The 288,358-nt window shown below is 35.0% G+C and overlaps 4 protein-coding genes and 3 non-coding genes across 12 annotated transcripts; 5 read left to right on the forward strand and 2 right to left on the reverse strand.

Annotated features, from left to right (window-relative positions):
* Nucleotides 1–7,846: 7,846 nt before the first annotated feature.
* LOC149778783 (surfeit locus protein 4-like) lies at nt 7,847–17,336 on the reverse strand. The gene is made up of 4 exons (XM_089939543.1): nt 17,210–17,336; nt 15,239–15,502; nt 12,101–12,144; nt 7,847–10,041 (listed from the first exon to the last, which is right to left on the reverse strand). The coding sequence occupies exons 1-4, from the start codon at nt 17,258–17,260 to the stop codon at nt 9,588–9,590; spliced, it is 813 nt and encodes a 270-aa protein (XP_089795669.1). The 5' UTR covers nt 17,261–17,336; the 3' UTR covers nt 7,847–9,587.
* A 6,327-nt stretch (nt 17,337–23,663) lies between these two features.
* LOC149778784 (transcriptional adapter 1-like) lies at nt 23,664–82,181 on the forward strand. Of its 2 annotated transcripts, XM_089939546.1 has the most exons (11): nt 23,664–23,768; nt 33,307–33,343; nt 39,540–39,594; nt 42,935–43,000; nt 45,943–46,046; nt 52,634–52,709; nt 58,439–58,569; nt 65,596–65,744; nt 68,792–68,951; nt 72,423–72,623; nt 76,404–82,181. In XM_089939546.1, exons 1-10 carry the CDS (start codon nt 23,698–23,700, stop codon nt 72,588–72,590), a joined length of 1,017 nt encoding a protein of 338 aa, XP_089795672.1. In that variant the 5' UTR covers nt 23,664–23,697; the 3' UTR covers nt 72,591–72,623; nt 76,404–82,181. The 2 variants fall into 2 exon arrangements, with proteins under 2 accessions (XP_089795672.1, XP_089795671.1); XM_089939545.1 differs by having other exon boundaries at nt 72,423–82,181.
* On the reverse strand, nt 82,020–131,998 carry LOC149778785 (WD repeat-containing protein 5). The gene is made up of 14 exons (XM_089939544.1): nt 131,863–131,998; nt 129,812–129,947; nt 126,852–126,948; nt 115,971–116,044; nt 109,276–109,365; nt 103,441–103,530; nt 101,502–101,585; nt 98,473–98,528; nt 97,118–97,164; nt 94,112–94,187; nt 91,796–91,829; nt 90,242–90,316; nt 88,742–88,829; nt 82,020–85,539 (listed from the first exon to the last, which is right to left on the reverse strand). Exons 2-14 carry the CDS (start codon nt 129,944–129,946, stop codon nt 85,439–85,441), a joined length of 1,047 nt encoding a protein of 348 aa, XP_089795670.1. The 5' UTR covers nt 129,947; nt 131,863–131,998; the 3' UTR covers nt 82,020–85,438.
* Nucleotides 131,999–132,277: 279 nt separating this feature from the next.
* On the forward strand, nt 132,278–197,802 carry LOC149778786 (bromodomain-containing protein 2-like). 5 transcript variants are annotated; one of them, XM_089939548.1, is made up of 24 exons: nt 132,278–132,296; nt 141,656–141,786; nt 142,423–142,552; nt 142,822–143,034; nt 143,701–143,847; nt 144,474–144,542; nt 145,405–145,740; nt 146,259–146,501; nt 147,688–147,783; nt 148,617–148,718; nt 151,313–151,633; nt 154,648–155,035; nt 160,451–160,621; nt 161,259–161,363; nt 163,612–163,743; nt 170,305–170,366; nt 177,153–177,420; nt 178,517–178,612; nt 179,844–180,185; nt 181,137–181,267; nt 181,731–181,871; nt 184,752–184,843; nt 185,563–185,743; nt 187,599–197,802. In XM_089939548.1, the coding sequence occupies exons 2-24, from the start codon at nt 141,782–141,784 to the stop codon at nt 187,662–187,664; spliced, it is 3,837 nt and encodes a 1,278-aa protein (XP_089795674.1). In that variant the 5' UTR covers nt 132,278–132,296; nt 141,656–141,781; the 3' UTR covers nt 187,665–197,802. The 5 variants fall into 5 exon arrangements, with proteins under 5 accessions (XP_089795674.1, XP_089795673.1, XP_089795675.1 ...); XM_089939547.1 differs by lacking the exon at nt 132,278–132,296 and adding an exon at nt 132,414–132,601; XM_089939549.1 differs by lacking the exon at nt 132,278–132,296 and adding an exon at nt 132,414–132,601 and having other exon boundaries at nt 181,734–181,871.
* On the forward strand, nt 152,015–152,159 carry LOC149778787 (small nucleolar RNA SNORD10). The gene has a single exon (XR_016416004.1). It is a non-coding gene; the product is annotated as a small nucleolar RNA SNORD10 (small nucleolar RNA).
* Nucleotides 152,714–152,856, forward strand: LOC149778788 (small nucleolar RNA SNORD10). Its single transcript, XR_016416002.1, has one exon. It is a non-coding gene; the product is annotated as a small nucleolar RNA SNORD10 (small nucleolar RNA).
* Nucleotides 153,504–153,646, forward strand: LOC149778789 (small nucleolar RNA SNORD10). The gene has a single exon (XR_016416003.1). It is a non-coding gene; the product is annotated as a small nucleolar RNA SNORD10 (small nucleolar RNA).
* Nucleotides 197,803–288,358: the final 90,556 nt, after the last annotated feature.

Genomic DNA, 288,358 nt, shown 5'->3' on the forward strand with positions numbered 1-288,358 from the left:
AAGTACGGCACAAGGGAAACATCAGTTTTACTTGGCAATGGTGAGGTAACACAGGATGGTACAAGTCGGTGGGAGGAAAACTTTGCACTTGATCAAGCCTTCGTATTGTCGAATGTTGTGCAGGTCAGTGTGTTCCGTCAGCAATTGCGGGTGCCCAGTAGGAAAGCGACAATATTTGCACACGTAGGGATACAGTGAACACACGTCCAAGTATTTGATTTCTTCTCCTTACCCTTCGTCAGCGTGGTACAGCAAACAGATGGCATTTGTCGAACTATCCCTCGGTTTCAGTGGGTACATCAACTTGTAACTTTCCACAATGCGTTTAAATTCGAGATCGGTTTTCAAACGGTGATCGTACTCGTGTTCCCACATTTCCACAATTTGGTACCCTTGCTGTTCTAACTTAAGTGTCGCTGACATGTAGCCTGGTACAAGTCTTCCATGGTTCGTTGTAAAAACTTATTTTTAGTGCTACGTTGAGGGTAACAGACGGGACATCCGTGAAATAAGCAACCGTTAAACTCGCGCACGATCTTGGGGTTTTCTAAGTCCCAGCCATCCACTGAATACGTTCCGATAGTCTTTTCGCCTCCTCCGTTGCGGACATGTTGGATCCAATTGCCTTCCTTGTCACACAAATAATGTAGCCAGCGTAGGGCTTTTACCGAGTACTGACGTTTGTCAAAGTTGGTTGTTTGAGGGCTGGTGACAGCCAGGGTGTTTTCGGGCATGTATCGTTGACGGTACACTAAGGAACATGCTTTGGCAAGGTTGCAAGCTTCCTTCAAAGGATCGACCCCTCCGTGTTCCATGAACAGTTCTCGAAATTTTCCACAGCAAATCCTTAAAATGTCCACGTCGGAACGACAATACTTTAACATTTCTTCCTGATAGTCCAAGGGTTCCGAAGCGCGATCCTGGTACCAAGCGTAGAAAGCTTCTCGTTGTTCGGTACGCATGTTGTCGAGGTCGTAATCGTGAGCCTCAGGCAAATGGGGTAGAACGGCGTGTTGATTGGCTTCCGTATTGAAAAAATGCGGAAAGTAGCCTTTGACCATTTCTGTCATTCCAAACGTTTTAGGCATTCGACTCAAAGACATGGCCAAGTAGCTCATTGAATCTTTAAACTGTACTTGTCCCACTTGCATGGAAATGATTTTGGCTCAGTTCAAAGTAACTTTAGGACGTTGGGTGCCTTGTTCCATATAGTATCTGAGAAGAAACTGTCTATCGTATCCTGAGAAATTGTGAGCCATTACCGTGGCATGACGATGACAATCTCCGTAATGTTCGATGTCCTCTTGGCTCCACGTCTCGTCGATGAGGTCTAAGATCCACTGGGAGAAATCGGCCAGCGTTTTTGGTCCCCGAAAGACTTTTTCACGTCCTCCAGGAATCTTACTACAGTGAGGGCAATGACTAAAGATAGCTTCTTTGATGCACTTTTCGCACGCTCGATGAGCCACACAGAAATTAGGTTGTAATAAAGAAGTCTGATACATTTGTTTCAGACTTCTTAACTCTGCTAAAATGTCTAAAAGTACCGTGAAAGTTTGACTTTCACCATTCTCTCTTAGACCTTGTTTCTTCTCTGCTTCTTCTTCTTCCTGTCGTTTCCTTCTTGCCTCTTCTTCTTGCTTTGTTGTTGAAGAACAGCTTGCTTCATTTTGCTGCTGTAAAAATTTCTCCAATTCTTCTGTCTCTGTTTAAAATCCTCGACATGTGGTAAAGAAGGAGAAGGTGGCGAAGGTACTAATACCAGAACAAATTCTTGCAAAGAAGAAAGAAAATCCACTAAATCCCAATTAAAATCAACCTCTTCTGGAAGTAAAGATGTGTTAACTTTGGTAGCTGCTGCTGTACCATCGCTTCTCGTCTCCACAGCCTGTGCACCCCAATTCATCGTCTTCTTAGTTTCCGTCATGATTGAAAACTGTGTCACATGGATTGACTGCGCACAGATGCTAACGCAGCTATATAAGGAATGTGACGTCACAGACTGCTCTCTTCGGATTGGAAGACTGACTCCATGTTGTGACTGAATTTTCTAACGCATGTTTGGATTGGTGAATTAACTCAATCCGTTTGCATCCTCCCTTCTACAAATAATCGCAGTTCACTGCTCTCCCTTCACCTGTTCTCGTCACAATATGTGGACCAACGTAGAATCCTCTACTCTTGTATTGTCAATGCTGTTCCGTACGGACTTACCCATGTATGTGAAATCATCCTTTACAATTATTAGGATCATGGATACAAGCGTTTGAAAAAGAAGAATTTTTGTGGAGAGACAAGGCTGTTTGAAGAGAGTTCTGATTTATGGACCAGAAGTCAAAGTTTGAGGAAGAGAAGAAGACCTATAACATGTCCTCTATGTTAATGGAATAATGTTAACATAAACCCAAAGGACCTTTTCAGGGCCACTCATATGCCTCGAAAAGAATTGCTTTCTTGCCTCAAAAAATTGATTTTGTCTGTTACATGTTGTATGTGTTATATAAATCTAAGTCCCACTCCTTTGCTCAGTACTGTGACGTCAACTCCTCTGGTTGCAACATTGTTACCAATCTCCCCTACCGTGGCATCACAAACTCCACTTTCCCTTGTCCGTAAACAGACCCAATATTCCCCATGTTCAATTCCCCTTGAGGCTATAGTGCCGGGACCCGATTTTAACATAGAAGTCTACGTGAGGCTATAGTGTCCCACTTCACTGCTCATGATAATGGTATTGTGGAGCCGAAGCTTATAAAGTCAAACGGGAAACGTAATGTTAACTTGGTGATCATTGTTTGACGGCTTCCATGTTTAAAAAGAAAACTAAAGAGCTGTTCGGGAAATGTAATGTTAAAATTAGTTTGATTGCAGTCCAACACATCACATATACTCATGATACTGTCGATCAACAGCGTTTTGATTCCAATTCAACACACACCCCTACTATCCAGCAAATACTTTTTGATTTCTATCCAAACACACACCATATACCCTACAAAACTTGCAACCACTTTTTGCTTATTATCGAAATGCACACACAAATACACACATAAACACAAACATTCCAAAGAAAAGTGCAGGATTTTGTACACACACACACACACACACACACACACACTATATATATATATATATATATATATATATATATATATATATATATATATATATATATATATATATATATACACATACATACATACATATATACATATATATATATACACATACAAAAAAATATCCATTGAAAAAGGCAGCTGTGTTTATAAAAACGGTACACACACATACACACACACACACATACATACATATATGGATCAGCTGGAAATAGTTTGTTTATCAATAATCATATGTTATCCGAGGAAAGGGGTGAAAATGTTTATAGGCGAGCTATGTTTGCAAATATGCACACTTACCATCCAACGAAACGTTAACAATTAGTTAGTAATCAATGCACACTCTATTATCCAAGGAATATGGTAGGAGTGTTTATAGACCCATTCTACACTTACATGCATACAAACATACATAAGTGCACATGAAAAAACATTGATAGGAGTGGATATGCAAAAAACTAATAGATGAAAATTGGTTTGCGAAAATCCTAATTCGAGTAAGTACGTAATATATGAGAATTCTGGACCATTCATTCATTTATACATATGAATTTCTCATCGAGGCTATACATTTTGGTTTTGGGTCTCTGTGATGTATAAAATGCATGTAATGTTAAAAATGTCAATAGGTTTAACAGGATGGGTCTATGTCCTCTTATGTATAATGTAATTTTAAAAATGTCAATAGGTTTGACAGGATGGGTCTCTTTGTCCTCTTACATATAATGTAATTTTAAAAATGTCAATAGGTTTAACAGGATGGGTCTCTATGTCCTCTTACGTATAATGTAACGTTAAAAATGTCAATATAATGTAATTTTAAAAATGTCAGTAGGTTTAACAGGATGGGTCTCTTTGTCCTCTTACATATAATGTAATTTTAAAAATGTCAATAGGTTTAACAGGATGGGTCTCTATGTCCTCTTACGTATAATGTAATTTTAAAAATGTCAATAGGTTTAACAGGATGGGTCTCTATGTCCTCTTACGTATAATGTAATGTTAAAAATGTCAATAGGTTTAACAGGATGGGTCTCTATGTCCTCTTATGTATAATGTAATTTTTAAAATGTCAATAGGTTTAACAGGATGAGTCTCTATGTCCTCTTACGTATAATATAATGTTAAAAATGTCCAAAGGCTACACACTGTAGGTCTCTATGACCTTTTAATGGAAAATGAAATGTTAAAACTGCACTTACTAACTCATACGCATTGTCGAGTGATCATCAATCACTTATCTTCTCTTCAAAACCCAGGTATCTACTGACCAGTACCCATAATAAACCATCAAAACTTCAGTTGGAGTGACCATCATCCAGTTATCTACTTTACGAAGCCCGCACTATGCCACATGAACATGCCGTTTGGAGTGACCAACACCCAATTATTTACCATCAAGAAACCAGTGAACTGCTTTTGAACACTCGTACTATATCAGCAACAGGTTGCTGGAATGACCAACATTTCACACTTACTATCCAAAATGCTGTTAGAGGGACAAGCATCTGTTTATTTTAAAAAGACATAAAAACAAAAGGCTGAAGCATGAGGCATCTTGACAGGATTGGGATATGCAGGCAGACTTAAAAAGACAGCTTATGTTCCCATGATACATCTGTATCACCAACATTCAGACCTGATATTTTACTGTGGTCAGAAGGTTCTAAATCGACAATTTTGTTGCCATGGGAAGTCAGAAATGAAGAGACCCATGAGAGGAAACTGGCCAACTACATGTATAAACTCTCATCCATGAGTGCCAGCAGAGAAACTGCAAGGCCTGGAATCTACTTGTGGAAATAGGATGCTGTGGCTTTTCATCACAGACCTTTTGGAGTGCCAGGGAAGTCATTGGGACTACAGGATCTAGCCATTGGAAATTAGTTGCCAAGGCTGGCAAACAGGCAGAGAAAGCCTCACATATTTGGCAGAAGAGAGAACAGCAACGTAAAAGCTAATCAATACCAGGCTCATCAAGTCGGCATGCTTCTATGCTAGTGTTTTGGGTTCATGTCATCATTGAATCTTGGAAAGGGGATCCCCACTTGATGATGGAACCAATTGCAGTACAAGACGATATATATATTTCACTACAACTGGTTCCATCTAGTAGTAAGAACTGTATATTGAAATTTATTTGGAACAATGACATTCATTTAAATTCTCATATTATTAGCAGACGGAACAAATTCCTCTTTAAATGTGCCATTTAATTTCATTCTTAACTTGTACGTATGATATATATGGTATTTTATGTTGACAATGTTTTTACTTTATATCTATATTTTAATTTAGATGTATGGACTATGTAGTCAGAAATAAAGAATTCTCATCTTATCTTATCTTATACATATATACATGTTTCTATGGAAAGAAGTAATCAGATGATATTTGAAATAGGGAACCTAAAGTTTAAATGAGTCTGAAAATTGAAGTTTTTTCTGGAATAAAACTAATTTTAATTAAGTATTACTTACCTGCCCTTATTATTTGAGCTTTACCTCTCTGCAATTGAAATACCTCATCCATGCTGGTTGGACCAGCCTCCCTGTTTTAGGGAATTCTTTGAACACATGCATGGACTAAAGCTGAAAGACATTATCAGCCTTTTGCGCTATAGCGCTTCCTCTTTCTTTTTCAGGACGTTTGGCTAAAGGAGGACATTAGAACTTGGTGGCAAGATGGCATCCAAGTAGTGACAGTTAAGTTCTGCATGATTAAGATTAGTTTTAGTCCCATTTTAATGACACTAATAATCTGCCTGTCACTATTATGAAGCTGAATTTATAAGTAATGGCTGATGTAGGGGAAAGAAGTCTAATGTGGAAAAATTACTGCAGCCCAAAAAGACAACTGCTGTCTATGCAACAACAGCCTTGGTGGCTATGTGCAGTGACCATCCCACCCACAGAAAATATAGTTTGGCCCCGGTTTGCTAATGACCACAGGTAAAAAGAACGGGTTGTGTGCAATTGCCAAAACAGATATCATTAAATCGTCTAAAGATGAGTGATGCCCAGAAAGTAGTGACAACCCTGACTTAGTGTACTTTTATCCTCAAGAGCAATCAAATTCGTTCTGAGAGATTCATAAGATCTCTTGAGAGATATTGGCTGCTGAAACATTAGCTGAACCACTGAAGAGGAGAAAAGCCTTTCCCTACCCTTCCTTTTCCCTTTAATAGTTGTAAAATGGAATCAAAATGTCCTAACTGGTAAAGAAGACCATCTCCATCAGCTCAGTATAGAATGGTGAGTGCTTTAGACCACTTGTGGCCCTGAGTATTGATAAAGATTTTTAAACGACTGCTGTGGTAGCCAAATTGGACATCATAATAAGTCTTTAGGTGAAAACCACATGTTTAAAAGACCATTCAAGAGGAATAGATATAACAAGGTTTACAAGATGGTTACCACAGCAGTCATATTTGATGAAATTGGCATAATTTTTATTGAGGACCAAGTAGTGAAAACCCCATGTGGATATGAACATCCACTCAGGAGAATTAGATACAAGAGGTTCAAAAGATCTATAAAAAGCCTAGTTTTTCTGCCCTTTGTTGGAACCATAAATATCTGGGAATAGACTCGTGACTTGAATGTTCTGAACCCACTCTACTGCAACCTTCTGAAGAAGGTCATGCACTTCATCCTTTAAGTGAAATACATTCAATAGATGGAAGGTGGGTGTCCTTCAGAGAGGAGTTCTGTAAAGCATCAATATAAACTCATCTTCACTAGAGAAAGGACCCACCAATCTTCTGTGATGTTCTACCAGGCCTCTAAAATTAACACCCATCATTACTAAAGAGGTATGCACTGCTGTGGAGTGGAGGTGCTCCTGTGTATAATCTTCCCTTCCCGTAGACTATTTGGGAAAGCAGGAGACAAAAGTAGACTTCCTTTTCTTGATCTTGTCTTTCCACTCTTTCCATTTCATTCATGGAGTGCACTTATATAGGAATTGGCTACTACGATGTTATGGTTGTGTACATTTTCACTGGAAGAGTGACTGACTGGTGAGTCAATTTGGCTGTGAACGAGTATTGACTGGTTCGATAAGCCAGCTATCAACACAAAGGACCTACGTTGTTTGTCCCTAATATCCTAAAAAGCAACCGTGGGAATGAAACTTACAAATAATGTCTCAATATCCAATGGTTCAGCCATCATAAGTCTTAGCCAGATCCTGTAACAGTTGATTCTTCCTTCAGTAAACTGAAAAACAGGTCAGCATGTAAAGCTATGGTCACTACCGATCTGGCCTTAGCTTCTAAAGACTTAAAGAAGCTAGCTTACAGAACCCACTCAAATTCCCACTTGGGAAGATTCAGCATCTGGGATTGGGGTTGGGGGAGAGGAGGCACTAACCTGGTAGATGAATGAACCTCAATGTGGCAATGGTGCCCCCCCCCTTTGCTCAGGTTTCGTGCAACTTGTCCAATGATAGGACAGCAAGGAAGTAGCAAGGGATACATAGATGACATCCATAAATGGTATAGGTTGAAAATGGAAGCTTCACATACCAAAAGGATTACAAAGAACATCCACCTATGTGAATGATGTACAAATTTTGTGTGTCCCATGCCCATATTCACTAACCATTTAAGACATCTGTAAGTAAGAAACTTTAGCATCATTATAAAACTGAAATATCATAAAAACAATGGTTGTGTTATCCTCATGTTATTATTTACTCTTGATCTGTGTTGAAAAACAAGAATGTCAGAATTTTTATGTTTTATTATGTTTGCAAATTATAAACACAACAACTTCACTGTCGAGTTATAGTAAAAATTGTAAACATTACAGAATTGTTTCAGGTGCCAGAAATCTCTACTAAAACCAATTATAAGATCTCAAGTTGTCACCACACTATTGCATTAATAACAATAATCACATGAATATCGAGAACTCCATCAATTGTAAAACTGTTGTGTCAACTGTGAACGAGTCATTCATTGAGGGCCCATAAGACAGATTATATATTCCTACTGCAAAGCCCTGCACCTTTATGCAGAAGGATAGGTCGTTTATTATGCAAAAATACAGGACTTAACAAATTATCATTATCAAATAATCATTTTTTGATAGATAAGGACAGAGGATAATTTCACTTAAAATAATTATGGATCTCAAGCCCTGGTATTTATCAAAACTATCACTTGTAGATATTTTTTCCCCCTCTTCATAGTGATTCTCTCAATGTGCTGTCCAAAAAAGATAATAAGGATGTGCTGTAGTGCACAGGCTGATGGCATAGGTCAGACTGGGTCGATGCATGTGTTCAAAGTGATCTCTAGAACAGGGAATTGATGTATCTAGCATGGACAAGGTATTACACTGCAGAAGGCAAAGCTTAATAATAGTGACATGGCAAGTTATCAATGGCATTAAGATTATGAATTTCATTTGAACAACTAATGGAGATATTTCATAACTGATATACAAGTACATACTCAGGATTAAATGGCAAAAATTTATTTCCTTACCAAAAGTTGAAAAAAGAATAAATATGCAAAACGACAGAAAAAACTGAATACTTTTCTTTTTCAAAAAAGAAGTAAAAAAAAGGGATGGGCAAATGATGCCAAGGGAATATCTGTTTATTTAAGTAAGTCTATTTATCAAGCATGAAATGTAACATAAAGGTAAGTTCCAGTTTTGATTTCAATAATTCAAATTCACTCAATATGGTACCATTTCTCTGTGTCCTTTTAGAATACACGACCATTTAGAATTTTCAACAGTGGATCATACCATTATAAAAAGTATCCAGTTGAAGAATGTACACATATAAATATCCAAAACAACATTACATAAGTAACAAAAACAGCAAACATTATATTTAAGTACTAAGTCATACATAGAAAATACTTTGGACTCGAGCAAGTGACATGTTACAAAAAGTGACATTAAGATTTTATACAATATCAGGTTTGCGATACTTACAAAGATCAATATCAACAATGTTAATTGAATGCTTCCTTTCTTAGTAATCTCCTGATCAGTGAAAGCAAGTGTTTTCCTTTACATCAGCATAGCAGTGTTATTCTATTTTTCAACATTAGCTGCACTATTAACTCCTCCAACTAAACTGGTTGCACTACAAACTCCTGTTCAATATACAATTGCTTATAATGCATCTAAGACAGGATAATCTTTATAACTACGAGACTAACATTTTTGGGGGGTCTATATAAAGATAATATTTGACGATGCATTTTCCACCATTATGCAATTTCCACAATGAAACAGAAGACCTCTTTAGATGCATTTTTCTTTCCAAGCCTGGATATTAATGCTCTAAACAGATAAACCATTTAATCTAGGATTAATTTGAATTTCTTGGCAATTAATTTAACATATATATGAACACAAAGCAGACATGTCTTCCCAATCACCTAACAGTTCCATCTCTTTCTATACCCAGTGTAGAGATAATCAATGAAATGGACCATTTTATTCATCACCATTTCTTTTTGTGCTCATCCATGCTTACACCACCAGGACCGTACGCAACTACCAGAAGCAGACCTCCTATTACTGACAAGGTCTGAAAAAAGTCATACTTAAGGAAGTCTCGCATTGGTTTGTATGAGGGAAGATTCCACCATGCATTGAAATACAAGTTCAGAAATGTCAGCCAAAGCACCAGAACAAGGGCAGACAACTTGGTTTTGTAACCTACTGCCATGAGAATTATTAATGCTGTACCAACTAGGTTCTGGACAATTTGCAAAATGTCTACCTCGAATCTTAGCAAGGTGAGAAACATAAGAACCAGTAAAATGCGCCCACTAAGTTGAAGATATTGTTTGGGGTTGTTCTCTCCCATTGATGGTAGACCAGCAAACAAACTGCGACCTTCTGCCTTGGTTTCAGCTAACAGCAGCAAAACACCACCAGCAAGAGCCAGATTCCTATAATAAAACAATACTGTCATAACAATGTATTATATATTAAAATCAAAACTAAAAGAATTTCACTTGGGAATTCATGTAAAAATTCTAAATTTTACGAGTCAAGCTATCTATTTCTGGAGTAAAAGAATATTATCAAAATTTCAAAAGCTATATATAATTATGATGCTATATCTTTTCTTATAAATAAAAAAAATTGTTACAGAAAGACAATAATGGTATAATGAATTATTTTAATGTATGTCATACTTGCATCTATGTAAACCATCTGAGAGAAGGATTTCAGATTTAATAAACTTGAGCCCTCCACTATTTACCAAGCCAAATAGTATGTACTTTGTGTGTGAGAGAACAGTTAAAAGACAGTGCATCAATAATAAATGTGTCAATGTGTGTGTGTAAAGTGAATCAATTATAAATGTGTCAATATGTGTGTGTAAACAGTGAATCAACTATAAATGTGTCAATGTTTGTAAACAGTGAATCAACTATAAATGTGTCAACATGTGTGTGTAAACAGTGAATCAACTATATATGTGTCAGTATGTGTGTGTGTGTGTGTGTGTAAACAATGAACCAACTTTAGATGTGTCAATGTATGTGTGTGTGCATGTGTGAATCTGCACACCTATGTCAAAAATAGGGAGGAGCGATTGAAACTGATAATGTTCCAAAATCGACAAGATTGTAAACAATCTTCTGGCAAATGATGTCACAAGATAAATGTTCATTACAGAAACGGAAAGGAAGAGCCCACTGCCCCTACCAGTCAAAAAAAAAGAAATATTTAGAGTTGCAAATATACTTATATGTATCTCATTTATTAAACAGTCTTTGTGGAGTCTGATGACAGCACAGACTTTTTTGCAATTTCCTTTCTGCTAAAATAACCATGTCCACCATGAAGGACAAATTATTTTTAGAAAGCTATGATGCAGTGTCACTCAACAATAACCGATTCAAAGTATAAATTGCTGGAAAAGTGAATAATGCAAAAATTAACGAATTAAATACAGGAGTAGTCGTGTTCATTATCAGCCTCTCTTGTCACAGGGCTGCCACACAGGGATCTGAATTCCTCATGCTTGAATCAACATTCCCCATATGAGTTTATTTTTGGACATTCAAGTCTGTTTTTCCTTCATGTAAGCTTATCAGGAACTAATTGCATAAGTGGTACTTAAGATTTCATCTTCTATTCTTTACATTTGCCATCTATTGATAAGACATCTGTCAATCAATAAAGTGATGCCCTTGTGCTTTCTAGCAATGGGTAAACTTGAATCCAAACCATAGAATGCACTTGATTCAGTCAGTTTAGAATCAACCATAATGATATAATGTGCCACGGAGGAATGTTCTTGCACCAAAGACACAAAATAAGTGTCACTGGCTGTAAGGTGAAATATTTAATAAATTTTTCAAGTTATTCAGCCCATAATCCTCTAATGAGGTATGTCTGAAATGGTACTGAATTCCAGTTACATCCTGGTTACATCCACCTATAACTAAGCAGTAAATCTGTATAAAACAGTCAAAAACAATCTAACTGCCGGGGAACAAATTTCTGCATTATAATCATCTGACATGAAGTTATGCAAAATCTGAAGTTTAAAGCAACTATTTTGAAGATTACAAGTTCTGAATTTTCTACACATTCACCTCTTGCTATTTTCACCAGCTTTGCTAGAGAGGTCATTTTGTCCAGAAAGTTGTTGTTGTTGTTGTGGGGTTTAACGCCATTTTTCAGCATACGATAGGCTATAGATGGCGGCCAGTATTAATGGTGGATGAAGAACCCAGGAAAGAACCACCAACCCATGAGAAGCTACTGGCAAGCTTTCTCACATACCCACACTGGCTGAATCCGAGACTTGAACCCACACAGACAGAGGTGAGATGGCAGTGATCCACAAAGGGGAGCGCTTTAGACCACTTGGGGCTCCTCCAGAAAGTAATGTCCAGCATGGACTCTGCATGATGTTCAATTTAATACTTGTAAACTCCATTATTTTTTTGCTATAAGATTTATATACAACCTCAACATTCTTTTACTTACCTAAATAAAAACTTTATGTCCCAAAGAATGCTGTATGCAACAGTCTGAAAGTGAAAAATTAAAAAGTAAAAATTATAGTACTGTAGGAGCAAAAGGAAAATTATGGAGGGTCCTCTTAAAATTATTTTGAAATCTTCCATACCTGAAAAACTTATATTACAAATGTTTCTGACACTGTTTACAAATATCTGTAACAGAAAAGGACAGCAAGCAGTCTGTATGCTTGTTTAAATTGAAAGCTTATGTTTGTTTTGAAACACCAACATGCTGACAGTGTTGGGGACCCCCTAACAAAAATCATGTAAGAAAATTATAAATGATGAATGAAACAATTTTATGCCTTTTTTATATCCTTGATGCCTTTTGTTTTTTAAATGAATAGGGCATATAGCAAAAAAGTGTGTGGATACTCTAGGTTGCTTGTTGTTTGCTAAGGCCTTACTCATAGTAGCTATAATAAAGTTTTGCATTATTTTATGCATACATACTAATTGCTCTTAGACTCCTCCCCCCCCCCCATATGCACACATACACAAACTTCATCACCCCATGTTACCTGTGTGTGTACATACTAAATGGATGGCCACAAACTGAAAATACTGCAAAATCTATGGTCAACAACACATCAGAGAAAAAGAAAACAAATGACAGTTATTTTGAAAGAATTCCAATTATCTCTCCATACTGATTTGTATTTGTAGTCTTTATAACAATATCATGTCTTAATCTTAACACCTGTACTGTGCATTCAAACAGAGAGGCATGATCTTTGCATATTTTGTACCTTTTTTTAATAATCAACATTCAACAAATAAATACATCAGATCTCTATTTTGATAAAATTATTGACAATAACTTTGTGAAAATAAACTGCAGTTCTTTGAAATGATATATAGTGGACCCGGTCCTTTTAGATATAACCCCCGTTTCCTAATGTAACATTACTTCATGTTTTGCTGCTCATATTTTTCCATGATAAATCTATAAAGGAACGGTTTAATGCCAATATGTTTTTGCAGTACAAACTTCCTGTATTCTGTGAAAGTTGGTGACTTCTTTTTTTTCAATAGTCTTTTTCTTCTGGAATTTGAGATATCAGAGAAATCAGACAGTACAAACAGATTCAGGCTTTCCAGAAACCCTTTGTGAAAAAGTGGACATAAAGTAGGACTACTTTAAAAAAAAGTAGGGATAAAATGGGGCTACTTAAAATAAGATAAAAAGGTCTATCTAAAACAGTAAGCATAAAGTAGAGGAAATATGGGTACTTTATATTTTAAAATTGTAAGAAATATATGAAATTACTAAAAAGAAAATACATTTACTTGACTTTCCTTCATAACCTGAACAAAACATGGCTATTACTCACATGTCTCTTAAGTTCAGGATGCCTCTATTTCCTTAAATGCCCAGCTCTACATCCCAGAAACCGTATCTCAATTAACTTCCCTATATCTAACTCTTCATGTAGTGTGCTACTGGCTTTCAACATACAATTTTATAAAAGGGAGGTACTGTGGGGCCTTTTAGGAAAAATTTGGGAACAAATGGGAGTGCAAATAAAAAGAAGAAAAATAGTGGTAAAAACTAGGGCTGCTGTCAAGAATGCAGACTTCTAAGCCAGACAGTTTTTTTTCACAAAAAGGATAAAAACACAGATTTTTACAGATTTTCCTAATGAAGATATACTTACCTAATTAAGATTAATCTAACACTAAGCTTGAGACAAAGTAAAACTTTAAATATCATATTTATTACAATATCAATATTTAAAATAAAAAAATGTACACATGGATCATATGATTTCTTGTTTTACATCAGGCATGCAATCCATTCTCAAGCTGATTAACTGAAAATATCTAATCAAATACTATGAATGACATGCCATTAAACCCTGTAGTCAAATTTGCTTCAAGTTGACATAAATGGGAAACTTACGTAGCTGCTGGAACAATGACCTACTTTTAGTAAAGTGGTACATTACTCGCCAAGATGGACCCTCACCAAGAGTTGCCTCTGTGGCTAACAATACCTGAGACACTGACATAAATGCAAAACTTGACCAAAGTCATTGAGATGTGAAATACAGGTCACAGTGATCAACATTCCTGTAAAATTATATTGTACCCACCAAAATACACCTGCATATCAAGTTCAGAGCTTAACATTAATGGCTGCCTGGCTAGGGTCAGTGCAAGTGAAAGCTAACTTGTCTAACTGGACAAGTCATATCTGGGTGATACAGATTAAAATTTGATGCAATAATTTAAATTTTCATTCCAAACCATCTGGTCCTTGTAGTTTTTTTGAAATAAAAAATAATGACTTTATTGTAACTATTCCATTTATACAACACTGTACTCTTCAAACCTGGTGTTCCAATTAAGATCTGTAATCCTAAGTAGCAGACCACCATCAACCATACAATGTGAAAATAGCTAATTATTTCAACCTCAAAGCAAATAACTTTATGACACTGAGTATACTGAATGACTTTTTGCAAATGTCAAACACAAAAGTGAAATATCAAAAGTCATTTTCATATGGGTTCTAACTGTAGAAAGAAAATGAAGATTTGTTTGTTTAAAAAAAAAAAAGAAGGAAAAGGCATGACATGCTACAAATAGAGAATAGGAAAGAGGCAGAGAACAGAGCTAAAAAAGCCATCCAGAAAATTTGGTCAGAGTAGGTGAAAAACACCAATATATCAAACTAAAACCATTTTTCACTGTGACCTTGAATTTTGATTTTTTTTTAACCCCAAATTCAATGGGTGTCTTTCATTTCTCAAATGCAAGTCGTACACAAAATGTGGTCAAGGTTACTGATACATGAGTTATTGAATGGAAATAGTTTTCTTTCTTTCAGTCCATGACTTTGTTATCCAAATGAATGAATTTCTTTCATCACCCCATATGTCAGCTACTTACAAAGTCTTGTAATGCTAGATAACTCCAGATGTTGTGCAGAACTGAAAAAGGGAACATGGGAACAGATGGATGGACAGACAACATCATAATACAATTTACTCCGTATTATGGTGATCATATAAAAATTGACAATGGTGAGGTTGTGTTGGATAAATATGATCTCTGAAAAAAAAAATGAAATTATGGAAATAAACTCTATGATGTTTACCTGAAGAAGAATGATCCCAAAAAGTATCCCACATGCTATTGGGACCTTCTGACGACTAAGAACCATTGCACAACCTCCAAGCTGCCCAAACATATTGAAGATGACAAAACATGTTCCCAAAAAATAGCCACATCCCCAAGACATGTTCATGTAGTCTCTCTGTTCAGACCACTGTGTCCACATTCGAATGCCATCTTCCAAAAATGTGCTTATGAGACAAAACCTAGCTACATGTGGAAGAACATGTTTTGAATGCCGCAAAACCTGTGGATGAAAATTTTAAGATTTTGTTACAAACATACAATAGCTATGGTAACAGCTCTGCTGAAGCAAAATTCAAGTAATTTTTTTAATATATAATCATGGAAAATATTAATTTAAAAAATATCTTAAATGAAAACAAACTATCTATACCTTTCTTCGATATTAGTGTGTGTGTGTGTGTGTGTGATTTGGATTTTTAACGTAGCGTTTAAAAAAATTTAACTCATATTGCTACGATGTCTGCAGCACGGCAGTTTATAGTGATGTCAAGCACTAGGGCATCATGCCGCAGACATGTAGCAGTCACATTATCCTGACACCAGGTTGACTAGTCCTAACACTAACTTCTTAATGCTGAGCACCAAGTGAGGCAGCTGTTAGTACCATTTTTGTAAGTCTTTTGGTATGACTCAGTCTGGGATCGAACCCATGACCTCCCACATCTGAGCCAGACACTCTAACAACTATGCCACTAGAGCAGTACTCGATATTAGTATATTTTTTATTCATGTCATTAAATAAACAATCTTCAACCTAATCTGATTTCAGCATTCCCAACTTACACTGCATTCCAACTAGCTGAACAGAACATGAAAATGTGTCCATTTGCTACTGTCAGATTTTGATTCCATCAGGATAAAGACAGCAAAGAAAGTATCATCAATTACTGAATTAGATTTAAATTTGTAGTAGAGCATTGGGCTGCCAAGTGTAAAATTCCTACAATGCCAAGTGTAAGATTCCTACAAAATTTACTGCTCTTTCTCCTGTCAGTCAACTTTGGAACACACTGCATTATTTAGGAAGCAAGACGTAGCACCCAAAACATAAATATCAAGTGATACATCTTACATTGTAGGACAAGTGCCAGTTTTGAATGCTTTATAGTCTGACTATACATCCCAGTTTATTTGTACCACCCTACCAATTTCAATAATGGAAACCTTTAATGTGATAAAAAGTGTTATGAACTTGGTTAATTCATTCATTGATTTACAATTTCTAACCTGAGTAGAATGTCCCTAACACTGTCACCATCTGCGTGTTTCACATTTAACGCAAGTTTTCAATATAATAGACGGACATGCTCGAGATCCATTTCCAGTTCCTAGACAAGTCCATTTCCAGTAACGGGGCATGTTCACAATTACAGATGTATATACATATGTCGTCTGCTTCAGATATTTACAATGTTGAATCAAGCAATGGAAAAGAATGACAACAACAAATTTGCCTTTCACGTGGATTTAACAAGTGGTTTAATTTCAATGTTCGTGCGTGCAAAGGGATATAATTCCAAACTCTCAACGTAAAGGTACTTTACAGCATTATCCGGCAGTTACTGAATAAGATGAACTACGTCATGATGTTTCTGATGGAAATAAACTATCCCATAGTGTACGCAATATGGCGCTGTATTGGTATGTTAAGCCCGTTAAGCATGAAAGGTGCCTGTATTAGTGTCATTCTAGTCAGTCAGCTTAGAAAGTGTAAATCAATGATTCAATCAACTTAGTTTTGTGCACTGTTTTTATCACATTAAACGTTTTCGTTAGTGAAATCGGTAAGGGCGTACAAACAAACCGGAATGTATAGTCAGACTAAACGGGTAGAATGAAGTTACGCTGGGACTTATACATGTCAGTTGCAATCACAGTCCTTTAAATATGGCGTTACTCATACGAATCAACAGGCACTGATGTATACCTGATCTGCAAAGTCCTCTGCTTTATCCATCAGCTCTTTCTGCCGAGCCATTTCAGTTTTCTAATGCCTTTTCACCCCGGCAAAAGAGCCACGTAAAGCCTCTCAATTAACGGAACCGGAAATTGACGTGTAAAGTATCAGCTATTTGGTTTGTCTCTTAAGTACTTTCAAATAAACTTCATCAAACTTATAAAAAGTACAATAAATTATAGTGGGAAGGAACCATTTATATTTTAAAAATAATCTTTAATTTTATGAAGGTTTAATTTTACAACAAAATACATATCTGCTGGAAAAATTAGTTGCAATTTCATTTATCGGATGGTAACAAATAATAAATAGATCGTTGCCATGCTTAGACTGGTCGAGATTTGTTACAGAAACAAAAGGCCTTTATAGCTTTTATAATTTGTGTACCAGTTAATGTAAATTACAATTAGCACCAAAACCAAAGATATCCAACTAAATCCATTCATTTCGGTGATTTTATAAAGCTTCGTATAAAACATAGTTTGTTATGTTTTAAAGAAAACAAGAATTTCCAGGTTTCATCACTGGTTATACTGACTTTTAAAAAACTGTTATATTCTAAATATTAGGATATATTAAATAAACCTTTAATTCCTTTATATTGGTGTATGATTGATCATTGTAATTTTGGTTGTTGTTGTTGTGGGGTTTAACGCCATTTTTCAGCACACGATAGGCCATATATGGCGGCCAGTATTAATGGTGGAGGAAGAAACCGGGAAAACCCGGAAAGAACCACCGACCCACGAGAAGCTACTGGCATGCTTTCTCACATATCTACATTGGCTGAATCTGAGACTCGAACCGGCGCAGACAGAGGTGAGATGGCAGTGATCCGTAACGGCGAACGCTTTAGACCACTCGGCCACTCGGGGCCCCCATTGTAATTTTGGTTATGTAAAATAAACTGCTAGCTCCGTTTGATCATCCACTTCCTGGTTTTCATGGGTTAGAAAAAAAAGAAAAAAAAAAAAGAGAGCCCATATATTTTTTTTTAAATCGTATATATTTGGTAAATAATTCATTGTACTTTTAGAAGCTGGTATTGTCTTGTTTGGCAAAAATTAATTTTCCCTATTTTAATAGCTACTTAGCATAACGTATGCCAGATTAATTCACACTGTTTTTGTTTTTGTTTGTTTGTTTTTTGGTGGGTTTTTTTAGTACATGGGATCAGTCATTTTGATTAGCTGTGTGCTTAGATCATGTACAGTTTTCACAAGTACAATATCAAAAGAAATTTCAGCCATAGTATATCAACGTAACAGAGATATGACAATATTGTCTACACTGTGCATATTACAAATGCCAAAAACATCACCTTACGCGTGTCACTTACTCAGAAGTTTATCATTTCTGTAGGATGACCCCTTTGCGCTACACAGCAAAGGATTCCTACTAAAACAATGAAGGGTCGTTTTAAAAAATAATGCACAATATTGAATGTTAAAAATTATAAATGTTTTCTGAACACTTTATGGTCTTAAAATAAGTAACAGAAAGAAACAAAACTAACAGGTTTTGTAAAACTTAGCCAATAATTTAATTCTGTAAGTATTAAAATGAAAATTTTAAGATGAACATACAGTCCTGTGAATTAAATCTAAACTAATCCGAAAAAGTTATATCACAAGTCCAAAAGAATATACAGTTCCAAATCAATTCCAGGACTTGAATGTGGTGATTTATCAGTATCCTTGAAATAGCTGACGTGCCAACAGTATTGACGTATCACAACGGCTTTGTACAAAACTCCTTTGAATGATTTCACAATAATCTCGCAATGTTACTTTAATCCAGTTATATGAACACTTGGTTATCGTAGTGTAATTATACGAGTTTTACACCGCTTTTCCCATTTGGGTCCTGACCCCTGACCTAAAGATATTGCCTCTGTCCCCTAAACTATCTTCTGTAGCCATGGTTCCGATATGTTAACCCTATCTACACCTTTGCGGATCGAGCAGATATTTCTGTGTATCGGGCCTGTGAATTTCATTGGATGCGGCGGCAAGCTACCGCATCCAGACAGAATTAAGTTGTCCAAATCTGAGCACTGTTCCTACATGATCCAGACAAGGGGAGCACACATCTTGAATGGACACATAAATAAGTAATGTTCCACTGCCGGTCTGTGCTTGTACAATAACTTTCACTCGAATGGGTTCCCTCTGGTACATAGTCATACTTTCGATGTTAAACTTACAAAGTATCCTGTTGAAGTCAACGGCCTCCACCATTTTCAGATGATGTACAAAGCACCGCTGTTGCGCGCTACTGGTTAGTTGGCCTTACTTTCTAAGGCAACTCGTGAAATCCAATAGAAGTCGCTAGGACAAATCACTAAAATATCTGCACGATCAGCAATGGTGTAGATGGGATTAACATATCGGAACCTTGGCTAGCGAAGATGTCCCCTTGACGTGGAAAACAAGCTTCATACAGCGTGCAACCAGTGGATGATCATCATTAATGATCCACGAAAGTGAAAATTGTTTTACTCGACTTTTATTGTCTGTAAATCCGCAACCGCGCGGTTCCTTATCAGTGCTCGGAATTGTCGGTATTTTCCATTACCTCCAGCACTGTCCCAAATTCGGCCATACTAAATATTTTATCCTCTTCAATCGCTGAAAATAAGTTTGCTTCGTGTTGTGACTAGTTTGTGCCGCTGCGTGCAGTTCTAAAAAAACACGTACACATCAACGAAATCGTACTGAAATTAATTTGCTAGCACCATCAGAGACACCGTTTACAACCAATATATCCCCGACAATTATTCCGATTGGTGCACATACAATGGTTGCAGTGGTTGTGTTTCCAGCCACACCAAGATCAACAGTTGCCGCAAGACCTCATATAGCATATAGAACCAAACAAGCGCGTTTGTACTTTACGATCAACGCGGTTCCTTTGGTTATTTTATCTCGCAGTTGTTTTTCAGTTTCGATTATTTTTGTCACGTCGGTAAAATTGAGTACCCATCATATTTCTTCCATTAATAATACAATCGTGTAGTACAAATGCATGACTGGCAGACCCTTTCCTGACTCGTCACGTCCCGGTCCAATACACGCACACACATTGAGCCTATTAAAATTTTTTATACTAATACAACTGTATTACAATTACAGAAAATTCGACCATTTGTTATATTTTATTCGGTTGTTTGCTCTTCTTTCCTGGAGAACAGTTTTGGGTATGCTATATATGAACTTACTACACGTGGGGTGCGGACACTTTAGCAATTTGTTCATCTACGCATGTTTTTTTTTGTAGTATTAGTATCGTCAAAATACTCTTTGATACACGCAACATGAACACTCTAATTCCACCCTTTTAATTAATTTCAGACAGGTTTTTTGCAACAGAGTACTTTAACCTGAAAATAATACCTTGATTGCAGACGTTAGTCGTTTGCAGTTTACCAGTTCGATCTTGAAAAATCACAAGCTCAGCTGGGTTGACATCAACAACAATACGACTAGTAAATTCAGACAAATCCGCTTTGGTGGCAAATATGCTCAGATCCACACCAACACCGTGTCGTCGAGCTGAGTAGGGTCTATAAATTCTTATGTCATGCGTTGAATAAACAGTAACGCAATAAAGACTGAAAACAACAAGCTTAAAAAAACCCAGTAATTTATTTCCCTTGGAAAATTCGGTAAAATTGAAGATTTTTTTTTAACTTACGGTTTTATAGAATCAAATCCCAAATAATCCGAGAACAATCCAAGATTAAATTTTTTGAAGTCCTAATAACAAAGTGTTCAGCAGATTTCAACTTCGAATCCCTACAAAGAATCCAAGATGGAAGACGATGACATATGGTGAAATATGTAGTGTTGATTTCTACAGTTCCTTGTAGTAACAAGAATTATCACTCCGGGTTCTGATAGTCGAATACATTTTTATAACAAAACTGTCCTTGTTCAACAATTTTACATGAGCACACGTATTTTCCAGAAAAAATAACAGGATTAATCCTTTGAATCCAACTAATTTGAAAAAACGCCTAACAGCATAACATATAACTTTAACAGCCCAGCTTCTACTGATAATAAATCTCTAAAACATACGTTATATGTCTTCTAAACGTAAACAGGGGGTCATCATGTTCTGGAAACTTCTAGAAATTTAGTACTTGATAAAGGCCACGTACACCCAGTGCGACTCTGACGAAAAACAATCATTTTACTCTTAAGAAATAAAAAAAAATTGTTTACATCTTAAACACGAAGTCCCATCATGACCTCAGCAACAACTAATCATTTTTTTTAAATAAAGATAGAACTTGTTTACGTGGTTGATACAAATTCTGAAACAAGATCAGGATCTAGATCAACACCTGGTGTTTATAAAACAAACAGTCATGGTCAAACTATTTTCTGAAAAAAGTAACATCTCTAGAGAATACATTTACATTACAATAGCATGTAATATAAAATATTTATATATATAAATCTGAAACAATTAAATTGAATAAAATGTATATTAAATCAGATACAATTAAATCAAATATACTTAACAAAAATTTTAGACATTTTGTTTACTATTATAGTACTTTAATGTTAAATCAAAAAGAGCTTGCGGGATTGATGAACGCTCAAGTGTGTGCAGCTCTTCGACAAAAAGATGACTACATAGTGGTCAATCCGGCGTGCTTCAACTGATCCTGTCGAATAAAACAATTGTTGTCGTCCGCATAGGGTACCAGTGTCTTTCGTTAAATAATCAGCACTTTCAACTGTTGTGCAGGCCCGTACGGATCAAAACCAATTAGAGCTAGATCTTGTTGTCAAATCCAGATTGATAATGTTGCTCTCAAGTGTGCGTGACACCATCGATGGAAGTTCATTGCGCCTAAAGACACCACGAAATGCTTGACTGATTTTGCCATTGGGAGTAAATCAAGATTGTTCAAGGACCTGATCGTATGCGTGTTGTACCAGATAACTGAAGACCTCTGCCCGATGGTATTCGACGACTCGTTTCTGGTAATCGAAGACCTCTGCCCGATGGTATTCGACAACTCGTTCCTGGTAATCGAAGATATCTCCCTTGTTTTATACGACCACCCACCGCATATTTTCATCGCATTTCCTGACGCAGTTTCGACAGCCCCTACCACTGTAGCTTTTGCAACAGCTGGAGCCGCTGCTGCCAACAACGCTGGAATAGCTGCAAGGAATGGAAATATTAAGCTGGTCTTTTGCATTTCTATCATCTCTGACTTGGATAACTTCAATGTCAATGAGGTATTGTTTTGATTTTTTCAACCTAAATAAAGAATATATAAATATAAATATTAAGGTTCAATACTTATTCAAAATTCGACACTTTACAGATAGATTATGAATTCAGAAAAACATTAACAGACGTTGCTTAAAACAATTATAATTAAAATATAATTCGTCTTACGAGGTCCACAAAATTAGAAGTATATAAACGTATGATATTGACGTGTGATATTTTATCGAACTAAATCAAAACTTGTACAGCACCTCACTTTCTCCTTTAAGATATAAGTTTTATGTAGTACTATTAGTATACAGCAAAATAGTATGAATAAATTCTACATAAATCTAGCAAAGGCATAAACCTGCCCACACCTGTATGTGTGGACACAAATAATGTAAACTCAGATCATTATGTATGAATAAATGTTGCTGCATGGACACTGTTTTAGCGGTTTTTGTCCCCAACAATCTGCATACAATTTAATGATCGATTCCTTAAATGCAATTTAATGATCGATTCCTTAAATGCACATTTGAACTGCTCAACGTACCTGGGAAATAATGAGAAATATCGTGTCTTAAACAAATGTAAGTGTCACATTTAAATCTCAGACGAAACTTATTGATATTTCACATGGTCCGAATCAGCCAAAAATCTGGTCCGAATCAGCCCGTAATTTGGACCGAATAAGCCTGGTCCGAATCAACCATGGTCCGAATCAGCCTGTTACCGATAAAACGTGTCAGTAACATGAAATTTCTAACTGAGTAATGTTTAAGACCTATTTGTGAGCTTCTCTTTTCAAACACACACACACACACACACACACACACACTATATTTACAAAAACTTTCGGTGTCATTATCAAATTAGATCAAACATGTCACATGCAATGTTAAGAAGATTCCATACTTGAACCAAAACAATTTTGAACGTATAATACTAATTCATTACAATGTCGAGTGCACCTAGCGATAAAAAGAAAAAAAAAAAAACGAGCCGATACAAGCATTTGCAATTTTTATCAATTTAATTTGTCTCATGTTGTATCAACATTCAATATTTTACAGCATTGTCAGTTTAAAACTTCTTTGTACCGTCTTTGCCTTGTCCTTCCGGGTTTATTTTCCGCTTTGTCTTTCTCCGTCGTAGTGGTCTTCAGTGTAGCCCTGACGCAGTGTCTTCCCTTTAGCAATGTTGTCAAAGCGTTCAATATGGCAGCTTCCATTGATCTCAATATTGCCCGGACGAATTTATCAGAAGCGCTAGGAGATAATATGAAAGTGTAATATATATTTTCTGTATATTTTATTTAGTGACTTGTGTTCTTAAAGCAGCAAAACTGCGTACTTCTTTTTACAGCATCCGGTTATGACGGGGAATTAACAAAATAACCCATTTTATCGCGGACCTCCCTTGTAAAAGTTTTACGCATGCTGATATTTTCTATATTAATTATCAGTAGAAAATTAAAGATAATTTCTATTGAAAACATGCTGTAATTTTTTTTTTGTGTACACTTACGTGAGAACTTGCAGTCTTTAAAGTTATTATTTTTGTTTCCGACGACTTTGGGTTTGAAGTAAAAAATGTTAGGGATTTTTCCATCACCTCTGGTAAAGTTGTACTTAAACTACGTCACATCTGTGTTGAACAATAATTATTATTACATATCTATTATATAATTTATGTTTATGTCATAATATCGAGCATTTCATCGTCACAGGAGATCAAATTAATATTAAGACATGTATTCCGCGCCACACATACACACAAAGAACAATAAAAAATATTAAAAACCCCATCAGGACCATACCTAAATATTGTTTCCTCGCTGTTAGTGGTGCTGTCCTGATATATGATTCTCTGGTATAATGATGTGTTTTAACTGTCTATTTTGAAAATATCCATTTTTATACATGTATAGGAGAATTAATACTACAAATCTTTTGTAGGATATGCAATTCCAGCATTCACACTAATGTCTAAAATATTGCAATGAAATAATTGACAGAATATGTTAATTACATACATTATATTTGGAAGCCCTTTTAAAATTTAGTGATTATTTCCACTGAAATGTTAATTTGTAGAAAAGACATTACAGGTCCAGTCAGCTTTTCTTATCAGTTTATTCAGGATTTGTTCATAGGTTTTACCCAACTGCATTTCAGCCCACATCCAGTAACACACACTATATAATTATGCGTGTGTGTTTAGTTTGATGTACTAATTGTATTCCACTATATTCGAAGCATTGATAATTTTAGACACTGAATACTTTTCTACATTGAGTTTATCCAGTCTTGGCTAGTCTTTATGGGGTCTTCTTAAATAAACCAGGCTATTCAACTGGACTTGAATTCTGTGATGTATATTCTCTCTGCTGATGTGTTTCATTCTTACATTTTCCTGGTTAGCATCTAACATGTTTTGGAGCAATACAGGATTTTATGTTGTTAGGTTTGTAAAACAGATCTGCATGTGAAATTGGTTTCAAGGACATGTCAGAGGTGTAGCTATGATATTTTGCGCCCGGGGACGAACTATAAAATTGGCGCCCCAGCCCCCTCCCCGTTTAATCACATTTTTGAATATTACCCTTGTTTACTTATTATAATGTAACGTTGTAAGCCTCATTTTGGCGCCCCTGTACCTTGGCGCCCGGGGACATATGTACCCCCCTGCCCCCCACTAGCTACGCCTCTGGGACATGTAGAAATGAAAAACTGATGGACGATTGCAAGCTGCGCAGTAAAGAGCAGTTATATCCATATTCAGCAAAAATGTTTACATTGTCAGAATGCCAACAACTTCACAACCCCAAAGAACAGAAGATATGCAATTTGGTTTATCAAATTTTTTTATGATTTACTAGTTCAAAAAAATAATTTACTTTTCCTTACTAGTAAAGATGGCTGGGTATTGTAAATTTATTTAAACTTTTGCAGATAGAGTGCTTGTTTGCTTGTGTCTTTTGTGTGATGGTTTTGTTAAAAATAAAGTATGAGCTTCCTGCTGAAAGTTAATTATTTGTATTTCTTCATCCTTTTCTTCTTCTTACTATTATTCACGTAATTTCATATTCTTAACAAGCTCATCATCAGTGTTGCTATCACAGTTTTTCAGTATTGCTGTAGATGATGCCTAAATTAATAGTTCATTATTTTGGTGTTGGTACATGGTTAAAGTGTCTCAGAAATGTGTTGTGCTTTCGTCACAGTAGTAACATATGTCATCAGTGGATTTTACACACACCCCAAAAGAAAAAAGTAATGGTTTATTTTCAGTTTATTATTGTCAGTAGAAAATAAAGGACAACATTTAATTTGTCTACAGGAAATCTCATAATCACATTAGTCAAATTAGCTGCTGGCCTGTCAGAACGTAACTTGTGGGTTTTTAAACCATCCAGTTAATAGTGACCACTGCAGGTCAATGGGGCCAGTTACATTTTGCAGACTTGTCATTAAATTTGATTTGGAGGGCCAGTTGATTTTCCACAGGATCAGTTGATTTTAATGTGAGCCAGCCCTGCAGACTAATGGAAAAATCTTTGTTTTTAGTAAGTTGAACTCTGGCATCCATAAACCGATAAAAAAAAACTTTTCTATTTTTCAAAATGAGGCCTTTCATTTGCATCATGGAATTTGAAGCTAAGACAAGAATAATTGATTTACATGTCTCAGTGATCATTTTATTTCTATGTAAGATAAATGCTTTTGATGAAGATACCAACATTAAATTCAGAATAAATTCTAAAGCATGATCATCAGCTTTCACTTAGAGTGAGATGGAGTTGCCAAGTAAAACATTCGCAGAGAGGTGACAAGCCCTAATAATTACTATAGCACGAAGAAATCTAAATATTTAAAGCCTGATTAGGCAGTAAAAGAACGAAAAGTCTGTGTGTTTCAAGAATTACAGAGAATTTACATTACAAAGGAAATCACATTTACAGATGATATTAGCATGGTATTTTTCGCACCATAATTCAATTTAGAAATGAAAACAGGATATGATTTGAATTTCAGTATGCAGGAGGAAATTGGGCCAATTAGTTTCCATAGTCAGCGTTTCATCTTACCGACCATGGGTTAAATATTTCAGAGCTTGAAATTAAAATTTCTTTTACTAGCCGACAGGATAACCAGATTCAAATATCTTTTACTAATCTTTCAGAAATCAAACAGAAGCCAGATCAGTTTATAAATCAACATTTATTTTTCATTAACATCAGCATCATACAATAGCTACTGTACGTCACCAAAAAATCGTTGAAAGTTCATATTCATTTAATGTATCTGAATCATAATTAAGTCAAGATCAACAAGGCCAAGTCTTTGACATTCTGTTTCTTGGTCCTGCATAATGCCACAGCTTGATGTCTAGTGAATTAAAGAGCACCATCGTTATTGTGATTCCATTGACAATTTATGACAGATTTTGCACGCACAAGCAAAGTCACATTCATATTTCTCCAGGGTCATTCTTCAGCCTTTCATATGCTATTTCCCATCATGTCTACTACTTAATTACTCTCTTGATTATATGTATAAACTCGGTTTCTTTTGTTCTTATTTGATTGCTAACATTTTGGTGGTATCTGCGCATATAGCTTAATCTTTTTTATTGTCAATCTACATTGCATCCAGGGGTCATGCTATCAGGTGAAGTGGGCAACTAACTCGCCAAAAAAATGTAAACTTCGCCTTCTTCTGTTAGGTAAACAAAACGACTTTTCCCTATGATTATCTTTAGAGGTGCGCTGACTAATCATACCTTTTGAGATGCCCCCTCGCCTTATCCAGGTTAGTTCTAGTGTTGTAGCAAAAGGTATTCATCAAGTCAACAGTAGCTAGGCCTAGTTTTGATATCAAATACGCTGATAAACAAGCTCTTGCACATTGACAGGCATGTGATTTGATAGCTGATAGACCATTAACCATTTCCCAAGTATGTTAGCAACTATCACTACCCGATTTACATATGTTTTTCTTGGATGATAAAAACATATAAAGTTGTGTTTCGAAACTTTAACAATAGTATGTAAATAGCAATTTATGTTTTAGAATAGAATCTGTGATCTGGATATTTTAACTGCCTCTTGTTCACAATTTATCATAAAATTAGTTTGAAACTGAAAGTTTATCAGTGACTGAAATAATAGAAGACATCGCTATGTCTGGGAAGTACCAGTTTATTAGACTGTAATTTTTCATAAATCATCAGGCAAATATATTCGGAAAAATATACAATTCATAATAAGCAAAGCCTATGTATTATGTTATTTAAGATTTTGCTTTAAAATGCAATTACATTGGTCAGAAACTTACGGGACAATGCTATGTTGTGAAATTTGCAAGATGCATTGTAAGGTCAAAGTTGTTTTCTGACCTGACTCGTATTTGTGAAAATACGGAACAAAGCTGTGAAGCAGATAATATTTAATCAATGCCTAATATTAATACAAGTACGTAGACAAATAAATAAACCATAAATTTGCAATCCTATTATGGACTGCTGTAATGGAGCTATATAAAGTGAGAGTTTACATCATGAAAACCCCTCCTTCTAAAAATAGTAGCAATCTACTTTGTGTTTATTTGGTTGGAAAGAAAGGGTTTATTTCATATACCAACTATAAATTAGCCACGTGTGTAATTTTATGCATTTTAGTGTGGTATGTATAAATAGTTTTGGCAATGTTTTATCCACAACAAAGAAATGAGGACAAACAGTATGATCTGAAGAAACGTGTGCATTTGATCTCATGTACAGGGTTGCTTCAAACGTGTTTAGAAATCTTTGAAAGCACCCTTATTGTGAACTTTTAGAAAGTGTAAGAGATAAATAAATAAATACAAATATATATAAAAAAATTGAACAATGGTAGTTGATTAGTCATTTTTATTAACTTGCAATTACAAAATTGTAATCTAGTTACTCAGTTAAATTTTGTTAGACTGTTGTTTTTATTATTCTCTTTTAGAGTCATATGGCCAAAATAACTAAGAAAATTTTCTGCCTGAAAATAAAGTATTGTTTAAATCCAATACTGAATGCAGATATGAATACTGTGAAATAGTGGGCATAATTCAAATAAGAGAACACACATCATCATTGGCGACTCGGTCTCGAAAGACCATGCGAATAGCACCCTTGGGGTGTTGTCTGTCTCTGTTGGCATCATCTGCTGTGGCTGTGCAGGCCTATACACGAGTGACAGTCCCTACTGCAGTTGGTGCAGACATACTGGGAAGTCTGCGTTACTGTGGTTGCTGTTGCATTCTTCTTTCTCTTACGTTTCTCTGCCGCCAACTGGCCTCTCCTCGCATCAGCGACTGATATGCCATTGTTTACCATCAGTCTCCAGGTGCCTCGGTCCTCAGCCAGCTCTTCCCAGCCATCGGGTGAAATGTTGCATGCCTTCATGTCCCTCTTGCACACATCTTTGAAACGGAGTGAGGGGCGTCCGACTCTTCTCATGCCAGTGGCCAGCTGTCCATATAAGATGTCCTTGGGCAGCCTTCCATCCTCCATGCGTCGGACGTGACCCAGCCATCGAAGGCGGCATTTAATTAGCAGGGAGTACATGCTGGGAGTACTTGCACGCTGCAGGATCTTGCTGTGTGGAACACGGTCTTGCCAGCTGATTTTCAGGATGCATTTTAGGCACCGTATATGGAAGGAGTTGAGCCGGCGTTCTTGCCTCATGTAGGTACTCCAGGTCTCACTTCCATATAGAAGGGTGCTGAGAACGCAGGCCTGGTAGACTCAAACCTTGGTGTGCTCTGTTAGCGCGTTGTTTTCCCAAACCCTCTTTGTTAATCGAGCCATGATGGTGTTTGCCTTTCCAAGCCTTCTGTCCAGCTCCATATCAATCGAGAGAGTGTTGCTGATGGTTGACCCAAGGTAGGTAAAGTTGTTGACTGCTTCCAGGGTGACACCGTTGATTTTGATTGAAGGGGCAATGGTGGTATCTTGCACGCTGACATTTGTTTTTTCCAAGTTGATGGTGAGACCAAACTGCATGCAGGCAACAGCAAAACGGTCTCCCAGTCTCTGGAGGGCTTCCTCGGTGTGGGCCACAAGAGCTGCGTCATCTGCAAAAAGCATCTCCCTGATGAGCACAGCTCTCACTTTGGTCTTTGAGCGCAGTCGTGCCAGGTTGAACAGCCTCCTGTCGGACCTGGTGTGTAGATATATGCCATCCGTGGACGTGTCGAAGGCATAGGACAGGAGCAGGGAGAAGAAGATCCCAAAAAGTGTTGGTGCCAGCACGCAGCCCTACTTCACACCACTGTTAATTGGGAAGGAAGTTGAGGAGGATCCATCATACAGGACTGTTCCCTTCATATCTGCATGGAAAGAGATTATCATGCTGAGGAGTTTTGGGGGGCAACCGATCTTACTCAGAAGTTTGAAAAGGCCCTTCCTGCTGACCATGTCAAAGGCCTTGGTGAGGTCGATGAACATCATGTAGAGTGGTTGACCGTGCTCTCTGCTCTTCTCTTGGAGTTGTCGTAGGGAGAAGATCATGTCTGTCGTCGACCTGCCTGCTCTGAAGCCGCACTGTGATTCCGGGTACACACGGTCTGCCAGCAACTGCAGCCTGTTGAGTATGATGCGGGCGTACACTTTACCAACAATACTCAAGAGCGAGATCCCTCTGTAATTATTACAGTCACTGCGGTCGCCCTTGTTTTTGTAAAGGGTCACAATTGTGGCATCACGCATGTCTTGGGGGACTACTCCTTCCTCCCAGCAGCGGCAAAGTAGCTCGTGCAGTGGTTTAGTCAACACTGGTTTTCCACGTTTGATAGCTTCGGGCGGGATGCTGTCACTACCTGGTGCTTTGTCGTTTGGAAGGCAGTCGATTGCTTTGCTGAGCTCCTCCAAGGTTGGCACTTTGTCGAGCTCTTCCATGGTGGGCAGATTCTTTATGCTGCTGAGGGCTGCATCAATGACTGACGTTTCTCGGGAATATAGTTCTGAGTAGTGCTCCACCCATCTGGCCATCTGTTGCCCACGGTCTGTGATCTTCTCTCCCGTCAGGGATTTCAGGGGAGCGACCCCTTTCACTGTTGGGCCTAGAGCCTTCTTGATGCCACTGTACATACCTTGGATGTGTCCGGACTCGGCACTGTGCTGGATCCCTTCACACAGTTGTTGCCAGTACTCGTTCGCACACTGTCTAGCAATGCGTTGGGTGTTACTTCGGGCACTTCTGAGAGCAGCAAGCGTCCGTTCATTAGGGCATTTTTTGTAAGCTATGAAGGCTTTTCGTTTCTCCTCGATTTGTGGTTCCATCCTTGATAGGTGTGCATTGAACTAGTCCTGGCTGGGTCGTTCCTTCTTGCCAAATGTTGACATAGCTGTACTGTAGATGGCACCCTTCATGGCGTTCCACTTGGCTGTAGCGTCATACTCAGGCAGGTCCTGGAGAGCCTTGTTCAGGGCAGACACATACTCCTCCACCTTGGCAGGGACTGACATCTGCGCAGTGTTTATGCGAGGATGTCCTTTTGGTTTTGAGCGGTGTAGCGTGTGTGACGGTAGTCGCACTCTGCTGCTCACAAGGGCATGGTCGGAGTCACAGTCTGCACTGTGGTAGGTTCTGGTGGAGAGGACGCTGTTAAGGGCAGAGCGCCTGGTGATGACCAAGTCGAGTTGGTGCCAGTGATGAGATCTGGGGTGTTTCCATGACACTTTGTGTTGTGGCTTACACTTGAAGAAGGTGTTTGTGATGCACAGGCCATGGTAGGTGTATAGCTCCAGCAGTCTCTGGCCGTTTTCGTTGGTCTTTCCAGTGCCACGATATCCGAGGCAGGTAGGCCATGACTCGTGGTCCGCACCTACTCTGGCATTAAAGTCGCCGAGGAGGAATAGTGGTTCATTTTTGGGGCATCCTTTGATCTGTTCGTCCAGCTGCCCATAGAACTGATCCTTCACGTCTTCTGATGACGTGAGGGTTAGGGTATAGACACTGATGATGTTGACAGGACCTGAAGCAGTGGTGAGGCAGATGGACAAGAGACGCTCAGTGCCCCCTGTGGGAGGTTCAACCGAGGCCAGGAGATTGTTTTTGATGGCAAAGCCCACTCCGTGCTGACGGGGCTCCTCAGGTTCTCGACCCTTCCAGAAGAAGGTGTAGTTTTCCTCTCTGAGGTAGCCACTAGAGGCGAGCCTGGTTTCCTGGAGGGCAGCTATGCTGATATTTAGTCTGGTGAGTTCTCTATCGATGATGGCCGTCTTTCTGGTGTCGTCCACTTCTCTGAGGTCGTCGGAGATGCCTGTACACATGGTGCGCACATTCCAGCTTGCAAATTGAAGAGCTGGAATCTTCTTTATTTGTTTCTTGTTTCTTTTGTCTGGTGTGGAATTACCGTCTGCTTGTCATGCTGAACAACACACTGAGCTCCAGACACCCACTGGAGCAGGCAGACGATGGCGGGTCAACACCTTATTGACTGGGGGCTGCCCGGCTTGAGGCGGGGCGATAGTTGGCCAGTGGGACACGATGATCCCTCCCACCGTCAAAGCTGACCCGTGGTGGCCCTTCCCTACGCCAATCGGGTGGGACTTATAACCCATAAACTGTCAGCTTCCGTGTTGTTTCCTCACTCAGTAGCGAGACTGGAGTGTCCTCTCCAGGGCGCAAGCCTGGGCGTGGAGTATGGAGATCCTGGGCTGCCCAGACGTCAGGATCCCCCTCTTGTCCTTGCTGGTGGGGTCCAAAGGAATGCTGAGCATGACATTTGGCACCAGTTTGGATGCAGGAGCTGCCGGAAGGAGGTCGTAGTTGACCCCCAGCCGCCTTAGGGGCTCCACTCCTGATTTTCTGTCTGGGTTTACTCCCGTAGCCTTTCCTTCTCCCGAAGATATCCACAAGGCAGTGGAGCCACAATCCAATGGATGGGACTTGGTTGGTTTTGAATCAGAGTTTCCTTCTCCTAGATGAACTGCCTGACAAGGCTAACGAGCTTCATCTGCCTGGGTTTGGGGTCAGAGTTTCCCTTCTCTTAGACTGGTTGCCTGCCAAGGCTAATGAGCCCAGTCTGCCCACCCAGTTATACCGCCGGGTACTCGGTTGTGCCACACAGCAGGCTCTGTTAAAACGGGGCACCACGTGAAGGTGCTGCTGTGGGTACAATAGTATAGGAAAGGCCATATGCAAGTAACCTCCTGCCCTGCAGAGCGAGACAGTGGTCCTGCGGCAATCAGTACACCTGGGAAGGAGAGGCTATGAGAGACGCTTCACTTTCCTTTGGCAAGCGGGAAGTCAGGCCCAGGCCACGCACCCCCACATTATATATATATATATATATATATATATATATATATATAGAACATTTCTTGCTTTGCATCCACTTCTCTGTTGAGCTCTCACTTCTTCCTGTTCTGTCCAAAAGGAGAAGTCACTGGTCCCTAAAATTCAAGCCTAGCTTGACCCCTGGCATCCTGCCATTTATCAACAATAATATAAATATTGAAACATGGTATTTACTATATTTTTGCATTATGTCCTAAGCTGGCAAATAAAAATGTGTCCATTTCACCACTACGTGACTCATACTTGGAAGATTTTTTTTGTTACCGTTATCATTTGAATTAAAATGATTGTTTAGCTTCCATGTGTGCCAAGACTGCTTTGACTTATGTGAATTCACTCTTTGCTTGGAATAACAACTGTCAATTTCAACCACTGACATTAATTGAACCTCGTCAAGTGCAGGCTGTTAGTAGGTATGCAAATAACACAATAAACAGATCAGTGAACAATACATTTATTTTGTCAATGAAATCTTTTAATTTTTCAGATATCTTCACAATCTGAAGTCTTGGTTTCGACAGAAGGTGATGTATTAATGCCTTTATTATCATCCCTTAATACTCCTTGTCTTGCCTTGTGATAGCAGGTAGCAAGACATGGGTATCACTTTTCGTTTGGCAACAATGCTGGCATTGATGTTTGCTTTGGTGTTTATAGCACAATAATACAATTGAAATTTTTTCAGTGTTAAGGCAATTGGAGTAAAGTGTCTTTCCCAGACACACACCCATTGTAGCTGACCTGGTAAGGTCCAGTGATTTAGAATTTAAACCTGCACCTTTTCAATCCTGATTTTAACCACTGAGCCACCGTGGCTTCTGTCTCTGTTATTTACCTCTTATGACATTCTGTAGTGCATTCTATCCTACTGTAGTATTGGTATAAGGAAACGGTGCTAAGATTTGTATTTGGAAGTTATATAACAGTGCTGTATGCATTTGAGACAGTTGCCTTGGGAAGTCCTACGATATAACAGCAATGTTCACATTTGAGACAGTTGCCTTTGGAAGTCATATGATATAACAGTAATAATCACATTTGAGACATAGTTGCCTTGGGAAGTCACATGATATAACACTAATGTTCACATTTGAGACCGTTCAGTGGCCTAGTGGTTAGAGCATCCGTCTCAGATGCGGGAGGTCATGGGTTAGATCCCCAGCCGAGTCCTACCAAAGACTTTAAAAAATGGTACTGACAGCTGCCTCGCTTGGCGTTCAGGGTTAAGAGGTTAGTGTTAGGACTGGTCGGCCTGGTGCCAGGATAATGTAACTGGGTGGGACATCATGCTACATGCCTGCGGCATGATGCCCCAGTGTTAGACATCACTATAAACTGCCACATTGCAGACATCATAGCGATATGACTGAAAAATTGTTAAAGCTATGTTAAAATTCCAAACCACATCACATCACATTTGAGACATAGTTGCCTTTGGAAGTCGTATGATAGAACAGTACTGTTCACATTTGAGACATAGTTGCCTTTGGAAGTCATATGATATAGCAATATTTTTGCATTTGAGATGCAGTTATTTATATAAACCTTTTAAACAAATCTATGGGAGCTTTTTATCCTGCCTGTCAGTGATTTTTGTACTTGGGCAGCTCAAGTGGGGTAGTCAGAATTGCGAGGTCAAATCACAGACTTTAAACATTAGGATTGAAAAATAATATTTTCATAGATGTTAAAAGCTATACTGAACTGTCGATTCATATATGGGGATGGGGCAAAAGGTAAGACAATTTTTTGGTAAAGAGTTTTTAGATATTTCATTACTAATTAAGAAATATCAAAAAGTTGTCATCTATTGTCACACCATTGTAAGCCTGTATTGCTTCCTCAGCGATGATGACAACAGCAGAAACATTGTCAGTGATAATGCTTTTGTGTTGAAGTGTTATTAGGTCAGATATCTAGGACTAGAAGAGTGGATACATCAACACATGGATGTAGGTCAGACATTTAGTTCCATGGAGTATTTGCTATTACTTGGTATGTGGAGTTTAACAGACATATTGGTATATTGCAGCATGTTGCCTTTATAATGGGTAGTTTGGTATACTGTGGTATATTGTCATTAGAACTGGTATATTAGTATACTATGGTATGTTGCTTTTAAAACTGGTATATTGGTATAATGTGGTATGTTGCATTTAAGACTGGTATATTGGAATACTGTGGTATATAGCCTTTAAAACTGGTATATTGGTATACTGTGGTATATAGTCTTTAAAACTGGTATATTGGTATACTGTGGTATATAGTCTTTAAAACTGGTATATTGGTATACTGTGGTATATAGTCTTTAAAACTGGTATATTGGTATACTGTGGTACATTATATTTAAAACTGGCAGATTAGTATACTGTGATATATTGCCATTAAAACTGGTATATTGAAATACTGTGGTATATAGTCTTTAAAACTGGTATATTGGTACATGGGAATACTGTGATAAATAGCCTTTAAAACTGGTATAATGCTGTATGTGGTACATTACCTTTAAAACTGGCAGATTAGTATACTGTGATATATTGCCATTAAAACTGGCACATTGGTTTACTGTGGTATGTAGCCTTTAAAACTGTATATTGGTATGTTGCCTTCATATTTTGCTTTGACTAACCACCATAGCCTATTCAAGTGTCACAGCCAAATGAAAAAATGACAAGGCTTTGGCTTTTATATACTGTAACACTGTCTTAATTATTTTAGCAATCTTCCAGGTATTAAACAGTTTCATCATAGGATACACTACATCTTAATTTGTGTCCATATTGCAGTTACTCACATAAAGCTTTCATTGTGATGTTGTAGTTCTGGCCCATAACTGCTGTGTATAGCATGGTATAGCAAGAATGATCACCTAAAGCTGTCATTGTGATATAGTAGTTCTGGCCCATAACTGCTGTGTTATATGCTATAGCATGGTGTAGCAAGAATGATCAGCTAAAGCTGTCATTGTGATATATAGTAGTTCTGGACATAACTGCTGTGTTATATACTATACCATGGTATAGCAAGAATGATCACCTAAAGCTGTCATTGTGATATAGTAGTTCTGGCCCATAACTGCTGTGTTATATACTATACTATGGTATAGCAAGAATGATCACCTGAAGCTGTCATTGTGATATAGTAGTTCTGGCCCATAACTGCTGTGTTATATACTATACCATGGTATAGCAAGAATGATCACCTAAAGCTGTCATTGTGCTATAGTAGTTCTGGCCCATAACAGCTGTGTTATATACTATAGCATGGTGTAGCAAGAATGATCACTTAAAGCTGTCATTGTGATACAGTAGTTCTGGCCCATAACTGCTGTGTTATATACTATACCATGATATAGCAAGAATGATCACCTAAAGCTGTCATTGTGCTATAGTAGTTTTGGCCCATAACTGCTGTGTTATATACCATGCCATGGTATAGCAAGAATGATTACCTAAAGCTGTCATTGTGCTATAGTAGTTCTGGCCCATAACTGCTGTGTTATATACTATACCATGGTATAGCAAGAATGAACACCTAAAGCTGTCATTGTGATATAGTAGTTCTGGCCCATAACTGCTGTGTTATATACTATACCATGGTATAGCAAGAATGATAACATAGAGCTGTCATTGTGATACAGTAGTTCTGGCCCATAACTGCTGTGTTATATACTATACCATGATATAGCAAGAATGATCACCTAAAGTTGTCATTGTGCTACAGTAGTTCTGGCCCATAACAGCTGTGTTATATACTATAGCATGGTATAGCAAGAATGAACACCTAAAGCTGTCATTGTGCTATAGTAGTTCTGGCCCATAACTGCTGTGTTATATACTATACCATGGTATAGCAAGAATGAACACCTAAAGCTGTCATTGTGATATAGTAGTTCTGGCCCATAACTGCTGTGTTATATACTATACCATGGTATAGCAAGAATGATAACATAGAGCTGTCATTGTGATACAGTAGTTCTGGCCCATAACTGCTGTGTTATATACTATACCATGGTATAGCAAGAATGATCACCTAAAGCTGTCATTGTGCTATAGTAGTTCTGGCCCATAACAGCTGTGTTATATACTATAGCATGGTGTAGCAAGAATGATCACTTAAAGCTGTCATTGTGATACAGTAGTTCTGGCCCATAACTGCTGTGTTATATACTATACCATGATATAGCAAGAATGATCACCTAAAGCTGTCATTGTGCTATAGTAGTTTTGGCCCATAACTGCTGTGTTATATACCATGCCATGGTATAGCAAGAATGATTACCTAAAGCTGTCATTGTGCTATAGTAGTTCTGGCCCATAACTGCTGTGTTATATACTATACCATGGTATAGCAAGAATGATAACATAGAGCTGTCATTGTGATATAGTACTTGTAGGTCATTACTGCTGATTACATTATATACTGAACTGGGGTGTAGCCAATGTTCACATAGAGCAGTGGTTCCCAACCTTTTCAAGTATGAGGACCCCTACTTAACTTTCAAAACATTTGCATGGCCCCCCCCCCCACATGCTAATAGTTGTAATTTTAGCCTCCATTGGATTAACCTGCAGCACTCCCAGGGATTGAAATAATGGGAACAATGGACATAGAACTCATTTGATGCAGTAGTTGTAGTTCATAACTGCTAATTGCATTATATATTGAACCATGGTAAAGCCATATTGGGTTCTCACATAGAGCTCATATTGTGATGCAGTAGTTGTGGCCAGGGGTCATGCTGCCAGGTGAAGTGGGTGACAAAGTTGCCTAAAAATTAATTAAATAAATTAAAGTTTATAAGTCCTAGTAATGAAATGTTCTAATGAAATTTGAGTTCAAGTCCCGATGAAAAATCCAAAATGGAAGGCAATGACGTATACTGTAGTGAGTATTGTGCTGTTGTAGCATCTACAGTTCTTTTTAGTTCCACAGACAACAATATTCTGGTGTTTGAATTTCCGAACAAAATTTAAATAAATGTTTTTGTCCAAGAATTCTTTATGATTACTCAGATATTTCCAGGAAAAACAATTATCTTTTAGAATCCAAATAATATGAATAAAAATTGAAATATAACTCCAACTGGTCACAAACACACTTTCAGTGTAAAAGCCCAACTGAAAAAAAATCTCTAAAAACAATGGTTATACAGTAACTTGACACACAAAACAGATTCCTGGATGAGGGTCACGTGACCATTTTCTAGAATGATTTAGAAGGTATCTACAAGTCTAATGGCATGTAGCACAGTATAGCCTCGATTTCACCACCACCATTCACACACCAAAATGAATAAAAACAAGTTGTTTACTTGATTGTCAATCAAGGCCATAAACTAGGTCAAAAATAAAAAGTGTTTCTATTATTAGGTGTCCATGAAAAGAGCCAGGTCAAACTGAATTTTCTGGAAAATATCAAATTCCTAGTAAACAAAATTACATTACTTTGACAGGTAATTAAAATAAAAGATTTTAAAACTTACAAACAATTAAATTAAATCAAATATAAATTAAATATACATAACATTAGATTGTCTGTTTTCATATTTCATTGGGCAGATGTATTCATATTTATATACAATTCATAGAAAGCAAAGCCTAGGTATTATGTTATTTAAGATTTAACTTTAAAATGCAATTATATAGGTCAGAAACATATGAGACAATGCTATGTTGTGGAATTCGCAAGAAGCATTGTAAAGTCAAATTGTTTTCTGACCTGACCCCATATTTGCGAAAATATGGAGATTAAAACTGTGAAGCAGATATTATTTAATTAGTGCCTAATATTAATACAAGTACGTAGACAAATAAATAAACCATAAATTTGCAATCCTATTATGGACTGCTATAATGAAGCTATATAAAGTTAGTGATTACATTATGAAAACCCCTCCTTCTAAAAATAGATGCACTCATGTCTGTGTTGATTTAGTTGGAAAGAAGGGTTTAGTTCATATAATGACTATAATTGAGTCATGTCAGTAATTTTGTGCATTTTCTTGTGATATGTATGAATATTTATGGTAATGCTTTATCCGCAACAAAGAAATGAGGACACGTGTGCATTTGATTAAGCATTGTTACCAACTTGCAATTACAATAATGTAATCTAGTTACTCAGTTAAATTTTTTTACAATATAGTTTCTGATATTATCTTTTAGAGTCATAGGGACAGAATAACTAAGAAAATTTTCTACTAAAACATAAAGTATTGCTTAAATACAATGTTAAATGCAAATATGAATACTGGGAAATAGAGGGCATAATTCAAGTAGAAGAACACGCATTATATATATATATATATATATATATATATATATATATATATATATATATATATATATTGTGTTTCTTGCTTTGCATCCACTTCTCCCTGTTGAGCTCTCACTTCTCCCTGTTCTGTCCAAAAGGAGAAGTCACTTCTCCTTAAATTCCGAGTCTAGCATGACCCCTTGTGGCCCATAACTGCTGAATGCATTATATGCTGAACCATTGTGTAGTGAGAATTATAGAAAATTTTAAGAATGTGTGTGTGTGTGTTCAGTTTTTGAAGTTTGCTCACTATGCCAATAGTGGTATCGTGCTATGTCAAGAATCATGTTATAATGAAGTGCATTAAAACAAGGGAGAACTTTATAGAGAAAGATCAGAACTTACCAGTAGCTTTCATTTAAAAAAAACTGACATATATGAGATTGTCTGTTTCTTTTCCAGATCTCAAAGGAAGAGTTTGATTCTGATGCCAGAAAATTATTAAAGGCAGATTCAGGTGAGCTAACATTCATTTGAAAGTTTCGTTCCTTATGGGATCTACACTGAAACCTGTCAAAGTGGACATCTAAATCGAGAGGCCAGTTTTATTGGTCATAGACCAGAAGAACTTATATGATGGCTTGTTTTAAATGAAAATATTGCTGATCCAATATCCATTATAACTGCCATCTTGAAAATCTTGTTGTTGCTACCCTTTTAAAGGGGTGATCATATTAACTTGGGGTTTTACAAATAAATTCTGTTCTAGTTGTACTTAAATGAAAATGGTGCCTGTCTAAATCCAATATGTCTGCCACAGTTGACCTTTTCAAAATATTATTATCTCTACTCCTTCTGAATTTATTGTCATGTTGACATGCCAGAAGATCTTTATAGCTGGTCCTGAATGAAATAGTGCTGTTCTAATATGCATTATAACATTGGGACAACCATATTGAAAATATTGTTATCGCTACTCCTCCTAAACAGAAAGTCTTCTCGACATGAAGTTTTCACCAGAAGACTTCTTTTGAAATCTTGTTGGTCTTAAATGAAGATGCTGCTGATCTGATACCAATCTTGAAAATCCTGTTATCACTGCTTCTCCTGAATACATGGTAATATTGACATATTTAAAAAAAAAGAAAATACTATTGGTTCTGTATGAAAATGGTGCAGATCTTTCCTCTAATATGGTCATCTAAAAAAAAAAATCTTTTTATTGCTTCTTCAGTTGAATAGTTGGTCAAACTGACATGGGGTTTCACCCAAGTTTCAAACATTTTTCTTGTGAAAACTAGTTACATAGTTAAAGAAAACATTACTTGCTTCTTTGATACTGTATCAATAAGGCTCCAGTCTTGAAAATATAATCTGTCCTGGGGAGAGTGTAACTGTCAGACCAGATGAAGAATCAAAAACTTCTAACATTCTTTGGCTCATAACTTATTACAGTTCTAACCCATAAAGATATATAATATTTCATTAGAAAGCAAAATGTATTCACACTCAGATTTTTTCCTTGGTTACCAGAAAGTGTCAGTGTCAATGCAAATATTATTAATATATTGAGGGTTAGGTGTGAAACTGCATTTCTTCATCTAGAATATTAACCATTTATCTCATTACCTATTTATATAGGAAGCCATTTATTAGAAGGGTGATAAACCACCGTTTTCACTCAGAATAATACTTTTAGGATTGGGAATAATGTTCAGATTTGTGTACTTGTGAAAAGTAATTGCTTGATATTGGGTGCTAGATGTTAAGCAATATTAAAATGTGGTAATTGCAATGGGTTCAAATGCACACATATATTCTCAAGGTTTAGTATCGTTTTCCTTTATACAGTTATTTCTCAGGATGAGTTGGTGAGTGGTTTTCTTTAGTCCTGCATGGCAATAGCAATTGCTTCCTCAGGTTTCCTGCACCCCCATTCTATGACCTTTAGGACAACTTCTTATAGAGTGTGTGACGAATGAATTAAAGGTCAAGGTCACTGGATGTAAAAGTGCAAAACTATGTTAATTTTACATTTGCATTAGCTGTGGTCAGTGGTGAATGGGTGGGTGGGGAGAGAGATATGTCCAGCCATTCTTATTGATGGCAGTTATTGTGCCATGAGAGAAATAGCTCTGGCAAGTCAATCAGATGGGACAGTGAACTGTCTACCATCGTCTGTGATCATGGTTTGTGTCGTCATATTCTTTCAGAATCTTGTTTTAATTCAAGCTTGATGCTAGATTTTTCCTAGTAGCTGTTGAGTTTTGACCTGAACAATGATAACATGTTTGATTATCTTCTCTGCTGGAAAAAGCTCACTGAGGAATGTTCTGTCCCAATTTTAGTCACTACCAAGTTTGAACTACTGTATATATACTGGCCGAGTTCAGTTGCATACTGCACAGCGTGTGACAACTGGTTCAGTGTATTTGATGTCCTCAGTAGAATTGGAATCAGATCAATTTCTTTTCAATGAAGTTGGAACTTTCTGTCTGAAAAAATGAAACCTCTAAGTGTTTTCTACAGTAGTTAATAAATATTCTAATTCTTGATAATGGCAGGGGTACATATTATATAATATTATCATAACCATTAAGTACTGCAGAAATAGGTATAGGCAAAATAAAATGCACATTTTATACATCTGTTTATTATAACTCATATGTCAGATGTCAGATTTTTTTCATTGGTTTTTTTCTTTTACGCAATTTACAAATCTTCAGTTATCTACTATTTTATGAAAAAGTCTTATACTTGCCTGGTATTAATATTTTTCCTATATTTTTGCACTTAAATTGAGTATGATTCATGGAATTGCCATATGAACATTTTAATTGCCACTGGCAGTATTGGGGATTACTAGCACCAGTAATTTGATGTATTGACTACGAAATGTGTTTGTGAGAGTTGTTCTTTTATTTATAGAAATATAGTTGTTCTAACATGTCTTGATTACTCTGAATCGTAGAAACTGCAATACAACTGTTCCTTAACTACAGCCATGTACAGTGACATTTTGTAAGAATAAATCTCATAAAGGATCTAGTAATATAAAATTGATGAATCCTTTGGCCTGCGTTTTAATTTTATATTTAACCTCTGTACCAAGGATTACAATCCACCAAAGACAGAATTTGATACTATATATTGCTTATGAATCAGGGCCAACTGTAGACTGCACAGACCCAGATCTGCTCTCAAGTAATGTGCCAGTTATTTGTAAGAATTTGCACAAATTAGTTTAAAGTTTTGTATATGTAAATGTACTCTGTACAGTATACTATTGTATTCGACCCTTAAAGTCCTTATCACGACTTGAGCTGGTAGAGATGTTGTAATACTTGTCATAACAGTTATTTTTGTTGTTACTTGTTCAAACATTTGGGTTCTTTGGCTTGACATTAATGCCTGTTAAATTTGATTCAATGTACCCTTGAAGAAGCATTCTGTATACTTTGAACCTTGTATCAAGGAAGGTTTACAAATACACTTTACCTAGAAAACTCAAAATAGCTGATTCTCAGTGTGGCTGATAATTGTGATGGAAGGTAATTTGTTTTGAAGGTTACCAGGTATATCAAATTATTGGAGTTGGGAACATGTTAATGGGGATAACAGTGAGTGATTATAAACCCAAAAATGGATATTGTTTGCAGTTGGGCCTGATATATATGGTTATCCGTAGAGTTCATTTGTGCACATGTTTCGCAATGTGTGCATTGCCAATCTTGTGTCAAAGTTTAAAATTATCATAAAAGAGAACAATTTTATTTTTTTTAAGTTGTAGAATCTGATATGTGTTTATTATTGTTTTTGAAATAAGTCTTAAACATGTTAATTTTGTTTTATTTCAGTTCATCTTCACAATGAGTTCTTACTTGCCATCATATCCAAGTGTCAGAGCCTTGGGTCTTCACTAGGTAATCTTGGAGTGGTTAATTGATAATTAAAAGAGATTATATTAGAAGATTGATTGATAATTACAATTTATTATAATTAGGTGTTTGGTAGATGATTAAAATATATTGTAATTATATGTTTGGTGGATGATTAGAAGATATTATAATTAGATGTTTGATAATTAAAATATATTTTAATTAGATGTTTATTGGATGTGTAATAAATTAAATTTGCCATAATTACTGCTCTGATGGCCTAGTTGTTAGACTGTCCGCCTTGGATGCAGGAAGTCTTGGGTTCAAACCTCGGCCAAGTCATACCAAAGACATAAAAAAATGGTACTAACAGATGTCTCGCTAGGCACTCAGCATTAAGTGGTTAGTGTTAGGACTGGTCGGCCTGGTGTCAGGATAATGTGATTAGGTGTGGCATGATGCCCCAGTGTTAGACATCACTATAAACTGACACACTGCAGACATTGTAGCGATATGACTGAAAAATTGTTAAAGCTACATTAAAAATCCATATCACACACACACACTTGTGCTATTAGCAATCTGCAGTGAGGAGCATGCTGTTATTTAACAAGAGTTAAAAGCTTCAGGACTAATGAATGTGAATTTGAGATTCTTGTTAACAGATAGTACATATACCATTTATACCTGCCTGTAAGTCAAGTCCCGCTGCAAACACCTCAGACCTAGATCTGCTGTCACATAATGTACTGTCAGATCAGTGTGTATGTTGTTTGTTCAACTGATTGCTTCTAGACACATATCTGCCAGCACAGTACTACAATGGTAGATCTTGGTATATGCAGTGTGTAGTTAGTTAGACTCAACTTGTAAGGAAGTATATATGGTTGTTCTGTCAAAGATACAACATGAGTGAAATGATATTAACGTTAAATGATAATTAAATTCAAAAATAGATACACATAGATAATGTATAATAAGGTACATAATTACATTATTATACATTATCATGTATCTAATTACACATTAGTATGTATTTACACATTTTTGTGTATGTAGTTACACATTATTGTGTATGTAGTTACACATTTTTGTGTATGTAGTTACACATTATCATGTATCTAATTACACATTAGTATGTATTTACACATTTTTGTGTATGTAGTTACATATTATCATGTATCTAATTACACATTAGTATGTATTTACACATTATTTTGTATGTAGTTACACATTATCATGTATCTAATTACACAGTAGTATGTATTTACACATTATTGGGTATGTAGTTACACATTATTATGTATCTTAGTAGTAGTACATTGCAATTTCATATTATTTGGTGTTGTGAAGTCACTTTTGTGTGGGGTACCGAATTTTGTAGTTTTCCCAGTTATTCCAAACAGTGAATGCAGAAACCCATCAAATACTATATACTGATAAACCCATCAAATACTATATATTCTAAATAAAGAATGCAGAAACCCGTCAAATACTATATATTCCAAACAAAGAATGCAGAAACCCATCAAATACTATACATTATCACTTATAAGTCAACTCCAACTGCAAATTGATTAGACCCAGATCTGGCCTCAGTTAGTAGTAATCAGTGGAACAAACAGCATAGATCCTGATATGCCAGTGCAAAATGCAATGGTATATCAAGGTCTGTGTTGTTTGCAGTTGGACTTGTAAATGGCTATATACAGCAATGATCCTTTTGTGGAACAATAGGACTCCTTCTAGAATACACAAATTAAGTATTGGCTAAAGAATGTAATTTTTGCACAAAGCCACATAAAATTTTATACCCACAAAAATAAATGAATTCACCACATTAATAAAAAAATTATGAAAGTATGCAGTGTAAAACAAGTAAAGATTATAGATTAACAATCAATTATATATTTATATATATGGTGTCACCAGTGGAAGAGATATGCATATCATATATATTTTAGTTTTCATAATTCTGCAAGATAGAAAATTTCCGTTAATGGTGAAAGTTACATTTTTATGATCCAAGTTGTTGAGTTTTCACTCATGTTTATAACCCTAACTGGAAAAGAAAAATATTAGCTAATAATAATCTGTGATTCATAAATGCCTTGAGTTTAGTTACCTGTATGAAACATTCATATCTTGTTCACTGTTTCTGATGACTGAATCCATCTGGAGTTGTATCTGACCAAACAACATTGAACAGAGCCATTATCTTTTCTGAAAAAAGTTATTCTTGTGTATATTACAGGTATGCAACTGGACATGTCTATGGGAAGTCTTAATTATTTTTAGAACATAACTAATGAGAGTGGAAGTTTTCATTACAGAGCAGTTTCCAAAATTTTTTATTTCCAATACAAATTATTGCTACCACATTTTGTGTTTTCACAAGGTGATATTGCATTGAACCTACTATATTCTACATGGTACATGATTTTACTTTTAGAAGTGTACACTCTTCTAGGGAGTCCAGACTCAAGCCAAATATCCAGTGCAGAGTTAATTCCAGATTGCCTCATGGGAGAGAAGTGGCTGCTAAAGCCTGCCTCAAATATCATTATTTTCATGGAATTTATTATTATGCATGTCTGGCATCTGTGTTACCACTTAACTTTGTTGGTTAAATCTTTTGCAAAGTTAGATTGTAACATCACTTTCAGCTGCCATAATGGGAAAGGAAATTTACCTTTTCAGTGGAGAGCTTACAACATACAAAAGGAGGTAACTCTTCTAGAATGTAAATACATTTGAGAGGGACATTAGTTATGACTTCATTGGTGTGCATTTATTATGATGTTCTTTAATCTCACACAGTGTACCCGTGTACATGTTTCAAAGTGCATAGTGTAGTTATGTATTTTAAATATGGTCGTTCATTATTCTAGGCATATACTGTATTGACTTTGAAAACTCCTGTTTTAAAATTTATAATTTAACTTGTCTCAACATGTAAACCAAGCTTAATTTCCTTTTGTCCATAGTTCCCAGGGATCTGCCTAGTGTAACTTCCCCAACAGTGCCCAGCAAACCACTGAAGAAGGGGAAATTCAAGAAGAAACTACAGGGACTGAAGGGTAGTTTTCAGGTAATTAGAACAATTAAATTGAGCTATGAATTCTTTGCAGGTATTACTGAGATTACGGAAGGAACTCACATATTGCAGGCATGAATTATGTTAGAATTTGTATTTAATTTTTTTTAATTGACTACAGTTGAAATTGACTACAAGAAAACTTGTGTTTAATTAAATGCAATACTTAACCTAGCTAAACAATTATTTAATAACTCTGCAAAAGATAAGATGGAGAAGAATTGCTCACTAATTGATTTCTAATTTTGTATCATTTATAAACTATTGGTTGTAATGAAACTTTCCATTTCATGAATAAACATTTTAACAAAGCATCATTTATAAAGCATGAACATAAGGTGATAAGGTTAAATTTCTTCTTTGCAAAAAGTTCAGGAGACAATCAACAAATCTGATTATAAGCAAAAGTGAATTAGTAGGTAATGTTTTGTAAATATCATGTACTGTAACCATTGAAATTTTGTATTCTTGGTAACTCGAAATTGTTAAAAATGAATTGTTTTTATCTAACATTTATTCCTCATATCCTCATATCAAGCAAGTGTTCAAGAAAGCTTCGATTTTCTACATTTTTGCTCCGAATTTAACTTCATCACAGCATCTAGTTTTGTTGGGGAAAAGATTCCTAATAACATATATGCCCAACTGCAAGTAACATAGACCCAGATCTGCAACACACAATGCACTGGCAGATCAGGGTCCGCTTAAACCCATTTCTACAAGTGTTTTATATAGTGCAGACCTGTGTCCATGCAGTTTACAGTTGGACTTTTCTTATAACAGACATGATTTTTCTCCGTTTTAAAGCAGAATTCTGCTGTTCTCCTGACTTGATTCAGATTTTTTGTTATATAGTCCGTTTTTGATATCATCTCCGATCTGGGTTTTTTAAAATGGTCTGTTCAGTGCCGTTCCACAATGACCCTTGTAAATTATTCGTTCCATATGTTAGTTAGCACATGACTCTTGTAAAGATTATTCTGATTGGTTAGAGGTTTAAATTCATCCAGTGAATCTTCATATAATGGAAACTGATGGCAATTGAAAGAAGAAGCATGCTTGCAAAACATGGCATCCCGAATAGTTGAAAGAGAGCATGACACGAAAAGTTTAGGTAAAGGTTTAAAAGATGTATGGAAATGGGAATGGCAGGAGCAAAAAGTTGATGGAAATTTAGTTATGCAGTTTTTAAGAAAACTGATCGTTAGAGGACTGGCATTTTGCAACCTCTGCAAGAAAGATCTAAGATAATCATGGTTGGAGGAGTTTGGAACAGCACCTTAAAAAAGAAGCTGCACATGGAAAAATTGACGCCCAGAATGCATCTGGAGAAGTTCTGTTAATTACTATGAGAAGAAAGATTTCTCGCATGAGAGAACAGATGTAGCCCTCTGGCAGAATATGCTCACTGCATGTTGCCAATACAAGCACCATCCTGAAAGGAAAAAAGCTTTCATTGAGATGGAAAAGAAATGATTGTGCATTGAGCCAAAAATGTCAGTTATGACAAAAAAGAAGGCTAAAAGAAACCTTAGCCAAAGCCACAAAAAGAACATGACTGGCATATCAACAGGATGTGTCCATTGGAGAAAAAGACAAGTGAATGCAGTGTTTCCCTTTACGCACATTTGTGCGTCAGGGACGCACGCTGGAGAAAATTGACGCACACATTTTGTTGCCGTCCGTTTTTTTTTATGTAAAGGATTTTCATAATATGATCAAGATTTATTTAATACCCAGTGCATTGGACGATGGATGGCATCGTATGTACTTCGAGTATAGGCATTGACTGGTTCCCCGCTTTGTTTGCTCCCTGCCTCGCTCTCCTCTATTTGTATAGCAAAGTGCAACGCAGGGAACATATAAAACAATGAACCAGACTAGCATAGGCAATGTTATGACAGAGTAGCTTTCCCATATCTCGCGAGCTTCTCGCTATTTCCATCGAGCTCAGCAAGCTGTCATCTAGATGTTTAACCTCAAGGCTTGTTGCACTAGAAAATGATCTCCAGATTAAAACGTCATGCACTAAAAAGCATTAGTGAAGAAAGTGAAAGAAGCAGAACACAAAAGAGTAACTGTGGATCTAACTGTAATGAAAAATGGAGAAAATAATTTCCTTGACTGGAATACAGCACATTCATTATGATTAGCCTACCGGTGTGACGTCTGATCGCATGATTGCAAAGTCTGCAAAAGTGAATAATCCTTTCGTTACAGGATTTTAGAATTTTTAAAAATCTGCCCTCGTTCACCATAAGATATCTGGAGAACACATTATAACCTAAGACATTATTTCACAGCAAAGAAATCAGTAAACTTGCAGAGACAAATGCATTATTTGGATTACAAAGTCAGCAGGTCATTGCAGATTTTGTTGGTTTTTAACTTATGCTGCAATAAAAGAAAGATCTTAAAGTTCAAGTGTAACTTATTAGAAAGAAGATGAATCATTATCCTCCTTGATATTTGGATAAATGTGTTCTAGGACGAAGTTTAAATGAAACCTATGATAGTACACATTTTATGAAAGGCAGTAAATTAACTCCCAATTGGTTAAAAAGATTTATTTGGCTTTTTGTATTGGTTTATATGTAATGTGTTGGGCTATAATATTGCTTGAGGAGATTGTTAAAAGTACGACTTTAAAAGAATAATGAACTAATCAAATTATCCTTTGAATGCATTTATTTGTTAATTGTGCATGTTGGTGTATTTGTATGTTTAGAGAGAGAGAGAGAGAGAGAGAGTATGTTGTGCAAGTTGCAATATCCTATTTCAGGCTGGAAAATTTTTCAGTACATTTTTGACCCCCACATTTTTTATTCAACCCCCAGTTTTGACACCAAGGTTTTTTTTTTGTACCCTCAGTTTTACACCCCTAGGGGATACACTGAGTGAATATATGGGATTATTTGTATATAGCTGATGTACTTGGGTGTTTATTTTACAGATTTGTTATGAAAAGAGAGAACTATAATATATTTGCTGCAAAAATTGACAAATTATTGTGACCTAATTACAATGTGAACACTAACGTGCTCATGAAAAATAACTTATGCATCAATTGTATTGGAGAACAAATTCATATGATTATAAATAATGTGAAATTAATAAGTAAAGTTGAACATTTTTGGTAACTTTATTAGTTTTTCAGATGATTATTTTGGTTTATTTTATGATCATAAGTTGCACCAGGAGTAGTTTTTTATGAGTGTGAAATGCGTTTTTGGCCTAGGGCCTTTGGCCACCTCGACCCTCGGATCAGGAGCACTGCCCCTCAAGACCCCTTTGCGGGAGGACCCCCAAACCTCCCTTAAAAAATGTTCAACTTATTTTATGAAGACCAAAGTCCTGTCTGTTATAAGTGAGTATACATGGTATTTTCAAGTGTTTAGTCCAGTGAAAATTTCTTTTACTATTGAGTTTATTGAAAGATAGTCTTGCTGCTAGTCCAGAGTGCTTAGGATTTTTAAATATTTCTTTTAGCCTAAGAATTTGGCAAACTGATTAAGAATGTTTCCCATGTCTACTCACATATAAGTTGTATCCAGCTGCTAACTGCATAGACCCAGATCTTCTGTCACATAACAAGCTGGCATATCTGAGTCAATGCAGTTTTTTAGGCGTAATCAGAAGAAGAAATAAAATAGACCCTGATCTGCAAGTGCATTATGCAATGGCAGATTCAAATGTATGCAGTTTGCAGTTGGACACAAATTATGTGACTTTAAATAGTAATACATTTCACAGTGAATTTTCAGTATCCTCAAGAGATACAGTTTTATCATCAACAAACTGTTAGGTGTACCTTGTATTGTACTATAATTGTATCAGTTATATTCTGCCTGCTGAAATTGTATGCTCTTTATTTTTAGTTCATTTCTTATCATATTTTTCATCATTTCCACATAAAACAAAAAAAAAAATATGTCAGTATTAGGTCTCTTTTCCAGCAACTTCTACAAATGTTGAACAAGGCTGAACAAGAAATACTGTTCTGAATGACACAAAGCTTAGTTTCTTTATTAAGAATGACACAAGGCTTAAAATCCTTATTGAGAATTACACAAAACTTAATACCTTTATATAGAATGACACAAAGTTTAATATCCTTATTAAGAATGACACAAAATTTAATACCTTTACTAAGAATGACACAAAGCTTAATTTTCTTATTAAGAATGATGCAAAGCTTAGTTTTCTTTTAAGAATGACACAAAGCCTAGTTTCCTTATTAAGAATGACGCAAAGCTTAGTTTCTTTATTGAGAATGACACAAAACTTAATACCTTTATTAAGAATGACACAGAGCCTAATATCTTTATTTAGAATGAAACAAAATTTAATACCTTTATAAAGAATGACACAAAGCCTTATATCCTTATTAAGAATGAAACAAAGCTTAGTTTCCTTATTAAGAATGACACAAAGCTTGATATCCTTATTAGGAATGACACAGAACTTAATATCCTTATTAAGAATGACACAATACTTAATACCTTTATTAGGAATGACACAAAACTTAATATCCTTATTAAGAATGACACAAAGCTTAGTTTCCTTATTAAGAATGACACAATACTTAATACTTTTATTAAGAATGACATAAAAGTTTATATCCTTATTACGAATGACGTAAAACTTTATATCCTTATTAAAAATGACACTCAATTTAATACCTTTATTAGGAATGACACAAAACTTAATAACTTTATTAATAATGACACAAAACTTAATATCCTTATTAAGAATGGCACTAAGCTTAATATCCTTGTTAAGAATTACACAAAGCTTTGTTTCCTTATAAGAATGACACAAAGCCTTGTTTTCTTTTCAGAATGACACATAACTTAGTTTCCTTATTAAGAATGACACTAAGCTTAATATCCTTATTAAGAATGATACAGTACTTATTACCTTAACCGCTCCGGTGGCCTGGTGGTAAGAGCATCCACCTCATATGCGTGAGGTCATGGGTTCGATCACTGACTGAGTCATACCAAAGACTTACAAAAATGGTACTAAAAGCTGCCTCGCTTGGCGCTCAGCATTAAGAGGTTAGTGTTAGAACTGGTCAGCCTGGTGTCAGGATAATGTGACTGGGTGGGACATCATGCTACATGTCTGTGGCATGATGCCCCAGTGCTAGACAACACTATAAACTGCCACTCTGCAGCCATCGAAGCGATATGACTGAATTTTTTAAAAAGCTATGTTAAAAACCCAAATCACACACACACACAATAAATACCTTTGTTAAGAATAACACAAAGCTTAGTTTCCTTATTAAGAATGACACAGTACTTAATATCCTTATTAAGAATGACACAGTACTTAATATCCTTATTAAGAATGACAAAAACTTAATATCCTTAGTAAGAATGACACAATGCTTAATATCCTTATTAAGAATGACACAAAACTTAATATCCTTAGTAAGAATGACACAAAACTTAATATCCTTATTAAGAATGACACAGAACTTAATATCATTATTAAGAATGACTCAGAACTTAATATCCTTATTAAGAATGACACAGAACTTAATATCCTTATTGAGAATGACTCAGAACTTAATATCCTTATTAAGAATGACACAAAACTTAATATCCTTATTGAGAATGACTCAGAACTTAATATCCTTATTAAGAATGACACAGAACTTAATATCATTATTAAGAATGACATAAAACTTTATATCCTTATTAAGAATGACACAAAACCTAACATCCTTATTAAGAATGACACAAAACTTAATATCCTTAGTACAATGGCACTAAACTTAATATCCTTATTAAGAATACACCATTTAGTGGAAAGTTGGACACTGTTATCTATATTTTAAAGTTCAGAGAGTTTGGGTTATCTTAGCATTTAACTTGGTTTCTCCAGCACTACTGTCTGTAGTATGATCAGTCAAAACCAAGTTAATGTGACCTGTATTTAATGGTTCAGTGATTGATGCGTACATTGTGTCCAGCACAGTTTCTCTAGGTTAGGGTTAATGTTTATCTCAGTTTTTTTTAACTGTTGCATGCAGAGTCATTTAATTTTATATGTACATTTAGCTGCGTACAATATAGTTCTGTACCATTATGTAAACACTAGGTCACTGTGATCAGTATTTCCCAACACTGTAAACTGCATTAACTTTTATCATAGTTTCTCAGACACTTGTACTGCAGTCATGTAAATTGGTATGTAGATACAACATAAAGAGTTTCACACCCTCAAGTCAAAACTGGGTCACTGTGAAGTATATTTCAAACAACACAAAGCTTTATGAACCTTTGTGTATAGCTCAGTTTTTCAGACACTGACGTGTAGAGCCATGTATCATTGGGGTATATATGTCTAATGAAAAGTATCTAGCTCTTGAATCAGAATTTAAGTCAATGTGACCAATATTCCATGCTTCATTAGTTTGCATTCATTTTGTGTTTTGATCAGTTATTTAGACACAGTTATTGCAAAACTTGGTACAGTGGATGCATTATAGGAAGTACAACACCATTTAGAAAAGGCAGTGCTATGCAAAAGGCCATCTTGCCATTGGTGGTTTTGTTTTTTCTTCACAGCATCGATTTGTGCCAGTAAACCCTACTTCCGGTGCTTTACCAGTTATCTACAAGGGTGTTGAGGAGTCATCAACAGGTAATGTTTAAATGAGGGAATGGTTTTGTTTTCATTGATTAATAATTAATCTGTAAAAAAATTTGATGAAGTCAAATGCATTCGGACACATTGTGACACATTGATTCAGACCATCGGAGCAATTTTATGATGGTGTCTTAATAATCACTGAATAAACCACTTCATTAGCTCCTCTGGCCATACGTTCAGCTGTTATGTGTTGTCTGCCATGTATTCATTATTGGTTTCTGTTTTCACTTTCTTTACAAAAACCACTATACAAAATCTTGAGTGGAAATATCCTGGCATCAGTGCCTTTAACCCTTAAAGTGCTATATTGTTTTGCAGTACAAGATCCCTCAGTGCTGAATTGTTTGAGAGAAAAAAGAAGAAAACTGCATAGTTTTTACATTGCATGTATTTCAATAAATATACATGATATGTACCCAAATCCTATTTTAAAAATGATGGTGGATGTCTAAACTTTAAGATTAGCATCAAGGCACATGTGTAAGTTTAACATATTTGCATGTACAGGTGCAAATACAGGTAAAATGACAAGTTATGATTATATTTCATCTGTATTTTTTTTTTTAATGGAAAAATTCAAATATATTTAAAAAATATTATATTCTTTAGTAGTTCAACCAATGTACATGTAATGTCTTTCACAAAGTTATATCTAAATTGTAAAAATCACAGGTAAAGAAAAGGTAAAGGTTTCGTAAACATCCAATCCATGAATGTCATAGGTAAGTTTAGACCACCAGAGTCAGGAATAAATGTTCATGAAAAGTTTTCACTTTTTTAAAATTCTAATATCATCAAAACTAATGTTCATATCTGGTGAATAAACCTCAGCAAATGCTTCATGTTTTTTCAATCTATGGGCAGATCTTGTGTAAAGGGTTACCTTGATTGTTCTTGTCTGCCAGGTGTAAATTGCCTAGAATAGCTAGAAATCTATCTAATACTTACTTTTTTGCTGAAGTATGAGGTTGATATCACATCATCAGTAGCCCAGTAGGAATCAAGATCAGATTTATGTACCAAACCCATTGATATAATCAATGCAAAAAAGAGTTTTAGCTGCTTATGTGTGACATGCTGCCATTTCTTCATGCAACTGTTCTCCTTCAAGTCTGCCCATGAACTCTCTGATCTGCATAACAATTTGTTTGATCTACTGTCAGATGCCATAACTCATAATCAAAAAAGTCCTAAATAGTCCATAGGTTCAGTATTTGCCATCTCAACATTTAATTTTGAATTACCAGTGAATGGGGGGTTGACAGGCAATCCATCTTTTCTTGTCCAGCCAGCATGTACATCAGACTCCAGTTTCATGTCAATTCCTGGCTCAAAATCACTCATGGGTATTTCCATCAACACTTCACCAGCTCCAGTAATTTCATCCTCCTCAAATCATTCAAAATCATTATCATCATCACTATCAGAAGCCATATATGTTGCAAGAAATCACTATCGTATTCAGTGTCAGCCATTTTAATTTTTTCCAGGTACCACATGCTTAAAAGCGAGTATTTATAAAACTTCTTTACTAAATGCATAGTAAAGTACAATGGAATGCTTGTTCTGGGCCTGTATAAACCAATCAAATATAGTTTTACAAGCAGTCATGTCTAGTTGAAGAAATAGGATGCATACATTGTTGCTTTCCTGGAAAAGGACTTAAGTTGCGACAAGCACTACGAGGCATCGACTGACAGCGCAACTAATGTCGCGACTAGCACTTTAAGGGTTTAAGTTTGTACCAGCTTGTGTTGGGGTGTTAGAACGAGCCTGATGCTTCCACCAGGAAGACCTAAGAGGTGACTAATGAAAGCACCATTTTTGCCATGGGATGGATCCTCCAGCAAGTCCTAAGAGGTGACTAATGAAAGTACCATTTTTACCCTGGGATGGATCCTCCAGCAACACCTAAGAGGTGACTAATGAAAGCACCATTTTTGCCCTGGATAGATCCTCCAGCAACACCTAAGAGGTGACTAATGAAAGCACCATTTTTGCTCTGGATGGATCCTCCAGCAACACCTAAGAGGTGACTAATGAAGGCACCCTTTTTGCCTTAGGATGCAGCTTGAGACGGTACTTGGACTAATGACAGTTTGAACTTTTTTAAAGTGTGGTTATTTATTAGACCGACCTTGTATTTGAAGGATTTTGCCTTGTTTCTTTTAATTTTTGTTTTTAGTCCTTTTTGGGGTGACTTAGCATTATGATTATGGTCTAGTAACAGTGGTGTCTGCATGCAAAACAGATTCGTTGCCATGTTTGTAATAAACATGGACATAAAAAAAGTTGTGCACATACCAATAGGTAGAAGGCAATGATGTACAGACCTATGCAACACATATCCAGCAACAAAATGCATCAGAATATGTGTATACTTTTCAATATAATAATTATTATTCAGATTTCAGGCACTATCTGATTTGTGTACAAAGTGCAACTTGTTAAAATGTAAATAACTATGTGATACTGTTCAAGTTACTTCTCCCTCTGAGGCTCCCTAAGTGTCTAATATGTCAATGTCTTATACGTATGTAAATCAGTCTCATATTGAACACTCTCATGTATCCATGTCATGGTACAGCAGACGGTTCATGTATGTTACCTTCTTCTTGTGTTTATGAAAATAATCAAGGTGATGAAAAGAAATCTGTTAAGTCTAAAAACAATACATTGCATACTACCATGTCAGAAAATCAATCCTCTGATCAAAATTGTCATGTGTTTGGCCTCCTCAAAAAAGGTATGCAAGTAGTCAGCCTAAATATTCAACACATTCTCCCTAAACTGAATAAAATTAAATTATTGTTACAGCTAGCTAGATCAGTCAATATTCTGGGTCTATGTGTAACCTTTCTTTCTGATGATACTGATGATTTGAAAGAAAAGATAGGGAATTCATGGGGGGTGGGGGCATTTTTCTCTCTATAGACAGTTCCATTAGGTATAACAGACATGTTGATCTAGAGACTATTGGAGTGGAGAGTATCTGGACTGAAGTAACCCTTGCCCAATCAAACTCAATACTCTTACGTTCAGTTTACAGGCCATCTAGTTCCACGGCTGATTGGATTGATAGATTTGAGGTGCAAATTCAAAAAGCATTACTAAAGGAAGATTTAGAAACTATCATATTAGGTGATTTAACATTGACTACATAAAAAATCCACCTTTAACATGGATAAGTAACTACGAAACTTACAACTTTACTCAGTTAATTAACAACCCAACTTAAGTAACAGATAAAAGTGCTACTATCATTATCATGTTTGTACTATAAACCTGAAAAAAATGTAATGCACTAAGTGACCACTATTCAGTCTGTATAACTAGACATGTTCCCAGATCATCTTAAAATGGTTAACACACTAAAATACAATACAGGGACTTGAAACAGTTTGATGAGGAAAAGTTCTTAAATGATTTAGTTTGTAAACCCTTCCACTCAGTCTGCAATGTAGCTGAGACAAATGGTATTGGATGTTCAATGCAACCTTAGACAAGCATGCCCCAATTAAAGCAAAAAGAGTTAAACACCAAATTACACCCAAGTGGATTACCCCTGAAATCAATGAGGCTAGGCACCTAAGAGATAATTTCCACAAGAAAAAGGACATGAAAAACTATAGAAAGTGGAGGAATAAAACTAAGCACCTGATAGATAAGGCAAAAGAGAACTACTATAAACAGATTATTGATGAAAGCAAGAGTACCAAGACATTGTGGAAGCATCTAAAAGAGCTGAACCAACCCAAGAACAGTTGTTTACCACCTAGACTTAAGCAAATGATGATATAGCAACATCTGTACATGACATTGTGGAAAATGTTCAACAATTTCTTCACGAAGTATATCCTGTAACAGTATTCAGAACCACACTAAAATCCCAATTGAACTAGATGCTCATCTTTCATTTTTATCTATCATTCCTGATGGTAATTATTTTTCAGTAGCTAATGTTAGTGAAGCTGATGTTTTTGATTTGCTGATTAAGGTGAATATTAATATATCCTCTGGATTGGATGGTATTGGTCCACGAATTCTTAAAATTGCTGCACCCGTAATAACAAAGTCATTAATGCATATCATAAACTTAAGTATATTTTCCAGAAACATTGAAATGTGCCACAGTTACACCTATCTTTAAGAAAGGAGAAATGGAGGATCCAGGGAATTACAGACCAAAATCAATTCTACATGTATTGTCAAAATTATTTGAAAAGCAAGTAGCCGTTCAGGTCTATACATGTTTTGAAACTTACTCTCTATTTCATAAAGCACAACAGGACTTAGAAAGTACCACTCATGCCAAACAGAACTTAACCAAATTAATTGATGTTTGGCTGAAGGAAATGGATAATGGACATATGACTAGAATTGCTTTCCTTGACTTCAAGAAAGCCTTTGATTTTGTTGATCATGAAATTCTGCTGCAAAAGTTGAACTGTTACGGGTTCAGCAGTCCTGCTTTAAAACTGGTTTAGATCATACCTAAACCAAAGGTCTCAGCAAGTAAGCATCGTCAATATTAGCTCTAAGACTCAAACTATTCATTCAGGGGTCCCTCAAAGCTCAGTTTTAGGCCCTCTCCTCTTTCTTATTGATACCAATGATCTACCATTAAATAATGAATCCACAAATACAGATTTGTTTGTAGATGATGTATTCTAGTATTCAGTATTCACTAAAGTGAATACTGAATACTAGAATACATCTAGTTCTGATACTGTAATTATACAAAATAGATTAATCTCAGACCTTATTAAAGTCCAAAAATAGGATGGTAATTAATGAAGGTAAAACAAAATGTATGATTTTGGGGACATCGCAAAGGCTACAGTATTGGACAAATGATGGTGATTTGTCATCCAATATGGCTGGGGATACAAAAATAGAAAAACCTTGAAGCAGATTTTTCCATGATATTTACTATCAACAGCATTGGAAATAATGTCTATAGAAAGCATCCTATTGCTTATATTTCTTGAGAAATTGCTTCTGCATTTGTCAGTTAAGCAGATACCATCCCATTGAGTCATCCCAGGCTCTTGGGCCTCTTGTCTGTTAATATTTTGATTTAATGAAGAGGGATTCTGAATAAACAGTTTAGTCATTTTCGGATTGACAGAGGAGAGAAATGATGAAATAATCCCTGTGCGGATTAAAGTGAATACTGATAAATATGGCTTTGAGCTAGTGCATAACCAAAAATGGGGAGTAACAAGTTTTATTGTAGTAGCAAGCACTTCAACCCCTACAACTTGAATGGTTCTGTTCCAAACTCAGCATCCAACTACAGTAATGTAGGCTACATTTACAATACAGTGTCAGCTGGCCCATGTTCATTTGCTTGATATAAGGGTGGTGTCTGCAGTGCTGACAATACTTTAAGGAAATTAAGAAAGGGATTGTCAAATTTTAAGCATATTAGTAATTCTTAGTGACTTAAAAATCAAAAGTGAAAATATATAGGAATAAATTCTCTGCAGTATGATGATTTATGTTGAGAGATTGTATATAGGACTGACCAGCTAATTAAAATTAAGATTATGTTTTCATTTTATATTAAAATTATATTTTAAACAGTTTACTCTTATCCAAGTTTTAACAAATTTCCATGTATAAGCAGTTTCAAAACTTCACAATTACTAATTGTTTTGTTGCTTGACTGAATTATTAAATATCTTTCAGTGACGGATTTATCTTTTTCTTTCCAGTATTGTGTTCAAGAGAATTGGTTTTGCCTAATGCATCAATGGTCCATGGCAGAATGATAGTTTGTGCATGGGAGGCTGGTTTGAAGGATGTGGAAGAAAAGGCTGTTCAACTAGTCATGCAGGCTGTTGAGGTAATTAATTAAAACTTTATTTACCATATTTCTTTTGATAAATGCCCATTATCCTAATAAAAGCCACTTCCTCTTTTATCATGACATTTAGAACATCACGAAACGACATTCACATAAAATCCAAATGAAGACAACACTGTTTAGAAGTCTGAAATATTATGAAATGCTAGAATTACCAAGTTTGCATTAGTAATAGGGTATCCATGCCAAGTTATGAAATAACAATTCAGGTGATATTTACATCTATAAAAGTAATTTGCATCTTCTCAGTGGAAGGCTGCTGCCAAAAACATAGGTATTGAGAGGAATATACATGTGCCAAAAGGGATGAAGATTCTGGGCAGATGGAAGATTAAAATCAATATAAAAGCATGTTAAAAGAAAACTACAGTGGCTGTATCTTCATGTAAAGTCTGTTGCAGTTTGGAATTCCAAACATATGTCATTCTTTTTGAAAATCGCAATGTCGCTGAGTATAATTGAACATGAGTTGGCAGAGGTACAAAGCTTGGCCACTGTATGACCAGAATTCAGCAGTGGCATTACAGTCTTGTATTCAAGTTTTTGCAAGTGAGATATGTATGTATGTGTATATATATATATATAAGGGAATGCATTAATGCAGAAACACAGAGGTGGCAGCATGAACATTAAAATTTGTGTTATTTTGCAAGTTGTATATGAAGGAGATGCATTAATGAAAAGAAACAGAGATGGCCATATTAGCATTAAAGGTCTTTGCAAGTCACATGTAGTGGCATCTTTGCTAGCCATGATTCTGATAACTTGACCCTATCTACACGTTGTCGGATGAAACATATTTTGGTGGCGCTCACCAGTTATTATGTATTTTTGAGAGAGTGGTGTATGTAAGGTGAAGTTGTTTACATTTAAAATATGCACAATGGAGAGAATGTTGGTGGCAATTGACTTCGTAAGGATACTTTGTAAGTTTAACATTGAAAGTATGACTACATACCAGAGAGGGGGGCCCTGAGTGGCCAAGTGGTCTAAAGCGCTCTCCGTTACAGATCACTGCCATCTCACCTCTGTCCGTGTGGGTTCGAGTCCAGGATTCGGCCAATATGGGCTTCTCATGGGTCGGTGGTTCTTCCCGGGATTTTCCCAGGTTCTTCCTCCACCATTAATACTGGCTGCCATGCATAGCCTATCGTGTGCTGAAAAATGGCGTTAAACCCCACAACCACAACAACAACAACATACCAGAGAGAAGCTATTACAGGTGTATTTGAGTGAAATGTATTTGTACAAACATGGACCAGCAGTGGAAAATTGCTTATTTATAAGTCCATTCAAGTTATGCACTCCCTTGTCTCGATCATTTAGGACCATTGTTCAAATTTGAACAAATTAATTTTGACTGGATGTGGGGGCTTGCTGCCACATCCAGTGAAATTCACAGATCTGAAGGTCAGAAATATCTGCTCAATCTACCAGTGTGTAGATCGGGTTAATGTATCAGAACCTTGGGTAGCAAAGACTATATAGCGGAGACGCATTGCTTCACAGATACAATATAATGCTGGGTTCCATGGAATACTTATTTTTGCTCCTAATATATATATATATATATATATATATATATATATATATATATATATATATATATATATATATATATATATATATATATATATATATATATAAATAAAAAAGACAACACTAACATGTAGAATGTGTGACCGGTTTTGCTTTATTGCATCATCAGACTGAATGCAATATCATTGCTTATGTCATTAAATGTATTCTGTTTCTAAGTGATTAATGATATAAACAATATGAAATAAGCAAGATGACATCATGACTTATATTTTTAACCAAATTGTCTTATTCTCTAATGAGTAATTGACATGAAGATATGCATATACAGCACAGATTAATGATAATTTAATACAGAAAAATACATAAAACTGGATCTTAAAGATACATATATTTCTATTGATAATTATCTCTAAAATTTATGAATAAATAGAGATAAACAGTTTTATTAATATTTTTATTATGTATAATGCACATTTAAAAATGATTTTAAAAAAGTAATAAAAAATAATGATATATTATATCTTGATATATTATTGACCAATGTTCAATATTTTATCAGAACTCAGTTTACATAATAAAAATGATGGTGTGCATAATACTTATAATCAAGTATTTTATAAATAATTAATCATAATGTATTGAGAATTAATTTAAAAATGCACTTTCATTTTTAAAGATATAGTAACCTTATTTTTATGATATTAGTTTATACTTTCACTAGTAAGTTATTCTGTAAATTAGAATAATATAAAAATATTCTTAACTAATTGTAAACATGGGACATAATTTTAAAAAAATAATGAAAGTCATATAGTGTTTTTGGAATTTAAACCTTTTGGATATACCATATTAAGATGGTGAATTCAATAGTTTTCCTTTAGCAGACGTTCCATCTCAGAATGAGCTATAACAATAGGTTGAAAGGAGCAAAGTATGGGAACTCTTGTTAAAATGTGCAGTAACATGAGATGAAAATAATTGATCAATTTAATTTTTTATGTCTGATCTATGTTGGTTTATACGTTTATATATTTGCTGACTGGTTTGTCCAATACAGTAATACCTCGAACATTCGCGAGGTTAGGTTCCAGAACCAGTCGCGGATCAGGAGGAATCGTGAATGTTTGGTACAAGTCACTAAAAATGCTAATAAATGCTTATTTCTAGGGTTTAAACCCTAAATATGACCCAAATCATGTTCCCAAAGCACTTTAATTTCATTTAAAAGTTAGCTTAATACATTACCCTTAAAAAGAGAAATAAATGGTTGACGTAAAAATAGAGTACAGTATCACCTTATGGGTATTTGCCACACTAGCGCATTTACAGTACGGTACATGTATACTAATATTACCCCTATACTATATTCATTGGCTGCTGTTTTCTTTTGCACTCACAGTAAGGTAAAACCAAGTAACGAATGGGACTGTAAACTTAATGACTGACGTTTTCTTTGTCATTGTCAGGAAGGTAAACTAGGTAAACTTCATATGTCACAGAAGTCATATAATGAAGGTACAATTCAATAAAATAAAGAAAACATATACGTAGAGGGTACCCATGAAAATTTCGCGAATCCGTGAATTCGCGAATCCAGAAACGCGAATGCATGATGTATTACTGTATATTGGATGCCACATGTTTTGCATGTGAACAAATAAATAACATTTGATGTTGCACAGTTAGTATCGCAATGCATATTAAAAGCTTCTTTCGTATTATTACTATTGAAAGAAGTATTTTCATTAATAAAAGAACATTGCTAACATCTAGGTTTATTACATTTAGTTGATGATCCTTTTTTATATGATGTTTTTTCTAATTTAGAATTAAATTGGAAATCTTTAAGATTTTTAGTTCCTTTATAAGCGAGTGTGGGTTTGCTTTCGTGTAGCACTTGCTTTACATGATAATTTTAATAAATCCCAATATTTATTGATAATCTTACCTATATTAGGCAAACTTGGATTATATTCAATAAAAAAAGGAATGATATCTTCATTTCTGTTTTTGACTTTACATTGTAAAGATTCAAGTTGTGTAAGAGAAAATACTTTTTAGAAAGCAGTATTAATGATGTCAGAAGGGTAATTTCTATTTAAAAAATGCTGACCTAACTCTGTCAAAGATGATTTAAAAACAGCATCCTCTGAAATAATCCTATATCTTTTTGATTGACTATATCAAGTACATGGTATCCCGTTTTTACATGAAGAATATTCAACATATTGATGAATATTCGTGTTTTTAACATGAACCATGGTAGTGATGTCATTATTTTCATTTTTCACAACCTCTGCATCGAAAAATGATACTTTAGTTTTAGACACATTGAATGTAAATTTTATTGTTGGATGTAATTTGTTTAAACTGTCTGTAAAATAATAAAGGTCTTCTAATGAATAACTCCAAATCTTAAAGATATCGTATAAAAATCTTAACCAAACATCTGGTTTTAAGAGGTATTTATTTAGAAAATCATTTTTCAGCACACGATAGGCTATACATGGCGCCCAGTATTAATGGTGGAGGAAGAAACCGGGAAAACCCCGGGAAGAACCACCTACCCTCAAGAAGCTACTGGTAAGCTTTCTCACATACCCACATTGGCCAAATCCTAGACTCGAACCTATGCAGACAGAGGTGAGATGGCAGTGATCCGTAACGGAGGGCACTTTAGACCAGTCGGTCACTCGGGGCCCCATCAGTGGTTGTAAAATATGATCAATATATTGTGATATATTATTTGTAATTGAGTTACATGTAGAAATAATGGGTCTACCTGGATATCTTACAGGTAGTGACTTATCAACCGTTTTATATATTTTGGGTAAAATATAAAACTGAGGTGTCCATATTTTATTTGGCAAGATATCTAGTTCATCATATATGGAGCAATTGTGTATGGAGAATTAATTAGTACATTTACTTATTTTTTCTTTAATTTCTTCAGAAGGATTATAGGAAAGTTTTGTATAATATTCTTCATCATTTAATTGTCTTTCTACTTCTTTAATATTATCCTCCTTATTCATTATTACTATGGTGCTAGACTTATCAGCTTTTTTAATAATAATACTTTTGTCTGGTGATGAGGTATGTAAAGAATTAAGTTCTTCGTTAGATGTTTGTAAAATGTTTTCTTTTAAGACTGCTATTTAAAAAATTTTGCTTAGTAGCTTCAGTTTAAAAATGAAGATAAATATCTCATCCACTAGGTGTAAATGATTCTTTTTTATTAAAAAAGGGCTTATTTTGTAAATGAAAACTACTTTCATATTGTGAATATGTACATGATTGTGAGAACAATTCTTTTAATTTTAATGATCTTTTCTTTTTGAAAAATGCTTCTGCTAAATTAATATTATCATGCACTTTGGTTCTCGGACAATATGATAACCCCTTACCTAGAAGAATGTAATCACTATTAGTTAGAATTCACTTACTAAGGTTTAACACAGTTTCTTTTCCTTTTTCGATTTCCTGTTTTCTTTTCTTTTCTTTCCTCCATCTGTTCAGGGCCCCAAGTGGTCTAAAGTGCTCTCCATTACAGATCACTGCCATCTCACCTCTGTGTGCATAGGTTTGAGTCTTGGATTTGGCCAATGTGGGTATGTGAGAAAGCTTTCCAGTAGCTTCTCGTGGGTCGGTGGTTCTTCCCGGGGTTTTCCCGGGTTCTTCCTCCACCATTAATACTGGGCGCCATGCATAGCTTATCGTGTGCTGAAAAATGGCGTTAAACCTCACAACAACAACAACAAAAAATCCTCCATCTGTTCTTGTTTTGTATTCTAATAAATCTCCTATTCTTTCTTTTGTTTGTGTTGTCTCCTTGAGGCTTTCCATTAGTCTTTGTATTGTTGCTATTATGGTTATGTTGAATTCCTGTGTAATACTAGTGAAAGTATAAACTAATATCATAAAAATAAGTTTACTAATTCTTTAAAAATGAAAGTGGATTTTTTAATTAATTCTCAATACATTATGATTAATTATTTATAAAACACTTGATTATAAGTATTATGCACACCATAATTTTTTATTATATAAATTGAGTTTTGTTGACATATTGAACATTTGTCAATAATATATCAAGATATAATATATTATTTTTATTTTGATTTTTTTAAATATCTTTCTTAAATGTGCATTATATGTAATAAAAATGTTAATAAAACTATTTATCTCTCTCTCTCTCTCTCTCTCTCTCTCTCTCTCTCTATATATATATATATATATATATATATATATATATTAGTTTGCTTCACAGTTTGGTTGATCACAGATTTCATGCTCAAACTAATCCTCATTATATGATCTCCAAGCCAGTATACATTCCACTTCACCACAGATGTCACCAACCAGTCCTAGTAACTTTCTTTGAATTGTACTACCAATCTCAACAACACAGACAACTTTCTTTTAGTTGTACTGTCTTAGTAACCCATACAACTTTCTCTGAATTGTACATCCTGTCTTAATAACTCGAACAAGTTTTTTTAGTTTTACAGTCTTAATAACTCAGATAAGTTTCTTTGAATTGTACAACCAATCTTAACAACACAGACAACTTTCTCTCAAATGTACAATCTGTCTTAATAACTCAAACAAGTTTCTTTGAATTGTACAGTCTTAGCAACTCAGAAAACTTTCTCTGAATTGTACAACCTGTCTTAATAACTCAAACAAGTTTTTTGAGTTGTACAGTCTCAATAACTCACATAACTTTTTTGAATTTCACAACCTGTCTTAATAATTCAAACAAAACTTGAGTTGTACAACCAGTCTTAACAATTCAGACAACTTTCTTAGCAACTCAAACAATTTTATTTGGTCTGAGCAGTCAACAACTTCCATTAGCTTGCTCCTGACAATAGATCTTTACAATACATTGGTCCCTGGGGTAGAGGAAAGAAGAAGAATCATCAGCCTCTAATCATGGGCAAAAATTAAATATCATATTTAGTTATTTATTAGACTGAAGATGTAGTAATGCATTTAAAGCTAATTTGAGAAAATATACGTTTTGTCAACAAACATAAATTGTTTTCTTAAGCAGGCAGTATCTAATTAGATATTACCAGACTATTGGTCCTTGCATTAATTAGGGGTGGGGTGTCTTTCACAATAGGTAGTCTTCCAGAACAGTTACCATTTGAGTCAGGTTTTACTGTGAGCATAGATTTCTTGTCAAAATTAAGAGTAAGGTGGGTTTTTCTATTGTATGTTATTAATGAAGCTTTAATGTTTAAGTGATGATGATGATGATGATGATGATGATGATGGTGATGATGATAATGATAAAGAACAAGGACAATATTGGCAAAACTGATGGTTATGACCATTGAGGACAATGTAACATCAAGGATGACAGTTGGCAGTGATAAATGGATTAGTAATTATTTTAATGATGATGATTTTAATGATGATGATGATAATAACAATGAACCTGTTTATTTCTAGCACCAGCTGAAAAAAATAATCAGTCAGGTTTTGTCAAGAAGGAATGGGTACAAGTTACGAGAAAAGCGCTTTCAGTATGCATTGGGATGTAAGGTTCCCAATCCCTACTTACGTCACAGCATTTTAATTCAAGACTCAGCATTGGAGAGGTTGGTTTTAATTTTGCCTTAACTATGGCTCATGTTGTCTTGTAGATATTGAAAAATATTATGATATATGTATATTGATATATTGAAGTATCAGATCAAAGCTATTTTTAATTATTGGCTGATCTGTAGTTGTTTAGGTTTATTCTCCTTCATGTAGAAAACACTGGCATTAGTGCTTCTTTTCTGATAAAGGTGCTGTTTCCCAAATATCACATTTGTTTTTAGCATATATAACGAAAATAGTGTCTAAAATATCCTAAATAGTGTAAATATCCTAAATAGTGCCTGAATTCAGGAATAGTGTCTCAGGTATCCTAAAAAGTGTAAATATCCTAAATAGAATCTCAAGCAGCCTAAATAGTGTCTGAAGTATCCTAAATATTGTTTGGAGGCATCCCAACAGAGTCTGAAATATCGTAAATAGTGTCTCAAGTATCAAAAAAATTACAAATATCTTATATAGTGTTGAAAATATCCTAAACAGAGTCTAAAATGTCCTGAATACTGTCTGAAGTATCCTAAATAGTGTCTGAAATATCCTAAACAGTCTAAAATATCCTAAATAGTGTCTGAATTATCCTAAACAGTCTAAAATGTCCTGAATAGTGTGAAGTATCCTAAACAGAGTCTAAAATGTCCTGACTAGTGTCTGAAGCATCCTAAATAGTGTCTGAAATATCCTAAACAGTCTAAAATATCCTAAATAGTGTCTCAGGTATCCTAGAAAGTATAAATATCCTAAACAGTCTAAAATATCCTAAATAGTGTCTCAAGTATCCTAAATAGTGTCTCAGGTATCCTAAAAAGTATAAATATCCTAAACAGTCTCAAATAATAGTGTCAGAAGTATCCTAAATAGTGTTTTAAGTATTCCAAAAAGTATAAATATCCTAAACAGAGTCTAAAATATCCTAAATAGTGTCTCAAGTATCTAAATAAGATTGTGCAGAGTTAAGCATGGCATCTAGGTGGCAGATATTACTGGATACACATGAAGTCACAGACATACATATCTCTGCACTTTAGGCATGTTCTTCTGAAAATGTTTTTTTTTATATGGTGAACAGCATACATTTTCTCACTCTCAAGACCTTCATAACAATGAAAAAAAAAAAAAAAAATGGATCAATGTAACAAAATAAAATTTCTGCACCAACCACATATCTAGCTAACAAGGTTTCAGCGAATCATCTAGCCATTGATGGAGTGGAAGTAACTGTAAGCTGAGTTTTAAAAATACCTCCATTTCGGTCAATTTTCATAAAAACGTTTTTCAAAACAGGGCCAGAGGAAAAAGTATAACCTTATTGCATGGTCTTCACCAAAGCCATTTACAGTTTCATTAAAATCCCCCGAGTGATGATAAGCACAGATGGACAGGTAGCCTGATGCGTAGGGGTAATTATAATAATTCTCAGTACTTCTGCAAAGAGAGGGAATATTGTTATTACCCCCATGCATCAGTCTACCCATGACATAGCTTGCCTTCACTTCTTTTGTCACATCAAATGGAGGATTTTAATGAAACTGCAGGAGAGATAAGTAGTTGGTAGGTATGCACAGTAACTTAACTGTTTTCTTTGGCCCATTATTCTGGAAATATCTTGAAAAAATTATCAGAAAAGGAGTATTTTGGGAAGTCAGCCCTTCATTACATCTTCCACATTGGTTGAAAGATTGTGGTGAAATGTTTTATGCTAGATATATGGTTGATGTATATGCACAGAATGATTTTCATGTTTTTAAAAGCGTGTTTGTGGAATTTTGTTTAGCATTGCTTCTCATACACTGGTAGGCGATTTTATTGAAACTTCCACTGTCCCTATTTCTTTGTAACATTTCTTTAAAAAAGTATCAAAGGAAGAGGTATATCTGCCTAGAAGATATTACTAAAACCTTGTTACCTAGATATGTGGTTTTGGTTTTCCTCTCATCCATAACTGTGGAAATTTCTTGAAAAATTTATAAGAAAGGGGAATTTTGAGAATTGAACATGTCATTGCTTCTCAGAAGAAACTGTTTAAGAATTTTATTATTTCTGCATTTAGTAAAGAGTAGTCTCTCCATATGTTCATCCATTTACCCATCTGCCAGTCTCTCCATCCATGTCAAAGATTCTCATCACTAATCCTCACACACCATTTAGAGGATTGGAGAAATAAAATTAAAATTACTGGTAGAGAAAAACAAGACTAAAGTTGGTTCCAACACAGTTAAAAAAAAGTGCCTTTTTAACTAAGCAGTGGTTGAACAGCTGGTTAATTTGTATATAAGTAAATATTATTGTTAATGAGGAGAGAGCTTGAAATAAGCTTAGGTTTGTTGTTCAATCCTCTATATCTCTTGTTCAATTTATGTACTTTCTATGATGACTTCTTTCAATAAATACTATTTAAACCAATTGGCTACTTTTCACAAAACACCGTGGATAAATGAATTTAAACTTTTTAATCTGATTTCAGTGAAGTATTTTGTGAATACTTCAGAAATGATACTCTTTTTAATATTAAGATTTTCACAAGAGGATTGTGACATTTTTATTTCCATAAAGTAGTATAACTGTATGTTAGATGTTCATTAGCATATATTGTCATATGACAGTCAGAATACCATATTAATACCAGTTTGTCAAGTTTTATATAATCACAGACACACTGATTACTTGTCACAGTGGCCTGGTCTATGTTTATGCATGTAGGTGTCTTATAGATTCATCCATTTTCCAACACCTAGAGGACTTTCTTACATAATAATCCATTTTCCAGCCAATTTGGGTGAAATTTTCCTGCTATACTCAATGTTTATTGGCTAAATGAAAAAAGATTGTATATAACACACTGTTGTTGAAAGAGACTTATTTTAATTAACACATGTAATGCAAATTTTAATTTATCTATTTGTGGACCATGGAGTCAGGAATAAAAAAAAAATTCTTCTTATCATAATAAGTAGGGGATTTTGTATCTGCTCAGGTGACAGGTCACTTTACCAGTTTGGCTCATTCAAGTATGATTCTTATATTTTATCGATTATACCTTTTTCCTCAGTGAAGCAACAACAATAACAGACAGTGGCAACCATATACCCAGTATCAAACTTCCATACGACTTTGCTGAAAGTCATGCAGCTCAACAAATTTCCATGGCATCCACTTATGCTATCAACAGAGGACCAGTCACCTTATATGATCTGCTAGAAGCTTTGCAAGTAAGTTACAGAACCAGTTTATGTCATGTTCATTTCCAGGTTATTTTTTTTTACAGACAGCTATAGTGTGAGCTTCCTTTCACTACTGTGGACTCTATTTTTGCCTCAACTTTGAAGCATGAGACTTTTCTGAATGAGACTTTTCTGACACTGTCATTTTTATTTACATAGGCACCAACAACAAGATTTTGCATTTAGCTCTGTTTTCTGGCACTGTTACTTGTAATTAGAAACTTGTATTCCTCTAGTTTTCTTTTTCTTCAAATATGTTACCTTAGGGTAATTCCACTACCTAGCAAATTCAGCCCTTCGGACAAAAATATGTTAGTGATATTTTGGTGCTTATTTTTGCAACAGAAGTGCTTAAAATTTTTTGCTTGTCAAAAGTGGAAGTCTGAATCATTCTTCCCTTCAGCACAGGGATTGACACCAAATTCCTGTTTTTAGTTACTACTTCTGCATGCTTATGTGCATTTTCATTGGATGAGTGATTCTTTTAAGTTTACTCACTGGTGTGTACATGATATACCAGTTATGTCTAAAGTACCACCAAACACTCCCACTGCCTCCACCAAAAAAACCCCAACAAAATACTCCAATATTTTGCTGTATCTTCATCATGACTAGCTTCATCATTCAGTAATCTTATCCTATAGTAGATACAGCAGGATTCTAAAGTAACATAGCTGTGATTTTACTGTTTACATAACACAGACTCTTACAGACACTCCAACAAATATATTTCATTTAGGGTTGCTAGGAGACCATTTGTGCATGTGATGTCTACAGTGGATACTTGTTACTATGCCTTGGATGATCCTGCAGGGTCAGACAAGGAATGCCATATGATGAATTAGTGTTACAGTCATACTATTCAGCAGTTACTAAATCTTTTGTCCCTAGCTGTAACTAAATCTTTTTCTGTCTAGAATCCCTCTGATTCTTATACCACAGGCACAGGGCATCCATCAACTCCTTAGCTCTTTGTCAGGAATCACCTCTGTTGATACAGCTCCATAGCTGGGTTATGTGCCTATAGCTAGTTATGTAGCCATATGCTAAAGGTTTCAGGGACACATATTCAGGTACATCTTCTCAACATGTTTTGTTGATTTGTTTGTTCCTTGTGCAATGGTATGCAACATCTAACAGCCTTTTATCTAGCTGTATGTCAAAGGAGTGCAAAGTGCATAGGGATGCCTGTAAGTATATGCATATTCTGCTTGTATCTTCTTGGCTTGGTAAAATTTATTTGTGCTGTGGCTTGTAACATCTCACAGCTCCTCAGTTGCATAGTGTATGCGATCTTATTGACCTTCTTTGCTTAATACTTTACATAAATGGCTCATATATTCGGTTGGGTAGCTCAGCAGTCGTCCCAAATGCCATGGCTGTATCCATTAAGCTCAGCCTCAGAGGAAGAGATGCATTCATAGCCATGTTTGCCACCCTCATATTGAACCCTCTATCTTCCAGATTCTTATTTCACAGTGATATAGTGGTCAGAAAACATGCTGCTAGAATGCAGGCATAATGCTGGCCCAAAAATCCAGTATATGGGGAGAGGATGTCTGATTTCAGCTTAGCTTGTCAGAGCAACTTTCTAACAGGAAAAGATGGTTTGACAGTCTTGCCCTATTCTGAAATGGAACTGGAGGAAAATCAATCTTCCCCATGGAATGGGAGATGACCTATGGCACTCACTTGAATACACACTCTATCCGTGAAAAGATTGGACTCAAGTTCCTTAAGAACATAGGGGGTCCTGGGTGGCTGAGTGGTCCAAGACACTCGCCTTTATGTATCACTGACATCTCGACTCTGTCCATGTGGGTTCGAGTCTTGGCTTGGCTAATGAGGGTATGTGAAAAAGCTTGCAAGTGGCTTTCAATGGGTTTTTGGTTCTTCCTCCACCAAATGAACTCGCTTCAATGTATAGCCCATCATATGCTGAAAAATGTCATAAAACCCAAGCCAAACCAGTCCTTCACAACATAACTGCATCAGGATCTTACTTCAGGCCTTTTTATTATCATAGCTGTCCAGCCAACATCTTTGAGCAGAGTTCAACATTGCCAAAGATTGGCCTCCTAGTGCCATTCTGAATGAAAACCTTACTGGTCAAGGCAGAGTGTGGGCATCCCTCTGTAGCAAGCTGTGAAATCCTTTGCTGCACTCTTGCTTTGTTTCATATTCTTGTGAACAAGAACAAATTGTATCTCATTCAGTCCCAGCAATTCTTTTATCTGTGTATGGATCCAGAATCCATGTTGAGTTAAGCTAAGGTGTGGCTCTTTAAGTGATGTGGGTAACCACTGGTGTTATCACAAAGGTTCATTCTAGATAAACCCAGTGGTTCCCCACATAATAATAATGACAATACTACTACTACTACTACTAATAATAATAATAATAATGTATATGTTACATATTCTTTTTAAATGTTAGTCAAATTGCTGGCATGCTAAATATTATCCAAATATGAATTGAAAAAGTTTCCTTGGTAAAGAACTTCTGCTCATACTGCATTATTATGGTATGTTTATCATATACTATAAAAATGATAAAAATCTATAATCTGCTTATATGACATATTTATAACTTAGAGAATGACAGTTATGGTTTAGAGAATTATGTTACTGTAGTTTTGTATTCCTTTGGTTCTGGTTGTTTAATTGATAGGTATCTTGCACACTTGATATTTTTAATGAATGGAATAATTAAATAATTTTTGCAAGCAAAATTAGTAACTTTATTTTGGGAGATTTCAAAATAAAACTTCTGGGGCCACTAAGTGAAACTGAGCCACCAAATTAATGTAGTGTGTTTGTGTGTGAGTGTGATTTGGATTTTTAATATAGGTTTAACAAGTTTGTAGTCATGTTGCTACAATGTCTGCAGTGTGGCAGTTTATAGTGATGTCTAGCACTGCGACATCATGCTGCAGATTTTTAACATGATGTCCCACCCAATCACATTACTCTGACACCATTCCCACCAGTTCTAATGCTAACCTCTTTATGCTGAGTGCCAAGCAAGGCATCTTTTTGTACCATTTTTAGAAGTCTTTGGTGTGACTCGCCTGGGTTTCAATCTGCGACCTCATGCATCTGAGGTGGATGCTCTAACACTTAGGCCACTCGTTAGCCCAAAGTCACGTAGTAGAATCATCCATAACAGGTATCAGTGTAAACCAAATCACAGTCTTGTATGGTTCATTGTTTTTTATCTTTGCATTGAGCCCATTTCTTATTGATTATGGCTTGTTTTTAGGTCAGTTTTTCACATACTATTGCATGTAGAGTCATGTAAATTGGTACTTAGAGGTGTCAATCCAGAGGAACCAAAAAATCAATGATACCACATGAATAAAACTGAATTTACAGTATTTATGTTTTTTTGAGTGACTTGACACCATAGCACCAATAATTGGTAACATTTCGTGATCAGTTTTGTTAACATTTATTTCAGCTGTACAGAAATGCCATCCCATCTCATACAGTATATGCTACAGCTATAGAACGCATCATTCATAAAGTCTGGCACACAAGCAATGAAGAACTGGAGCAGGAAGTTACTCACAGACAGGAAGTCCTGGTTAAACAGCAGCTTGCAACACAACATGCTCCTGTTAGATAGTGATGATACAAGCTAGTGCAACTGTTCATTCATGTACATCATCCTATTCTTTTTTACCATTAATTTTTTTAATATATATTGTGAATAATTATACTTTAGCATATTTAAATTGTTGGCTGTTATTGAATGTAAAAATAAATGCATGCTATTTGTTTCATGAGATTTGTAATGAACAATTAATTTCAAATAATAATATTTCCTTGCTGAATTTACAAGAATTTTATTCTGGTAAAAATTTACTGTGTACAGTTTATCAATTTGTTATGTATTTATCAGTGCAGACATTAAATTATCATGGTTTTTAGCATAAAAGGGCAATAAAAATGGCTTATTCCTTGCATTGTAATGGTTAATATTATCTATTGTGATAACTAATGATTGATTCAGACAAGAGGTATATGATAGGTTTGTGTTAATTCCCTCACTCTATTGCCTGCAGAGGCATTAAAACCAGTCATCACCTGGTTCAAAGTGACTTATTTTACATTTTGAAGATAGTACAGTTAAACCTCTCAAAACCAAATTTTCTTTATACTGAAATCCCATCAGTTTTCCAAAAATGTTTGGGGCACCAAAGTTTTTCTGTTGTTGTTTTTATAAATATTATCATTTATTTTCCCTGTAAACCCATCTACTCAAATGTTTTTGTACCAAGTTTCAATTTGGCACTTCAAAAACTCCACAAAACCAAAAATGTGTGTTAATATTGATGGTCCAGAAATAGCCTGTGGTCATGATTAAGTAAAACACCTGACATATATTTGACTAGAAAAACTTACAATTAACAAGTACTGGAAACAAACTGTTCTTCAGAAAAGATGTACAGCTGCAACTGAAGATGTAATTTAGTCCCAAATCAAGGCCATTCTTTGACTGACTGTTGCAAACTAACTCAGCTTGTTCCAGCTTTAAAAAATCACCCCTTGTGAGGTGTTGAAAAGACATTCAAGCCTTTTCTTCTAATTTGCATATAACTTTTGTAAAATCCTAAGTAAGCAGGGTCTTGCTGAAGGAGGTGGAGGGAAGTGTTTGATTTTCTTGCAAATACCTCTCTGGTGTAAGTAATATGTTTGTACATCATTTACGTATACAAAGAATTTTTTCTTCACCACTTCCCTCAGTAAACTGAAAATCTCTCAAAACCAAAATGTAAATGTTTCTGGCTTGAGTGGTTTCACTGTATTTTTCTCAAGACTTGTACCTCGCATATGGTTGACAATAAAGTCAGCAGCAAACTTGTAAAGTTATACTATGCAATGAAACAAAATATAGGTCACTGTGTTCAGTATTTTATTATACATTGTTAGTGGAAGAATCCAACTCACCTTAGGCAGTCATTATCCTGGACGAGTATGAATATGAGATAATAAGCTTATTATTTACTATTATATGGCCTTTATTTCTGAATTCAATTTTTAATAAGACTTTGTAAATCAGCTTACACTGACAGTATTTCAAGATGGTTTATATATGGATTCTGTGAGTTCATTTATTCTTGTATTGTTTTGTTTTTAACAACTGATATTTTTATAGAGCCCATGATGGTTTTATCAAACCCTCATGTGCCCATCAGCTCTTGCTTGTGAACATTCTAGAAACTTTATTGTAAGTAGATTTCAGTCAGATTTGGTACGGAAACTTGTATCATCATGACCTTGGACAAGTTCTGTCATGAGGAGCCACCCTGCATATGATTTTCCTGAGAGTGTGAACTTTAAGAGGTCATATTTCTATTAAAGTTTCCAAGTAATATTTGATGGTGGGGTTCAGGACAGACCAAGGAATGCATGCTGGGTGCACTGATTAACTCCCCTTATAATGCCAAGTAGGTGTATGTACTATAATGGTGTAACTATGAACAGTTTCTAAGATGCAAATCAGGGCCAAATCCCCAGGGGTAAGGAGAAATCCAGTGGAGAATGCTGGCTGTGTAAATGACTTATCCTTTTCATGTTGGTGTCAGGGTCACATTTCACAGCAGTGCTTTAATAGTGGTCTTGACATCCAGGCCCAAGCCTTTTTGATATCAGTAGTTCACAAATGGGAAGAGGGTACTTGTCTTTACAGAAGGAATATTGTTTGTTTAGTCTTGAAAATCATGGTTTGTGGCAACTACAGAATCTGTTAAAATTACTATCCCAAGAACAGAAAAAAATTCACAGTATATGATTAGAACTGTGTTGACAAGGCTAAATAAAGATTCAAACTTAACAACACACATCAGGTAAGCAACATTGGATCCTTTAGGGCCTTTTGTGCCAGTAGATACATGATTAGCTGACTTGATGCAGAGTTTTGCTGTTTTTGACAGCTTCATCTCAGGGTCTTATTGTTCACCATATGAAATCACATTATGATTAGTTATTTGTTGTGATCCTATAATTTTATGATGCTTAATATTTATTATGATGAATGCTTATATCTCTCAGCATAAAGGTATCTGACAATTTATGGATAAAAAACTCAATACAGTTTTGTTATGTTAATCTAACTCATTACATTTTCATAAAATATATTAGATGAATATAATAGTCTGATTTACTTGTATGAATGGAACTTTTGAGTATTTTTTTCTCTCACTCCCAACAGTCATACCTCTCACAGGAGGTTACCTTCCTTGGGAAGGATAACACCACTGCCACAATGCGGTAAAATTAGTGTTAAATTGCAGCCTTGACAAAACCATACAAATTTATGATGACTGATACATAATTGAGATATTATGCAATCTTTTCTTTACAATGTCTTTTGTACATAATGTGAATAATTTTACTAATACACAAGAGGAAAAAGTGAGGAACTCTTTATTTGCCAAGATGAAAAACATGGTTGACGATATAACAAGGTAGCATGCAGTATGTCACAATATACCAAGACATAATGAAGTACAATTGAGCCACTTTACATAGTCTAGTTCAGTCCCACTGTTTTGAATTGGATTTCAGACTTTTTGTTAGAGAGGGTACATTAGATTCAGCCAATGTTTTAATATACAGAGATGATGGACTGAGATAACTGTGATCAATGGGTCAAAACAGCCATAAGCCACTGATATATTCTTAAAGAGTATGAGCTGTGAGGAGTATGCCAGACAATGTGTCATATTAAATTACTGAATAAACTTAGTGGTATTAACAAGGCTGATTGTATTTAATTAATTTGGACATTAATATTGAAAAATCTAAGTGCAGATTTTAAATGCAGTTTGCAAAAGTCATCATTTATGAATGTACTTCTAGTATCACATGTAAAGATTTTAAATGAAAAGGCAAAGCAATCCATCTGTCCATCCATGACATATCAACTTTTGGTTAAAGTTATTTCTAAAGGACAATATCTTTGCATTATTGGACCATTATCCAACTTTTCTGTGAAAGGGGACATTTGTTTATGTTGTAGAAGCGGGCTCAATCTTTGAAATTTTCATATCTGATTTTATACCCCCCTCCCCCCATAAAATGTATCTAGCATCCATGGAAAGGCATTACACTTTGCACTAGATTTACTAATGTATGTGGAACATCCTAGTTGATAAAGGCTCAGAAAGGTCAAGGTTATATCTTTAGCTAAATTGAAATTATTAAAGTTTATAGAAATTGCTATATTTTCCATTTCCCTACACTGCTTCTTTTATTTTGATCAGATGAATACTTTTCTTTTACATATAATTTATCAAGATTTGACATGTACATTTCATTTAAAAGAAATATATTGCAAGTTACATTGAGATTTATGGTTTTCCACATCTATAAACCTCTGTTACATGCTGAAGATACCAGGGCTCTGAATGACCAAGTGGTATTGCCTTTTCAGTTCACCTGTCTGTGTGGAATCCAGTCTCTGGCTTGGCCAGCATTGGTATGTAAGAAAGCTTGTTAGGAGTTACCTACAGATCAGTGGTTCTTCTCATAACTTTTCCCAGGTTCTTCCTCTACCAGATATATTGGCCACCATATAAAGCCTATCATGTGCTGAAAAAATGGCGTTAAAACCAAGAAGCTGAAGATGTGAAATTAGACATGGCTATTGTAAAACACATTATTGTATCTACTAACTATAATTTTCAGATACATGAATATGCATCATTATAAATCAATTTTTTTAAATACAGAGTAAATACTTGTATACTTTTAGGGTATCTTGTTTTTCTTTTGTACATCAGAAATCAGCATACTGGTATCTTAGGATGAATATCAAATGATCATTGTTTGCATCAGAGTTATTGTTAAATATAAATTGTTCAAATGTATTAATTCATTCATCAGCATCTCATGATGAATATCAAATTATCACATTTATTATGCAGTATAAACTGTAAAGGCAAGTGAAAATAAATTAAATTCATTCATTTGTATTTATTAACATACTATTCCCTTGTTAGTGCTGCACTGTATCACACCTATATATGTTACTGAAAGGTAACCATTTATCTAATTTGTCTCTAAATCTATAGATATCTCCATGAGTTAATAATGGCTGTTCCAGTAAAATATACTTTGTACCCAGGGAAGGCACTTTTAAGTGGGGTAGTCACCCACAGATGCAATTTAGGACTTTGTATTATTTTCATTTAAACTCTTCAAGTAACCATAGTACCCTGGCATATATTTTTTTTTAAAGCGCCTTCCCTGGGTGGCTTGTATGTTTAAATGGAACATCCCATACCATTTATAACTTAAAAGCAGCACAAATAACAAACAAGAGTTTCATGAAGAGACTGGGGCTCATTTGGCTGAAAAGAATAACCAGGAATCTGTGAGTCCATACTATTGTTTTTTCATTCTTTTGAACTGCAGAGTATTGAAACCATGTCACATATTGGGAAACTCCAAATTTGTAACATTAACATTTATGCAAGATACCTGGAGGTAAAGTACATAATTCTTTCTCATGACTTTTGATCTTGAATTTGATATTATGGATAAAAGATCATTTAACTTGTCTCAGACACTGCCAAGTTTGGTTCGATCGACCCACCCCCATCAAGCTATTGTAGTCATTATTCAATGTAATGTTCGGATTTATTCAAAACTGAGTTTCATAAAAATCCATTCATACTTGATTACATTAACATGCTCACAAGCCAGTATATCTATCCCCCCAATGTTTACTGAAATGCATCCTATTCAAAGTTTGGTAACATTTACATGAACCAGTCACTGTCTTATTAAGTTTAATGAATACAAAAATGCAAGCAATACATTTGACCAGTTAGGACTGGTTTTTAAACCCCTTCACAAATATAAAGTTGGTGGTGGGAATCTGCTTGATTTTCATTCAGAACCATTTATATATTGCAAGATGTGTTCTGGTAAAAAAAAACATGACAATGCCAGATTGCATTCAAAAATAGTGATATGATCATTTTAATGGCAAATTTGGTGTCGTATTTATGAGTACTATTTTAATTGAGAACTTGGTACATACTGCTGTTCTGTTCAGTGTCGGTACGACCGCATCTTCTGGAGAAGATTTGTTGGTTGAATCAGCACAATTTTAATATAGAAATAACTACATACTGCACTTAAGGAAAAAACAAACATGTTGGCACAACCATTGGTTCAGGATTAGTAGCTATATGTTTAGCAATAGCTGCTGTGGCAGCAATTGAGGGTAATCATCATTACTAGCTACTCGTAATGAGAAGCGTTTTAGTGAAAAGGCAAATTTCTTAGTAAATTCGGCTTCTCTGAGATTACCCAATCAGATCAATGTTGGGAATATGCTCTGCTACCTCTTGAATCCAGCAAGCACAGAACGACACAAAAATGTGCTTTTTGTGTCTGTATTCCAGAAACTCTTTCCCACCCTTCCCCTTACTGCTAGGTGGCTGTGGTTGTCTATCAGTTGTATGAGCAATATTTCACTGATAATTCTTAACTTTGATAAGGTGTGGGAGGCTTAATGGTAATGTGATTAGGCAAGTATTATTTGAGAAACAATTTTCCAGGAGAGGAAAATGCTATGCATCCTAGGTCTACTCTACCATGGTGCCAGGTGGTAATTAGATTTCTTCCCTGTAACCCGTAAACTGCACTCTTAATAAGAGAACAGCACCATTGACGGTCACCTATACTGTTGATGAAGTTGACCAGGAGAGGATGACAATGTAGATTATAATTTTGTATTTGACCAAGTGCATTTGTTGAGACCAAAGGAAAATGCATTAAACTAATATATGATTCCTTGGTAAGCAAACTAAAGGAATTTGTGTGAAGCTGGATTTATTGGGATGTGAAAATGTGTCAGTCAAATTGATACTGATTTCAAATTCATTGCTTTTATGGAAAGTCTAATTAAATGAGCTGATTCCATTATGAACTTTGGCACTGCAGTATATAGGTCCAGGTGATTGAGGTCAATAATCAGTCTGAGTTCTCCAATGGTCATTGATACAACAGAGGTCATGGAATAAATCCTGGAGAATTCCTTTTTCCAAATGGTTTCCACCATCTATCTGTCAAATAATGACCTGATCAATACAATTTTGATTGCCCATTTGTATAATAAAAGAGGCTGATCCAACATTGATGAAAATGGAGTCTGGTGCCAACTAGTTGGCTGTCAGTAGATGGTGGTGGGGACAATAGTGATTGTTTTGCTTGAGAAAGAGAAACCTTTCTTCTCATCCTTTTATCCAATTCCCTCCTATATTGAGGAGCTTGTCATCTCCTTAAGTTAGATTGTGGATGAAACCATTGTGTTCCTGAACAGTATTTGACCTCAATGTTTGCATAGAACATATATTCAGTGGGGTGGAGGCAGTTCTTTTGCTTCATGCCTACAAACTTCCTCTATCTTACGACTGAATAATAAAAGTGACCTACAAGGAAGGATTTGAGTGATGACAAGCAAAGATGGGCATCTCTTCTCACTAAATCTAAATTGGCAGAAGCTGTCCATGTCTGCTATTGAATGGTGGGCTGCTGCTATGTTGATAACCAGAGATGCTGCCAGGAATTAATCTAACATGGAAGCCCCCCAAAAAAACTTGTCACAAAAATAAGGTGGAAGGAGAAAACGGCCCTAGTTCAATATTAACACTTAAATATCCATTTCTCTTTAGTCCTGCTCCACCCCTTTGACAGTCTACTAAGTTGCATATACATAGCTTGTTTAGGCAGCTGGAACATGTATGGAAACATGGAAACTGTTCTTTATGGTTATGTACAATTTTATACACCTCACATGTACTGACATTTGGATACTTCTGCTCCAAAATAAGATTTTTCACTAACACAAAGTTTCACTTTCTTGAATTAGTGCTTTATGACTACCATGCCAGATTTGCTCTCTGTTCCATAATGCTGTATTAGGATTTTAGGACCATGTACAGACAGAGGTGTTTTGATCAATAAAAATATTATTTCTTTCTAAGCTGCATTTTTTTGGTTTATTAAATTTATTTTAACCAAAAAGGGCTATATAGATTGTAGCAAAAGATCCTTTAGGGATAAATTTTTTGAGACAAGAAAATGAAAATTGCACTCTACTTTTACATTGTCTTCATTTTAATTCAGTCTGTTATTCTGCCTTTTCTATATTTAATTTTGAAATACTGCTAAAATGGGGTTGACTGGCATGCAGTTTCTGTCCATCCAGCATGTACATTGGACTTGTATCCATTTTTGAGTTCATAATCACTCACTGTTATCTCCATTAACATGTTCCCAGCTACATACAGTTTCTGTTCATCAAGCATGTTCATTGGACTTGTATCCATTTTTGGGTTCATAATCACTCACTGTTATCTCCATTAACATGTTCCCAGCTCCAATAATTTGATATACCTGGTAACTTTGAAAATAAATTACCTTCCATCACAATTATCAGCCACACTGGGAATCAGCTATTTTGAGTTTTCTAGATAATGTGCATTTGTAAACCATCCTTGATACAAGGTTCAAAGTATGACAGAATGCTTCTTCCAGGGCCCATTGAATCAAATTTAACATGCATTAATGTCAAGCCAATGAACTCAAATGTTTAAACAAGTAATGGAGAAAAACCTGTTAAGACAAGTATTACATCTCTACCAGCTCAAGTCGTGATAAGGACTTTAAGGGTTGAATACAATAGTATACTGTACAGAGTACATTTACATATGCATGACTTGAAACTAATTTGTATGAATTCTTACAAATAACTGGTCTCAAAGTGTGCGAATTTGTACAAATTCTGTGATTCATACAATCGCACACACTGGCAGCATCTCTTGACAACTTTGGTGATCTTAACTGTTGAGTCCCAAGCATGGTTGATATCTGCTTTTTCAGCAAGTCAGAAACTGGCTAGCAATGCCAGCTCCAACAATGATGACGTTGTGACTAAACCTTGGTAAGAACCACTGGCCTTTGGGAAATTACTGGCAAGCTTTCTCAAATCCCTACATTAGCCAAGTCTGAGAATCGAACCAATGCAAACAGCAGTGAGACGGTAGTGATCAGTGACCACTTGGCCACCCAGGGACCCACCTGTGATATTCAGATTATTAAAAAACTGTATATATAAATATTGTGCAATGAATACCCTCATGAAACAGATAAACACAAGCATACCACATACACATTTGTGAATGGGAGTAATGGCATTTAAAACATTAACAGTATTTTTGTGCTCTGCAAATATCTAGTGCTGCTAACATAACCCTAAATTTATCCATTTTTTTTTGTAAATTTTAAAAAAACATCAATACCAAACTGAAGCCATTTAAATAAAATAACCATACTTGTTGCTTAACCAAGCAAAAAATACATACAGTGTGTGTAAATAAACAACCAAAAGTGAGCATGATATTGTCTTGGAATGCAAGGTCAATAAGACAATTGAGACCAAAACTATGAAAATTAACATGCATAATGATTACATGTAGTAAATGCCTTTATACTGTTCCAATTTTGTCAACGTATGGCTAGTTATCCACAGGACTAATGGAGATTCTGTGAGAGGTAATGAACAAGCTGTATTTTGTATAAACGAAAGCAAAAAGCTGGTTAACAACCATAGGCACCTTGTGGTGGTAAGGGGAAGTAAGGGGTGAAGTACAGATGGAAAGATGAATATATCTTTCTGTGATTGGTGGATTTGAGATATAGGATCTTCATAATGCTAATGTGATTGTATAATGTATTCAAAGGAGAATCCCATGTCAATAAGACTATCCCTTCAAATGGATTAGCAATTACAAGATTTTCAACATAGCTGTGCAATGTTCAAGTTCTCTGCTATGATTCCCCATTATTTCTCGCTTCTAGTATACTTTTGTTCAAAATACCTATATTCCTTGCAAGAGTCACAAAATTGTGCTATACCATTAAATATTTTTTTTGGTGTGCGAGTGAAACAGATGTCAGTAATCACAAGTGATAGTAGTGTCTGAACATTCACATCCAAGAAAAAAAAAAAGATTGAGAGAAAATGAACAATATGTTGTATTTAAAAGATTTTATTTATTTCAGATTTAATGACCATGTAAAAATGTGAAAATGTTAATGACCATGCCATGAACAAAACTGCAGCTGCCTTTATGATCTGTATCCTTGGTAACAATAAAATTATAAGATTTTTCATCCTGTCCAGACAATACTTAATTTTATCAAATAAAAACAAAACATTATTACAATCCTGTGGTTGTGTTCTTTGTCTTTCACCCTCAGGAAAGTTTAATTTATTCATACTTGGTGACATCATTCATGTAAAATATCATAATATGGGTTCCACTGAAAGCATGTTCTGCTATTACCACTTTTATTCTTATTATCTTGTTAATATTAACTGCCCATCAATGATAATATACTGAGGGCTGTTCCATTTAAACATACACGGTACCCAGGTAAGGCAGTTTTTAAAAAATATATGCCAGGGTACTCTGATTTTACAGAGTTCATATTAAAATAATAAGAAAAATCTAAATTGCATCTGTGGGTAAGTACCCCGCGTTAAAGGTGTCTTCTCTGGGCACCATATATGTTTTAATGGAACAGCCCTGATACTCATGGCGATTTGGAGCCTTTTATCTGATGTGCATCTAATACAAATCTTGAGAGTGGTGTGAGGTTGGGAAAGTCAAATGATCAAGTAGTGTTTAAGATTTTCCATAAAATATGTGAACAGCATCTTCCAGACATCCTTCCAACCTTTAGTACAACCCGAGTGCCAAAAATTGGAATAGGGCAGCTGTGTCAGTAATTTGTTTGATTCTCTAGGACACAAGCTACTCAACCTCTACAATGTGCATGTCAATGTTTTCAATTCTGCATAATTAAAATTGATTTTTTGATTGGTTGTGAGGGAACAGTCATTAACTTTCACAGCACACAAAAGACATGAAAATGATTTCTATCCTTGTTACGATAATTTTTATTGTGAATATAATAAAAACATCATCAGAAAAGAACTTAATATAGACTGCAGTATCACGTTGACAGCATCTGGAACCAATCAAAATGACCCATTCAGGCCCCACCAATCAAAATGACCCATTCAGGCCTCATCTGATCAGCACCATAATGCTGTCAACTTGATGTGATACTACTAGTTACTGTACTGATAATATATATTTATTGCAAAAACTCAGATGCAAAACTTAACATACAATCTTGAAGACACTGCTACATCACCACTGTCAGAAAGTGATATGCATGTCTCACCACCTGCTATATGCTTGATTGATGAAAACACAACATTAAAAAAAAACCAGGACCCAGGTGTGAATATGTACTGGCAGATAAAACTGTTGTGTAAGTTACAATATGCCGAACCTATAGAGTGAAACTGACTTGAGTGACCAATGAAAACTGTACTAATGTTTCCACACTGAACAAATTTAAAGTCATGTTACAAATTTAAAGTTTATTCTGATTTGCTTACACAAAATCTGAAGCTCAAAAGTTGTATGATTTCCATTCCAGCTTTTTTATTCACAGATTCATCAGTCATATAAGGTAGTGTGATAATCTCTTTTGAGAGACAACTGGCTTCAAGAGACCAACTTTGCTGGCAAACAGATGGTTTATCAACACATTGCAGATTTACTGCATTTAAATAAGAGATGCATGTATTCACAAATGGATCTTGCAGCATGCATTAAACTGGCACATTTGCAGCTGGCATAAAAATGTAACATAACTGCAAAGACTCTGATGTGTTGGTCCAAACACTAAATAAATTACATACATAAATGTACTTGCACAGTAACATCAAATAAATAACAAAATTTCATTGCATGAATATATCATCAAACAGTCCATATTGCTTCTTAGCAGTCTTCCAATATTAATAGGGATGAAAATCCAGTCAAAATATTTGTGTCTTTTTCAGAGTACTCTGAAAAAATTCAAAGAGAAGCAATCCTTCCCTAAGACTTATTCTATTAATTTTGTGATAATGAACTATCTGCAGAGAATTTTTTTAGAGTAGAATTATCTACAAAGGTGTAGATTTCCAAGCACTTTCTCTGAGCTGACTTAAGACAGATGTAAAAACATACTTTCCTCCATATGCTGAATAGTGAAAAACTAAAACTTTCATCCACTTTTTACACTGGCTCAGGTTACATGCACCTAACATTTATTTTTAAAAAAAGGCAAGAGGGTAAGAGACAGGGACCCAAGGCTGTCACAAAGCTTGAATAATGAGGTCAAGATGACCCATTTTTTAAAAAGGTGAGACAGCCAAAGTGTACAAGAGCAAAAAATGTTAACATTTTTTGTACTGTCAAAGGGGGCATGAAAAGTAGATCATAGTAACCTACACTAGTATATTTGTGAATATGTATGTGGATGAATGGCAATACTAATCATGTGATTGTTCAAGTGTTGACATATGAATCTAAATACAAACTCTTTAACTTTGTTAACATGATTTGAAAAGAAAATTGCATTATTTAGCCAAAGAGCTTTTCATGGCACAAAATGACTGGTTCCCTGTCATTCTGCCACAAACACCGTGAAAATAATCAGGTATTTTTTAAAAAAGATGTTAGTACAGGTCTGTGTTTTAACCCGATTTCTGACATCTCAAAATATCTTTAAAGTCTTCATCTTTTCTATAAGTGACAAACTGTCAAGACATAAAATCATTTAGGCACACAAATAACTTACCGTCAATTCACAATTATTTGTGGGCTGCCAATTTTCATGAGTTTCATGCCAGCTACAAACTTTAAATTTAAAGACATTAACAATGGTCAATCTGAACAACATTACTCCTACACATCAAGCAGATCCAGAAATGCAAGTACCACAAATATTTAGGTCTGTTCCATTTAAACATACAGGGTACCCTGGGAAGGCAGTTTTATAAAATATATGCCAGGGGGTACACTGATTTCACAGTGTACATATTAAAATGATAAGAAATTTTAAATTGCATCTATGGGTGGGTACCCCATTTTAAAAGTGCCTTCTCTGGGTCCCATGTATATTTTAATGGAACAGCCCTTTTTAAATTTACTTATGTTTTTTTCAAATAATGAACACTGATACCCACAATAATAAATGAAGCTATGAAAATTCCTTTTCAGCATCAGCAATACAGGCCTTTACTCTTGCTGAATCTGAATTGAATTCTGCAGATCACAAATCACTGGCTTAATTCGAGATAAAATGTATAGTCTGGTTATGCACCTTCTCCTCAGCCAATTCAGTTAGCATGAAGAATTTTAAGAAATGCATGAATGTGAATGATTCATCGACAGTTTTCAAGTTTTATGACATGATGTTATTACTGACTTATATCGCACTCATGTAATATCACCGAAGGCATTGTCATATTGACATATATACCAAAGCCACACTGGTACAAATGGTAACAGTAACACCTTGATATTCACAATGTCCAGTGATATTTTAGACATCACTTTTCCACAGTTTAATTGTCTTGTCATTTTCCAAAGCTGCAGAAGCTATGATGTTTTCTGTGGGATGGCAGGCACAGCAAAGAACAACATCTGGAAGCAAAGAAATAAAGACTTGTTATTCCGGCTAATTAAACACAGTTCATGATGTAACTGTATTATTCTATAGTACAAGTCACATGGGTCATGTAGGCATTCAACACCGACTATTTCAGTCAAGGGTGTAATTTTTTAGAATCTGAAAATTAGTGTTAAATTTTAAAAGAACAATTTATATTTATTTTCAAATGAGTAAATGTGCATACATGACCCATGTGACTTGTACTATAGTTTATGACATGATGTTATTGATATGACTGCAATATCACACACATGTAATATTACTACAAGGCACTGCACAAGATTATCGTATATAACCCGTGAGAGTTATCTGAAACCTGTAATGTCTGTATTTTTTGATCTTTTATTCTTGTTTGCCAAAATTCATACATTTAATAGAATTCGACAAATAAAGTTTTTCAAAACAACTTTTCACCGACAGATTTAGGCAGATCAGAGCTACTGAGGTAGGAACCAGAGTAGCTGGTGACTGTTTTAACATGAACTAGTTACTATCATATATATGCATCACAACCAAATCTATCTTGAAAAATGTAATTTTGTGAGGGAGAACTAATTTAATTATGTAATACATACCTACTACTACTACATTGCTACCCTCTTCCAGAATGTTAAGTCCTTTCTCCAAGCTAAAATACTCCTTCCTCCAATTATTATTTAATCTGTTCTTTCAATTTTGTTTAAAAGTGACTTTACCTGTTTACTCCCAAACTTGGTTGAGACATGGAAATACATAACCTGCATTTACAAGTTACACTATACCCGTAAGAGAGAGAGGTTTCATACAAATTGTAACGGTAATGTTATGGCAATGCCTACAATATAAAGAAAAGAATTCTGTTTGATGCTTGAGTTACTAAGGAAATTAATCATTTAACAAAACTCGGATAGGTGCTTTGTTTGCTTTATTGGATCTTTTCATTCCAATTGTTCTATACTTTATTTGAAACAAAGCTGAAACAGTATTTATTGTTATAGTAGTGCCAACAATTAAAATGAAGATCCTGTTTGATGCTCGACTATTTATTTTTATAGCAGTGCTGTCAATTTAAAATGATAATTCTCTTGGATGCTTGATGGAATGTATAGCAGTATAGATGGGATCAACCAGGTGTGTCAGTATATAATTTAATCTGTTTTACAGGTGGAGGTGTGAAGCTAGGATAAGGGAGTAATTCCAACTAACATTCAAAGTAGTCTGACACTGGTGATGCATAAATTTGCCATCTTCTGCTCTTTTTTTTCAGATAAGGTGTTGAGGGATTTGAAAATTGTTGTTTTATCGTTATCTTAAATATAAGAATTTTAGAAAAATTCAGTCAAACCGGTCTGATTTTCCCCCTGGCAATTTTCCCCCCATATATATATATATATATATATATATATATATATATATATATATATATATATATATATATTAATTAAATAATCACCTGCTTTAAGCAATCTTGGGTAAAGTGTTTCCCAAACAAATAATGGTCTCTTAGCAGCCATCGGAGGGCATCAAGCGTCACTGTTCTTTGCATGCAAATTAAACTTTGACGAGGAAGGCATTGTTAGTGTAAGAATTGATGTATAAACTCAGTCACACTGTCAATGCAACTCAAAAGCATAAACATGCTGAATTTGAAAGCATGTGTTTCTGTGATTTGGATTTTTAACATAGCTTTAACAATTTTTCAGTGATATCGCTATGATGTCTGCAGTTAGGCAGTTTACAGAGATGCCTAGCACTGAGGCATCATGCTAAAGGCATGTAGCATGATGTCCCACCCATTATCCTGACACCAGGCCAAACACTAACTTCTTAATGCTGAGCGCCAAGCAAGGCAGCTGCTAGTACCATTTTAAGTCTTTGTTATGACATGGCCATGGATAAATTCAAAAGCGAGGTGTTTTTGTCATTAGAGAGAGTGAGAGTTGAAGCAATCTGGTAGCTGGATGGTAGTAAAAGTAGTCATAAGGATGGTGGTAAAAGTTATACAGTAACAGCAGAAATGAGTTGCCTTTTGTTACATGTATTATTCTGGCATTTGAAAAAGTTAATCTATGAGGAGGTCCCTTTTTGTTAGGTTCGACTGTTATTCAATATTTGTACAACTTTTCTGTAAAGGCACACAGTTTCAGTTTTCTGTTAAAAACTGTAAATACATTATGGACTGACCATTTAATGATGGGGGGAGAGGCTGGAACTTTTTTGAAAAGAATTTTCAGCCATCACATAAAGTGGAAGAAATATATTCTTCCACGGTTTTATGGAAGAAGAAAAAACCTATTATAGACATTATATTTAGCTGAATTAATTACCTGAAGTTATAAAAAAAAACAACATCCCCAATTTCAGCTCCCTGCCTCCAATGGTCAGTTTCTTCAACTTTTCATTCCCTATTGCACAAAGGCTTTTCAAAAAGCAAATTCTTTGTTCTTAATCAGCTGTGCAACCAGTTAATCCAGACATTGTTTGAAGTGTGAACTCAAGTTCCTAGCCATATTATACAAGCTGGCCATTCCCAGAGTATGTCCCGTTTCAAAATCATTTGAGTTGTCAGTTAGTAGTAAAATTAAGTGTTTTGTCATGGTGCAGAATATGAAGACCAGTGATTTTTAAAAAATATATTGTTAGTGTCAATTATTTAATCTAAAGGATAGATTAAAGTGAGTAGAACTCAGTAATCTTGCATGAAACATAATTCTGGTAGAGTGCAACATATACATGTATTTTATGATTTTTTTAATAAAAAGTTTACTAAATAAAAGCGGTTGATAACAATAATAACAGCAACACTAATGGTACTCATATTGGTGCAAGATATTTACTCAAAAACGAAGTCTCAAAGGTGAACTTGCATACAAAGGTCAATTGTGTACAAATGCCAGGTTCGCTTTTCCCCATAGGAGGCTACTATTGACAGGTTCAATTATTGTTCAATGACAGGAGTATTATGCAACTGTCAAAATGTCATTACCAGCACACATGTCTGGCATATACAAGTATATTTTTACCTGGAAATATCTTCATGGAACACAAATGCCCTGAAACCGTGCCAGAGAAACTGACCTAAGTCCAAAATCTAACCAAACTGACAACTGCATGAAAGGATGGACAAGGCAAGGCACAAAAACAGTAAAAACATTTATGGTTAAAAGCATTATGAACTTCAGTTAACTTCCTTACCTGTATGACCTGGAAGTTTTTGCACGATTTCCTTGGTCTGAAGGTTCCATATAAACACCATATTATCCTCTGAACCTGACACAATCCACTGAAAAAAAGGCACGTCTTCCTATTGACATTCGTTTTGATAGTACTGACTTTACAGGTAAGGGAATTTATTGCTCACATAAAATTCCTGTCAGAACCCCTATATTCCATTGTAACAAATGTTGCTACATGTATTATTCTGGCATTTGAAAAAGTTAATCTATGAGGAGGTCCCTTTTTGAGAAACAGAGAAGAACCGTAACCTAGATTAAAACTGCTATCAAAGCAACTACGGCTAATCTGTGAGCCAATGTCAGAACTATTTTGCATCTCTCATCACAATTTCAGAGAGATTCCCAATTTACATCTTACATCATGCATTGGCAAGGTCCAAACAGCTTAGAAAACCAGACTCAGACTTACCAAACTTAAAAACCAAATAAAAAAGACCTCAGTAAAGCAGTCAATATTTTTCTTTAAGTTTTAGATATTTTTTTGTAACACATACATAAATATCGTACTGCTCTTGTTCACTTGGAAAGCAAGTATTTTAAAAGTTTGTTCTGATGCAGATAGGACATCATGCTCATCTAAAAAAGTTAGTATATTTTAGTACTGGAAAAACTTTGAGAGATTTAATGACTGTAGAGTGAGATTATGAAAATAAATACCTTACAAAAAAATGTATCTGCTTAAATAAATGCAGCTGACAAGTTCTTTCTCTCTTTAGTTTTGGTAATTTCTGATCTCGGCAATAATTATAAAATGTATCTGAAATCAATGTTTCACAGCTCAGATTGTTGGTACAGTGGAACCTTTCTTGAAAGACCACCCCTTCTTCCAAAACATAATGGTTTCTCATGACATGTCATAACACTATATACTCAATAAATCTGTGCATAGAGAACCTGGTCTCTCAAGACAGGTGGTCTCTCAAGACAGGTTTCACTGTATTGCAAAAATTAACAACTATTCATACTGTTAACAAACAATTGTAGGGACCATGGTAATTATCCACAACTATGTACAATTTTATGAACTTTCCACTCTAATGTTATCATTAACCAATTAAGCCCACAAATGAAGAACAGCAATTATTCTTATTTTTAATTACTACTATCAGGCAGGATAATGTGACATTATTATACTATTTATTTTTATCTCAGTGACATGTCAATTTAATGAGTAACAAAGTTGTCTGTTGTTTCTCTCAATTTTTTAACCCTCACTGGATAATTAATAACCTATTCTGATCTGTCTTCAACAATTGCTAGTTTAGTTCAAGATAATTCAACATGATCTAAATGCAGTTTCTGCTATAGGTAAAATTTATGCTGGTTGCCTTCTGCTTAAAAAAATTCTAAGATAAAAGTCTCTAAAATTAAATCATTCTCTTTGGAGAAAATCAATTTTCTGTCCACAAACATTGCCTGCTGTATGGTATATTATATTAAAAACTGTATGTACACGAACCTTTCCTCCTGTGACAGAAAAGTTGGCAAATATACAGTATTTTTCATTCTTGTGCCCAGTATATGTCTTCAGACACTGAAAATAAAATCACAATGATGATGACATTAACAGTACTGATTATAATAGCATCAATACTAGGGCTGTCTCCATCTTCATTTTCATTACCATAAACAACCCAATACTGAACAGGCCATTGTTTCATGAAACAGGTTATGTCAAGAGATTTAGCAAATTTTGTCCATGATCTTTGCAAGTGTTATATATTTTTGTTTTTTGCATCAAATTTGGTAAAATTCTCTGGAGCACTTTTGGAGAAGTTCTTTAAAGGTTTTTCTACTTTTAGTAATGGTGGCCATATTTGGTAACAGATCAGCAACAATTATAAAATTGTAAAAGTCCTTTATGCCTGGATGATTGTCAATTCAGTTCAATTACACTGAGTGTTTTTGGGAAGATATTGTAAGTTAGTGTGTTTGAAATCAATTATTAGTAACAGTAATCATATCTAACAAACTTTAAAGCTCTTTAAGCCTGTATGCTTCATGTCACATTTAGTAGAATTCTGGACAGCAGTTTTTGAAAAGTTCAAAAAAGCAAATTTTCATGGACAACACAAGTTGGATACAGAGCAATACCATAAATGCAACTACCCATATGGCCAGGTAAACCATAAATTACAATGTAAGATCCAGTAAAATTTCACCTTTTTAGCTCAAAATCAAAAGAGAACTGCCCATGACCAAATATATTCTAGCTACGAAGTTTGATGAAAATTTGGAAACTTGTCATGTATAAAGGACAATCACATTTTCATTACCACTATCTTCAACCTTTGACCAAGCAGCCTCCAAATTTGTAGGCTTTTTGCCTACATGCATTGGAAGACAAATGAGATTTGATTTGAAGAATAAACAACAAAAGACCACACCAGACAAAAGTTATGTCGTTGTAATCATCTCGTCTATGGATGGACTGTTGGATATTGCTGCTGTTGTATCCTCCCACACCTTTGGTCACATGCTTGTGTGGGTGGGTAGGTGGGGATTAGAAAACAGAAAGAGAAAGGTCTTTGTTGTTTATTATAATTTTCATCAAGTTTCAACTCTCCTTCCAAAAATTTAACTCCAAATAAGCAGTAACAGACCGACACTATCAAGCATAGAAATCCTACAAGCAATAATATTTTGAGACTTTTTTCTTCTTCATATTTCACTTTTGGAAATTATTACTACTTTAAAGAATTGAAGTTTGACTTAAGGCACATTTTCTGTTAGACTGTCCTGTTCAATATTTATATGATTTAACCTTTGCATGATTCAGAAAGCATTGCTGACAAGAAAATAAAATGTGGTGGTGGAGGTTGGGAATCATATAAAAAACATTTAAGTTCATAACCAGCTAGAGCAAAATCAAAAAATTGAAACAACAAAATTTAATAAGATAACGAAAAAAGTATTAATGCTTCCTTTTGAATATTGTTAAAGAAACTGCACAAAGACAATGTAACCATTTGTGGGTGTATCATGTTGTGTTTGTGAGAGAAAGAACATTTACCTTTCCTTTACTGTAATCCCATAATTTTAATGTACTGTAAAGAAAAAGATGTAAAACTGGCATATTATTCAATGAAACATTTTCTTTTTCAAGATTTGTATCTTTTGTAAAACGTACACAAAATATCCTGCATTTACCATTCATGTTATGAATGTGGAGATCAAATTTTTCAACCAACAGCTGATTGTTTATTAGTCTTTCATTATTCTAGTGGTATGGTCACTACCTTATTGATAGCTCTACTGGTAAATTCACTTCCCTATTGATAGCCCCACTGGTATATTCATTTCCTTAGTGACAGCCCTACTGGTATATTCATTTCCCTAGTGACAGCCCTACTGGTATATTCATTTTCCTATTGATAGCCCTACTGGTATCTTCATTTTTCTACTGATAGTGCTACTGGTATATTCATTTCCCTATTGATAGCCCTACTGGTATATTCATTTCCCTATTGACAGCCCCTACTGGTATATTCATTTCCCTATTGATAGCCCTACTGGTATATTTATTTCCTTATTGATAGCCCTACTGGTATATTCATTTCCCTAGTGACAGCCCTACTGGTATATTCATTTCCCTAGTGACTGCCTTACTGGTATATTCATTATCTAGTGACCTCAACTGTGGGCTTCCTGCATCCCAATTCTGCCTCTGATCAGTATTGTCTGGATGGTAAAAAAATTATTTCCAGCTTAATCTCAAGGCATAAAACAATTAGCATTAAATAGCTCTTCTAAGCCATGTGCTTTTATGTGTACTGTGTCAATGGGTTTCATAATTAACATAGGAATTGTATATTTAGAGGTAGTAATTGACGACAGAATAAAACCAGTGACTGTCCGTGTACACATGGAAGATTACAACGTAACTGAATGAAGATTATAATTGCCATCTAACCTCTCTCTCTTCATTGCCAAGATAACTCACCATAAAAGCTATGAACCAGAGTTTATCTCATTGGACTGACACACTATTTACTGAGAAGAATTTCCATGAAATCAAGATAACTGCCGAGTGTAGACACCATCCCTTGAGTGACAAGATTTTCAAATAAGCCACTGTGGCTGCCATAATGAATGCAAGAGCACATCAATAATAAGTTGATGCAACTCACTATCAAACTCACACAAGACCTTGAAATAAGCTTGCATAGCATGTCCAATCAAAATCTGTTCAGAAATATGGTTGCATCAGTGTTTACATACTCTGCCAATCAGCTGCAAGAACATACATGAGCATGTTGCTTAAAATGGAAAATTTCATCTGAGATTTTATGAAGTAAGCTTACAAGTCTGATCAAAATCTCATCAGACATGTGGCCTCTACAATGTTGACAAGCTCAGACAATCAACTACTCAATGACCTCATTTGTATGCACAGCAGACCTACCAACCCTGATGAGTCCGCGGACTCATCTCAGTAAGGCATTTATTTTCTGTAAGATTAACAAGTTTTCAGCAAGGTCTAACAAAATATCAATAACTGCTATTGTATAGCTGGAAAACAATTAAAAGTTTGATGCAGCAACAATAACATTATGTTCAACTGAAAAATTTGTAAAGTACGTGTAGACTTTATTTACCACTAGTAAAAGTTACACAAACTTTAGTTCCAAACCATATGCAACTCAATGCATTGTTGCTGTCTCTCAACTTGACATAATAATTGGAAATTATTTTTCCATTTCATATGACGACAGCAATCATATCTCCCACCACGAGACGTTTTCAAATTGGCATCTTATGTCCAATGAACATAATTGTGTCTTTCCATCTTTTATTCACAAGAATCTGAATATTCTTTTTTATTCTTCTGTGTTAATTATTATTACTTTTCAAGAGGCTTATTTTCCATTTCGTCTTAAACATGCAAGTCGTCTTTACTGAAGGATACATGGCAGATTCAGGGCTATACCATAAGCTCATGTGACCTTTGGACAGGCAAGGTAAAAAAAAAAACTAACTAAAAAAACTGGTCAACATTATTGAATAAGCGGCATAACATGTCTCCTGCTCAGTGATATGTAAGATTAAGGCAAAAGTACATCTTATAAATATATGTAAAACAAGTCCTCATACCTTTCTGTGGTTCATGAAAATCAACAATTTCATGAAATATTTTCATCAAAATGGGAAAATGGAATATTTTGGCAGTAAAACAGCAAAATAAATTTTTTGTACAATTCCTTTTTTATTTATGATTTTTTCTTAACAGCATCACCTAATCTGACACACAACTTACAGAACCTGTGATATAAAATAACGTAAATTTGCTGCCATCTTAATTGTATTTTATGTAAAGAAGTATACTTACTTGTCTAATGTGGCTGCTAAAATGTATTTTCCATTTGGAGAGAATTTTACAAATGACACAGGAGGGTTGTCATCATCTGCAAAATAACAGGTGAGAGCATTTTAGTCATGATCCATAAATGACAACAGGGAATATTTACCAACCCCAAACTGTCAGCATCCACATACATTAGCATAAATCCCTATACAGTAGTCCCCCTCTTATAAGGCCACCCCTAATGCAGCAGGGAAGTGGCCTTATAATGCGGGTGGCCTTTCTAGAGGGGGATGACAAATGTGAATAGTAAATACATATGAAAAAAGTCACAAGTTCATTTAATTTTAAATATTTAATATTTTAATTAAAAAATCACATGCATGATGTGAAATAAATGTAAAACAAACTTTGTCATCATTTTCAAAAGAATGTTATGAATAACCATTGATATAGTTTTAAAACTGTCTTTATAATTATGTTACAGTTCACATCATCTGTCACTTTGTTGGTAACAGTCTAAAAATCAAACCAGTCTCATCACATTAAAAATATCCTTGCTGTCATATCCCCTGCATATATTGTTTAGTCTTTTGTTCCAATCTTCGACAACTTCATTATTAACATCAGCTGATTTGCCGCTAATGACAGAACACTTGATATTGTGTCGCACTTGAAATCTGTGCAACCATCCATTACTTGCGGTAAAGTCGTCATATCCCAATTCAACTGACAAACTTTTTGCTTTTTCTTGTCTTTCAAATCAGGATACAAACGTCTCCTGGCTCAAACAATCTTCCTTTCTCTGTCCATTTCACCTTTCCACTTCTGCAGAATTGTTTCATTATCTTTCACGATATTATCTTAGTCTTCCCGACGTTAGTTTTGTGCAAGGATCCTCGACGACCCCCCCCCAAACATCAGTTGAATTATTTTCACGTTCTCCTCAAAACTGAGAATTTTTATTTTCCTCGATGACATGTTGATCTTTTTGCAGTAAGTTATTCATGTTGCCAACTACAATACTGATAAAACAATTGTGTATGCATCTAAACAAATTGCCATGTGTTTTTAAAGGAAGTGATCTTGTCACGTGATTCGTTAGTCGCAGTCTGGTACCCTATTGTTTTTATACATTTCTTGAAACTAAGTGAGAGAAGCCAAAACGGCTTCGATATATACTATTAACATCACGCAGATTTGACCTCGTGGCCGCTAGGATTCGTAATTTTGACAATTATTGTCAGTAGTAATAGCCACTGATTATCAAAGTGAACAAGCTCAACATCTTACTAATGGAAGCCAAAAAGGCTATTAAACCATTTTCCTGCTGTCTTGGGTATTGTACATCGATACTGCCACTTCTCAGCTGTTACTACTGTTCGATAATTGTAATCTTAACAATTATCAGAGTGACTAAACCGGACATCTTATGATAACACAGCAGTAAGGCTAGTTGGATTACATGTACGTACCCTTTTGTATGGATTAAAATTTGAGTCTTTCTCGGTTTTTATGGAATAAATCTGGCTTCTCGTGAGGCGTAAATGATATAATATTAACCTTGGTGGTAAATGTACTTTATTCAACACTTCTTTCAGTAACGAAAACCCGACATTGGGAAACAGAAATCGGATTACTTAACACACGTTATGAATAAAATACTGGTTCTGGATACATATTCATATAAAATGCGGCCGCTTGTGAGGGGTAAATTTTATAATTTTGCACTAATATGCTGGCCGATGGTAGCGTTATCTGGGTGGCCTTTCGCGAGGGGTACTTTTGAACACAAACTCGTCGGTGCCAACGGATTCTGGCCGTAAGGAGCAGGTGGCCGCTGGTCAGGGAGGGCTTTTCAAGAGGGGGACTACTGTATTATGATCATTAAAGGGGGACAGAGGTTGTTGTTATTGTAGGGTTTAACTCCATTTTTCAGCACAAAATAGGCTATACATGGCGGCCAGTATTAATGCTGGAGGAAGAACCCAGGAAAAACCCAGGTAAGAACCAACGACCCACGAGAAGTTACTGGCAAGCTTTCTCACATACACAATGGCTGAATCCGAGACTTGAACCCACGCAGACAGGTGAGATAGCAGTGATCCATAATGGAGTGCGCTTTAGACCAATCGGGACCCCTGGGGACAGAGGTATATGTCTCCTTGATGGCTCATTTGCACCACTCGGAATATTCACAGTACAAGAGATTTAGGTCTAAGAAAATGTGTTTCCAAATTCCATACTGATATTAAAGACACTGCTTTCCCCATTTTGTTGACTGGTAATCAGCAATGAACAGTTGGTGGTCCAAGTCAATTAAATACTTCAAATAAGTGTAGTAAATAATTGAAGATAAAATGTTTAATTTTCTCGTGCTATATAACTTTTTGTTAAATCTGTTTTTGGACTTCAACTTGGATTCAAGTTTCACCATGCTTGGAGATCATAAAACTCAGAGGCTTAAATCTGAAAGTAAGCTACCACTCTCAGCACCCCCCCAACCTTTAAGCAAAGTAGCATCTTTTATAATTGCTGAAGTAAACATCCCAAGCTCAGCCTGAAGCTCAAATATTGCCAACATTTTAGGTCTATAATCATTTGATGCTCCTGATAACTTACCTCATATGAGATCCTGATGATATAAGATTTCATATCCAATATGGCAACAAATCTTAACAGAAATATGGCCTCTAAAGTGTTCACAAGCACAGCCAATCAGATAAACAATTACCTCATTAACATTCATGGATTTCATCTGAGCTCTTGATGATCAAGCTTACACACCTAAATCTAATAAACTGATAAGAAACGACTCCACAGGGTTCACAAGCAAGTATTAAGAGATGGACCATGCATGACAAATAAAAACCACAAGCTCACTTACTTTTTGGCCAGGTGAGCTAAAGAACTGCAAGAATAATTGTACATAAGTTCTGTAACAGACGGGTGAGTAAATCAACATAAGATGTAACTAGCCTTAAAATCTGATAGCTAAATTCATGACATGGGTATAAAAACTGCAAAACTTACCTATAAGTGTTTTTAAACACTGGCCTGAGGCTGTATCCCATATTCGACTGGAAAATGAAAAATATTTACTATTTACAATTAGTGAAATGTCAAGTGTGAACAACAATATACGAGTGTTCTATGTTAATTGCACAAGGTGGTAATTTTTGCTAGTCAAGCTGTAAGTATGCAAGTTATCTATATATCTACCATTTTTGGACAAAAGAATGCACAAACATATTTTCTTATACACGCAGCCTGCATATCTCAATATCTACATAATATATTTAAAACAATTAAGACGGACAATTGTTGGTTTGCATTGTTTTCGATTTCCTGTATAAAAGCGCTCAAAAGCCGGGTCCAACTGCAGACGGCATAGACCCATATCTGCCATCACACAATGTGCTGGGTATATGCGGTTTCTTTGGAGTAATAAAAAAACAAACAAAAAACACTGACCCTGATCGTGCAACAGCAGATCTGGATCTATGTTGTTTGCAGTTGGTCCCGACTTATAGGTGAGTATATGTTGTTGTTGTGGGGTTTAACGCCATTTTTCGGCACACGATAGGCTATACATGGCGGCCAGTATTAATGGTGGAGGAAGAACCCGGGAAAACCCCAGAAAGAACCACCGACCCACGAGAAGCTACTGGCAAGCTTTCTAACATACCCACATTGGTTGAATCTTAGACTCGAACCGCCGCAGACAGAGGTGAGATGGCAGTGATCCGTAACAAAGAGCGCTTTAGACCACTCGGCCACTCAGCGCCCCGGTGAGCATATAGAGTAAAACAAACAACATAGACCCTACCAGTGCATTATGACCACTTCATTGCCCTAGTGGTTAGAGCGTCTGTTTTGGAAGCAGGAGGTTGTGGGTTCGATCCCCAGCCGAGTCATACCAAAGACTTACAAAAATGGTACTAACAGCTGCCTCGCTTGGCGCTCAGCATTAAGAGGTTAGTGTTAGGACTGGTCGGACTGGTGTCATGATAATGTGACTGGGTGGGACATCATGCTACATGTCTGCGGTATGATGCCCCAGTGCTGGACATCACTATAAACTATCACACTGCTGACATCGTAGCAATATGACTGAACAATTGTTAAAGCTACATTCAAAATCCTAATCACACACACACACACCAGTGCATTATGAGACCAGGGCTATGACGACTGCAATTGGACCCATCTTATAAGTGAGTCTAGATGGTACCCAGTAATAAACTTTGTGTCAGATTTAAACTGAACTTGTTTTATAAGCTTTCTTGCAGTGAATATACATAACTTTTCTATCCATCTAATCTGCTAAGCTTTGAGAAGTAATCTAAATATTTATCTTAATGGTACAATCAAAGGATTTCACTCACCACAAACCATCGTAACTACTGGATACTATTAAAGAACCATCTCTGTTAAAGTGTACCTGAAAAAGAAAAACAAGTTTTTTTAAGGCAAAGAAAAGTATATTTCCTTGAGAAAACCATACAACATTCATAAAAAATTACTGTGTCAGGAGAAATAGGCATCTGGGTTCATAAAATATTCCATATCTCAGACATGATTTTGGTCTTCCATAAAAAAGCTGAAAAGCTGAAAGGGTGGTTTGGGGGTTCTCCCCCAACGGGGTTTCGAGGGGCAGTGCCCCCAATCCGGGGGTCCAGGGGGCCAAAGGCACATGGCCAAAAATGCATTTTACACTCATGAAAAGCTGCTCCTGGTGCAACTTATGATCATAATATATATATAACAAAATAATCATTTGAAAAACTAACAAACTTACCAAATTTTTTTAACTTGAATAATTTCACAATCAATAAACTTTATTGTCACATGAATTTTTTCTCCAATACTATTGGTGCTTAAGTTATTTCATGTGCATGTCAGTGTTCACATCGTAATTAAGTCAATAATTAGGCATTTTTTGCTGCCAACATATTATACTTCTCTCTTTTCATAACAAATCTGTAAAATAAACATCCAAGTACATCACCTATATACAAATAATCCCATATATTCACTTGTCTTTTTGTCCACTGGATAAAACCTGTTGATATGCCAGTCAAGCTCTTTTTACGGCTTTATCAAAGATTTCTTTAGCCTTCCTTTTTTGTCAACAATGATTTTGTTGGCTCAATGTGTATTTGTTTTTTTTTCCTTCTCAATGAGAGCCTTTTTCCTTTCAAGCCCCAGCTTGTGTTGGCAACATGCTGTGCACATATTTTGACAGAGGGCTACATCTGTTCCAGACTCTTCCAACCACGACTTCCGTAATTTATATCTTTATTGCAGATGTCACAAAATGCCCATATTCTGACAGAGGGCTACATCTATTCCAAACTCTTCAAACCACGACTTCCGTAATTTATATCTTTATTGCAGAGGTCACAAAATGCCAGTCCTCTAGCGTTCAGTTTTCTTATAAACTGACCAACTAATTTTCCATCTACTTTTCGCTCCAGCCGTTCCCATTTCCATACATTTTTTAAACCTTTATCTAAACTTCTCGTGTCATGGTCTCTCTCAACAATTCGGGACGCCATTTTTTGTAAGCACACTTCTCCTTTCCATTGCCATCAGTTTCATTCACATGAAGATTCATTGAATGAATTTAAACTTTTGACCAATCAGAACTTTTTACGAGAGTTGTGGGCTAACTAATATATGCAGCGAATATGTTACAAGGGTCGTTGCGGAATGGGACAGAACAGACCGTTTAAAAACCAGAAGAAAAAAACCCCGGATCGGACATAATAAAAAATAAAACAGACTATATCAAGAAAAATCGGATTCAAGTCAGGAAAAAAGCGGAATTCCACTTTGAAACGGAGAAAAATCATGTCTGATATCTGCAGTGAAATGGGTATAAAGTTTATTAAAATGTAAGAAATCAAATCAACCCATGGCCTCATCCAGAAGTTTGACCCAGAGGTTGGAGCAGTAAAATGTGTGATGATGATACATTCCAATAAAGCATTAGCTTCATAATGATACCAGTATGAGTGTTTTAAATGTATATGGAACAAGTGTAATGTGACTAGTCCTTATGTTGGCATTAGTAAGGTTTGTTTTCTTGTGGAGATTACAGATAAACAGGTCTAAATGGTCTGGACCTCTGGTCAAAGCATGTAGTCATGAACTAAACTTATTGAAAAGAAACCCTTATTTTCTTATTCGACTTACCATAACAGTGACCTCTGACTATCAGATACCAGAATGGAATTGTTTCTTTTTTACAAGTTCAAGCCATCCACAAAGTTTGGTTTGAGAACTTACCCTTCAACAAAGGTTATTCTGCAAAACTCATTTTCCTTTTAGCCACATAGATACCAAGATTTTACTTTTTTAGGAAAAAATTACCAGCCTCTTCCAAACCTTAAGCCCTCTCTGCAAACTCAGGTCAAGGTACATGGTACAGAACTAAAGTTCTAATGCAAATACCATTTTTCTTCATTCAGTCATGGTGACCTTGACCACTGGACCTCAAAATCAAGTTTTTCTTAGCAAGCATACAAATCACCCACAAACTTCAGTGAATGTACATGGTCTAGAACTGAACTATTTGTGTATAAACCCTTTTTTTGTCAATCAGTGGCCTTGACCTTTGACCTTCTGATCAAGACCCTAATATGCTTGTTCTTTACCCCAAGTGCAAGCCATCCAAACAGTTTGATACAGGTATGTTATGTAAATGTAACATTATTGTTGCAAAACTATTTTGCAGGAAAACAAAAGAAATAGTTAGCAACTTCAGCAGGTCCAAATGATGATAAAATAGATGTTGTTATGGGCAATGTTACTTATTAATATTTACTAGTTTAAGTAAAAGAGAAGTTATGTATAATATTAGTATAATTCCCCTTTTATTTGACGAAAATGAAGATTTGTTGGGTAATGGCATAAAAGGGATTTCATTACATTATAATAAAAAGTGACATATATAAACAATTTGCAAAGAAATTGATCAACAAGGTTTGAGAGTTGTGAATAATGTAGAACTGCCCGCTGCCTCGGAGATACAAAATTAGTCATTCTGCACCATCCAGCATCTCTTAAGATTTGACTAACAGAGACAGGTGTGGTTAGATAGCAAGATTTACAACCAAAAGGTTTCAAATTCTACAATTGTATCATCCAGGGTTGAATACCATGATGTGAACTTGGGAAAAGCAATTTTACTCCAAATGTCTCAGTTCTAAAGAACCTACTTGTCAAGCTGTGCCATACAACACAAGCTAAGCAAAGAAAAAGAATGGAAGAGAGCTATAGCGTAAATTAAGTTATGTAACCTATTTTGAGGAAGAGGAAGCATTATTTACTTACCTTCTGAAGAAATTTGTTTAGGTCAAGGAATATACTAAAGGATTTGTTAAAAATAATGTAATCACTGATTACTTACAGCTGTAACAGGATCTGAGTGAGCTGGCAATGTTTTTAGACATTTTCCTGTTTTCACATCCCATATCCTAACACTTTCATCAAACTGTGGGAAAAAATAAAATAATATTTAAAATTAAAATAAAGAAAAAACACAAAAAATAAGGACTGATTAAAAATTAAGTTCTATAAAAGTAAAGAAAAAGAATTTGCAAAAATACATATCTGAGACAAACCCTTCCAAATAAACATAAATGTGAACTACAAGATAAAAAGTAAAGATAAAAAAAATTTAACAGGCATAAAATATTGAGAGAGGCAACAAAATAAACTTCTTAAAATATATTAGGTCAATTTTTAAAAAAAACCAAATTCCTTCAAAAATCCAGATATTTTCTCTGGTGATACATCATCATATAGTTGATTAACTGGGTTCACCTCGAAGAAGCTCAGCCAATTATATGCAAGATCACTTCAGATGTGTAAATCTCACTCATAACAAAAAAATTCATATGCCTTGATGATAAAATTCTATAGTCTGACTACACATCCCCATTTGTTTGTACCCCTCTATCGATTTCAATAATGGAAACATTTAATGTGACAAAAAGTGCAAGGAACTTAGTCAATTCAATCAGTGATTTACAATTTCTAACCTGACTAGTAGAGTGTCCCTAATACTGTGATCGTAAGTGCATTTCACGTTTAACATTAGTTTTCAATATAATAGACGGACATGCCCGAGATCCATTTCCAGTTCTTGGACAAGTCCATTTCCAGCAAATGCGTGTGTGCGCGATAACAGATGTACATTCATATGCCGTCTGCTTCCAATATGGACAGTGTCGAATCAAGCAAAGGAAAAGAATAACAAAAAATTTGCCTTTTACGTGGATTAACAAGCGGTTTAATTTCTATGCTCATGTGTGCAAAGGGATATAAATCCAAACTCTGAATGTAATGGTAATTTACGGAATTATCCAGCAGTTACCAAATAGGATGAACTACGTCATTATATTGTCTGATGGAAATAAACCAGCCCATAGTGTATGCAATATTAGTGCCATTCTGGTCACAGTCAGGTTACAAACAAACAAACGGGGATGTATAGTCAGACTATACTTAATTGGTTCACCTCGAAGCTCAGTCAATTATATGCAAGATCACTTCAGATGTGTAGATCTCACTCATAATACAAAAAATTCATATGCCTTGATGATAAAATTCTATTTGATGAAATTATGATCAGAAACAGTACTGTTATATTGTTGACAACATCAGCCAATCTGATGTAAATTCACCTCAATATATATGTTCTTGCTCATTTGTATTCATTACAGATCTTAATGTTTTAAGCCTATGTACCAAGTTTGATAAAACGATCAGAATTATGGCTTCCAGAGTGTTACCAAGCTCATCCAATCAAATGCATGATCGTCACATTAACATGCATGGATGTTGTTCATTACCGAACTTGTCCAAGGCTTATGAAACTTGGATCATAAATATGGCCTTGAGGCTGGCAACATGCTGAGGCAACCAGATGCAAGATCACCTCATTACTACACAGATCCTGATGATAAACACCTATATCCCAAAAATAGAATCAAGAACACGGTTTCCAGATGGCTGCAAGCCAATGCAGATGATCTGGTGAGCTAACAGGTATTAAATAAGGCCAAACATATGCTAATGAACACACGTCAACTTATATGCATACATCCATAACTTGAGCCATAAACAAGCTTTAACATTAACCTGCTGTCATCAATGGTAATAATTACTCTCAGTTACAATATAAGCTCTCCTGTACATTATAGAGATGAGGGCACTAGGTCACAGCAAAAGCTTTCCTGTCATTTGCAGAGGTGTGCTAATAAAAACTAAATCTATGACAAATTCCTGTTACTCTATTACTTCTCAAAATACCAAATTCTGGTACAAAATATTTCAATACTTACTGAACCAGACACGATTAGATTTGACTGTGGATTGAAATTACAGCAAAACACATAGTTGCTGTGTCCTTTCAATGTCTTCATGCACTTTCCCTGCAAAAGGTGAAGCAAATATTCACTCAGTTTCAAATATTTCTGTCCTGTCTCCAAATTTATATGAAGTTCAACATCAACTTGGAACTAATTTCTTTCACTAAACAAAAGTTAATCACAATGCAAAAGAAAATTGTTGTGTTTAGGTTTGTTACCTCCCTTTATCGGAAACAAAAATGGACAAGCTTACAAACTCTAACTGGTCTATATAACACAATTTATCATTTTTCCATATAGGTCAAGGCAACCTTTCATTAAGTGAATGCATGCAGACCTTGTACTACATTTTGTCAAAATTCTCAACCTCAGAAATGTTCAAATTCTTTAAATAATGTTAAGAAAATATGGTATCAAACTGTATAATGTTTCCATACCACATGCTTCTCACAGCATAACAGTGTTATCTAAATTGATCACCTCGTCAAATATGGTCCAATCAACTTCTTATTGGAGAATACTGTGGATAATGTTGAGGAAAAATTACATGAATTCTTCAATTTTTACAGCACAGTTTTCATGGTTTTAAATAAAATTAAATTTCTGTCAGTAAACAAATTTTATGTTTATATCAGGCCTCCAGAATCAGGCACATCTGCAGGCCATGTCTGACCGAACTGATTTTCGACCAACTATAAATTCCCAAATCTGGCGATGGGAGTTTCTGCTGAGAAATTCATATTCAGATATGATAGCTGTGAAATTGCCTTAGGGATAAGGCACAGGGTACAATATAACCCATCTAGTTCCTTGCCTCACCCAAATTTGGAATCAGACCATCTGATTTCATGTGCAAACAGATCTCTTCAACCAACAGGTCATATTCAAAAGAAAACAGGAAAAATTGTGAAGTATTAACCAGTCAAAGTATAACATAGGCTGATACCTTTTGCTCAGTACAAAACAAGGAGCAAATTTAATTGCAACATCGAACCATAAACCAAGATATGTAAAATTTTAAGGATATTGATAATGCCACGTACATGACAACCTTGACAAGGACGTCTCCATAAGGCAGTTAATTTTTTCCCGTAAGATTGACCAGTTTTCAGTCAGGTGTAACAAAATATCAATAACTGCTATGGTAACGCTGGAAAACATAATTAAAAATTCGAAGCACCAACGATAATCATTATGTTCAACTGAAAAGTTTGTAAAGCACACATAGATTTTATTTAGCACTAGTATAGTTGCACAAACTTTAGTTTCAAACCCTATGCAACTCAATGGCTTGTTGCTATTTCAATACTTGACATAATTCTTGGAAATTCTTTTTCCGCTTCACATGACAGTAATCATATCTCCCGCCACAAGACATACTCAAATTGGCATGTGATGTTCAATAAACGTAATTGTGTCCTTTCCAGCTTTTATTCACAAGGATCTAAATACTCCTTTTTATTCTTCTTTGCTGATTAATAACACTTTTCCAGAAGCTAATTTTCCCTTTCGTCTTAAACGTGCATCACTTTCAAATTCTGGACACGTTATTTAAAAAAAATTCTATAATCAACAGTTTGATCATGCACAGTGAACATCAATAGGTTCCTTTGTTACTACATGTGCAAGCCATCCACAAAACTTAGTAACAGTAAATTATATGAAACAAAAATTAATGTGCAGAATCAAAAACTGATCGATTTAAGTACAGATGGATATACATATGTCATTACATGATAGGATCCATTTTTTGGTTGGCTGTCCCTATAAAGTTTTGTGACCGTATAAGCAGAAGCGCCAGTGAGCAAAATCATAATCGGTGGAGCATAAAAACTAGTGTGACCCCGCTATAACATGGTAGTTGGGAGCCATAGAAACCAACCATGTTATAAGCAATCAAAAATGTGCGGGGGGGTGGGGGTGGTGTAGGTAGTAAATGCAGGTGGTAAAATACGCACTTCATCAGCACAGTTACCATCTTAAATCGATGCATATTAGATAAGAAATACACCTGTAGTGAAAACAGAAAGAATATATAATAATTTACTTTATTTAGAGAACCACGAATTGGTACATATACGTGAATACTGTTTATACATACATGTCTAATATATAGTATGAATAGAGTATCACATTGTACTCACCCACAAATCTCATCATATACATTGAATCCACAATACAAGTGATTCCATCGAAAATATACACACAGATTTAAAATATTCAATAATTTCGGCACAATCACGTAACAAATGATGAAGCATGTTTGCTTTTCAGTACATCCCAAGGCGGTAAAAGTTAGTTTGCGTTTTAAGCCGCCGTTGGTAGCCTTCATAAGAATACACTTTTTCCCTGCAACAAGGAAACTTTCATGGCACAGTTAACATGCTCCAGTCACGTTGGAAAATGCAAAAATCCATCAGATTCCATTACTTTTATTTAAGTTTGGTACTTACTTCCTTTGAAGAAAGTACTTTGTTTTTATTGAAGATTGTAGTCGGCTAAAGGACAGCTTTGGAGAACCAAACAAATGCCCATTTCCTATTGTGGCAGCAACATCAAATAGTTGTACTGCATGATTGAGACTGATTTTTTTCCAATTTGCTGAATACATTTTCATAACAATTGGTGATTTAAAGGTAATCTGTTTCCTTTGAAATTTCAGCTTTTTTATTTGGATACATTTTTAAAAAGGAATTGGCTGTCGTTTGGTCTATTCTAGTTACTGTTCCTCCCTGCTTATTGAATAAACCAGTAAGTAAGATGTGTTATTTTTTACATTTGTGGTAGCAGTGTGATGCTGCCTTCCATGCATGCAAGGATCAACAGACGATAGAGGCGCGGTGTTCTGGTCTGAGGACAGGGATTATTACAGAAAATATGAGTGTTCTTAAAGATTTAATTCTGAGTGCAAAGAAGTGGCATTTTACTTAACATCCACATACAAATGTCAGTCTATGTAAATATATTAATTACAAGCAAGTGGCCAAAAATCCAACAAAAGATAGATTTTGAGATAATGCCTCATCCGGTTGATCTCCATTACCAGAAATGTCAACAACAAAAAAGCGGATATCTCACAACATACAATACTCATGCTAGATGTCAAGATAAGTGGATTATGATATAACAATGCACTGTTTAGATGGTTTGTCAATTTCAATGCATTTTATATTCAGTTTGCAACTTCCTTTCGCGAGGCCTTTAAATTTCTTCACTCCAAACCAATGGCTGTATATACAAATTTAAACAGCCAACAAAGTCATAAAAAAAAAAAATTGCCAGATGGTATATTTTGCCGCTAATAAGGAAAAAAATCCAAGTTTGCGACACTGGTGAAGCCCTACATGATCCCAGAATAAACTTTTTACATGTCATTTTTCATTCTTTTAAGAAGAAAAAACTACTTTTTGTGTATGAGAAAAATACATATAAAATTTCAGAAGCCACGCCATGATCGTCTTGTATTATTCATATGCAATCTATTCCCCAAAATGATAATAAACATTTTTTTTTTTTTTACTTTTAAGAAAGATTTTTTTCGTTTACGAGAAAAATACATGGATATGAAATTTCTTGAGCCACACCACGATAATGTTATATCCGAATTTGTGTCATAACAGAGTGTGCTATAGTGGGATCACACTGTACCAAGGTTAAGTTGCCATAACCTGCAGGAAGTAGTACCTCTGAAGGTGAATGCACACCAGATTCCATAACTATTAATAAAAGGCATCAGATTTGAAACTGATGGCTACTGGTAGTCGAGTGGTCTAAGGCTCTTGCCATTACAAATCATTGAAATCTCACATCTGTCAATTTGGGTTCATGTTGTTGTTCTAGGGTTTAATGCCATTTTTCAGCACAAGATAGTCTATACATGGTGGCCAGTATAACTGGTGGAGGAAGAACCCAAAGAACCACTGACCCACGAGAAGCTACTCGCAGACTCTCCCACGTACCCACGCTAGCTGAGCCTTGGACTCGAACCCACACAGACAGAGGTGAAATGGCAGTGATCTGGAATGGTGAACACTTTAGACAACTTGGCCACTTGGGGTTCAGGAATGGTGAACACTTTAGACAACTTGGCCACTTGGGGTTCAAGTGTTGGGCTTGGCTAATGTGGGTATATCAGAAAGCTCATCAGTAGCTTTAGGTGTGCAAGTTTATCTTGCCTGTTTTTTGCAAGGGTTGTTCCTCCACCACATATACTGGCTGCATGTATAGCTTATCATGTGCTGAAAATGTCTGTGATTTGGATTTGTAATGTAGATTGAACAATTTTTTTCAGTCATATTGCTACAATGTCTGCAATGTGGCATTTTATAGTGATGTCAAGCACTGGGGCATCATGCTGCAGACATGTAGCATGATGTCCCACCCAGTTACATTATCCTGACACCAGGCCGACCAGTCCTAACACTAACCTCTTAATGCTGAGCGCCAAGCGAGGCAGCTGTTAGTACCATTTTTGTAAGTCTTTGGTATGACTCTGCTGGGGATCGAACCCAAGACCTCCTGCATCCGAGGCAGATGCTCTAACCACTAGGCCACCGGAGCGGTCCCTGAAAGTGTTATTCAATCGATAAAAACCACAAACTGAAAATTAAGACACTCGGACCTGCTGTTGCCCATGTTGAATGGTATCCATGTCACTGAATAAACTCTTTAAATTTGATGATTGTACACATTACAGTGCCAGGGAAATTGAGCTAAATGCACAAACTTATTATTATTGTAACAACTGTGAAAAAGTAAGTCACTTTTACTTACTTTTGCTGTGATGAGCATTAATCTCAGACATGATCATACTCATCATGTTTCGTGACTGTACATATATATTTTATAAAAATGAAGCTAAATTCAAAACTTCATGTAAGGCCAAAAAATGTTGCCTATTGTACTGGCTTTAAAATTAGGATAGGCTGTTGTTGTTGTGGGGTTTAACGCCATTTTTCAGCACACGATAGGCCATATATGACGGCCAGTATTAATGGTGGAGGAAGAACCCGGGAAAACCCCGGAAAGAACCACCGACCCACGAGAAGCTACTGGCATGCTTTCTCATATATCTACATTGGCTGAATCTGAGACTCGAACCGGCGCAGACAGAGGTGAGATGGCAGCGATCCATAACGGCGAACACTTTAGACCACTCGGCCACTCAGGGCCCCAAAATTAGGATAGGCAGATATTTATTTTTTTCTTAAACATTATACATATATATATATATATATATATATATATATATATATATATATATATATCTTTATATATATATATATATATATATATATATATATATATATATATATATATATATATATATATATATATATATATATATATATATATATATATATATGACTAGCATATATAATGTACTAAATGCTTTCAGTACTGGGCAAAAGTGACTTAGATGCACAAATCAATTACAGATACTTAAAAAAAAAAAAATCTTTTTTACCCTGGGAGAAAAAAGTGCAAGGGTCAGCAATTGAAAAACTGAGACATTTTTTTCCTCAGTGGCATGAGAAGTAGGTCACTTGACATCCTTTTTACCTATGTTGAGCACTCTTCGAAAGGAATACATGCTGCATGACTGTATACACAATAGTGTCTAAGATAAGGAGCTAAATGCAGACAACCATGCCATCAACAACAATAATGACAATGCAAATCGAGATCCCTGCTCTCACACGTTTTGGTCTCAAGAAAAATATTAAATCAAGCATGCTTTTGCCTTAGACCAGAATGTATTTAGAACAGATGTGTAAATGAATATGAAACAAATAAGTAAATCAATACCAGGCTGAAGTCCCAGATTTTCAATGTTTTGTCATCTGAAGCGCTAACCAATAACCGACTGTCCGAAGACCAGGCCACATCAGAAATTCCCTGAAAAATTACAAACTTGAATATGAAAATGTAAACACATACACATGCACACATAGAGTGAATCTCGTATATAAGACTTTCAAGGGACCTGACAAATACAAGGCCAGTACTCTCTACTTACAGCTTGTACAACTAGGACTAAGTGTTTCTTATGTTGTGAAAAAGTAGAGGTTCTTAGGGGTAATATTTTTTTTTATCAATATTTTTTTTAATGCACCATGACAATTTTAATTCAAACCCAACAAAGAAAATGTTAGAATCCATTGGTAGTGAAATTAAAACATGAAATGCACAGAAAGACACAAGTAAAACAAAGATTGTTATGAAAATATTAATGCAATATGTACTGCAACTTTCAATCCTGATCAACAATTTTTTAAAAAATTGTAACAAATTCATTTAATTAGTCTCATTTAAACCAAGAATCTAAGTTGTAAGTAAATTACTTAAAATTTCTACTAAAAATTCTAATTGGCGAGTAGATTTTATAGATCAATCATGGGGACAATGTGTGGGTGTGGTTTTGGATTTCTATCATAGCTTTAACAATTTTTCAGTCATATCGGTATGATGTTTGCAGTGTGACAGTTTATAGTGATGTCTAGCCCAGAGGCATCATGCTGCAGACATGTAGAATGATGTCCCACCCAGTCACATTATCCTGAACCCAGGCCAACCAGTCCTAACACTAACCTCTTAATGCTGAGCGCCAAGCGAGGCAGTTGTTAGTACCATTTTTTGAAAGTCTTTGGTATGACTTAGCCGGGGATCAAAACCATGACCTCTCGCATCTGAGGCAGACACTCTAATCACCAGGCCACCGGAGCGGTTTTGGCTCTGCAGTGTGGGAGTTTATAGTGCTGTCTAACAATGGGTCGTCATGTACCAGCATGTCCCTCCCAGTCACATTATCATGACACCAGTCTAACCAGTCCAAACACAAAGTGAGGCAGCTGTTAATACATTTTTATAAGTTTTTGGTATGACTTGGCATGGGTTCGATCCCGCAACCTTCCTCATCAGAGGCGGAAGCTCTGACCACTTAGACCACCAGACCAGTCTTTTTTTATTATGGGTGCCAAATGCTGCTCCAAACTCTAACAGCTGCGAATAGCGTAATTCAAATCTTTCTTGCAAAGATCACAAAATGCCAGTCCTCTGGCATTCAGTTTTCACATGAAATGAACTACATCAAATTTTTGCTGGAGCCATTCTTGTTGCCACACATTTTTCAAACCTTTATCCAAACTTTTAGTGTCCTGTTCTCTTTCAAAAACTTGAAATGCCATGTTTTGCAAGCATGCTTCTTTCCTTACATTACCAAATTTCCATTATGCAAAGATTCATAGGAAGAGAAGAAACTTTGACCAATCAGAACACTTTTTACAATGATCATGTTAAATAACAGACGCAACAAATACTTCACAAGGATCATTGCGGAATGGGTCTGGACAGTCTGTTTTTAAAGACCGGTTTGGAGATGATATTTAAAAACATGGTCTACACCAAGGATCTGATTTTTCTCGTCAGTGGAATTATATTTTAAAACAAAAATTATATATAGTTACGTATATCTGATTTAATATATATTTATTTTAATTTAATTATTTGTCAGTTTTAAATTTTTTATTCTATTATATGCTATTATAATGTAAATTTATTCACTGGAGATATTTTTCCAGAAAACTGGTTGACCTAAATTCTGACCTTAATTCAAAATTAGTAAACAAAGTTCTATTTTGTTTTAAAATGATTGGTCTAATCAAGGCCATATTCTGTGTATGTGATATAAACATGATCATGTGACCCCCCACCTTTGATTTTGCAATTCTGGTTTTTCCATAACTACACATTTGTTAGTTTTAATAGATATGTGAAGTGAGAGATTTTCTCAATTTTGGGCTTTTCATACTGATGTCAAGTTAATTTGTTGTAGCCAGATTTTGAGTTAATTATCTTCAGGTCTTTTGGATTTCAAAATGATTAATTCCTTATTCTCTGGAAATATTTTGAGGAGTACTCACACAGAATAGAGTTTGGGATGAGCCTAGGCTTGAGCTCGAGGCTCGATAATTTTGGTGCATTTTCGGGGCTCGAAGCTCAATGAGCTTCGAGCTCAACGAGCTTCGAGCTTACGCTTAGAAAAATTCTTCGCTTTTTGATATTATCGGACCGGATAAACCTAATTAACTGACTGTGGGAATGAGCAGCTTTACAGATTCACATGGCCTACGCTTCCCCATGTGTTGGTCGACCAGAGGGCGGTCGTTGCCTTGCAACGGTCATCGCTGGGGGCTCCTAAGATAATAATTCCGACCATTATGATTGCGGCTGACGGGGAGAAGGGGTTTTTCAACTTCTGCAAGCAAGAGAACTGGTGAACTTCTCAAGCGTTTGGTCTGACGATGAGTGGTGCCGGAGGGGCAGTAGGCGCACAACTGACGCCCAAGGGATTTCTTTTAAACTGATTTTTGAACAGTTCAAACAACATAAACATGTTATCAGTGATTTTTCATATTGCATCTGCTCTTTGTTTGTTAATTTTTACTTATATTTTATTTCTAAAGCAGTAGCGATGTCAAAAAATAAGAAATCAGCTGTTTTGACTTATTTTAACAAGCGCGAAAAGGATAATTTCGCAGCTTGCAATGAATGTAAGCAGACAATTTCATGTCCACAAGGAAACACTTCAACAATGCGTCGACATCTGCTTAGCATTCATCATATTGACGTCAGCAAGGATGAGTCTGAAATACAGCCGAAGAAAATGAGAACAATGAATAACTTTGTTGTCAAAACTTCACTGGAAGAAGTAGTCTCGAAACTCGCTGCAGTCGATGGATTCTCGATTCGGAAAATCACTCATTCAGAATTTATTCGTCAATTGCTGTCATTAAGAGGAATGAAGCTACCTGCTGATGAAAGATCGGTGATGGCCCTTATTAGCGATTTTGAAGAAAAAGTGAAGCAACAAGTCATACAGGACATTAAGAAAGAACTCTCAGAATCAAAGAGATTTTCAATATCATTGGACGAATGGACAAGTATCGGAAATCATCAATTTCTCAACATCAACCTTCATACGGTCTCGTCAAAATGTATCAATCTAGGTCTTGTCAGAATTTATGGAAGTTGTAATGCTGGAAGAATGAACGAGCTCGTTGAGGAACATCTAAATTCTTTTGGTGTCTCATTCAAACAGGATACTGTTGCCTCTACCGGTGATGGAGCAAGTGTCATGATGAAGTTTGGAGAAAAATCGCCTGCTCTGTATCAAGCCTGCCTTGATCATGGATTGCATTTGGGTGTTACAGAAACTTTTTACAGAGAAAATTGCCCAGGTCAAGGAATTTCAGTTTTTTCACGCGAAGAAACTGGACAGACTGATGATTTCGATGAAAGCAATGATGAATTGAGTGCTGAAGTTGAGATACAAAGCGAATCATGGAAGGAAAATATAAACACTGTGAGAGAAATCGTTAAATTTTTCAAAGGCTCAGCCATACGATCGGATGCGTTTAAAGCTAAAAGCTCAAAATTTTTAAACAAAGAACAACAACTGTCCCTTGACTGCAAAACTAGATGGAATTCCATGCTAAAAATGCTAGAAATCTTTATTAAATTATACGATGTCACCAATGAAGTGCTGAGTGAAATTGGATTATTGAAATCCATAGTTTTGGCGTTGAAACCGGTTGAGGTTACTCTTAATGCTATGAGCAAAAAAAAAAGCTTCTCTGAGAACCGCTTATGTTGCTATTAGCTTCATGAGGGAAAAACTGTCTGCACAAGGAACAGAGATCAGTCGTACTCTTTTAGAAAATATTGATCATTACATCAACGGTAGAGTTAATCAACAACTTATAGATCTTATGATTTCTCTGCACCATTTGGATCATGTTCCATCCAAAAATTCTATTGAATTAGCAACAAATTTGATGAAGCGGCTATTTCCATCGGCAAATACTGCAAATGAAGAAACACATGATGAGAAAATAACAATTAACCATAATGAGCTCTCATTTGAAGATGAACTTAGATTTCGATTGGAAGCTTCTAGCACTCAGGGATCTCTTCAAACCGATCGATTTAAGAAATTACGCCAAGAATTTTCCTTGTCAAAAAGTAATGGTGAACTGACTGAAAATTTGAGGCCATCAGATGCCATCAGTACAATCAAACCGACTTCAACTGATTCTGAAAGAGCATTTTCAGTTGCTACTAATTTCTGTGCAAAATTGCGATCAAAGTTATCGGATAAATCTCTGCATGCTCTTGTCTTTTTGAAATACTATTATATTAACAAGAATGATGTTTAAATAAATTATGAAGAAAATTATTTTTCGTACTACTCAAGCTCGAAAAAATTATTGAGCTCAAGCTCGCATGAGCTTCAAATCCCCGAGCTTTCCTATACTCTAACACAGAAATTTTGGAAAGACATTGCTTACAAATTTAATTTGGATTTCCAACACCGGAGTGCCATTATTTGTATTTCTACAAGGAAATGTAGATAACCACAGTGTTTACTACAGCATACAGCATCGTCATCCATCTTGGATTTTCCATCAGGATTTAAACTTGAAATTATTAGAACCTTTATTACTAGGACTTCTGCAATTTAATTCGTGTATTATTCTTAGATTCTTTTTGGATTTGATTCTTGAAACCGTAAGTTTTTCTCTTTTTTTCGTTTTTACAGAATTTTCCAGGAAAATAAATTATTTGTTAAATTTGAAAAAGCTTGTTGTTTTCACTCTTTCTGTGTTACTGTTTATTCGAGCCTAAACAATTTATATGACAAAGTTTTTTTAAAAAAAAAATATGGTTTAAACTACTGAACTTGGTCATCAAACTAAACTTGTTTCCAAGTAACTGCAACAAATCATTTCTATTTAATTACTGTAAGCAGAATAGAACTTTTCCAAGTTCATGAAATAATGGTAACAAATTCTGCAAATGTCAACTAATCTGGCAAAGAATAATTAAATTCATCAAGGTCTGAAACTTTTATATTATAAATTAATGCTTTCATTTTAGGTTACAGGTTAAGAATTTACCACGTGTTAAAAATTTTAATTTCATCCATTGTATCTTTAACTAACAGTGATTTGATTTGTCACATGAGAGTTCTTAAAGATTTTGTTAACGTGTGGATTCAAGTCAACTAAACAGTTTTGCTTGGCCCTTGTTCAAAAGGCAAACTTTCAGAAATACAGCTCTCCCTCGATAACGTGCGCACAGTGGGGTCCAAAAACATAGACTGCCCTATAAGCGAGGGTGTGATTTACTGAGAGACCTCTGCTAGACATCCAGAGAACCACGGGTTAGGGGGGAATTGGGCTGATGAGTGAATCCTTGTTTTACAATGGCGTCGAGAATAATTGTCAATAAAACACTATTTCTGATGAAGTTGTTTGTTATTCTGTATAAATTACATTTATTTTTAAAATGTCCAACATCTGAAAGATTGATAACATGATCCCAACTGGTTCCAACAACCAACATGGTGTGCAAAAACATTTGTGTATTACATCACAACTTTCTGTTTTGTTGATTAGTCTGGTTCCAAGAGTGTTACGGATATTATTTTCCTAAAAAGGATCTTCGAAGCAGGAAACTAGACTAACTGTTGATACACTACCAAACAAGATTCATTTAAACAAAACAAACTGTGAGGCCATCGTCTATGTTGAAACTCAAGTTTTTAATTGTATTGATGCCGTGATTTCATTGCAGGTAACAGTGAAACTTCTTATCATCCCTGAGGATATCTCTATGTGCGAATTCGGGAATTCTCCCAAACTCGTTTTCCACACAACTGTCTGTAACTGTGAAACAAATTTCTTTATTTTACAAAGTACTCATTTCGCATGGTTGCCTTGCAATCTTTAATCAGTTATGATTGAGTAGGTTAATTTAAGGCAGTTTAATTAAATTACATACACAATAACACTTAGAACAATTTACGATTGATCGACTGAAATGAGTTACCCAACATACAACTGGGGCTGCTAGTTCATAAGCATGTATGATTTGTATGCTTTTAACTTTTTTTTTTAATTCCACCTCCTCTGATTCAAAAGACGTAAAACATGTGATAATAGAAAAAGAGGACACATTGCACTTATGATGAATACACTTAAAATGAACTAAAAGAAAGAACTAGAACACAAATTTCAGTTAATAAAAAAATATTTAATTGGTATTTATTTATTAAAGTACTGCCTTCATTTGGCGTAAGTGACATTTTCATTAGCTGAAATTTCCTTGAAAATGGTTAATTACAGTGTTTTAAGAATGTCAGTTGGAAAGAAAATGTAACGAATTACTTCTTTTGAAAGTGGATATTTTATAATGTTGATTAAAATTTCCAGGTCCTATCTACCGTTTTTGATGATAAAACGAGTGATACATCAATATTTCCGTTACCAATTTTTTTTATTGTGATTTTCTTCAAAAATAGGGATCAGTTTTGGGGTATTTTCGGACCTAAAAATGGGATCCACACCTGACCCTGTGTTATAAGCAAGTTTTCAAGTTATCAGGGCACGAGTTAGTGGTGTATACACAAAGCAAAATTTAGTAACTATACCAGAACTTACAAGCTTGTGACCACTTATTGTTTTCTCAAATTTTCCATCATATGCACCCCAGATCTTTATTAGTTTATCAGCGGCTGAAAAAGAAAAGCATAAACAGAGGTAACTTAACATCTGTAAGAAAGAAATTAATACAGATATAACTTGGTAATTCAAATACATAAATAAATCCATCATTTTTAGGCCAATATTTATCTAAAAATATCAGATCTCTAAATTTCTAAACCATTATGTTCTCAGGTTGTGTTTTGAATGAAACTTTGAAAATACATTCTTACAGGCTATATTGTGTACAGGAAATGGGAGCTAAGATAAATAAATTTTACAGTTAAATTTTGGTACTAAAAAGTATAAAATCTAAAGATCCATGTTTTTGAATATAGACATATCAATTTCTAAAACAAATTAATCAAAATAAATCATATCTATACTGAAGATCACTTTCTTTCAGCCGAACATATTTATGCTTGAGATTTTCTCTTGAATTCTAATGTGTAAAAACAGGTGCTAGCTATTTTCAGTAAAATGTACATAAAGCTGAAATTACTACAATAACTTTAACCATTTTGTACATCTAAATCATCAGGTCTAGAACTTTCCAATCATGTTAAAACGACACATATCAGCTTCTTCATTGAAATGTAAAATATGGACTAATTACCATACTTGGTATCCTCTGGTTTACAGATATTTTTATAAATCATACTGAATTTTTCTCCATTAGAAAAGTAAGTTAATGCCTTTTTTTAAAATACAATTACATAATTTTATGCATGAGCCTGTAAGTGAAAATGAGAGGAAATACTCAAAACCTAATGAATGAGTTTTAATACAGGTTCAGTTTGAGTGTTATTTGAATATACTAATTAAGGTATTTATTCTGAATTAGTTTTGTGGACAGCTGTTACTGGGTATATATTTTCAGTCTTTCTTTGTTTCATTTAAAAACGTTTATTTATCTTAATGTACATTGTGATTGTTAATGTCAGGTGCTTACTCTTGCACATTTCTCAACCAGTGACATCTTTTGTTCAGTCAAAGCTTGGAATTCAGACTAATAACTTGCAGAAACCAAGATCAAAGTAAAATGCAAACTAATTAGTGGAAGTGTACATGAATGGAGAAATCCTTGTACTTGCAAAGAACACAATACAGCATGGTAACTGGTCATTTTGGGGATTTTACTAATGGAGCCTATGAGGTTATAAATACCGTGCATATGTAGATATAAATTATATAACAATGGAATTAAAAAGAGTAACGCATTTATTTTTATAATTTCCTGTAACTATTTTAGCACTGTTTTCTTTCTTGATAAATGTTTATTTATTGTAATGTACACTGTGATTGTTAATGCCTGGTGCATGTTACTCTACCAGTGACACCTTTTGTTCAGTCAAAGCATGGAATTCATAGTAAATAGCAGAAGCAAAGATCAAACCAAATGAAAACTAATTACAGGAAGTGTACATGAATGGATAGGTCATTATACTTGCAAAGAACACAATACAGCAGGCTAAATGGTCATTTTTGGTATTCAAACTAATAAAATCAATAAAGATGCAATTATTTTGCACTCACATGGAGCTAGGAAGGAAGGAACAGACATGCAACATGGTCCGGAAAAGTAGACATACAACACAATAGAAACCAATCTATACTAACACCTATACTGTCACTCAACTGTATAAGAAATAAAAATTTTGGCAACCCTTTTTGGAAACATAATAAATAAATAAAGGTAGCTAAGGTCGAGAGAGTGAAGTAAAAAAAATAAAGTAAATATGAAGCTCTCTCGAACACAGCTGACCTCAGCAGAATATAGATTTGTGAAAACGACACACACATAGCACACACTGAAACAATAGTTTTTTCCCCTAAAAGTATTATTACACTGTTACTTCATCCAAAATTCAAAATTCTTATTCTAAAAACTTGGAAATATAAATATGTACAAAATCTAAAAGATCCATGTCATAAGGATCACAGGACAACTGGGGAAGAATTCGATATAGACAGCTGTCCCAACACAAACAAACAGATAGCACATTCACACACAGCAAACACAGGATGTAGGCGACCTGTAGCCAAGGTAACAAAGATACTAGGAGAGGGACTCCGAGTCAGGTGATCAAAACCGACTCGGAAGAACAATCCTATAGAATACACTAGGAAATAAATACCCCGTCAAAAATTCGTTTAAAATTTTTGATCGAAATTCTGTTTAAATTAAAAAAACAAAGCAACACATCTGGGGGACTCAGTGAAACATAAAAACACTTTTATTCTTTGGCTAGGTGTGTGTGTGGGGAGCATCTGGCTGGTGCCCCCCCCCCCATAAATATTTTGCATATTTACATGTAAAGTATACCAGTTTGAAACTGAAGGAATAAGGAATGTATTTTTATAACATCCATGATCTATTTTTTTAATTTTCTTTCTTGACAAAAGCTTCAGCTAAAGAGGGAAGAAAGGTAGAGATTAGCATGCAGCAAGGCTAAAATATCATCATGTCAGGGCAAGAATAAAAATGTGATGTCAAATGTCATGGTTTTTCATTGTCTAATTCATCTAGTTCAATACACACATGTAATCAAAGTTAAATGACATATTTTACTAGAGCATGCTGCTTCACATTTGATGCATGAGAATTCAATACAGAAGATTAAATACATATTTTTTAATCCTTCTCAATGTCAGGTCCTACATTTTTTCATACATAAACTCTTCCACAATTTTTTAAATTATTTTTTTAACATAATTTTCATTTATGTAAAATTACATGCAAGCTTGGCTCGAAGGAAATCACCTTAATACGTATAGATCGTCTTCATTATCAATTTTGTCCAAGATCTTGTTGATGTAATAAAGTCAGCCATATCAGATGGCATGATCATGTCATTAACATGCAAGGACCTTACTCATCATCAAACTCATCCAAGACATGTTATGATACAAGCCCATAGTATGATAGAAACTGGATCAGAAATATGGACTCCATTATGATGCATGGAGGATGCAGGGCATAACCAGATAAACTTACAAAATTCAATTAGTTTCAAATAGGAAAAAAAAAAGTCATTTAAATTATATTGTACTTTTAAAGGCTACAGATGGTGCGATAAGTTCAGACCCTGTTAAATTGTTCCAGATTTCTACTTCTGTTACTCATCATGTCTACCCTCGCTCTTTTTACCTCTGGTTTTTAAGAATTTCAGAAGAAGGCCCTAGTCACATCACTTGTGCCAACCTGGAAGAATTTTGTTTATACCTCGAATCATCTATCCAGTGATACCAGATTTCCTTACTCAAGGCATTTTTTTAATTACAGATGATCATTCAAATAGGTCTCCCACATTCATAAATATTTGACTCCACTGATCAATATTGTAAAATTAAACGTAAATCCAAAGTACGATTTCCTCTATCTGCAGTGTCTTCATTTTATAATGAAACTGCCAATATTATAAGCCTGTATCTTTCACATCACTAATTAAAAGAAATACACTTTATAAAAGCAAGAGCACTGTATGAGCGTATGCAATACTAAAAAAATGTGCTTCCTGTATATCAAAGGATGTGCTTCCTGTATAATTAGATAAAAAAACCTGATACATGTAATAATGTTAAAAATTACATAATCAGAAGACAATACCTACTGAGCACATAGTTTCTCATGCGGAACTAATCCCATTAATCTAATTCAGGATATGATCATGCTTCCAGGTAAAACTTCATTACATTTTTTACTCCAGACAATTAACATCTTAAGCCACACTGGTAGTCAACAATCCTAATTTGAGCCAATTGGAAGTAATTTACATGTATATAATAATGAAGTTTGTCTGACCCATATCAATCTCCACCAGTTATAAGAACAGATGGTACTACATATGTGTTTGCATCAATGAATGGATGGATGACAGGACAAATGAGTGGAGATTATGACTGAAGTTTCAAAATATGTCAAGTATTACAGTTTAATCTTCAGACTTTCAGGTATGTGTGTGTTTGTTTATGCATATACAGAATGGAGAGAGAGAGAGAGAGAGAGAGAGAGAGAGAGAGAGAGAGAAATTGGTAACACACATTAGCATAACATGTAAATCGGCCCAGAAAATGAACATAGTCCAAAATGATGGTTTTGTCTTCTTTGGATCGAGATAAAAATTGCAAACTTGTTTTAGCACACACTACTGTAGCAAAGTTTTCAAGAATTTGTCTTTACGCAAGTTCAACCTTCTGCATTCTCTTCCTCCCCAAGCTCCAAGTACTGTGGTTATCTCCATTAAACCAAAACGGAAAGTAACATTTGCATTTCCAAATGGCAGTTTCCAATTCTGGGCCACTGTCCAGGTTGTAAATTATATACAAGTTGTGCAAACAACAAAGACCCTGATCTGCCATCACAAGTGTTATTTGTTGTAAGGATTACAAAAAACTACTCAGACTCAGTTGTGTCAGCACATTATGCAGACTTGATTTTGGTCTTCCATACAAAAAGCTGAACAAATTTTAAGAAGGGTTTGGGGGTTCTCCCCCAACAGGGTCTCGAGGGGCAGCACCCCTGACCCGGGGGTCGAGGAGGCCAAAAACGCATTATACACTCATAAAAAACTGCTCCTGGTGCAACTTATGATCATAAAATAAACCAAAATACTCATTTGAAAAACTAATAAACTTAACAAAAATGTTCAACTTGACTTCCTTGTTGTCACCACTGACTTTTTGGCTCAATGTGCAATCATTTCTTTTCCTTCTTAATGACAGCCTTTTTCATTTCAAGATGGTGCTTGTATTGGTGACATGCAGTGCACATATTCTGACAGACGGCTACATCTGTTCTCCCATGCAAGAAATCTTTCGTCTTATAGTAATTAATTGCACTTTTTACAGATGCCTTCTAAGCTTCAATTTTTCACATGCAGCTTCTTTTGTAGGTGCTGTTCCAAACTCTTCCAACCACGATTACCGCAGAGCAGAGGTCACAAATGGTCAGTCCTCTAGCATTCAGTTTTTTTTATAAACTGACCAACTAAATTCCGTCAACTTTTCACTCCAGCCATTCCCATATGTTTTTTTTTAAAAAAAACCTTTATCTAAACTTTTGGTGTCATGGTCTCTCTCAACAACTTGTGATGCCATGTTCTGCAAGCATGCTTCTTCTTTCCATTGCCATCAGTTTCTATTACATGAAGATTCATAGGATTAATTTAAACCTTTGACCAATCAGAATACTTTTTACAAGAGTCATGTGCTAACTAAAATATGGAACAAATAATTTATAAGGGTCACTGTGGAATGGAAGCGGACAGACTTTTTTTTAATAAAAAAAAAATGGATTGGCGATGATATAAAAAATGGACTATATCAAGAAAAATCTGATTCAAGTCTGGAGAAAAGCAGAATGCTGCTTTAAAACGGAGAAAAGTCATGTCAGATTATGCAACAGCAAATCTAGGTATATGCAGTTTGCAGTTGGACTTCATTTACAAGTATATGTGATACTTACTCTGATAATTGCATGACAAACTAATGCCTTTGCTTGTCAAATAAATGACCAACCATGAGAATTTTGAAACAAAATAATTTCAAAGGCAAAAAAAGCAATAACTTGAATATAACCATTTTTGCCCCATACACTTTTTTTAAAATAAATTCATATGCAAACTAATTTATGCTTTCTAATTAAAAAAATTTCAAAACCAATTACTTTTCTTGGGATGTCAGATTCTATATTTTTCATACAAAAAGTCTTCCACAAAATAAAAATTATTTTTTTTCAACTGTTGCTTAAGTTATATCAGCCTCTCTCTCTCTCTCTCTATATATATATATTCTTTCTTCTCTGGGTTTAATGCCAGATAAAAATGTTACATTCCCAAATTTATTTTGTAATCCAGGCAACAATGGCACCCTGATATTATCTGGAGTTGACATTACTACATGTATGCATTGCTTGAGGTTCAAAATGAGATTAAGGCCAACCTAGGTGACTGCCTGAGGCAGGTACTTTGGGTCTCATGTACTATACCTGGACATTTATCAAGGGGCTGTACGTAATTAAGATTTATGTACCTGTGTAATTTGGCTATATGACCTTTAGTGAACAAACTGTAATTAAATCTAACTGGTAGGAATACCCTGTTTATAGAATTGTAATTATATAAAAAAATAATTAACAAACGATATGATTTTGGTCCGCCATAAAAAATTGAAAATGAATAGAGTGGGTCGGATCCTCACTCAACAGGGTCTCAAGGGGCAGTGCCCTTGCAGACCATCCAACCCTCACGAGACTGATCAGTTTTCAGTAAGGTGTAACAAAATATAAATAACTGCTATTGTAAAGCTGGAAAACGTAAATAAAAGTTTGACGCATCAACGTTAAACATTATGTTCAACTAAAAAGTTTGTAAAGTACACTTAGACTTTATTTACCATTAGTACAGTTGGATAAACTTTAGTTCCAAACCATATGCAACTCAATGGTTTGCTGATATCACTCAACTTGACATATTCATGGAAATTCTTTTCCATTTCACATGATGACGGCAATCATCTCTCCCACCACAAGACATACTCAATTTTTTCTTCTGTGTTGATTATAAACACTTTTCTATAAGCATATTGTCCGTTTCGTCTTAAACACGCATTGATTTCTGGATGCCATTAAATTTTTTTTATATAATCAATAGTTTGACCATGCAGATGCTTCACATGATCAAATAGGTGCAGTTTAAAGCGTATAGGGTGCTGCTGTAAAGTTAGTCGTGTTCCCTGACTAATTTCACTATTTCTAAGATGAAGCCCGGATCCAAATAAAACAAAGATGAACCAATTATCCACATTTTTTGGCAACAATCATTTTCACATAGTTTTTGTGTGTATGCCATATGTCCGTATTCTGAGGGGAATTTTCGTAAGACTTACATCAACACTGTAAGAGCTGAGAGGTCTGCCCCTGATCCAGGGGGCCAAAAAGGCACGGTACACTCATACAAAATTGCACAAAGTCAATCTTCTTAGCATCATATTTTGTGAAGTTATTTTTCATTTCAAACAAACAACTGTACAAAACTTTCAACAATACTCGAAGAATATCACAATGTTTATCGTCACATCAACTTCTCCAATATTAGTGCCGAAGTTGTTACCTGCTCATGCCTGTGTTCACACAGCAATTCAATAATTTGTCTATATATGTAGCAATTATTTAACATTTTTTACTTTTCAGAAAAGAAAATATGTTAAATAAAACACAAATACATCAACTCAGTATAAATAATCACAAATTCACTGGTCTTTTCTGCCACGGGACACAACCTGTTGATATTGATATTCTAGTCTTGGCGAAGAATTCTATCGATTTCTCCTTTGTCAGTGTCACCACTGATATTTCTAGCTCCATGATCAATCTTTCCTGTGTTTTGTCTCTTCCTTTTAAGCACTTACTCGTACTGACTGTAATTTAAGCTTCTGATATTACATTTCTGGCTGTAATTTAAGCATATTACATTTCTGGCTGTTGTTGTTGGGTTTAATGCCATTTTTCAGCACATGATAGGCTATACACGGCGGCCAGTATTAATGGTGGAGGAAGAACCCAGAAAGAACCACCGACCCATGAGAAGCTACTGGCAAGCTTTCTCACATATCTACATTGGCTGAATCCGAGACTTGAACCCATGCAGACAGACATATCTGGTTGTAATTTAAGCTTCTGATATTACATTTCTTTGCGTATTATTTCTTTTGGAGGTGCTGTTTGCTGCTCCAAACTCTACCAACCATGATTAAGGTCTAAGGTGGTTCAGATATTTCTGGCAAAGATCACAAAATGTCAGTTCTCTGACATAGTTTTCTTATGAACTCACTAACTAGATTTCAATCGACTTTACCCTCGAGCCATTTAGATACATTTTTCAAACATCAATCCAAACAGATTGTGTTCTTTTTCTCTCTTGAGAACTTGAGATGCCATGCTCTGCAAGTATGCTTGTTTCTTTCCATCAGTTTCCACTGCATGAAAATTCACTTGATGAGATTAAACGTTTGACCAATCAGAATATTTTATTGTTGTGGAATGGGATCAGACAGATTTTTTTTTTTACAAACTGGATCAGAGTTGATAAAAAAAAACACAGACTATATTAAGAACTGGATTTTTCTTGTTAGAAAATGGCAGAATTTCTCTTTAAATTGGTGAAAAATCATGCCTCAATAAGTTTTTAAAACTTCACTAAAAATGAGTCCAAACCATCTCGATGAAAATCATTCATGCTTAGGAAACTCTTGGTGTAAAAGGATGTACTTGATGAAAATACATGGGCTCAGGTGTTGCAGTTTCTTTAGTGAAGTATGGTTAACTAGGGCAAAAAAGGATAAACTGACAGGTTAAATCAACTGATTATATATTTTGTTTAAATTATAACTTTTACCAGATAAGTTTTACTTTGTAGTCAACCTAAAGCACATATGCTATTTCCCCCAAATGAGGGATTATATATTCTTGTGTCCCCCCCACCATAGATCCAGGGATTATAATTTTTGCTAGGCTACAATTAAGAAATGGTCAAGAAGAAAAGGCAATCATTTTGGACAAGTAGGAAATTCTAAGTTTTTTATTTCCTTGAAGCCTTCAGTACATTTACCAACTTCAATATTTATCATAACATTCTAGGGAAGAAAGGTACCTAACAAACTATCTGCTGTATGCCAAAATGTACTCTTTCATTTCGAAGTCAGGATATGCAGAATACAAGTAGAGGAACAAGTATTTGGAATTTCAGTATCAAGTAATGAGTACAATGTACTGTACTCTGTGCCATGTCTGATTACAACCCAATACCCCCAAAATATAAACCCCCCAAGTTTATTTGTCCAATACCTCCAAACACCAAGGAAGAACCCTAGATTGTCAAATACCCTCTGAAGAACCCTAGATTGTCAAATACCTCTGAAACACCAAGAAAGAACTATATATATATATAGTTCAAATACAACTTTCACCTGAAAATAGATCTATGATCACCAAATACTTCCAATCAGAACAGCTTATATACATGACAACAAAATATTCACATTGTGCATAATTGTCACAAAAGAGCCTTTTCAAATGAAGTATAAATTAAGTTTAATTTTAAGATCTACAACCTTTGAAAGAGCATGAACAATATTAATCATAAATCATAAACTTCACCAACCTTTTTGGCTGAGAACCATCTATCAAACAGTGTTCTTTATCTCTAGCAAATCTGACATAGATTTGTCTACTTTCTTTTTTACAATTCCTAAATCTGTTTCGACATGACTTAGGTACCAACTCACAACCCTTGAAGACACACTCCTTAAACCACATAATTTGCAATTATTTTGCAGACAGTTAAGTGTAGACTTCCTGAGCATTGCAATAAGTACATTGATCACAAATTATCATAAAGTTTCTCAAAATGAGGAAAATACTGATTTACTTTTTACTTTATAAGGAAGTATAAACCTAACGTTTTTTGTTTACATCAAAGCCTAAACTAGGGGTGGGGGAGTTTTCTGCGTACCAGTACTTATTCTTTTAATTTTAATTACATTTAACTTCCTTTGCAGTTGCATTTCTTTCTTGCTCATGCATTTTCATTTCTTTCTCTTTTTGAATTTGCATGTCTTTTTTCATATGCATTTTTCTGTCCTCTTCCTGATTTCGTGATTTCCATCATTTCTTTCTGAAGCTAAAGTTTTCTGAACTATTTCCATCTGTTTTTTTTAAACAATACAAGTCTTTTAATTTCATTCCATTTCCACATACAGAAGTACTCAAACCCAAATCACTTATATAATCTATTTTATTTTCCAGCAAATACTGTCCCAAAATATTATTTATATCTTGTTTTACCAGAGGCTTTTACATCCAGTTTCATTGCATAGCCAGACACAGACTTACTAATCAACCAAATACAAATAGATTTTATTACTTGTTTTATCAAAGATGCTTTTATGTCTGAAATAGAATAGTGGCTGGCAAGCTCCAGCAATTCATCTTTTTAAAGATGCCAACCTTTCCAAATAATTTAATTCTCTATGTTATAAAATAAAATTTTAAGAGGATGAGGGGACCAATATTTTGTAGTATTTTAAAGTTAAAACATAGAGAATCCATGCCTGTCCCATAGTTAAAACATTTAGAATCCATGCCTGTCCCATAGTATAAACATAGAGAATCCATGCCTGTCCCATAGTTAAAACATATAGAATCCATGCCTGTCCCATAGTTAAAACATATAGAATCCATGCCTGTCCCATAGTTAAAACATATAGAATCCATGCCTGTCCCATAGTTAAAACATATAGAATCCATGCCTGTCCCATAGTTAAAACATATAGAATCCATGCCTGTCACATAGTTATATTCGGGTATGCACACCATTCATCAGCAAGTTAATGAGGAAGCAGCATACTTCCCAAGTTATGCTCAACTGAATTTTCTCTTCCAGACCATGCATACAAACTTAGTCTCATACCATCAACTATGACTGGTCTTTAATAATTGTTGTCTTATCTCATCGTTTTCTTTTTAAAGTAATAAATATCTGATTTGGTTTGATTTTTGGTTTAGCTGTTTTGTGGCACCACATGCTGAGAATGTGGAGTAAAGAGCCATACAAAATGGTAGCTAACCTGAGTTAATCCATGGATATGGTTCCAACCTGTGCCTTTTAGGTTGCATGTCTAACATGCCAAGTAAGCTACCACATCTCTTTAAATGTTCAATTTAGTGCTAAAGAGTGTTTTCCTGCAACTCATTTTCTAAAGAAAGAGGCCCTATATCACGAATACAATGTCAAAAGTATACTACACACATGATTTGCAGTTGTTATTAGTTTTACTTACATGAACTGGCCAACCACTCTCCACTAGGACTGAACTTGACCGATGACACTGCTTTTGTATGGCCTGCTAAAGTAAACTTGAGAGAGTAGTTTGGTTTCTGCAACAAATAAAGGACATAATATTTACCAGATTACCAATCTATTCATTGAATTTTGTCTCCCACCTAACACGGTTCACAATGAATCTGACAGTGACTTTTTACAACAGAGCTTACACTACTAGGCATCGAAAAAAAAACCCCAAGTTTTATTACACTATCTTAAAGACAATTAGAGGAAAAACACAGAAAGAGCAAATGTCTACCTTGGGGATAAAACCCTTGACATGAGATGCAATCAAACTGAGACGTAGTGTACTGTGGTCAAATCCTGTATGTCAAACAGATTTTATGCTATAAAGCAGAAACAAATGAAACCTCATGAAATCCAATCCTGCCCTTGAGGATATGACTTTAAACATGGAATGCAACATATCTTCTATTGACAACATGCAACTATACCAACCTTCATGAATTATATTTAGACACTCAAGTTACAAACAAATGAGGGTGATTGTGACTGAAGCCTAAACTATTTATGTTGCCCATGAACACTGGGCCCCTTAACACCTTTTAAGTGATGATATTTAGTTGTACAAATGGTTTCTAAAATCATATAATGGAAAGGAAAGTTTAACAGAAAAACTAGACATATATTACAATTACACTGGCCTTGAAATAAGAGATCCCCAAGGTGGAAATGATAACGTATATATCGAGTTGAATAACTAAATGAAATGCCTGTATGGAGGCCTGGGTGACAGTAGTACAAGTGCCCAACTATACTGACCACCAATATCTCAACTATGTGTGGGTTCAATTAAAACAGAAGGAAAGTGCAATGAAAATGTGAACTATTGAGTTGTGACGATAACTGTGATGGATTTAACAGGCTTATTATGTACTAACACACAGCTCCTTAGATAAACATATAATAAGACAAAAGATATGCAATTTGAGAAATAAAAGGCTAAGTGTCAAACTGCAACAGAATAGGAACTGTTCCCAATATTAAACCATTTTAGTATCAAGCTTTGAGTGGGTAACTGTGTACAAATTAAAAATAATAATGTCATTTCTTTTGCAACATATCCGAGACTTCACAAAAAAATAAAAGAAAATTTGCTACAAATTATCAGGGGCCAAGCTAGATAGGGAGAGAAAAATGGGAGCAAAGCAAGAATTGCAATATGTGTGAGTGTATGTGTGTGTGCTTTTGTTCTCTTTTTAAAATTATGCTCTCTATTTTCCAGAACACATTTTTGCATTTAATATTTGTTTTAAACAATACTTTATTTTCAAGTACAGTTGTAGGTATAGTATAAACACATTTGGTAGTTGTATTAAAATTATATTAATATCCAGTATTTTGTGGCCACATGACTTTGAAAGAGAACAATTGAAGCTATACGTTGTAATTAAATTTAACTGACTAGATTGAAGTAAAAATGCTTAATTGACTAACCTTACTCAATATTAACTTTCTGAATGTTCACTATAAAATAGCACTTGAAACGATTTCTGAACTTTGAAACAACCCTGTATTACGAATAAGACAGCAAATGCACGTCTTCAAATCATCTTTTCTGTCCCGATTTCTTTGTTGTCGATAAAACATTACCATAACTATTGAGAGACAACACAATGAAGCATTAAAGCTGGCTTATGAATTAAATAATCCCTTTCCAACTGAATCAAAACAGACATGTGAGTACATCTAGTTCCTGAAAGCAGGGTTTTCTGAATGTAACCACTCACTTTATAGCTCTATTAAATCAGTCCATTGATAGGAATGCAAATGTATTTTCACAAGACAACTTTGACCATACAGCACTTCTTGAATATTCCACAATATAGCACTGTCACATACTTGCATGGCCTACATAATTGCACTTTAAAACTAAATCTTCAAGAACAGTATATGTGGTCTTTTCTTTCAATGAATTGTATATTTTCCTGAATATATCTGCCCAATGGTTTACAAAAACAGACAATGTAATAAAGTGGCACTTTACCAGACACATAGTTGACTGCCATTATTTCACATGATAGGTTCCCTTATGGTTTCCTATTGATTTTATGAAGAAAATAATGTAACACTGCAGTTAAAAAATTCAGATCACGGATTCTATACTTAAGACAAATTACTTTTTACATACGCTTCTTAAAGAAGTTGCTTAATATAAGTTTTTATCGTCAAAGGATAACTTGGGAGAAATCGGGCAGTGAAACCTAATTTACTAGAGAAAATGTTAATGATCAATTAGTTGTAAAAACGCATGCCTGTCAATTTGCAAGAATTTGTTGGTGCAGTTGACATCAACACTAGTTATTTGATGGCTAGATGCCTACATTTCACTTTAAGCTACAACACAACAATGGAACTAATCTGGCTAAGGCAAAGGAGCATCTCAAAAGCTAGTCAACCAATGTACCTCTAAAAAAGAATCACATGGTGAAGTTGTTTTTGGTTTCCTAACAGAAGGCGGCGAAGTTGACATTTTTTTTTAAGGCAACTCGGTTGCCCACTTTGCCTGGTAGTGTGACCCCTTTGTTATTTGTAATTGACACTCTAAATGTTAGTGATGCTTGACTTCAGCACTAGCTAACAAATATTTTTAGCAGACAAAAAACAAAAACTACTGCACTGATTTTAAAATTAGGATTGGTAGGATTTTTAAAAAAAAACATACATTATAATGTACTAAGTGCTTATACTAATTGGTTAAACCAGTTCAATTAGATGTACAACTGTTCCTCCTATACTCCAGCATAAATGCCCAAATATCAAAAATGGGATGGGAAGGCTCAGGAGAAACTTGGATAAGCATGTTTTAAACTATTTTACTAAACTTAGGGGGACAAATTAACATCATGTCCTGCAAGAACCATATTATGAGCCAATTTACTTCTAGTAACTTACTAGTGGCTGTGATTGGCTTTTGGGAGTAGCTGCTGTTGCAGTAGGGGTCGTGCTTGTGGCTGACACAACTGGGCTCGTCAGGGACGCCTTTACATCTCCTCCCTCACCCACTTTGCCACCTGTCTCGCTCGACATACTTATGGAATATAAATAAGGACTGAGAAGTCAAAATGGTAAGATGGGATTTGGAAATAAGAAAGAGAAAGCATTTAAAATATATTTCTAAAGTACAAGTCAAAGTGTTCCTGTATTCATATTTATTCAATTAAATTCAATATTAACTACTGGTATTCTAATACTGTACTTAAAATTTAGCCAGTGTCTATTCAATCCTGATTTCTGACTGCTCTGCACCTTAAATTTCATTAAAAAAACTTCGAAATGAATATTATTCAATAGATGCCAGGTACTAATCTGGTTAAAGAAAAGAACATATATGACATATCATAACAGAAAACAGGGTAGCACACATTTTCATTGCACACACCTTTAGGTATCACATCTAAAAATGTCTATGTGATTGAAGATTAATTTCACCATATGAACTTCTTGGGGTGTAAAATAATAAAGGAAAATGGATGTATGAGGATCCAGACAATTTAATTAGACGCTTTACTGAAAAAGGCAGTTCCCAACACCTACATGACCACAGATGCTCTGAAAAAAAAAGAACAATTTGAAGGAAAAAAATCTCAAAGAGTGTCAAAATTACCTAAGATTACCCCCAGGGCCTGTTCTGGGAAAGGACCCTGACTATCATACTATACAACAGACAAGGTAAGTAACTTCCATATACTTAATTCCAAGCCTTGTCCATGATTTCCTTCTGCTATTTCTGTGTTTGATGGCACACTACCATAATCTATGGCTTGTTTTACTCCCCAGATATTTCTCTGAGGTGCACCAAAACTGAAGCTAAAGGTTCCAAAACGTACAAATTGCATGAATTCTGCCTGCTGGGACATATGGTGTTTGTGACTCTATGATATATTCTTTCATTAATCAGAGTGGTAGGTGCAAAAGTACGTTCCTACTAACCAGAACTTGATTCAGCTTTAGGAATCCTGTTCCACACAAAATGAATGCACTATACTCATTTTAAAAACATCCCAACTAAGCAACACACAGCAACAGCAAAATATGATTGCTTTGAAGGGTAATGCTTAAATATCACGCATGCATTTGGTTCATGATATTTACCTTTTGGAGCCTTTAACTTCAGTTTGGTGAAACGCAGAAAAAAATGATAGCTTGGTGGATAGAAAATTATGAGTAAATTAAGCTATACATTATGGTAGTGTGACTTCAAAGATGGAATAGCAGAGGGAAATGACTGTCAAGCATGGAGCTAAGTTTATGGAAGTTACTTACCTCGTCGTTTTTGGTAGTATTTATGAGAGGGTCCCATGTCAGAATGGGTCACAGGGTTAATCTGAGGAAATTCTGTCACTCTGTACGATTTTTTGTCTTTCAGATTATTGATTTTTTTTCTCAATATCAAGCACGAGTCCAGCAGGTGTACACGACTTTACGACTTTTATTCTAGACCAATGACATTAATCTCACAAAAAAACTATTTAGTTGATACATTTATAAGGGGAATAAATATATCGGTGGCCCTGGCAAGACCCTTCCCCAACAATTAATCTGAATAATTTAACTATATGCATGATCTGAAACTAATAAAGTACACCAAATTAAATACACCACATGGAGTTTCCTTAATCGGTGGAGTATTTATGGACTTCATAAATTTATGTTCAAAATGCTGCAATGTAAACTCTGTGTACGAGTATGTAATCTAAACTTCACATAACTAACCAATATATACCATTCATAACTTTCAATATCCAATCTGTAACTTAGAACACTTGTTATCAGATATCCCTGTAAAAATAACTGATATACATGACAGTATATGTATGCAATACAGTAGTGTCAAACAATCCAGGGCGATTGTTTTCCCAGGGTTGGTGTGCGAAGGTTAACTACTCAACTGATCTAAAATCTACTTTTAAAAAGAACTAAAGATGTTGTCTTTTATGGTATACCCTTTAAAGGAAAAATCTGAGTCAATATATGTCACGACAGCGTTGTTTTGTGTATGATCCTAGTGCCTTCCCGCTATCGATACACATGTCTTTCATCACGCATGCGTCTTAATGTACACTTAACTTCATTACCGTAAAATTTCGGTAGTGCTCGTGTCGATGTATGTAATTTACTTCACGTGACTTCAAAATGATTTTTTTCCTTTTTATATACTTTTTTAAGTTATTAAATTTATTTACGGACATCAATGACACAATGGCAATTTTAAACAAAATTACCTATTTGAGTACATTGAGTTTGATTACATTCTATCAGGCACGTGACATACTTAGCCAATCATGTATGTACAAATTTACACGATATCCGGCAGGGTCCTGTATCGCGTCTCATCGCACGAACGGTTAAAAGAGGATTTACCAATGGTGTTGTGAACGTAAAATTTGCATGGAGTTGTATGAATATGGGCAGAACATAGATTTAGTAATTTATACTGTGTTTTGGACTATGTAAAGAAATATTCAACATTTTCCCTGGTAACTATTATCATGTGATGGTCACTAACCAATCAGATCGCGTTATTTGGACAGCATCATATAAAAAGCTCACATTCAAGGGGTTATGAAAGCTGTACTTGGACGGACGGCGATGTTGTTTTGAGGAATCTAATCACTATTATGGACACAGTGAGCCATCCGAGACTCCAAGGGTATCAGCAGAATGCCCCAGTGAGCCAAAAAGGTTACTATGTGTCAATTTTGCTTTTTGGATGCCTTAACTCGTAGTATTTCAGTAATCATTTTCGGCGGGGACATAATGTCTCGTCCGCCATTGTTGGAAAGTCCACAGTAATTTCAGCTCTCCAAATTTTCTCGTCTTTCGAAGAAATGAGCCGATTTGAAATTCCGAGTTCATGTTAGAGTTATTTTGTACAACACGCTACACTCCATGTCATTTGTAAATGCCATTAACTTGCTTTTGGTAATCCTCTAATTGTAATTTTTCCGTTGTCCGCACTCCGTTCTCAAATTTACGAAATAAAACCTTTCATTAACCGTTTTACGTCATTGACATAGTTGTCTTTATTCAATATCTAGGTTACAGTTGTGCCTGGCACTAGGCTCTTGTACAAAAGATCCTATATAGCTACTAGAAAACTCTTGTTTTTGTATTTTGTAGCGATGTATTTATTCATTGTAAAGCTAAGCTGGAAAATCTGTGTGAATTACGTCGATCCCGCCATTACCGTTACACGAGTCGGTGACTCATTGGTGCTAAAAATTTGAAGGAATGTTTTCTGTTTGATACAATATAGTGCTAATTTATCATTGATTTTTGATATATTTTCTTACCATCGGGTTTATATTGTATTAAACGGGACATGCTTTGCATAGGGGTGGGGGAAATCTGCAGCTACTCAATCATGCCTCATTAGTCAGTAGATGTTAATTTAATGACTTTAAAATTGTTGGATCCAGTGTCGTTGCAACGACCATAATTTATGGTGACTTGCAGTAATGAATTTGAGAAATCGCGAAACTAGTCTGTTCTGCAGTACCTACATTACGGCACAAACTGAACTAAGAAATAATGGAACAAACTTAAAATCGCAGGAACAAATCAAAGGTTTTTACACTCGAGTTGTCTCCAAATCAATAGTATTGCTAATAGTTCTAATTTGAAAGACTACAATATATAAGTGTTAATAGAGATAAATCCAGTTCAGTGTGTACTTGTGAGAATGTATGAAATAAGATTACTTAATTAACATTAAGAATTAATTGTACATTTAGTTTTTGACAATCTCAAATATTGTACATTTAAGTCTAATTTGGTTGTATGTTTTAACTTTGGTTGCGTTTCCTGACCCAAATCATCTTTCTATTGATTTGATGAGGTCATTCAAGCCAATGGCTATGACACTCATTCTGATAAATATGTCTAAATACAAAAAATGAAGTGGCATGGGTTAGAGGAAACTTGCCTTGTGTGTAACATTGATGCCTTGTCAAAAGGATGTTGAGCAATTCAACTATGCCACTCATTTAATTTTCTAAACTCCATAAGCAAGTCGTGTACTGTTAGTAATCTGACACAAAATGAACATACACACCAACAGTGGCATTGCCAGTATTTTGTTTAAAAGGTGAAGAAAATCACTAAAGATAGTAGAGTTTGGATTACATGTAACATTTAACTGCTTTGATTATTATGAATAGTTTTCCTTTGTCAGGTAAATCTAGCATCTCCAGTTTTGCCAAAATTGCATTGATCTTTAATTTTTTAATTGTACTTTCTGTATAATTAAATCATGGACAGTTGACGTCTTATTTCGCATCTGAAAGATGTACTTACATCTGCCTAAAGTATGCATGTCTTTTCTATTGTGTGTTCGGATATTTCCCCAGGAATTTTTTTTTTATAGCATTAGGGTATGCCGCCATTAGCATGATCAACTTTATATTTAAAGAAAACCCCAAGGCAATGGTAAATGTATTTGCAATATTTTTTTGTTTGTTTCTCAAAGCTGTAATGTTAAACTTGTTGTTATTTTTTAAATTTAAATGATCTTTACTTTTCATATATATACATATATATATATACACATATATATATATATATATATATATATATATATATATATATATATATATATTTTGATTGTCACATTAAAATGCAAGTCATTTAGGCAGAGTATTATGTACTACAAGTTAAATGAGAGCCTTGCGACAATCTGTTCCTTATCACATTGTTGATTTGTTCAATGTAGAAATGACCGCTCCAGTGGTCTAGTGGTTAGAGCGTCCGCCTCGGATGCGAGAGGTCATGGGTTCGATCCCTGGCCGAGTCATACCAGAGACTTATAAAAAAATGGTACAGCTGCTTCGCTTGGCGTTCAGCATTAAGAGGTTAGTGTTAGGACTGGTCGACTTGGTGTCAGGATAATGTGACTGGGTGGGACATCATGCTACATGTCTGGGGCATGATGCTCCAGTGCTAGACATCACTATAAACTGTCACATTGCAAACATTAAAAATAAAAAAATCACATCACAATCAATGTAGAAATGACCTTTCATAGTTGGAGAGTTTGAAATGGAACATAAAATTATAATGAAAGTTTTAAAAACAAATACTGAGTGGATTACCAAGATCAAATTGTTTATGACTGAATACTGATGTTTTCAAGTAATTATGACCGAATAACTAAGAAGATATATTTCTTTCCATTCCGAACAACATATTGATGCGCTTAATTTTCATGTTGAAAGCGAAAATGGTACCACTTAGACTGCTCCAGTGGCCAAGTGGTTAGAATGTCCGCCTTGGATGCGGGAGGTCATGGGTTTGATCCCCAGCTGAGTCATACCAAGGACTTAGAAAAATGGTACTAACAGCTATCTTGCTTGGCACTCGGCATTAAGATGTTGGTGTTAGGACTGGTTGGCCTGGTGTAAGGATAATGTGACGGGTGGGACATCAACCTACATGACTGCGGCATTATGATCCAGTGTTAGACATCAATATATACTTTCACGTTGCATATATCATAGCAATATGACTGAAAAATTGTTAAAGCTACCTTAAAAATCCAAATCACACACACACCACTTCATTTATCTTATCATACATTTCAATTGCAAACAGGTTTATTGTCAAACATTTAAAAAATAAATGAATAATCCAGTTCTTTTACACGTTTTCAGAGTTAAAAATAGCTTGATTTCTTGGATTAATAAACAAGAAGCTAAAAAATAAGACGGCATCCACTTTATTGGTCAAGCTTTCTCTTGGAGTATACAATGTAAATATATAAGCAAACTCTTAGATAAGTTGCAACCTGTATATTCTTTAATAAATTGATAAGAAGGGCCACACTTTCAACTATCACTGCTGTTAACTACTACATAGCTGCCACCCCTCATGATTTTGATGTGAATTTCATGCTGCATGCAAACAAATCACAAATTCCCCAATTCTCAATTATTTTAAATCTTTAATAAAATAACCGATTTCCCTTGAAGCGTTATTCGCGATATCGGCAGTTGGCAAATCTATCCGGTACTGCAGGTTGTGATATTAGTGGAACTATAGCTGATTGGTACAGTTGGCCTGGTAGAAAGCATTTTAGCGTATTTTAATCTATATGTACAAGAGTAGTTTTACAAATACTTTTAAGGGAAACGGGCCTGAACGGAACTTTGTTCCGCGTTTGCCCCAAACACTGATTTGAATTACCATTTGGAGTTGGATCTTGAAAACGTCTTCACCAACATGGTAAAGGAAATTTATTGCCCAAATAGTTTAGTTTTGAAATATACCAAAAATTGGCCATGCATTCAGCCATCAAACACAGATATAGATGATGCTTTTTTGCACGCAGTGTGCCACAAATTTTAGCATTGGGCATGGTGGCCGAGACAATGTGAGGAAACACATTGGTAGCAAAAAGCAAATAAATGTTAGGAAACTGCATGAAGACAGGTTTTTCGAGTGTTGACATTTTTTAGATGGAAAGATTAGCATATATTGTAATTTGCTCGAGTTAGTTTGGGTTGGGAAATTTAAAAACTACCAACGCTGAAGCATTATTTGTGAATTTTCTTGTTGAACCCAATCTACCTTTATTTGCTGGAGACGATGCTAAACATTTGTTCCGACAAATATTCCCCATCTCGAATTCATGTCAAATTTCACTAATTTTTGTCCCTATTTTCGCTAATTGCAAGGCTGGAGGATAAGAAAAGTGTTCCATTTAATATAATTTTTTGTTCGTTATTTAGAAAAAGCACATGTGTTGATGGTAACTGAAACGTGCTGGTGTCTTTCATTCCACGTCTTTATTATAAAGTTTGTACAATCCAGAATAAAAAAGCAAACACTATTAGTACTTTTAAAATTTACAATATGGTTATTGTGAGTTCTAAAAAAAGGTATGTAAACTTGACGAGGAATAAGATGAAATTTTCTTTTGGGGAAAATCTGATCACTTTGAATGGCCACACACACAACTCTCAATGAAACGTACTGTAGGCAAAGTCGATAAATGAAGAAAGATTTTGTTTTAAATTTTATCTATAATATGTATTTGGATTCAACTGATTACTGGATATATATATATATCAAAGATTCGTTTTTCATATATGTTAGAGAAGTTTTTTAATCTTTTATCTACTTCAGCCCAAGTAAACGTACACGACACAGTAATGAAGAGAAATTTGCTAATATATTTTCCACCATACATTAAGAAATGGTTTATTCACCGATTGTTTTAGCAACATTTTATTGAAAATATAAAGTGTACAGATGTATTAAATATCAAAGATGATGTGTATCTGTTTCATCTTTTGCCAGATTTTGTCATTCCTGAGTGGAACATTTGTTCAGTGTGTTGGCTTAGTTTTTACGAATAACCTTCATGAGATGTAGTGTCACTGTCTTGTTAAATCTGTACATTCTTACTGCTGGGTGTTGTACTTTTCATCTCACTTAACATAAAAAACGGGGCCCCGAGTGGTCTAAAGCAATTACTGTTACAGATCACTGCCATCTCACCTGTCTGTGGGATAGAGTCTCGGGTTCGGCCTATGTGGGTATATGAGAACACTTGCCACTAGCTTCTCGTGGGTTGGTGGTTCTTTCCGGGGTTTTCCCGGGTTCTTCCTCCACCATTAAAATAGGCCGCCATGTATAGCCTATCTTGTGCTGAAAAATGGCATTAAACCCACAACAACAACATAAAAAACAAATGAACATAAATGACTGATCACTGCCAAACAAAATGTATGCTTCCAGTTGCACTTGTTTTAAAATCTGACTAGGCAGGTTTTTTTTCCTTAAACATTTATTTTGTTTCACCATGGGTGAAACAATTGCTATGATCAACTTTAGTTAGCTTGACATATCTTCGAGTTTACTGAAGACAAATTAAAATTAACGTTGCAGCATGTTTTGTAAATGGTAAAGGTAACATTCTAATTGGGTATCATTTCCAACAGCACTGTTATGTAATGTGCTGAATTCAGAAAAATAATTTGGTGTTTTCATGAGCGTCTTCAGTGTCATAGCATACCATTGGTTTCATTTAATGCATTTAAGTGTGCTTGCTTCAGTTCAACAGTAGACTTGATGGAGTGAATGGTCCATGTGGATTTTGCCATGGGCTACATTTTCTTGATAGCATTGTTGGTGGTTAAGTGTTTGCAATTGTGCATCTTTTTCATTGCCAAACCTACCACTTTCTCCTCCCCCTAACCAATCTTTAAGAAAAGTTTCCCAAAATTGATTGGTGCATCTAGTTTATCCCAGTACCTGAATTACTTAACCTACTGACCTACCGTAATTTTAATACAAATGCAGTAGGAAAATAATATGGAGGAGGGTCTTAACTGAAGATAATGTGCTCCAGAATTAAGGTTAAAGTATTCATTATTTCTCTGATAGCGATATTTTTTTGAATGTATCAAAATATTTGACAATGCTTTGCACAAAAAGAAAAGTTTCCATTTCACCAACTAATTCATTTTCTTTCCTGCCCATAGAAGAAAGCAGTTATGAGGAAGGAAAAAAATGTTCTAAATATTGTGTTCAACATTGATTTCATTCCATTTGATGGTAATATTAGACATGGCATTAATTCATGCATCTGACCTATGAAACCAGATGGTCTGCCAGTGTCTCGTTTTGGGAGGCACTTGGTTCCCATTTTTTCTGCATGATACATTTAATATTATGAACTCATTGCCCCCTGGAAATCTTTTTCATTTTCACTTAAAATGAAGATGGGAAATTTTGGACTTACTTAAGTGTTTAAATGTGCTTCATAGAGATTTTCTTGTAGCTGGATGCTTGGTGGTGCAAGAGGTTGGGGGGGGTGTCATCATAGGCAGAAGGATAATAATTGTACTATTTTTCTTCAAATCTGAAACCTCTGCCAACATTTTGCAAAGGTTCACATTTCTGTGCAGCTCAGACTGATCAGATTTAGATCAAAGGCCTAAAAGTAAAAAAAATCGGACACGTGCTCTGTTCTGCAACCAGTCATTCTGAAAAAAGAAGAGGGTTCTCTAATTTGATTTATTAAAACTGGTACACTGCATTATCAAACTTGGGCGCAACTAGTCTAGTCGTTGTGCATACTTGAGCACAAGTTACCCCATAAATACCTCCAATAAATGTAAACCTGAAATTGGTGATACAATGTTAAATGTACACGTTAAAATTATGAAATGTATATAATATAAAATCAAGGTTCAGACAATCCTATGGTCATAATTTTTATAAACTGCATTCCCTTAAAAAGTCTGATTTTCTTTAGTTTTGTGTACATAAATATACGGTTCTTCGTGTGGTTTATGTAAAAACAAAAAAAAAACAAATACTTGTCTTGCAGGATGAAATTACCAGTAAAGAAGCTTACTGTCAGGCTTTAAATAATTTGCGTTGAGAATCTAAGCTTGGAGACATCCTTCTTGTGATGATTCATCAATTATTATTCTCTTTGTAATTTTTTTGTTGTTGCCAGATTCATTTTTCAGAAAGGCACAACAGTTATTGTTATATGCTCTGAACCAGTATTTTATTACCAGTCGTGACTGGACTGGTGCTTTATTTGGCTCCAATTTAAAAAGGGAAGATTCTTGGTGATATCGACATCAACAACAATGATCATATATTAAGCACACACAAAATGTGCATTTCCTATTGCACTGGATTTAGGATGGGCCTAAGGCAGGTTTTTATATATTTTTTTCCATGGGGGGTTGGAGTGCTATGGTGGGTAATGAGAATCTGGGATGGTCAGCTGTATGTTTATGGGACAAAAGTCATCACAGTTCCCCATATTACATCGCAAATTCTCGATTATTTTAAATTTTCCAGTTAAATGGTTCGGGACTGCTATCACAATATTAGCATATCTATAGTCAATTAGTACCAATGGCTGGGTGGCAAACATTTGAGCATAGTTTATATGCACAAGAGTAGTTTTACAAATGCTTTTTAAAGAACCTGGTATCTAACCGGAATGTTTCTCTGTGCATGTGCTGCCAACACTGATTTGAATGGTTGGCATCACATCTTTAAAATGTTTTCACCACCAAGGAAAAAGAAATATATTGCACAAAAGTGACGCTTACTTTGGAATATACCAAACATTTGCTGATCATTCAGCCATCAAATACCGAAATACATCATGGTTTTTGCAGTGTGCCACAAATTTTAGTGTTGGCATGGTGGCATAGACGATGTGTGGAAGCACATTGGTAGTAAAAAGTACATAAATGTTAGGAAACTACATGAAGACAGCTATTTTTAGTGTTGGAATTTTTTAGATGGAAAGATTAGCATATACTGTAATCTGCTTGAGTTCAGTTTTCCGTTCATGCACCAACATCATTTATCGTTCACCGTTTCATCTTCTGGATTAATACCATTTAGTAATTAAGCTACTCCTCAGTTAAAATGTTTTCACCTCCAAGGAGAAAAGATTTTGTATTCTACAAAGTGAAGTATAGATTGGGGTACACCAAAATTTGGCCTAGCATTCAGCCATCAAACATTGATGGCACACTACCGTGCGAAAAGCATAATGTACATTGGGAATAGGCACAAGAGCTGGTATTGTTGCTTATAATTTACCTGTCATATATGTACCATGTATCAGTGTAAATAATATTTTATTTTTATTTTGGGATTTTCATATAATGCAGTGCTGACCATCAAACAGGATGGAGTTAGTGTCATGTTATAATTTTTCACCAATTTTTATCAAACTTTTCATTAATGGCCAAGTCTGGAGGGTTGGCAGTTCTGCCTCATGAGCAGTAACTTCATACAGCAGCTTTCCATGATAGAGTATCTTTGTATTGAACCATACCAGTATGAATTAGACCATTAGAATATTAATCTAAAACTTTAAGAAGGCAGTATGACTATTGGAATGATTCTACTCTGCAGTGCAGTTCTTTGTTGTGTGATCAATGGATCTTGTGACCAAATTGTTATGCCTTTAAAGGTAAATCATCTGATTGATTTCATTCAGGAGTGGCTCAGTGTTATGTCTCTTGCTGCCCTGTGTTGCCACACCATGCTTACATTAAATTAAAGTTCCTTTTAAATAGGATACACACTGTGACCTACTGTAACTTGACTGTCCCAGTATCTTGAACCTGTTAGCCATTTACTATTAGATTGCATTTGGAGATGTTTCCCAAGTTGACAAAAGTTTTACATGGATATTTTGTTGACATTGCTGAAGATTGGTCCAACTTTCTAAGAAAAAGGGTAGATTGCCTTGCTGTGAATATTTGTTAGTAGTTGGCAGAATAATTGTGTATATTCGTACTCCATCATTTGTCATACATTAGCTCTATGCATGTTAAGACAGTAGGGGATGTAACCATAGTCTGATTGGTAGTGTGGGTTCTAATCTGAGGTTCATGAGTTGAGTTTGATGCCTGTTCTGGCCATGGACATATTTTTTGCATACTGAATCTATCCATTGTCGTATCTCTAGTAATGAGCACAAATTGTATCTTCAGATGACCTATGAAAGGTTGAAGACAAGGATTGAAAGGATTAATTTATGATCACTGATGTTATGATGCAAAATGCAGTAGAACTTTATAAAACTTGAAGGTGCTGTGGATCCCAATACAGGTTTTTGAGGGCTATATGTACATAAAGACTGATATCATGCTTAAAAAGCCATTAGAGTTTGGATTATTGTACTTTTAACAAGTTGTCTTTGTCCATATTGATACCTAATGTTTTTAAATTTTATTTTTGTTTCAGCTATGTTATAGTGATGGGCATAGAAATATAAAGACACATTCCAGATGACGTCTGATGTCATGCCTCTGGACAGCATTGGACCAAGTTTTTTTAGTCACAAATGATTGAAATCATTACAATAATCTAATGAGGTAACATGGCATTTTACTTTTGAGCTTTTTTAAATTCCCAATTCTTTATTTTACATTTTCAAAAATTGAATTTTAGTGCATATTAGCATGATTTATATCCATTTGTTGGTCTGTCTGCAGACAAATTAGTGCCTGCAACACCACATTGTGTTTGGTTATTTATTTCCCCAGACATGCACTCAACCTTAACCATTAGTTGAGGCAGAAGTCCATCAATTTTGGGCCTCTTTGGTGCAAGGTCAAAATCACTAGGTTCCATACAGCTCGTATTTATATTTTGAAAACTTAAAGTTGGCAGTTTTTCTTTCTGTAGTCTAAAACTGGTTCTCGTGTTGCATCAGCGAGACTTGTATCTCTTGCAAGTTAAGAGAATCAATTTAGTTTTTTTTAAATATTAATTTAAGATGCATTTCCATCACTTCATAAGTAGTACAGATATAAAATATGATATATTGATACATTGTTACACCTACTGCTTTTAAAAATGTTTTAAAATTTAAAAAATAATGAAATTTTGACCTTTTTAGAAAATACAGTGCTGATGATTTTTCTTAAAAGTTACAAGTACAATGTGGATCTAACAGAAATTGCTATGCTGAAGTGATGTGTATATTATATACATGGATATATTTTCAGGGGAGAAACTGGTGACACTGTACATAGCCGAATTAGGCAAGACTCTGATAGTGAATACAGTAACATTAGTGAACCTGATAATATGGACATTAAGACTGAAATGGATATGAGATCAGACCCTGGCTTTGAGGTGAGAATGTCCAATATGAACTTTTTCCATGATTAACAACTTGAAATGTATGAAAGCAACAACTTGAGTAATGTATCCCAAAAACTTGATAGCATACGTCATTTCAAATCTTTACTGTCTGACAAGCATGAGCAGTTACAGGGTTCAAAATTTTACAATAGTTGGTTGGCTGAAGGCTAGTAATTATATTGCATTAATAATTTATGGTATATGTAAATTGAATATGAATTTAATGTTCATGTATTTATTATCCTGTTTCATTAATACAGGATGCTGGTATAGGTGCTGGAGAGAAAGTAAACCATTTTGGGAACAGCACAAGTAGTATTAATATGAAGGCAAATGGAGAGAATGCTCATGGAAGGGGGAGACTTACAAACCAGTTGCAGTATCTTAACAAAGTGGTGATGAAGGCAGTGTGGCGACACCAGTTTGCCTGGCCTTTCCACCAACCTGTAGATGCAGACAAGCTTGGATTGCCAGTATGTATATTACGTTGTGTGTGAAAATCCTATTAGTGATGATTTTTTGCCCATGATTAAAATGTATAAGGTCTTCAATGTACTCTTTGCAAGACGTTTCTTTGTTGCTTTGTATCTAAATGGTTCTGGTTTGGATGCCAGTACATCCGCTGTCACACAGTGAATACACTAGTTCATTTTTTACATTAAACTGACTGCCAACCAGTATAAAATATGACATATGACCATGTGTGCCAGTAGTATTGCCCTCAAATTCAATGCAAGCAAACGGGATGTGTAGCAGCAGAAATATGGTTGTTAAATCAGCACTAAATTAGTTAAATCACATTGGGAACAGATTTGGAACATCTTTAGGCTAATATATCAATGGTTGAGCATGGAATTGGTGGGGTCAGGATCTGGGGTCATTTTTCAAACCACAAGATTTTCGCACAAGTGGGCGGGGGGGGCAGAAATAAGTGCGTATTCCTGCTGCAGCTGTCTCAAATGATTTATCAATTTAAAGAATGAATCTGCAAAAAATAATTTAAATTCTATTGAGTAAGTGTTGTTTAGTATGGTTTCATCACTTGTATAGATATGGAAAAAGGATCAATATATTGATTACTCATTTCCCTACTTGTCACTTTACATGTCATCATCTATTTGTCTCATCTCTTCTTTTAGGACTACTACACAATTATCAAACATCCAATGGATTTGGGAACCATCAAAAAGAGGTTGGAAACAAATTATTACCAGTCAGCAAAAGAATGTATACAGGATTTCAACCAGATGTTCACAAACTGTTACATATACAACAAACCTGGTGAGGTGAGTTGTAAGATTTATGAACTACATAAAATAGACCACCTGTAAGAGTTGTTCAGTATATTTTTAGCAATTATTTTGGAAATAAACTGATCTTTTTTCACATTTTCTGAGCCTGGCACTATGCATTCCAAAATTTTGGGTTTGGTTCAAAAGGGTACTTTTACATCCAGATCATGATGCATTGACAACAAACTATTTCATCTTCATTGCAATGATTTTCCTTTGAATAATTGCTTGCCATGCAATGTACATCATTTACAAAATTAGCAAGCTGTACAAAAAGAGGCTTTTAATTTGTTCATGTCTATTTATGCTCTGATGTGTAAAAAAAATAACCAGACCCCAAAAATGGATACGACTTGTTTTAAATATACCATGTGAAGCATTAGACGTTAGGCATTTCTGTAAAGGTAATCATTTTTCAGATTTTTTAATCCTAGTGCATTTCACCAAATGTCTTGAATTTGTCATTATTGTGATGCTTTTGTGTTTGCTTAGATTTTAATATGTTAATTGCATAAATTGTAGATTTGGAAAACACATTGAATTTTATCTCCTTTGAGTTATATTTTGTTATATCCAGACTTGAAACAAGTTGAAAAATCTTTCATTTTGATGCATTGTAGGACATCGTTTTAATGGCCCAGACCTTGGAGAAACTTTTCCTGAACAAAGTGGCCCAGATGCCATCAGAGGTAAGATAAAGTAATGGAGATGCTACGTTGTACTATGGAAGATAGTATCTCTTACACGTGAAGCAATATTCAAAGTGGTTCTGCCTGGAAAGGTCTAAGCAGAGCTGCCCACCATCGAGATTTTTTACATGAATGTCATCACGCTTGACAGTGATTCACTGTTTCACGGCAAATGCATGAATTCTGTCAGCTTAATTCAGTAATAACCTTTATCCCGCTAAAAGCTAGTCATGATATTAGTGGAACCATATCCAGTAGGTACAGTTTGCCCAAGTAGCAAGCATTTTAACATGTTAATCTACATTTTTAAAAGAAGTTTTACAAATACTGTACTGCAGAAAATGGGGGCCAATTTGACCTCTGTTTTTTAAAAAAAAGGCACCTTAAATAGTATCTGTAAATTCATGAAACAAACGTCAAAGAAATTGATAGAGATGAGTGTAAGTGTTGTTAGAAGTACCCATGAATTATTTTTGTGGCTGAAACCAAGGTGGAAATGGGTGTAATCTCTGAATGTATAGGTCAGTTTATTGAAGATGCATAACTTGCCATTTCAGGTATTTTGCACCAATTCTAAATTTTTGTCCCTCATTCGACTAATTGCTAGTCTGGGGGTTGGCAGCTTTAAGGACTTGGAACTAGATTTTTAACAATCTTTATACTCCCCCAAACTGAAAATAAGGGAATTCACATAAAGTTTAAACTGCTGTAATCATCATTAATACTAAATAAACCATATTCAATGGTGTAGAAAAATATTTAAGGTAAAATACTTAACTGACTAGCAGTATTGAACCTACTTTAATGCATTTAGTACAACCAGCTCTTTAAAAAAAACTTGAACCTGAAATATCTGTTACAGGAGTATGATATAGCACCTCCTTTACCAAAGAAGAAGTCTGCAGCAAGAGCAGTTGCTGCAGCAGTGGTACCTAATGCAACCAGTGTATCGCCTACCCCAATCATCACCACCGCTGCTCCCACAGTTAGCACAACAACCCCAGTCTCAGCAAAGGCTACACAGCCCCCTAAAAAAACTCTGGCTGCTACTGCTGTAGTGAATTCTGAGGCTTCTACAATGACCACAGCATCTTCACAGGGTATTACAGCTGTCTCTGCAACAAGTGTGAAAGATGTGTCGTTTTCTACAGCAAATTCTATCCCTGGGGCTGTTCTGCCTCCAGCGCAACCTACAAAAGTGAGTTTAAAGTTTCATCCATTTCAGTAGAGTGCCATTTAAATGTTCCTTTTTTTGTATAATGTCAGTTAATATCATGATTATATCTCCTGAAACTTTTTTTTAAACCATTTACTCCTGATCGAAATGAGTAATATATTTTAATAATTGGAGTCTGTGCCATATTTCTGGTGATCTAATTTGGCACTTATATGCTAGGTAAGAATGTAAAATGAAAAGTTGTTTATCAGTTTCATGGGAATTACGGTCCTAGTTTCACTTTGAACTTCATCAGATAGTTTTATTTTCAATTGACAATTTTGCCCTTAAATTTTTAAAAGGGGGGTGGGGCAATATTACATATGCAAAAAATGTGGTTTTGGCCTATTTACCCATCAGATGTTGGGGCAGGGGATTGCATGGGTGGTGTCTTAAAACTGGTTCCTTTTTACTTTATATTATTACATTGTCATTTGGTGAATGAAGATTTTATTGGCATTTCTCTCTCCATTTTGTCGAGTACCTGCATTTCATTTTAGATGAAGAAAGGTGTGAAACGGAAAGCTGACACCACAACTCCTGTTGTGCATATACCTCCCACCACACCAATAGCCGATCCTTATGATCCAATCTTTGATCCCATCCCAACACCTATGCCGAAATTAGGGGAAAAAACAGCAGCCAAAGTCACACCAGTGAGGCGAGAGAGTAATCGACAGATCAAGAAACCAAAAAGAGATCTTCCTGATGAGCAGACAAGACCCTCCTTAGATGTCGACAATGTACGGGAATTACACCTTTTATCAAAAATTTTTATGCTTGTATATGCCAGTGACCTGTATCTGTACAAAGCTTCATTGTGCAAAAGTCATTTACTTTATGTTGTATAGAGTCACAAGCACTAGTAGTTTGTGATTTTAAAGTGGTGATTGGCCTATTAACAAGTAAGATGAGCATTGGGGTGACGGATGAGATGGTCTTGGAAACAACCAAATGCTTCCTTTATTGGGTGTTTCAAGTTTAATCTAGGAACAGGTGGTTAAAGTTGTACCTTTGTGAATCTATTTGAAGAAATCTGTCGGGCTAAACAGTTTTGTGGTCTCATTGTAAAAAAAACATTAATTTGGTAAAGGTACTTTTGATCCTATTTTTATGGGCTGAAACTGCAGTGAATAGTTACTTTCTAAGAAGAGGGTATGTTTTTTCCAATATACTGAGATGCCTGTACAAATTTTTCTACCAAGATTGCTTTTTTTATTTCACTAATTCTATAACTCTTGTTGGTTCTTTGTGCACTTTTTGGGGACTTGTTTTCTTTTTTATTTATTTTATCTCCCTCTGCTGAACCTCAACACATTTTTGTAATTTGATGGTTTTCACAATTTTATCCTCCTCCTCCTCAGATTTGGTACATAGTCCATGTGAACTTGACATGCCGGCTATGGTCAACTTCTTATGACCAAGTTCCCACCTACTTCCATGTGAGGGTGGATTTTTTATATTTGAGATGCTAAGCAGTGTTAGTCATTGGTTTGTGGTAATGATTCTTTTTATAATTTTTCTTAGTGGTGTAGCAGAGCTTGCTAATAAAATGCATGTATTTTATGGTTTAATATATTTGTGCAAGAGATGAAAGTGTGCAAAGATGTGATATGAATTTCTGAATAATTAAATTCTTATGCTTTGGTAATTTCTGATCTAATGTCTCTTGTCATGAGTTATTTGTAGATATTACACTGTTGTCAACAGACTTGGTATTATTACATAGTAATAATTTATAAATTTATCCTGTATATTTTTTACTAAATGCAGCTTGCCATGTTTGTAATGGAATCTTTGTGTGAGTAAATATCAAATGTTACAGATTTATTCCCTATTTTGTTAAGAAGCTGCATCTTTTGTATGAGAATGATTTTTGCTTTTCTTTGGGACGGTGGAATACACTAATTGTATAACTTTTTGTTTCAGGTTCAGCAGAGTACAAAAGGTAAAAAGGGCAAATTAAATGAACAAATGAAGTATTGCAGTAACTTGATAAAAGAGCTCTTCTCCAAAAAACATTCGGTAAGCAATATATATTTACACCCCTTCATGCAGCATTTGAATTCTTCATGCTAGTTGTTTTCCATTAAAAACTATTAAAGTGATCATTCTAAATAAAATTTCAATATGTATCTTGTGCCAACCCCCGTTGCATGGCTTGTAGTTGAGGTAAGGAAGGTCCCTTTTGATTTTCAGCAAAAAAGGCACAAAGGTCAAGGCACTGGGCAAAATAGTTTCTGTGCTTTCACTTGAGTGAAATCCCACAATCACTGGTTATTACAAATGTTGGATCATAAACACTTGGTGTAAGGAAGTACTGTATCGATTTGGAGTCTAAAGGCTAATAAGGTCAATGTGACTGAAATAATGAAAATGGTTTGTGCACGTGAACATTGGTTCATGACATGATTTCTGAACCAAACTTTGCATTTGGATTAAGGAAGAAGGCTATTGATTTGGGAGTCAGAAGGATAAAAGGTCAAGTTCACTGATCGAAGGAAGTTTATACTTAATAACTTTGTTTTACATGATGGATTTGATTTCTTCTTTGTGGGTGACTTGCACTGAGGGTAAATGAAGAAGCCTGTCAATTCAGTTGTCTCCAGTGAAACTGTTAACCACAATTTGGGTCTTGTTTCCATGGTGAAGGATAGGGCCTGTGCTTTAAAAGCGAATACATGATTTTCTCCCCCTTCAGTCAGTGTTGTATCTTGTAAATTTCGGAAAATACCGTTATTTTCCAGCATTGTTATAGTCAACTGTGTTTAAAAAGTACATGATATAAGGTCCAGCAGGTTGAATTGGATTGAATTCTTTGCTGCCAATTTTTACTACAAAGATGTTCTTTTTTGCAGGCATATGCATGGCCTTTTTACAAACCTGTCGATGTGGAAAATCTTGGTCTTCATGATTACTTCGATATAATAAAAAAGCCCATGGATTTGGGTACAATAAAGGTAAGCAAGCTAAATTGTTTGCATCTGAGCGAGTGATGGGATTGAAAATCTTTTATGAAGTGCTTTCTACATTATTGATAGGCATTAACCCTAGACAGGGTAACGAAAGTTGGTCAGTCGTGAGCGTATGGTTGTCTTTTATACTGTTTATCAAAATTACTGCATTGAATGTAGATAATTGTCCAAAATATCTTGGGAACTATTACATTGGACCTTGTCATGCTTCTCACCTTGAGAAGAAACCCAAGTTAACATATTTGCTCATTGCACTGTGGTGTATTCTTCAGCTATAGGTTTACTTTCGCAGACCTAAACAAGCAAGTAACTTGTAGGGCTATACAGTTAATTTACGTTATTTCATTGTTGGCTATTGTTATGTCTACCTTGGTAGTAGAATTTCTGTGATTGTGCTCATTGCATCTCTAAGAACTGTATGATGACCATCTTATTGAAACAACTTCAATACAAGACAATTACATGATTGTTGTGCAGTATAATAAGGTAAGACAAGTACTGAAGTCTTTTGAAATGGAGTTTATTGTCTCTAGGCTTTAAACCTAAACATATATTTTAATTTAATTGATGCCTTCCTGGGCAAAGGGCAAGAATGTAATTTTTTGACCCATAATCAGTGGAGGCTACAGTAATTCCAAGTTAATCCCAGCCGTGCATGTTTATTGCTTATTGCTGTTTCATGCCTTGGATACAAATATTCTGCAAATAATGTAACACTCTAATGGCTTATACAATTGATGTTTTATATCATCAACAATGATTACAAGGGAAATGGAATTTTTTTATGCTTATTCTTCCTTTAATTATACCATCAGTATCTTGTGCCATATTTCACCAACAGAAGAAAATGGGTATTCGGTTACAAGGAGCAAAAGTGATTCAACCAAAGTTTCCCAGTCAATCCAATGTTATATAAATCATGTACAGTTTCTATATGTTTTTGGAACCACAGGTAGCTGATAGTTCTAAGGCAAAACCTTTAATTTCACCTTGGTCAGCATGGGTATGTAGAAAGCTTGCTAGTAATTTCCAGAGGGTTGGTGGTTTTCACAAACACCTCATCTGTGGTTCCCAATTGGTTGAGTGGTCCAAAAGTGCTCACTGTTACGGATCACTACTAACTCATCTATGTGGGTTTGAGTCTCGGGCTTGGCCGATGTGTGAATGTGAGAAAGCTTGCCAGTAGCTTCTTGTGGGTCAGTGGTTCTTTCCCGGGTTCTAATAACATTTATACTGGCTGCCATGTATAACCTATCTTGTGCTGAAATAAGGTGCTAAACCCTACAACAATAGACACCTTGTCCTCCAAATGTCTTAGCTGCCATGTATAGCCTATGAAGGAAAGAAAAAAAAACAAGCATCCTGTGTGTATCAGATCCCAATATTTTTTCTCTGAAAACATTGTCAGTACCTGTTGTCTTGGCACAATCATTTAAGCCCCTTGAAATTGAGATATTAAGAATTAAGGCCTCTCTGGGCAAAGGGCAAGAACAGTTTTTTGACCCATAATCAGTGGAGGCTAAATTAATTCCCAAGTTAATCCCAGTCATAGAGTTTTATTGCTTATGGCTGTTTCATGCCTTGGATACAAGTATTCTTCACTCTTCTTCAGTGGTTTAAATTCATCAGTTTAAAACAAATTGTAATTCAGGTTTCAAAATTATGGATAAAGATCAAGCTCATACTATTTAGTCATATATTTGACTTTTTATACCGATGCCAGTGATCACTGGGAAGATCACTTTTCACCACTCTGAACTTTTATCTCATTCACTGTGCCATCTTGTGCTGAAAAGTGGCGCTAAACCATACAACAACAGACAACTTGTCCTCCACGTCTTAGCTGCCATGTATAGCCTATGAAACAAACCACAAAAAAAAAACAAGCATCATGTATGTATTACATCCCTATATTTTTTCTCTGAAAACATTATCAGTACCTGTTGTGTCTTGACACAATCATTGAATCCTCTTGAAATTGAGATATTAAAAATTAAGGCCTCTCTGGGCAAAGGGCAAGAACAGTTTTTTGACCCATAATCAGTGGAGGCTAAATTAATTCCCAAGTTAATCCCAGTCATAGAGTTTTATTGCTTATGGCTGTTTCATGCCTTGGATACAAGTATTCTTCACTCTTCTTCAGTGGTTTAAATTCATCAGTTTAAAACAAATTGTAATTCAGGTTTCAAAATTATGGATAAAGATCAAGCTCATACTATTTGGTCATATATTTGATTTTTTATACCGATGCCAGTGATCAGTGGGAAGATCACTTTTCACCACTCTGAACTTGTATTTCATTCACTGTGCCATACATATCTTGGATCCTGTTTTAACCTATATTAGCAAAAATTGTCATGTGGATACGTCTAGACAATAGTAGTGCAGCCTAAGAAAGAAATTTTGCGATCCATGTTTTTGATAATCACTACCTGGAAAATTCTTAACCACTTGGTGATAAATTTATTATGTTTGCATTCTTTTGTAGATAACAGAATGATTGCATATACATACTAAGATTATGCATTTGGAAAATGTGAGATGAAGAGTCACTTGTGTTTTACATTTTCCTATTGTAGGAAAAAATGGAGGTTAGAGAATACAGGAGTGCCACAGAGTTTGCCGAGGATGTAAGGTTAATATTTACAAACTGTTATCGGTACAATCCACCTGATAGTGATGTGGTTATGATGGCAAAAAAACTTCAAGATGCATTTGAATTAAAATATGCACGTATGCCTGATGAGCAAATCCCTGCTTTAGACTCTATGGACTCAGTGTCAGCAGGGGGCAAGGATGATTCTGGGACTGGCAGTTCTTCGAGTGATTCTTCAGAAAGTGAGGAGGAAACTGATGGTTGGGAGGAGAAAGACAAGAAGTTGAAAGAGTTGCAAGAACAGGTAACTGCCAGCTATTAGGATTAAAAACTACATCCACATGGACTTCCGTTGTCCTTTTCTACCTTCCATTTTCAGACCTTTATGGAAGACCAATGTCACTGTAGTCACAAAAGCTGTTGATAATGAAGTGTACAATTTAGGTCCACTAATTGAGATGTGGGAACCTTGTACTACTCGTTTTCTGTCTATCCAAGTGTTCTAATAATAGTGTTTAATTAAAGGTGTTGTAGGAGTAAAAGTAATGGTTCACTGAAAAAGAAATACACCATTGAAATTATTTGTGGATGCACAAATCATACAGGAATTTTGTCATTTTTATTTTGGACATGTTTTGAAGCCTTTTTATTTATGGACAAGTATCGACTAAAAAGAAATTTTGGAGTAAAGTGATGAAATTCATGCGTGTCATATGATCTGCTCACTACAGCTTGCCTTCTCCCTGGTTTCAGTGTTCTACTGGAACCAATGGGGTTTTGGGCCAATGTCTGTAATCGACAAGGCATGATTTTATTTGCAGACTGATTACTCCTAGTACATTTGTCTTTGTAATGAAGAATCCTGCCTATGGGTCGAAAGATCATGCCGAGATCACTAACTGAAAAAAGAAAAGTGATTTCTGCATAACAGTGCTAATTGTGCATCACATATTGGGACCAAATATTGTGGATGGTTTGTAATTTTGGCAGGGAAGACACCTATTGAAATAATGATCAATGTTACTTCTGATACGTATATAAATTTACAGTTCAGTTGTGGCTTTAACAAAATTATTGCTGTGAATGGATGGGGGAGGGGAACAAATGTGGACAGGTATATATTGCTGACTTAACATGTGGACATTTTAACATTAAAATGTTAAGACTGCCAACTGAAATTTGAGTGTCCAGACATCCCTAATTAGTATAGCAGAATCATCCTTGCTCTTCATACTAGGGGTAAAGGTAATAATGGTTCACAAAAATAAATATACTTTCAAAATCATTGTTGATTTATATTCATTAATTAATTTTACACATTGTCATTTTTGGATATGTTACTAGTTCATTTATGTACACATTTGGACATAAAAGAAATTCAGGAGTTAAGTGATGAAATTCATGCGTGTCATATGATTTGTTTACTGCAGATTACCTCATCCCTGGTTTCAGTGTTCTGCTGGAACCAACCGGGGTTTGGTCAAAGTCTGTAGGGGCAAGACATGATTTTATTTGCAGACTGATTACTCCATGTACATTCCTTCTGTTGATAAAATATAAGCTATATTGTACCATTATCACCCACACTGGTTGCAATTCTCTGACCATTGATGTCCAATATAGCCATGCATCCATCATCTGCCCATCCAATAGCATTTGCTTGGTTTCACTCTGTAGTTATATTTCTGATTGGAGTTTTGGTGAAACTTCAGATGTATTCATGTGTAATAAACAACGTGCATTAATTCAATTCTTGTCACATTTCTCTTATTAATGAGGTGATATTTGATGACATTGGTGTCACTCTAGAAACCATTTCAGATTTAGTCTTTATTAATCCTGTTAATAAAATTGAATCAAGCATACAAGTAAACATGATTGTGATAAATTTATTGTGACTGCCTTCCTATTTTGCTGACTTTCCATATGGACGTTTTTACATTAAAATGTTAGGACTGCCAACTGAAATTTGAGTGTCCAGACATCCCTAATTACTATAGCAGAATCATCCTTGCTCTTCATACTAGGGGTAAAGGTAATAATGGTTCACAAAGAGAAATATACTTTCAAAATCTTTGTTGATTTATATTCATTAAGGAATTTTACACATTATCATTTTTGGATATGTTGCCAGTTCATTTATGTACACATTTGGACATAAAAGAAACTCGGGAGTGAAATGATGAAATTCATGCGTGTCATATGATTTGTTTACTGCAGCTTGCCTCATCCCTGGTTTCAGTGTTCTGCTGGAACCAACCGGGGTTTGGTCAAAGTCTGTAGGGGCAAGACATGATTTTATTTGCAGACTGATTACTCCATGTACATAAATTCTGTTGATAAAATATAAGCTATATTGTATGTTCTCACTCGTTTGTATATTTGGATAGGATAGCAAGACAGGTATTACTCATCAGGGACAGCTAGTGTTACTGTTGGTTCATAGTGAGGATTGCCATGTAGCTTATTTGTACTACTTGGCAAGACATGTATTACTTGTTACTGACATGTAGTGCTACTAATTTTGCTTCATAGTGAGGATTGCCATGTATCTAGTTAGTTTCTGTTGGATAGCTTGACATGTATTACTTGCCAGAGACAGTGTGACTTGTGTTGGTTCTTAGTGAGGATTGCCATGCAACTTTATACAGATGTTCGTCTCAGAGTTTACTTGCTTCTAAGCAAAATTTGTACCAGTTTATAACCAGTAATGTCTCTGCAGTAATTGTCTTGTTAATCTTGTTGTCATTAAGCCTGTGGAATTCGTGACAAGAGGTTTTCACCAGTGGACTAATTAAATTGAAAATGGTACTGATCTGAAGTTTAACATGACTGCTGTGCTTGAAGTCATGTTATAACTACTATGCTTGCACAGACGGTTACATTGATATGGATTTTCACAAAAAGTAGTACCATTCCTAACTGAAAGTACAAGTAATGCTAATATACACCCCCCCCCCATTATCACCCACACTGGTTGCAATTCTCTGACCATTAATGTCCAGTATAGCCATGCATCCATCATCTGTCCATCCAATAGCATTTGCTTGGTTTCACTCTGTAGTTATATTTCTGATCGGAGTTTTGGTGAAACTTCAAAATGTATTCATGTGTAATAAAGAACGTGCATTAATTCAATACTTGTCGCATTACTCTTATTAATTAGGTGATATTTGATAACATTGGTGTCACTCTAGAGACCATTTCTGATTTAGTCTTTATTAAACCTGTTAATAAAATTGAATCAAGCATACAAGTAAAAATGATTGTGATAAATTTATTGTGATTGTCTTCCTATTTTGATGTTCTGTTTTCTAGGTGAAAAAGCTTCAAGAGGAGATCATTAGAATACAACAAGAGCATATTCATAGGCTAAAAGAGAAAAAGGAGAAGAAAAAGAAGAAGAAAAGCAAGGATAAAGAAAGAACAGTGACAGAGACTTCTGTTGTCCCAGTTCCTCCAATGGTCCCAGCCCCAATTCCCCCAACAGACCCTTCTCTCAAGTCAAATATAAAGTCAAAGACAAAATTAAAAACTCCAAATACAGAAAAGAGAAAAAGGACTAATAGCAGGTCATCATCTTCCAAGAAAAATAAAGCTTTGACCCCACTTGTTCCAAACTTTGATAGTGACGATGAGGATAATGCTAAACCAATGACCTACGATGAAAAGAGACAATTAAGTCTGGACATAAACAAATTACCAGGTGAGAAGTATGTCCACTACTGTGTGAAACTTGAGCCATTCCTTGTCTTTTGTTCTTGGGGCTTTGTTTATAGGCTTTTCCAGTGCCATTGTTCTCGTGAGCAGCCTATTTCAGCAGTGGATTCAACAAGGAAGAATCGTATAGTGTTTAAAAATTTATCAATAATGCATTTAACATTCATCCTAAACTGTGACAGTACTTTTCTCTGGTAGTAGATGCTGAGTGCTCCACCATTTAAATCTTGATGAATTTGGTGTGGTATCCCTCCACCCACCCTTTTTTCCTTTTTTAAGCTTTTCTGGTCTTGGACCAACAGCATATGGTTTGGCCTGTTTGTCATCAGTATGTCCATTAGTACAAGTTTATTATCTCTGCTACTAAACTACTTAAATGTTTGCTATGAAAATGTTGCCATTTGGCTGTCAGATTGGCCATCTTGAAAATCTTGTTATTGCTACTTCTCCTGAATGAATGGTCATATCAGTACGAGATTTTCACTAGAAGACTAATTTATGGTGTATAGTCGATGTCAAATTCAAATGGGTTTGATCTTATTCCAATGTGACCACCACAGTATCCTCTTGAAAATCTCCCTGCACTTTCTGAATGGAAAGTCGTGTTGCCATGTGGTTTTTACTAAAGGACTTTTTGCGATGTATATTTCGTCCTAAATGAAAATGGTAATTTGATAGCCATTATGGCTGCAAGATAGTTATCTTGAAAATTTTATTGTTACTTCTGAGCAAAATGTAATATTGCCATGGTATTTTCACCAAGAGAGTTCTTGCAGTATATTGTTATGCTAAAATAAATATGGTGCTGTTATGTCCATTATGGCTGCCATGTTGGCCATCTTGAGCATCTGTTTGTTGCTAATCCTTATGAATGAAAAGTAATATTGCTCTGGGGATTCCACCAGATTTCTTGTGATGTCCATTTGAGCCTAAATAAAAATCGGTGATGTCAGATATGGCTGCCACATTGGCCATGATGAAAACCTTTCTATTGCTTAATACTATTTCTCCTGAGCAAATGGCAATATTGGCATAGGGTTTTCTCTGAGGAACTTATTATGGTGTCTAGTTGGTCTTTAAAATGGTGCCAGGCCATCTTCAAAATGACTGCCACCATGGCCATCTTGAAAAACTTCTAACTTCTCCTAAATGGCTCGTCATATTGACATGGTACTTTCACCAGAAGACTTATTACAGGTCTAGTTGGTTCTGAATAGAATGGCACCCATCTTGAAAATCTTGTTATTGTTGCTCCTTCAAAAATCGAAGTCATGCAAAAAATAAGATTTTCACTAGAAGACTTCTTGTTATGCTTTGATGGTTTTTAATGAAAATGGTTGAAGGTTGATGTACAGTATGCCGACCACAGCAGCTAATTTGTAAAGGTTGTTTTTGCTAAAGATGGGTGGTTTCAATGCCTTATAGTCATACCAAAGACTTAAAAGATCCTATAAAAATGGTACCAACAGCTGCCGCACTTGGTGCTCAGCATTAAGAGGTTAGTGTTGGGACTGGGCAGTCTGGTGTCAGGATAATGTGACTGGGTGGGATATTGTGCTACTTGTCTGTCATGATGCCCCGGTGCTAGGTAACTGTAAACTGCAGCGATATGACTGAAACATTATTACAGCTACATTAAAAATCCAAATCACTATTCTCCCCAAACCTGCATTCATTTTTGTTGGGAAGAACGATGCCAACATCTTTTATTTAGTGGACGTCCATCCACTTTATTGGTGTTGGTAGTGGTTAAGAGTTGATAATGGTGCTGGAAACTACATGACGAGATGTATGCGAATATACATTGTAGAAAGATGTATCTCATAGTGACAACATTAACCAAATTTCATTGTAGTCCTTGAAGGCGCCCAGCGTAGCATATTTTTGGGCAAAGTATATTTAATTTATTTTGAGGTTAGATTAATGTCAAAAGACACTAAATTTATTCAAATGCAAAAGTTATGAAATTACTGATTTATGAATTTGAAAAGAAAAGACAACTTTGGCATTTGTAATGCATGCTGGTAGTAATGAGTGCATAGTAAAGTTAAATTACAACAAAGATTTGGAACAAAACATTGGTGCAGCTCAGTCAGTTGCTTTGCAAGCAATGAAAAGTTTTGAAACTTGCAATTGTACAATATATCCACATATATTTCAGTCCTGCATTTTGCACTTGTTCCCCTAGTAGATCTGAAAATGAGAATTACTGATAAATTTGAACATTTCTTGGCTATGGTATTTTAGGAAGTAATTCAAGCTACTATTGAATAGGGGGAAAATAAGTCTAAGCTCCAAATTTGATGGAGCAGAAGAGGTTATGGGATGGTCTTTTGTTGCTTATTGTCCATTTGTTAGCACATGCATGTTGTCACTACTCCTAAATTACTTGGATCATAGTCATGAAACTATACACATGCATTGATCACATGGTCTGTTTGGTTCTAAATGAAAATGGTATCAGCATGGGGTTATCACAAAAAAGACTTTTGTAATGTCTGGTTTGTCCTAAATGAAATTCGTGCCATTCTGACATCCACTATGGCCACCACATCATACGTTTTGATAATCTTGTTCTTGCCACTCCTGAAGGTCATATCAGATGGGGGTTTTACCAAAAGACTTCTAATGATGTAATGTTTGACCTAAATGAAAATTGTGATCTGGCAATCAGTGTTGCCTGAAGATCTTGTTATTACATCTCCTACAGCAATAGTTAAATCAACATTGGTTTTCATGTCAAGGTTCTTCATGATGTTTGTATGAAAATTGGTTTTGCAGCTCCTCCTGAACAGTTGTGATGGATTTTCACCAGTTGGTCCTGAATGAACATGGTGTCCATGTGACATTCAATATTGCTACAGACACGAGGTTGTTATTTAGACTCTTTATTGCTCTTCCTCCTGAACATAGTCTTATTGTCAAAGGGTTTTCACCAAGATGTCTATAGATGGTTATTTGGTTATGAAAATGGTACTGACGTGGAGTCTAAGCTGCTTCAGTGGTCAACTTAAAATCTTGCCACAACTTCTACTGAATGACTGGTTTATATCATTATTGATTTTTCAATAGAAGACTGTTTGCTGTTGATCTCAAATCGAAATCTTGCCGATTTGATGTGGGGTTTTGTCTTTTGGTGTGCCTGGTCCTAAAGGAAAATGACTAATCCTTGGTATAGTCACCATGGTGGCTATTTTTAAAACATAGTTCAATTATATGAACATGGGGTTTCACCAATAGACTTCTTATACCTAGTTGAAAATCATTCCGTGATATATCCAATATGACTGCCATGATGGCTGGGCGACTATGTTGACATGTGGGTTTAACCAAGACGTTTAGTATCTAAGTGCTCACCTCTGTCGGTGGGTTTTAATCTTGGCTTGGCTAATGTGGGTATGTGAGGAAGCTTCTTGTGGGTTTCTCCAGAAGTTTTACTGGGTCTTGAATGAAAATGGTGCCAGTCTGACATCCAAAATGTGCACCATGGCAGCTGATTTGAAAAAGATTTATGTTAAGGCTATAGGATGTTGGATGGTTTCAACGCTGCAGTTAAAAAGAAGAAATGGTCTGGTCTTGAATTACTGAAATAATTTTTTGTGTGCAGTAGAATCTTAATCAGTGACTTATTATTATATGTATTTCTCCACTGTCCTACATGATGATCAGAGACCACGTTGGGGTCATGTTCTGGTGACCATTACCATTGTCACTATTTTTTTCAAGCAATCAAGTGAAGTCTTGTATCATAGCATTTGGGAGTTTAAGCAGTGTGGATGAGGAGCATCATTTTGTGCTGAACGATTTGATTCAGAAAGCTGCATTTCCATTAGTTCAGAGATCACCAGAACATGACCATTAAGCAGTCGCTCTCAGGTCTTCATGTAAGATAGTGGAAATCTGATTTTGATCAGATGTTTGTGAGTGATTTGTTGTTCCCACTTGTGATTCCATATTTCTGATCAGATATTGCTCAAACTTGGAATATCAAGGTCTCGTTTGGGTTGAGTAATAGTTACGTGCTTATCAAGGAGGTTACTGTATGTTATTGAATGATATAGATTCCATTCTGGACATACATGAAACTAATAAGCTGATCTTATGTCTGATTAGTGACTTCTTTAATAATAATTTTGTTATTAAGTTGAGAGTTTACACCAGTATCGTCAGGGTGTTGGATGAATGATATTATAAGCAAGACTTGTGCACAATTGTGAGATCTTACAATTAGCAGAGGTGGTTTGCTTGTTATTTTTAAAAATATTGCTAATCTGATTATTGATCAAACTTTGTAAGTTCGCTTGTATTGTCAAGGTCATGGTTGTGTAAGCTCTAAGGATATTAATAACTTGTCCAGTTAACTGAGGTTGCCAATATTCTAGCGGATTTTGAACAGAGCAAGATCTATACATTTATGAAGTAATCTTGTTAATGATTGGTTGAGCTTGTTACCACTCTGGTGGCTAGGGTTTTTGCTACAGATTGGCAAACATGTTTATATTATTTTTTACCTCTTTATTAAAGAATGATTTAGGCATTTTAAGAAGACAGTCTTGTATCCAAGTGGCTGAGCTTGTTAAAGCTTGGAATACATGAAACACCTATTGTGTTTTTATATCAAGATCTTGGACGGGATCATCGATGAGCAAGATACTGCAAGGTTAATTATGCCTTTATCTTGGGAAAGAATTTTTATTGTACAATTTGATAAATCTGGAAATGTCAGCATACAAGGGGTATTTTGAGAGTTCTGAACAGTTTGTTACCAAATATTTTCATTTCTTGAAAGAACATTGATTTAGGGCCAGTATATCAAAAGTCAGGTTCAGTCACAGAAGGTTCAATTTTGACATTATGTTTCATTTCCAGATGATATTTTTAAATTACAAAATTCAATTAATTTTATTTTATTTGTTCCCATTAGCCCAGAAAAAAACCATAGTAACTATGGGGTATGTAGCTCCATTGCATCTGATTTTCTGACCGTAATTGAAGCATGATGCGGTGAAGTTGTATAAAACTTGTATCTTTTTCCCAAGAAATACCCCTATACTCGTATTGTTATGGGAAGAAGGGCAGTGCTCAAAGTAGCCACTTGTTTTTTAAAATCTTGAAGTTCAGAAGTGGCTTGCCATCTTTAATTTGCAGTTGCCTAGAATACAAGTATTACAGAAGATACAGAAGATAATTGGATATTTGTCAAGTTTATGGGCAGGGATGCGAGTCTCGGATAATGAATGAATTTGGAGACATCTGTCAGTAGTTGGTATTGGACAAGATTTAAAATATTTAGTCTTTTTAGGACAGTACAGGGTGGGGACCAGCAGAGTTTGTAATGTTTTCAAGTTCTTTACATGTCCATTACACAGGATTGATTAGTTCAGTGTGGTTTTTTTTGTAGGTGATAAGCTTGGGCGAGTGGTGCATATAATACAGTCAAGAGAGCCGTCCTTACGAGATTCCAATCCAGATGAGATAGAAATAGACTTTGAAACTCTAAAACCTTCCACGTTACGAGAGTTGGAAGCATATGTTATGTCCTGTTTGAAAAAGAAGCCACGGAAGCCATACAGTAAGTATTGCTGTTACTCTGGTCAGGGAAGATTTTCCCCATGGTCTATCAGCATCAACAAGTCAGAGAATTTGTATGAAAGGTTTGAAAATTGCTTGAGTGCAGTGTGTATCTTGTAGTTGGCAAAACTGTTACTTAGAACACTTGTGTATCACATGAAAAATTAAATGTCAATAGACCATAATTTTTACAAAAATATAATTTTGAAAGAAAGTTGTTTAGAATAATCGAGTAATTCTCTTAGAAAAATCGGGATAGATTTGAGGGGTGTAGAAAGGACATTGGATAATAGAAGTGCTGGGAAAGAGCATCTTAATTTTCATTTTGAAATTTGATGGCATCTTTCGGCTGGGCCACGTCCTGGAGCCAATCTGTTTTATCGAGATTGGTGCAATTTACCACTTTTTTCATTGTTCAGCCTGTAGTCCCTCCCAGTTTTAAATTTCTGGTCTGATCACTTCTAATTTTTTAAAATATTATTTCTATAAAAAATTTTATTTTTAATCAAGAGATATTGACTTTATTGATCTGCCACTGCACATGTATGTGTACGAGGCACACTGATATGCTCCTATTTCTGAGTACACATCAGCCTAAAGAGAAATAGTGTTGAGAGTCTTTTATTTGATTCTTTCAGCCAAAAAGACTCCTGGCAAGTCTAGAGAAGAGAAAAGGTTGGATTTAGAGAAACGGTTACAAGATGTCACTGGCCAGTTAGGTGGAACAAAGAAACCTAAGAAAGGTAAAGGGATCCAAATATATTTTTTATGCCCCACCATTGCAGTGGGAAGATTGATGCATCTAGCCATAACATCTTGGTTGATATGTGGAAAAGTCAAGAAATTGTGTGGAAAGCCTGGGAAAATTTAAATATGATATGTGGGGGATTTTGTACCTACATTAACAGAAATTTTAATATGGACAAGCATGTAAATGTCATTTGTATGGACAGGAATGTTTTGATATTCTTGTTAATCTCTGAATTTATTTAAGAATAGTAATTTCTTCAGCTTAAATCAATTCTGCCTTTTTACTGTCCAGTTTGTCTCCTTTATTGTATTAATCATTAGGCATCACTTCTTTACTATTAGGATTTGTTGTTTCAATAGTCATGCCATATGATCGGCTGTTTAAGTGGTTACTGCATCATTATTTTCGTTCATGAACATGGGTGTATATTTAAATAACCAGTGGGTTTTAAACATTCACAACATAGCAAAATGATTGCAATCACAATGTGTATACATATATCTGTTGAATTCATACTTGTACCTTTTGAACCATGTTAAGAAAAAAAAAAGAATTTGAATACCCTTTTTATCCAAACAAGGTTGAACTATGTGGCATGGACATGGTTTATGAGGGAAGAGTGGGATGGAGGATAACTAATTGCAACATTTCTCTGATGGCAAGCTTAAGGGCTCAGCTGGATAAATTAATTTTATTGATCCTACTTTAATAATGCTATCCTCCACCCTCTACTTTGAAACAATTTGTAATAATTACTCCAGTATGCACCTTTGCACAAAAAACCCCTTGAATGTAATGACTCTTTAAAATGAGCAAATCAGCACATTGCAGTAAGAGCAAAGAAACATTGGCATTAAATTGTAGTGTTTTCATTAATGGTTAAATATTTATTGTGTACAAAGTTCGTTGAAACAAACTTGAAATAGGTTGTGTTCATAGATAAAGTTCTATCAGAAAATAATGTTCTGAAAAAGGGAACAATTTCCTATATAATCGTGCTGGAAGGGTAAATCCTGGGCAAATCATTTCATTATTTCAGTGAAGAAATTTGTAAAGTATGCATCCAACTCGGCATTTGTTTCTTTGCCATATACTGCGTTTGACTGTAAGGCTTAGTGTGTTTATTGTATCGCCTGGCATATGTAACTCTTCAACCTGTCAATAATTGCTACCACTTTGGGTCTAATTTTCATCAGATTTGGACTGAAATCTCAAGTAGTTAAGATCTTGTGCTAGTTTGGTAATGTGCAAAACCCATGCATATTAATGAGAAAAATTTGATTGGCTGTTCTTGTCACTCAGTAGACCATACAAAAAAAAGTGGAATATATAGGCTGAAATCATAAGATATAGGAGTAGTGTAATAATAAGCAAGATCACAAATGTGCAAATTCCATAACAGTTGGGGCTAGAATACAACGTTGTCGCATATACAATAAACGCTTAAGCTCGTCTACATACCTTACTTTCCACTAAGTGATAGTCAACTCCAAATCCTGCAATGAGGATGATGTGCTAATCTTTAGTGGGCTAGTGCATCGCTCATATATTTTATTATTATTGCTAAAGCACTATTAATTTGTCCATCTGATGGATTAAAAAAATTCCATTCATAATTATTTTTTTAAAGTGATCATGAACTCTACATCTGTAAACATGTTTGCCTTCAGGTACTAATGATCTTAAAATATAATCTAAAACCATTAAGAAATATCGATCTATTATGTTTACGTAAATTATCTTGGATCCCGAGGTGATTTCTAATGGTTTGTTACCTTGCTAAATACTCCATTTCAAATCCAGTACCCAGAAATGTATATGGACAAAATTGAGGGGATGTGTGCATATTATTTACACCTAGGTTTGATCATTTTTATCGGACTTTAATCAGATATTTAATTTCGACATTGGGGGATAATTTACTTAGTCTTGTGTTTTTACTATACACATGTCTGCTGTGCATGTTTTCAAGTTAGTGACATGAAGCCTTGGGCTTGGGCTTCATTTTAAAATAAGTGAACTTGACATATTTTGACAAAAACCTTGTTGCCATGATTCAGGAAAGAGCACTGGATGTAAGCAAATGAAATTTGGAATATCTGTCTTTATATGAAGAGGTTCCGTTTAAATCTTTCTGGCCATTACACTAATTATTCATTTTTTAAATATTTTTATACGTTGTCTAAAGCAAATTTATCCTGTTTCCTGGTTTTTGCTATGATGTAATCTTGATATTTTAGATGAGCGAGGTGATCATGATGTGACAGGAGGTCCAAGTCGACTGAGTGCCAGCAGTAGCAGTTCATCTGGAAGTGATACTAGCTCAGACAGCAGTTCCTCCAGCTCATCTGATTCCAGTGACTCGGAATCAGGTTAGATAGAGAGTACAGTACACCGCAAATAGTGTTTAAAAAAACTAGGCTACTGCTGTACAAAATTGGAGGTTAGCCATCATACAATCACGTGATGGCAGAGTAGGGGCCAGGGCATGAGAAAAATGGATAAATTGTGTGGCAAACCGATGAGAACCTGGATTGCTTGCGACATGTTCGAATGAGGCTATTTCCTTGTTATTGTTTCTAAGGAATGTAACTATCCGTCTTGTCAATAATCTCATTTTCATTTTAATCTTTATGACCAAAAGGAAACATTTCATTGACATTGTCGGTTCATTTGCATCACACTCTTCTTCCTCTTGTTCCAGAAGTCCTGTAATTTTCCATTGAAAGAGGATGATCTGATGACCATCTTGGTCTTGATTTCCAAAGTTACCAGCTAAAGTTTTGATGCTAGGTACAAAATGTAAGCAGTATTTCTGGGATTGGTTTTAATTCTGTGCAATCGAGCCCCAGGTCTTTGCTGTTTGCAGCATCACATTGTTGAAACGACTTCTGAATAAGTTCTTTGCACTTTCATAATGGTGTACATCATCACAAATTCCATTTTCTTACCAAATGCGTGTCAGTATTTATTACTCTGATGTACATGAATGTGTAAATTAGATATAAAGTCTTACATGGGTGCTTTTGCAGCTTGCCAAGATCTTAAAGATCAAGGTCATTGTTAAATAGGTTAAGCTTACAATCAGGAAATGGTATATTCTGATGTGCAAGATGGTTCAGCCATACACATTAAAGATACATTTAGATAAAGTGCAACTTTCAATTGTCCTCATATTCTTAATGACTTATTAAAGTTTTGAATGTTTAATATCCTGAAAGTATGCATTGGTGTTTTTGTCTTGTACACTCGTACATGCATTAATGTGGCTGATTTCTTGTTTTGGATGGTATGGCAAGTTGGTCAGAAGTCTGAGACACTCTTTGGTATTGAGTTGAACTTTGCAGCTGTAAATGTTTGCCTTCATGTATATTGTTATGTCGGTATCTCCTCTGCTGCAGTTACTTGGATTTCAAAGGTTATGAAGTTATTGCATTGGCATCATCCTTCAGTTATTTAAAACCTTCCATCGGTTGGTGCAAAATCTGTCAGTGTTCAGTCTGTTAGCTGTTTTCCTATAATCTTTATCAAAATTAAACAAATTGGGTGTAATTTTGAAGATGAAAACAGGTTGTGCTTGTAAGTCTTTTAATTTTTTTGTGTAAATGTTGAGACATGTTGTCTTTTTCAAACTGCGATATTCACATTTAGGTTATTCATCTGTAGTCTCATCGTCCCTAACTTTGAAAGGGGACAGTCTAATTATTGTTCTTGAAAAACAATGAGTGCTATTTTGCTTTTGGAACTGTCCTTGTGAATAGTTTTTGTATTGACGGTGTGAAGCTAAATTAACAGCGGTATTACTCGGTGATCATTTTCAGTACTCTGTATACTTTTTCACATTTATGAAGAGTTGCTTTATCTGGTGCAAATTGAGTTTGCACTATGTCTTCTCATTTCTTTTTGCCATTTTTTATTGGCATCAATTTGAGAAATTCTTTAGATTGACAATTTCCTCGTCCGTCTTGAGTATTAAATAAATGCCAAGCATTAATTCAGTCGGTAAAATGTACAATTGGAAGGGTATAGTTGATGGGATTATATTTGAGTCGAAGATGGTGACTTCTGTGATTATTCTTACAGAGAGCTTGAAGTATATAGATGTCAAATACAACCGTTTTATGTTATTAGTTCCTGTGTAGAAAATTCATGGTACTTATTGCTGTTTTAGCAGTAGTAAAATTGCCAGATTTGTTATTTTATATGTCTATTATGTAAAGAAATCCATAAAGATTTGGTTAGCAACAAATTTGGGATTCATTGCATTATTGCCTAGATGAAAAGTAATGGTGGAAATTTTTCAAGTTGATGCCATTAGTAGAAATTGAAGGTATAGGGAGGTAGTGGAAACTGCTCTGCAGAAATATGTATTAATGAAAAGGAAGGAAAAGTCTTTTTTTTTTTAAAGTGCAAGATGGGCTTATCATTAGGCATGAGCCTTTCAGAAGCTTGGTACATCAGTTAATATATGAAATCTTGGCATTTTGTCTTGACTGCCAGGCATAGGCGATACTTATGCAATTATTTTCAGAGTGTTTTTGTTGAGATAAGTATCATTTTTAGTTTTTACATTTAGCTCAGTTCTTCTTGATACTCTTGCAAATACAGTCATGAAACTTGGGCTTCTTGATGATGGAGGGTACTCCCCTTTGCAGGAAAACGTAGGCTGAATTTACCTCCTTTGCACGATCAAAGACATTGCCGGGTATTTGGAATACAACTTGAAGGATCAGGTGAGACCAAGCATTCTGCATAGATAGTTGTATAGGAGTGAAATTTCTCCTTATTGTCACTATTTAAAGTAATTTAACAGCTTTACATTCAGCTTACATTTGGCTGAGTAGTCTAAAACACTCACCCTTACCAATCACTGGGATCTGACTTTTGTCCTGTGGGTTCAAGTCTCGGATTCAGTCAATTTGGGTATGTGAGAATGCTTGCCAATAGTTTCTCGTTGGTCTGTGGTTCTTATCTGGCTTTTCCCAGATACTGGCTGCCATATATATTTGCTGCTGGGAAATGGCATTAAACCCATTGTATTTTACTTTTACTACTTTACATTTATCTTTTTGTCTTTTTAAAAAAGCTTCATGAAATTTCAATTTAAACATTGACAAATATCGGGGAAAAATTCTACCATGACTTTTCATCAACCTTGGCCTGTATAGACCTGAATGTTTCAAACCAAGTTGATATGACAGATTGTCATATTTCTTAGAATGAATGAATAATGAATGAGTGAATCATTTATTCAAGTATTACCCAAGTACTAGACACTGTACCAGATAATTTCTGTAAATTAGTAAATATTAGTACCTTTGTCCTAATTACTTTGGATTTCATAGGGACCTTTTTGATAGATCTCTGGTAGAATACATATACATTTAATTATATGTGCATGTCTTTGTAATGTTACTTTAGGCCGTGAGTGCAGAATGTGTTCATCCTTAGAGGCAAGCTAAACTGGGCTGGCAATGGTGTACAAAATCATGTCTTTTGTTAGAATGTTTGGCATTTTGTGGGCACATTTTTCAACCAACATAGATTTTGTCGTGTTATTTTTACTTATATAGTCGACGTTTTGCAGCATTTTTTTAAAATCATATCATGACCTTACATCACGTCTTCATTCTCAAGTACAAAATCTAATACATGAAAGGCCATATAATGGGCATACTTTCTTTCTTGGTGTTTGCTCTTGTCAGCATAAAAGCGAGTCCTTTATGAATGGCTTGGCCTCAAGGCATTACACTTATGCACTCTATGGCATTACAATATGGTAAAGAAATTTGAAGTAAAAATGATCTTTGCCAGTAATTATTGCCATTTTTCCTCTTTGGAAACATTTAGAATCTTGTATTTAACATTTTTTGAAATGTTTATATGAAAAGAATTACTTCTGCTCCTTAAGAAAGATTATTGTTATGTCCATTTTTGTAAAGCCTACTTTATGTGGCCTTTGCTTCTACACATTTCCTCTTTTTTTTTTAATAATTTTTTATTTGCAGTTTTGTATAGAGCAGTTGCCATTTACTATGTTGTGTCTTTGTTACAAGTAAGATTGTGTGCTACATGTCTGAAGAAATTGAAATCTACTATGTAAATAGTCCATAGACCACTATTACTATCACCATTTAATCCTGTCATATCATGCGTCTCCAATTTTTACTCATGAATAATAATAAAAGATTGAAACTATCTTATTCTTAGTTTTTTATTCTATGCCAGCTAGCCTGCTAGTATTGTCTCTGGGATGAATGCATTCTGCACATTTTTTTACGATAATTTTATTTTGTGATAAATGTACTGTATTCACTACCATGGAATGTGATCTCACTTGATGTACTTTCTAGTGCTGATGGAACAAACCATTTTGCTTCATATTTAGCAGTGTAGAGTATCAAATGCATAGTTGTGCCTTTTTATCATTGAAAATTGTCACTTAACATATTGTTTACATGCATGACATAACAAACCGTGGTAGGCAACTAATATAATTATCTAATTACTGGAATTAGTATAACTAGAAGTGTTTTACTTAAAACTTTTTACTAGTTCTTTTCCATTTTGATTGCAATGGGTAATCATGTAGTCCTGTTGATCATTTTCTTTATTGATAATAGTATGGACAGAAAATTACACCGGTACAACTTGTTCTAATTTCCTCCTGAACAACTTACCTGGATGTTCTCAATTTAAAGTATGGGGTTAGATGGGTGAGAAAACACATGATTTATAGTTAGTTGGGTTGAAATAAAGACAATACAGACTTTTTCTATGTAGGCTACAAAAGAAATCTTGCAAGACCATAGACCAGGAAAGCGTATATTATGGTCTTTTGCCCAACATCCATTCATGAGTAAGCACAAGTTAATGCTGTTCCTCATAAACTACTTCAGGATTGCCATTAAACTGTAAGCACCTATTCTATGGTCTAGTTGGTCCTAAACAAAAATTGTGCTGCACGGACATCCAATATACCTGCCATTGTGGTTGTCATGACAATCTTTCTCAAACTATTCCACATAAATGGATGGTCATATCAACATGGAGTTTTTACTTAAAGACTTCCTATGGTTCTGTATGAAAATAGTGCTGGTCTGATGTCCTACATGGTCACAGTATGTGCCACAGCAGAGTTCTTCAGCATCTGCTGTTGCCAGAATTTTTGAAGAGCTTATTTGTGTGTCCAGTCATCCAAAAGTTTTGTTCCGATTCTTCTCTGCATTGCAATATTGATTCCTTGCAAACCACATTGCTTAAGCCATATGACTGCCAAATCTCATAGCCTACTTATTTGACATCAGATGCAGCCAGATTATATTCGGCTTGTATCCTGTGATTGCCGCAACATAAGCCGCAAGATTTGAAGGCCTAATGACCAAGTACTGTGAGAATTGGCTGTGTTCAAGATCCAGTTTTTTAAAAAGACTGTGAACTTTGCTAAATTTTTTGGGCTAACTAAAGGGACACTGTATTCCGATAGTTGTGAATGTATTGCAAGATTTGGTTATTGAGTACCCATAATGGGTTGCTTTTAGCTACTAATCTAGTGAGATCAAGGTGCAGATTGTTTGGTTTGAATGGAGCTGTGAGTTTCAAAGAAACCTTTTTTTTATACACTCTATGTGCAAGATCAATGAAGTATTTTAAAAAAAATTGTATTTATGTATCTGCATGGAAGATAGTGTTGATGAAGGTCACGTTATATGGTAGTGAATACTGAAGCATTTAAGATGCAGAGAAACTAATGTTACTTTATATTTGTGTATAAAGAACTAACACAATCTTAAAATACAAAAATAAGGAGAAGAGAGCACAAGTGCACAAAAAGTGTCATTTCTCCTTTTTCCAAGACTTTTTACTTGGGATCTTCTGTTTATACACAGTCACACGAAGTTTCTGTAATATGTTTACAGACAATAACTTTAAATTCAATTTGATTTCAAGCAGATTTATTCAATGTAATCTCTGTTTTTAAAAGATGTGGACATGGTCTTTTGTCTTTGTTTAATATGATTGTTGCCCTGACTAATGAACATAACCTCCATTATATTCGATTGCAAACAAATTGTAATTCCAACTTTGAATTAATGTGATTTCTGATGTGTTTGATTGTAAGCACACCACGTTTTTTTTGGATAAAGTTACAGTGCTGCATATCAAAATGATTCACTGCTACACCATGAACTTGATTCTTTGAATTTGTACAGGTAATTCAGCCATATTTGAAATGCAATTCTGTACTGACAATATCTAGAGGAGTGTGATTGTTAGTAGGTGGAATTATTGACCCTGAGTCAGATGAATGAATACATTCTCACATTTAATGCCTGCCAAAAAATAACTAGAATTGGATGTCCCAAAAATTTGGTATGCATTTTTAATTGAACAAGATCTGGCTTAAGTATAATCCAGTCTTTGTAGTTATTGATCTTGTTTGACTTAATCTTCCAGCCTCACCCCACCTTGTGGTCCTAATTTGTTGTTTTCTTGGAGGGTTTCAACCACACTTGGCATGTGGCTTTAGATAACATTTAGGCAGAATTCTTGCCCATATTCATCATTTGATTGATCTGTGGCCCTTTATAGGTCTGTTATATTCACAAGACAAGGTTATATGCAAACTCGTGTGATTGGATTTGATGTTTTATATCTGGCAGATCTTAATATCCTACATATTACATCGGCTGGAAATTACATGCCACATAGATCGATGTAAGCATCCCTATCCGAAAAACGATGGGCTTGGGTGTACTCTTGGAAAGGTGAAAGGAAAATGCCTCGATAATAAGCCAGGTCACTGTGACCTTGTTTGCTGACTAAACATTAATGTTTTCGTGGACATATTTTCATTTGTGTTGTAACCATTTTAATAAAAAAATATTGTTTACTGTAGCTGAGCTTGCAGTTATCATGTTTGTGTTTAACAGAAACACCAAAGAAGAGAAAGACCAAGATGCCTGAAAGGGCAGGACAGCAGGGCAAACAAATGGTAAGATATTCCAGGTTGGATCAAAAGATGATAAACGAGTTTTTCTTTAATCAAGAGGTTTTTTTAGCTCACTTGACCTAAAGTAAGCTTGTGGTATGATCCTGCATTGGTTGTAATTTGGGAGACATGCATCCTCTAGTGATTGCTCCTCACTACTCTGGAGTCTATATTTCTGATGCAAGTTTAATGAAGCATGAAATATGACTCCGAGCGACATTTGTACATATTAATAAGGTTATCTTGCATCTGATTAGCTTTGCATGTTGCCACTCAACAGGTTATATTTCTGATCGGATCATGGTCAATATTGTGATGTTTGCCTATATTATGAAGATGTTGGATTATTTTGATAATGAGCAAGATCCATGCACTCTAATGAGTTGATCCTGCATTAGATCGGCTAAACTTGCTACCCCTTTAGAGTCTTTTCTGATATGATTTTGATCAAGCTTGCAGTAGGGCTTGTATCATCAAGATATTGGATGGTGAGATCCACACATTAAGATAAGCTTTAGTCTTGTCTGTATGCTTATATCATCAAGATCTTGTACAAGTATGATAAAGTGCCCTGGGTGGCCAAGTGGTGTAGGGTCCTTACGTTTACAGATCACTGACATCTTGCCTCAGTGCGAGTTTAGGGATTGGCCATTGTGGGTATATGAGTAAACTTGCCATGGGTGAGTTGTTCTTCTGAGGTTTTTCGTTGGTTCTTCCTCCACCAGCTTTACTAATCATGTAAATCCTATCATGTGAGCAAATGGTGTTAAGCCCACAAGAACAAGTTGGATAAAGAGCAAGATGCACACATAGCTTGGTCGACTTTGCATCTGATTGGCTAAGCTTGTTGCTGCTTGGGAATGCCATATATCTGGACCTTGGGAATGCCATATATCTGGACCAATTTTGATTGGTCTTTAAATATGGGCATGTATCATCAAGAGCTTGTACGAGTTTGATAATGAGCAATATCCACAACATATTTATGGTGATGTTTTGGGTTTAACATCAATTCTCAGTGCAAAATGGGCTGTGTATGGTGCCCATTCTAATTGGTGGAGGAAGAACCAGGGTAAAACCACACTAAGAACCACTAACCCAAGGGATGCAACTGGCAAGCTTTATCACATACCCACATTGGCAGAGCCTGAAACTCAAACCCATGCAGACAGGTGAGATGTTGATGATCTATAAAGGTGAGCGCTGTAGACCACTTGGACGCTTTGGGCCATTTTTAATGATGAAGTCTTTTGTCTGATTGGCTGATCTCATGACCACTCAGGGAGCCATATTTGTGAATGGAATTTGATAAAACTTGGTTATATCATCAAGATCTTTGACTCTGTTAGCAATAAAGAGTAGGCTCTGTAACATTTACAAGGTGATCTTTCATATGATTGGCTGAGCTTAATACCATTCTTGAAGCCACAATTCAGATATGTGGGTTTGATCCTAGTTGGATACATGGGTAATTTCAAATGTAAGCAGGATCCAAACATTAATGAGGATATCATGCAAGTAGTTGGCTGAGTTTGTTAACCGCCTTGCAACCTTGTATGTCATTACAATCATGGATTACTTGAATTAGAAGCAAGACTGCAAATATTACTTCTCTCTTTAAAAAGAATCATTGTCAAGATACATTAAAATCGGTAACAATATTGTATAAAGCTTGGGGGATGGTTTCAACAAGGTGTGTTCTTTTAATACTATATATGCCTATTCTGAGAAATGGTCAGCTGTTATGGAAGCCATGTGAGTAATACTGATCCTAATTTGGCCTCTTGTTTAGCTCAACTGGCTTGAAAGCCAAATGAGCTTATGGTGTGGTTGCATCCATCATGCATCTGTCCAATAATTGCTTGTAACCACTATGGAGTCCCAATCTTAAATTCAGATCTCTACTATTCCTCATGAAAACCTAATGGTGACTGCATAGGGGTCAAGTTCTGGTGACCTATGTTATTACCATAATTGCTATTTTTATCAGCCAATCAATAGTCTTATCTCTTCACATATGGGAGACCGAGCAGTGTGGCTGAAGACCATTCATATGTGCCAAACAGTTCACTTTAAGATTGTTGAAAGCTGCATTTCCATTGGCTAATTCAAAGGTCACCAGAATATGACCCCTAAGCATTTGTTGTCTGATCTACACAGTGGAGATCTGTTTTTACTCTGTCTGAAGTCAATATTTCAGATCCAACTTGTGGGTTTGATTATGAGAAAGAACCGTGCATATTAATGAGGTGATACTGCACCTGATTTGCTAACTGTTCTGCCACTTTTGATCTTATATCATTGAGATCTGTAATGAGTTGAATTACAAGTGTGATCATCGCAGTCAAATGAGCTAAACTTGCATTAGTTTGGCTAACCTTTTTCCACTTATAAGGCCTGTATTTCTGATTCGATATTGATCAAGCTTGCAAAATATCAAGGACTTGTACAAATTCAGTGAGTGAAATGCACACATTAAAGATTTTCCATCTGATTGACTGAGATTGTTGCTACTCAGGAGGCCATATTTCTAAATTCTATATTGTAGTCACATGGGAAGCGTAATGTTTGGTCCAGTTTAGATTTGACTTTAAATATGGGCTTGCATCATCAAGATCTTGGGTAGATTTGACGATGAGCAAGATTCACACACACTACTGAAGTGATCTTGAACCTGATTGGCTAACTTTGTTACCACTTCAGAAGCCATATAATTTGGATCTAAGAGTATATGTTTGCGTCATTAAGATCTCTTATGAGTTTGATACTGAACAAGATAAATGAATATTAATTTGGTGATCTATCAGGTTGGCAAAGCTTGCTACCACTCAGGATGCTGTATTTTGTATCCAATTTTGAACACACTTGCAGTATATGCTCATGTCATCATGATTTTGTACAATTTCATTAATCAGTGAAAGTTGATCTTGCATCTGATTGGCTGAGCTTACAACTCGGTAAGCCATATTCCTGTTATTATTTTGATCAAGCTTGAAAGCTGGGACTTGTCAAGCATTTGGATTGGTTCGATAGTGAACCAGATGCATGTGTAACAGGCAGGGAGACACATTCTAACTATTGCAGTTAAGAATCTAACCTGGTTCCTCTTTCTTGGTTGGTTGCACATAACCACTAGATTAAAAGGTCTGGACAAGCTGGACTGGTTAGTATGTGGTCTCATATACCTAGACTTCTACACTCCTCCCCCCTTAACTTTACATTTGTCCTCACATCTCACTGAGATACACCTTGGAACAGTCGAACACCACTCCCAACTTGGTGAACAGCTGCCGAGTCGCACAGGCTCCCAAATATAACGCAAGTAGAGGCAAATTCAAACTATCACAATTGGGCATGAAACCTGATTGGTCCTTCTCACATTTGGGTGCACATACCAATAGACTGAAAGGTCTGGACCAGATAAGTGGTTAGCAAGTGGCTTAGTCCATGTAGGTCACTACATGTGCATGTTAATGATTACGATTTGATCCTGAATCTGATTGGGGACCACTCTGTTAGCCATTTTTGTAATCTAGTTTGTTAAAACTTAGAATATATACTTTTATCTTCAGGATCTTGGACTGTTTAAAAAGTAAATGAGTCTATGCATATACATGAGGTGGTGATTGAGCTTGTTAGCCCTCTGGAAGCCATATTTCTGATCCAAATTGGGTCTAAAGTGGAGTATGGGCTTACATGATCAAAAATGGGGGCTATTTTGAAAGCAAGTGGGATGCGTTCATACTAAGCGAGCAAGCTAAAACTGGATTCACTTGCTTCTTGCCACTCATTAAGCCTATATTTTGATCTGTGTTAATTATCAGGATTGTGGAAAATGGATAACTTCATTTAGGAGCAATTGACTGCATATTAATTACGTTTTTATCTTTAAAATGAATGTCAGGATATAGTAACCTAGGCAAACTCTACATGATAAAGTTTGGATATGGTTGACATGGTATATTTTTGTAAAATATCCAGATGAGCGATATAAACTCTTGTTGATAAATATAAAACTCCTTGACAAATTCTTAATTTATTGTCCAGAAGTTCTGTTGTGTATTTGTGGTAAGTATGTTTATTCACTAATTTTTCTCTGTATTATGTAAATATAAACCATTTATAAAAGACAGATGAACATGAAAACTGACAATATCAGTAGTAACCCTTTACATGTGGACATTAAATATTCACAATATTTTCCATAATAGGTCATTATCTGTGGTAGATACGGTCAGTAGGGAGGATATAGGAAACAATCAAATCAACACAGTTTGAATTTGGGGGGGGGGCCCCGAGTGGTCTAAAGTGCTCAACGTTCCGATCACTGCCATCTCACCTCTGTGTGGGTTCAAGTCCAAGGCTTGGCTAGCATGGGTACGTGGGAAAGCCTGCCAGTAGCTTCTCGTGGGTTGGTGGTTCTTCCCTGGGTTTTTCCTCCACCAGTTATACTGGCCGCCATGTATAGCCTATCTTGTACTGAGAAATGGCGTTAAACCCTACAACAAAACAAAAAACAATATGAATTGAAGCTAATGGCACAGATAATACACAGTTTGCTCTCAGAAGTTAAACTGCCTTGAAAATCAGCCCCTTCATGTATTTAATATATGCCTTGTATGCATGTGAAAGATGCAGAGCAAGAGAGAGAAATCGCTTTTTAGAAGAAACATTCAGAATCGTGCATCAAAATCTAATTGTAAAAATTTGGTCTGAAATGATGAAGACATTCCCCTTCAGCTTAACAAAGAAAAATGTTGATTCATAAATTCTGCATACTTGTAGTAAACATTAGTAATACAGATACACAGAACCCATTTTCCCATCTATTAAGCCAAAGAAAAATTTCTGTTGAGTGATGTCAGCCATGGTTTTGTGTCCCTACTCCCCTACATGTCCATAAACATCATCATTCCCAGTGCACATTTGTTAAAGATTCTGCTATGCAACTTGATATACATATTGGACTAGTGGTCCAGGTGTGCCCTTTTCTATTAGCAGTTTTTCAGTTTTAGTAATTTGCTTCTCGTTTTTCCGTTTGTTGATATGGACATTGTCCATTTTTTATTCTAGAGCACTACTCAAACCATTCAAGGGGGTCCCAGGGAGGTCTAGTTGTCTTAGGCACTCGCCTTTACGGATGACTGATGTCTCACCTTTGTCCATGCAGGTTCAAGTCTAGGGCTTAACAAATGTGGGTATTTATGAAAGCTTCCCATGGGTCAGTGGCTCTTCCCACGATTGACTGGGGTTCTTCCTCACCAAATATTCTGGCCACCATGTATAGCCTATCATGGGCTGAAAAATTACTTTAGACTCCTAAGAACAACAAATTCAAGGTATCTTTATGAAAACCTTTTCACATTTACACAATTGGTCTCCATTACAGATCATTTTTTTAAAATTAAACTTGATAAATTGGCTTATAAATTCAAGATACATGTTTCATTATAAGCAAGATCTGCATATATTAATGAGCTGATCTTGTACATAATTCAGTGAGCTCAAGAAACAATATTTATGACCAGTCTTTAATGAAACTTGGTAAATAAGCTAATGTCAAGATGTTGGATGATTTAAGAAGAGTTGTGCACAGTTTTGACAAGAGACTAATCTCCATCGTGGGGGAGTGGCATGGGGATATTATTTACATCAGCAGATACTCACCATTCATCAGAATTGGGCATTTGCAATTGGCACAGGTTGAACAGCAATTTATTGTAATGGGATAAAACCAGGTCAAACCATCTATTGTCCACTTTTTGGTTTCCAGGTCAAACCTCCAAAAGTATTTAAAATTCCTCTAGAAAACTTTGGACGCGCATTAAATTGGTAGTCCTTGTATGTCTCTTGTTACTCGCAGGTCTTCATTTTCAATATTTTAATGTTTACATTCATTCATCCCACCCTCTGTCCTGTAAGAAAATTTGTCAATAGCCTTTCTTAGGTTGGTGGTTCTTCCTGGGGTTTTCTCGGGTTTTGCCTCCACCTAATAAACTGGTAGTCATGTATAAGCTTATCACGTACTGAAAAATGGCACTAAATCCACAATACCATACCCCTCTCCCATCCATCGATCGATAATGCTACTGTTACCAGATCATAACTCTGAAGTTGTTCAAGATATCTCTATGAAGTTTGGTACACATATTAGACTAATGGACAATTTGTACCTTTTGCTATTAAGAGTTCTTAATTATGCTTTTGTCAGTTTTTCATCATCCAACCATCGATCAGCAACGCCTTCATTTTTGGGACAAAACTCCAAAACCATTTTTAGATATTGATAATAGTTTATGGAATATTAGACATACAAGTCTGGTAATTTATTGATAATTGATCTGGCACATATATTTGACTAGTGGTGTACATGTGCTGTTTCCCATTCACTGTTCATCATTTTCAATATTTGTTTTGTTTTCAGCCGTCTGTCCTTTCATTTTCTTCACTTAAAGTGTCTAGTGTATATGACATAAATATTAACTACAGAATAAATGCACAGGACATGTATCTTGCACTAAAAAATCTGAAAATTTACTTCAGTTAGCAGAGACAGTCAAAACAAAAGTAGATATGTCAAGATGTTAATAATATTGATGCGAGGGTACCACCTACATCTGACAGGGACAGATGTTGTAGAAATAATTGTTCCCAGGGTTCTTTTGGCCTAATTTTACATGCAGTGATTAAGAACACTTTATATGAATCTCCCACACACACACACACAACACTAACTACATTCAACTTGTTTTAATAGTATATAAATTAAATTTGCTAAATCTTTCCTAGGCTGGACTTGGATCACCTCCAGTGAGGATCCATATTGGAGGAAACGATTCCATAGTTGTCTCTCCACAACCACAAAAGGATCCAGCTCCCCCCAGGTTTGATTTATCCTCTCAGGCTATCAGTATGTCGGCTGCAAGACCCACTCAACAACAGCAGCAGGAGTCCAGTATGATGGCAGCAATATCAGCCGTAGCATTCCAGCATGTCCAGCTCCCAATCAGCCAGCCTACTTCTGTCATACATAAGCCACCATCTCCACTTGATTTTGGTAGGGTTTTGATAAGTGAAGCCTATTTCCTTTTTAACTTTTCAGATCAAGGACTAGAAGACCTTATTGGATGATTTATTGTCCATCATCCATCCATCCATTTCCAAAGCTTTGTTAGAGCCACTTCTCCAAAATTATTTGGTGGCTTGCCATGAAGCTTTACACGCATGCACAAACATCCCAAAGTCTAGTTGGTTCTAATTGAAATGGTGTCACATAGACTTCCAATATGACTGCTACAATATCTTTGTATATCTTGTTCTCTCCATTCCTACTGAAAGTATGGTTTTACAGAGATGGGGTTTTCACTAAAAGACTTGTGATCCCTAGTTTGTCATATGGATTGTTGCATTGAAAGATGGATGGTACCCATGGAAGGCATTTTAAGAACATTAATGTCAAGGTAGTCTGATCACTCAAAGGGTTCATATGAAAATGATACAAAATTCTAAATTGCCTCAGTGGGTGAGTACTTTATATTAAAAGTCACTATAGCAGCTGATTTGAAAATTCTTTATCACTCTAGAATATCGGAGATGGTATTAACATTCAGCAGTTAAAACAGAAGCAGTCTTGTCTTGGATTCCCGGACATTCTTTTCAGCCACTTGAACACCAATCCCTTCAGTGGACTCTTACATTACATAGTACATACTTGCACAAAAAGCCACCTGTTTCATGGAGACGGCTGATGACTGGGCCCCAGAGTGGCCTGATGAGTTTCCAGAGCAGTTGTGTTTTATATTTTGCACATTGTCATCTTATCATACTCTAAATTTTGCAGTTGTTTGTAACTTGTTTCACCAGTTTTTTCATGTAGGTGCTAGTCCTTATCTTTCTAGTTGTTCGCAAAACAAGCTTTCATTGGGTCCAAAATCAATTTTGTTTGAGAAGGTATAATGTAATATGAAGAAAAAACACAGCATATATACTGTTTAGCATCACAGTTCACACTTGTGCTGCAGATATCTGTATTTTGAACCATTAATAATGCATTGAGTAATATCAGTATAACTAATGTCGCATTGTATTACTGTGTAACAATGAATACTCAAATTTTGTGTTCTCTGCATTTTTCGATTTTTCTTAATTTACAGCTCCACCACCTAGACCAGTAGTAATGCATACACTTCCTCAGCAACCAAGTCGCCCTACGGCAACAGCTGCACCTAAACCACAGAATAAAACTACCAGTATGTATCTATATGTACAGTATCAAGATATTTTTTTTCTTTCTTCTCAAATTGTCTATTTTTGTCTTGCCCATAGTAATTTTATCAGTCAAATTTCTGAAAAACTATATGATAAATTTTGTTTTCCTTATTTTATTATTATTTTCATTTATTTTCAAACTGGCATATCTTCATTTTGCATGAGTGGCTTGTCACAATAGATGTTTTAACTTAAAATGAAACCTGGACAGTGGCAAAGTAGGGGCAAAAATAGCTTGTGGGGGTTCAAGTTAATTGGGACAATCTTTATCACAGGCAAGATGGTAAATTTAAATGTTTTACCATAATAACTATCAAACAAAATGTTAGGCCTGCACTGAACATGTGCATGCATGTGTGTGTAAGAGAGTTAAGGAATGTACAGACAAAAAGTATTATTTCATTGTAATGTTTTGTTAATTAAACACTCATGTTTATAAGAATAATATATATTTAGAGTTGATTATGGATCTTTTATTTGGCTTTAAGTATTTTATTGTTTCAGTAGTAATTAACTTGATCAGTTATTTTTAATTAGTATCATGATTATCAGCATTTTAACATTTTATTCTTGCTAGTCCTTTGGTCATTTACTTTATTTTATATCAGTGCATGTTTTCTTGGAAGGAAAGCTACTTTTAGCTTGGAGGGATTTGTCGCTGAAAGTCTATAGCATGGCGTTTACTTTCTGTTGCTAACAATGGTTTCTTTTTTTAATAGTAAGACACTTTATTATCTATAGCATGTGTTTGCCTTTTGACCTTGTAAGGCCTGTTAAGATATGTAAAATGAATGCAACTCAAATTCTAATAATGGGAGGAATATATTAAATAAAGTGGTTATCTTCCTTGAGATAGTTTAGTAGCTTCCTTGTAGAACTTGAAACAATCCAGAATCAAATATTATATTAGGTTTTTAATCAATTCTTTGTAAAGAGGTAAAGAGAAAAGACTTAAAAGATTCAGATCCCTTGTATTTATGGGTTGCTGGTATTGTTGTAATAAAAAAGAAACGTGATTATCAGTATCTAACAGTGTGTTCATTCCATTGATCCTGTTTAAATTAGTATTACCCAAATCCTCCAAGCCATCTTGATTCTCAATACTTTGATTATTAAGGTTTAAATTCTTTAAATTTATTTTTGTTTTGTTTAAATAGCAGCTGATTTAAATGCATGCATTTTGAGTTTTGCATGGTTTTTATTTTCCCTTAGTCCCAGTAAAACTGCAAGAGCAAACCTTAGAGGATCTGTTAACCTTACCTTCAGTTCCGGTAATGTCACCACCTCCTGTGGAGCCTCTTGCTGTTTCACCAGTGGTTGTGAAGCCACCACCACCATCACCACCAATTATTGTCAGTTCCCCAATAAAGATGAAACCAGAGCCAATTTCTCAGTTATATTCATCTGTATCTGTGCCACCAGTCATGATGGAAAGAATGAGGGATGTCTCGATGGGAAGTGCAAATATGGTTTTGTCAAAGTTCCTTACTGATGAGGATTCAAGTTCAAGTCCAAAACCTAGCCCCAAGCCAGCTCCCCCAGGAGCTACTGTCTGTGAGTGATTTAACATCCATACACATGCATGCACACGTGGACACACACACACACACACTTTGATATCTTTGTGGAGTGTCAGACAGACTTCATTTTGCACTTGTCTTAAAACACTGGGAAAACTGGGTTACAGTGACTTACCCATTCATGTTGTATGAATAGTGCATCACTCTGTTTATGAATTTGTTTAGGTACATACTTGGTTGTTAGATATACTGGCAAAAGGTGAATGACCTACAGTACAAAAAAAAAAATCTGTTAGAATTAGTCTAAAGAACAAATCTTTAACAGTTATTAAAATAGGGAAACAAAGTTTGCAACACTAGACAATTTCAGTTTCAGACAGTGCTTTGAATGAATTATCAAATACATAAAATGTGAAAAGAATGTTGGCATTATTTTTTTCGTTTTTGTACAGTTTATCTCAGAAATCCAGAAGTAAAACTGACCAAGTGGTATTTTGAAAGTTGCACATCTAAAGTGAGGCCAAGCTTTATTCTTTATTAACCCATATTACACACATCAACCATACACCAAAATAATGGGAATTAAAAGTTTTTTGCACACTACATAAGATACATCAGGTCTTTTTTAAATAGCTTGTAAATCCAGCAAGGAAAACCGAGGAAATTATTTTTCTTAAAAGATCTAACTCTATGCAAACTCCAAAACTGTAGAGTGCCACCATAGCTGCATGCAGACTGTTTTCTCGGCTATTGATAACACCTTTATCTTTCATATAATAGTTGGACCTACAACTGTCTTTGAATATGCAAACCAGAACAAGTTAGAATTGTTGTGGGTTACCACAGTTGGCACATCGGTAACACATTTATGTACATATGTATGTGTGTGTGTGTGTGTGTATATATATATATATATATATATATATATATATAAAAACCATGATTCAGAATTCTAGTTCAGTACAATTTGTGGTTGTCATTTCAGCAGCCACTGGAGTTGGTATTTCATTTGGTATCAATAGTGCTGCAGCTGTGGCAGGGGTTCATCCCCAGGCCATGGGAGATATGGGTCGGAAAATGGAGTTGGGCAAGACTCCAACAGCTCTGTCCAGAAAGGTAATAATATAGCAAGTTTACATGGGATTTTCATCAATAGGTGATTTATGGTATATAGTTGGTCCTAAATTAAAAGGGTGTACATTTTACATCCAATATGGCTGTCACAATGTCCATCTTAAATACCCCTTCTGAACGTATAGTCATATTGAAATGCGGTTTTCACCTTAAAACTTTTAATGATTTACTTTGAAAATGGTGCTGGTTGCATCCAATATTTTCACCACAGCAACCAGTTTGAAGAAGAAAAAAAACATTATTATAAAACAATATTAGAGATAGGTTAAACACTTGAGAGTTAAAGAAGAAACAGCTTTATCTTGGATTCATGAAAATTCTTTTGAACCAGTATAGTATCAGTGTGTGTGAGGGACTTCAGTATTATTTAAAATTATCCTATGTGGGACTTTTTGGCTTGGTCTATAGATACTGACCATGATTATGTAATTTCTCATTTTAAAAGCAGGATGTAAAGTTGAAGAATGTTGGTTCATGGTCCAGTCTGGCTAACATGTCTAGTGGCTCAACACACAGTAGTGTCAAGAAAGCAGCAGTGTCCAGTTTTGAGCTTTTCCGCAAGGCAGCCAAAGAAAAAGAGGAGAGGGTAGGTAAACGGTAGTTGAAAGTGTATTAACATTTACACAACTTACCTGATTGGGATTCCATCAGTTTAGCCTTTAGCAGATTCTAATAATGTGATTTCCCTTATATGGCTAGCCTTCTGTACAGAAAAGCTGACCTTATACTAGGGTAACCTCAAGTGATGGGAATAAAAAGGTAAGAATGAACCACATCAGTGCAGGAAATAGTGGCCTCTTAATATGAGGCTTAATAAGAGAGCGGACAACAGTACCATTTGATGGCCGTATTGCCTGGAGAAAGTGAGGTTTAGTGATTGATTAGGAATGTAATGAAGAGTTAAACCATTGTGCCCACAATCTCAAGTCCATGATGATAATCTCAAGGTTGTAAATGGATCTGTGACATACACTTAGATCTTGAGACCGAACTTGAACCTGTTTCATAAGTGTTGATTGCAGAACCCAGTTTGAAATTCATATAGGCTTTCAGGCAATACATCAAATGTGATTCTTGTATAAGAAAGATCATTTCTGGTTTTTCATCATTCCATTCATATGCATGTGCAGAACAATCAGGACTTGTGCAGAATGAAACATACAGATTTATAGTTCTGTTTGTAGAAAAAGTGTACAAACAAATACGACTTTTTTTACTGCTATTTTGTTGTTTTTTTTGTTTGTTTTTTAATGCATCATAATGTGCAATATTTTGTGCATACTTTAGCTTAGTTCCATGTATCACAATACCAGCTGACATCAATGAATTGTTACAACTCTAGCTGTAATTGCCATCTCATAGCAAATATTTCTTTTGAATACCTTTTCCCTTCGCTGATGGTTGCTTGTTGAATTTTTATACATTTTTAAAAGAATTTGTTTAAATTGCATTTTAAACACATTATTGACTATTTCATGCTGAATAAATTTGAGTTTAGTGCCTTTCCCAATGACACACTAAAACTGGGTGGGTATAGAACCCACGACCTTCGGATTACAAGTCCAACACTCTGGTTGCTCAACAACTTGTCTTCCTTTTAGAATTTAATTCAAATAAATCTAAAAATATTGTTTGATAATTGGAAGACGTATGCCCTTACTACAAGAACAGAAAATTAAAAAGTTAGAACCCCAATTTTTTTCCATACTTTCATGGTCCTGAGCAGATGACCTAATTACATTTTTAGGTCATTACAGCAATTTGTCAGTAGGGGAACACTTTTTTTAACAAAAGTCTTGTTGGCATGGCTAGTTAAAACCACTTGGAGTAGAACTATTGAATTTGTTTGTCATATTTGGATTCACATGCATTTCACAAGATTAGATTTTTCTTGATATTACATTTTTTCTATGCCCACCATAAGACAGAATGTATTATATTTTGATGCTGTCCATCCATTAATTTGTTACCTGTTTTGTTTCAGCAATATAATCCAAGTTTTCCGCAATCTACAGTTTTCCAAACTATATCGATGACTTGCACTATTGAGTAAAGAATCTTAAAGGTCATGGTCATTGCCTGAAATTAAAAGAAGAAATATGTGCTCACACAGTAACTCTAGTTTTCCTACATGTACAGTTAAACTTTCTAGATGTCTTAAATGGGGTGGGGGTGAAAGAAAAACCCTGTTTCTGGAGAGCAACTCATTTTATCTACCAGTAATAAGTTTGGTAACTGTAGGTGCTGGTCAAATTCAGCATCACAACATCACATGTCCTGGTGTGACTGCAGGAGAAAAAAAATGATCTAGAAATACTTCTTGGTCACTATAACATTAGATAATTCAACATACTCTTGTTAAATGAATTCGGATTGTGGAGATCAATTTAATCTTTGGCATTGATTCCACAGTTGTTAGTGCATTGCTCCTGCTGCAAGTACAGTCATTGTTGTATTGTGGGGTATCAATTTAAGCTATGCTATGTGTTAAAATTCCAGATGTTCCATGCGTGTTTGAAATTGTAGTACTTGATAATTGGGAACACTAACTATGGTTGAGCATATATATAATTAATCAGACACAGCATGAATTACTGTGGTCACTAAACCATTTAACATGTTCAGAAAGATATGATTAAAATCTTTGAATTTACATTGCATAGCACAAGTTTTGTGTTGTGCTGTGTTCACAAAATATTTCATGTTAAAAAGGTGGAATTAGTTCAAACAAGGGAGTAAAGTACCAAATTTAAAAATAATCTGGAGCTCTGTATTAAAGTGACTTGAACATTCCACATAAACCTTTTATTATAAAGACATTTTACCATTTACACTAGGTATCAACAGTGTGACTTGTGAGGGACTGACCATTATAGTCATGACACAACTTACATAGGATGAAATCAAATGATGTTCAAAGTTCAATTAAATGGTATTAGGAATTAAAGTTTATGCATACCTATTTTGTTGATTTATTGTGTTCTCTTCTGCAAATATTGTGCTTTTTCTTTGGGGAAGTAGTTTAAAATGTAACTTCACACTAGAAATGATAGGAATTTATCTTTTAGCCCTCATTTCTATAAATTGATGTTTACTTGCTAAAAATCCACTTATATAATCTTAAATATTATAACTATTTATTTCTTTACATTTTCCTTCAAGACCTTTAGATAAAACTCTTCTTTGGTAATCAACATCTATAGAACACCTTTAATAGAGTATATTACTATTTTTCAAATGCCTTGTGATGTATTAAATTACTTTTTGCTTATTTAAAACTGTCCATGATCTATTTTAGTGTATCCAAAAATTTGAGTTTTAAAACACTGATCAATTGTATTTTTAGCAAGATCTGTGATGCAGAGTGCTATTACCGTAACATGTTTTTCCTTGAATTATGTTGACAGTATATATAGTAAGAGTCTCCACCAAAGTTATCATTTTGCCTTCTTATTTGGATTTTCAGGAGAAGGCTCTAAAGGAACAGGAAGAGTTCCGCAAAACTCAGAAAGAAAAAGAAGAGCGTGAAAGAATGCGACAGGAAAGAGAGAGACAGAGGTACTATTATTTTCATCTTTGTACATTCAGATGCATAAAAAAACTAGGTGTAATTAATGAAAAATACGTCCACATTATTACTGTGGTAAATTCGTATCATATTGCATATATTTGGCAAGTAATCATTTTTTTCTTTTCTTGTTAAGTTGTAACTACTAGCATAGATTTCTGATATAAAACAATGGATATCACTTTCTGCTGTCATGGACTTAGGGAAACAGTTTAAACTTCTCAGTAAATGTGATTGAAAATAATTAGGTTCAGAATGATTAGACATTAAGCATGTCTTCACACTGCCGATTTATGTTAAGGATTTGCATTGTCTGTTGCAGAATGTTGTGTGAATAAGATTTGTTTACATGAAGGTTTATTGTGTATCAACCAGTACCTCAAGGAATGAAAATGAAACAATATAGGTAACATGTTTTGCAGTTTACGCTTTTTGGCCAGAAGCTTATTTGATGAGTTGGAGCCAGAGGGGTTAAAATTATTTCCAGAGTGCTCTGGCAAAAATTTGCAAGCAGCAAATTGTATATTTTTATTCTTGCATTATCATGTACCAAGAACATTATTTTGTATACCAGTCACCTCCTACAAGGAGTTTGTAAATAGTGAACAAGCTGTTCTGAAATGCCATATGCCATTCTAATATTCGAATATCATTTCTTCATGAATTAAGCAACAACTATTCCTGTTAAATACGAATAATATATTGTCAGAGAGCGAGAGGAGGATGAGGCACTGCAGAGGGCACAGCAAATTCATCATGAGAAGATGATTCAGGAGCATTGCAGGCAGCAGCGCGAGGAAGAGGCTGCCAATGCTGCCCGGAAGGAAAAGCTTATGGCACAAAAGGAGCGAGAAAGGCTGAAGGCACAGGAAAGGCGTCGACGTGAAGCTGTAAGTGTGATAAAACCTGTTTTTCTTTAAGTAGTAATAATACATTATTCTGTAGTTAGTTTGCAACCTCTTTTCCTAGCACTAGTTCCCAAAAGTGAAAGTCTCCACCAATATTGTAATTTCTTTGTTCCAGTCTGATGTCAGAGTAACTTCGATAAATAGGAATATTATCCCTCATTTTCTTGGATCTAGTGGGTAGCATGTATTTTTGAGTGCTTAAGATTTGTTGTTTGCCATCAGTTTATTCAGTAGATCCTCATAATTCTTTTTTTTTTTTTTTATGTGACCTATTAATATGCAGCCATTTTAGTTACTTATTGCTGTCTGTTTAGTTAATATTTGATTGTATCTTGTTAATATGCTTGTTTGGTGGTACTACCATAAAAATATAATCCATGTTAAGAGTACTGTTAGGGTTTGTTTTACCATTGACATTTTTGTTCATAACTTAGCTGCTATTGCTATAATGAGACCCATACTGTTATTGTGAGTCTGACTTTTAAAGCAATGGATGCACCTTATGATAAAGACCAATGAGAATCACTGATTTGGAGTTGCGCCTAGTTATCTCAGTTGCAGAAAATCAAAACAAAAATACTTTAAACAGGATTCATAAATTTCATTCAGACAATTTATAAGTAAACAGGAACAAGACTATAATATCACAATGTCTTTATCACTTAGACACTGATCTTTGTATTTGTTTAAATTGTGCATAAAACATTGGCATAATAAATGCATATGTGCTTGTGTGTGTATGTTCTCTCTCTCTCTCTCTTTCTCTCTCTCTCTCTCTTCCCCACCCCCCAAGATTATGCTTGATTGTACGGTGACCTTGCAGTGGTGATTCCCATCCTAATGGTCAGCCTATTGTGGGGTTAATTATAATGTATAGAAAAATCTGAGTCTGTCTGACAAGTTTTGAAAATTTGGAAAGTATTGTACCTTATCGATTATACTTTAGATTGTAATATTTAACAAACGAAGAAAAAAAACCAGAAGTTAAACTATAGAAATTATGGGTACGAATAGCTTGGAAAACTGTAGAATAATTTATTACCATTGATAATCCAAATATCTAGCCTCCAGTTTTCTGGTACCGACCCTAATCTCTTGGATGCTCGTTAATTAACTAAATTTATATTTTCTAAATATTGTGACCAGATTGTATTTCATTTTATTCATAGGCAACAGTATTGGACATTGTGCTAATTAAGAAGCATAATCATTTTTCCTAGTATTTTGTTAAGCACTAACTAGACAAGGAATAGAAAGAATAATTTATTTAATAGGTACTTTGTATTAAATGGAAATGTGTTAATTCTTTAAAAAAAAGAATGCACATATGACGTCATTTTGTTGAGTAATACCGATGTGATCATTTCTGGATGGAATATTATTCAGTCATGCACGTTCATCTCACTTTTGGTAAATGCAGGATACAGTTGTATTCCGACCATCCAGCCCTAATTCTGTTAGCATGAAACTGGAGATGCTCATTATTGTTATTTTTAGGTTAATAGAAAATATGGCATTTAAGTGCTCAAAACCTTTCTCTGCACTCCACTGATTCAGTACCTATGGAATTTGCTTTCACAAGTCAACATATATCAGTTGCCCAAGTAAGTGATATCTGACTTGGGCCTCACGTTGTGCACTCATTTTAGTGCCTGAACTTGTATATAGTAGAAGGAAAAAAATTATCTTTTATTATTTTATTTTTTTTCATTGTCAAGCTGCTGTGTGAATTTATTTTCTGCATGATAATTGTTTACAGATGCTGCATGAGACTACTAAAATATTGTCGAGGTAAACTGTTATCATTTATTGATTATATTTTGGTTTATCTTTCCAGATGGCAAACCAAATAGACATGAATGCTCAGAGTGACTTGATGGCATCCTTTGAAGAGATGTTATAAATCTTTGTTACAGACATAAATTTAAGCATCAAGTTGAATGTGCATACCAGGAATGTTGTCTCAGGAACATCAGATTGAGGCTGTGATGAGAATGATCATTGCTTCTGATATTTAATTGAACATGTTGGTTTCAAGAACTCTTCAGGAGTGCATCTCAAGAAAGCTATGTAAAGCTTAGACAGATCTTGACTAGAATAATTTATTCGTAATTTGAAGAATGATGGAATTGAGAAACTATTCACAGCAATGTTGGGAGCAGGGAGGCCTAGCAATTCCTACTAGGGTAGTTTTCATAAGGGAAGAGTTGCATGTGGTTTTTTCAAGCGAAAATTGAATGCAGAAAATGTTAAACAACTTATTCCAATTCTGAGGACACGTTGTTGATGAAACTCAGTATATTGCATTTTCGGAGCAGGAGAAGATTATTCAAAGCGAATCAGTTGTGTTAAGATTATGGGAGATGTATTTGAAAGGCTTCCTTGGAGTGTTCTGCTGTTAGTTACAAGACTGTATAATTGACTTGACCACATGTTTTGTACTATTTGCAGATATCATGCATCATTCATTTTAAGATTAATATAATGGTTTATATTCCCTTAAGATTTTACTGCCTGGTGCAGACTGAACTATTCAGTATGACTTTATTCATAGTTAGTGTTGCAGAACATACATATTGTTATGTAATTTGTAACAAGATGAGAATAATTTATTTCCATATTTATTGAAAATAAGTAATTTAAGAGTATGGGTGAATACACTCTCGAAACAAGGTTGGTTGTTAGCTTTGTAATACTTAAATGGTAGTATTGTAAATATTAGTTACATTTTGTTTAAGTGAATGAGAAATGTACATTGAAATGTGTGGCCAAAGTTAAACTTACCTTGTAGTTATTACCAAAAGAATCCTCATAGTGAAAAAGTGTTACAGGTTTTTCATCGATAAGAAGAATGTTTCATTCAATTGTTTCATGCTTTCAGATGTTACCTAAAAGTAAATTTACTCTTTTCTTTGTGCAATAGCAACTTAAATCAATCAGCTGTAAGCATGTAAACCAGGTCTACTTGATTTCATAACAACATTCACTGTATTATAGTCATTGTTTTTGTCACCTCTAATTCATTCATCATATAACCAGCGTTTCTACTAGAGTCATATATAGGACCAATATTATGATGAAAGCTCATTAAAACAAGTCCCAGTCATAACATTGGAATAAAATACAACTAACATGCACTTTGAATTGTCAGCCAGGCTAAAAGCATGCTTTTTTTCTCTCACCATGCCCACCTTCACAGAAGCTCAGTATAACCAATTGTATCTGTATGCTCACTAGATTAATTTAAGATTTAATTGCTATACTTATTTCCATACTGTTTTATCTCCCCATCTTTGGATTTTTAAATATAGCTTTGAGGTGGTCTCAACATGCAGTGAGTGCTTGATCACATTGGTGATCATTCTGAGTGGATTTGCTTTACGTTCGGCCAGTTTTGTGGTGGTTTGTTTACTGCTTTGGCTTTCACTTACCAGACCATGCCAGGAGGCCTATCCCCAAGCTGAAATACTTTCAGTATATAGCATTTTGCATTGCCTGTCAGTTACCAGACATTTCTATGAGTCTTATCCCCAAATCATCAGAATTTCTTAAAATATGCTACACAGCTTATAATTTTGACCATTCTTTGGTCAGAGCTATAGTATATTCATGAAGCTTCCAGTGCCACTTTCTTCCCGTCAAAATGTACTTGAATCATAAGCTTTCCCATTCTTGTAAGCAAATATTGCCGTAAAATGATAGATAACTCGGTTTGTATATACAGAAATGTTGGTATTGATTTGTTTATAGTAATGCAAGCAACTTTAAGTTGTTCCTCGCCACCTTGTCACACTGCTAAATCTATGTATGAATTCATTGACACGTTTTGTAAATTAGAAATTGTTCATTTTTGTTTGAGGTAGTATAGACAATAAACAAAATCTTAAAGATTTGGCTGTACTAATGTAGCAGCTTTCACGGCTTCCCATTTTTTTGTTACTTACGTAGTAATTTGTATTGCAGAATATGCTCAAGATCTCATGTTCTTTACATAGTGGACATCTTTTGTTAATGGCAACATATTTTGGTTGGTATGTTTAGCCTTTAATTCATTTAATTGGGGATAATTGATTTCGACCTCTTTCACTTTTGCTAATTAAAGGATGTTTTATTTTTTTTCTTAATTATTTGTTATATAGCTACTTATTGGTTTGTAAATATGTAACTCCTTGATGTAATACTGTAACAGCTCCTGTAGGATATACATAAAACTACTTGTGTTTTGTTCCAGATTGTCAGAAAGATCGAGTTTGATATTGGTTTGATATATGTTGAAGCCATTTAATTGAGAAGTATTCATGCACCATATCAGGAAAGCCTTTTTCATCAACTAAGAAGAAATTATCAGCACTAAATACCCTGTCCTTAGCACATTTCAGAATTTGTCACTACACATTGGGAATGAAATTCAAAGCCATTGGATTATATAAATTTCCATTAAGTTTAACTAAAATACCAAAAGGCAGACATTACTGAAATCATAAAAATAGTTCCAATTTGTATATGTGATACAAAAATATGTATTAAACATCCATATTGAATGCTAGATCAATCATGTAAGATGACGTGGGTGTGTAATAAATTAATATTTAAGTGTCACTTTTGAATGCTATAGTCTGGAATTGGTCCGGTCAAATGACAGGGTGGTATGACTTGGACACAGAATATTTAAAGGTTAGCTACACTTTAGAAAAATGTTTTGGTCTTTACATTCATTTTCAGATCATGGGGCTATAAGGCAGTGTGAGCTTGTGGTATGCCACTGCATTCATTTGTCAAGAAGGCACATATATTGTTGGTCAAGTCGTTCTGTTCTGCAAATCTCTATGTTCAAAAAAAATGTTTCCATATAATAACATTTTTGTCTCTATGGATTAAAATAAAATTTGGTACAAGGTTTTAAATCAAAAAGAGATTAGGATGGGTTGTTAACTTTTTGTATTAAAATTAAATTGAGGTGTGACACATTTTACTTTGAGCTTGATCATGTGATTTTGCTTCAAGGTTTATATAACTATATCATGTTTTACAAAGGTAATCCATATGACCTAAACATATTTTTTGTTTATCATCAAATTCTTTTGCTTATTTTCGACTTCTTATGAATCTCTGGGCAATTTACAATAAAATGCAACAATGCTTCATGACAATAATGTGCAAATGATGCCAAGCCACTATTGGTAATTGTAGTCGGAAAATACATGATGTTAACAAACAAATGTAACCTGCTTTAAATATCATTTTCTCAGACTGTTATCAGCTTTGTTTGTTAGTCTTCTGGCAGAAAGCCCTACAAAATTTGGTTTTAAAGAATATACTATCCCTGGAAAATTTAAGTACAATGTAAAAACATGTAAATGAATATTTAAACTGCTAGTGCACTGTAGTTATTTTTTTTCTCCATGTTTCTTTGGACATATAATTTTCATATTATTTGGTTATTTCTTCAAAATATGAAGTGGGAAGGTCTTGCACAGTAATTTTGTGTGGAAAGTCGTAACCCATTAAAGCAATTTTAATGTTAAGCATTTTCTGATGTTTTCCTTCATTTTTGGATGAAACCACAATGTGGTATGTTGGAATAGGAATTTGTCAGCCTCTTGCACAGTATCTTTTCCAGCTTTTCCTCAATCTGTGTCTCGCACCAAACACTTTAGTTGTTTTCTTCTACATCATGCATCACTAGCCTCATACAGAGCATTACATTCCATGTTTAGTTCTTATCCCATGCAATTCAGATAAATCAATTAGGATTGTGTTATCCTGCCTGTTTATATGTAATGCCACTATACTGCACCTGTATCATACAAGATAATTGTAATACGATATGGGGTGGTCTATTAATGTACACAGTGGTTTCAGAATTTAAATCCATTGGGATATAAATGGGTTTGGTTTGTAAATTTACCCAATGGTTTTAGAAGTTTGATTTGGTGGGGGGGACAAATTGATGCTTATGCAAGCATATCAGTGCAGTTGGGATGGTGACTGGGAGAGATGTGTGTAATACTGATTTGCTGCAGACTTAAGATTTTAATACAAACCATGCAAATGTGTAGTAAATAATTCGAAATGTAATGATTTGTAAGAAACTGGTGATATTTGATGCATGATGAAGCAACCTAAGTGTTAAGCACAATATGTTATTTGGAAAATAGATTACTAGGTCACAGCTTAAGGAACGAGAGCTGTGAAGTCAAGTAAAGTATATTTTTTTGGTTACAAAGAATGAAGATGGAGTGCCATTTTGACTGGCAATTTCTTGTTTTTTTATTGATAAAAGAAAGCAAGGATTAGAAAAATGCTTTCCAGCAAACCTGCTCTCATGGGTTACTAATTTCACACTGAAATAGTCAACTAATACAAAGTATATTTTACAGAGGCAATTTGTCTATGTACTGCATTTAGAGGTATTCAATAGTCCTGGTGTTTTCTTTTGCTTACTTTTATTTGAATTTAGACTTTTTTGCTCCCTGAAGCTTAAACAGTATTTTATTGTATATGGATATCACTTCTGATCAGACTTTGTTATTGACCTCAAATTATTTTTTCACACAAATAAAAATGTTACAATAAAATGGTTTCTTTGGATCTTTCATTCCTGTCCTTGATTTTCTTAGTAAAATTATATTTTCACTTTTGTATGAATACACATGTACATTCAGTTTAGTTTTCCATCATTGTTAGTGAATTTGTATTTGTGTCGAGTTTCAAGCATTTCGAAATGTCATGTTTTAATTTCTAAAAAAAATCATGAATCAAAATATTTTCATTCATTTCTTAGCTGTAAGTTGTATGTTCAGAATATTTTGTTCATACACTTTATATGTTACAAATAGAAAATGAGTTAGAATAAAAATGGTGCTGTCCAAAAAATATGAATAGCCATTTTATTGCATATATTTGTCTTTGTCCTGAACTGTTTTGTCAATAAAAGACTTGTTTGCATACAAAGTATTGTCACCATAATCAGTGTATTTCCTTATTTACACAGACATAATACATGTTACCATTAGTTTGCTTTTAAAAAATGTTCAGCTTTTGGTATAGTTATTCATTGAGATGGAAGACAATAATGTCCATTTGTTTTTAAAAATATAATTATTCAAAGAAAATTTACACACCCCAACAACAACAAAAATCTATGTCCACCCCAGTTCACCTAGGTACTAAACATTCATTTCGACTTGATGAAAATCTTGCCCTAAATTATTGAATACACAAGGCCATCAGATAAATTGGTTTGATTTTTTGCAACAAATTTTCCAATTTAAGATGTAATATCAAGTTTTATTGTCACATGATGGAAACTATTTTGTTCATTTATCAAAGTTAATGTATGTTAATATAAATTTGTGGGTATAAAAATTTCACTTTGGTTTTTAGAACTTGCAGTTTCATGTGGACTTGTTTTCTTGGATTTGTCATGGAAAAAGGAATGATAATTACTGAGTGATGATGAATGAGTGAAATATATATATATATAATGTCATTTATTTGGGTACTGATGAGTGGCCCATTCGTCTAAAGCACTCACCATTATGGCTCATTGTCATCTTACCTCTGTCTGTGTGGGTTTGAGTCTCGGGCTTGGCCAATGTGGGTATGTGAGAAAGCTTGCCAGTAGCTTCTCATGGGGTGGTGGTTCTTTCCAGGGTTTTCCCTGGTTCTTCATCCACCATTTATAGTGGTGGCCATGTGTAACATCTTGTGATGAAAAATTGCATTAAACCCTACAACAACAACTGTCATTCATTTGAATGCGTTTCCAAGCAAATGGGCCTAATCCATACTGTAGTAATCTGTTTGATTTGGTAAGTTGTTCATTGTTAGTGGCATAAATCTGATACCGAAATCATGGAATATGGTAGGATCCTTTTGCACACAGTTAAATAAGCTTAATGCCACTGCGAAATTAGTGTGAACAGAAAGTGGAATTGCTGCTTTGGTTTTCTAATGCATACAACATGGAGAGGTTGCTTTCTCACTGAAAAAAAATTGAAAACATACCTTGGAGCCAATCACATGCACAGAACCCACAGATTTAGGTTACCAAATTCTCAGTGGAGAAACTCGCATTTTAACGTGTTTTAATCATTCCAGATGATTGCTTAGTTAAATGGATTTGAGGACTGTGTCCATCAGGTTGGGTTTCAATCGATCTTAGAAGCCTTTACCCGTAAGCCATTTTTTCAATGGAATAATGAAAGGTACTTGCAATCAACAGAGTACAAAAATGTACTTGAAACAGTTTCATTCATGAAACTAATATTTGAATCAAACATGAGAATAGCTTTTGCATTAATTTATCTATTCGGTATGGAACAGTGTCTAACTTTATCCTGATCCAGGAATAATATGGCATACTGTGAGGATGCATTGAATAATAGTGTGGTTCCTTTATTGTTGTGGCTTTAAATGTGTGGTTTAGCTTACCCAAGAAAACCACAAAAATGGTTCCTCTGAATTTAAAGAAATCCACTGTAGATTCAAAACTAAGTACAATGTTTAAAGCTGTATAGTCTTTTTCAAATGGATCTTTTTTCTCAGGCCAGTGTTAAGAAGATTGTAAGACATTAGTATGACTTTGCATCAGGAATAATGGCATTGTGAAAGAGTTAAAGAGGATTTGTTGCTAAGGGCTTTGCATGTCTGGTCACATGAGCTAATCTTGATCTGCATTAATTGTCTATTTATCTTTTGCACATGTTTTCATACCAGACCAAAATGGCGACAGTACTAATTGAAGAACTATTTATAACGCTTTGTTCTGACAACAAAAGCAAGATTCCAAAATGCTAGTAATGATTGATTTTTCTGAGAAAAAGGTTATTGTGATGGATTAAAATTAAAGAAGGAATTAATTAACTCTTATTTGATTTAAGCTTAGTTGGTCCAGAATGGAAATGGTCCCAACCCTATGTACTACATGGCAGTTGTGCTGAAAATTTTATTGTTAATCCTCCAAAAGTGATAAGAACAGAGTTTTCATTAAAAGACTTCCTATCTTGTTTTATTAGTCCTAAATTAAAATGATACCAATCTGACTTCCAATATGACCAGCATGGTAGCAGGCTTGAAAATCTGATCATAATTCTAAAGTCATTTTCATTTGGTTTTCAAAAGAAGAGATATTGGGTCTAGTTCATCCTCAATGAAATTAATGCTAACTGACCCTCAGTAGACCTCTGGAAAATGTTCTTAATTCTCTCTCAAAGGTTGGACATATTGACAATGGGGTTTACAAATTGACTTGGTCCCCAACAAAAAGGGTGTCGTTCTGACATCCAGACGTTTCAACACCGCAGCTAAGTTGAAATTTTGTATTGCTCAAAAGTATCAAAGATGTGTTTCAACACTTAGCAGTTAAAAGGTGGAAATGGTCTTCATTAATTCCTGGAAATTCTTTTTGACCAGTAGAGCATCAGTTCCTTCAAGGGACGTGTTTCAAAGTTTTGAGTTGCAGTAAATCTCCTAAAAACGTTCAGTAACCTCTCAGCCGTTAGCATAGGTCATACAGAGCAAGTTCCTACTGTACTTTCTTTTCATGAATGACCATGTTCTACTAATGGCCTGATTTGAACTGAAATCACTTTTTATGTCCACCATGCATGTGGTAGGACCATATAGTGACCATCCATCTGGTTTAGTTTTGTGTTTAGGTCAGTTCTCGGGCACTGGTGGAACATTAAAGTTCTGTGAAACACATTTGTAATTGTCATTAAGTACAAGTTTATTAAGTCAGTATCTAGGGTATTGCTGTATCATATGAAAGATAACTTTATTTAACATATTGAGAGCCTGAATTCAAGTAAAAAAGTGAGGCCTCTTCTTGGTCGAAACTGTTATATTTGACAGCTTATGTAATAAGTTGTATATATATATATATATATATATATATATATATATATATATATATATATATATATATATATATATATATATAAAGAGAAATCACTAATCATTGAAAGAAAGATTCTGTTTACAAAATTGATATTGTTTTGGTGGAAATAAGTTCAAAATAATTAAACATTTGCTTTGATTTTCTCTAGTATTAAAAACTATTGTGTTACTGAAAATCATACATATTTGTAATAAGATGTATGTAATGTTAAGCACTACTTGATAATATGTTGGTAGTAATGACTATTGGGTACTATGCTGGACCCAATTTCTCTACTTAATTTCTTTGTGTAGGTTTCTCATCAAAGCATTTGAAAAGACATTTTGAGATGAATTCTGTGCCATAAAGACTTCAAAAATGAACAGTGATACAGAACTGAAGGCACATTGATAAGAGGTACACCTCCTCTCACCTCACCAACACATTCATCCTTACTCCTTCAGTACCGACATGGTTTATTTTGTATATCAGTGTTTCATGCATGACAGGGATTGTGTTCAGCATTCGATGCAGGTGAAGGGTGAAGTTATATATTGTAATTCCATTCTTTTTAAAAATTAATGATGTTGGTTATGAAAAATCTTGGACCTTTGCAATCAGAAATGTGTGTAAAGGCTTGTACCCATACTGATAACTCCATGGTAGAGCATGCCATAATCTTTCTTTAACCAGAAATTAAAGAATAATCTGTATTACATGTTTGGAGCAAAGTCCCGCCTAAAAGCACCAGATTTCATTTGTATGTGAACCTTGTTTATTAATAATAATTGTTAAGGGATGAGAGCAGAACAGAGGTTAGCCAACAAAGACAAAACTTGAGATATTTAGGGATGAATCATTTAATTTTCAGTGGCATGGTTAAGCGTCAGGGATTTTAAAAAAATGTCCAGCTCTTAAGTAGCTAGAAAAATTTCGTTCTATGATTTATTGCAAACAAAAAGTGTGTGTGTGTTATAGATTGTGTCAAAATCATCATGTGATGAGAATTTGGATACGTTTTCCTAGTGCTTTATGAAATCTCTCTTTCCAGTTGTATATTTTATGTATAAATAGGTGTAAATTTCTGTCAGGCATTTGTTTATTATTGATATAGAGGTAAAACAACTATTTATGGCAACTTATTTTTTATTGTCAGCTGTGAAGTTGTTTATATTTTATGATTTCATTTAAATATTATAGCAATTAGACTTGAGTTTGATTAATTCAATAATGAGGTATAAATATTAACACATACTATGATTTTAAGTCATTTTGTCTTTTCACAATGAACAGTTGGAGAAAATTTAACATTTCCCCAATGATTTTCAAATTTTAGAGCTCACTGGCCAAGATGTTTTTTTTTATTATAAAAAGATTAAGTTGGAGAAATTCAGTTATGTGTGTTAACAGTGAAATTTATGAAAAAATTATCTTTCACATCTATTTTAACAAGATCTTTCATTTTTGCACCTAACGCTGATGTTCAAAGCCATCTTATCCAGATATGCAATAATAATATATGTTCTTCACTTGCATGAAACATGACAATATATTCCTTAATAATGATATTAATAATCCACATCATAACTGATAATTCTGATTTGTGGGAGAGATGGAGAGTCAACGTTATCAATTAGTAAGTATGGATCAATTGATTAAGAAATATTTTTTTCTTTAACTTGACATTTATTGTTTATTATTCACATGGGGAAAGCAGACATTTCTGTTCAGGATTAGCCAATTTGTTAACATCCCTCTATTATTGCTTCTCTTGATGTTAAAGTAGAGACTGCTTTAGCACAATCAGTGTTAGCATTGTCAGGAAAAAAAATGATTTGTCCGACTTTATTGTCCCATTTATTGTAAGAGTTATATCGGGGTAGGGAACATTTGACTAGAAACATAAATTTACATGGACGTATGCCAGTGCTGTACAGACCTCAAGTTTTATGTGCATAATATATTTGATTACACCGAATATCAGCTTTTCTAATGTAAAAAGTGTCCTACTATTTGTGTTTTGTAAATTCCAGTCTAATGTATAATTATTATCAGGCTTATGATATGGTGGGTTTATATGTTTATATTTAAGGAAAATTAAAAAAAGGAGAGAATTCATTCAAGTCTGAAATTCAATAAAGTTTGATTGGAAACCAAACTTGCAGGGTTTTTTCTCCATTCCTACCCCGGGTAGTTCAGAACGTTATTAGCAAGTCTGTCCTATCTTCTGCCTCATACCCTTATTTTATGCTTCTCCTATCGATAAAAACCACGACACTATTGTATTGGCATTTAGCTGCATATCCTTCCCTCACCCTGCCCCAATCCCCCCCCCCCCCAAACTGTTCTACGTTGTGTGGGAGTGCTTGTTTTAATGGTGAATTGTACAAAATAACTTACCCAAATACTAATCATATGATTTAATCAGTTGTTATTCTATCATTTTAGTTATAAACTGCTCGTATAAAAATCTTGTATGTGTCGTATCCTGGCAGATCAAACTAGATCCTTGTAGAAACATGAGAAACCATGTATGTGCAATAAACGTAGCAGATCAGATTCTTTTCTTTTAGTAACTGGTCATATAAAAAGCATTCCTGTCATAACATAGTAGATAATACTAGATTCTTTTAAAAACTGGTTGTATTGAAACCATATTGTTTAGTTGCAGAATCAGTATTATTGACCTGAATTTGATAAATTCCACGAACATGACATTTTCTAATTAACTGGTTGTAATTGATTTCAGTCTGACTTTTTTTGATGGCTTCTCGCCGCTTAAAATCAACACCGTTATCATCCACCTTGGATGTTTAGTTCTCCAGCTTGATCTTGAAAATTACAAGCTCGCCAGGGTCAACGTCAGCAATAACTAGGTTACTCAACCTGAACAGATCCGCTTTAATGACAATCCGAGTGAGATCCACATCGGCAACGCGTCAGTTTGTCACTATTGTTCGTCCGTGAATGTCACCTTTTTATTTTGCATACTATAAGCGTTGTTTCAACAACGGAAAATCGACAAGCGATCGTGGTGTAGGTGAACACACTAGTGCATACAGCGCTCCAAGAGCGATATTTCCACATATGGGCACCGTTCATCATATATATAATCAACAGCATCACGTGGCGGTGCATCTCGGTATGCAAAAGATGTCTAGGCGTTACCGCTTTGCGACCCAATACGCTCTAAGTCCAGTTGATGAATTCGAGTTGACAATGCCTCTTTTCCACATTCGGGAATCATTGACATAAGCTGATCCTGAATAAACCACATCGGAAGCAGGTGATTAATTTTGTCATCGCGAAAAAATCAAAATTGATTATTGGACGCGCTTCATGAGTCATCAAAGGCCATTCATCAACTGAAGACTTCGTCGGTTTCAAGTGGTCCCAGATAGCTGAAGACCATTTCCTTTGTTTGTAAATGCCATTCGCTCGGCTACTTTTTTGTAGAACAACCGCGGGTGCGAATTTCGAGAACCCACAACTCTGCCGCTTTTGCAACTGTGGGAGCTTCAGCCGCCATCAACGCTAGAATTGTCGAGTAGAATTAAAATATTCCGTTGCCTTTTGCATTTGCATCATATCTAACTTCGACACTTTTAATGTTACCTAGGGTTTCTTTGTTCGGCTGCCTTGAGTTAATTGAGTTTTCTTTGGGTTATACCCACGGAGACATATCTGGTCAGGTTAGTCGAAGAAAGTTTCAATGTAGTCCCACATTCATTCGTTATTGCGTTCTTTTTTTTTTCTTCACAAGCTTGTTTTCACTAAGACCAGCCTTAACTTTGTGATAAAACATTATTTTAATTGCTGTTCAATTTAGAGGGTTCATTACTTTCGCCCAATACCTTCGTTCAAATACACGTGTATGAAAGTGCATGCAGATCACGGATTCCTTGTAACGGCTTAGATGTTCCAACCAAAGATAATAAATCGGATACAACGTGGTGAAGCCTTGTTTGGAAATCTATAGAAATGTGTCGATGTTTTGATGTCTACCCACCCACTACGACAGCTTTTGATATGAGCGTGTGACATGATAATTTTCGAAATCAAGCAACAATTCTTCGGAAGGTTCCTGACGACCATTTAACAGTAAACCAATTTTTAAGACACTCCTAACTGGTCAAATACCATTACACTACAGGTTTGCCCACCATTCGTCCGATCTATATCCTGAAACGCCACACCTACTGGTTTTGGTGTGCTAACACCTCGTGGGATAGTTATTTGCCATGAAAATATCCAATCGTTGCTTTGTACCCAGTCTGTAGTGAGCGCGAGAAACGACAGTGTATCATGGATTTTGGACTTCGGTATAATATAAACGTTTGTTTGGCTCCAAAAATAACCTTGCATACATCTCTTCAAAACTCTAGCATACGACTGAGAAGGAATCGAAACGAAAACAACAACGAAACTCTATGTTATTGATGCTGCAGAAATCCAAGGTTGTAAATTCGGTTGATGTTAATGAGTAGGTCGAGTACATTGCGTCAGGTTCACCTGCATGATTATGAGGTTTCATATGTACATACTAGATATGATCTGCAAGCTCGACTATCTCCTTGTAAAACACCACAGACGAGTCAATGGATCTAATCTAATTATCGCTGTATCTAACGAGTCAGATACTCATCTTGGCAATATTAACGTTGTCCAAATAGGCTTCAATTTCCTTTCCGTAGACGAGATAACGTGCTTTTTTAACATCGTCATGATACCGTTGCTGACAAATCCATCCTCGGTACGATCGGGATAATTGTGACCGTTGTCATTACGTTTTACATCGAATTCTAGGAAGGCCTCATATGGGTGAAATGCAGACACGTGTCATGTACTTGTAATTCTATTTTCTTCTTGATTGGGATCCCAAGTAAGGTACTAATAATACTGACAACCTCGGACGATTTGATCTACTATAAAAGACGCGTCAGTGTCAAAAGCGGTATCGGATTCTTCTTCAAATGGACCGCTAATATACAGCTGTATCAAAATGGCCATCCAATGCAGAATCTGCAGGCTCCCCTCCTGGTCAGCGAGGGAAAAACAGACTATATTTTCATGAAAGTTACAAGGTAGCCGTGATGTAATCTACCGCAGATCATCCTGGGTTGCATTCGTGGTGAAGCTGAACAATATCTAACTCTACGAAACCTGCATCGACGTTGGGATGCTTCCCGAACCCAAACTGTAACTGCTGTTGATAGAGTCACATGTTTTGGTATTAAGACCCTCCGGGTCCTGAACGCATAATTTGTTTGTCCACCAGAATCTCAGTTATATCTTAGGGACAACCCAGAACTATTCTCCGCGAAGACTGTCCGATGTAAACTGTATACTTTGAAGATTCAATACAGTGTTTGCCGATCACACCATTGATCGATTCAATAGAGTACGCGCCAGTTACAAGTCCAGCAACGTTTCAGATAACATCAGAGGCCGATGAAAACACGACTGATTTATTCACGTCAATGCCCTAGGACGACCTCAACGAAATGGTAGGCCAACATTAATAAATATGCATCGACTAGTGCACACTCCAGCGTGCGAGATTCCCACGCGGTCTGATAAAGCCAACATTAATAAACGTACAACCACGCTAGTACAAATTGTAGCGTGTGGGATTTGTCAGAGGTCTGATGGCAGTGTACTATGAAGATTTGAAATCGTGACCAAGGAGGTGGCACTCTGGGATGTATTTGCAACAACACGTTGAATATCAGCACTGATTCTGCGTAAGACACTAAGTGTTTCATCAGAAATCTTTTGGAGATTTCAGTGAGTCTGTGCATTCACACGCAGAAAGGCCCCCAAGTCCATAGTTTTGTTAGTGAACAGTCGCTGCCTTCTGGCGGGTTATTGCAGACACGAACCAAGCCCACAAAATATCATTAACATGATGCAGTGCATGTGTTGTTGTTTGTAACATGTAATAACAGATCCGTAATCGCAAGACCTGGCGTTAGGCGAGGAGCAAACAAGTTTACCTTTGTGGTGGACACAAACGCGTCTCATCGCGGACCTTGAAAGTTTAAAAGTTCGCCAGTTATACCGCTATCGTGCAGACAATACTCATCAGGGTTCCATGGAGTAAATATCCTGGTGAAAACGTTTCTGGATACAATTGCCGGGACCAGAAACACGGTTGGATGTACGACTGATCAATAACCTACCAAAGAAGGCACGAAGAACGTGTAAAATAAAATGTTATTGGAAGGATTAGGAAGCCGTTGCAAAGTTAACCGTGGTGTCGTTCGAGAGTGGTTGGCCAAACAACAGTGGTATCAGATTTATTTACCTGCGTCAATGAACATTCGTGGATGGTTTGGTGCGAGGAAACCCAACAAATGTAGCTTCCCAGCTGAAGTTGGGGCTACTATCCAAGGCACTGAGAGATGCATTTTCGATGTTAAGACATGGATAGCATGTAACAAGCTGCAGATGAGTGATGATAACAGTGTAGCCATCCTGATCACCACGAAAAGTTTTCTCATTCATAATCTTTACCTCAAACAATAAGTATCAGCAATGCCAAGATTAAATTTCAATAGTCAGCACTAACCTTATCGTCACTTTCGACAGTACGCTCTCCTTCAAACAATATGTGATAAACATATGCAATGTTTCATATTTAGAGCTGAGGCACATCCGCCCCATTCCCAGTTTTCTTTCGGTTGATGCCACTATAACACCATTGTATTTCTTAATACTTTCAATACTGGACGAGAGTAATTCACCTCTATCTGGTTCGACTAAGTATCTACTACAAAAACTTCCAAAAGTCCCCAAAACGAAGGCTCGGATCATCTTTAGAGTACGAAGAACTGAGCAAAGCTCCCTCTGCTGTTTAATCTTCACTGCCTACCCGTTTGTGCAAGAATCAAACACAAAATCGGTTTAATGTGATGCATTTCGTTGCCTTGCTCCAGTCTAATATACATATCTGGCCTCACTAGGATGTACACCCCATATATAAATTGACGCTACTCATCCATTACTCGCATTCTGATTGTTACTACTGATAAAATGAAGTCATACGGATAACGTTCTTTTGCGTACCAGGGTCCAGCGACGTGGAACTAAGACACAAGAGCACAGTGATCTGACTTAAGAGTACTCTAAACATTCACCAATTTCGACTTTAAGAACAGGTTTGAATATGGCTTAAATAGTTACTTCCTTTATTATTGTCAGCATGTTGTGTGTGTGTGTGTGTGTGTGTTTGACTATGATTTTTAACGTAATTTTAACAATTTTTCAGTTATATCGCTACGATGACTGCAGTGTGGCAGTTAATATACATGTCTAGCACTGGGGCATCCTGCCGCAGACATGTAGCATGATGTCCCACACAGTCACATTATTCTGGCACAAGGCCGATCAGTCCTCACACTAACTTCTTAATGCTGAGCGCCTAGCGAGGCAGCTGTTAGTACCATTTTTGTAAGTCTTTGATATGACTCGGCCGGGGTTCGAACCCACGATCTTCCGCTTCCGAGGCGGACGCTCTAACCATAAAGCCACCGGAGCGGTCTTTTGTTTTGTAATTTCATAGTATTTATTTTTTGTAATCTTATCAATGTTTTTTGCTTTTTTGTGTTATCTAATATTGAAAAGCGCTTAAAGCTTCTAAAGATTAGGCGCTGTACTAAATGCATATTTTATTATTATTATTATTACTATTAGTGATTATTTGATTTTACTTCAGACCAAAGCAGCGACGGGGGACATTTCCACCATATAAAATCGTGTGAAACTTCAGCTTATAGTAGCTTTTGACAACATAATCAGTTTTATCTTGAATGCAGAATTTTATAATAATAAGGAAATTTGGAGTGTGAGAGAAGTAACTTTAGACTATTAAATTAAAGATGGAACACAAAGAACACATGGAGATGGGCGATGAGGATCTTTTTGATCTAGAACAATAAGATGAAAACAAAAACCACAATCGTGACGTCAAGATAGCCAGAACAAGAACAGTATTATATCTTCTGTTTTGCACGTGCCTTAGCTGAAATAATTACAGGTCCAACCAGAGAGCGTTGTTATGGATGTTGTATCGATCATCCTCGTCAGAAGCAACACGACAAATGTATCACATATGAGACCAGAAGAAAAATTGGAAGAGTATCTGAAAGAGGCATGGAATCATCTAAGAATAGAACCATTTGCAAAAGTGGTATAAAGACTTGACTGTGCATTCCTTACATTGATTGACGTCTCTGGAGACAACACACATCGAAGCTCTCTTGCAAAAGAGACTAGCCATTGTTAGTCGGTACGTTCGACAACGTTTCGAGGTAAAGATAAGTGTGAGTTGAACACTTATTATTACATGTGAAAACAAAACAAAAGGTCCCATTTTTCTTATGATTGCTCAAAACCTTTTGGAGGGCATATCTCGAGGAAATCGTGAAGGAAGAGAAGAATGGAAGGTGAAAAAAAAGACAGGGTGGAGCATAAAAAATTATCACATATTATCTTAGCTGGAAGCTGCAGCAACAGCAACAACACGAAGGAGAAGTATCGCTCCGCGAGCGGCCTACGGCGAGGTGCATGTATTGCCCAGTCACAAAAAAGAAAAAGATATGAACTACCGAAGGTAATGCAGTATGTGTCTAGCAAACCAATTACCCAAATTGTTCTCAGGCATTACCAAATTATTTTCTTGCCTTATTCCATGACAATTATTTGCTAAATATTTTGGTGAAGCGGTTTTTATGTGGTTGTGAAACGTTATTGCAGACAGACGACGAAATGCAGACGAAGAACCCTAGTAATATTGTTATGTATATTTACGTTGTATTGTGTGCTTATGTATATTTACTTTGCATTGTGTGCTGGCCTTTTTCCATGATTGAGCCTATCATTTTACTGTGTACCTGCGTGATGTGTTGTTTGCAAGTTATAAATAGATGTTTACCTGAGTCAGAGTTCAAAATCGAGTCTTGATTATGATCTTAGAAGGTTGTACAAAATAATTTGTTTACGACTTTGATGTGAAAATAATCCACATTCAGGTCACCCTATATCAATTATCAAAATTATTCATTCCAATCATAACAGCGGTCATTGGGGAATCGATTTTATTTGTGTTCAGTTATAATTGGAGAGGAATTATTTAAATTAATAATTGGAATTGCAAAGTGCTCGTTGACTTTTGGACTAAAAAACTATTTTAGGATTATTGTGAATTCATTCAACGACGTTATAGATTTTATCATTGATACAGCAAGATTATTGATACATCAGCACATTCTAGACATGGAATTAATTTGGAATATTCTACACTTTTGGACTTGTGATAGATCTTTGCATATTAGTTAGGATTTAATTCACAGCTGTTAGTTCCTTAAATTTTCTAGTCTATAACTTGTAAATTATTTGTCGACTATTACTAGACCTGTTGGTTCCTTTTTTGTTACTTAATTTAAAACCACAGATACGTAACAACATAAGCTCACTTGGCCTTGCATCCACGGGAATTCAGATCAAATTCTCATTGTTCTTGTCCTAAGTGTCCGTTCTTTAGCAGAATGTTATTAGTACGAAATACGTTATTTAAGAATTGAGTTCAAACTATTAGTATGTCCTTACATTTTATTAGTCAATAATAATTTGTATATTGTGATCGTTTAGTTGTCTGGATTAGAATTCATACATTGAATCAAATGATGTATATCCAACTAAACATATAAAAATAAATTTGCTCCACCTATACGACGCCAAGTATAACAATTATTTGCCATTTTCAAATATATAACAGTACCAATGTTTGAGTGAAACATTTTATACCTGTATTGTTGCACTTAGAATGTTTTTGACCTTATGTATTCATGTTTGCATGATGTTTGATTCACCTGAAATATACCAGTAATTGCATATTCATGTTGCTGAATGAAGTGCTTAACATGAGTGAAAACTACTCTTGTTATGTTGATAAATTCATTCCAAACACGTGTACTAAACTATATCAGATGCATATGACAAAGAGTAATCAGATTTAAGTTACTCTTTGATTGACTATATTATCTTGCCATAACATGTATACAAATCACTTTAAATTAACATTGCTTTTAATACAGTATTTTTTAAAATTTTTAGATAGGTGTATATGTCATATTAAATACCAGTGGGTACCTCAGGTTTCCTCCATTTTCTAATAAGGACGCCATTTTTCACAAAATAAAAAAACCTGTTACTGCTGTGGTTTCAGTTTCACTAATAGCCCTTTAGAAAAATAGGTGATCTTAAGTTCGTGTCTCTATGATACAAATAGTGACTTTCTTTTGTCACCCTGATCAGAATTGAGAGAAGGATTAGTAAAAAGAGTATCAGAAATCAATACTTCTTGCTTGATCAATATTATGAGCAAAAGTGTCTTTATAAAAAAAAAACTGGCCAGTAAATGTATCCGCTAAAGCAATAATTTCCTGATTAATATAATTCTCACGAGCTCACTTTGCTATATTTCTTGAAACTACATAAGCCGGCTATAGACCAGAGAGTTTCAATTTCAATAGGAGCAACATTTTGATCAATACAAGGCATGTCAGTTACAAGTAGATTAACCACAACCTTATCTCCAGCTAGGTCATTATCTATTAATAAATGAATACCCGAATAGGCAAAAATGCATCGCTCCTATAGTCACGGGTCCAGAGAATACGTTTCATGACAAATTAACACAATGGAAAAGAACATTAATAAATCTGCGCTCATTATTTGAATAAGAAGACTTCACTAGAAGAAGACTTCTCAGGAAAAGGCGAAGTGCTTGATAATAGAAGACTCTGAGAAGCTTCTGTGTTCCTTATTATTTTAATAGTGATAGGTTTGGCAAAGGCATCAACAAGTGATACAGAATCATACAACATGAATGGTTCATAATTTTCCATAATAAAGTCTGACTGCGTTTTGTTTGAATCAACAAATGTATTGCTTTCAATATATGACTATGACCTCTTAGAAATAAGAGCATTTGAAATATATATGTCTTAGTTATGTTGCTTGGATTCCGATGTGTAGCAATCCGAAATAATTTGTCATTTCTTTTCACAATAAACGCACATACAAAGAGATAAGGATTTCTGATCAGTACTAACAGAAATTAGATTCCTAAACCTTGTGCTAGTTTGAGAATTTTAAGTACTTGTGCAAGACTGAACTGGATGTGTACCAAACACCTGCAGAGAGGAAGATTTATCGACAAATGCAACTTTAAGAGTCAGGAATAGTTATCAGTTATACCAACAGCATTTTTTAAGTTTCAAACGTTGTCTCATCATGGTACGTCTTAACGTCACTATGGGTGTAATTGTTAATCTCTTCTATCAATATGAATTGTATGAGGTTATCATAATTTTTATCAACGTTATTGGCAGTGCACCACCTCTCAAATAATTGTTTTTTTTTCCCCATGCAAACTCAACATGAGTTCTGTTTCTTTTCTACAATTCATAAACCTTTGATGATATGCCTCAGGTACCAACTGATAAACCTTCAAGGTATATTCCTTAGCCACATGATAATTACAACTTTGTTATACCGAGAGTGAAGTGTAGACTTCATGAGCTTTGCCAATAAAATACACTTGTAATAAGACAATGCAACGCTGTCCTGGCCGTTTCAAATTTTTTAGCAATTTTCTCAAAACGAGGAACACATCTATTTTATGTTCATTTAAAGAGGTAAAAACATACTAGTTCTGATAGTATGAAAACCTGAACTTGTGTATAGAGGGAAGAGTGTGCTCTTCTTGCCAGTTCAAATTCTTTTAAGTTCCATTTGCATTTAATTTTCATCCATTTGCATTTCTCTTTCTCTTTTTCCATATGCATTTCTCTTGCTTCTTTCTCCCTTTGCGTTTGCATTACCTCCTGCTGAAGATGAAGCCTTCTTTACTCTATTTTTATCTGATTTTTTTTAGAACTGTAATTCTTTAAATTTCCTGTCTGAACCAGATAGACCTTCTAATCAAACCTATAGCACTTTTGTCAAGAATCCTCTTTTTCACTAAATTATGGACCAAACTATTCTTTATCACTTGCTTTGGAAAAGAAACCTTCACTTCAGAAAGATTATAATGTCTGGCAAGTTCAATCAAATGGTCCTTTTTTAAGGACTCAAACCCTTCCTGAGTATTAACTGAAACAAAGGTCTCCACTTTAGATGACACAATGAAAGCTTGCTGGTTTTACTAAAGAATTCCCAAATATGTGAAATTAAAATTCCATGGACTAACATAATTCCAAACCAAAGTGAACTTAAATTTCAAAAGTAATTGTAATTTCTCTGAAAAGTTTTGAACAAAATTTGTATTGTGAACAAGCACAATTTTCTTTTTTTAAAACTTAGTAACAAAAAGAACAAATCACAAATTTTCTGAAAAAAGAAGTAGAAATTATTTCCCTAAAATAGAAAGTAAAAAATTAAAAATAACTTACAGTAAGAGGGACATAATCATAAATAATCCTGAAGTCCCATCACATGTTCAAAATTATCAAGTTGTTCAATTGAGTTCCATGGGTATTCTGAATGAATTTCTCTATATTGTGCAGATGTGCCAATAACCATGATGAATCACAATGATATAATCCAATGTCATTAAGTGAATTCACAGTAATTCCAATACAGCTAATAAATCCAAAAAGTATGTGTGCTTTGTAATTCCAATGAGTAATTGAAATTAATTTTTTTTTATCACCACTATATTGTACCTCTAATACTGATGTTTATGCTAGGGATCCCAATTTTCAGAAAAATCATCTCTTATATAGAAACATTGACACAGTTTTAAAACAGGAAATGTGTTGAATTTTTATTCTAGATTAATCTAATCTTGTTAACAAGGTTAAATACATTAACAGCTTCTCAAGGAAATGATCAACTCTGTGAACTTGAATTGGATGTTTTTATCCATTAAACCTAAAGATGTGCAGTGTACACTGGCGAACCTGCCTAACCACAGACACGTTATATATGTTCAGTCCAAATATTCTGTAGAAAATGACTACTGTCATAAAGACCTTTAGACTCCCGCCCTAGGAGCAATATTTTATATTCATCATAGACATTTCAGCTTCATCTGATAGCCTTGAATGTATGCAAATTGTAAACAATAATTCTGATCTCCATAACGTCAACAAATCAGTACCCAAGTGAAAGGTGAAGAATTGCTAATGCGTCCTTGTCCTTTAATTTTTCACACCATTGGCTTTAAAATTTCTAAAGATAGTCCTTCCCTTTTGGTCAGTCAAGTATTATCATGATTCGTTTATAAAAAACAAGATATTGCACACATCATACTTTGATGTGATCCATGTCTCCGAAATTCCACAACAAATGAACTACATGGCAGAAACCAACAAAGAGACAAATTCATTAGAATTTACTAGACTATCTAACTCTGATGGTTATTGCAAACTGATGAATAAATGGTGAACTACATGAACAGTTCCATACAGGCTGATGTGTAAATGGCGAACTACATGAACAGTTCCATACAGACTGATGTGTAAATGGCAAACTACATGAACAGTTCCATACAGACTGATGTGTAAATGGCAAACTACATGAACAGTTCCATACAGGTTGATGTGTAAATGGCAAACTACATGAACAGTTCCAAACAGGCTGATGTGTAAATGGCAAACTACATGAACAGTTCCATACAGGCTGATGTGTAAATGGCAAACTACATGAACAGTTCCATACAGGCTGATGTGTAAATGGCAAACTAGATGAACAGTTCCATACAGACTGATGTGTAAATGGCGAACTACATGAACAGTTCCATACAGGTTGATGTGTAAATGGCAAACTACATGAACAGTTCCATACAGACTGATGTGTAAATGGCAAACTACATGAACAGTTCCATACAAGCTGATGTGTAAATGGCAAACTACATGAACAGTTCCATACAGACTGATGTGTAAATGGCAAACTACATGAACAGTTCCATACAGGTTGATGTGTAAATGGCAAACTACATGAACAGTTCCATACAGACTGATGTGTAAATGGCAAACTACATGAACAGTTCCATACAGACTGATGTGTAAATGGCGAACTACATGAACAGTTCCATACAGGCTGATGTGTAAATGGCAAACTACATCAACAGTTCCATACAAGCTGATGTGTAAATGGTGAACTACATGAACAGTTCCATACAGACTGATGTGTAAATGGCAAACTACATGAACAGTTCCATACAGGTTGATGTGTAAATGGCAAACTACATGAACAGTTCCATACAGGCTGATGTGTAAATGGCAAACTACATGAACAGTTCCATACAGACTGATGTGTAAATGGCAAACTACATGCACAGTTCCATACAGGTTGATGTGTAAATGGCAAACTACATGAACAGTTTCATACAGGTTGATGTGTAAATGGCAAACTACATGAACAGTTCCATACAGGTTGATGTGTAAATGGCAAACTACATGAACAGTTCCATATAGGCTGATGTGTAAATGGTGAACTACATGAACAGTTCCATACAGACTGATGTGTAAATGGCAAATTACATGAACAGTTCCATACAGGCTGATGTGTAAATGGCAAACTACATGAACAGTTCCATACAGACTGATGTGTAAATGGTGAACTACATGAACAGTTCCATACAGACTGATGTGTAAATGGCAAACTACATGAACAGTTCCATACAAGCTGATGTGTAAATGGTGAACTACATGAACAGTTCCATACAGACTGATGTGTAAATGGCAAACTACATGAACAGTTCCATACAGGTTGATGTGTAAATGGCAAACTACATGAACAGTTCCATACAGGCTGATGTGTAAATGGCAAACTACATGAACAGTTCCATACAGACTGATGTGTAAATGGCAAACTACATGAACAGTTCCATACAGGTTGATGTGTAAATGGCAAACTACATGAACAGTTCCATACAGACTGATGTGTAAATGGCAAACTACATAAAGAGTTCCATACAGGTTGATGTGTAAATGGCAAACTACATGAACAGTTCCATACAGGTTGATGTGTAAATGGTGAACTACATGAACAGTTCCATACAGAATGATGTGTAAATGGCAAACTACATGAACAGTTCCATACAGACTGATGTGTAAATGGCAAACTACATGAACAGTTCCATACAGACTGATGTGTAAATGGCAAACTACATGAACAGTTCCATACAGGTTGATGTGTAAATGGCAAACTACATGAACAATTCCATACAGGTTGATGTGTAAATGGCAAACTACATGAACAGTTCCATACAGGCTGATGTGTAAATGGCAAACTACATGAACAGTTCCATACAAGCTGATGTGTAAATGGCAAACTACATGAACAGTTCCATACAGACTGATGTGTAAATGGCAAACTACATGAACAGTTCCATACAGGTTGATGTGTAAATGGCAAACTACATGAACAGTTCCATACAGGCTGATGTGTAAATGGCAAACTACATGAACAGTTCCATACAGACTGATGTGTAAATGGCAAACTACATGAACAGTTCCATACAGACTGATGTGTAAATGGCAAACTACATGAACAGTTCCATACAGGTTGATGTGTAAATGGCAAACTACATGAACAGTTCCACACAGACTGATGTGTAAATGGCAAACTACATGAACAGTTCCATACAGGTTGATGTGTAAATGGCAAACTACATGAACAGTTCCATACAGGCTGATGTGTAAATGGTGAACTACATGAACAGTTCCATACAGACTGATGTGTAAATGGCAAACTACATGAACAGTTCCATACAGACTGATGTGTAAATGGCAAACTACATGAACAGTTCCATACAGGTTGATGTGTAAATGGCAAACTACATGAACAGTTCCATATAGGCTGATGTGTAAATGGTGAACTACATGAACAGTTCCATACAGACTGATGTGTAAATGGCAAACTACATGAACAGTTCCATACAGGCTGATGTGTAAATGGCAAACTACATGAACAGTTCCATACAGACTGATGTGTAAATGGTGAACTACATGAACAGTTCCATACAGGCTGATGTGTAAATGGCAAACTACATGAACAGTTCCATACAGGCTGATGTGTAAATGGCAAACTACATCAACAGTTCCATACAAGCTGATGTGTAAATGGTGAACTACATGAACAGTTCCATACAGGTTGATGTGTAAATGGCAAACTACATGAACAGTTCCATACAGGCTGATGTGTAAATGGCAAACTACATGAACAGTTCCATACAGACTGATGTGTAAATGGCAAACTACATGAACAGTTCCATACAGGTTGATGTGTAAATGGCAAACTACATGAACAGTTCCATACAGACTGATGTGTAAATGGCAAACTACATGAACAGTTCCATACAGGTTGATGTGTAAATGGCAAACTACATGAACAGTTCCGTACAGGCTGATGTGTAAATGGTGAACTACATGAACAGTTCCATACAGACTGATGTGTAAATGGCAAACTACATGAACAGTTCCATACAGGCTGATGTGTAAATGGCAAACTACATAAACAGTTCCATACAAGCTGATGTGTAAATGGTGAACTACATGAACAGTTCCATACAGACTGATGTGTAAATGGCAAACTACATGAACAGTTCCATACAGGCTGATGTGTAAATGGCAAACTACATGAACAGTTCCATACAGACTGATGTGTAAATGGCAAACTACATGAACAGTTCCATACAGGTTGATGTGTAAATGGCAAACTACATGAACAGTTCCATACAGGCTGATGTGTAAATAGCAAACTACATGAACAGTTCCATACAGACTGATGTGTAAATGGCAAACTACATGAACAGTTCCATACAGGTTGATGTGTAAATGGCAAACTACATGAACAGTTCCATACAGACTGATGTGTAAATGGCAAACTACATAAAGAGTTCCATACAGGTTGATGTGTAAATGGCAAACTACATGAACAGTTCCATACAGGCTGATGTGTAAATGGCGAACTACATGAACAGTTCCATACAGAATGATGTGTAAATGGCAAACTACATGAACAGTTCCATACAGACTGATGTGTAAATGGCAAACTACATGAACAGTTCCATACAGACTGATGTGTAAATGGCAAACTACATGAACAGTTCCATACAGACTGATGTGTAAATGGCAAACTACATGAACAGTTCCATACAGGTTGATGTGTAAATGGCAAACTACATGAACAGTTCCATACAGGTTGATGTGTAAATGGCAAACTACATGAACAGTTCCATACAGGCTGGTGTGTAAATGGCAAACTACATGAACAGTTCCATACAGACTGATGTGTAAATGGCAAACTACATGAACAGTTCCATACAGGTTGATGTGTAAATGGCAAACTACATGAACAATTCCATACAGGTTGATGTGTAAATGGCAAACTACATGAACAGTTCCATACAGGCTGATGTGTAAATGGCAAACTACATAAACAGTTCCATACAGGCTGATGTGTAAATGGCAAACTACATGAACAGTTCCATACAAGCTGATGTGTAAATGGTGAACTACATGAACAGTTCCATACAGACTGATGTGTAAATGGCAAACTACATGAACAGTTCCATACAGGTTGATGTGTAAATGGCAAACTACATGAACAGTTCCATACAGGTTGATGTGTAAATGGCAAACTACATGAACAGTTCCATACAGGCTGATGTGTAAATGGCAAACTACATGAACAGTTCCATACAGACTGATGTGTAAATGGCAAACTACATGAACAGTTCCATACAGGTTGATGTGTAAATGGCAAACTACATGAACAGTTCCATACAGACTGATGTGTAAATGGCAAACTACATGAACAGTTCCATACAGGCTGATGTGTAAATGGTGAACTACATGAACAGTTCCATACAGAATGATGTGTAAATGGCAAACTACATGAACAGTTCCATACAGACTGATGTGTAAATGGCAAACTACATGAACAGTTCCATACAGACTGATGTGTAAATGGCAAACTACATGAACAGTTCCATACAGGTTGATGTGTAAATGGCAAACTACATGAACAGTTCCATACAGGTTGATGTGTAAATGGCAAACTACATGAACAGTTCCATACAGGCTGGTGTGTAAATGGCAAACTACATGCACAGTTCCATACAGGCTGATGTGTAAATGGCAAACTACATGAACAGTTCCATACAGGCTGATGTGTAAATGGCAAACTACATAAACAGTTCCATACAAGCTGATGTGTAAATGGTGAACTACATGAACAGTTCCATACAGACTGATGTGTAAATGGCAAACTACATAAACAGTTCCATACAGGTTGATGTGTAAATGGCAAACTACATGAACAGTTCCATACAGGCTGATGTGTAAATGGCAAACTACATGAACAGTTCCATACAGACTGATGTGTAAATGGCAAACTACATGAACAGTTCCATACAGGTTGATGTGTAAATGGCAAACTACATGAACAGTTCCATACAGGCTGATGTGTAAATGGTGAACTACATGAACAGTTCCATACAGACTGATGTGTAAATGGCAAACTACATGAACAGTTCCATACAAGCTGATGTGTAAATGGCAAACTACATGAATAGTTCCATACAGACTGATGTGTAAATGGTGAACTACATGAACAGTTCCATACAGACTGATGTGTAAATGGCAAACTACATGAACAGTTCCATACAGACTGATGTGTAAATGGCAAACTACATGAACAGTTCCATATAGGCTGATGTGTAAATGGCAAACTACATAAACAGTTCCATACAAGCTGATGTGTAAATGGTGAACTACATGAACAGTTCCATACAGACTGATGTGTAAATGGCAAACTACATGAACAGTTCCATACAGGTTGATGTGTAAATGGCAAACTACATGAACAGTTCCATACAGGCTGATGTGTAAATGGCAAACTACATGAACAGTTCCATACAGACTGATGTGTAAATGGCAAACTACATGAACAGTTCCATACAGACAGATGTGAAAACTGCTTACTGATTGTCCTGTAATTGGATCAAAGCACTGCCTGAACTTGCAAAGCGAAAACAAATAAACATGAACAGGTAATCATGGATAAACATTGCTTAATTGACTAAAGGGGTAGAACAAAATAAAAACATAATAGCTAAATCAGACTACTTTATTTAAATTAAAAATGAATATCATATACAATGAGCCAATAGCTGATCCTAATGAAAAATGAAGATTAAACAATATATAATCCTGCTGTACCATTCCTCAGCTTGTGAAAAGGAAGAAAAACCTACAAAATGTAAAAATTATTGAAACGCTTTGCTGCTTTTTGCTCTCTCTCTCTCTCTATCTCTGAAATACACCAAGAGCTTTATTTTATTTTATAATATGTGCTGTTAAGTAGGTTAACCAATAGCTAATAAGATGAAAAAATCAAACAATTAATTATAATTTCTATGAGAACATGAGGCGCAGCTCTTCCCAACATTACTTACTTTAGCAACTGATTTATGTGATGGCAAATCCATCATCCTGTTGAGTGGAAAGAAAAACTCAGAGAACCTAGTTGCAACACTATCCAGTTTCATGTCAATAACAAACTGGATTGGTTGGTGGACTAAGATTTTTTTAAAACTAATTTTTTTCACTTCATTTACCCAGCAAGAGAACCATGGTTGCATGACCAAATTTTATTTCTTTGAGAAAAGATCGTGTCAGTATTATTCAACAACATGATGTTTTATTATAGTTTGATATGTATGCTTTATATACTTGCTTACATAATTGTTGTTTTTATAACATGATGTAAACTGGAAACAGCCATGACTCATGAATGTCATTGAGTGATAGCCATTACTGAATAATCACACTTTCAAGTTTATGTCAAGTAGGCACTCAAAAATCTTGGGATAAATAATAAAGATCATGCCAAATAATGTTACCTATGCATTAAAGGAAATGTTGTCTGGTCACGTCATTAAGAAATGTCTAATTTGTTAGATTTGTTGCTTTTCTTGCCTGTTATAGGATTTAAAATTGTATAGGTTTTGTTAGCTGGAAAACTGTAGGGTCTAGATGTCTTGAATAATGTCAGCAACTGAATCTAGAATTGGCTTAGGAGACAAATATATTTAGTAATTGTTTTTATTAAAAGCTAAAAACACAAAATATCAATTGACTGCATCAAATGCCATAATGTAATACATACACAAATGATAACAAAAAACCGAAAAGAAAATATTCATGCATTTAAATATAGCAATACTATTTCAAGATTCTTATTGACTCATTTTTTCTTATGGAATTAAGTTCTTGGTGTGCATTAGAAATGATTCATTTAAGGATACTTTCCATGAAGTTTTGATGAAACTCAATCAGTGGCTTTTTATTTTTAGTAGTGGTGGCAATATTTGAGGACAGGTTGACACAATCTGTATAAACCTGAAAGGTCTTCCTTCTAGATGCTTTCCATCCAATTTCATCAAAATATGTATGGCGATTTTTGAGAAACTATTTAAAGGGTATTAATTATGTTTTGCAATGGTGACTCTATTTTACAGTAAGCTGGTAACATATGCACAAATTTGAAACCACATAGATATGCTATATGCCACTCCACTCAATATGAATATGCCACTCAATATAAATATGCTATATGCCACTCAATATAAATATGCTATATGCCAAATATAGTCAAAATCGGTTGTTTTCATGCCATTAAAAATAGAAAATGTTGAGACATGCTTGACACACAAAGAATGCATGGCCATTCTAAAAACACTAACTAGACCTTTATACATGTATCAGTAATTTTATAACAAGAGTCCTTTGAAGAGACTTATGCTCTAGTGGCTGAAAAGAATTTCCAGGAATTCAAGGTAAGACCATTTTTTTTCTTTTGAACAGCTTGATGTGTCTCTCTTAGACATATGCAGTAACAACATTTTCAAGATGTCCATCATACTAGCCATATCGGATGTGACATGAGCACCCTTTTAATTTAGGGCCAACTCGACATCAAAAGAGGTGCTTTCCTTTTCTTTTCAATATGACTAAACATTCAGAAGCAACAGTGATAAGATTTTCAAAGTGACCATCATAGTGGCCATATTGGAAGCAAGATTGGCAATACTTTTATTGAGAACCAACAATATATACTAGGAATAGCAATAATTTTAAAAAAATTCTAGATGGCCACCATATTGCATGCCAGATAGGCACCATTTTCATTTTTTATCAAATAAATAACATACAAAGTAGTTGAAAATCTCATATCAATATGCCTTTAACTTCAGGAGAAGAAGATCAAAAAATTGTCAAGATGGCTGCAATGGTGGCCTTAGTGGATGTCAGATCAGTGTTGTTTTAATTTAAGACCAAATCATAAATCTTCTGATGCAAATTCTGTAAAGGATTTTGTGTACTTTATATATTAAGTAAAGTCCTAATGTCAGCAAACAGCTTTTAAACAAATGAATTTAGAAAAAGCAGCTGCAAGAGATTCATGCTATTACATTGTTTTTCTTTTCTCTTTCCATTAATATGTTTGATGCAAATATCATGTCGATATGACAATCTATCCATGAGAAGTAGTAATGATTCCCAAGATGGCTGGACTAGAAGCCATATTGGATGTAAGATTAGCATATTCTCATCTAGAATCAGTTGAGATCATAAAAAGTATTTTAGTGGCAATACATTATAACAAGATTTTCAAGCGATTTCTATGGCATCCATATTGGATGTCTGAGCACCCCAGTTTTCTGTTTGACATTGGGGTAACTGTGCATATGGTTTCAAGACAACCTGTAAGTACTGTAAGTGGCAATAATGAACTTGTGCTAACAGAGAGTTTGCTGGCCGTCACATAAGCTTTTATGGTCTGTGATCAATAGAACTAAATCATTTACATGTAACTATATTTTTTTCACAATCTTTCCATTCTGATTTTCACTGAATCAACCAAATAACAAAGCCATAAAAGTGACACATCTCTACAAAATGATCTTTCCAGCTCAAAGACAGTACTTGCCCAACTCTCAATTTTTAAAAAATGCTATCTTCTTATGGGGATATTTTATTATAGATCCAATATCTAAAGGGACATTTCATAAATAATATATGCAATGTCTACAGGACATGTCATAAATTATATATGCAATGTCTATGGGGACATTTGATAAATTACATATGCAGGTCTAATGAGCAGCATATTACATGTAATTAAAAAATGCATCCTTTATTAATCAGACCTACATTTACAAAACCATGTATATCTCACCATTAAATAAGATAAAGTAATCCTGTTATAAGTTCATAGAATATAATCACAAGATTAAAAAGAAAATTAGGTATACATGCATTAAAACATCCAGATATAACACAATAATTTAAACTATATACCAGACTGAAACAATAACATAATGGCACATTAAGCAAAACTAACAAACTAATTGCAGTTGAATCAGTTGATAAATATAATGACTGTTTCCATTAGGCAGAACATAAACATGTGATCAGACAAGTTGCATTTATTTCTGTATAAACTGTGCTTAGAACACTTTATACTAACTTTTATAAATATAATCACATGCTACGTAACTAATGTAAACACTCAATTGAAAGGCATAAACTGCATGCCCTTAAAACAAAACAAAAATGTGGGTTTCAAAGACTTACGTTATATCAAATGGACTTACGGTCCAATATTGTAAGACACCATTCCTGATCCTTACCCTTCAGGTGTTTGCTGTGTGATTAAGCAACAGACAGTTTATACCATGATAAACTCAGAAAAAACATTAATGAACTCTTAAATTAAAGTGCATGTCGCTCATATGTGAACTAGAATTCTGTGTTTATAACAGACATAAACTCAGGCATCCCTATTTAGACCTCTACTTCATTGTTTGAGCCTCACTAGTTGGCCCATGAGGGCAAGTACTTCCTTATGGGCAAATGTCAGTTGGTACCATATACACTCACTTATAAGTCAGGTTCAACTGTAAACAAAAACAGACCTAGATCTGCTAACACATAATGTGCCTACAGATCAGGGCCTATGTTGTTTGTTCTACCAAATCAGTCCTAACAAACTGCACAGACCAAGATCTACCAGTGCATTATGTGACAGTAGAACTGGGTCTGTGAAGTTTGCTATTTGACATGACTTATAAGTGAGTATTATGGTATGTGATTTTATCTTATTGTTCCCATAAAGTATTTAGAGGAAATTTAACAGGGTGACCATGTTGTTTGCCCTACCGATCAAACTGTACTGGAATAGCAAGTATATTTGGTATGTGCTTTGGTCTTATGTTTGCTCCCATTATGTATTGAGACCATTATAGGTGGGGCTCTCAACAGTTTTCCTGCATAGACACACAGGCTAGATCCTACGTGGGATTCTCAACAGTTTCCCAGTATAGACATGCAGGCTAGATCCCATGTGGGACCCTGAACATTTTTCCAGTTATGACAAATGGGCAAAATTTCTTGGTTTTAAGAATGGACCCTTGACCAAATGCCACTTACATGTATAAATATGCATTTTCATGTCCAGTACATGTGTATAAAGTCGTTTATGGGCAGGGAAATATGCTGGGGCATGACTTGAAATGCTCTGATTCACCACATAGGTCGGTTGTCTGGGATTTGAGGCAAACCACTCATTATTTATTTTTAACTAACATAAAATCTGACATTCCCACTCCCAATCCTAAACCTCAGGGATAAGATGACAAATTCCAAAAGAATGGATACAATCTACCGGTACATCTTTGGGACTCATTGACCCAAGTTTCATGTGTAAGCTGAAACACTGGAGTTCGATGACATTATTATGTACGTATGTACAGACAGACTGAATCACAAATAAACATGCACAACAGTGGAACCTAGGAATGAATACGTACAATAATGAAAGGTATTAATAATGTTTTGAGAATATATGTTCAAATAAAGCAATAATGTATTGAGATACACAAGAAAAGAATAATAGTATTTTCTGCAGCTTATGCAATCATTTTTAAAATCATATTGCTGTAGATGATATGCAGACTGTGAACAATATCAGATCAGAAATCAAGCTCCCCTTTATCCATAAAATAAAATCAAATTCTGCAAAATCAAATTCTCGTTTACAAATTTGCAATATGTTAGACATTTTAAAGGAGGTTTTGGAACTGTAAATTCACTATCATGAATTACAAAATGTACTGCTATTACAGACCAGATATTAAAACATGGATTCATGTCTTAGATAACATCATGATCTTATTTGTAAGATCATGTTTTGATAAAGAATGCTTTGTTGACAGAAAGTCTTCTTAAGACAAGCTAAACTGTATATGTAACATAGAACCTTTGCCATGTATTCTATTTGTATTATCTGATGATCAGTATGTATGTATGTATGTATGTATGTATTACCAATTCCAAACTTAAAATGCCCTTTGCCAGACAATTTGTCCATAAAATTAGCATTAAGGACATAAATTTGTGAAACTTAATTTAAAAAAGTATTCTAAGGAGATTTTGCAAGATGTGACAAACAAGAAATCATTGATCACCTCTAAATGTCACAGAAAATGTGTCCTTTTCAATTCGGGATTATTAACTATTTTTTTCTATGATTCACTGTACCATACAATTATAATCAAGGACAGTGTTCTATTCCACACAGTTCTTAAAAATTATTTATCAATTAAAAACAACCAGCCTCACCACCTGGAAAATACACAGCACCAAACAGTTGAGAATTTCTGGTGAAGTGTGCTGGAGAAATATTTAATTAGGTCCCCTGAACAAGTCCTGGAGGGTGATATGGTGAATTTGTACGTCCAATGAAGATAAGCTTTCACATTTTATTTGTCTTGTGCTTTGTGGCTAAAGTGTTTTAAAACGATGAGGTCAACATAATGACCCAACAAATGCATTTGATAATTAAGGACACTTTAGGTCCAATGTCTGGCATGTCATGTCAGCAAATGGTCATTTGAAAGTTTTGAGCTTATTTTTGTCACACTTGTCTGGCAAATATTTTGATTTTAGGATCTCTTGTGTGTGTGTATGTGTGTGTGTGCATATGTATGTATGCCTGCATGTATGTATGTATGTATGTATGCCTGCATGTATGTATGTATGTATGTATGTATGTATGTATGTATGTATGTATGCATGTGTGTATGTATATATGTGTGTGTGTGTATGTGTGTGTGTGTATGTTTGCAATAATATATAAAAGTAAATATTAAAAAGGTTTAAAGAGTAAAGTTCTTAAAATATGAATTAAAATTAGTAATTTATAAAATTCAAATATTTTTTGTGGTGAAGCATTTTATTGAGTTGAATATTGCCTAGGATGTTGATACGCTTAACAAGAATGTTGTCTACCAATAGCAATAATGCTGAAACTGTAAATAAAATTTTACATGTTTGTTGGGTCCCTTTATCTACTCATATGTTTTCTTCTATTTGCTTGATAACAAAATATGGGTTTAAAAATTACTGTAACAGTCTTACATAGAAATTACTGTAACAGTCTTACATAGACACATGCATACAAAATAAAACGTCCACTGAACATGCATACTAAAAGATACAACTTCAAACAAAAATATCAAATAACTGATTCCTTTACTCTCTATCTCTTTATTAAGGAATAAAACCCATTACAAAATGTTATAATCTTAAGTGTCTTTCTACTGTTTTCAATAACCATAAAATCATAGTTTTCACACCATTAATCAATAATTCATGTTGTCTGTATACAATAAATCTGTTTCATTTCACAGATATCTGTTTGTTACAGATATAAGCTAAAAATTAAAAACATATTGCGAATTTAAGATCAACTTTTTGTTCCTACTAAAATAAATAAGTACTTTAATTATAAAATTTTCATCTTAATATAAGGTTATTGTAAAATTGCAATAAATTCTACAGTGAAAGAGACACACCTTTATGACTGGATGTAACATTGTACTAAATTCTACAGTGTAAGAGACACCTGTAAGCCATGATGTAACATCGTACTAAATTCTACAGTGAAAGGGACACATTTAAGACATGATGTAACATTGTACTAAATTCTACAGTGAAAGGGACACACATGTAAGACATGATGTAACATTGTATTAAATTCTACAGTGAAAGAGACACATGTAAGACATGATGTAACATTGTATTAAATTCTACAGTGTAAGAGACACACCTGTAAGACATGATGTAGCATCATACTAAATTCTACAGTGAAAGAGACACATGTAAGACATGATGTAACTAAATTCTACAGTGAAAGGGACACACATGTAAGAAATGATGTAACATCATACCAAATTCTACAGTGAAAGGGACACATGTAGGACATGATGTAACATTGTATTAAATTCTACAGTGTAAGAGACACACCTGTAAGACATGATGTAACATCATACTAAATTCTACAGTGAAAGGGACACACATGTAAGACATGATGTAACATTGTATTAAATTCTACAGTGAAAGAAACACATGTAAGACATGATACAACATCGTACTAAATTCTACAGTGAAAGAGACACATGTAAGACATAGTGTAACATTGTATTAAATTCTACAATGAAAAAAACACATGTAAGACATGATGCAACATCGTACTAAATTCTACAGTGAAAGAGACACATGTAAGACATGATGTAACATTGTATTAAATTCTACAGTGTAAGAGACACACCTGTAAGACATGATGTAACATTGTATTAAATTCTACAGTGAAAGAGACACATGTAAGACATGATGCAACATCGTACTAAATTCTACAGTGAAAGAGACACATGTAAGACATGATGTAACATCATACTAAATTCTACAGTGAAAAAGACACATGTAAGACATGATGTAACATTGTACTAAATTCTACAGTGAAATAGACACAAGTAAGACATGATGTAACATTGTATTAAATTCTGTAGTGAAAGGGACACACCTGTAAGATATGATGTAACATTGTATTAATTCTACAGTGAAAGAGACACACCTGTAAGACATGATGTTTCCTCTTTTAAAGTAAAGTAGTGAATATCTTACTCTAAATTATTACAATCCTTCATCATCTACTTCATACATTTAATTAGATTTAATTTATTATCTATACTAATATAACCTTCAACAATGATGCTCAAATAACCTTCTGTTACAAATAGAATTACTTTTTTCAACTAGATCTCTCCAGTAAAGTATCAATTTCCCCCACTCTTCTCATAGTTATTACTACCCCTCTATCTCAAATATATGTATATGTGTCCCTAGCCCACCTCTCCCATCTGCAACCTGGGCAGCTATCACTACACATCCATTGCAAAATGTATATAGTGTTGGTGCCCAATGTCCACACATCACTGGCTCTGCAACCTGTGTTATGCACATCTGCTGACCACTCCAACCATATTTAAAAGCTTGACATATATCTTAAATTGAAGTGCAAGTTGTCCAATATTACACATACATACATGTTCAGATGGTAAAGGAATAAATTATTCTTCTTTCCATCCTAACTCTTCTAAAAAGCTAGATGTATATCTTAAAACAAGTGTGATGATTTGCCCAATATTACACATACATATGTTTGGATAGCTAAGATAAGACAATCTCTCTGCTGACCAACAAATCATATGAGGGAAACTTGACATATATATTTTAAGCTGTATGGATGGATTCTTTCCAATATTACACACACATATTTCAATATTACACACACATATTCCAATATTACACACACACACACACACACACACACACACACACACACACACACATATTCCAATATTACACACACATAATGCTCAGATGGAAATGATATAATAATCTTCTTCTGCCAACCACCCCAACCATATTAAACTGCTTCTTGTATATACTTTAATTCAAGTGGGAGTCATTGCCCAATATTACAAGCATACAAGTTCAGATGTGTAAGATAAGATAATCTCCCCTTGTCTTATAAAAAGGTGTGGGGATGACAACTATCTAATATCATTGATAAATATAAAGCAATCATAATACAATTCCCTATGATGTATTTTCAAAATTTAATAGAAAATCAGTTTTACATGTCTTACAGCATTAAGATAGCAAATTATCAAATACCTTGTCGACACGTAATAATGAATGAACTTTGTTAAAAACTTATTACAAGAAAGTAGCTTATGCTAAAGCTTTGCAACATACATGTACAATGTTGGATCATGAAAACATTAAAGGACTGAGAAAACAACATTATATAAATAATAAATGCAAATGAATCAAATGTAACCTATAAATGAACAATAATAACAAACAGAATATAAAAGTAAATATATATTCTGAATATGAGCTTAGATAGTGCAAAAAAATACACAGATACACAAGGCAAATTATAATATATAATTTTACTGCAGTGCGAAAAAATATTTAAAACCACATCCTATTAAAGTGGTTGAAGCAGTGTTTCTAATGAGCCACCAGGATAAATGGACAACACACATGGACATATAAAATAAACTCTGATTTGGTTAGAAACATATTTCAGTTTCATAATCAGTACCATTAATGCTTCTGTACAAATGTTCAGGTTCTGAAAAATATAAATACACTATGATGCAGTAAAACCTCTCCTGAAAAGAACACTGATGTGTGAGATGAATCATCTCGAGAGAACAAATATTTTTCAACAGTGTAATAACCTCTTTTGATGGGACACTTGAACTGAGAAGAAACCATCTTTTGTTCCCTGAAGTGGTTTTTTTCAAGACATTTTAATGTATCTGCAGACATTTTCCAATGTGATATTTTTCCTTTCAGGATGATCAGTGTCAACAGGAAGTGTATTTGTTTGAAATGTATTTATTTTTAATATTAAAATAAATGTACACTATACATTTTTATAACTATTCATATAATAATAACCATTAATATTGTTTCTAAAACTGATTTCTTTTACATTTTATAAAATTTGACAGTGAAAAGGGTCACCTGTGTGACATGATATTTCCATTCTTCAAACAATAAAGCATTGAACTCTCTCTCAATGTTATATAACTCCTTTGTTGTGGGCATATTTTTGTTTTACAAATTTATATTCCCTCCTTCATCAATCATGCCAACATTAATATTTCAAATTAATTCATTTACCTCTTTGTTTATAAAAAAATGAGTCCTGGTACAACTCTCCAATATCTATTAACATGAAGTAATCCTGGTACAACTCTCCAATATCTATTAACATGAAGTAATCCTGGTACAACTCTCCAATATCTATTAACATGAAGTAATCCTGGTACAACTCTCCAATATTTCTTAACATGAAGTAATCCTGGTACAACTCTCCAATATTTATTAACATGAAGTAATCCTGGTACAACTCTCCAATATTTATTAACATGAAGTAATCCTGGTACAACTCTCCAGTATTTATTAACATGAAGTAATCCTGGTACAACTCTCCAATATTTATTAACATGAAGTAATCCTGGTACAACTCTCCAATATTTATTAACATGAAGTAATCCTGGTACAACTCTCCAGTATCTGTTAACATAAATTAATACTGGTAAAAGTCTCCAGCATATATTAACATAAAAGTAATCATGGTACAACTCTCTACAACAAACTAAAAGCTCTACAGTACATGTAAACTGCTCTCTAGAATATATAAACAGCTCTTTGGTATACATCAACAAGTCTCTTAATAACACTCCAGTATATAATAACAAGTTAGAAAATAAATTCTGTAGTACATGTGTTATAGCATTAAAATAGTAAATGATCAAAAATTCAGCCAAAATTATAGCAAATGTTTATTTTAAGCTATTTACAAAAGGGCAGCTGATAACAAAATGTATGACATGTCAGTTAGCACTGTTCCATTTCAACATACATAGTACCCAGGGAAGGCACTTTTTGAAATATATGCCAAGGTACTCTGATTACTCAGAGTTCACATGAAAATGATACAAAATTCTAAATTGTATCTATAGATTACTACTCCATGATAAATGTGCCTTCCCTGGTTACAAGTGTATTTTACTGGAACAGACCTTACTCTATTACACTATTTAAAGGATTGTGACATGCCAGTTACACTGTTATAATATATACAAGATTGTAACCTGTCACTTACACTATATACAGGATTGTAACAGGTCAGTTACGATATATACAGGATAGCAACCTGTCTGTTTACTGTTAAATTATATACAGAGTTGTGAATGTCTCTGTTACAATATATACAGGATTGTGACATCAAATAATCTGTAACACTATATACAGGATTGTGACATGTCAGTTACTTTGTCATGCTATATATCAGATTGTAACCTGTGAGTTACTCTGCTACACTATATACAGGATTGTGATAGATCAGTTACACTGTTACAGTATATAAAGGATGGTAACCTGTTAGTTTGATTGTAACCTGTTACTGTTACACTTTATACAGGATTGTGACATGTCAATTAAACTGTTACATTATATACAGGATTGTGATAGGTCAATTACACTGTTACACAATATAAAGGATTGTGACCTGTCCTGTTCCACTGTTATACTATATACAGCATTGTGACATGTAAGCTACACTGTTCCACTATATGCAAGACAAGTACATAAGGGCATTGATCAACAAAGCGTGATTAAACTACAAGATGCCATTAAATTAATAAATAACAATTAAAAACAGATGATGAAAAGGATTAAAAATACAATTATTAGAAAACAATGACTAAGTTACTTTGAAGGTAAGCAATGACTCCAAACATACAAAATAACCAGTATTAATATTTAGTGCTAATGTAAAAAATAAGCAAATATATAAAACAAATAACTGATTTTCATTCAGGCATTTATTTCAATCACCTATGATGAATACGTTTTTCATTGTTATGTTCCTTTTCTAAGAGTTCTCATGAAGCAAACAGTTAAAACTGAACAAATGAACCTAATGATTCAACCACAAGTTGGTACAACATGAATCACAAGTACTAATTGATGTTGTGCCAACAATATAGCATTGGGTGCATGAATCATGCTGTATATTAGCTTGGTTGATATTTTCTTGGGACATTCCTTTGTGGTCTAGCTTGCCACTAAAGCCACAAAAAATTGGTGCCCCATAGATTTAAAGTGATTCAAAGGATATTTGTTTATAAAGCATTACAAGTTCATTTTGTTTAAAATAAGCTACTTGAATAATGTAAGGTATACCCAGAGATAATTACCCAGAGATAATTAAGTAAACACAGTGTTAACCTTCATGTATAACACAATTCCTAACTGCCAGTATTTTTAGTTAAACAACTAGTCAGCTCTGCAAAATGTTATACATTTTTTATAAAATGTATTAACATTATGATGTCTCCAACAAATTGTGTCAGCAAGAGAATTTACAGGGGACATGGGAAGATTTGGGTGCTAGCATGGCATACTATGATCCTCTTTAATTATATCACATCAACTGTCTCACTGACACATAAAGAATTTACAAGGGACATGGGGAGATTTGGGTGCAAGAATAGCATATTATCCTCTTTAATTATATCCCATCAACTGTCTCAGTGACAATAAAGCAACAAGTAAAATAAAACCAACTTTTGCTTTGTCTTAGATAAGGTCTGCATTCTTATGAAAATAATTTGAATTTATATTTAGAATTTTTAATATATTTTCAGAAATTTAAAATGAAAATATTTAAACCTAGCATTATTTAAAAACAAAATGACCATTAATTTCTTTGAACAACCTTATTTTATTTTACATAGTTTTGAAATTATGGCTCACATTCATATAAAAGAAATTCCTTCTCAATAGATATTTAGATTCTCTTGCAAATATTGCAATAAAACATGCCGCATGTTCCAGATGTTTCTTGACTTTGTTTGGTTTTGGACACCAAACATTATTGCCAAAATAATATTTTAATGCTATGCAAAGTTTGGTTCATGTTTTACCATTCTGTTTCTATAGAGCTTATATTCTCAGACAATCTATGGAGATCTGGTGTCATCTTTTCAAGCAAAAGTCTGTGTGCTTGTCAGTAATCTTAGAAGCTTGTATCACTGCTAACTGCTTTCATCATTACTTATTTACCAATAAATATATAATAATATAAACAAATGGTACACATATTACTTACATGCAATTGTAGGTAATTAGGTTCCTATGCTGGTAATTACACTGAGACATATACAGGCAATTGTAGGCAATTAGGTTTCTATGCTGGTAATTACACTGAGACATATACAGGCAATTGTAGGCAATTAGGTTCCTATGCTGGTAATCACACTGAGACATATGCTTAAATTGCTTTAATCAGATATGATTAGATACTTGATAGACCCAGAAATATTTAATACAATCATGAACTCACTAATGTATCAAATAATTTTAAATCCTTTGTGTCATTTGTCATGAAAGATTCCCTATGATTTATTTTCTTATGAACACCATTTTTTGTAGGTCACCATGTGACTATTTAAACAAGAGACCCATCATAGGAGTAAAATATATGTATGAAAGTGAACGCACAATGATGTCAGGTAGATTTCAGAAGATGCTGAAATTGTTTGGTCTTTAAAAAATCCAAACATTTAGAGTTTTAATGACTAGAATTCATGTTGTTAATCAGGTATGACATTCATGGTTTTGATTAGAGCTAACTAATAATAATATCTCTATGACCTCATTGTTTATTCTATAAAGATATTGGTAAGCATGATCATTTATTTATCTTGTCAGACAATAAATTTGAACCAGTATGAATTAGTAAATTCAAACAAATCTTGAAATAAAACAAAAAATGTATCCTCATTGACAGTATTATGTCCCGGATAATAGATAGTCATTGTTCTGTTAGCTAATTAATCAGTTCTTGTCAACTTACAAAAATAGTGACTAGAAAAATGTCATGATTATTTTAGAATCTTACATACTAATCAGACTCCATGCTGATCATATATTTCTAGCTGCCTGTAGTATTTAGCATGTTTAGTGTTCCTTAGTTTGTGGACACCACATGGAGTCTTTTATTGTTATAACATGGAGTCTTTTATTGTTATAACATATGATTGACTATCATACTTGTAGTTCTACTGCTCTCCAATATATAAAAACCTTCAAAATCATAATTTGTTCAAATATTATTTTAGTTTCTTGTAATTTTTTTAATTCCCAGCAATTAAATCTGAGTGCATTTTGTAGTGTACATTTTCATGATCACTAATTGTAAAATAGAATTTGGTATCAGATGATTACTTACTAGTACATAATGTTTCTTTTGGAAAGCACACATATTGTGGCTGTAATACATGTATGGCTCAACTTGTAGATGGATGAACATGTATCAAATAGACAAAAATGGGCAAGTAATGTATGCTTTTCATTCATTACATTACACTTAAATACAAAAAAAATGTGCCTGTTTTAATTCATGGGTTGAAAATTATTTTTTATGCTAATTTTGTTGCTGGGATGTTTTCATTTAAAATTTGCCATTTGGTTTAATCCACCAAATAATGTAATTTGTTATCTTTTCTGACAGCAACCTTTTTAATTTTTGCCCATCCAAAAACATGGAGAAAATACGGCATTGCTCACAATTCTAACAGGCGCTAAAATCGTTCTCACACCTGTACAGTAACCAAGATGGACACAATACATAAATTAACATATCACACAATGCATTTTTATTATAAAGACACTTTCTTGATATAAAGAAGTCAGATATGCTGCTTAGACTTCAACAAAATCAACCGACCAATAGATGTAATAAAATGCCATAAAATAATCATTGTCAACAATGCACATCGCATGTATGAGATTGCCGTGTAAACAAACGTTTCCATTGCATGGGGCTGTGGTGAAATAAACATCAAAGGGAAAATATTTTGGTGACATCAGTGGAGGAAATGCTTTTTAGTCCCAGCCCAATTCTTTGATTTCTGCCTCACAGTTTATTCCGAGTCTTCAGATTCTGGCAAACAAATAAATGGGGAGGGTTTCTGAGAGATTTACAATAACAATAATATTTAGAGGGGTTACCCAATTAATTTAGTAAACAATCCAAAATGCATTCAGGACACTGTCATATGCATGGAAGGTTTTCAGATGATTAGGTTGTGGTGAAGAAAGGACAAGTGGCCTAAATAAAAAATATTTTGGTGCAGTCAGTGGAGAAATATTTTTCAGTTCCATTCGGTGTCTTCCATTACTGCCTCTAAGTCGAAATCTTCTGGCTCACAAACACCTTCTTTTATTAATATCTGACAGATTTGTTCCTTGCGAAAATATTTTGCTCTAGCTAACAAAGATGCTGCATCCTCAGAGAAATGATCCCAATAATTAGTGGCTTTCCAAAGTTGTATTTAATTTTTTAAAACTCTTACTGGATTTGAACAAATGAAAAACAGAAAAGCTCTCCATTTTTAATGAGGCTCCATTGTTAATGAGGCTCCTTCATCAATCAGTAGATCACAAACAATTGTTAATGCTCTGTATACATTATCATACATGGGGTCCCAATTACCAGTGACTTTTAAAAACTGTATTGCTCTTGTAACAGGCACACAATTCCAACAAGGAAATGTCTTCAAAGTTACTGATACTCCCTCCTGGATCAGTAGATTAAAAACATCATACTTCCCATGACGAAAAGCGTTTTCCAATGCTCGAGATGCATCATTACTCAAGGGGTCCCAATTTCCTGTGCCTTTTAAAAGAGCTATTGCTTTTGTAGCTGACTCCAAATAACACCAAGGAAGAGTCTTTACTGTTAATGATACTCCCTCCTGGATCAGTAGAGCACAAACATCATAGTTCTCCTGATAATAAGCAATGTTTAATACTTTAGATGCATTATCACACCTGGGATCCCAATTACCAGCGTCTTTTAAATTTTTTATTGTTTTTGAAATTGACTCCAAAGACCACCAAGGAAGAGTCTTTACTGTTGGTAAAACCCCTTCCTGAATTAGTAGATCATAAACATGATAATTGTTAAGTCTATAAACATTTTCTAATGCTTCAGATGCATCATTACACTTGGGGTCCCAACTGCCAGTATTTTCCATATGTTGTATTGCTTTCTTTGCTACATCTAGTGATCCCACAATGCCATGTAGATTCTTCATTCTTAGTGAGACTCCTTCCTGGATCAGTAGATCACACACTTTATATTTCTGTGTCCTAAAAGCAATTTCTAACACTTTAGATGCATCATCACATTTGGGATCCCAATTACCAGTGTCTTTCAAGTTTCGTATTGCCTTCATAATCATATCTGAGCCATAACTGGCTTTTACAAATGGATTCAAAACATATGACAGATTCGTCGTTGTTAATGAGACTCCCTCCTGAATCAGCAGAGCAAGCACGTCATATTTTTGCATCATAACAGCAATTTCTAATGCTTTGCATGCATGATCAGATTTAGGATCCCAATTACCAGTGTCTTTCAAATGTCGTATTGCCTTCATACCCATGCCTGTGTCTTTTAATCTATCGATAACACTTGGAAGATTCTTCATTGTCAGTGAGATGCTCTTGCATATTAGCATGTTACAGACACTATGGCTTTTATTACAGAAGGCATTTATCAAAGCTTCAGCTGCTTCATCACACTTTGGATGCCAATTACCAGCATCTTCCATATTTTGTATTGCAATCTCAACAGTCTCTAATGATGTCTTACATCCATCATGACATATATTTGTTACACCAGGTAGATTCTTCATTTTTAGTGAAATTCCATTTTGCATTAACAGATCACATACATCAAACCTTTTTTGACAAAAACCCTTTTCTAAAGCTTTTGATGCATCATCACACCGAGGATCCCAATTGCCAGTGTCTCTCAAATGTTTTATTGCTTTTTTAGCAGTCTCTGTTGATGTATTATGTATAATACCAGGCAGATTCTTCATCATTAGTGAGACTCCCTCCTGGATCAGTAGATTACATAGATCGTAGTTCTTTTGACTATAAGCATTTTCTAATGCTCTAGATGCATTATCACAGTCTGAATTCCATTTACCAATGTCTTTCAAATATTGTATTGCTTCCCCAACAATATGCAATGATACTTTAGATATATCACTTGGCATATTCTTCATCAGTAGCGAGTCTCCCTTCTGGATCAGTATATTACACTTGTCATAGTCCTCTTGACTATATGCATATTCTAATGCTGATGCATCACAGCACTTTGGATTCCAATTACCAGTGTCTTTCAAATATTGCAATGCTTTCTCAGCAATACGCAATGATACTTGACATATAATACATGGCAGATTCTTCATTGTTAGTGAGACTCCCTCCAGAATCAGTAGCTCACACACATCATTTCTTTCAACACTATAAGCTTTTGCCAAAGACTCTGACGCATCATCACTCTTGGGATTCCAATTGCCAGTGTCTTTCAAAAGTTGTATTGTTTTCTCAGCAGTCTTTAACGATAGGACACTTGGCAGATCCTTTATTGTTAGGGAGACTCCCTCACTGATCAGCAGATCACATACATCAAAATTCTGTTGATTATAAGCACATTCTAATGCTTTAGATGCAAAATCACACTTTGGATCCCAAATACCAGTATCTTTGAAATGGTTTACTGCTTTCCTAGCAAGCTGATAATCAGTTATAACATAGGATAGAGTATCCAATGGCATTGGGACTCCCTCCGTAATCAACAGATCATACAATCCATAGCTACTTCCACAATGAATGTTTCTAAAAGCTGCAGATGCATCAACACACTTAGGATTCCAATTACCAATGTCTTTCAAATGTTGAATTACTTTCTTAGTAGTCTCAAAGTCTCCATGTATAAAACAAAGAAAATTGTCCATTGTTAATGAGACTCCATTATAAATCAGTAAATCACATAGACCGTACTTTCTGAACATAAAAGCCTTTTCTAAAGCTTTTGATGCATCATCACACAGGGGATTCCAGTAACCAGTCTCTTTCAAATGTTGAACTATCTCCTTACAATGCATGTATAATTCATCATTAAATGAACAATAACCACCACTGTTCATAAAATGTTTAAGACTTTCCATTGTTAGTGAGATTCCATTCTGAATCAGATGGTCACATAAATCCCAGGAATATCCTAAAAAGGCATATACTAAAGATGTACATGCATCATCACACATGGGATTCCAATTACCAGCGCATTTCAAATGTTGTATAACTTTCTCAGTGATTTCCAATGATCCTTCGTCTATGACACCAGGAAGATTATTCATTGTTAGTGAGACTCCATCATGAATCAGTAGTTCACACACATCAAGCTTCTGTTGACAAAAAGCCTTTTCTAAAGCTTTAGATGCATCATCACACGTTGGATCCCAACTACCAGTACCTTTCAAATGCTGCATTGCTTTCTCTAGTGATTTTTCAAATGCAAACATAACTTTAGGGAGACTGTCCATTTTTAATGAGACTCCCTCTTGAATCAATAGATCACAAAAACTATACTTCTGCTTCATATAAACATTTTCTAATGCTTCAGATGCAACATCACATTTGGGATCCCAAGAGTCAGCATCTTTTAGATGCTGTATCAAAGTTGCAACAGTCTTTTGTGAATATTCTAACACATCCGTAAGCATGAAGATTGATACCTTCACTCCATTTTTCACCAGATAGTCTGCCATATCAAGCTTCTCATTAACATAGGCTAAAGAAAGAGCTTTGGAAAATGGGAAATCATATATGGCAAAATCTAATATATCCCTATCAAGGTAACTGACATCTCTATCTGTTATATCTGCATCCAAATGGGGAATCCATTTATTATGACATTTCAAATGTTCCACAATATCCAACAAAGCATTCATATTTCCCTGTTGTACAACATCTCTTACATATCTGCCATCAAGTGTAATCCCTTCGGTCAAGAACCAATCTATTATGCTCTGGTTTCCTGATATATATGCATTACATAATGCTTTCTTTGCCTCCTGACATTTTGATCTAAATGTCGTATTCATCTTCAAATTCTCCAGGATAGTCTGAACTCTTCTGAGATCATCATGTCTGGCAGCATTACAAAGGCTTACATGTGTATAACAGGCATTCATAGTAATTAGTTCATCTGCAATCTCAAAATGGTGGTAGTAGAGAGCTAATTCCAGTAGCTCCTGCTTCTCTTTACATTTCCAACAGCCTGTAATGTTTTTATGTGTGCATGTCAAGAATTTTAAGAACTGATTGTACACTAATTTAACAGTATCTGCATCAGCTTGCAATATGCACTGTAGAAATGTTTCACAGTCTCCTTCAGATAAACCAAACTCTCTGCTATATAATTTATCAGCTGAAACCCTGTATGTATCAGTCATTAAAAATTCATTGATCCCTTCTTGAGTTTTGTGCAATAACTCCTTCAATTTCACGACAAACATGTATTGTTTTAGTGCTGAATGTTTCACAACATTATTTACATGTGTATTTGCTATAACATCACACACCATTCTCTCTGCCAGAAGACTATATACAGACACAGGCAAAAACACATTTGGAAATGTTATGTCCTCAACTGCTGCAGTGTAAGTTCGTTGGTATAAATATTCAGGTGTACCGTGTTTGACAATCATCTCTACACAACGACTCCCAAGGATATTTCCTACAGCGTCGTAAACTGTAGCATGAGAGAATTCAATACATGGCTGATATTTTCTTGACAAAGAGAAAAGTTTACGTTGAGTGGTCTTTACAACATATAACCCTAAAAAGCCATCATAAACATCTCTCAGTAATGTGATGGATGCCTTCTTCTTTGAAATTTGTATACAGGAAGCAAGCTCAGTCAGTAAACATTTACTGGACTCTGGCATAGTTTCTGGCGATAAATCCTCTTCAAATACTTTGACTTTGCAAAAAAGAAAAGCCAGAGGCAGAAATCTTGTATCCTCTAATTCACTGATATTTAGAATAAAATATTTTTCTGGAGATTTGAAGAACTCTGATCCTCTACCAAATAAGTTAATATCCCCTGCAAATAAAGAACAACACTGTGGAAAGCCAATCAATCCACGAAAATTAGTTATGCATTTTTCTTTTTCATCTTCTTTCATGTTTCTTTCATGCCTCCGAAGCTCTTTATTTAAAATGCCCATCTTTTCAGATCTTTCTAGTTTTTCTGATGACAGCATCAATGATAGATCGCCAGAAAAGAATTTCAGTGACCCCACCTTGGAATAAGCTTTTGTCAATATGTCAGCTCTTGTGGTAATGATGACCTGTAACTTTCGCACATCAACATGTTCCTGTATAGTAGGCAGATAAACCATCCACTCGTGTAGATGGCCTATGTCAAGGTCAAATTGCCCAAATATGTCTTCTATCACAATAATATCTATCCATTCTGTGTCAACCATCCCCCAATCTCTTGGAGAATGAACCACCACACGTCTACCTATAAATATTTCATTATCTATCAGGTGAAGAGCTGTAGTTGTCTTGCCTTCTCCTGGGTTCCCTTTGATGACAACAGACCTTTTCTCCTCTAGTAGTTTCTTAGCTTTCTCTGCCAGTGTTGTTGGAATGCATTCTAATTTTCTAACTGTATCAAGCTTGTCCTCTGTTTGACCTTGATAAAAAATAAAGAACATTAGTGAGAGAGCCTTGATGTGGAAAACACGAGTACTGTGAATGGAAAATTATATGCCAACCTGTTGAATTGAAACTTTTGGTCATCCTCGTCTTTAGTCGCAACAACCTTGACATTTGACCGCAAAATCAACAGTCTTCTTTCTTACTCTTTAAAATGCAAGCCATTCAAAGTCTTCCGTGTAAAACTAAACTTTGTGGAAATAATTTTTCTTCTCATTAAAATCATCTTTGATCTTTGATCTTTTGACTCGAAAATCAACTGTACCCTTCCTTATCTCAAGTTTGACAGACGTAACTTATTTTATTGTGAAACCATATTTATCCTTCTAGTCACAATAACCTCCAACCTTTGACATACGGACTCCAAAATCAACCTCCAACCTTTGACCTACGGACTCCAAACTCAACAGATTTTTTCTTTATCCAGTTGTAAGTCACTCGCAAAGTTTGGTAAGCACAGATGATGAAGAACTGAAATTATCATGTATAAACCATTTCATTGACTCAGTGACCATGACCTTTCTACACTGAAGTCAATAAGGCTTCATTTTTATGTCCGATGCAAATCATTCACAATACCTGGCAACTTTAGATAATGCATACCTTGCGTTATTGTGCATAAATGAAAAGATGAAATGGCAAAATCTTATACATTTAATTACATATTCATCCCAATTATAATGATATTACCTGCACCTACCATGACCACAAAAATAATACAAAATGTTGATTTATCTACTATTTCTTTTTCAGTTGACCCTTGACTGATTTCAGGGATTCCAGAGGAAACATACCCTCTTGCGAACATACAACCTATGTGCAAATTGGAACCAAAGGAAATAAATTTTGATATATTCTTGAGAATGCAAGACATAATAAAGAAAATAAATCCACTTTGGCACGAAATTCTTTTAGTCTAAATTTTTTTTTATAGACAATTGGTTCGATTTATGCAAAGCTTCTATTACTGGATATACGAAAATGTATCTTAAGTTCTTATAGCTTTTGTAAGAATTTTACTGTGTCAAGCAATAAACGTAAACAACATGTCTGTTGTTGACTTTTTGGATATTGGAATAACGGCTATGCTGACTGATTCTGCCATATTTTGGCTTGTTTTTCAGGTTAATTCATAAGCCTGCTTTACCCACACCTGTCTAATAAACTGACTCAAAACAAAAACACACAGGAAGGGTACGTCCCATCAATCAAAATATCAGCCTATTCAGTCTAATAATTATGTAGATTTCAAATTAGACCAATGCCAAATAAATATTGAAACAGATCCTGACTATTTGCTAACTTGGCAAGTAAGGAATAAAATTGCAAACATTCATGTGTGCGGTGTTTACATTTTATTAATACAAAATTTCCTTTCACAAAAAGTCTCTCACTGAAAGCGATAAATCTGATAAACCGGTAATTATCCTTTTAAGAGTAAAATTGAAAAGATTTCCCAGACTGATGGCTACTGTAGTTTAAGCAAGGCAGCTTATCTAACTAATTCATTAAAAAAACTAAGATTGTTAGGTGTTTAGACTCTTAAAAAAATGTTACAGAGAAGAATGAAGAAAACAAAGCTTTGCAAAATTTAACAAATAATTTATTTCCCAAGATAAACAGCGTAAAATGAGAAAAAAGAACTCACGGTTTACAAATTAAATCCAAAAATAATCCAAGAATTAAAAATTAGAAGTCCTATTATTAAAAAGTCTAAAACGACGTCTGTTGTAACCTGTGAAGTGCTGCGGTGTCAACAGTCTCTTGTTGAATCACAGAAAATATTATTCCAGTTTTTGAATTCTGTATAAATTTAATAAAGAATTAATTTAGAGCACTTTAGTATTTCCCGGGAAAATAATCGCTTGAAATCCAAAAATTTGAAGAAAATAAAATCTCAGCCCAAACTGGTCATAACAACACAACTTAACGTGTCATAAGTTTAAGGCCCACTGATTGCTTCTATACAAAACAATAGGTATACTTCTATACATGACATTAGGTATAAGGCTAATTTAAGACGCAAAACTGATGCCCGGATGGGGTCAACCTACTAGAAATGGAAGTTTGTTACATAATAATTATCACGTCGTCCAGGTATGGCCTTGACTTAACTTAATATTTCTTACTCTGAGAAAGAATAAAAAATAATACAAAAAGTTGCATACCAAAAGTCACTGGTTCTGAATAAAGGTCAGAAACTAGATCCAGTGTTTCTATTATTAGGTGTTTACCAATGAAAAGTAAAAAAGTCAGGTCAAACAGAACTGAACTTAATTTCAAAACAAAATCAAGTCCAAAAAACAATATTACATTACCAAAGCTTGTAATGGAATAAAATAAAAAAACTTAAAACTTTAGACAGACAATTATATTAAATCAAATATACATAACAAGATATATACATAGATACATGTACTAAGTTTAATTAACAACGTTATTTTGTTTAACAGTTATTGGTATTAACTACTGGGCACAAAAATCTCTGGGAGACTTACAAGTCTGATATATCCGGCCTCTTAGGTGTAACAGTGAAAAGATTTCTCAGTTAGATGACAACTATAGCAGCTTTTATAAACCTGTATCAGCACGATTGTCAATTAGGATGAAATACATTTACTCATAAGGATTGTAGTGAAAATCCCAAGTCAGTAAAATCATCCCTTCCATAGGCTTGAAAGACAGAATAATAAAAAAACTGGAAATGGGTTGGAGGTCTGGGAACCAAGTTTGGGTAGAGAAGTAATCAATTAGGATACAACCCTTAGTCCAAAAATGAATCTAATGAATTTGAAGTCCAAAATTCAGCTTTCCCAAGTACATTTTTGACATTCCCACCTCTTGTTCAGGAATATAATACATAACTGCAGAAAATGCACAAAACGTGCCTAGAAATATTCACTTTTTGAATGAGACAGGAATGCAGCATCTTTGAGTCTTCCTTAGTAATTGCAACTTGTTTTTCTAGACTCTCCCATCTAGACTTAATGTCTTCATTCTATTCTTTTTCATCCTACTTGTTGACTGCCAATTAAGAAACATCCTACCTGTTGAGTATCAATTAAGCAAAATCTAAAATCCTACCAGTTGAGTATTTTCATCAACTGTAGTCCAATCAAATTAGTATTTTGAAATGAAAAAGCAAATGTGAAATGAAAAACACATTTTACTACGCCAGTTCATTTAGACCATTCTATGTGCTGCAACCAATTGCAAACCATGTCACATTTTTCTTTACAAACTTAATCAACTGTTTGAATCTTACTGTTAAGTAACCTGTACTATTTGTTAGTAATCCATATGTACTTTGTACATTCCTATCAATATTATCACTTTATATTTTGATTATAGACGTTATCTATTTTGTACAGTAAGAGGTGGATATCTGCTAAAAATCAGAACTTTTTCACGTCCACTCCAGGAAAGCAGAGGTAACAATATTTTCATGAAGGCCATGTTTTAGGTCAGATCATACTACATACAAATCAATGTTGCGACTTTAGTGTAAATTCTATTACAAAGTTACAAATGTTAAGTAATATGTAGCAATAACGTGACTTTCAAGATGGTAACAATTTCAGTCATGCTAGAAGTCCGATCTGCAATATCTACATCCATGTGCAGTTAGATATGCAACAAGTTTCAGAAAATAAAAGTAAAGATGCCTAACCATTCAGAAACAGAAAAAATTACAGTGTGTTGGAGGCCAGATCAACATCATTTTCATTTATTAACAATTACATATATGTGTGTGTGTGTTTTACGAAATAACACCCTATCAATCCAACCATCTGTTTAGCGACAGATGACAGAAGTGACATCACGATGTTTAAGACTTGTGGTGGGTTTGCAACATTTTATTTAGGCCATCTACTTATTAAACATAGTTCTTTTTTAATAGAAATCTCTAGTTAATGTGACCATGCATTTAGACCAAATAATGATAATATATTTAAGACAACAGAAATGGAGGAGATAATGACTATGATACTAGCACCATATTCATTTAAGACTCTTGGTAACTACATGTCATTAGAAATGTTAGGATGATAACCCAATGAGCAAAACAATGTTTAAGAGAAAGGAGCCAAAAATCAATGATTTTAAAGATGGTTGCATTGGGTATTTAATTGTTTATTTTTCGGACTTGCTTGACCTCAGGAATAAACTGTGCCAAGTTTGCATGACTTTCCTCCAATTTGTTCAGAAGCATTGAGTACAATTAATTGCCAACATATGCTTAACCATCCCGTGATCTCTTTTTGTCTTCAATCAGGGCAGAAGAAATTTGATTCGTGACCTAAACATCTAAACTGCAACCTTAAACCACAAGCTTGAGAACATTGAGGACTTACCTTTTAAAGATAATGCCATATCCACACATGACAGTTCATGAAAATAGAGCAGAAATTGATTACTTGTGGTCCAAAAATACATGGAAATGTGCAAATGGATTGGATTCTGCTGGATGATAAATACCCTCTTAATATTCAGATGGCTAGCCAATTTGTTAACAGGGTTTTCTTTTGGAATCCTCAATGCCCGTAAAGCCAATGAGGCAAAAAGATCAGTGTGTATTTATGTGTGATCAGACTTACTTTTAAGCCGTCTCAGGCCATCAGTCTCTGGTCGTCTCTTGGTAAGGGTTTCCGATAATATTTTGCCTGCAATTAAAGTATGTTTCCTGAAAATCCTGTAAAATATTGTTACGATTCTTTTCCACCAGTATCATAAGATGAAATTTCATTCAGTTTTGACCTTTTTTGCTTAACAATTTAGCAGTTATTGCGTAGAAACAAAAGTGGCTGGGTACAAATTATTTGTGTCACAACTCAGCTAAATAATAATTCATACCACATGCTGAAACATCATACTAAAGTTTTATTAACATAAAACAAGTCCAAAAGTGATTAAGGTTGTTACTGTGAAGAAATGAAAAAGGAGCTGTTTGACAATGAGGGGCCATAACTCCACTGAATCAAGATGTAACAGTCTGACATTTATATATACCTAAGCAATACTAGCAATAAAACTCACCCAAAGTCCCATTACAATCAAGTTATCTACTTGTCCTTAAAATCCAAAATGAGTCAAACTGTGCAGAAATGAAAGTGGTTGGGTCAGGGGCTGTAGCTATGCTAAATAACATAACAGCTGACAAATGAATTCAGCCAAGGTATAATCTACTAGAAGCTGTATGCAGCATTTGGTTCAAACATAATTAAACTTTAATTATTCTTGAGAAATGAAAGTGGACAAGTCTGACAACCAGAGTAGTTAAAATTTGTTGCTGAATGCTGAAAATAAAACTCAGCAAATGTCCTATTAATATCAAGCTGTTTAACAAATTTAATCATATGTAAAGATGGCTGAATTTGGGAAGTAATGGGCTTATATTCCTAATGTTAATGTAATCGGAGAACATATTCAAAGGAGAAATGAAAGTGGACAAGACTGACATCGAGTGGCTTTAAAACTTTATGCTGAATGCTGATAATCAAACTGAGCAAAGGTCCTATCAGTATCAAACTGCCAACCAAATTTGGCTAAAAGCCAATAATCAAGGAGCTGTTGTGCAGAAATAAGAGAGTGTGGATATACAAATCAATGACAAGAACGCTCTGAAAAATAATGATGTAGAAAGCTATCAAACTGACACCGTATCATGATGTCCATTAAACCTGGCTGAAATCCATTTACAACCATGACATTGGATAGAAATGAAAGTGGGTGGCTATCATAATCAAGGATTTAAATTCCAGAAAAATAATGACAGTTTATAAAGTACTGTCAGTACCCATGTTTGAAATAATGCTTTTTGAAAACATACGAACCTAATTCTCCAACAATATTTAACAGTAAGTCTTTAGACCACATTTTCATATGTCATTACTGATCAACCACACAACCATTGCCCAGTTTCTTTACCTTTCCTACAGGATTTATTTTTCTTCGTCCTTTGTCCAATATGCAGTTTTGATACCTTTTTCCTAACTGCCAGTACTCTAACATCCTGTGTAGCTTCCTTTGCTGGTAAAGACTCTGACAACTTGGTTACAGTTGCTTTGATCTCCTCAAGTCTCTTTTCCTGACGCTGTAGTGCAGTATCTGTTTTCTCCTTTACCGAATCAACATTTGTCTCGATGAGAACTATGCTTTTCTCAACATTCTCAAATCTTTTTGTCTGTTCTGATGTTACAGTTGTATGTACCTTCTGGAGTTTCTCTTGCCGCTGTAGCACATTATCTGTTTTCTCCTGTACTGATTCAACATCTCTTTCAATGGTGACCATCCTCTTTTCATGTAACAGCAACTCCTTTTCAAAATCTTCAAACCTTTTTGTTACCTGTTCCCTAAGTTGTTCATATTCCTCTTTCAAAGTGTGAACAGTGTCTGCTGTTTCTTTCTCCTGCTTTCCAAGTTCCTGTCTGACTTCATTTACTGCTTCCCTCAAGGCAGTCATCTCTAGGTCCACATTAAAGAAGACATCCACTGGATCATTATCAATCTGTATAAGACAACACATGCAGTTTCATGTACATCTGGCAAAGTTAATTATTACACTGAAGACTTTGCAAATTATATCCAGCTCAGTAAATAGTCATTATTTACATGGAGTGCAAAATAAACCTTCCTCATTTAACAGACATTGTGTGACACATGGCTCTACATGGACTGCAAAATATACCCTCCTCAATAAATAGTCATTGTGCGACACCTGCCTCTACATGGAATGCAAAGTATACCCTCCTCATTTAGTAGAGGAAGGTTTATGAACTTTAAACGTCCATTATTCTGTAAAACGTTTGATAATTTTAACAGCTATCACTTAACACTTGGCATGACACTTATGATGTGCTTAAGGGTGCGACCTAGAAAACTCAATTAACGGACACCAACGCTGACACCGTAAAAACTGATTTGTATTTTTATAACACATATACGAAACGTGTACAAAAATTGTTACATCTGCATTATCTACAAGAAAAAGTAAATAGGCCATCTATATATAAATGAAAAAATGTCTATGAAGTTAAGTCATCTATGTCAACTGATTTTTACAAATCCTGCTAACAAGGTTTTCACCCATGGAACATTCAGTTATTTTGTAATAATATTGAAAAAAGCCTTTAGTTGCATCAAACTATAATCTTATCATGAGTGTACGCTGTATGCTTACAAACATACATACTAAATCTAATTTATCTATGTCAGGCAGTTTGCAAGATTTTACCAAAGAAGTTTTAGTCATAGAAAGCAGAAAATGTCAAAACATATACATTTTGACATTGTTTTTATTGGCCTCAGAATTAAAACGTGGAATGTGCATACTCATAAAAACAGACTTGGTAAATTCCTCCATATCAAGCAGTTTGTGTATGCTAATCTGTTCCTTGATATAAACGGACAAAACCACAAATCAAGATCTTCTTACTTATGCAAGCAGGGGGAAAAACAACATAAAAAGGGGCCATAGTAATCCTTATATATCTCACTGAACTGAAATCTGCCTAATAGCCAAATTCAAAAGCAGTTTGCCAAGAAATCTGGGTCAGTAGGCTACATTCTAAAAATGCATTCCCATGCTGTTGGCTATGTATGTTATGAAAACAATGGATCATATTGACAAAAAGACGAGGACCTAAATCAACTGAGCGAAAGAAAGAATTTACTCGATAGGTAAGCACATATTATGTATATAGGTGATATTGTTGTCACAAACAGAAAATTACATTTTCTCATATCTGCATAAAATGAAATACTCGTCATTTTCATGCAATTCACTTTGAGATTCTTTTCTGCAGTTATTTCGCAACAGATTCAGATCCCTAAAATTATGTAATTCATCGATGTCTTCTCAATCATGCTTTAGTTGGTGAGGTAATTTAGTAAAATTTCTAGACTTCTTTAGAAACAATTTCATCTCTTTAGTATGGAAATATACCGAATTCTCGTTTAATATTGATTACGTTAAAGACATATTTGATATATTATTAAAATAAAACCATGTTTGCGTTATATTCGATTGAGTATGTTCATCTTGTTTTAATGGCATTATTATTTTTGCAGACATGACATTATTTTTTTTTATTATGACAAATATGTTTTCTTATTTAAAATCGATCGATCGATCGATCGAGAGAGAGAGCATGTGACCATGTATTAAACTTTTGTTCATCAAATAAATACAAATATGTTATTTTTTGTTTAAGTTTTAAATACAAAACGCTTCTCACCGTTGTTTCGTTTACACAGAAGTTTTTTTTTAAAATAAGTGATAAGTCAATAAGTTGTACAATTTATATTTATTTATTAAGTTCTTTCATCCTTGTACTGAAATGTAAATTGCAGCAAGTCATTCACAATGTTTGTTTAGGAGATTGTCATTAAGCCACACGAATCATGAGGTTTTCACTAAATCACACAAACCAGGATATTTTCAATAAACCACGCTAATCAGGAGATTATCACAAAGCTACACTAATCAGCTGATAAGAAAATGCAGTTAATAGCATTAATAGTTGATATAAAATAGGTTTGCGCTACAACTTTGAACATAAAGAGTCCAAAAGTAGTAAGATATACTAGTTTAATTAACTTGATAAAGAAGACAAATTGCAATTTTAGTGTCTTGTTGTACCAATTCATATATTTTAACACAGGGACAAATGAAATAAGACAATATTTATTATCATTCATGAACCTATTTTTGTAGTTTGGGCAGTTGTTTATTGCTCGAGATATCCAAAATAGATTGTTCTGGCTAATGATAAATTCATGATAACTAAACAATGCGTTTGGGTTTTTCTGTGGCTCCACCTGTTGCAAAGATAACTGGCTACAATCGCTCATTCAAGTTTTATCTGTTTTTTGCCTTCATCTGAATTTGGAGCCATATCAGAATCATATAACCAATATAGAGAAACTTCTATGTCAAGATGGCGTCTGTCAAGCTTGGTCAATTTCTGTTATGCTGGTTTATAGATAAAGTTACTTTTGTAACTTTATTTCTATATATGTGAAATGAATTCATGTTACAACGCTTTCTGTTAAACGTTGTAAGATTCTGTTAGGCGTCAATTTACAAATAATTATTAGAAGATTTAACATTGTCAGTAGTAGCATATCTAATGGGAGATTAGCACCATTTATATAAACATAACAGCCCTTCTTGCTGAGACACTTTCTATCAAATTTTGACTTATACAAATTTGAACATCACTCTTGAAAGAATATTTCTGTGCAATGCCACTGAATAGTTGCAAAGATACGCATCATTTGTACAAACTTTAAAGGTCTTTATTCAGAATGCTTTCTGTTAAATTCGGTCAAATTCTGTCTAGCAGTTCTCAAGACATTGGTTCAAGGATGTTCTATTTTCAGCAATAATGGCTATATATGATGGCAAATTGTCATTATTTGTAGATTCCTTTTGCTAATATTGGTTACATTCTGTTCGTTGGTTGTGGGAAGATTTTGTCTAAACATTTTGCTACATTTAGCCTTTCCTGAGTGCCTTTTTGAGAAAAGTGTAATCAAATTTTTTTCTAGCACCCTTTGAGAGTTTTCGAATTTTAGCAGCAGTGGCCATATCTGGTAATGGGTCAGAATTAATTCTAGAAGCTAATAAAACGTTATTGAATGCTTTCTGTTAAATCTAATCTGTCCAATAGTTGTAAGAAGAATTCTTTCAATTTTTTTCCTATCTTTAGCAATGCTGATTATATTTGATAATGTATCAACATACTTGGCACAAGCTGTATTGCCTCCATGCCATTATGTTGTCAAATGTGGTCATATTCTGTGAAGCAATTGTTTTATAGAAGTTTTAAGATTTCTCTGCTTTTAATAAATGTACACGTGTTTGTATGTAGATAAGCATCATTTACAGAATTCTTAAGACCCGTTATGCCACCATTTTTTTTGACGAATTAACATAAGTATGTACTTCAATATTTCAGATGAACCTGTTTAAAGATTTAGTTATGTTTTATACCAATGGTTAACATTTTCGACGATAGTCCCGAAGTCCATTACATAACTTAGGCAACTTTCCAACTCTGACTATTGTTTTAACATTTCTTTAACATGAAACGATATACTATCATAGAGTGGATTCCAGGGAAAGTTATAGATGACAAAAATGTATAAAATATGTTACATTATTAAAAATTATACAAACTTTGTAGAATAATTGAAAGATAATTTTGAAAATGTTCAATCCTATAATTATTACAGCTATTTGACAAGGCTTACAAAATACGTGTACCTGGATTCTATATATAAGTACAAATATCTGCCACAATAAAGATATAATGTTAAATGCCAAGATGTCCCATGTGTATCATGTTAGCATAAGAAATGTAAATCAGCAGAAACTGTATTAGTCTGTACTAACAGAAGGATTTACATGTCTAGTTGAGATCTTGTCAATAAACACAGATAATACGACCAGAGTAAGCCAAGTCATCACATGTTCACTTGCAGGTTAGAGATGTAGAATATATCTGACACACCTCCCCCGGCTTATATGTCATAAGAAGTGAATACTCAGGTAGGATTCACAGTGGTTACATTGCCTGACTTGTAACAGAAAGCAAGACATTTAGATTTCAACCATTGGATCATCCTGGGTTGGCTACTATGGTCACAGATGAAACCACCTTGGATATTCTTAAGTGAGCACAAATGCTTAAAGATGGCTAATATGGTGGTAATATTAGATATTATATTGATACCAATTTTTGGGACCAAGTAGACACCATAATTAGTCTTCGGGTGAAATATCCACGTTAAAATAAATTTTTGTTTATATAAAAATACCTTATGGATGTTGCCAACTGCTGCTTTACAATCTCCTCTTGAATTCAGGCTGACTGGATCTTCTAACAACTGTATGATTTGTTGTATGAAATTTTTTCTGTCTGTATCAGACACTTTCATTTCACTATCATGAATGACCTTGTTTCGTATCACAGAAATCTGAAATTATTAATATCAAGTTGGATAAAATTATACATGAGACATCCAGGGATGACTTATACATCCAGTTTCCTGCTTTATTAATTCGTTTTCATGTGCATTTCTCAATTTGCCACTTATGCTACACTTTGTTTCCTTGGTAACACAAAAACAACTGTCTTGAAGCTTCTAAAATGTACTCCACACAACTTTATGTACCTCTCCATGCTGGGCCCAATGTACCCTCCTGTATGTAATAAGAAGCAACTAATGCTCTGGAATGTCACATGTGGTTTCAAGCAAATAAGGGATTAGAGGAAACGAATGTAGTTTATATATAAAAGTTTAACAAATTGTTGCATTTTGGGCGTTTACTCTTTATTTGTTTTGTTTGCCAAGATGATTAAGAAATCAAAGAGAAATTACAGAGGTAGACAAATCCATTGCCTAAGAGACAAGGGCAACTAAAAGTTAATAGCGGACAAATATTTTCCAACGTAAAAGCCCAGTCTGTCAACTAAAATATATGATTCCAAAACAGAATTGTAAAAATTATAATGGATTTAATTTATTTTTAGTGACAAATGTTTCGTCACTAAATTGTCCTGATGGGTACTTACAGCAGGGTACCCATCTTATCTCCATATACTACTGTAGCTCAGTTGATGTGTAACTGCCTTTAGTAAGTTTAGTAAGAGGTCACACGAATCCTCGTTATCTTATTAACTCAGTACTACCAATACAAAAAGACTCATACATGTTCATCTTTTGTCAACACATCGACATATAATAACCTGAATTTCTATGATCTTGTATTACACTTTTTCACTTTGCTCAGAAGTGGCCTACCTACTTAAAATTTGATGGACACCAGGAAACAGCTCGAAAATGGAGTCTGCTTAATAATAATTTATTTGCTGATCCCAAACACATGTATGCAGCTCTTATTAGGTCATACAACACAAAAAGGAATGGATTGATTTGACAGTGTTCTGGGCAATGACTGCTGAAATTTTAATACTTATCTCTGAATAATTAATATTTAATCAAAAATATAAAAGTATTGAAAAGTTTAACTTTTTGAGATATTATTAAAAACATTTCTTAAATAAGACAGTTACCAGGACACAGTTAATACAACAATCTTGCATTGTTTTGCCATCCAGTAATTTTTTATTTTGGTCTTATTTTATAAAATTTCCGAGCTCTGAATGGAGAGTTTCTTACAGTAAATTAAGAGGGCCCCGAGTGGCCAGTGGTTTAAAGCGCTCTCCGTTACGGCTCACTGCCATCTCATCTCTGTCTGCGCCGGTTCGAGTCTCGAATTCAGCCAATGTGGGTATGTGAGAAAGCTTGCCAGTAGCTTCTCGTGGGTCGGTGGTTCTTTCCTAGGTTTTCCCGGGTTCTTCCTCCACCATTAATACTGGCCGACATGTATAGCCTATCGTGTGCTGAAAAATGGCGTTAAACCCTACAACAACAACAACAACAACAACAACATTACAGCAAATTAACCAAACTGACAGGAATTTTACCAGCTAGTATCAAGTTAAGTGATGGGGTTACGTTTTAAGAGGTGCATGCATTGTATATTTTTCTTTCAAACTAACGCTACACTCTACGTGTGTGTGTGTGTGTGTGAACAAGACCCTCAAGGAAAGGCGATCTACATTTATTAAACAGCGTAGACTTAAATTAACTCACACTGTGGGTAAGATTTTGTCCAAATGGGGAAATTTTTCTTTGGAAGTGTGTGCAGTTTCTAAGAAGTGTCAATAGAGCCTGTGCATCACACTCAGCAGGGTCGGTACTGGAAGGTAGCTGTCCCCTTGACAAGAAAACTTTGGCACATTGCCATGGACTGAATGGCCACGAAGGGACATCGGTGTTATCCCAGTATATTTTTTCTGATTTCGGATTGGTGTGGAGTACCAACAATTCATAAAGCCAGACATCACAGTATGATCTACATTGCTTTAGGAATTCCCAAGCTCCAGTGTACTTGTTTCTTTTCACATGGCTAGCATGACACATCATACAGGGTGGCAGTGGAACCGTTTGACCTCCATATATCTTTTGTACAAGGGACTGATGCAGACACTTAACCTCGCTCTGTATGAAGGTGTGCAGTCCAGATTTCATATAATATAAGGCCAAAGTAACTTTCAGCCAATTTGTGTACTCTTTGTCCTTAACCTTATCTGAAGGTACTGATGTTGCCATCTCAGTGTTGTTAACACTAGTGTGAGGTCATGTCGCTGGTAGTTCTATCATCATCTAAACCTGTAAGAGATATTAAAATAGTCTCAAAAGTTATTGGTTTGCAATATAGATAGTTTCTAGAAAGGCATGACTACCTCTGGAGATTGATGACCAATTTGTTTGTCATTAATGGAAATTTTAGCAAAGGAATGGTTTCATGAAGCCTCAGAAACTATTAGTTCTCCTTAAACTTATCATGACCTCTAAATGTACAATTTGCCTTATTTTCCAAGGACCTGCCATCTATGATTTTTGATGAAAGAATTTCCTCTAGAGTAAACGTTATTTTGTCAAGCCCCAGTTTTCTTTAAGCCACACTGGCCATAACATTTCTAAAGAACATCCTGAAATCAATAAGCACCTTCCATATTTTAAGTACATGTGCTCCAGAAACCTTTTTCAAGGTAACATGGTCTAGAACAAACTTTGTGATGCGAACACCGTTTTTATTCTTTCTGTCATAACGACGATGGCACTTTACATTTAGACCCCAAAATGAAAAAGGTATGTAAGGTAGAACCAATATTATTCTGCGGAAACCATTTTCTTCTTTTGATCACAGTGACATTTACCTTTGACCTTTTTGACCCTGAAACCGATAGAGTTCTTCTTTACCCCGAAATGGAGGCAATACACATATCTGGCAACTGTAGGTAGTGGAGATTTTCAATTATTTTATGGAAATAAAATTATTAGTGGACAGACAGAATATCGTAGCAAAATATGCTCCCACATAATGGGGTGGTATAAGGTGGGGAGAAATACAAGCAACATTCATATTTCAAGACGATTTTTTGGACACCATTCTTGCTGTCCCTCAAGATCAAAAGTATAATTTTCACCAATATCTATATGTATACCATAGTATTGTTTGCTACAGAAAAATATTTCTCCATCATTTACTAATGCGTTCACCTGAAAATACCCCTGTCTCAAAAGGAAGATGCAGGGTCATTCCACGAAGGAAAACAGGAATTCTATTTTATTTTAAATCCCTGTAAAACAAATTAACGAAGGTAGTGCTGATTTGACATATAAAACTGTTCATGACACCTACGCACATTATGCCACCACTCTTGAATCTAGAATATGATACCCATAAAAAAAAACTATGCTGCTAACAACGCAGACCTGCTTTTTGTAGGCCTGACGTTGGAAAAAGATGTGACTGAACAAAAGCATGTGAAACGTCCACAGATAAGTAATATGTTAGCTTCAAACATTTTAATATTATATATTGATTCTAATGAATCGTAAATGACTCAGAGTGTTTGTACTGTATAATTGGTTGTATATACAGTATCTCCCTTAGGGGAGCAATAGCGGGAGTAGTATTCCCCTTGGTGTCAGAACTGGAATTAAAATGTGGTGTTTCTGACGCACAAACGAGGGTAAACAGAAACATTTATATATCTCTCAAGCATCCAAGTTCAGCGCATACAGTTTTGCAGTAGAATCAGGCGTCAAGTTTTGGCTATAAATCTTAATTCATTAACCCACAGAAACGTTCTCCTACCAAACCCATATAATCTTGCACATTGTGAGTAATTTGTTATTTTCAAACCATATAATTGTTTATCATTTGAAAAGCCATCAAGGCATATAGCCTTTTGAAACAAATCACAAACTCATGGTCATCTACACAATCCATTGTATTTAGATTTATTAAGCATCCACGTGGCACAAACTCATGGTCATCTATACAATCCATTGTATTTAGATTTATTTAGCATCCACGTGGCACAAACTCATGGTCATCTATACAATCCATTGTATTTAGATTTATTTAGCATCCACGTGGCACAAACTCATGGTCATCTATACAATCCATTGTATTTAGATTTATTTAGCATCCACGTGGCACTTACGTGAGTCATGTTTTCATCATTCTAAACGCCAAGAATATTTTTTTAACAATCAAGAATTATGTTTCAAGAAAGCAGCCATATGATATATTAAGATTACAAATGAGCTAAACAATTTGGATGCAAACTGTAGAATGCAATATTAATAATTATTATTATATAAATATGCATGCATATCATTGCTGGATAAATTGTATTAATTTATGTGACTAGATCCATGTTTCAAAAATGAATTTGACAATCTATGTGGTGTGTGGTTATATGCAAAAACACTTTATTAGGATGCATCCACGTAATTTATTCCATCTTCCGCGTTATTTTGTGTACAGTCTTGTAACTGAATGTTCTCCTGAAGCAAAGAAAGTGAGCCATTTTCGAGGAGAGAATAACTTATAAAAGCGAGGTAGAAAATAACTGGGAATTAATAAAATAATACATGTTTTCTTTAAAGCACGCAATACACTCCCAAAACGAAGAAACTGACTTCCTTAGCATTGTCATCTATCATTACCACCGACCCAACCACTTTAAAACATTATGATACATCACTTATATGTTTTTGACAGTTCAAAATTCATTTGCTTAGAGTTGTGGACTTTGCTTTTCTTAAGAGACCATTGGTATGATTGAATGTGACTCAGATTTCTTTAGTATTCGCCATAGATTGAACAGTATATTATTATTATTCAGACTTGCTCAAAAGATACCGAATTCGTCAGAAAACGGAAAATCATCTTTCTGCATCTGCAAGCAGTAGATTATGCTCGACAACAAAATAACAGAAAAGCATTTCAACTCTTGCTGCATGGTCTTGCAGTGATTGTGTACAACATGTTGGTTACTTTTGGAACTGAGTTCTGTGTATATTTTCATGATACAGGGTAATGTGGCTGGTGTCTACTGTATTGCACAGTGCAAACATATTTAACTTGCAGATTGTGTCAGAAATGAAAGGTGAAACATTATTAGTTCCATTTTGCTAATACTTCGTTTGTTTGGATTTGTGTTCTGCTAATGATTGATAAAAAAAAAAATTGGAAATTCGAGACAATAATGACCAGTCTGAATGCTCACTGCAACATATTTGTGTTTTTATTTCTTCCTGGTCTGCAAATGATCAACAGCAAAATAGAATCATTATACACCACTTTCTTGATAACTTGCACCCGGATAACTTGCAAACCTGCTTATAACGGAGAATAAAGCAAGGCCTTAATCCTTTTTCTTGTTGTGTTAGACACGGACAGGACATATTGGTTGTCGTGGAGTGTCAACATCATGGCTTGCAGTAAGTTTGATTGCTCCTGTTAGAAGGCACAACCAAATAAGTATGTAATCGTGGACTTCACTACATCACATGGAACTTACCAGTTAGCTCAGATGCAGTACACACTGTAAAATACTAGTTGTAAGCAAAGTCGTTTAATACTCAAAGACTCACGCACTAAAATGCAATCTCTAAAATGTTTTGCGAAAGATGAAAGATTTCCGAGCAAAGACTGCTGAGATTGTTTAGATGTTTCACAAAATATACAAAGTTTAATTATAGTAATTTTAATCTGAGAGATGGTAGAGAGTGTTTTCAAACCAACAAAAGGAAACGAAATCACACGTAATTATTCGAGGGTTTTAATTTGACAGTCACTTTGAAATTGTTTGCGTAAAATATTCCTACACAATATAATATTCACATCACTTTACAATATGCAGCTTCTGCTAGTCCAACCTGTTTAGTGCACAAATATACATGTCCTTGTGACATATTTTCTCAGGAACTAGAAACGTATTCATATTTACTATTGACGTACTGTTTTTCACGCAGGCTCTGCGATGCACGTGATGCCACATTACATAACCCACAGCTTAATAAATATACTTAGGATTGCTGTACTAGTCATCTAATGAACGTATTTTTAATATTACAAAACGGACGGGTGAGAGTGATGAAAAAGCGATTATTTTCTGCAGGAAATAAACTTGTATTATTTTCAGTTAATGTAATTCAGACTTAATTATGGTACATCACATTGCTTCAAACTACATGACAATTACAGTAGTATGTAGCAGTTAATTTCTCGTGGACATACATCATATCTTTTACACTTCAACGGAAATGCCTACTATTATGAAAGCTTAATGGTAAAATGGGAATCTGTGGTAGCTACGATTTTATTTACTGTACAATAAATAGCCTTCAGTTTTCTACGTCTTTTAAAGATTTGTCTATTTTTCCTGTTTATATTGGACCTTTTCTAAATTAATTTTAATGACATTGCCTGCAAATATTATTGCAGCAATGATCACTCATTTGACATTTCGTTTATTACATTTCTGAAGCATCACGTTTGTTCATGTTAATTATAACCAGATTTGACAATAGATAATAAGAAAATAATTAATAATTGCGTTTGCCGTGGCTATTAAGTTTATCTCTAACTGCACATGATGCTATTAATATGTGGGTTAGTATTTTTCATGGCGTTAAACAGGTATTCTTGGTGGAACTTCGTTAACTACTCCGAGCTGGAGAAGTACGAGATTTTGGAAGAGATCTGATTTTAGTGTATTAAGGGAGTAGCCTTGAATACAATGTAGACGAACATTTAAAACAATATCATTAATATCTTCTTTGTTTTAAGGTGTTTGATTTTGTGAGCACAATAAATATTTTCATTTAACAGTAATATAATTTTTCTAGTCTTTACGGTAATTGATAAACGTTCCGAAAGCACTATAATACACGACGTATAAGACTACCACAGTTATTACACAATACACAAGATTTTTTTAGCATCTTCATTTTTCAGATAGGAAGAATAAAAACTTACAGTTAAGATTAATAATCAATATAGCAGGACATGCGTGCCTACTTTAACTTTCGATTTAAGATTAAAATTTATTTAGTATATATTTTGGAATTATTTTTTTTTCGCATAGACAATTTCGCCAGGTAACGCGTTTTAAGATACATACAAGGTAAAACTGTAATATCCGTATTTAATGTGAAGCTTATTCTAACATTAGTAATGTCTTTACGTATCGTCACTTTTGGATCCAAGATCAAGCTAATGCGGTGCTTCGTCAAGTCCATATTCATGTATGCATGTGTGGCATGGACCCTGACACAAAATTAAAGAGAAGAATTCGTGCCTTAGAGACGAAGGGATCCTGAAAATCTCAGACGACATCTTTGCTGCGCCTGACAACATAGGAATGTTTGGAGACCAAGCTGTACTGAACTTCCCACTGACCACAACAGAGGTTGACCTTCTTAGGGCTGCAGTTAAGGCACCAAAGAAAGGAAAGTCAGCTGGGGTAGACAATATACCAGCAGAATTTTTTCGAACATGAGTAATTTCCATGATAGATGTCCGCATAACAACGCGCAACATAAACCTGGATAATTAAAGAATGGCCCTTTGGATCCAAACTCTGATCATCACTCTTCTTAAGAAAGAAATTCTGCAGCTGTATCAGAACTACAGAAAAAAACAGCCTGAACAGTCTCAACGCCAAGAAGAGCACATCATTCCTAAAGAACAGGCAGGTTTCAAAGCAGGACGTAGAACAGATATTCAGTCTTAGACTCCTCTGTGAAAAGTATATGCGGCATCAACAGGACTACCACCATGTCTTCATTGACTTCAAGAAAGCTATCGTCAGGTATGGCATGCATAAACGCAAAACTAATCAGCACCATAAAAAAGTATGACAAGGCGACCAGCGTAGTTCTCGTCAATGGCAACATAGGAGATTGGTTCAGAATCACAGTCGGAGTCACGCGGGTGGAGGTGGGGGCTTCTCTCACCCATTCTTTTCAACATTCTTTCCGGGATTACGCAAGCAACATCTGCACTAGCTAGGCTGAAGTCTATTTGGATGTACAGCATCATTACGTTTGGATCTAAGATCAAGATTATGCGTCCATATTCCAGTATGCGTGTGAGACATGGGTCGTATCAGCAGAACTAGAGAGAACAATATATGTCTTAGAAATTAGATTTAATCAAAGAATTGCAAAACGCTCATACTTAGACCACGTTTCTAATGGGTAGGTGAGTATTATAATCCAAGGCGCAACTAGACCATATATGAAAATCTGCTCTCCACTATAAACAAACGCAAACTAAGACGGTATGGTCACATATCACGCTTATATGACCTGTCAGAGATAGGCAGTGAGAAGAAAGAGAAAACAAGACAGAAATGAAAGTTTACTTCAAGTAAACTAAATTTACCACCCACAAGCCAATTCAATTTTTTAAAAAGTACACTTTAAAATTTGACAGTGATAAGTAAATGAAAACATACAGATCACAGTATGGTATGAATTTCTTTTTCAGAATCGGCAAAAGTGCCAGTTGCATCTTGAATAATCAGCATGACAAAATTATTATTGGAGCAACTAATTGCCCGAAAAATTATTTGGATTAAATTGGATTGCGACTGAATACAAAGATTTTTTCTAGCTAATCAGATGTCTAACCTTTCTAAGCAACGAGAAATACGCTAGAAAGTGGATATTTAAAGAGAAAAATTTGATACAGATTTATCACGAGGATAAATTAGATCACTACTTACATTATTTGGTTGATAATTAATGACCGTGGAATGTTGATGACATAAGGTAGTATTTAACAGATCTATGTTTTAGTGATAGACAATTTCTTCTGAGATATTACAAGGGAATACAATAAAAGGTTTGATAATTTGATTGAGCATAGACAGAAAGACAATGGAAACGGTGTTTGATGGAAATAGTCTAATTACTGATGACAAGGAATCAGCGATTTTAAATGCTCTTAAACTAATGCAAAACACTTTTAATGAGTCTCCAGTTTTAGGTATTGATATGACCAAACGGTGATGTATTTATCTTGTCATCCTAAACCATTAATTACAATATACATCTGGTCATTGTATGCTCTGAGAAAATGTTCGCATTTCCTGTAACTTTTCTGTATGATTAAAAAAGCAATCTTTGTACTTTTCAGATAGGATTTTCCTTTTGGACACGTACGTTTTATTCCTTAATAACTTTCATTTTATCTTTGTAAGTCATGAATGCATAACCTTTGGCCTTTAACCCCATACTTCTCGCAATGGTGTGCCATTCACCTCCTCCGTAGAAAGGGTCCCCATCACTATTAATCTGTGGTAAATCAAAATATATCTATTGGATAGTCACTTGTGTCGTAAAACATGTCGTCATCACTCACATCAGTGCCAAAGTTGTCTGTTTCTACCAAGATTTATAATGAGACTGTGTCGGTCACAATCAGTCTCATTCTATCACCACATTTTGATTTTTAGTTTGGTGTAGTGAAATTCTTACATCAACCATTTAGATAGCTGTAGTACATGAAGCCATAGTAGATAGGTACAAAGATCAACCACCTTAAAAGTTACTAGGAATTACAAGGTTCTCGAGCCTGTTAAAATATTTACACGTTTCTGAAGTAAGGAAATAAGACGTTTGTATAAAGAGCAGAACATTCAATTAAAACAGCTACAGATAAACACCAAACGTTACAACAGGGAGGATAGCTACAGATATACACCAAAAGTCACAACAGGGAGGATAGCTACAGATAGACACCAAAAGTCACAACAGGGAGGATAGCTACAGATAGACACCAAAAGTCACAACAGGGAGGATAGCTACAGATAGACACCAAAAGTCACAAGAGGGAGGTTAGATGAAGCTACTATATGAAAGCGGGGAAATTTAAGTAAATTCAATTTTTTATTAAAATGCTAAAAGTAAGCAAAAGTAAGATTTATGTTTCCTCCAAAGAACCATTACGAATACCCATTTCAGCAAATATTGCTTCAATTTAGTTTATAATACATCTATTATTATAACCTCCAAAACATCTATTATCCATAATAGTTAGGCATGCCGAAGCCTTTTTATTTTTCACACATATAGAAAATATAATCGTTTGATACGTACCTAGGTGCAGTTTTAAAACCTTCTTCTAGTCCAATTGCGACGTGGTGCTTTCACTAATTTCCTGTCAAAATTTAGGATATGAAATGTCAGATAAACGCTAAATCACATGATCCATTTCACATCTGTTCAGTATGTTCATAGTGTTTTGTTTGTTTTGGTAAATTTCTCTTTCGTTAACCATCTTTCAATCATCTTTTGGTCTTTTCATGTGTCAGATTATGGATTAAAGCTGATCTTTTCAGAACCAAAATGCACAATTTTCCTAATTATGACTCACTTACTGCATGTTTCTCTGTCGTAACAAAATTCGTGCAATTCGTGTTTGTTAATGAGATACAAACTTTGGTCATCTTTATTTCTCTTGAATGAGTTTCAAATCCTGTTTGTGATGACTGTATTTATATTTGCTTATTGAAACGTCTGAAATTTTAACGACTTTGTAATCAAATTAGAGGAATGCCTTATTTTAAAATTTCAGTTATTGGATATAAGTCATGATAAAATTGCCCTTGACCTCGATAAATGTATAATTTCCGTCTGCTTAATCCGTATATTATCAACCCACATGAGTTCTACTGTATTATCGACCCACATGAGTTCTACTGTATTATCGACCCACATGAGTTCTACTGTATTATCGACCCACATGAGTTCTACTGTATTATCGACCCACATGAGTTCTACTGTATTATCGACCCACATGAGTTCTACTGTATTATAGACCTACATGAGGTCTACTGTATTATCGACCCACATGAGTTCTACATTATTATCGACCCACATGAGTTCTACTGTATTATCGACCCACATGAGTTCTACATTATTATCGACCCACATGAGTTCTACTGTATTATAGACCTACATGAGGTCTACTGTATTATCGACCCACATGAGTTCTACTGTATTATCGACCCACATGAGTTCTACATTATTATCGACCCACATGAGTTCTACTGTATTATCGACCCACATGAGTTCTACATTATTATCGACCCACATGAGTTCTACTGTATTATAGACCTACATGAGGTCTACTGTATTATCGACCCACATGAGTTCTACATTATTATCGACCCACATGAGTTCTACATTATTATCGACCCACATGAGTTCTACTGTATTATCGACCCACATGAGTTCTACAATATTATCGACCCACATGAGTTCTACTGTATTATCGACCCACATGAGTTCTACATTATTATCGACCCACATGAGTTCTACTGTATTATAGACCTACATGAGGTCTACTGTATTATCGACCCACATGAGTTCTACTGTATTATCGACCCACATGAGTTCTACATTATTATCGACCCACATGAGTTCTACTGTATTATCGACCCACATGCGTTCTACAATATTATCGACCCACATGAGTTCTGCTGTATTATCGACCCACATGAGTTCTACATTATTATCGACCCACATGAGTTCTACTGTATTATAGACCTACATGAGGTCTACTGTATTATCGACCCACATGAGTTCTACTGTATTATCGACCCACATGAGTTCTACATTATTATCGACCCACATGAGTTCTACTGTATTATAGACCTACATGAGGTCTACTGTATTATCGACCCACATGAGTTCTACTGTATTATCGACCCACATGAGTTCTACATTATTATCGACCCACATGAGTTCTACTGTATTATAGACCTACATGAGGTCTACTGTATTATCGACCCACATGAGATCTACTGTATTATCGACCCACATGAGTTCTACATTATTATCGACCCACATGAGTTCTACTGTATTATAGACCTACATGAGGTCTACTGTATTATCGACCCACATGAGTTCTACTGTATTATCGACCCACATGAGTTCTACATTATTATCGACCCACATGAGTTCTACTGTATTATAGACCTACATGAGGTCTACTGTATTATCGACCCACATGAGTTCTACTGTATTATCGACCCACATGAGTTCTACATTATTATCGACCCACATGAGTTCTACTGTATTATCGACCCACATGAGTTCTACAATATTATCGACCCACATGAGTTCTACTGTTTTATCGACCCACATGAGGTCTACTGTATTATCGACCCACATGAGTTCTACTGTATTATCGACCCACATGAGTTCTACATTATTATCGACCCACATGAGTTCTACTGTATTATCGACCCACATGAGTTCTACATTATTATCGACCCACATGAGTTCTACTGTATTATAGACCTACATGAGGTCTACTGTATTATCGACCCACATGAGTTCTACTGTATTATCGACCCACATGAGTTCTACATTATTATCGACCCACATGAGTTCTACTGTATTATAGACCTACATGAGGTCTACTGTATTATCGACCCACATGAGTTCTACATTATTATCGACCCACATGAGTTCTACATTATTATCGACCCACATGAGTTCTACTGTATTATCGACCCACATGAGTTCTACAATATTATCGACCCACATGAGTTCTACTGTATTATCGACCCACATGAGTTCTACATTATTATCGACCCACATGAGTTCTACTGTATTATAGACCTACATGAGGTCTACTGTATTATCGACCCACATGAGTTCTACTGTATTATCGACCCACATGAGTTCTACATTATTATCGACCCACATGAGTTCTACTGTATTATCGACCCACATGAGTTCTACAATATTATCGACCCACATGAGTTCTGCTGTATTATCGACCCACATGAGTTCTACATTATTATCGACCCACATGAGTTCTACTGTATTATAGACCTACATGAGGTCTACTGTATTATCGACCCACATGAGTTCTACTGTATTATCGACCCACATGAGTTCTACATTATTATCGACCCACATGAGTTCTACTGTATTATAGACCTACATGAGGTCTACTGTATTATCGACCCACATGAGTTCTACATTATTATCGACCCACATGAGTTCTACTGTATTATCGACCCACATGCGTTCTACAATATTATCGACCCACATGAGTTCTGCTGTATTATCGACCCACATGAGTTCTACATTATTATCGACCCACATGAGTTCTACTGTATTATAGACCTACATGAGGTCTACTGTATTATCGACCCACATGAGTTCTACTGTATTATCGACCCACATGAGTTCTACATTATTATCGACCCACATGAGTTCTACTGTATTATAGACCTACATGAGGTCTACTGTATTATCGACCCACATGAGTTCTACATTATTATCGACCCACATGAGTTCTACATTATTATCGACCCACATGAGTTCTACTGTATTATCGACCCACATGAGTTCTACAATATTATCGACCCACATGAGTTCTACTGTTTTATCGACCCACATGAGGTCTACTGTATTATCGACCCACATGAGTTCTACTGTATTATCGACCCACATGAGTTCTACATTATTATCGACCCACATGAGTTCTACTGTATTATCGACCCACATGAGTTCTACATTATTATCGACCCACATGAGTTCTACTGTATTATAGACCTACATGAGGTCTACTGTATTATCGACCCACATGAGTTCTACTGTATTATCGACCCACATGAGTTCTACATTATTATCGACCCACATGAGTTCTACTGTATTATAGACCTACATGAGGTCTACTGTATTATCGACCCACATGAGTTCTACATTATTATCGACCCACATGAGTTCTACATTATTATCGACCCACATGAGTTCTACTGTATTATCGACCCACATGAGTTCTACAATATTATCGACCCACATGAGTTCTACTGTATTATCGACCCACATGAGTTCTACATTATTATCGACCCACATGAGTTCTACTGTATTATAGACCTACATGAGGTCTACTGTATTATCGACCCACATGAGTTCTACTGTATTATCGACCCACATGAGTTCTACATTATTATCGACCCACATGAGTTCTACTGTATTATCGACCCACATGAGTTCTACAATATTATCGACCCACATGAGTTCTGCTGTATTATCGACCCACATGAGTTCTACATTATTATCGACCCACATGAGTTCTACTGTATTATAGACCTACATGAGGTCTACTGTATTATCGACCCACATGAGTTCTACTGTATTATCGACCCACATGAGTTCTACATTATTATCGACCCACATGAGTTCTACTGTATTATAGACCTACATGAGGTCTACTGTATTATCGACCCACATGAGTTCTACATTATTATCGACCCACATGAGTTCTACTGTATTATAGACCTACATGAGGTCTACTGTATTATCGACCCACATGAGTTCTACTGTATTATCGACCCACATGAGTTCTACATTATTATCGACCCACATGAGTTCTACTGTATTATAGACCTACATGAGGACTACTGTATTATCGACCCACATGAGTTCTACATTATTATCGACCCACATGAGTTCTACTGTATTATAGACCTACATGAGGTCTACTGTATTATCGACCCACATGAGTTCTACATTATTATCGACCCACATGAGTTCTACAATATTATCGACCCACATGAGTTCTGCTGTATTATCGACCCACATGAGTTCTACATTATTATCGACCCACATGAGTTCTACTGTATTATAGACCTACATGAGGTCTACTGTATTATCGACCCACATGAGTTCTACTGTATTATCGACCCACATGAGTTCTACATTATTATCGACCCACATGAGTTCTACTGTATTATCGACCCACATGAGTTCTACAATATTATCGACCCACATGAGTTCTGCTGTATTATCGACCCACATGAGTTCTACATTATTATCGACCCACATGAGTTCTACTGTATTATCGACCCACATGAGTTCTACAATATTATCGACCCACATGAGTTCTACATTATTATCGACCCGCATGAGTTCTACAATATTATCGACCCACATGAGTTCTACATTATTATCGACCCACATGAGTTCTACTGTATTATAGACCTACATGAGGTCTACTGTATTATCGACCCACATGTGTTCTAATGAGTCTTACTAATTCTTTGAGAAGGTTGTATAAACGTATGTGGTCAGTAAGTGAAGAGTGAGAGAACGAGAAAGAATGAGAGGCAAGGCGTTGGGTGGGTGGAGATGTACAGAAGTAATAGGGTAACTTGCATTTGAATAAATCAGTCATTCATTTAAATCAATTAGATCATAAACTAAAACACATCAACACTAAATGCACGTTTCATTAGTTTGTACTGGTTAGCTTACGTCAGCATTTTTCTGTATTTTTTAATACATATTTATATTATAACAACAATTGAATATATATATATATATATATATATATATATATATATATATATATATATATATATATATATATATATACAGTTTTGTTTGCATTGTCTTTAGAATCTTTCTGGATATAAAAATAAGGATTGATCTCGCCCAGCTTAACAGCTTCCTAAATGAACTTTCATGATACCGTTGGCCAGGGTACCTTACGATTCCGTACATGCTTGGAAAATACTTTATTAAGGAAGGCGTGCTAACAGAAGGTAAAGTATCATAGTGGAATTGTTTGCTTTCATGCAGTAGTAAGGACAGTCTGCCAGCAATGAGTAAAGGCTAATGAAAATTCTGACATCTGAATTATACATTTAATCATTCTCATCTCTTTCGATGTACGTGTCGCTCATGTGAACAATGTCCTCACTGATTTAAATTTAACCTTGGCCGGGAGTCCCATTAGCCCTCTGCTATTACGACAACACTTCCTTAGAAACAAAAAAAATGTGTGTGTCCCTGATTGTCAGAGACTGAGAGGATGCTGAATGAGATAATATGTCTAATATGAACAAGTTGATAAGTAACTGGATTATTTAGCAAACATTTTCACAGTTTCACAAGATAGGACTATTTTAGCAACATTGAGCTATTTTTACTATGACCTGTGAAATTATTTACTCATAAAACTATTTCTAACCTCTCTCGCTATCAATGGCAATCTAAATTCCCCATCGGTTGATTCATTTGGTCTGTTTATCTTTTAATGTTGCTGTTTTTTTCTTCCCAATAGTTGATATATAAGATGAAACGATAATATGTAGCCTTTCATTTCATATGTGTCTCTGTACTCTGTTTCTCAACCAGATGTATTCAACAAAGACGTGAGACATTTTATGACGTCATCAATCAATATTACCTTGATAAGGACTATATGTAAATACATTTAATATCACAACAAAGTCTAGCGTTGGGTAAGGGGAATTTAGAACACTGCACAGATTAGATGAGAAAGCCGCCGTCACATCATAAAACAAACTATTAATTGAAAATTGATATATGACCTTGTATCTGAAATAAAGAGGTTTGACTAATCGAAAATATACTCTTTGTCTATATCGCATTCTATTTTAAGATAGGAAAATACTTACGCCTATACGCTTTAAAAGTTGTTAGCAGTTTTCGTCTACCTGACCGACATCTAAAATAGTGAACTACGGTGGTTTACACCTCCTAAAAGAAAACATCGCGCTGGTTGGAAATTTTTCTTTCTTTCTCTCTTCCGTGTTGTTCGTTAACACTCGGTATAGTTCGTAACATATCGGATATATGCACTGCCATCTGCGGTGTTTTTGTAACGTAAAATGCTTTTGTTTTGTTTTGGCTGACAATTACGTCACACATATGCTACGTATAATACTGTAGATAACTATCATTTACCATCTAAGTGAAAGTACTGATGTCTAGACATTTTCCCCCATGATTCAACACGACGATGTTTAGTCTGGTTCCCTTCTTGTATGTTTTCTCACTCATTCAGAATATCGTTGTGTCTTCCCTATGCCAATTTAATAACAACGAATCCCTAAAATATAATACCTGCACATCTAATTTTAATTTTATTCCTGCAGCTTTGTTATAAACAAAAAACGAAATCATTTGATTTCAGTTGTCTGCAGATATTACTTGAGTTGCGGTTGGTGATGACACCTCATCGGTTCATTGTGTTGTCAGAAGTTATCATGATGTTACAACTGGATGTATTAAAATATGTAAGAAAAACAAACGAAGCAAACAAGTTCAGTAAAATGAACATATTGTCCACTTCTCTAAGTTATCAATTAAAAATTTAATCGAAAATTAAGTCCAAAAAGCATATGTCTATATACGCACGGGGTAGAGAGGCCGCAAGATGGCCATTATTTACATCCGAGATATTATGGCTGCTATGGAAAATCCCCGAGAATATTCCAATTGCACTCTCACTCCCATGCATCAAATGCTCGCTGCATTCGCGCTACGCTATGCGAAATCAGGTGAACGTAAATTCCATAATGTGATGTGATCAAAAAAGGAAAGCTTCGTATGGTGAAAGCTCAATAATCAAACCGAAGCAAATCTAGCCCTTTAATTGTCGGATGTTTACTGGCCAAGTCTGACCTTTATCAATACGGTCTGTTTGATCTATCTTGTGTTCTGATTGAAATGTAGATTTTTGTGAAATGTTGTAAATGTGGACAACTTTCAGAAAGGGGAAATGATAAAGAAAAAAATATTAAGAATATCAGGAGTGTGTGATTAGTGTATGCACTGAGAGAAAGAAATGAATAACTGCCTTATAAATTATGTTCCAGAAAACTGAATAAATAACTTTAAATAGTTAACAACTATTAAGGTAATACATAATTAATTACTGTGAAAATATCACATGATCGAAACTATGTACTTTAGGAGAGACGGATATACCAACAGTCAGATAGACAGAAAGGGGAAATGTAACATAAACAATACACCCTTAGTATCTTCAAAAGATATCAGAAAAGGGAATAAAGTAGCCAGTCATTTCAATAGATAGACAGAAAGTGGAAATGTAACATAAACAATACACCCTTTGTATGTTTAAAAGATATCCGAAAAAGGAATAATGTAGCCAGTCATTCCAATATATAGACAGAAAGTGGAAATGTAACATAAACAATACACCCTTAGTATGTTTCAAAGATATCCGAAAAGGGAATAATGTGGCCAGTCATTCCAATAGTTAAGTAAATATAGATATTTAGTCAGGAACTGCAACCTCAGTGTAACCATAAGCTGTACTCGGGTTCACTTCCACTATGAATCGTTGTAATCACCTTTAATATTTAGAAACCTCAGGTGCTGGAACTATCTTCTAACGATACAGACAACTAGCGGATTTTGCTACATTTAGATAGCTATGGATTTACTGTCAAGGACGCGACCGCCGTAAAGCTGTCAACGCGTTCTTTTATACCCATTGATATATTACTTCACCGTCTCCAACATATATATGGTATTCACAATACACCCTAACTATGGCTGAAGTCCTTCTTAGTTAACAGGACACAAGTTATGACTGTAAATGGAAAACATTCCAGCCCAGTTGATATATATTTTGGTGTTCCGCAGGCCTGTGTATTCAGTCTCGTTCATTCAATACACTCAGCCGATCTCAAGTGTCATAGATCGACATCCGATGTCTCACCAATTGTACATTGATGATGCTCAAATATAAAAATCTAGCGGCCCAAATAAATTTGAGGCTACAAACGAAGGCGTAGAAAGGTGCATTTCCAATGTGAAGTCATGGATGACATGTAACAAGTTGCAGATGATTGAAGATAAACTTGAAGCCATGCTGATCACCATGCAAAAACTTTCTTATTCGCATCATTTACTTCAAACAACATTATCAGAAATACCAATATTAAATTCACACCGTCAGTATGAAACTTGTGTGTTATGCTCGATAGGACGCGATCATTACACGAACATGTAATGGACATATTCAAAACTACATATCTGGAACTGAGATGCATCAGCTCCACTCGCAATTTTCTTTCGGTTGAAGTCACTAACACTTGTGTGTTCCTTGGTACTTTCAAGACTGGACTATTGTAATTCACTGTTATCTGGTTCGTCTCAGTACACTACAGAAACTTCAAAAAGTTCAATAAAAGGCTGCTAGGGTCTTCCTTACAGTCTCAAGAACCGAGCGAACTCCTCCAGTTTTGTAACCTTCACTAGCTACCCGTTAGATAGGGAATCAAACGCAAAATCCGTTTACTATGTTACATTTCGATGACTGGATCCAGTCCAATATACCTATCTGACCTACCCATGTGTATATCCAATTTAGAAACGTACGCTTCTCCTTCAACATTCGTGTTCTCCTTATTCTTACTGTTAAAATGAAATCATAAATGACGCTGTTTTGTGTACCAGTGCCCAGCTACTTAGAACGAATTTCCTATATAAAGTAGACACAAGGACACTATCATCTCATTGAAAGAGTGCTCTTAAAACTCACCTATTTCGACTAGAAGAACACACTTAAAATATTAATACTTTTTACTTCTTTAATTATTGTCAGCATGTTTTTATGTTATAAGTGCATAATGTTAATTTTGTAATCTTGTCGCTGCATAGGTTAATGTGTTATCTAATATTGTAAAGTATGTAGAGCTCTTAAAGATTATGCGCTGTACTAAGTCTACAATTTTGTTGTTGTTATTATTATTAATGCTACCTTTAATAACCTATACTTTGTGTGTAGCCGAGAGTTTTCTTAATTGTATGCACATTACAGTTTTTCATTGACTCAAAGGTAAATTATCATTTTTTCCTCTCTGTCCTTTCAGAATATTTTTGTGGTAATGGTTAACACGGATGTAACATATCTCCAATTACTTCCCGTAGATAAAATCAAGGACTGTCAACACCGGCAGGTGGAATTGATTATTGGGATAAATATTTTTTTTTTTCATGGACAATATACATGTTTTACTAAATCCGTCTGGTTTTCTGGTTCATCTGTATTTTTTCTGCGATTATAATTAAGAAATTATAGGACACGGATTATTTATTGGGGTTTTCGAAACTCAACAGACAAACACACCTTTTGCGCTCCCAATGGTTGATTTTGGGTGGAGGGTGTGCAAAATCTGTTGAGCGTAGAAAATAAATCCGCGTCTGTCTGTGATATCCTATATGTATTGTACCTTCCTATATGTATTGTCTATAAACACCTGTAAATAGTGTAAATACATGTACCGTGCCGTCCTTACCGTAAATACTGCAAATGTATTGTGCTGTCCTCCTTAGAATTAAGTTAATTAAGATTTATGTGTTGTGCTGTCCTTAATTAAGGTTTACAGTATCCTTGTGGACTCGCTAAGATGCGATGGCACCCTAGGAGTTCACATGGGCCATTGTGCCGTCCTCCTTAGAATTAAGTTAATTAAGATTTATGTGTTGTGCTGTCCTTAATTAAGGTTTACTGTATCCTTGTAAACTCGCTAAGATGCGGTGGCACCCTAGGCGTTTACAGATGTAAATACTATATGTTGTGCTGTCCTTGGAAACACGCCCTCTTGAGTATGCTAGACTGTTGTTTGACAGGTTAGAGGCTCACATGGGGGTTGTGTCGTCCTCCTTATGTGTTGTGACGTCCAAGAAAACACGCCCTCTTGAGTCTGCTAGACTTTTGTTTGACAGGTTAGAGGCTAACATAGGGGGATGTGTTTTGTGCGCCTCTGAGCCGGTAGGATGTCATATAGGCACCCTAGAGGCTTATATGGGGTTGTGTTGTCTTCGCTAGCTACAATAAAAGAAAGTGAAGTAAAGGAATTTGTCTCTCTCTCTCGTGCAATCGAAAAAATTAGATCATACAAATCTCGTGAATATGAAGCAAAGAAGACTTTTAATACTCGTGTGAGGCAACTAAGAAAAGTTATTTCAAGTAATGAAAATGAAAGTTAGACTCCTTGATAAAATCAAGGACGTGGAAATTAGTCCACGTTGATTGTCAACGAGGAGAATTATTTTTTGTTCTGTTACCACTGACTAATTTTTAGTCAAAAAAATTAAAACAATTGTGAAATCTGAGCGACAGTTTGGGTCTGATCCAGTATTAGTCTCTGTCAGTCCACATTGAATGTCAAGGAAGAGAATTTTTTTTTTGTTTTGTTCCCTTGATAATCGTAGATTTTTTCGATTAAAAATCATTAAGAATTTACATATAAATTCATATTTAGCGTTTCCCCACGAAGGTCAACCAAGTTCCCCGATTGGTTAGTCTAAACTTTATTCTTGATAATAGCGGATTATGACATCGTAAATAGACGGGATTGACTGGTTCTTGCACAATAAAAGACCCAGGGGGTACTTGTGGGGGTAAAAGTGTACAAGATGTCTCCTTGCTGTGCCTGTGTGGATATGTCTGTGTTTGTCTGATAGCTTCCATCGACTGCATCACAGACAAGGTTAATTGCGACCACCGAGGTTATATTTACGATTTCCGGAGATACATGACGGCCTGTCCCTGCTGGGTCATTGTTCTGTCGGAGAATAGTTGTCGGTGGTAGTGTTATCCTTCTCCACTCGGTGAGAATTTTAGGAAAGGACTCATCAATTATATCGTTGACGGATTTTTGCAACTCGGTTGGGTTACATCCGAGAAATTTACATGTCGGTAGATCGGCTTTTGTTATCTTGTATTTGTTAAGAAAGTGACGCTTAAGTTTATCTTCTGAGTTAATTACCGCTTGTATGCAACTTTGATTTATATATTTAAAAACGCCTCAATGTATTCAATAATAATTTTTTATATCTGATTTTACATCAATGAGGTATTCTGTAAACTTTTGACGTAAACTCCCCAGTAAAGCTTTGTATGACCTTTCAGTAATTTCTTTGGTGCAGTCTTCGTCAGTTATTTTTACACCTCGAGGTTTATAAATCCAAATCAACTCATTATTGGAAGGACTAAAGGTAATAATTTGATTTTACCCATTATGGCAAGCATTCCACTGTAACCAAGCACTCCATAGGGACCAGAAAAGTCTCCTACTTTCTAGTATGAAGCATTATCTGTGGTAAAATCATCCCGCACTGGTTCAGGTGGTGGCGGAGGAAATCCTAACACTGATCTGATTGATGATTGATATATTTCAACGGCGTAATCCGGAGAATTTATCTCGATCGCAGATGATAGTGTTGGTTCATGAACTTATTTTTATTTGGGATTCCACCCCGGTGATATTTTTTATTCTGCGTGCAAATTCATCATTGATCTGATAATATTATACCGGTGGACGCAACTAACGTGGACACTGAATAAACTACAACATCAAGGGCAACTGCACGCCGCTTGTATTTTTTAATACTTTTACGGTATATTTGTCAGTGATGGTTTTTAACGCTGATTGTCATTCACGTACTTGATCATATCTATATTGTTGGACATTTGACTGTGTTTGACTTCGTCAGCGCCATTATTATTTTACCCAGTAACCAATTGAGGCGTTTCATCAACAAATTCCAGACACCACAAGTAAGATGTTGCGGTTAATTTCTTATCAGCTGCTTCCAGTTTAAATATTTCTTCGGTTCCGATATTTAACACAACAGACACAACCCCGGAAAACTTATCGGTTGAATGCCGCCAGGGATATGTTGTAAATATCTCAAATTAGATTTCCAACAGCTTTGTGAGGTGGTAATGATGATTTTAATATAGACTCGAGCACAACAATTGTCTCACGGCCACATATTGGCGGATCGGTTAATTTTTGTGTTGATAACGTTGAGTACCAAACCTGAATCGTTGACTGCGCGACATACTTGATAAATTCCTGCGGTGGAGCTAACCCGTACGAGTCAAAATAAACAATCCCACGAGGATCAATCGCGTATGATACCTAGTGAGTTCCAGGTCCACTGCTGTTATGGAGATTAATAATACCAGTTTCAATATTATTTGGTTGTTGTGGTAATTGATCTCGCATAAAACCCCTCTGAAGTTTTTTATTTTGAGTTGTTTAGCCGCATCGATTAAATCAAAATTTGACATTGGTGTATAACCCCATTGTGAGTTCAAAACGTAGATAAGTTCCCGGAAGTCTCAGATATTTTCCTAGAATAGTTCCTGGAAGTCTTAGGCAGCTCCCCTTTTTTCAATCCCTTTTACTATTACTTTTCGGCTGCTTTTGCAATAAATGGGGCAGCAGCAGATAACAACGCTGGTATTGCTGCGAGAAATGGAAATATTACGGTTTAACTGCGTCGTTGATAGCACCAGCAGAAAGTTTAAATCGTATTCAAGTCTTGGATTGTTTAGCGTCATTGGAATGTTTAAGTTGATGTGCTGTCAACGACAGTTTATTTTCACCACCTGTGATTTGATTGTGCTTTAGCGTTATTGTTGTTCCGCATTTATTTGCTGATGCGGATTGTAGCTTCTTGATCTGACCAGGAGTTAGACTGACACTAGCATGATGGTGAGACATGTTTATAAAATACTCGTGTTTCTTAAAGATTATAGATTTTCCACTGGTGCATTAACAACTCTCATTTGACCACTTCCACCTTTAAGTAACATTGCTTTGTCGCTAAGTATAACCGCGATTACTCTGTAATTAAGACCGCCGCCACCTGTATTTGTTCTGGTGTTGAAGTGTATATCAACGACAGAATGTTTGGATAAATCAAGGTGCTCCAGTGAAAAGTAATAAATTAGATACAGAGTTCTAAAATCATTATGTGAGATCTGTAATCCAGTATCTATGTTTTGATCACGTCCCATAAACGTCATTAATCGATGATATGCATGTGCAACATGATTTTGTTCAAAATTCAGTTTTATGCTTACTGTTGGTTCTTGTTATCCGCAAAGAAACATCGGTAACACCAAGTCGGTCAAATATCATATAACTACGTTCTTGTGAGTTTAATCGCACAGTCACGTGAAAAGCAACAAATTTATGTCGTGGTGCAGAAACATTTTTCTGTGATGCTATATGCCATGTAAATTCCCCGTCGACGGTAGATTGTATACTATCCGTGGTTGTTGTCAACCAGGACAACGTAGACTTACCACCTGTGCTCATAAAAGATAATAGTCGCTGATCTTCAGTAAGCGATGGAGTCATTACCGGCATCCACATCGAAAGTTTTGAGAGTACTGTTTTACCAGCATCACCAGCAGGTCTCCAGAGCGCTTCGTTGTCGGTATTCCTTCACACAAGATCAACTGTGTGTTTAGCTTCAAAGATAACTTTTCCAACATTTCTGCAAAATCCAAAGATACGCGACAGTGAAATTGCGCATGAAAAATGTGTACGAGATCCTTCCAACATTGATCGACGTGTTGCAAATCCTAAGTTGAAATCTGATTTAGCTTCAACAATTATCGACTCCACATCTGCGTCGTCAGCAGCAGCGCTGTTTTTTTTTTTTTTTGTCGTCTTTTAGTATACTGATCGCTTTCAAGATTGTTAGAATTATCTTTTACAAACATCATTGTGGGACCGGCTGATCTTGTATAATCATCAGAGTATCTTGCTAGTCCTATTATTGTTGTAGCAACGTCAACATTCTGCTGAATAGTCTCGATGATGTCTCCATCAATCAAATAACTAGCGCTCTCAAACAATACCTTGATGCCGTTGTTGACAAAACCAATTTCAAACCCGGCTGCGTATTCAGCATCATCTGTTTTTATAATTTGACCTTCTACCTCAATAAAAGCCTCGGCGGGTACAAAGTATCTGCTTGTATCATGGACTTGTAATTCAATTCTTCCTCGTTCGTCGGGTACACGTGCGTTATAAGAATAAAATTGATAATCACGTACACTTTCGTCCTCAAGGACAGGTACTTCTATGTCAAATGATGTGTAGGATATGCGCTTAAACATTTTTATTATAATTATTGTCGTCTAACACGTGAAAAGCTTCTTCGGGAAACTCCGCTTCCTGATATTAAACTTGAAATATTATACCCTGCTTCACCGAGTCCTTGATCTGCTAACGATGCCAGTTTCTAATTTGCAACTTGATTTATTATTTTGCTGACATTTGCAGGCATAACTTCAGTACTTGTTAATTTCACTAATTGTCGTTGGGCCGCTTGCTGTCTGCGTAGTAATCGTGCCAGTCTTTCTTTGATTGCCGAGAACGCCTTACCAGCAACATTGGCGATTGCACCAGGAGCCTTTTCACGAAAAATATCAATAGTTTTCATTGATAATTGTTTTGCAACAGGCGCCACTTTTGGAACTAACCTTCCGAATAATCCCTGAACAGCATCACAAAGCCCATCTCCGTAAATCGCTCTGTAGATTGGTAAACGTGAATTTACTGATCTGTCCGTTACAGGTCCATTCTGACTATTGTGTATGGTCATCTTATTTTACTTGCTATTTATCTAATCACTGTAATCATCAACGAGCTCATCAATATGTTCTCGGTAAACGCTAATATCCATGATACCACCTTGACATAATCGTCGACAAATATCAGCTGCTTCATTAATTATTACCGGAGAATTATTTCCAGCACGCGCTCCTCCTATGAGAACTTTTAATCGTTGTATGTCATAGAGGATATTGCTAGGACAAGCAAGACTACTTCCCAAACCACTACCAATAGCACCAATGTCAGGCTCATCGTGAAATTCTTCTTCTGTAGGTTCTCCATATAGTTTTTAAAAGTCTTCATCTGTTTTCGTTTGTTGCAATGGAGGAGGAAGTTGATAGGAAGGATCTTACTGGGAATTTTTTTGTCGTCGTTTTTGTTGTTGTTCTCGTTTTTGTTCCTTTTCCTTTGTTTCTGTTCTCGTTTTTGTTCCTTTTGTTTTTGGTTTTGTTCCTTTTCCTTTTGTTTTTGTTCCCTTTCTTGCTCTCTTTGTTCTTTTAGTGTTTTATTATGACTTTCTGGTCCTGCTGAATAAATTTTATAATCTGTATTTTCTTTGTCTATATAATCAACATCTTGATTTATTTTAAACACCCAATCGTTCTATGCGTCACTATTTACTTTCTTAACGTATTCAGGTTTTAAAAATTGATCTCTGAAAGGAAAACGTTCAGCAGCAAACTCACCAAACTTGGCCTTATCCTGTCTAGTTTTCAATGTATATTTTTTAATTTCTTGTATACTTTGTTTTAGTAAATTTCTCCCTAAAATCAATTCCTCCCTTTCCTTTGTTTTTAATTTTTTTACCAACAGCACTTTCAGGTGATTCATCACCTTCATCTTCAAGATGAGGTTGAGCTGCAGCTATCTTTGCAATTTGCTCAGCGGTTTGTTTGACTGATGGAAGAAGACTTTCAGTAGCTGTTGCAACCCTTTCAGTAACTTTTGTGACGGGTTTAAATAACTGTTCTGTACCTTTTGCGTACTCAGCTTGTGCTTCTTGTCGAGCCTGTAGGTTTTTTTTCTGAATGAATCTCTTACAGGGAGAAATTTCTTAATTGGTTCCACTCGCTCTCGAGCTATCCGGGCAGTATAAGATTCCGGATGAACCATTATTGATATAACAATTTTCAATTAATAGCAGCAGAGGGGGCGCGACCTCGATAAGGCGTCATCGTAGGAAAACTCACGCATACTTTTCGAAAACGATGACGCGAAAAAAAACCAAACTAACCCAGCAAAGAGACTCACTCTCGGAAAGTTAGAGGCCTCGGTTTCACATTTTTTTCTTCGTTTTTGTAATAAGTTTTAGTTTACCAAAATAACGCGTATAAAATGAGGAGGGTTCACCCCCTCTGCTGCTCAGATCGATGTTAATCCACGGAACCTAACATTATGCTTTATAAGCTGATTACTCGTCTGATCTAGCGTCACAAAGAATAAAAATATATCTATTTAAAACGACTAATGTACTATATATTCTTTTACAATATTGGACCTGGGTCAATGATTTACAGTGCGTTATCTATCGAGTTGCCTTGGTTTCTGAAAAGAAAAAAATATTTGTCCTGTTTAAAGTGAAGAAGGATTGTCTGACCTGAACATAACGACATTACAATAGCACGTGATTTACCGGCAAACTCACATTTAGAACACTCTATACTTTCATTCTCATGAAATACTAGTCAATTAAATGTACTGAATGTTTTCTTTTCCACGTACTTTCCCACATCATACAGACTTGATCCAAATATGGCATTAATTTTTTTCTTAATTTGTTCATTTAACATTTCAAACCAAATCATGAGGAAAATATAATTTAAAAATTCAACTATTAATAAGAGAGAATGAGAGACCGGGAGGGACAAATGGATTGAGGTACTAAGAGAGGTGGGAGACATTGCACTGGTTGCAGCCACTCTTTTTAATTTCGTTTATTTTATGAATTTAATACTTAGAGTATAACTGTATGAACTAGAAGAAAACCTAAGAATTTCTTAGCTTGTCTCTGTCTTAAAAAATTCAACATTGTTTTCTTTCACTGCCTTCCATTTTATTTACAAGAAAACCACGTTGATTGAAAGTAACATATAAAAACGTTTTTTAATGCACGCTGCCTAGTTGCAAATAAATAAAGCATACATATGAATAATTTGGAACTTATAAATATATCTTGGAACTTGTTTCGAGAGTCTGCTCTGTTCCTCCATTTTGTTCTCTTGTTCACTTAGGAATGAGAACTTTGAAGAAATTGGTTAATTTCATATTTGTTCTCGAGTTTGCTCTAATCCTCCCTTCTTATCTCTTCGCTTTTTTCTTCTTTAGTGGATCACTGCCTTACTAACGCTGTTTAGAGCAAGTTGTTTTAGTTTATTTTTATGTAATATATTTTTCTGCATAATGCTTAACTATATGGTATAGAGAAACTACTGTGTTTATACATGTTGTTAGTGGAAACTAATTCATCAGCTACAAAACATCTAGTACACGTTCTTTATGAATAATCGCTCACTTTGACACCTTGGCAAACACTAGCTCCTTGCTAGCTTTGACCTCTTCGCAAGAACTTGCACTCAAGAACGAGCTCCTTGATCACTTTGACTTTGTACTCAAGAACTACCACCTCACACGCTTTGACCTCTTTTTGAGAACTTGCACTCAAAAACTAGCTCCTTGCTCCCTTTAACCTTTGCACTTAAGAATTGTTCCTTGCTCGCTTTGGCCTCTTCGCAAGAACTTGCTCTCTAGAGCATTTTTATCAGTTTTCTCTGTGATAACTGCAGCCTAACTAGCGTCTTGTTAGCTTCTCTGGTTGTGTTAAATCTTTAAAATTAATATATTTAGTTATTATTAAAATTTCACTCAGTGCAAATAATTGTAACCCTAGATGTACGGGAAAAAAGGCCATTTTATTTAGATGAAATGCAGCCCTAAATTGTTGGAGTGCGAGAGGTGACCAGGTTTAAACTACATCTTTATCTAACGAAGAGAAGGGAAATCTCAAAGTTGCAGACACATGTATGCTATTATTAAACCAAATAACATCCTAAATTATATATAAACAGCTGCTTAATCTAGGTCTAGAAACCTCATATTGTTTTCTAGAATTCGTATAATTGAAAAATAATGTCAAGTTCTGTAAATAACCATATAATCAATTAGCCAAAATGTAGTCAAAATATACTGGAGATGTAAAAAAAAAAAAAAAAAATCTGAACAACCGTCAAATCGTTGTGCAATAATTCAATATAATAAACAAGTTTGAATGTTAGACCATACTGCCAAAAGGTCACCGTTTAAAACTTGCAAAAGTATGAATAATTTATTCCAAATATCACTGTCGAAGGGCATGATGTTGGCAGCAAAGTAAATGTACAATCACGACATTTATAGAACAGATACAACAATAATAACACCTTTATAAAGAATCAAACCTTATCATTCTCGCACTTTCCTAAGCACTAAATATAAAGTTCCAATAAATACATGGCAATTCATTGCGTTATATATAGCTCACAATTTGACGCAAGCAAAACTGTGATCAGGAACTTGTCATTATTATGATTACTTTTACTAGACAAAGAGCTTAAAATCGACAAAGAACAAAGGGGCAAAATGTATAATTTGCAAAGATTTAAAACAAACTCGTATATGTAACGAAGAGAATGTAAATATCACCATTGCAGGTACAACTCTGCTTGCTTCTGCCTCCCAAGAGCAGTTCCTTGGCCGGAATATGCCGAACATTGCCGCAAACGTACACACAAGATGAAAACGACACTTTCGCTGCAGAAAGAACTCGTGTTTCTCCTTACGTTACGTATCTATGTTATCTGTGTTTGACTGATATAACGTAAAAGAAAGTCGGCTGCCTGATAAACCAATAGTATCTGTCCGACGAAATGTAAGAGAGAAGAATAGAGTTGGTTGTCTTGTATTTATGTACTCAGATCACAATTATTTGTCCTATGTGGTTTCTGCATTTGCTTCTTAGTACTGAACATTCCACTGTGTGCTCATAAATCGTATCTTAATCTAAAATACCTTTAACGACGAACTCACGGTGAAGTTCTTTTCATAGGTTATCCAGCATTTTTTTTGTTGAGATATGGGACTGTAAACAAAACGCCGTACAATGGGTCACAAATTTCACTTCCTAATTAGCATCAATCCCTCATTAATCACTGTACCGCAAACTATGTTAAGAAATTGACTAATTACTACGGCTGAGAAATGTCTTCCCGACGCCCAGAATAAAAAATAATGTATAATCTTACAAAGCTATTAATTGAGTTGTAAATACACATAGCACATTTCGTGTGTAACGTTGCCCTATTAGTAAGAGTGGTGGTTAATTGGGTTTGGCTGGTTTTATCTAGAGGATGACCTCCCTCGATATTATAGCCCGGAGGGAGTGAAAGAAGAATGGAATGTCATCAGAGAACTGAGTGAGAATACTGGGAAGAAATAAAACAATACGAGCCCCCTTTTAACAAGAAAATAACAAATTTAATCAGAACAAGTTAATAACGGCAATTCCAATTCAAGTTAGATTATATCAATAGAATTTAACAGGTGTGTCTAATTTCGATTTATTTCATGATCATAACAAGAGGTAAAAAGAGTGCAATGTCCACGATTGATTGCATCACCTTTCTGCCTGAACCATATGTCAACGTCTCCTAGTTCACCCTTCCTAAGCTCTATGCTCTTCCCCTTCATGGACTTCCTGGTCCTTTTATTCTGACCTCGTCTTTCTTTCTTTCCTCGTACTTCTGACTTCAGACTGTCTCGTCTTTCTCCCAGAAAGCAGTTCCTTAAAGGACAAAATTACCCCATAATTCTGTATATACCACTCTCTCGAGGTACATACGATTCACTTACGTTATTCAGAACATGTGGCTATCCACACACCGCGCAAATTCTGACCTAGTACGGTAGGACATAGACCTCGCTTCCAGCGGCAAGTCTTAAATTACACGTGAATGTCTAACAAATATTACCGTATTATTTTACATATGCTACTACATGTTCCATTACAATTGCATGAAATTCACAAATGTAACTCAAGGCAATCATTAACCTACAAGATTATCGAAGCATTACAAAATCAGATATAATTAGGTAAGTATCGTTAACTCATGATATCTGCATCGTCCTAACAAAGTTATCTCATATAACCCTATGAAATCCTACACATATGAACATTTGGATCGCATGCAATCAATTTTGCAAAGAATTCATATCTATATAATTAAAAGTTAAATTGCATAACAATTCTAGCATCAACACTTTCACTAAAATTGAATAAAATAAATTGCATAACAACTCTAGCATCAACACATTTCCATGAATTGAATAAAAGATAAATAATATGGAAACGTAGTCATAGCAAACATATTTGCATAAAACAAACAATCAAGTAATAGAATATTACGTGAAACTAAAATTGCGTACCTTATTGCTGTTCTCTTTCAGAACTTGTGCGTCCTAGCACTAAACATATCTTTCTATTACACGACAACCACCTGGTCCCTTTTCTGTTTCACGAGGAAAGCACTAATCTCTGTATGCTTCTTACGGACTCGAGACTAAGTTTCCTCTTCTAGGAAATTTTCAGTCTAAAGAATTTCGACTAAGGTCGTGATTTTAAAATCTGATAGCTCTAAAATGTACGCCCTAATATATTCTGACCAATCGTAGGCAGCGGTTCCTAATGTTTCCCAAAGAAATAATTCCTTTCATCGGGTTTAGACAGCTCGGAATCTGTGAGCGACAATGAGTGACAATTTCTCTTTGAAAAAATGATAAGTGGACATAGATTCTTACCAAGTGGCTAGGGTTGGTAGCTCAAATGTTTCCTTTCTAAATACCGTGTTAAGATACTCCGGTTAATTTCACTGAGTCGGAATTCTGTCCTTTTTAAGTTTACACTGACATGGTTGGGGGGGGGTGAGATGAGCGAAGACAGGTCGAAGTGACCCTTCACAAAGACTTTTCTGGCTGAAATGTGATACGATTTTAATGCTCAAGGCATTCAACTTTCAAGTTAGTAGCAATTCAAAATTCGATAATTCACATCGTGGTTTTATTGCAATACTTAACACTATTTTCTAAAATCTGCCACACACACACACACACACACACACACACACACACACACACATATATATATATATATATATATATATATATATATATATATATATATATATATATATATATATATATATATATATATATATATATATATATAATTATTTATTTATTTATTTATTTATTTATTTATTTATTTATATATACACATACGAGGAGTGGGGGTCTAAAGTGCTCGCCTTTACCGATTGCTGAAACCTTACTTTTGTTCGCGTGGGTTCGAGTCTTTGGCTCGGCCAATGTTGGTATGTGGGAAAGTTTGCCAGTAGCTTCCTGTGGGTCAGTGGCTCCTACCGGGGTTTTGTCTGGTCCCATACTCCCATCAATTATACTGACCTCGATACATATCCTGTCATGCGCTGAGAAATGACGTTAAACTCCAAAAACAATAACAACAATACTTTTATATATATATATAAAAGCAAAAGTAGAAAATTAATTACTGAGTTCAAAACAAACATTGTTATAAACATTGTTATAAGACATTTACAACCTTGGAGACAGAATAATAAGACATATTTTAAAAGTAAATGAAAACAAAACAGAGAACTTGTAAATAAATATCACAACACTAAATGCCACAAAACCAAACAATATTCTACTTAGCAAGAAAATCAGAATTATGCTTGTATTGAAACAAAATTTCAAATGTTGTACAGCGTTAACATTCTTCGTGTTCCATCAATTTAATTTGAAATTTGACAAATCCTTAAGTAGTTGATAAACAGATCTGGATATGAATCATATTATTTTGTGTGTCCATTTTGATTTTATACTAGATTATCGCAAAAATGGCTTTGATTTACTTGTCATACAGATGATACATCAAAGCTAGGAAATATAGGTCAAACAATAAGATTCATAGGAAATAGAAATAAAAGAACACTGTAACAACAACAGCGTTCTGATAAAGAGAAATATAACATCAGTATAAGTTGTTGCAGCTGTTAGTTTTACAAATCAAATATTTCAATTAGCAGGTTGTTTACCTTCTGGTATAGTCTTTCAAAATAATTAACTAATAGGTAGATAATAATAACATTGACAGCTATGACATTAACTGTTTTAAACATGCATGTGTTTAAATGTCATAAAACTTGCACTCAATGGAGAAAAAGTAATTCTACCATAATTTGTATAATTTGTTTTTTGTTTTTAGAAAAGCACCAAACAAAATAGTATAGCATCTAATACCGTTTTCTGTCATGCCATCCTATCGCAGCATTGTAATTTGTTCAAACTATCGGTTGGAACAAATTTTCTCATCAGGGAAGTTACCCCAATCACTGATACAGGCTTTGCTACTTTGGTTGATGATGCTTGTGCACAATTTTAGTATGTTTTGATAACTTGTTTTCCATCCATGATTATTAACCCTTTTCAGTTAAATGTTACCAGTTATATCCTTGTATGGTCGATTAGCTATGCTAAATTTATTTCCTGTTTGTATTTATCTCTTTCTTCGATTTATTTTTTCTTCTATAGAGTTACAGATGTTAATTATATTCAGACATTGCCAGATTTATAAAAGATACAATTATAATTATACTGAAGACTTTATTGACAAAACTATGCTAAAACTGTATACAAAGGTAAAGACGATAAAATGCATATTATATTCAAGGAAGGTTGTGGCAAATACCTTTATGTATTACTCAAAATGGTGAAAAACAGTGATTAAAATATTTAAAATGCATAGTCGACGTGGTAGTTTAAATACAGTAAATAAATTAATTAAGAATTGTTTGGAAATTTAAGCTAAAAATTGCAAATATGTTTGACCCTTTGAAAAAAGATGAAGAAAAAATGTCTGCCTTTTATGAAATAGAACCAACTGTTATCATTATGGAGCCGATATAAATTCCAGATGAAGTAGAGACGAAGGAAACATTGACTGAAACTAAAGAATAAGAGAGTTAATAATAGGTACTGATTTCAGTGATGAATTTGTAAGCTATGAGAAGATTTTAGTAAAATATCTTCACTTTATAAAACTGCAGATGAAGAGGAAAGTTACACAAAATATTTATGCTGCAAAATGAAGGAAAATAAAGAGTTTCGTGAATGGTGATCGTCAGTTAGTAGAATAATTAGAAATAGAACAGATAAAATCAAACCTTGAAATGTGTGATAATGAAAACGAAAACGTAAAGAAAAACATCAAAAGACAGTGGCTACTTAAAAGACAACTTGCACAAGCTATTGCAAAACAATAAAAGCAAAAGAGTACAAATAGTGGAAAATTCAGGAAATGTCTAGAGAGATACCAACAATATAAATCTCAAAGTTAACGGAAAGATTATAATAAAGATAAAGGTCAAAACAAGCGTTTAAATAGATGGTTGTTGCGGCTTTTGATAAACGTCACAGTCATAGGTATTATAGCAAGTCTTGCTCTAATGATAGGAAATTTGGGAAAAGGTTAGACAGGTGGTAGTTGAAGAACACATGCTGAAAGATGTGGAGGAAAAGGTAATCAATTTGTTGACAAAGTTAAAGTAAGAATGATGAATATTGGAAACTATTTGTCAGTTAGTTAAAAATACAGAAGTATAGCTAGAATGTACAAAATTGGATTTGAAATCAAAATGGACAAATTGTTTGTTTATCTGATCACGCCATTTGCCTATTCTAACAATAATGTTTTACAAAAGTAAAAAAGCAGTAAGAGTACAAAATAATATTCTATTTCAAATCGTAAATTACACCAGTCCTGCACCCAAAACATTTTTTGGTCCGTACGTAAAGAGATCTAGTCAATTTTGTATCCCGTATTTATTCATTTACTACTTTAACTTAGCTAATGCAAGTGAACCAATTTATTAAATTGAGCTGTTGGAAACGGGTAAGGTGCAATACTAAGTAATGTTTTGTTTGTAATCTTATGTCCCTTTTTAATTTTTCTACAAGTTTTGATTATTTTATCTTGGTTATATGTATTAACGAAATAGGAAGTTATTTCACATAACCCTATATATTACGTTTTAATGTTATGTCCATATATTGTGTATCTCCACTCATGATTCTGCTGCTTGTGGCCTTTTGACTCTGCATGCTTCAGCATTTATAGAGCTTACAGCATCAGTAGGTATATTTTACCTTTGAAGAAATCCTGGATTATATTTTTTTAAATATATTCAATTTATCACATTTTTATCATTATATTATTTACATTTCTAAATTCCATTTGTAATGTTTATTACTTGTTTATTTTCTAAATTATAATTTTAAATAAATTATTTTATATTAAAGTTTCTAAGATAAAATTGACTTCATATTAGCAAATTCTTTAGCAGTATCATTAATTATTGTCTAAAATTCAATCAGATGTTCAAATCTTCCAGTTTCATGAAATGTAAATGCACCCATCTGCATGTTACGTCTTTGTCTACTAGATTATCTTTGCTTGATAAAATATGTAGGTCTTTAGGCTTGCCCGCAATGTCACGGTGGCAATAATGTGATCAAACAAATACTGTGACCCTGTTCTCTAATCTTTTAGCCATCTGATCATTCTACAAGTAAATGATAATTCTTGTTAACAGTATGGAAATAGATAATACTTAATGCACCCTAAACTATTTAACTCCTGTCCCCATTAAAATTATTGACTCTGTTAACTACTTGACTTTGGATGCTTTTTTATATGATCCCCAAGGATGTACAAAGCACAATGGTTAATCTACATGTCCACAGACACATTATATACATTCAAAACTGCCTACTGTGACCTTGACTTTTACGCTACAAAACCAGTAATCATATTTTATATTCCAAGCAATTCATTCATGGATTCATGGCAATAATACATAGTACCTCCTGATCTAAATAACGTTAGTCAAATGGTACCCCACCTTAAATGTGAGCAACTGCTCCTGTAGCCTTGACCTTTAACATTTCACATCACTAGCTTTAAAATTTCTAAAGATATTCCTTTCCTCGGTTAGTTATGATAATGATCCTTTTTGAAAGTATAATGTTGCACAATTTTCCAAAAGGTGGCATCAGCATGATGGCTGGATGGATGGAAGAGCAGACAATGAAAATTATTGTGACTGCAATTGGCACAAGATAATGATGATTATCATAAAAACAGGCAAATGAGTCCAGAACTGTGCATATCAAGTTGCACATACTTTTCACGTTCAAAACTTGCCGTACTCGCATTTACATCCTACCCCATCCCCCCAAAAAAAATCCATGACAATTGGAATTACAGGAAAGAATTTACGAGACTGATGTTTGTCACATATTGATCACTAAATGGCAAAACGATATGAAAAGTTTAAACCGAATGATGAGAAAACTGCATATTGGTTATCCTGTAATTGGAACAAAATACTGCCTGACCGAGCGAACTTGTGGAACACTTCTCTAAAGGAAAAACAGAAGTATAACATGATCATTTTAACTGGCTACTTTATTCAAATTAAAAATTAATATGAGATAAAAAGAGACAGTAACTGATCCTAATTAAAATGAACATACATAAAATATCTGATCCTGCTACACCAATCTCCAACTTGCAAAAAGAAGACAAACAAGAGCATTTCTTAAATTGATATAATGCTTCTCTCTCTCTTTCTCTCTCTCTCTCTCTCTCTCTCTCTCTCTCTCTCTCTCTCTCTCTCAGTGGCCGAATGGTCTAAAGCGCTCACCGTTACGGATCACTACCATCTCACCTCTGTCTGAGTGGATGAGTGGATTCGAGTCTCGGGCTCGGCCAATGTGAGTACGTGAGAAAGCTTCCCAGTAGCTTCTCGTGGGTCGAAGGTTCTTTCCGGGGTTTTCCGGGTTATTCCTCCATCATTTCTACTGACCGCCATGAATAGCCTATCTTGTGCTGAAAAAATGGAATTAAACCCTACAACAATAACAACAACTCTCTCTGAGACATAGACTAAACGACCACTTTCTTTTACAATGCGTGTTGTTATACAGGTATTCTAACAGCCTGACCTCTAAAAAGTTAATTTTAATTTATATGAGTACTGGAGACCCAAATGTACCTAACATTGCTTACCTGACTTACGTAAGACTGGGGAAAAAAATCAAGCTTGGAGAACTTAGTTGTAACATTCTATCTTAGGTCTTAAAAAGGATCATTTCCAGTTTCATGCCAATAGCAATCTATATTGGTTGGTCGGAATAAGATTTTCTAAAACATTTTCCCCCTCCATTTACCGAAGTAGACTATAGCTGCATGGACCAATTTTATTCTTGTGCGAAAAGCTCTTATCAGCATTACTCAGCAACATGATTATATACTAAAGTTTGTACGGTTTACATACTTGCTTACATAATTTGTGCTACGTAATATATCTTACTGCAATCTGGAACCAGCCAGAATTTGTGAACATCATGCAACAGTAGGCATTATTGAGTCACACTTTCTAGTCTAGATCCAGTAGCCACTAAAATATTCAGATAAATAATAAACAAGATATCAAATACTGTTACCTATGAATAAAGGAAATGTGGTCTAATCACATTGTCAGTGTTTTTTTTTTTGTTTTTTTACATGTTTTGTATTGCTTAAAAGCTTCTAGGTTTGGCAACGGGAAAACTGGAGGGTCTAGATACCATGATTATGATGGTAACTGAATCCGGAATTGGCTTAGGAGAAAATAGTTTTCTTTTCTTTTCTTATTTCATTGAATAGAAGCTCTCAGGATTTACATGTGCCTATACATCACCACTTGACATGGTGCACGAGACAATGCCTTAAATTATTTTGCATCCTGATATTTACGTAGGTTACCTTACTTAGACACAACTATCACATGCACACGAACACAGACACATAGTGTACACAGAGAAAAACTCGCTTACAAATTCCAAGGTATTTTAAACTTCCTGTTTCTTTGTTGATGTGAAAGTAAAAACTGTCATTTTCGTATTCCACTTGACTGATATATTTGAACTATGAGCCAAATACCGAATGAAATTAACAGTGCTTTTGCTTTATTTAGTAAAAACTTTATAGAGATCCTTGTGCATGAAGAGGTGTTTAAATTCCACCTTATGTATAATATAAAATATCTATAGTAGCTAAGAATTAAGAATATCTGGCGACAAGTATTCCTGAACAGTCGATGATTCGTTTTTATATTGTGATAAAGCATAAATAGCGTTACGCAAAACATATTTTAATTGATCTAGTAATTTCTTTCAAAATGCTTTCTCATAATTTTAGCAAACGCGCACCTCAAGAAAACCAGATTTTTGCCCTAAGCCTTTTTTGTTTAGCAAAAGACGCCTAATCCAGGAAAGCTTTATATAACACAAAAGTGGGTGCACGTGATCATATTTAATACTTCATCCGCAAAGGAAGCTTTAAGAGTGTTTTTTTGTACTCTCTCGGTGTTTTTCACCCAAGATCAACTTGAAAAAATGTGTTCAGTTTATTTTCTATATGAGGTAGAAGACTTGGTGGAGCTGCAAAAAGATTAAATAATTTTGAGAAAATCAAGCATTTATCAATATAACTTATTCAATATGAGATAAAATTCTTTTGCGCCATTAGCCAAGCAATTTCCTTGCTTCCTTCAACTTGGTCGAATAATTAAGTTCTACCACATCCTGCAAATTCAAAGAGAAATCTAGTCTCACTAACCTAGAATTGGACACTGACCAGTTAATATCAATGTCATTCTGGCCATCTTTTTTCTTTAGAATATTTTAAATTTCCAATCCAAATAGCTTTTGATTTCGAAACATTGCAGTACAGACCCGACACCAAAGTAGTGTTATTTAATTCTGAACGATTGTCTTCAAGGATAAAGAAAAACTGGCTAATAATAGAAAAGCCTACTCTAATTTGAAAATTCCAGTTTATGAAGGAAAATACCTCTAAAACTTGTGTTCCTTTTTAGTCATATTGCAAGAAGTTTATTTCATGTTATAAATAAACATGGCGACATTAGTGTTTAGGTGTGTCACTGGAGACAACCTCTCTCTAGATACAGAAATGGGGATACGTGTCCATTATTAATTACATCACGTTTTCATTTATTGCAAAAAATCTCTAAATCACTGACAAATAAATTCTCCAAAGTTAAAAGATTTCAGAGCATTTTCCAGAGTAGAAAGCTTTTTCATAGTCTATCAGTAGGAGAAGACCAGATTAATTTTTCTCTTCAAGTCCGTATGAAATTTCAAATAAACATTTATTCAACGGTCATTCTGTACCCACGTTCTGTAAACAGTAGAAACTAGTCATTAGGTACCCAAAGGGATGGATGTTCTGAACCTGAGGTGATTGAAATTTCTTACCCAAGTTGATGGTCAATTTGTCTCCATTATTGTACACGGTCAAATATACCACATTGTCACATATCCCACTCCTTCTTTAATTACTACTCTCTTATCTTTTGTCTAATAAACTATTCCTACCTTACACATTATGTGATTAAATAATATCCAGGTAAAAAAATCAAACACTTAAAATCAAATATATTGTAATCACTAATTAATAGCATCTTTGTATACAACATAATTTAACAAAATTCACATTGCCAGTAAAAAGAAAAAGGAAAACTTTGGCATAATTTTATAAACTGAATAAGTCCTTTCTTTTGCAATTGTTCAAATCGAAAAACATTGTCTTTTATCTTGGTTTTATTCAGTAATGATTAACATGGATGAAACAATTACAAATGTTTAGCCACTCAATGCAACAAGAAATTCGGTGCTATTTTAATAATGAGCTGTGTTGCTTAAGTTTGATTTCTCTGAGGACCAATATTGGTGTTAATCTCAACCATTGTTGGCTGCTTTTAAAAGTGTAGACCCTTAATACTCAAACTATTGATCTTTGGTATACAATCAGGACCACCAATCCATTTTTCTTTAGCTTGCCGGCTACATTAGCACTCTTGTGCGAAAGCTTTGGACAGTTGCACCGATCGCAAGAAGCTAACAACTTTGTTACATAATTGAAATTCTCCATTTTTAAACTAAATTTAAATATTTATTTATTTTCATGTGGAATTTATTGTTAAGACTTCTCTGATTCTAAAGATTACTGGATATCAAAGATCTTGTGTAATTATTTCAAACAAACAAAAATATTCCAACGCATGTGAATCCAGACAAAGGTTAAAAACTTGAACCTATCGATATCTTTGGATTTAACAGTATGTGTTAATCTTAATACTTTAAGTATGCTTCTCATTAAAGTTATAAATCTACGCATTACATGAAAACTTTTAAATAGAACGAGAACAATTTATTGTAACAATAGTAGCATGGAAAATCTGAACTACAGGTATATTCATCAGTGCATACTTAATTGTGTTGACTGCAATTTGAAAGAATGACGATGATCATGATGATGATAGTGTCAGTAGTGGTGATAATATCTGTACTTTAATGGGGGAAATGATGAAATTCGAACAATTGGTATTGTTTAAGATTGCAGTTGCAAGAATCTAACTCTCTGATGGCAAAGTTTATAGCGATTTTAATGGTGTGTTGGTGTAAACGAATGCTCAGTAAGACGTAAAATGTATGATCCCTATCTTAATATTGTATACTTGAAGCCTACATTCTTTTACAAGGTCATGTATACTTCATAAGATATTATCCCTTAATTATGTTCCTATATTATTTATAATCGTATTTTCAATTTTTATATAGCCTTTACTTCATTAACATGTATATTCTGTATGGCATTGAAAGGTCGTGTTATCATCTGTGTAACTGTGTATGCCTCAACCTATCTGTGTATCTATCTATCTATTCATTCATCCATCTACAGTATCACACACGCACAAACTCCTTTGCAATCCATATCTTGTTAAATTTTAAATTGTGATTTCTTGCCATATTTTAACATTCAGCAGGTGTCAAGCTAGACTTGAATTGTAAGGAGAATTGACTTCTCTATTTGGGCAGAACATGGAGCTCAACTGGGAGAAGTGGAAGCAAGGCAAATAGCGCAATTTACAATATATATATATATATATATATATATATATATATATATATATATATATATATATATATATATATATATATATATATATATTGTGTGTTTTCTTATTAAAATTATGCCCTCTGTTTCCCAGTATTGATATTTACATTTAACATTGGATCTAAGCAATACTAACTTTTCAAGTAGAAAACTTTAAAAGACAATGATACAAACTACATTGCATTGAATTTTAACTGAGTAACCAAATTACTTTACTGAGAAATGTTTAATCAACTATCCTTAATCAAGATTGTTTTATGTTGCTTTTTTGCTGTCTAAAGACGTGACTTTAAAGATATATAAATAAATGCGTTTGAAACAATCCCTGTACCATCTACATGGGGGCAATTGCACACATCTTCAGATCAAACCGTTCATCCTAATTTTTTTGTTGTGGATTAAACATTAACGTATTTATTCATACATAACACACTGAAACGCATAAAATTACAGACATGGCTACTTTATAGTCAGCTTCTGAACTAAAACCTTCTTTCCAACCGAATCAACACAGACATCTGATTTTTTTTATTTTTCGAAGGTGTTTTCCTAATGTAACCACTCACTTTATATAGCTTCATTACAAAAGTATATTGATAGGATTACAAATTTATGGTATTATTATTTGTATATTTAGTTGTAAAAATATTTAGGCATTGGTTAAAAAGTAATTGCTTTGCTGCTTTTTTCCTGATTTTCACAAATATGAGTCAAGACAGAAAACAACCTTGACCTTACAGTGCTTCTCACAAATTGACACAAGATAGCTTTGTCCAGTACGTTTCTGACCAACACAATTGCATTTTAAAGCTAAATCTTCAATAACATAATACATAGGTCCAATGGTTTACGAAAACAATCTAATAAACTGGTACTTTCCAGACACAGTGATGTCCGCTATTATTTCCAAGTTGCTGGTTTACTTACAGTTTCAAATTAATTTTATGTTAAAATATTATACAAGAGACAGTTCAAATATCCAGATCACCAGTTCTATCTATAAATTAAATTGCTAGTTACATACTACTGTTAAAGTTTCTAAACATATATTTGTATATTTTTTATCATCAAAGGATAAAATCCGGAAAAAGAGCAGTGCTAGTTGCTAACTTGATTGGGAAAGTGCCAATGGTTAATCAGATATTAAAAAACATGCCTGCAAATGTACAAGATTTTGTTTGTCGGCGTAACGTATATCAACACTAGCTACTTGATAGCTTGATTAATACATTTCACTACAAAACTAGAACTTGGCTAAGGCGAGGGGACATTTACAAAAATTAAGGTCAGTCAGTCACAGGGCAAAGTTGTTTTCACTTTCCTAACAGAAGGTGAAGCTTACATATTTTTGGTAACATAGTCGCCCACTTTGCCTGATAGTGTGACCCCTGATTCATGTCTTTTTTTTTTTTTTTGTTTTTTTTTTGTTTTTGGTGCTATTATGCAGAGAGATGCCACATTTTGCCTAGTTTACAGTTTTGCACTGTATATGAATCCGGACCGACTTTGTCTTCAACTTATTGATTCGGATTGCATTCTTTTCTTTGGGGAGGAGATCAAAACCATTTCATTTTAATACTTTAGTGAAGTGAAAACATATACATGTACAGAAATCTGACAAACAAAAGAAAAAACAAAGAAACATAACAATCAACAACTGCAAAGATAACATTTAAATATTTATTATTTTGATGAAATGAAAACTGCATATATTATTACATTACAATACTTCATCTTTCAATTAATGCCACATTTTGTATCCATACATAAAAATATTTTGCTATAAAACGCCAT

Source organism: Sinohyriopsis cumingii, chromosome 17 (assembly GCF_028554795.1).
Source record: "Sinohyriopsis cumingii isolate HCF-2022 chromosome 17, ASM2855479v2, whole genome shotgun sequence".
NCBI lineage: Eukaryota > Metazoa > Mollusca > Bivalvia > Unionida > Unionidae > Sinohyriopsis > Sinohyriopsis cumingii.

Coding starts and splice junctions, on each gene's coding strand:
- LOC149778783 (XM_089939543.1), bottom strand. CDS start 17,260: ATGGCTCGGCAGAAAGAGCTGATGGATAAAGCAGAGGACTTTGCAGAT. Junction 15,503..17,209: donor CAGAGGACTTTGCAGATCAG/GTATACATCAGT, acceptor TTTCATCCACAG/GTTTTGCGGCATTCAAAACA. Junction 10,042..12,100: donor GACATAAAGTTTTTATTTAG/GTAAGTAAAAGA, acceptor GTTTTATTATAG/GAATCTGGCTCTTGCTGGTG.
- LOC149778784 (XM_089939545.1), top strand. CDS start 23,698: ATGGCAGCTTCCATTGATCTCAATATTGCCCGGACGAATTTATCAGAA. Junction 43,001..45,942: donor GAGCCTTGGGTCTTCACTAG/GTAATCTTGGAG, acceptor TTTTGTCCATAG/TTCCCAGGGATCTGCCTAGT. Junction 58,570..65,595: donor TAGTCATGCAGGCTGTTGAG/GTAATTAATTAA, acceptor GTTTATTTCTAG/CACCAGCTGAAAAAAATAAT.
- LOC149778785 (XM_089939544.1), bottom strand. CDS start 129,946: ATGTCGAGCGAGACAGGTGGCAAAGTGGGTGAGGGAGGAGATGTAAAG. Junction 109,366..115,970: donor CAATAAGTGGTCACAAGCTT/GTAAGTTCTGGT, acceptor GTAATTTTTCAG/GGAATTTCTGATGTGGCCTG. Junction 101,586..103,440: donor ATCTAATCGTGTCTGGTTCA/GTAAGTATTGAA, acceptor TTTTTCCCACAG/TTTGATGAAAGTGTTAGGAT.
- LOC149778786 (XM_089939548.1), top strand. Junction 163,744..170,304: donor TTCCAGTGACTCGGAATCAG/GTTAGATAGAGA, acceptor TGTGTTTAACAG/AAACACCAAAGAAGAGAAAG. Junction 180,186..181,136: donor TCCCCCAGGAGCTACTGTCT/GTGAGTGATTTA, acceptor TTGTCATTTCAG/CAGCCACTGGAGTTGGTATT.